Here is a 288,358-nt window from a genome sequence, read left to right as displayed (position 1 = left end):
ATACATGAATCAATATATTACAATTATTTCCCTGCCCACTGTAGCAAGTCAGCCTACCTGCCTGCCTGCAGGCGAGCTCACAGACAGACTGGAAGCTTTGATCAATCAATGTAAATACCGTAAATAGGTTCAAAACACATACAGACATTGCTTTTTCACTGCGTAATATACGCATTCTGTGTGAAAGTACTCATGACAAAAACAAACTGATGTGTGAATTAATCTCACAAAAAAATTCCCCGGTATGTGAAGGCCTTAAGATTGTGCTTGTTTATTATTCTTTGTCTTCAGCTGTGGCTCAAATTGCCCTAAGCTGGAATGAGCTAAAACCATGAAACTTGGCACAATAACTGAAAATGATGCGCATGTGCTTCTCAAGAAATATAAGCCCAATAGGCCAGATGGTAGTGCTGTAATTAATTCCATTTTTGAAAGGCCACGCCCCTCACACCATAAGTCCAATTTACTTGAAATTTGACAAACAAGTCCAGTTTAATGTGCTCTACAAAAAAGCCTCTAGGACCATAAAAGTCTGCCATGGTGGATTTTTTGCTCATTTGCATAAACCGTAAAATGAAGAGCTTTTTGAATTTTGACTCTATCAACACCAAATTTGGTATACAGCCTTGCAGGACTGAGATACAAATTTCTATGATAAATGAGCAAGTCTGGTTGAAAAACATGGCTGCCATCAACCAAAATATCTTCGCAAAGGGTGGGGTTTAGAAATTATTTGCTATAACTCACTAAGTGTTTGTCCAATCATCATAAATTTTGGTGCATATGTTCAGTCCATAATTGAGAATAGGTCTACCACAGCATTTTGAGGCCAACCTATAGGGGGTGCCACAAATGCCGCAAACGCGCATATTCTGTTCTCTGCTTTGATTCATGTGCAATGATGCCATCTGTTGGACTTCTCTTCTCTATGTCCTGTTGCACACAGGAAACAGGAAACAGGAAATAGGTAGTAGTCTCCCATCTTTTCGTTCCTTTGTTTGCCAACCATGCACCAACACCAGAAGCAATCGTTTTCAATCCTGGCTTGTTCTGCTGAAGAAAGCAATGGCTTTTAAAAGTTTACTTTCTTTACTTTATGTATAGAATCCTATATTGAAGAGTATTCCTGATGGTTGATTGACACCGTAGCAATTGTGAACATTCAGTTTGCCAGCATGTCACTATGTTGCAGCATAGATAACATACAGTATATATGATCTGTAGTAACATTAGCTGAGCCCAAATATATTGTTTATATGTTTTACCCTATATGTTTCACGGTATCAAGATTAGTTTATTCTTATCTACATTTATTTGTTTTTAGCACCTATTGTAAGGCTATTAGGTTAGCTCTGTGCATGGTGATTCTGTAAAAGATTTGTGCATTTTCCTTTTCTTCATAGTTTCACTTTTTTTTTTACAACTACTGCAGTGCCCATTCAAAATGTGCCTGTTCGGGATGGGCCGATTTCTGATAGTTGTGCCCATGCCCTAAACACCTCTCACGCAGACTATCGGCAGACATTACAATTTACCGTTGTTCCCTAGATGCCTCACACACAGGCTATCATTAGACGCTATAATTTACCCATGTTCCATAAACACCCACATGCAGGCTATCAGTAGATGCTACAATTTACTGATACTCCATAAATGCCTCACATGCAGAATATTTGGAGACTACAATTTTGAGTTGAGCTGAAGTTGATTGGATGAACTGTAGTGGCTGTTCAAAATGTGCCTAAGACATCCTGCACTATGTCTTGAACATACATACAAAGTTCCCGTATGTGAGGAACGGGAATAGAGTTTAGCTCTCTAAACCTTTTCAATTCATTCTCTATGGTAGTTCATCACTACAGGTGTAATCCCACCTTTCACATCAATGGAATTGCAATGGCAGACTGGCGCTGTTCCGTATTTCCACTCATTAACTTCCCAGGCAGAGGAAGAAGCAAATCAATGTTGTAGAAGCAAACATTGTTTATGAGGTATTTTTATATATTTCTGAACGTGCCTGAGAACTAAGTCTTGCACGTACATGCAGAGTTTTATTCACAGTAACGTTACACAGTTCAATAATGGCACTTAAGTCTCTTAAATGTTTTCAAGTCATTAACACTATGCGGGTTGCAATGACAGAGTGGCGCTGTACACATTTCTGCTCATTGACTCCACGGGCAGAAGAAGAAGCAAATCAACATTGTCAATGTAATTTATGAGGTATTTTTATATATTTCTTGAGAACCACTCACCCAAACAATTTCACACATCGACATTCAATCCTTAAGCCAGGTATGAAGTAGATCTGATGAACGGTTCTCAAGATGCGCTAAGGACAAACTTACATACATGCATACTGACCACGGATGTATTACAAGAGCTGGATAGGGCGCCACTGCTCAGCCTTGCAGCAGTTGGGTTGGTTTTTCCCAGTCGCCAATTGCGGTATTGGAGCGAAAAATCCCCCTGCGGCCCAAAAAGCATTTTGCACATAGACTACCATTATAAAAGAGTCCGTGAAACTGTTGACAGGACGCTTCGAACTGCAAACAATGTCAATTATGACTCTTTCTATAATGAGCTTTTGATCCATGGAGGTTTTATATTTGTAAAACTTTCCTCGAGCCGAGAAAAACAATTTAAAAATCTGTGACATCATCACGATATAAAGTCTATGGGCTGAGCGGGAACTTGCGGGCGGGGCCAGCGGGGGAAACATTACTGTGCACATTCAGAGGGCCGCACAACACAGAAGCAAACCCGCACCAGGCAAGCAATTGCTATAGGACTGAATGGGCGCCATTTTTAGTCCGGTATCCAGCTCTTATAATACATCCATGATACCGACAGACAGACAGATTCCTTGCTTTATACATGAGAAGAATGTGATGGCACTGTGAAAGTCATTACAGTCAAGAGCTAAGACGCTAACTTCCTGACTCGTTAATGAATGGAGGTTGGCTGGCTGTCAGTCTACCTTCCACTACTCAACAAACACGTGAGGAGGACAGTTACAGTGTATCTAAAACTCTGTGGACAGAATTTCACCAAAATTGGAGTGCATGTTCTGGGGGTGAGTATTCATTAAAATCTGAAGCGCCATATTGATTGGTGCAATTGGGCATGGCCTATCACAACAGTCCCTCCAGGAGCACCAGAGAGACCCCACTCTCCCCTGGAGCACCAGACAGACCCCACTCCCCAGGCGCACCACAGAGACCACCAGCCTCTCCAGGAGCTAAACAGAGACCACCAACCTCTCCAGGAGCACCAGCGAAATCCCAGTCCTCCCCAGCAGCACCAGAGAGACCTCCAGCAGAAGCAGTAGCATCCCTACTATCAGTGTCTATACCCTCACCACCACCCACAGTGACACTGGGCTACTCACTAGCAGCAGCGACACTGGGCTACTCACTAGCAGCAGCTCCTTCAATCACAGCTGTCTCATAACCAGTGGCAGAAACAGCAACAGTATTACGAACAAGAAGATCATCCTCATAAACAATCAGTACTACAGTCATATACCCTCCCAAAAAGAACTCCCCACACAGAGAGATACCTACACTGCAGTTGCTTCCACAACAAAGGTTCCTCTAGAGCAAAACCAGTTAAAAGACATTATTAATTTGTCACAAAGTTAATAAGTTAAACTGGCCATCTGGTACAATTTAGTTTAGTACAGTACAGATTTTTCATTCAAATGTGTTTGGTTGTATCTTTAATGCTTTATTGTGAAACACTACTTATTTAAATGAGAGAATAGCATCCTTTTCAGTTAGTAGTTGGAATATTCAGGGATTGAACTCTTCAACTTTTGGATTGAAGACTACAAGCCCTGAATTAATAGACCGTATGAACAACATCAATCTAATTATCTTACATGAAACATGGAGACACAATAACACCCCCTAAACTGCCCAAGTAACTACATTGAACTGAGTTTAACCTCCTTAAAATATTCCTACATAAAAAAAATGGAAGACAAGACAATCTGGGGAAATAATTATTTGGTATAAATGGGATCATCATAATTATATATCACTAGTCAAAAAAGGGAAAACTCATATTTGACTAAAAATCAGCAGGGTACTTCTTGAAAACACTAAAGATATTTATTTGGGTGCAATCTATTTACCACCTTCAGGCTCCCCATATTATTCAGAGGAATATCTTCATGAACTCCAGAAAGAAATACTTCACTTCCAGTCACTTGGCTTTGTATTGTTATGTGGGGATTTTAATGCCAGAACTGGCAAGGAGAATTACGTTATTGATAAAGATGGCAGTAATCATTTAGATGTATCTCCTCTATACCAACCCCCTGTTACAAAGCAAAGGCATTGCTAATAGTGAATAAGAGTGGAAAAGAAATTTTTGCAAATGTGTAAATCCCTGAGAATATACATTGTTAAAGGTAGGACCTGAGGAGATACCTTGGGAAGGTTTACCTACTGGTCTGTGTTGGGAAATAGTGTCATTGATTTTGCAATCACAGTCCAGAAAACATAAATGCATTCACAGTGTTATGACAGCATCCCATATCAGACCACAATCAGATAACACTGTACTTGGAAAAAAATGAAGACCCACACCCAGACACCTACCCCTAATGACAACCTATTACTCCTCCCAAAACACTAGAAATGGACAGAGAAAAGCCGCACTGATTCCACCAATTCATTTAACAACACTAACATCCAAAACATGCTAGATAACTTTCTATGTAAACAATACCTAGTAAAGATAGCAAAAATCTGGCCACAAAAGATTTGGATCACATATTTATGAAATTGGCTAGAGTCAAAAATGAAGAGACAAAAAAAAGGCTAAATACACAGATGATGAATTACTCAAAATTGAAAAGGCAATAGACCAAAACTCTTTTTGGAACCTGTGGAAAAAAATGAATTCAACCAAATATAAAGATAGCATTGCAATAAAGAATGGCAATGTCTCAAAAAAACTATTTCTAAAATTTATATCAAAATAGCACTTCATGCTCGGGCCCTAATAATAATAATAATCCACTCAAAAACAATAGGTTCCTGGCACTTTTAGTGCCACGGACCGTTGGACCCCTGACACTTTTGTACTCGGGCCCTATATAGACTAGAATGCTATAATTTACTGGACAGATAATTTAAATTAGCCCAATGTTTAACTCAAAGAAAACATCCTATAAAAAGACAAACTCTAACTAGATATAGACTAAGTGACCATGAACTCACTATTGAAACTTGTCACCATAAGAGAGAATGGCTAGAAAGAACACACAAGTTGTCCAAAATACAAAGAAATTAGAGAAGATTTCTTCCTCGAATTCAACCAGAAAATTCCAGACTTTCTTACCCTCCCAAAGGACAGACTTCTGGGAGAAGACATCACTTCAGTAGAACTGACAGGAGTATATGTTCCCGCATGTCACAAAGAAGAAGACATATTTCAAGATAGAAGATACTTTTATAGATACTTTTAAGACTTTGTAAGATACTTCCTTTTCTCTTATTTCATTTCAGAGAGAGAGAGAGACCAAATTACCCTCTTCCTCAAACACAACAATATCACACACACAAAACCCAGCAAGCTGTACACCATACCCAGGACATAAAGATGAGTCCCAGACAGCACTGAGCAATACTAAGAGGCTAGCAATAGTGAGGAGATTCAATTATTACTACAAGACTTTATAGAATACCCCTACCCTCCCACTACTGAAGGTGTATGTGAGGCTGTCCGCAATATAAATTACATCTTCAATACAACAGCAAATAAAGCTAAATTGAAACTACATACAAATGAAAGAAAAACAACAAAAAAGAACCATTGGTTTGACAAAGAATGAAAATTATCTAACCAGAAACACAGAGCTCCTACAAATAATCATATACGTCTTCAGTACTGTGAAGCACTTACGACATATAAAAATACAATCAGAAGCAAAAAGATAAAGCATACTGTGAAACAGCTGTGCCCACTTGAAGGGAGTATAGAGTCTAACTCCTTCTGGGACCAGTGGAACTCTGTCTGTCAGTCTGAGCCTGAGGAGCTGGCCATACAAGACGGACACATATGGACTCGATATTTTCACACCTTATTTGGGCCAAAACCACCAGGAACTGACTTACAAACCAAACAAATACTGGAAAAACTACTAAATATGGAATTGATATTCAAAGACCACCAGAACCCCCTAGATTTCCCCGTTACAATCAACCATCTGAAAACAAAATTGAAGACCCTCAAAAACAAAAAAGCATGTGGGCCTGATGGGATACTAAACGAAATGCTGAAATACAGCACAGAAAAATTCCAATTGGCTATTCTAAAATTATTCAACTTAATGCTGAGTGTGGGATATTTTCCTGAGAGTTGGAATAATGGTATAATTACACATATATTTAAAAGTGGAGACAGATTTGACCCTCAAAACTACGGAGGGATATGTGTCAGCAGCTGTATGGGCAAGCTGCTCAGCAGCATCATCAACTCCCGTATGGTTGAGTTCCTCAATGAGCACAATGTCCTGCATAAAAGTCAGATTGGATTCATGCCTAACCATCGCACATCTGACCATATCTTCACCCTCACCACTCTCATTAACACATATGTGCACCAAAATAAAAATAAAATTTATTCATGTTTTGTAGATTTCAAAAAGGCCTTTGATTGTATTTGGCATGAAGGGCTCTTTTATGGATTATCAGAGAGTGGTATAGGCGGTAAAACCTATGATCTAATTAAATCAATGTATATGAATAATAGATGTGCAATTAAAATTGGAAACAAAAGAAGCAGTTACTTCAAAGAGTACCGTAGGGTGAAACAGGGCTGCAGTTTGAGCCCAACCCTCTTTAACATATATATAAACATATTTGCAGAACAACTGCAAACATCCACAGTTCCTGGTGTGACTCTGCAGGACACAGAGGTCAAATGTCTGATGTTTGCTGATGACCTAGTTCTCCCGTCTCCCTCCAGAGAGGCTTACAGCAGAGCCTGGACGTCCATGTCTGACTGGACACATTCAGTCAGACATGGGCTCTAACTGTAAATATGAACAGGACCAAAATATTGACATTCCAAAAAAGATCCAACTCCCAGAAAAATAAATTCACATTAGGAAATATAGAAATTGAGCATACAAAACATTATACATATCAAGGCCTGAATATCAGTTCCACTGGACATTTTGGCCTGGCTGTGAATGAGCTGAAGGAGAAGGCAAGAAGAGCTTTCTACACCATCAAAAGAAAAATACCAATTGACCTTCCAAAATTCATAATTCAGTAATAGACCCAATAATGTTATATGATATTGAAGTGTGGGGTCCACTTACCAGCCAAGACCTCCCAAAATGGGAAAAACACCCGTTAGAAGTCCTACATGCAGAACTGTGCAAAAACATACTGAGAATCCACAGACACACAGCCAATAATGCATGCAGGGCAGAACTTGGTCAATATCCTTTAACAATTAAAATTCAGAAGCGAGCCATCAAATTTTATAAACACTTCCAATCTAGCGACCCCCAGTCCTACCAGTACAAAGCCCTTCTGTGCCATGAGTTGAACAAATATCACAGTCTCCTCTGCCGGCTGCTGCTGAAGCTCTGCCCACACACACCAAAAACAATCTGGCCCAACCAAATCATCTCAAAACAAAAAGAAAATTATATCAAATATTGGAACTAAACCACAAAATTACAAAGTAAATTAGAATTGTATTTGGCCCTAAATAGAGTACACGGTGGCTGAGTGCCTGACCACTGTGACTGATAGAAAACTGAGAAAAACGGTGACAATGTACAGACTGTGTGGACACAACCTGGCCATAGAAACAGGCCGTCACAGGCAGAACAGGCTCCTCAGGGAGGCCAGGCTGTGTTCACTTTGTCATAAAGGAGAAGTTGAGACAGAATCTCACTTCCTATTATACTGTGACAAATATAAAGATTTGAGAGAAGTTTTCTTTGAAAAAATAAATCATATATATCCTGAATTTATCCACCTCCCTGATCTTCAGAAACTGTCCTATCTATGTGGGGAGAAAAGTCAATGTGCAGTAAAAGCTGCAAAATATATTAAGTCTTGTCATAATCTGAGAGAAATAAGCTCTGTAGTAAATGTTTCTGTGTGATTACATCTGTAAAAATACCTTTTATTATTTTGTATTTAATATTATTGTTTATAATATTATAATGAGAGAGAGAGAGAGAGAGAGAGAGAGAGAGAGAGAGAGAGAGAGAGAGAGAGAGAGAGAGAGAGAGAGAGACAACCTTGTGACAGCAACCTTAATAGATAAGCATGGACACACTGACACTGGTTACCATCTATATCAATCAATCCAGCAATCCACACCACAAAGGTAGGATGATAAAATATGCTTTCACTCACCAAAGCTGATGGCTCACTTGAAAAGAAAGGCGGCATAGTGACTCTTCCTATGGGCTTCTTCTCGATGACTTAGGGGATGAAGTCGTGTAGCTGCTGAATTAGCTGGCTTTTGATGGACAGCATGGCCAATAAGTTGAGTTGCAGCTGTCCCATGGTATTGCAAGTGAAAGTTTTTATCCTCTTCAAGTTGGAAAAGTTCCTCTCTGACTCAGATGTCATCATAGGAGTTGTTAATAGGAGTTGTTATGATCATTTTCAGCAGAGTGATGGTCTCAGCAAAAGCCTCCTCTAAGTTGTACTCATGGATGGATGTCAGAGAGCGAGCTGTTAACCACCTTTGCAGTGATCAGGTGGTCACTGTGAAAACCTCTGTTCCACCAGAGATGACTGTGTTGCATGCACACATGGTCTCGAAAACACATCTGAATATTCCCAGTGCTGTTTCACATTTTCCACACAGTTTAACACATGTGATGATCTGACTGAGCTCGTCCCTGTTTTCCTCCACCTGTTTGTTATGCTGCTCAATTGAGCGCCTGTTTGCACTGTCAATTTGGGAAGCTACTTTTACCTTTACAAGTAAGCCCAATTTCACATCATTGTCCAGATGACTCCTGCCGCTCTCATAAATTGCAATCCTCTCGGAAAGATGTTTCAAAGTCATGTAATCCATAAACCAGAATCCCATTCCTTTATTTAAAAACCTTTGTAAAGATTAAAAAACAGAAACTTGTGCGTTTCATTATTTAAGCATACAAGCTGCACTAGAATAACAGTTACAAATTAAATATTGGCCTGTAGCCTTAAAGTAGACAGCAAAGCAGTCCAAAAAAATTCAAATTCAAATTAGAGGAACTGTATGAAATGTCATGCTGTAACAACCATAGATGATAAAAATAATGGATGTAGACACCATGACCATATTTGGATGAGAGCGTGGAGCTAGGGAGGAGGTCCCCAGGGTCCAACTGCAGCACCTCACACACTACAGTGGTAGCAACTTGTCAATCATAAGGTAGCCCCACCCTAATAAAGCATACCCTGCTTTATTGTCTAAATGCCATGATTTACAAAATGAACATTATACTGTATTGAAGAAGACTTGAAACTAGTGATTGAGACCATGAACACATTAGGAAAGTGTTTACTGAGGTAATAAATCAAGTGAGAACTAGGGCCATTTTCTCTGACTTCTATACAAATGGACTTCTTTTTTTGGAGCCAGTGGAGTCACCCCTGCAGGCCATTAGGGAGAATGCCATTTTAAGGCACTTCCGCATTGGCTTCACTTTTCAGACCTGAAACTATAGGCTTGGCAACAACAAATACAACTGTGTGATTATGTGCACACTTAGAATTGGTAAATCTAAACCCATGATTTGAAAGGTTTTGTTGTTTAATAAATGAAATTCTAAATTAATGTTTTACAAATTTTTGCTAGGATTCTTTTTTTTTTATTACTAAGTAGTTATAATAGTAGGGGAGAATGGGGTAAATAGAGCCAGTGGGTAAAATGAGCCACCCCCTTTATCTAAGTAACCATAAGCAAAAGTAATCATGTGACCACAAATTAAGAAAGAATAGTTCACATTACTCAATCCATCTTAAAAAAGATTTTTGTCATGCCAAGTGAATTCATCATGTTACTAAAGTTATCAGTCTTGTATCTTAATTTAAAAAGATAAGTTTTGGACATTGTTACATGTTAATTTAAGTCAGTGTAAGCTACAAAACAAGGTCAAAAACTAATTGTGGATCTAAGCCACTGTGTGAAATAGTTTTGTCAAAATGGAGGTTGTGGGGTAAAATGTGCCAGTGATGTTGGGGCAAGTTGAGTCAATGGCTCAATTTACCTCCAAAATTATTTTCTGATATTCTAGAGACTAGAGACACTTTTCATGTTTGATCCATGTTACATGTTACAATACAAGTGCTACAATGTTGATAAATAAATACCTAATTGTTGACTAATGTTAAATTTAAGCCACAAACAAACATGCTGTACATACGGACAGGGGACAAATTAAAGGAAAAGCCAACATAAAGTGTCTTAGTAAGGTGTTGGGCCACCACATGCTGCCAGAACAGCTTCAATACACTTTGATGTGTCCGAAATCACGCCCCATTTACTATATAGTGCACTATGTTACATATACCCTCCGCCATTGTATTTCAGTGTCTGAATACTGAGTGTGTAAATATATCCACTAGGCTATATAGTGCCCTCAAAAATTCCATTTAGAGTCTGTTATATAGGGAGGCATGACTGAGTGAATAAGAGTGATTTCAGAGACAGCAGCAGTCTGAAGCAGCAAGGCAGGGACCAATGAACATGAATTAAAATCCTAACACAAATGATGTAATTTAGGAAGATACAATATTCATAGATTATCAATTATAACAGATAATTTGAGAGTTAATAATGACATAATTTGTTTGTACAGTTCTTTCTGGTGATGGCCACTAACTTGTCGTGGAAAGTCAGTTGCAGCTGCCACCGGAAGTACCACTGCTAGCTGCCACTATTTGAGCCAGCCGTTACTAGATCCGATAGCTACGGCATAGGAATCGGCAACGGCATAGGAAACGGCTTAGGAAACGGCTTATGCCACTGGAGAAGGAGTGGCCTACCATCAGCCACTTTTCGATTTCAGTGTTACTCTTCTAATTTGCGGTTTTAGTTTGTCAGCTCTTTAATTTTATTCCATCTTTACTTGGCTTCGATGTGCCGTATGTATATGGGAAAAGTAGATTTTACGTCTGAATGCTTTCAGTCCCACCATTTTCACTCTTCGCGCACATCTATATCCAGTCCGAGAAAAGGCTGTAGGCCTAGGCTATATAAGGAGGTAAAAGATTAGAAGTAGTAACATTAGTAGTATTAAAATATTCGTTCATGGCTTAGGCTAAATAATTTTATAGGCTAATTTGAAGTGATTACAGAAGTATAAACAAAGGCAAAGCTAAGTAAACAATGTAAGAATCGAAGGCTTTCTACTGTTCATTTCGAAAGGTGATCTATCGTTATCACAGCTCCAAAAAGCAAACTCAATTTCACGTTAGGGCCAAATATGTTGTCAGTATGAAAGAACAACTAAGTGTTTGACCACAAAACTTGCACTATAACCACAGCAGATCATTGCTTTGCTCATCCATTTGGTCTCGGAGAATGCGTTCATTCTACAGACACCTATTACAGCATATTAGTATACTAAACGAGCTTCATGAAAGCGTGAATTTGCTTTACCTGAACCAGTAAAAATTATTCAACTCACCGCAGCTGTTTCGAGCGTTTCCTTATTCGCAGGTCACAAGACTAATCGAAATTGGCCGGAACGATTCTGTGCTTTACTTTGTTCCAGTAGGACATTAATTCGGCGGACTCCAGTATTTGACCTTCTAGTGAAGTGCTTCCTGTCAGGGCATGCGGATTCGTGTCCACTCGGCCGTTGTTGGATGACTTAGATACACGCTTTGGTTTACAGTTGTACTAATCGCGAACATGTCTTTAATGAAGCTTCGTGTTCCACATCGTTTGTTATCGCGGTAAGACTCACAGAGTAAGGTTTGAAAATGCATGCGAAATACAGATTCCAAAAGTAGGGATCATGTTAGTTTGCTGTCAAACATTCTATAAATTAATGGAGAGAAGGGGTCACATCAAACTGTCAGTCTGATACTGAATTGCTTAACGTGAAATGGCACACATTAGTTAACTTGCTACATGACAGCATTTACTCTATAACGTTACTTGCATGATAGAAACAGACTTCGCCTTAAGTGTCACTTAAGGTCGTTTTTGATGTGGTACATATCTGACATTTACTGTATATTTTGTTTGTGTGGAAATGGTGGGCGTGTGTGTGTGTACGGGCAGATGTGTTTGCTCTGTGTTCACCCGGACAGGTTACTTGTCAGTGCTCAGTCAGGCTTCCCTTCTCCACACACAAACTCCTCAACTGAACTCCAACAGGACGTCAGTGGTCCGCTGTGGCCGACAGAGATATGAGAGACTGTACCCTGTGATGCTGGTCCGGCCTGATGGATCCACAGTCAGCATCAGATACAAAGAACCCCGACGTATCCTTATGGTTAGCACACTACCTCCTTCACTCTCTGCTCTGTTTCTATTCAGTGCTTTCTAATTGCCACTTATTTGTGGGGGTACACTTTACTGGGGGACTCACGTGATTTAAGCATTGCATTTCCATAGATTTGGGGACTTGCAGAGATAAAAGTAAAAAACTGGTAAAAATTGAAGCAGCAGAGGCTGTGACATCCTGAGTTTTAGTCCCTTGTATGCGTTGAGTTCTGTCTCCAATCCAAAGCTGAGATAACCCTGATGAAAGGACATTATCAGGGTTATTTTCTCTGACTTGACAAAGCACCATCAAAATCATCATACAGCTGATTTCACTGGTTGAGTAGTACTCTCATAATGATTTAACTGATATATTCATTATATTTATTTAAATCTTTTCATTTAAAACATTTTGCAACACCTGTTCTGTCATAACCCTAACCCAATCCTGTTAATACTGACTTGCTTAAGATAAAAAGGTGTACTGATCCTATAGCAGATGAGTTCATGAATGTATTTATTGGCATTTATTCATGTGTTTTCAAAGATGCCAGTCGATCTGTCTACTCTGTCTGAAGAGGATCGTCGAGCGCGACAGAAAAAGAGAGAAGTGAAGAAGACAACAAAACAGACAGCAGTTCACTATGAAGGCGACTTCAAAGCTGACAAGTACAGCCACTTCTGGAAGAAGAAATAACTTCTTTATATGTTTTATTTGTAGCTTCCATTTGTCCATATGCATACAGTGTGTCTTACTGGATTGTTTGCATGCCAAGAAAGATATTCTTCCAAAAGATCAAATTGTGGGACACTGAAACCCAGACTAATGTTATTTTTAATGGCAGGATGTCTGACTGAATACCACACATAGCAGGGGGAACTCTGCTCTGTGTTTTACTTATACTTTGGGGTTACTTCTCCAGAGACTTAAATAACAATAAAGTTGGAAACTGTAACAGTATTTAGTTAATTGTTTTAAAGCTGTGTATTTGTGGTGACTTTTCATAAAAGACAAACTTGCTGTTGGATGCTATACAAATTCTGCTGTTGAAAATTGACGATGTCCTTGTTGGGCTGCATATATGCCCTGCAAAGAAGACAGAGGCAATATACTGCACTTGCTGCAGCAAGCAGGAGCTTTTCATCTCTACTCTTGGATGACATGATAAATAAACTCTCCACTCAAAAATAAGCTTTTTGATTAACCCCTCCTAAGAGCATTGACTTAACAGACTGAATTAATAAAGACTCTCTGTGCATTGCTGGATTTGGAATCATTCATGTACATATAGTACAGTTTAGAACACACAGTGCTCAATTACATACATAAATGCCCAGCAACAGGAATATGTGTAATCAATCAGAACCAGTGAAAATGTATTCTTTTTTAATGTATGTAATTAGGAGTTAGGAGAACTTGTTGACTGAAGGAAGCAAAATAAGTTAATGTGGCATTAGACAGTCTCCTTGGAAATATTATGGTCAGTCATTTAATAAAAAAGAATGAAAAGTACTCACACTCTGCAACCTTGTTCCCAGTTCTTATGATTCTACATGGACATGACAACATTTCAACCACTAATGGTCATCCTCTGGATTGTGAACACACATAAATAAGCTGTGATGACATGGCATTAGTGAGTTGGATAACAAGATACAAGTGAGGACAAAAAAAACCTAATTTAATTCATTACTGGAGTGGTACTATGAAAATAACATCAACATCAAATTATCAGAGAAGATGCATATATAAACACAATTGTATGTATGCATGTTATCTTAAAACAAAAGTTTGAGTCATACAATATATATGAGATGCCCTTTACCTTTTGATAGGAGTGAGACGTGAGCCACGATTTGCGTAAAAACTCGTAGGCTACTCATCGTTTGAGTCATAACTCAGAGAAATCTGAACACAGACGATAATACATCCATGAAGAGCACCGGGCTTTGAATCAAATTTGACATGGCGGCCAAACCCTGTAATTACAAAATCACGTGAATCACACTGACCAGAATTTAGAATTCACCAAAGCCAGAATTCGGAGTTTACTGTCAGAATTCTGAGATTAAATTCAGACGCTGCATCCATAGCCTACTATGCACTACATACTCAATATGTGTACTATTGTTCAGCATACTTTTGTGTGAATAAACAGTAGTATGTATCTTTTCGGACACAATGATCTGTAACTATCACTGTAACCATAAAGTCTGAAAAAATTAAAAATTAAAAATATATTACGCCTGGCAAAGTGAAATCTTACTTGAATTGAAGCATTATTGATGTTACGCTAGAGCTGCCTCGGTCACTGTCCGCCATTGTCTGTAATGTTATTGTTGTCATCCTCACTACTGCATTGCATTGTTGGATATTTATGCCGGTGTAGTGTGTAGCCAGAATTCTGACTCTAAAGTAAACTAGGAATTCCGACGGAGGTCAGAATTCTGAGATTAAAATCAGTCAATTCTGACTTTAATTATGAGATACAGAAGTCATGATTATAAGAATTCTGAGTTTATTCTCAGAATACTGACTTTTTTTTCTCAGGACTTTGACTTTAAATTCGGAATTCTGACTGTAATCACAGAATTCTGACTTAAAATTCGGAACTCAAATACATTTTTCACGTGGCCCTAATCTTCCATATAAAAGAGACGTCTGTAAATCATGGATGTATAATAAGAGCTGGATAGGGCGCCACTGCTCAACCTTGCAGCCAATTTTTCCCAGTGGCCATTCGCGGTATTGCAGCGAAAAATCCTCCTGCGGCCCAGAAAACATTTTCCCCATAAACCACCATTGTAAAACAGACATCTGTAAATTTGACAGGACACCTCGAACTGCAAACAACGTCAATTATGACTCTTTCTATTGAGAACTTTTGATTCATGGAGGTTTTATATTTGTAAAACTTTCCTCAAGCCGAGAAAAGCGATTTAAAAACCCGTGACCTCATCACAATTTAAGGTCTATGGGCCGAGCGGGAGCTCGGGGGCGGGGCCAGCCGGGTAAACACTACTGCCCACATTCAGTGGGCCGCACAACGCGGAAGCAAACCTGGAAGCTAGAAACTTTTTTTGGCGTATGCACCAGGCGAGCAATTCCTGTAGGACTGAATGGGTGCCATGTTTAGTCCGGTATACAGCTTTTATAATACATCCATGCTGTAAATTAGCGGATAAAAGTTCTCTTTATACACCCATGATCTCAACGCTGTACTTCCTGTTAACGTCCCCAAAGCATTATGTGAACTGTAGTTCCAGAAGTGACAGAATGATTAAATGATAATGATAAAATGATTAAAACCGAAGTAAGACAAGGAACAAAGAATCATAATAATTGAGCAGGCAAAATCCATTAATAGCTTATTAACGTTGCACTATCAATAATCTGACACTCCTCTTTCATAGGTAGCCTAACCTAGATGTTGTCCTGTGTTGAAAACCAGTGGACCAACAGCAAATAAACCAGTAATAGTGCAAAAAAAAATTAAGGTATAGTAGTGAAATGGTAATGATATGTAATGTTTATTAGAAAATCAAAAGTAACAGAATACTTCAATGTAAATTTCACAGATGCTGTGCAATAGCCTATATCGCTGAGCTGCAAAGGATGCGGTGGAGTCACTCATGGAGCATCAGGACATGCAATGGGCCCAGTGCAACAATGCAGTAAACTTAATTAAGGGTATTATGTGTTATCGTTAAAGTTTTTGTAAGTATACCTCGGCATAGCAATGGGTGCATATACCTGATTGAATTAACCACCCCTGGAGCATGCTAAATGACCCAAATCAAACACACCTGCCCACCAGCTTCCCACAAGTGCATTCATGAAAACTGAATAGGAAAACACAAAATTGAATATGATTCTTTGTTTTGTATCGCCGTCAACTTACAGTGAGGTCTGCGCTCTGTACTTTTTATGACCAAAAAAACAAAACAAACTTGCGCGCATATAGCCAGATTCTTTCCCAACAAATATTTTCAACACATGTGGACCAATATGATAAGGCAGTGTATTTATAATGTCTTGTTGAAAAAGTTGAGGATTGCCTTATTTTTATTCTTAGTTTGCCATGAAAAACAAGTTTTCCCAACAGTTGTTTAGTTGCATCTAACAGTATAGGGTGATTGTGACTTCCATTTTATACTGATTTCTGATCATCCTAATTACTGTAGCCTAATTTTGTAGCTATTTCTAGTCTTTTCTTGGTGTACTTCCTGCATATGATGACATCTTGCACAGTTTCTGCTTCCTGACACTGTTCACAATGGCCTGTGGGATGTATTGTACGTATTTCACATCCATCAACCTATCAACCTCAGGACGTTCGATTAAATTAATAATGATACCATGCCATTATAATACCATTCCACAAAATTCCATCCACAATATTCAGTGACATTAATATATATCTCCCAGTGTCTCAAATCAAGGAAGAAATAAAGCGAATTAAATCAATTAGCGTCATCATGTCTGTCCTCTAAAATGATGATTGATTATCACCTTAAACTTTTCTCATAATAATAAGATCAGGATCTCGTAATTACGACATTATCTCAAAATTACAAGAAAATATCTCGTAAGCCATAATTTTGTTCTAGTAATATATTTACTAGATCTTTTCTCTTAATTATAAGATAGTAAGCCATAATTATGAGATACGGAAGTCATGATTATGAGATAAGACCTGGCTTTCTATTCAGTGCCAGTCATTATATGGTGCCAATCCACACTCCATTCCAGTAGGTGACGGTAATGAAATATAAACTGGCTTGCAAGCCGCTAAAACATACAGTGAATTTATTTCTCGCGAGAATTCCGTTCATTTGAGCGTGTCCTTGCAAGTCAGAAATGGGGTACTGGGACCTACCAGAGGGCACAGACTGCGTCGAAAAAACATGGATCACTACCAAACTCGCCACCGCTTTGGGTAAATATCACCATTCATTACACAATGTCGAGTCATGCTGGCTAAAGATGCATGGTGTTGTGCTGGGTAGTGACATTTAACTGTGCGATAACCTAAGGTTTTCGCTAATGCTAAGGCTTTTTAGCTAGCTGGTTAGCCCAGGACTATCATGAAGTTATGGTATGCATTCTGGTTACAACTCAATGCTAAGCTAAACCAATTTGATTTAGGTTTAATTTTTCGAATTTTGATGTTTGGTGTTGTTGCAGTACATGTGCTCTAAAGCCCCAAATAGCCAATGTGTGAGGTCTCCAACTAATAGTATGTTTCTTGCTGCTAACAGTGAGCTAATACACAGAAATCTCTTGCCATGCACAAACTTTATACGGTCTATCCATTTCAACACGAGATCAATTTTTTTCTGCCACAGTACTGAAAGTCTTCTTAGCTTTTTTGTTCCTCTCATCTTTAGTTAACGTGACATACTGCTTAAGTTCAATAAAACACAAGGAAGAGGTTGCAGCCAGACTGTTTAGATTTGTTAATGTGAAATTTACCGAGAATGTTAAGCAGCCGAGTTTTACAGGAATGCAATGGAATTAATTTTTTATACTGGGTAGTTTTATTAACTTTTATCAGAGACAAAGAGATTCGCTTTGGATAATCCGCTGTTACTGGTGAATGGGGCCGTTTTCAGTTAATGTTAGTGCTCAGGGAGTTATTTTAAACCCAGCTGAAGCGTCTGTCGGTGGGTGGAACCGCCATCGGCTTCAGCTTCAGCACCAGCTGTTCGATTGGGAGGACGGATAGAGTCAATAGACACGGCACCGGCAGCAGCCGACACCAGCCGCTAGATTTGTCACAATACCAGAAATTTAGTACCAGTACCAGTGAAATTCCACGATTCTCGATTCCCAACCGATACTACGGCAAAAACAGAAACAATACAAGAAATCCCATGTACTTGAACATACACTCCTGTATTAAAAAGATTTGAACGTTATAAAACAACAACAGTGGCATGTAGCCTTCAAGTATTTGAAACAAACAATACTGTGCTTAATTACAAACAATCAACTTTTTATGATGGCACAGTATTGCAATTGCAATTGAGACATGAAAAAAATATGGAAATAATGAATAGATATAATAAATAAAGTGAAACTATTATTAACATTGCAAAAACAGTGGCATGTAGCCTTCAGGTATTTAAAACAAACAAAACTGTGCTTAAAATACAATCAACTTTTTATGATAGCACAGCATTACAATTGCAGTACCTGGCCAAGACATGAAAAAAATAAAATAAAAAGGTAAACATTTTTATTAGAATAAGAAAAACACTGATCAGGCTCCAAGTGTCAAGTCCAGCACTGGCATATAGCCTTAAAATAAGAAAAGCAACTGACACAAGTTGAAGAACTGCAAAGCAACTGAAAACTAGCTGTTTCAAATCAGTCTCTGACTTTTTTATGGCCCGTCTTGGCTTGAGGCCTCTATTTGTCTTGGTACATGGGTTCCACTTCCATCATCAGCAGCATCCTTACTTGGTCCAAAAGCCTTTGTTTGACATCATCCATTCAAGATTCAGTTTATTGTCATTTTCTTGTGTATTTGCATACACAAAAAAACTAAATGCTGTTTCTCCCAGCCCACAGCAGTGCAACAACAACAGAAAGGATAACGATATACTGTATATCTAAAAATTCCCTCTAAAAAATGATAAAAACATATAAAACCCAAGAGAAAAAAAAAAAAGAACAAGCAGTTAACAGCACAGTGCATTAAAGTGCATTTAGAGAGAAAAGTACATGTCTCGGTTTGATGTAGACAGCTCTCGCAATGAGTGACCAGCACTGATGGGGGAAGTTATATAATCCATTTTGCTGTCCAGAGAACATTAGGCAACATGATTGTTGGAACTACTGGTTTGTATGGGTTATAGTAAGCCTAGCTAACCAGTGTTAAATAGAATCTGTAATTCCCTGTCATCATCACGTTGCTTGAGATATTCTTTGATTGTACCCTTCATCTCCCCAGTAAGTAGAGTCATCCTCTTAATCACTTAGACAAGTGAATATCTTCCACTTCAATGGTAATAAGACAGAGAAGAGGTTGTGTGCTTCTTACCACTGAGTGCATCAGTAAAAGGACTCAGTGGTCCAAGGACTTCTTTCAGACTTTCAGATGTCAGTGTCTTTGGGCATCAGATGCCATTTTTTTCTGTCCTCTGCCAACACCACCTGCCTGTTGTTGGAGGCATTGTCTGTTGTGATGTCTGCCATTCTTGAAAAGTCTAACTTCTGTTCCTCTTCAATCCTCTTTTCAAAGGCATCCTTCAAACTTTAGCTGTGTGTTCTGTGTTCAGGCCGCTACAGCCTAAACACCAAAAGTGTGTCTCCCATGACTTGGTTATGTACTGCATAGTAATAGCCATGAAGATGTCTGCAGCTCTGCTCATCCACAGATCAGTTGTACAGGCAGATTTCAGTCATCAGGTATAGCTCAATGACTGTAAGAAAACAGGAGAGGCCGCACACACAATGTACTAACGCACGCACGCACACACACACACACACACACACACACACACATACACACACACCTCTATATACTCAGAGCGCAAGCAGTGGTTTAAATTTACTAACATGGTGACAGACGATTAGTCTGGAAATATTTATTTAAAATGCTAACGTTATATTTTGATAATAGATGACTCAGACTGAACAATAAGGACGTTAGCTACCACTCTGAGCTGTGGTTACATTACATTAGCCTGAACACAGTAGTCTTTAGTGTTAGCCATTGCAAACGTTGTATGGAAACATAGGCTACACAGCAATGGCAGCTGTCTCAAACAAAAATAACGGTGACGTGTATTTCAGGATAAGGATAACAAGGATAATGCTGTGGATATGTTGTTAATGTAACATTAGCATGAATTGAAACTCATCCACTATGAATTCTTTGAATAAATCTGGATGTCTGTCTTTGAGGTTCTTCGCTAAGTTGGACGTGTTTCCACACTTTGGTCTGAAAAGTTTAATGGTTTGCGTACTGTTTTTTGTGGATTTATTATTCATCCCTGATGATCTGCCTCGAATGTAAGGTACTTCCATACACAAGTTTTACTGTTCTTCTTTCAACAAGTTGAGGCAGAGTTGTCGCTGCAGCTGCACTTGCTGACATTTTCCACGTGTTCTTCGTGCAGGTGGGCATTCCTCTTCCTTTGGCATTTAATGGCAGACTAGAACACTTGTAGGTGTATATGCTCTCCCAGTCAGTTCCAGAAGAATTGCATTCCCAGTACATATGGTACTGTAGAAAAATGAGTCACATTTTCAGAATTTAGGTATCGACTTTTCACCCATCGGTTCTCGTGACATCCCTACTGGCCACCGCTCACTGCTTTGTGTTCAGCACCGGCTGGGAGGACGGGTAGAGTCAACTGACGTGGTGCTGCCAGCAACCAACACTGGCTGCTGCCCTCAGCTTTAGCTCTGGCTGTACAGCTGGGAGGTCCCTGGCCAGAGGGAAAGCATTTACCGAGCAGCACTTCAACAAAAAGCACGACGTGAGAGGCACTTGCTCCAAAGGTGACGACCACAATGAATGTTTTGAAACGGATGTTTCAGAAGTGAGTAACGTTAAGTGCAGTGAACTCCATTAGGGGGGAAAAAAAGACAATTTAACATAATGATGCTTGGTGATGGTTTGCTTGTTAACTAGTCACAAGTCCAAGTACAAAATATGTGCCAAATTAAACAGTGGCTCCTATCGTTACTTTATTTTTAAAATATCCATGTTGCTTGCCTTTTACCTACAAATGAGGCCTATATTAAATTATGTATTTTTATATGGGAGTTTGGTATGAGCATTGTTAACACAGGCTGTTCAGTTGGGCCCTGCTTTCAGTGCCTTCAGTGGACACACCCCCAGTGTTTCAGAGCAGAGAATCCTGCTTATTTTTTCACTATTATGTAGCCTAATTTTATATATACTTGGTGACTTTTTTTAATCATGCAAACTTGGCTCAGTGTTGATTACCCATTTTTCTGTGGTGTGACAAATTTAGAACACACATATATATTATTGCTTTACATGTAATTTATGCTGAATTAGGGCTGTCACAATAACCGCAATATTGCAATACTGCACTATAGACAAGCCACCGTGGTGAATGGCAAGCAACTGCCACAACCGTGTTATGTTGATGTTTTTCCTTTTTTTTTTTCTTTTTTTTTTTTGTTTGAGGCTAGGCCCTTCTTGTTTTATGCTTCGATGCATGTGTATTGAATGTTTGGCGCATCTGGTGGCTCTGGAGGATCCTGCCTGCTAGGGCTGTGCAATATGACGATATAGCCTATATCGTGTGATGAGAGAAAAATGTCTATCGTTTCATATTTTGCTCTATCATTTATATTGTTGTGACGCAAATCACCCTCTTCATGGCAATATTTTTCGTCATTTGGAGTCTGTCCATCTTTTGCGTGGATTACATTGATAAATTACTCTTCTTGACGTTTTACTCGCAAAGCTTTTATTGCACTTATGGTATTGAGTTTAGTTGTTGTCAACTCTTCACTGCTGTCTCTCTGCTGCGCTGCACACATGCAGAGGGCTCAGTCCCGCAGCGCTGAGAAAGAGCAGCGGAACGGTGACTATAAATGATAGCAAAATGCAGTAGAGACTGTCTTTATTTATGTTATTTACCAAATTTATGTGCACTCTTTTAATTTCAGCTCAGTGTGAGTCTCTGCTGCGTTTTGCTGTCCTTTATGGTCGCTCTACTCTCCTCTGCTCTCTATAGCCCCATAGCCCGTACTCAGACCAAACCAGGTGGGGCAGCGTACATCCACAGTGTTGAGCGGAGGTGTGTGTGGGTATGGGCGTGTTTGTGCTTTAGAATGAAACTGCTATGAAACAATCAGAAAATAATGTTTTATTGATCTGATTCACCGGCTTCCTCACTACCAGTGTTCCCTCTCTTCATTTACTCTCTAGCTCACTTGACCACAGCTGCTCTCTCTGGTGCTCTCAGCTCTCTCTCTCGTTGTCTCTCGTCTTTTTTTAAAGTCAGGAATCCAACAGAAAAGTCTAACTTAACTTTTAATGTTATCAAACGAAGAGAAATGTCCTCCCCTCATTCTAGTAATGTCTTTGTCCGCCCTCATGGCAGAATTTATAGCTCTGATCAGTCTGATCTCCATCATGCCTCTGAATCCGGAACAGCTGCATGCTATGTAAAAGCACACACGGAGGTGGCTTTATGCCGGTGGGGGGAGACGGAGGTGACGGACCAACTATTTATTCATTGAATTAAAATGTGCTGTATCGGGATAGGTATTATCGGGATATGAAATGACCTATATTGGGATATGAGATTTTGATCATATCGCCCAGCCCTACTGCTCGCCACACGCTGAGCGCCAGGGAACCTGGTGCCCAACCCCCATAACAGAGCTAGGCTTGAGGTAAGCTGACTGGGTTGATGCTGATGCTTGGTAGTTAAAAACATGTCTGTATGACTATTATGTCTTGATTATATGTTAGGGTTGGTGCTGAGCAAAACCTGTTGCTGTGTGCAAAGGTGTTACCAGTGTTACACTGTGTTTGGACATACACCGATAACATTACTTGCCCACCGCCCCCACTGTCGTTGGCTTTTTTTTTGTAGAAATAAAACCTATTCAGTTCATTTTCGTATATCAGCACCCATGTTCATCAAATAAAAAACTCTATTTTGTAAAATACTAAGTGTGTTATCATTACTTAGTAAGAGAAGACACTACAATTATAAACTGAAGTGTCTGCTCCGTGACCGTGCAGAGTCGCAGCAAAGAGTAGCGGAGTGAGATGTCTGTCTTCCCCTCTTTTCTTTCTCTCTCTCTCTCTCTCTCTCTCTCTCTCTCTCTCTCTCTCTCTCTCTCTCTCTCTCTCTCTCTCTCTCTCTCTCTCTCTCTCTCTCTCTCTGTCTCTCTCTCTGTCTCTCTCTCTGTCTCTCTAACTAACTAACTAACTAACTAACTAACATGGGGATCTATGGGGACTTTTGGAACCAGCCACAAGTGGCCATTCGGGGAACTGCAGTTTTTGGCACTTCCAGGTTGGCTTCATTTTTCTGCCTCGAAGGTTGCCATTTACAAAAGATATGTTTGACAAAATGGTGGAATGCAATACTTTGTAAGCAATTTTACGCACAGCTTTGACAGAGAGTTGGCTTTTACAGTAGGTACAACTGTACAGTTGCTGAATGAGCAGAATAGACTCAGGCACCTCACAATTTTTTTGTTTCCCCACAACGGATTCAAAACAATAGATAAATATAAATTCCATGAAATATATGAACATCTTAAACCAATTACATGATGCCTGAATTTCATAACCAGGCATGTTGGAGACAAAATTGGAAAAATTAAATAGGGTGTTATATTAAGAGGCAATATTGTTTAGATTTTTTCCCCTTTGTCATAACACATGCTATAGGGTGTATTTTCATGAACCCAGCAGTGCAGAGGTATGTCCAGTGTACTTTTTTGTATTTTTGTGGCCAGGCCTGCAAGGCACACCTATGGCGTACTTGGATATAGAGACGGATCAGAAAGAATACATTATCATAGATTAGTACAAATGTACCAGTAAGAATACAGGAGCCCAAATATACTGCCAGTTGTTTGGCATTGATTTTCGTGATTAATCGATTAGTCATTTGGTCTTTAATGTTAGAAAATGAACATATTTAAGCATGTTTCTGTGAGACAAAAGCTAGTTTTTAGCTCTTAAAAGCTTTTCAAACTCAATGCTACAGACATAGTTACATTTGTTTGTTTTTGTAGATTTCCAATTTGTTAATTTGTGTGTGTGTGTGTGTGTTTTCAGGCCTGGTTGGTTCAGCCTATCACATAGTGGCTTTCCAGCCTGATTCTGCAGTGGCAGCGCTACAGAGGGCCACCAACACCACTGTTACCATGGGTAAATATTCATATTATCATTCACAAATCCACAAGTACACAGTTCTCTGGTCTATAGAGCAAAGGTGCAGATTTGGTTTTGTAGGGACATTCATTTGTTGGATGAAATATGCACACATACAGTACATGAAGAGCCTGACTCTGAGACTAAAATTGATATTTAAAATGGACATGTAATAGATTTTCACAATACTTTCTACAATAAAAATAAAAATCTGTTGGTAATGTGAGTGTGTTTGAGTCAGTCAGCCGTAAAAGTGTTTCGTTAGTCCAGTTTAACCAGCAGGAGTTTCCAAAGGCTTGTGTAATGTGTTTTTCTGCCATGGAGAAAATGGTTAATGGACTGTACTTGTATAGCACCTTTCTAGTCTTCCGACCACTCAAAGCGCTTTTTACACTACAAATCACATTCACCCATTCACACACATTCATATGCTGATGGCGTAGCCCAAGGACACATCGACATGCGGACTGGAGGACCCAGGAATCAAACCACCGATCTTCCAATTAGTGGACGACCCGCTCTACCTCACAGCCGCCCCATAAATTCATGACAAGTCCACAGCGTTTTCCTATGTCTCTACTGCAGAAATGGAACATGTCAAGCTGCCAAATACCACTGTCACAGATAGTAAGGAACTCAAAAAGACAAACAGGCAGTCTTATAAATGCTAACTGCTGCAGAAAATAATTTTTGACCACCTCCAGGAGCCTGGAAGGAGAGCATGTGGGGATGTAACACTATGATGCAGGGCTGGGCGATTAATCAAATTTTTTTTTCAATTACAATTTTGGCTTCCAAAGATTATGAAAATAAGATAATCTTGATAAAACAATTATTGTGCTGCTTTCCTTTCGCAGTGATGGTCTTGTTTTGTCTTGTGTTATAAGAAATTCAGTGCACACCCATTCCATTACAGCAGTGCGCTTTCATCCCTCCTTAAAAGCCCAAACTCACTGTCACTGGGAATCGACATAGTAAGTGAGACATGTGTAAGCATGCTCTGTCCGTTCAATCCACACTGACTCCGACCTGTGTTCAGTGTCTCTTTCCACAGACAGGGTTAGGGTCTGTGATCAGCAGCTCTTGGGGAGCTGAGAGGACAGCAGCCAGCCAAACTGCCTTCACCAGGCTGACTGACAGCAGATATTTACTGAATCAAAATCGTTTTTATGTTGGCTCCATGGGAAGAAATCGACAGTGTTTATATTTACTGATTCCACCCACTGTAGCGCGTGAGGGGAATCTGCCTGTGGTGAAACAGGCACAGTCACAGACATACTGGGAGCCTTGATCATTCAACATGGATACCATTAATAAGTTCAAAACACACGTACAGTGGAATATTTGTGTGATTTAAACAGCTGTCTGTGCAGATTACGCTTCACTAAATGCTACAGAAATAGACTGGGAGCTTAAAAAATGGGGGGGGGGGGGGATTCTCAGTGAGATGCCGATGTCTTGCATGTGTCTTGGAGTTTGTGTGGATTGATACATTTAATAAAATGGAAGCATTTCTGTTCCATGACTCAGTGAGTAATTGTGTTAAATAATGATGATCTCGGTATTGACCAAAATAATCACGATTATGATTTTTGCCATAATAGAGCAGCCCTACCATGATGTAAGTTACATTCAGTATTTTTCTAAACACAGGTGTTTTTAAAAGTGGGGGGTCGTCCACATTAGCCCAGAGAAATGTCTTGAAGTTAGCCCAAGCCTAGCAAAAACAATAGTGTTCCTGCACCTTCGGTGCTTGGACAACTAAAGATCAAAACATTGAGGTGAAGTGGATTGAGGTGAGGTGAGTGACTTAGAACTTTCCACTTAAGCCCTTATACTTCTTGTTTGATTTGGCTGTATGTTAAGCATTATTGACCTGCATTATCCTAGAATTGAGCTCAAAGTAGGCACTTCAACATCATGGTTTCATTTCAATCTAATGTGCTGAAGTACAGATCCACAACAATGATGAATGTATCGCTGTCCAAATCTCAGTCAAACTGCTCTGGATGATGGCATCAAATTGTGCAATGCTAATATGTGTATCTGTGTGTATTGTGCCAGCCACCATGGGAGCCATCTTTGGCATGGCAACGTGTCTCAGTGCTCAGGCTCGTGAAGCCCCAGATGACCCACTGAACTACTTCATTGGGGGCTGTGCCTCTGGGATCTTCCTGGGAGCCAGAAGTGAGTAACCATACTGGCAGAGAGAGACCCTGGGTGCTTTCCATTCAGCTAAGGAGGCCTCCTGTATTTGTAATGGTGAACGCACTGTTCACCTCTTGTACACCCCTTCAATCACAATCGTTTTATTGACTGGTCAGCTGATCTGATGGTACAGTAAAAAGAATGGCTTTATTATTCTGTAGTATTTATAATATTGCATAATTGTAATATTGTAGATAAGAAACACTGTATGGCAATATATTTATTCATATAGAGTCTATTCACTCTTTGCAACTTTTACTTCATTAGCCTTTTCTTTGTATTTTATTTTCTCTTCCAAGTCAATCTTCTAAAGAAATACAGCTTCACTGTCAGTTATTATTATTATTATTATTATTATTATTATTATTATTATTAGCCTCATAATTTCAGCCTGAGTCTGAAATTGATATCTGACTTTCTGTACGTGCAGCCTCTCACAAACTTTAGGCTATAGATTTTATTTATGGGTGATTTCATTTCTCCCTCATGTCCGTTCTGTTAAGACATATTTTAATTATCTGTTGGTACTGTCTCTATCAGTCACAATCTGTGACAACTTTACACCATATCAGGCTTCGGATGTTTTTCTCTTAAACTGAGTAGCAGTGCGTCATGAATAATCTCAAAATGAACCTGGAGTGAGCGATGAATACAGTCGTCCCCCCCCCCCCCGCACATTTCCCTGTTGCATCTCTTTCTTGCATTGCTAAGACTTGTGAATGAGGGAAGCAAGGAGCCATGTTAGCCAAATGGAAAGCACCCATTGTACCATCACTAGATAGCTGTGAAGCTGTGTCCGCACAGGAATTGTTACATTTCTGAACATGTCGCCACAGATCTGGTGCTTTGATCGCATTAAGGCTACAAGGCTTAATTGCCCCAAAGTACTTGAAATAAAATAAAGGTACACACAGCATCAAACACCATTTTGGTGAAGGCAGGTTTTCCCTAGGGTTCTGGAGGGCTTAGGTGCTGTGTTTGCGGTTGGTTAGTTACTGGGGGGGGAATGTGTGGGAACCCTGATAAAACTAAATATTGTTTTTAGAGCAGCAAGGTGTTTACTACAACAAAATTACTATTTGAAAGAAATCTAAAATGTCAATAATCAATAAATAATAATCCTGACATCAAAATACTAAGTGAGGTTTACAAAGAATGAAGAACACAGACATCATTCACAAATATAAAACAACAAATAATTGATTGCATAAGTATTGACTTCCTGTGGTCAGTCAGTATTTAGTAGAGGTACTACTGGCAGCTGTGATTCTTATGTTGATTTATCTCTGTCAGCTTTCCATATGTGGAAATTGTAGTTTACCACATTCTTCTTTATAAAGCTGTTCTAACTCTGGTACATTTCATGGTGACTGTGAATTAACTGCGAGTCCAAACATTGACTAGGCCAGTTAAGGCCATGACTGTGTATTAGGCTACATGTCTGTGTTTTTTCTGCCTTCCTGTTACCCTCTACCTTTACAAGCCTTCCAGATCCAGCTTTGAAAAACAGGGTGCCAATACTGCTGCGCAACCAATTGCCCAATGGGGACAAATACAATGATTGATTGACTAATTGAATTCTTTTTATAGGTACTATTTTTATGGCAGAAAAAGTGTAAAATTATGCTAACAGCTTGCCTAAGTGAAGCCATAATTTTGTGTGTGTGTGTCTCTGTGTGTGTGTCTGTGTGTGTGTATCTGTGTGTGTGTGTCCGTCCAGCCCACAGTGCTATGACCGGTACATCAGCATGTTTGGGTCTGGGAACACTGGCCTTCTTCACTAAAGTCGGCAAGATGGAGGGATGGAAATTAGCTGGACCCCCCAAACTATGAGAAGGAAGATGGCTGTAAGATGAATAGTCTGTTGTAAATTAAGAGTTCATGTAATAAAATTCTTCTGAAAATAACATAATACACCCTGAGTCAGTTCAGTTAATTTCTTCTTAAATGTTGAGAACAGTACTCCTGAAGTAAGGTTTTGACAGATCTTCTAACAGATTTTTTTCTCTTTTATGGATTTTTATTAACAATGAGTTTATTCCTGTTTGAAGCATTTGTTTTATTATGTAGAAATGCTCAGATTTAAATTATGGTCATGAAATTAATACATTTTCCCAGATGGTTCATGTTGATATATTTGTCTCTCATTCACATAAAATAATATTCATGGTAATATTGATGTCATCAAGCTTCATAACACAAGTTACCACATAGAAGACACACATCAAAAAAAGGTCAGTTTTAGGTTTGTTAGTTTTGGGGGTTATCAAATCTGGAGCAGCGCTTTCATGATCATCTAAATCTGAAATATTTCCTGTAAGAAATCTGTGGAGTGCAAAAGTGCTTAAATGGAAAACTGTCAGGTCATTAGGAATATCTCCAAAGGTCTTTATAAATAGATCTGGACTGAGGAGGCAAGATGTTTAGTAATCCATGTAATGCTGGACAAAATGCATAAAACTAGATCAGTAATCATTAAAATGATTGACAATGGGTAAATCTGCTGAAAAAAAAAGCTTGAATTAAGGCCACAATGTTTCACTTAGTAGCTAAAGGCCTCACCTGTTAAGCCAAAATGTTTTTGATTATGGAAAAATATGGAATCAAATAATGGTCAGAAATATTTTCAGCTTGTAAAATGGTTTGTGATTGTGTAGAAAAGTTTTGCTGTTGTAGAAATATTTTGAGCATGTGTGAAAAAGTTTTGAAGCTGTGGAATTATTTTGTGCATGTGTGAAAACGTTTTGTGCACACAGATATAATTTGCAAGTGTAAAAAGGTTTTGTAGCTGTAAAAATATTTTGTGTATGTGTAATTAAAATTTGTGCAGAATTTTTTTCAATAGTGAGGTTTCTCAAAGTCTGAGAGACGGACACACAAATTTCCTACCTGTGTGTGCGCGATTCCGAAGTTACAACTACAAACTGCAAGTTACCAGTGCGAATTTTGATCCTGTTTTTACGTATGAATCCAATTGGTCAAACGCAGAGTCAATCTGTCCAATCAGAGGGCAGATGGTTCCGTTGCGTTTATCCCCCTGCAGGTCTTGAAAGATGGACGACGGTACGAGCTCTCCTGCGATCCATGTGGGTTTTATTGTACGTGAGGATGCTGTAGATATTAATGGTAAACATTTAATGTGTTGTGTATTTAGCTTATAGTTAGTTCTCTGTTATTGTAGGCAACGCCATTGTCCAAATGCACATTTTCAAGTTCGGGAAGGCTGCTTTATGTACCCAGAACAACAGTAATGTAGCTTTCTGTTAGCAAATGTCCACTAGCATTACCGAAGTGGTAGCATCAACACTGGGAGGCACTTTTCAAGCTGAAGGCTAACTAACTAACTAACTAACTACTACCCTAATTACACATAAGCCCCTTTTACACAGCTTGTTCAAGGCGGGAATAGTGATACTGATAAGCTGGCTACGGAGATAGTCACAGAGCTGGATCGACTGTATGTGTAGGGGTTAGAAACGGGCAGCCAGCACGGCGAGACATGGAGCTGACGCTGTTGTGTTAGCCCATATTCAGACCAAATCAGGCAGTATGGCGTACAGCTGCAGAATTGAGCGGAGGTGTGTGAGCCATGGACGTATAGTTAGAGCTAGATGGGGCTCTGCCACTCACCTTGCAGCCAATTTTTCCCAGTGGCCACTCGCGGTATTGCAACGAAAAATCCCCCTGCGGCCCACAGACCAACATTCTAAAAGAGACAACTGTTGACAGGACACCTTGAACTTCAAACAAGGTCAATTATGACTCTTTCTATTATGAATTTTGGATCCATGGAGGTTTTATATTTGTAAAACTTTCCTTGAGCAAAGAAAAGCGATTTAAAAATCTGTCACGTCATTACAATGTAAAGTCTATGGGCTGAGCGGGAACTCACAGGCAGGGCCAGCCGGGGAAACACTACTGTGCATATTCAGTGGGCTGCACAACACAAAAGCAAACCTGGAATTTAGAAACTTTTTTGGCATATGCGCCAATTGAGCAATTCCTATAGTACTGAATGGGTGCCATTTTTAGTCCAGTATCCAGCTCTTATAATACATCCATGGTGTGTGAGTGTGTCTGTGCTTTAGAACGTAACTGCTGTGAAACAATCAGAAATTAAAGCTGCAAGCAGCGATGATCGGGCCCCGGCACATTCGCGCACGTCAGGGCAGGTTGCAGTTGAATGGCTTTTATTGCAGTCATGCAGATATGTTCAGGACGGGACTGTTATCAAACATTGCAACAAGAAGTTATATATCACGTCCTGTGTCCACTATGTGGTGCTAGAGAACACCCACTGATTATATATCATGATGCTGCACATCAACTGTTGACCACACCTTGAAAATTTCATATGAATCAGATCATGTTTGTCATATAAGGCTGACTTCCTCTTGTCACTATGTGGCGCTAGTGACTTAATATTGACATGTAGATGTGTTCAGGCTGGGACTCTTATCAAGCATGAGAAATTTGGTGGATGTTGGAGAATGCACATTCAAGTTACAACAACTTCCTGCTTCATGGCAAAACATCAAAGTTTCCCGTGTCGCCATGGCAAGGGCGTTCAAAAAAAATTTAAGATTTTGATAACTTTTCATTGCAAAAGTCTTTAGATGACACTGACCAAATTTGAAGTTGGTTGGGTTACTCTAGGAGGAGTTTGTGAAAATACAACACCTGGAAATGGCAAAAAGATGTGCAAAAATTGCAAATTAAATTCAAAATGGCCAGCTTCCTGTTGGATTTAGGGCATGGCTCCAAGAGGAATGTTTGTGCATCTGGCAATGATACATGTGCCTACCAAATTTTGTTCATGTACGTCAATTTTGGAGAAATTTTCTAGGGCACCCTCAAGCCATTTTGCCACACCTATGGCGAAGACCCATACAATATTATATTTTTCATGACTTCTGACATAAGTGCAAAGAGTCATAGGTTTTCAAGCACATTTAGCCCCTCAAAAGTGAGTTTCTTCCGGAAGAAGAAGAAGAATACAGAATAATAATAATTCCGTCAATTACAAGAGGGCCTTTGCACTGTTCAGTGCTCGGGCCCTAATAATAATAGAGAATACCAATAATTCCTTCAGTTGCTTGGGCCCTAAATAACGTTTTATTGATCTGATTCACCGGTTTCCTCACTACCAGCGCTCACTCTCTTCATTCACCCTCTAGCTAACTCAACCACAGCTGCTCTCTGTCTTTTTCTCGTCTTTTTTCTTAAATTTCTTTGTCCAAAAATCACATTCACTCTAACTCTGTAATGATGCATGTTATTTATCCAGTCACTTCATGCTAGTCTCCTCAGATTAAAACAAGCCTGTAAACTGGTATTATTTTGGTGTACCATGGCAGGGATTGCCTAACATCTTGTAGTTTGTTCTGCAGAACAAAGTCCATGACTTTAACAGCCTTATATATGACCAGAACCTGTTTTTCATTCTTTATCTAAAAACATCCAGGCTTATTGTTTTATGACATTAGTATATGCTATAATGTATGGTATACTATATAACTTAGATTAGTCATTTTGAGTCAATTTAGAGGAAGACAGAACCCAGGGTTTGCATAATGCTTAACTTTTGTACATGAGCTCAGAAAAAAGTCCTATTTATTTGTCATTGTTAATGTTAGACTATTTGACTATAAAGGTTCTGCAAAATAGGAGACTGACCATCAACAGTTATGTGTATGCATGTAGCATATTAATATTAGAATATTAATGCAGATAAAAAGTTATGCACGCTGTGACATGGCCCTCTAGACGCACCTCTAGACATCCCTTTGCCATCCCTGGGCCTTTTCAACTGCCAAACACCGCTGGTGACGCTACACCAAAGCAACGCTGGACCTTCCGAGATGACGCTTCGACCACGACAAAACACGTTAACAGTAAGGCATAACATGATTTTGTGATCAAGGATTGATGTTGAATAATGTTAAAATTAAAAAGATAATTTATTTAGAGAAGTACAGTTAGCTTCCCTTAGCATTCCCTGTTGCAATATGTCACAGACCTCGAGCCACTCTTGCTGAATATTTCTTTATTTTATTTTTATAATCATGTATAGGCCTTATTATTCTTTATCTATTTTCGAATGCTTTGTCGTGTATTGTCAAGATGTCTGGCTATTAATAAATGTCTTCATTTATCTTAAAAGTGATTGGTTGTTTTAATTGAGCAACCATAAACAAGGTCACTGTTTGGGACAAAAACTTACAGCTGATTAATTGACCAAATGGAGAATTAAATTCAAACTTTAATGATTCCTCCAAACATTAAAGGTTACTTCTAGGAGGTGATGCCCACAATAATGAGGTAATTAATCATTTGTACTAGTACTAATACTTATACATATGACTGTTTGCAGATGGGTGAATGTGGCATGTAGTGTAAAAGTGCTTTGAGAAAGGTGCTATAGAAATGCAGTCCATTTACATCAGTCACTATCAGTCATTCATCCTGTCCTCTGCTCCCCAGGAAGGGCTGATTTGGAAGGCGGGCTGCCGCCTCTGCCAGTAGGTAAGTTTACAGGAGTTTGCCACAAATTAATGTGCGGTACATTACAAACCAAGCTAAACTACAGAGGCCGAGAACGGCCATGTTTGCAATTAGTTTTTGAAATGTCGTTATCTCAAGATCACAAGTTAAATATTTCATTATCTCAAGAAAACAAGCTATGTTATCTCAAGATAATCACCCCGTTTTCATGAGAAAACAAAAATTTTGTCCCTCTTACTACTTACAATATTTATCAGAGATCAGGAGTGAAATGCCAGGATGTAAAGATGGCGTCGTGACAACTGTAGCAACTGATTTAAGTTGAAAATGTCAGATCCAGGAGTACCCATTATTGATCAACGCATCAGACAGTACTTCAAACAACCATGTCAACTAGAGCTCCAGCAGTAGGCTGCATAGATTATGTTGTTGTTGTTCCTTGATGGCGTGATGATGTGTAAAGCTCACTGTGCAATATAATATTATGGATTCTATTTTTGTGGAATAAGGCTATTCTTGATCAGCATAACCCATCCAACTCCATAAACATGATGTTTTGATTATGATTAATATCAATGTACCTGTCTTTTTACTTTCATTTATTATTATTATTTTTAATATTTAACCTAGCACCAACATTATTCTGGGTTAACATACATGGGTTATCTCTTCATGTTTGACACTGTATATATAGTATTTAACCCACAGAAATGATTTAACCCTGGTTAGCCTGAAACAGAGCTGTCCCTTGTGGTGCTGATTAGGCTACTGTTCACACGCAGCAGCTTGTTTTCCTTTCCCTCCACATCCAACTACATTGACTGCTTGGAGTCAAATGTAGCTACAGCTTCCCTGACTCCAAGCCAATTTGGCCATGAATATGTATAGTTACCTAAAGCGCAATGTCAACGTCTATTTTCTTGGTTGCCATTGGCTGACAAGACACCTTGTTTAAAGTGTTACTAGTTAGGCTTAAAAGGAAGAAAATAGTGCAGTGCTGCATTGAAAGCATGATAAACATGTAGGCTAAACATTATGTTTACTGTGGCTGGACCTAACTTCATATAAAAAAAAATGGCAGCAAAATATCGAGAAAATGGCACTTTGTTTTCTCGAGATGACAAGATAAATTAACCCATTATCATGAGAAAACGAGCTCTGTTATCTCAAGATAACAAAATAATTAACTCGTGATCTCGAAATAACGGCATTAAAAAAATTATTGCAAGCACGGACGTTCTTGGCCTCCATACTAAACAGTTAGGCTACTTACAGATAGCTTTCATTTTAGCTTTTTCATAACAATTTATTATCTTAACCAGCGCGGTGTGGTTGTGTGAAACATACCCAATTAGATTTTGGATTTTTTGGAGGGGGCTTATTTTTATTTGACAGTCAGTGCAGAAATAGGAAATATGGAGAGAGAGATGACATGCAACAAGAGTTCCTTGTGAATTGAACTGTGGATGTGGTGGTTATGTGGTATGTGTCTTAACCATTAGGCCACTGGAGTGAACCAGGGCAGGAAATCTTAATCCAATCCCCTCTCCCTTGGTGGTGGAACAAGTTGCCAAACTCAATTAGTCAGCGGAATCTCTCTTTGTCCTCAAAAATTATTTGAAGACCTACCTGTTCAGAGAGTACTCACTCACTTAATACGCTCATTTTACATGTCTTCATCCTTCTCAGGTTGTCTAAGAAAGGTTTCTGCTAGATGCTTGCGTATATTTTACCTCAAGGATCTGCAAGCCTTGTGGCAATTGTGTCAGTGGAATGTGGAACTGAATATCAAGGCACTTATTCACAAAGGCTAATCCTTGATCTACTGTACCTTGGATCGTACCTCATTTGTACATTGACTTGGACAAAAGCGTCTGCCAAATGAATAAACGTGAATGTATTTATTATCAGCTGACAATGAAAAAACTGGGTAGATAACATTGTATTAAAGCCATAGATTTTTTGTTCTCCCCCTTGAGTTGATTAAATTATTCACAACTTGTTGAACACAAATAAGAAATGCCACCTCTCCCCTTTTGTCCATACTTTCTCATATGCCCTGCCAAAAAGGGATCAAACTGTGACAAGATGTTTAAGTAGTTTCCATTGTGTTGGGAACCTAACAATTCATCATCTCCCCTAAAAGCAAGTCCCATCTCTGCCAAAAAGCTCTAATTCCCTCGAACGCCTCTCTCCAAGATTGCTTCTCTTCTTCACTCTGTTTCATTAGGCCGGAGTCGACAGTCCCGGCTGTCACTCTGCAACACAGTGCAAGGATACAGTCTTTATGCTCTCCTCTCCTCTTCATTTTGGGCAGTATATATTTCTTGTAGATGGGGAATACATTATCCACTCCCTATCAACCACTTGGCAATTGAGATTTAAGCTGCACATTACTTAAGGCTCAAGTTTTGCTGCCAAATCTGTTGTCCCTCGCAGAGGCAGGATAGTGAGGATGTCAATTGTGGAGCACCCCATGGTCAAAAAGAACAGCTTTGGCATGCTCACTTTGAGTGTTGCTCAAGATTGAACCGGTTTTAAAATTTTAAGAACCTGGGGTATTCTTAAGGAAGGATCTTTTATACGTTTTGGTGTAACTTATGGTCGCACTGCACCCCTCCTCTTTGTCCTCTCCTCTACTCTCTGTGTCAGTGTTTGACCGAGAGTGGGGCTCAGCTCCTCCACACACACACACACACACACAGAGTGAACAGCAGAGAGGTGGAGTGAACCAGGTGAAGTAAAAGACTTGAGTTGACAACAACACAACACTCATTATTGTAAGCAATAAAATCTTTGTAAAAAGAGTAAGAGCAACTTATCAAACCACCTGTTCAACAAGCATGAACATAAAGAAAATATTTTTAAACACGAAAATGCTTGAAAATCACAAAAAAATATTTTCCTAGGTTACTGACTGTAGGTTTACTACCCAGTTCCAGCCAGTTCTTGATTCCAAATAATAGATATCTATACATAATACATTTTCACTTCACAAAGGATCAACACCATCTGCAACAAAAAACAGCAAAAAGGGAGACAATTATACTATTATTTTGTTTTGCTGCTGCTGTCTTGTTGAAGCCACAAATAGCTGTGTGACGCAACAGACAACACAACCTGTGTTAACGCATAACCATTAAATTCTCTTAGACCCACAAGCTCTCTCTGAATACATCTATCACATTTGTCTAATAGCTTCTTTGGAAGTGTGTACCAATTCCATGCAATACATTAACAGTCTGAAGAAACCTGAGTGCACAGTTTTTGCAGGTGATATACAAGAAATTAATGTATTGCAGCATTTACAGGAAACAGGAAATCACAGGCAGCACACATCACAGGACCAATGAGCCCTGTTAACACATTCAGTTTTGCCTTGGACAGATCTTCCAAAGCAAAATGGGGAATTGGATGGGAGTTTTTTTTTGTTTTTTTTTTAGAAATTTCAAGCCTCAGAAGAGCTGAAGAAACGAAGAAGACACCACTGAATAGCCAGTCAGCACCACAGGACTGCACCTATATTGATGTGCGTACAACTTAAGTCTTATGTTTTGCCAGCTAATGAAAACTTTTAGATTATCACATGCAGTGGATGTTTTCCAAAAAATATACACATTGACCTTCAAACAAACGTATTCATACAGACTGGCTCTTAAAGCTACAGTATGTACATTTTTTCTAATATTTTTTGTTGAAATATGCTCCAAAGCATATCTTAATGTGGAGAGGTTTTGTCAAAGGATTCTGTGACTCCGGACTCACTCTGGCAGCAGCACGGAAATATTCAGTTTTTTAAGTGAGCCTTGCCCTTCTAACCAAACAGAAAAGGCCAAAGATGGAGACGGGAGCTCACAGCTGTAATGTTTTTTTATACACTGGTGTTCCACACAAAATCATCAGACAGCCGCCAGACACAACTCTACTGCCACAGTGAGCACATCAAGGCACACTGTGACTTTTTTGTTCCTTGGATGGCAGGGAGGTGTGTTTGATTTACAATTTGTGTGGCCTTTATGGGTGGTCAGCAAACACCTTTAGTTTAACCTGAGAGAAAGAATGTAGATATAAGGCCGGGATAATGACAGCACAGTCTGATACCCACCAGTACAGGGCCTCTTGATGGGTCAAAACATCATTTAACATGAATGCTGGGCTCATCCAACATTTGGCTGATTTTACTGTGTTGTCCTCATACATGTAAGTCTTTGCCAAGTGATTATAGCTAACCAGTGAAGATTGACTGTCTTGACAACAAACTGATTAATAATTAAGCTAAAGGTTGACTCCACAGACTCACATGCCTCTGTCAGGCTTACCAGCAGGAATAACTAACTCTTTTACACAGAGTTAGGAGAGCTCATACAGAGGAGAAGCACTGTTGGACTCAGTGTCTATAAGTCGTCAAACCAGTCTGGAAAATAATAATCAACATGTCTGCCGGTCTCACTACAGGTCAGAACTTTATTTCACTCAGTTTTATGCTTGTAGGCTCTGTGTACTACTGCTTTACAACAACTAGCTTTATTTTCATCAAAAGCAAATTGTATGAATGTATTGCTTTCCAGAGCATGTAAGACAGGAACAGGGGAAAGCCGAGAGACAAATGGTAAATGAGACAGATCTGTGTTATGACACAAAAAAATAATTCAGCAACTCTTCACAGAGAGGGGCAACTCATTTTACAGTCTGCTTGGACTTTTCACTACAACACCTCTTTGTATTATTTTACCTTCAGCCTAAGTTTAACAAAAGTCTTTGCTTTAAAGGCCTATGGGCTAAGGGGTATAATAAGGAAGTAGCAGTTGGGCATTGTATCTTTGGTATTTGTTGATGCAAGGCCCTGTTGCTGAATGACAAACATATCTGCATTCACCTCCATTTCATGGCTACTACCATGGATACACTCTCTAACAAACTATGCTTTATTCCTTTTCCATTTGTTTTCGGTTAACTTGCCTGTAATGCATCATTTGACATACAAATCACTACAGACACCAGATAATGTTTTCACAATAGTCTTTACAGCATTCATTATTTCCCCCATTAGATAGATAGCTCAATTTTTTCAGGTTAACAGGTTGACTCTCCATTGCTCAATACAAAAAAGAAAATTTTACTCTCTCAAAAAAAAATTTACATCTTAACACTTAATGTATAGATAACTTGAACTAGTTTCTACAGTTGACATCAACATATCCGTCCATTTTTACTGAAGTTCATCTTTTTTGGGAACAACTGTCATTCACAGTGCTCTATCAAAATAGCCTCAAATTTAGTCTTCTCTTGATCGTTCTCTACATCCTGGAAAGCGTTCGTGACCTGCTGTGCCATCGTCAAGGGCTTTTTCTTCACCATGCAAATGATTTTCTGCTCATCTACAAGACTTGTGCTCTTTGGTCTACCAGCTCGTTTGCCGTTTTCTAGTGCACACCTTTTTAAGAGTGTACCCAACTGTTGATTTTGGCAAACCGACTACCTTTGATCTCTCTGATAGATATTTTTTTCCAGCCTCATTATTCATTTCTTCACTTGCATGATCACCTCTTTACTCTTCATATTGACAGACAGCTCCACCTCAATCTAAATGGCAACTCCTAACTCTTAATCAACTCTGATTTTTTTTTTTTCATATCAATTGATAATGTACTTTAGAGTTGCATATTCCTAAACAAATCTGCAATTAGTCAAATGGAGTAGATGTCTCTCTGTACCATGCTCTCACTACTTTACGCTTATCCTCGTCTTTTCCTCCATGCAAATCTGTTTTTATTTCTTAAATAGAAAGCATTTCAATAGCGTTTGTTCTGACATAAAAATGACCTTGACAGCTGGAAAGAGGGCCGCATCTTCTGAATGCCTGAACAGATTGAGGGCCCACTTTTCTGCTCTGTTGGTTAAGGTCTTCGGTGAACAGCTGCTAACGTCACCAGACCTAGTGTGAAGCCTAGGCTCATCATAATCTGTTTCCACAAGTTTCAGACCAAGGACCCGCTTATCTGAGAAGCATGCAAGTTGAGGGGTTTCTATGGAGATGAAGACGGTCCGGGATGCAAATCCAGAGAACCTTAGAGCAATTTGCGTTACAAAATCCTGCACTGTAATCACATATCACATCTATTCCAAAATACCTCAGTTCTTTCTGAAAGTGAACTGATTTAAAGTACTGAATGCTTTGTCAGATTTCTTAGTTTTTTCTGGATGTATTATTAATACATTAATACATCCATGCCCCACTCGCATCAATATTGGATACTATGAGCGTCATGCCCCTCAGTGTCTGATACCGACCATCCAATCTACTATGAATCCTCCATTCAATGCAAAGAAATTGCATAAAAATTGTACATTCTTATGGATTGAGTTGTACAATCCTCTAACCCAGGTTGTAGAGGTTGCAAAACAAGGCCATTCAATGGAGCGCATCTGCAGGCACTGTTATTCCGCCCGATTTACTATGCATCTGAAATTGAAATCCAGAATTTGAAACTTTGCGATTTGCTGACCAGAGAACCTGCCCGGAAGGTTAAGGTTTTCTTGTAATGATATCTTTAACATTTCTCCACACAAAAAAACAAAAGTGCCCTTGATAAATCAACAGTACGATAGATTAATGTTAAGGCCATCAGTTGTAATTATTTCTCATTCAATTCTGATAAATAATGTTAGGGGTTTTTTTTGTCAAGTTTGAATAGCAGAAGGCTATGGAAGAGCATTGTGTTGTGGGTAACCTAGCACTTTTTTGGTTACTGTTACTGTGGGTTGTCTGCCATCAGTGGGCTCCATTCCATTTCAAATTGCCACTGTTCTGCAGCAACCCGAGTCCAAACACCACTATCTCTGTTAAGAGAAGCCATTTTATACTCTGTGACTGTAAAATGTGAAGTTTATCATTTAATTTGTATTTCCAAGAATAAGTGGCTGAGGATATTTAATATGAAATCATCTTTCTTAAAACATAGAGTCTTCCTCAATTAATATTGAGCCACGTCATCCAATAAAGCTTGTGTGTGTGTGTGTGTGTGTGTGTGTGTGCATCGAATCTTGTACCATGGCCATATAAACGGGATAAAGATGGTGTTATCAAACTGGACTTTGAATTTCACATTCCTTAATCCCTGCACTTGTCACTTTCATATATTTCATCTGGACTTTAGATTGTGCATGCATTCAACCTCTACTGTTACATAATTTAGTTGTTTATGCACATTTTAATCTTTGCTCTTGTCACCTTCATTTATTTCATACACCCTATTTCTTTGTCCATAGTGCAGTCCATATTTCCTTTGTACAGTCAGTATTTAAAGTTTTATATCCCATTTCAAAATTGTTACTGTTCCCTTCTGTAAATAGATTTTAAAATTTCAATGTATTTTTTATATTACTTTGTTTATTAGGGCCCGAGCACCGACCGGTGCGAAGCCCTATTGAAACTGAAGGAGTTATTATTATTATTATTATTATTATTATTATTCCTCCGAAACAAACGCATTTTTGAGGGCCTAAACATGCACGAAAACTCATGAAAATTTGCACAGATGTCAGGACTGGCGAAAATTGCGATATTTTATGGGTCTCGAAATAAAGCGGGACAAAATGGCTCGACAGCGCCACCTAGAATTGACCCCCTCGATACAGATTGTCGTAGGAGAACGAAATTCGGTATGCATATGTATCATGACCAGACGCACCAAAAAGTCCCAAGGACACATAGCCTAACTCCAACAGGAAGTCGGCCATTTTGTATCAAAGTTGAAATTTTGTCATTTCCAGCCCGCATACTTTAACGAACTCCTCCTAGAGATTTGACCCCAGGACTTTCAAATTCGGTCCGTATCATCTACAGGCATAGGAGACTAAAAGTTATTAAAACAATTCTCATTAGTCTTTCCTAGGGGGCGTGGCTGGGCGGCGAATTTCGATCCTTCGCCATGAAAAATGAAACGGCTATAACTCCGGCATACATGATCCTAAGAGAGCCAAACCTTTTGTGCTTCATAAGAGTCCCGCCCTGAACGGGTCCATGTGACAATACAGGATATGAGTCATAGCGCCACCTCCTGGCAACAGGAAGTTACATGTTTTACGCTCTGACGCCCTGTGGGCAGCACGGTGATGGAATCCAGCTGAAATTTACAGAGAATAGCCTCAAGACCTTGGAGATCTTATATTATGAAGTTGGTGACCCTTCGTCGAAAGGTGTTGCCATGGCGACGCGGCGAATTTCGATGTGACGCCATGAAATTTCAATGCCTTATAACTTGACTCCACGTGGTCTGATCTTTTCCAAATTTCATATGCTTGTTAAGAGTCCCGATCTGAACACATGTTCAGTCTCATATTTAGCGAAAGTCATAGCGCCACCTACTGGCAACAGGAAGTATCATGCGTCGTACTTTGTCTAATTACTCCTAGGAAATTTGGCTGATGCACCTGAAATTAAGTCAGCTAATAAACGAGACCTTGGTGATGCTACATTTGGCAGCTCATGACCCAAAACTGAATGCTGTTATCATGGCGACACATCCTTCGCCATGAAATACGATACTGTTTTTCAGGGAGAAGGGATTGCTCTACAGTCATGAAACTTGACACACATGTCTAGAGTGATGTCAGCTAAAATCCTGTGTGGTCGCTTTGAATGGGCGTGGCAAAATGGCTCAACAGCGCCCCCTTTAAAAAATGAAACGGCTATAACTCCGGCATACATGATCCTAAGAGAGCCAAACCTTTTGTGCTTCATAAGAGTCCCGCCCTGAACGGGTCCATGTGACAATACAGGATATGAGTCATAGCGCCACCTCCTGGCAACAGGAAGTTACATGTTTTACGCTCTGACGCCCTGTGGGCAGCACGGTGATGGAATCCAGCTGAAATTTACTGAGAATAGCCTCAAGACCTTGGAGATCTTATATTATGAAGTTGGTGACCCTTCTTTGAAAGGTGTTGCCATGGCGACGCGGCGAATTTCGATGTGACGCCATGAAATTTCAATGCCTTATAACTTGACTCCACGTGGTCTGATCTTTTCCAAATTTCATATGCTTGTTAAGAGTCCCGATCTGAACACATGTTCAGTCTCATATTTAGCGAAAGTCATAGCGCCACCTACTGGCAACAGGAAGTATCATGCGTCGTACTTTGTCTAATTACTCCTAGGAAATTTGGCTGATGCACCTGAAATTAAGTCAGCTAATAAACAAGACCTTGGTGATGCTACATTTGGCAGCTCATGACCCAAAACTGAATGCTGTTACCATGGCGACACATCCTTCGCCATGAAATATGATACTGTTTTTCAGGGAGAAGGGATTGCTCTACAGTCATGAAACTTGACACACATGTCTAGAGTGATGTCAGCTAAAATCCTATGTGGTCACTTTGAATGGGCGTGGCAAAATGGCTCAACAGCGCCCCCTTTAAAAAATGAAACGGCTATAACTCCGGCATACATGATCCTAAGAGAGCCAAACCTTTTGTGCTTCATAAGAGTCCCGCCCTGAACGGGTCCATGTGACAATACAGGATATGACTCATAGCGCCACCTCCTGGCAACAGGAAGTTACATGTTTTACGCTCTGACGCCCTGTGGGCAGCACGGTGATGGAATCCAGCTGAAATTTACTGAGAATAGCCTCAAGACCTTGGAGATCTTATATTATGAAGTTGGTGACCCTTCGTTGAAAGGTTTTGCCATGGCGACGCGGCGAATTTCGATGTGACGCCATGAAATTTCAATGCCTTATAACTTGACTCCACGTGGTCTGATCTTTTCCAAATTTCATATGCTTGTTAAGAGTCCCGATCTGAACACATGTTCAGTCTCATATTTAGCGAAAGTCATAGCGCCACCTACTGGCAACAGGAAGTATCATGCGTCGTACTTTGTCTAATTACTCCTAGGAAATTTGGCTGATGCACCTGAAATTAAGTCAGCTAATAAACAAGACCTTGGTGATGCTACATTTGGCAGCTCATGACCCAAAACTGAATGCTGTTACCATGGCGACACATCCTTTGCCATGAAATACGATACTGTTTTTCAGGGAGAAGGGATTGCTCTACAGTCATGAAACTTGACACACATGTCTAGAGTGATGTCAGCTAAAATCCTATGTGGTCACTTTGAATGGGCGTGGCAAAATGGCTCAACAGCGCCCCCTTTAAAAAATGAAACGGCTATAACTCCGGCATACATGATCCTAAGAGAGCCAAACCTTTTGTGCTTCATAAGAGTCCCGCCCTGAACGGGTCCATGTGACAATACAGGATATGACTCATAGCGCCACCTCCTGGCAACAGGAAGTTACATGTTTTACGCTCTGACGCCCTGTGGGCAGCACGGTGATGGAATCCAGCTGAAATTTACTGAGAATAGCCTCAAGACCTTGGAGATCTTATATTATGAAGTTGGTGACCCTTCGTTGAAAGGTGTTGCCATGGCGACGCGGCGAATTTCGATGTGACGCCATGAAATTTCAATGCCTTATAACTTGACTCCACGTGGTCTGATCTTTTCCAAATTTCATATGCTTGTTAAGAGTCCTGATCTGAACACATGTTTAGTCTCATATTTAGCGAAAGTCATAGCGCCACCTACTGGCAACAGGAAGTATCATGCGTAGTACTTTGTCTAATTACTCCTAGGAAATTTGGCTGATGCACCTGAAATTAAGTCAGCTAATAAACAAGACCTTGGTGATGCTACATTTGGCAGCTCATGACCCAAAACTGAATGCTGTTACCATGGCGACACATCCTTCGCCATGAAATATCATACTGTTTTTCAGGGAGAAGGGATTGCTCTACAGTCATGAAACTTGACACACATGTCTAGAGTGATGTCAGCTCAAATCGTATGTGGTCGCTTTGAATGGGCGTGGCAAAATGGCTCAACAGCGCCCCCTTTAAACTTTCAAAATTGCAGCCCCGCCTTCCAGATTAACGTAGAAAGATGAAATTCACAGGGCACATGTATAATGTCAACACGCACAAAAAAGCCTCTTGAAGCCTTATTGTAAGTCGAACAGGAAGTCGGCCATCTTGAAAAACTGGTCAATTTTCGCCTTTTCTTGGCCATTTCGCATACCTTGTATTTTAAAGAACTCCTCCTACAGAATTCATCGTAAGGACTTCAAAATCAGTGTGTGTCATCTAGACTAGTGTATGATCATGATGGTTTGGCCGTGGCGTGGCATTGACTTTTGATGTTTCGCCATGACAGAGGAAATTGATATAACTTGAGTGTACACGGTTGGATCTGCCTCAAACTTTACACAACAAGTCACTGACAAAAGCCCTTCAACTGAGCGTCACTTCGACATGCGCTGGGGTGCGAGGGCCCGATCATCGCTGCTTGCAGCTTTAATTTCATTATTGTTATTATTACCTTACTTTCGTCATTTTTTATTCTTCTGTGTTGCGTTTTTTTGGAGCAAACACCAAGACACATTCTTTGTATGCTTGCATTGGCAAATAAAAGGTTCTGATTTAATGGGCTATGTCATGCTGACATAACATCCCAAAACCAAGAAACATAAAGATACAAAAAATATCCAGGGCTGAGTAAATAGTAGCTTATGTATGAATGAGAACGGGTTGGAATGGGTTAACCCAAGCACTTCATGCCTTCCTCCAAGCCCGTAGTATTGCCCTAGATTGTGTTACCACCCCCTTAAACTCCTCAATGTACTCTCAATTCAGTAATTACAACGTCCAATTCTAGGAAAAATACTAAAATTTTTTACTACAATTCCCTAGAGCCACGCCATGCAGCTTGATGCAAATCAGCACCACAGTTGTAGTTCTTCTGGTGTTGTTATAAATAGGGTCACAAAAAAATATATCTACTGAATATATCAAATATCTAGTACAGTTGAACTAGTATTTACACTGCAACTGGATGATCTATGTTAAGAAAAAGTTGATTTATTTCAGATATTTTAGCCAAAACAGCAGTCAAACATGCCAAGTCCACCCATAACACAATGCGCGTCCCTAGCCCTCCACTATCCAAAACTGACAAAAAAAACTTTATTTCTCAGAATCAAAGACAATCAAAATGATGGCCTTAATATTAATATATTCTATTGTTGAATTATCAAGGACACTTTCGTGTTTTTGTGTTGAGAAATGTTAAAGAAAAAGAAAACCTGGCAGTGAGGAAATACTTCTGGGCAGCAGGTCCTTTGGTCTGCCGACTGACTGATGCTCACAGCGTCTTATAGCCCGGGGGTCGGGTTAATATTGAAATGAATGGACGGCCAGAGCAGTTGCTCTGAGTGTCTAATAACATGAGTGGGTTTACATTGGAGTTAGTTGAAAGCCTGGTGCGTCTCATACAGATGCTAAATGGTGTCTTGTGCGTCAGTGTCAGATGCCAAGGGCCGTGACAAAAGCGTTGGTATTTGACACCCTGGGAATGAGAATGGGTTGGCATACCATTGGCCAGTTTTCGATCTTTAGTGAGATGACAAAATGTAAATGTAGATGTAAGTCCTGCAGTCCAAATCGGCAAACAAATGTAGCAGTCATGCAGTAAGACCCTGAGGCAGCTGTTTCCAACAACTACTGAAATGTAGAAACTGCTGTGGTGAAATATGTCTTTCCTCAGGCTGTGAGACTCCTCAATTCCTCCTCCGCACTCCAATATCAAAAATAGTTTTATTTTTACGACTTATTATTTATTAACCCTTTATATAATTTTTGTTTTTGTGAGTAGCATAAAGGGACTACAATCCACATTTCATTACACAAATTTGTGTTGTAAAATGATAATAATAAATGAATCTTGAGAATCTTGAGGTCTGGACAACTTGTGAATTTCGTCCGTACCAAAGAGAAAATTCTAAGTACAAAAAAATTGGTGAATGATATCAATTCTCTTAAAATACTGGTACATGCAACTTAAGAACTACTTTTTTTCATATGAGTGGTTCTTGCATGAGGCGCAATATTCAAAAGACATCATTTGCTAGAGGCATGATGAAGTAAATGTCAGAAATGTAACTGTATAGTTAAAGGATGGCAAGCCATGTTAAGCCAATACTGAACAGTATTTCAACAAGTCAACAAACATCCCAAATCCAGTATATAACTAATCAAAAACTGTTAGAGAGTGCCTCTTAAGAGGAGGGGTTTACAAAAAAGGCCCAGTTGGGCAACACTACTTGGGCTACTTTGGACTTTTTTGGGCTACTTTAATTTTTATTAAATTGGGTGGGTAAAATTAGTCTTGGATGGGTTGTAAGATATTGCTCAACTTTTTACCATTTAGGCACTTTCCACCAATGAAAAGTGAGGCTAAATTCCAATAGATTTGTCCCTCTACTCATCTGAGTAGATCGAGACTGACAGTGGGCTGAGTTCAGTAGGTTGATGCCACTATGATTTAGAAGAACATTAATCTTTTTTGCAGCCTAACTTAATTCAGGCTGCAAAAAGTTCATCCATAATGGGCAATTCTGATTAAACAATTACTCCCACTCAGACCATGATTTTCACAATGTTAGTGGGTTCAGCCAGACCTGTCTGCTGCACTGGCAAGGGCAGGTCCTTATGTTTTGTAAAACTGATTTTTCACTCACATTAATTGGACATTCAGCCCTACTGCCATCACTGCTGACATTCTGGCATCCTCTACTGTCTTGTTTAGTAATAGCCTGTACTTGTACTTTGTATGTATTGTACTTATATTTCTTCTGTGTGATTAGATTTTTTTACACAGTTGGGTATGGTGTGTTTGTTAAAGAGAAGAAAAATGAATCAGTGAAATTATTCTATTCTGTACTTGGCATGCAGGCAGCAGCTCCTCTGGGTTCACCACTGCAGCACCTCCCAGCACAGGTCTTGGTGTGGAAGCTGCTGACATTGCTGTGGTTGTCGTCTACTTAATCTTTGTGATGGTGGTTGGAATCTGGGTAAGAACTGAAAGTGGCTCAAATCATTTTACATGAACACCTTAAAAATATCTTAAGACCTATGTCAGTATCTCAGGTGAACAGGTGTGTGCGATATTGTGTAAATACCCATGTGAGAATACACTTAATTCAAATTTAACCAATAAATGTTTTTTGATTCCACAAATGTTAATTAAAAAGAAAACAGTTACTAAAAATTATGGGATTGCACATGGGTAATACATATGGTTTCCTCTTATAAAAAGTATGTGTTATGTTGGTCTCATACATTTTTCCCTGATTTAAGTCAGGCCAAATGCTATGAAAGTATTCTAAAACATGCTGAGAGGAAATATGCTAAACCATGGATACTAAAATATCTGACAAAGAGCCAATTTGGGCTCAAAAAGTTCACTTTATTTCATGTGAAAAATAAGTGATACTGATATTGTTTCAAGTCCTCTTTGTAATTGCAAATTTCTTTACATGCTAAACATGTTGATTGCCATTATTTCTGCATTGTTAGGTGCTAAGTATAGGTACTTGCCTGCTTTTGGCTCTTATTCTTTAATGAATCAGTATGTTTTTAGGTACAGCCATTATGATTGTCTTTTTCCATTTACCTGAAAGGTGTCCAAGTACAGTACGTATGAAGAACATTATCTGCGGTTAAGTTTAGCCTGTTAAGAACATAGCAATTCTGGGAGCTCATCCCAAGTCACCAGGAAATTACTTATATTTGTGTCACAGGTGGTCAGTGACAAATCTTGACCAAGGGCCCCCCATACATTCATAAAACAAATTATTTAATATATATTTTTATATTTGCGTTACCTGTTACAAAATCGTAATTTATTTCAAATGTATTTATTTATTTGCTTTAGTGGATGAAGCAAGTGGCTCAATATTAATTGAGGAAGATTAAGTGAGCAGCTTCCCATTTTACTATCACAGGCTATAAAATGCCTTTTGTTAAACAGAGATAGTGGCGTTTATATTCAGATAGTTGTGATTTTGGCTGACCGGCAGCAATTTAAAATGGAATGAAGCCCACCCACGGCAAACAACCCAAAGTAGGGATAACCCAAAACATAGGACAACCCAAAAACTATCTATGTCTGTTTGTAATACATCTAGGGTTCCTCATTTTGACATTTTTTTGTGATACAATGACATTTCTTTTTAAATCGTGACTTAAGCAAAATCCTTAGTCAAATAATTGTGTATTAATTGCTTTCACATGGAACTAATAATAGCCAATTAAAATAACAACAACAATAACAACAGTAATAATGTTTAGAATGCAATATGCACACAGTAACCAACCTTTTCTGGTTATGTCAGGATACTGCATGCTTGGAAGCCCTTTTGACCCTCTGGCTCAGTTGACCTCACAGAGCACACAGGCTATAAACAACAAATTACAAACAATTTAACAGGCTGCCATCACGTTACTGGCAGTTGTGGGGCTGCACTTTTACTTCTTACATTTTGTTTCATAAGCAACATACTACATTTATCTGTATACCTGCAACATGAGAATCCACAGTCATTATACTTATATGATTTGTCTCTTTGTGTAACCGATAATTGTGTGTAAATAAACAAAAACAAGCAGTGTGATTGAATGATTTGTACATTTGACTTTACTTTTATTATTTATTACTATGAACTTTAATATTCCACTTTGCCTATATCATGGCTAGTTGTCAACAAAATACCATAGGCTATGTTACCAAATTAGAAACATAAGTATCAGCATATAAGGCGTTATGATCACTTTAATTATCGTTAAGGAAAGAAACCAGGCTGCAAAGATGCCCAGACACATAAGCATATCCAGTAGGCTTCTGACAGGGATGCATAGGCTACTATCTATACAACCCTGGAGATTCTTTATATCTTTATGATTCTTGATTTTGAGATTTATGTCAGCATGACATAGCCCATTCAATCAGATTTAGAATCTATTTTATTAGCCAATGCAAGCATACAAAGTCTGTGTCTTGATGTTTGCTCCCATAAACGCAACACAGAAAAATAAAAATAGACAAAAGTAAGGTAATAATAATAATGAAATAAACAAAGTAATATTAAAATTGAATTTAAATTTTGAAATCTATTTACAGAATGGAATAGCAATAGTTTTGAAATGAAATATAAAACTTTATATTAAATACTGACTGTACAAAGGAAATATGGACTGTGCTATGGACAAAGAAATGAAGTGTGTGAAATATATGAAGAGCAAAAATTAAATGTGACATTTGCATAAATAATTTAATTATGTACCAGTGGAGGTTGACTGTAATGTACAATATGAAGTCCAGTTTGATGAAATATGTGAAGGTGCAGGGATTAAATGAGAGATGTGAAATGTAAAGTCCAGTTTGATAACTGTCTTCATCCTGTTTACAAGACCATGGTACAAGATTTGATGCAATTTATTTCAAAGACAGGTTAGGCTTTGGGAAGGGCATTGTGTTGGACTTTGTGCATTCAACTACTGCTTTGGGTTGTCTTCCGTAGTTGGGCTTTATTCCATTTCAAATTGCCACAGATCGGGCACAATCACCAATCCAAACGCCACTATCTCTGTTAACAAAAGGTGACTGTAATTGTAAAATGGGAAGTTGCCATATGCCTACATGAAATCATCATTCTTAAAACATAGAGTCTTCTCCAATTAATACTAAGCCACGTCATCCACTAAAGCACTCCGTTTTGCGTGAGTGTGTGTGTGTGTGAAAGAGAGAGAGAGAAGCAGTGGAGTAACGCAAAGCAGACTAGCTTAAAATTGGAAATGAGGATCAGGAAAACACTTCCGGACGTCAGGTCCTAGGTTTTCCAATGGCTCTGAAGCTCACAGCGTCGTATAGCACCGTGGCCGGGTTAACATCAGAATCAATGGAAGGCTAGAGCAGTTTGTCTGAGCATCTTGCCACGGATGGCTCTACATTGGTCTACATTTTAGTTAAAAGCCTGGTGTGTTGCTATACAGACAAGATTGGTAATTGTGTCCTTTCTCCTTAAAATTCAGACTCTGCATGTATGCCTCTATGTGAATGTCAAGGTAATCGCCAGTAAGCGCAGCTGTCTTCAAACTAGCAGTTTTTTTCCACAGCCTATGAATCCATGAAATTTTGGTTACAGGCTACATGAAAAGCACACTCCCGACCACAGCTGCACGATTCACACACCCTTTAATGCTGAACTGAACCACCCACTGCACCACTACACCCCTGGGAATGGCTTGAGTCTCCTGGGTCCTTTCTTAGGTTAGATGTATTTAGTTATTGTAGATGCTCACTTTAAATGGCTAGTCATTTATCCTACAAAGACTGCTACTGTCACTACAGAGAAGCTATGTCAAAGTTTCAGTGTTTTTGGATTACCAAAAATGCTAGTGTCAGATAATGGAAGAGGGAAAATGGAAACAAGGAGACCAACCAAGAAGCTACTCAGTAATGTCCAGCACATTGTCATGTCAAGTACCACTTAAATGCAAGTAAAGTTCCACAAACTGAAGACAGAGTCTTCAGTCTTTATAGGTAGTCAGCACCGTGTCCACCTCTACTGGCGCCACTGAGGTGCTGGTTCTCTGCAGTCTCTCTCTTAGTGCGAAGCCGCTAGTGCAAATCAATCAACATCACACACACAGACAAACCTCTGCCCACTGATAAAATAAACCCACACAATTAATCAGCATTTTTTAAATTTATTTTTATATAACTATAGAAACTACCATTAAAACACAGCCATGATCTGTGGGCTGAAAGAATCTTTAAATCTCTCCCTCTTCTTCTGTTGAAACAGCTGCTGAAGTTGTCACTATTTTATGCATAAATTAACCCTTTTTCTTAGAGGCGCCATCTGATTGGTTAGCTTTACTGTCACTCCAGATTGTAGCTTCATTTAGTTGTATTGGCAAGTGATTAGCAGCCACACATTTCTTCGTTCTCTATTTCTCTGTTTAGCGTCGCAAGGTTAGGCTAACCCATTGTTGCTAACCCATTGTTGCTAACTTCGGAGCTAACCCCCAAGCTGCAGCATTTATTAACTGACACACTGTAATCTGTCCTGTAAAAAAGACGAGAGAGAGAGTACCAGCAAGAGAAAGAGAGAGCAGCAGTGGTCAAGCAACCTAGAGAGGGAGCGCTGGTAGCGAGAATGCTGGTAAATCAGATCAAAACACATTCTTTTCTTATTGTTTCATTCGGCAGACAAATAAACACGCCCACACCCCCACACACCTCCACTCAACCCTGTGGCTGAACGCCACACCGCCTGATTGGTCTGAATATGACCTTTTATTGCTAACCTTTTCCTCTGTTCTGCTCACATTCACCGTCATTTTTCTGACACTCACTCTCTCACTTAACCACTCGCTCGCTTACGTACTGCCCTATTCCTAAAAAGGAGCTACACTACTTGCAGGAGACAAACAGGAGGAAACAACACAGAGGTTGACTCACATTATCCAATTAATGGATATTTGGCGTTATTTTTGGCATTGCCTGGCAGCCCGCCAGGCCTGTACTATTATGGGAGAAACACTGAGAAATATAAAATGTTTCTTTTAATTAGATTTTGATTTATCCTAGGCCCTATGTGAGGGCCTAAGGGCCCTGACAAACAGTCACTGCAGTTGGTTGATCCAATGTAGAAATGTGAACTTTACTTTCACTGTAAATGTGTGATATTGCAAATGATATTTTATCTGTTCTTTTTGTTTCTATATTGTTGTTTTTATCTTAATCTCTGTCTCTTCAGTCATCTGTGCAAACCAATCGCAGCACTGTGGGAGGTTACTTCTTAGCTGGACGCTCAATGACATGGTGGCCTGTGAGTAGCAAACTTCTGACTGGTGTACATGACAATATTTTGTTCTCAGTTCCATGTTAATGTGTATTGCTTTGTCAACATACTGTGCTGTCTGAATTCCTGTCCTGTGTTGCACATACTGTATAGTTAACCCAGCAAACATTGGTCAGCCAGTGATGTGTCAATTTCTCCTTCTAATGAATAGTAGATTTGATCAAATTTTGGTTGAAAAACTGTTTTGACACAGGGTATTGTCCTTTCCACATTCAATAAAGGTCCAGCATGTTTTGTTCCCCAGCAATAAAAATAATGTATGCTATATTGATTTTTTTAAAAATCATACATTTCAGTATTCTATTTTTTGTGAATGTCATAATAAAAAATGTCATAACTAATTTCCTTGCAATATTAACCCTGTTAACCCCCCTCACAATCTCCCATCTTCTTGCATTGCTACCCAGCAATAATGTAACTGTGCTTCGTAATTATTAAATAGCTCTTCTGTAATTAAAAAAAAAAATTTCAGTAAAGACAAAGTTGTTACCCCCTTGTTCCTAAACCTGTCATCCTCATCCCCTGTACTTACATATTTGTCTCAGTGTAGGTACATAAACGTATTTTATTGATACGCATACATACTACATATTTACACTGTAATTTGCAGGCTGTAATCTAAAGCATCATCAAACATTCTAACATTCTATAAATTCAACTTTCTGAAAATTTCAAACAAAGGCAAGCACTCAATATTTTTAGTAAATTTAACCTTTTTGTCTTATTGTGTATCATCTGTATGTGTTTACAGATTGGAGCTTCTCTGATGTCCAGTAATGTTGGCAGTGGTCTGTTTATTGGTCTAGCGGGAACAGGAGCAGCAGGAGGCCTTGCTGTTGGGGGATTTGAATGGAATGTAAGAAATGCTGTCAAGGGCTATATGTGAGAGAAAAGGGGCAGCCTCCTCTTTCTCCTTCTTTACCATCTGCTCTTACCCACCTACAGCTCCCTCCTCTGGTTTCCACTAGGGATGTAAAGAGAGGCCGGTATTCAGGACACCCACTGAATGATGTGAAGGCCCTATTGTATTTGAAGGAGTGATTATTAGGGCCTCAAGCACGTAGCAGTGCAAAGGCCCTATTGTATTTGAAGGAATTATTATTTTTTGTCAGAAAGAATTACATTTTTGAGGGCCTAAATGTGCTTGAAATCTTTGTACATGCATCAGAAGTGGTGGAAAATTTCATATTTTATAGGTCTTCGGCATGGGTGTGGCAAAATGACTTGAGGGGTCCCCTAGAAAATTTAAAATTTGAAACCCCCACCTTTAAATTTGATGTAGATGAATAAAATTTGGTAGGCACACATACCATGTCCAGACACACAAAAAAGCCTCTTGGAGCCATACCCTAAGTGCCACATGAAGTCGGCGATTTTGAGTTTACTGTGCAATTTTTGTGCAGTTTTCACAGCGTGTTTCAGAAGCAACAGAGAAGCGGCTCTCCACTCCGCTGCACTAAAGATATGCACCCCATCTACTTTTGATGGAAGCCACGTCAAGCTGCACAGAGCAGATAGAGCTGGGCATGAAGTCAGACACAGAAACAGAATTTTCAAAATAAAACTCGCTGTGCAGACTCCGTCAACAATAAACACAATTAAAACAGACAAATAAAGAAACCATTTAACTACGCAGGCTACTTAACCATAGTAGAAGCACAAACATCAAGGACAATGACAAAATCAACGAACGCTGAGAAAGTTAACAAAATGGGTCAGTTTAGTTGCCCTGCTACTGCAGTAAGGTGCTTTACCAGCTTTGACTAGGCTGCCGTAGTTGCTGTAGTAGGAGTGCAACTGAATTTAAAAGGCAAATGGCTTCCCCGCAGTCAATATGCTCCGCTTCTGAAACACTCCCAGTAGGACAGGATGCCGTGCAGAGGACGGAGCAAAACTGCGTCGGAAGCGGAACACGGCACACATGTGCCCGGTGGGATCCCAGCGCAACATACTCCTCTTCGAAAATTAGCCCAAGCAACTTCAAATTTTGTCTGTGTCATCTAAAGACCTTTGCGATGAAAGTTATCAAAATCTTGAGTTTTTATTGAACGCCCTTGATGTGCATTTGATGTTTTGCCATGAAACAGGACGTTGTTGTAACTCGAATGTTCATTGTCCAATCTGAGTACCAACAGATTATTTGCATTCTCACGAACGCAAATAATCTTGCTTTTAATTTGACAAGCATACATTAGTCATTTCTTTTTGGCATTGTAGGTGTATGTGATGTGCTATTGTGTGTAGCTTTGTATTTTGTATTATGTGTCCTATGTGTTTTTTGCTTCGTACTGTTTATGGTGCTGTTATATGTTTTAATTGTGACCTACCAAAGGGACTGCAGATGAAAATTAGCTATAAGCTAACTCTGGTACAATACATGAAATGGAACATTTATGTTTAACACTGTACATGGTCCCAATAAATAATAAGTAAATAAACAGCAAGTACCGACAGCTACAGTAAGCCCAGAGGGGAAAACATATCAGCCAGACATCACCTGCACTGCTTAAAGCAAGCTAAACCGCTTTTGATCTCGGCACTGCTGCCTTCAGAGATTTCATAGGTGTCTTTGTGACCTCCCTCACTAATCACCTTGCACAGTCACTCAGTTTTTTTAAGGATGGCCTGCTCTAGGCAGATGTACAGTTGTGCCATACACTCAGAGTTTGAGCTGCTCCAGTCAGCTGGCCGTTGATGCAGGGCCCCAAGCGCCAGCTGGAACATATACAAGAAGTCTTTTATCAACAAAGAATGACTGCATCAGGGAACACTTGTTATTATATAAGATTTGCTCTCTGGTATTATATGTACCTATCTGCTGCTACCTGCCCATTTGGGAGAAGCCAAAGAAAACTTTCCACTGAGGTGGACAGTGAAGTCAGTCTATTTATCTATCGTACTCAAGTTGAACTTTCAAATCTTCGGTACAGTACCATCAATTGAAACACCTTGGCTACACACAGGTATCTGCATTTAACTTATAATGTGATATCAGACAATACTGAAAATGTGTTGTAACTTGAGTGTTTGTGTGTTTGTCTAGGCAGCTTGGGTGCTGGTGGCTCTGGGCTGGATCTTTATCCCTGTCTACATCTCTGCTGGTGTGGTGACTATGCCTGAATACCTGGCCAAACGCTTTGGTGGCCAGAGGATACGCATATACATGTCTGTTCTGTCACTCATCCTCTACATCTTCACCAAAATATCTGTATGACACACACGCAAACACACACACTACCTATATTCATTTGGCACACTGTTTGGTCCAAAGCAACATACAAATGAGGTATTAACCAAGACAAAGTAAAAACACTTTTTGTGTGTGTTTGTGTATGCGTGTGTGTGTTACTCAGACAGATATCTTTTCAGGAGCATTGTTTATCCAGGTGTCGTTAGGCTGGGATCTCTATCTGTCCACAGGCATACTGCTGCTGGTCACTTCTGCTTACACTGTGGCAGGTGCGCACACACACACACACACACATCACCATATAATATTTCTAACATTTCTTGGCAGGGAAGATATCCTTAGATGGGGTCATCCAAATTGGGGGGAATCCTTGATGCTCTGGCCAACCGTGGCTGGGTGTATAAATAGATGGATGAGTGAGACTCAGGACTCAGAGACTGACAGTCATTACGTAACAATATAATGACAAAAATACAATAAACCCACTGTTGAGTAGCTACAATAAACGTACTGTATATCATAAGTAACTTTAGATATATTTTAAAAATGTTATTAACGTTAAGTGACTGAACCGTGCAGGTTCAGAAAAGGAGAGGGTTATACTTTTTTTTTCTTCTTGCTGAATGGAGGGCAGGGTTAATTTTTTGGAGAGCAAGAGAGGGTCTTAATTTTTTTCTCATTCTGAGAAATTGGATGAGAGGGTATTTTGCCCGTCATGCAAAGCCAGTAGTAGCACTGGTCAATGTCACAGCATCACCACATCAATCACACTTGTCACATTGAAAGTTCATTCTTGACCTTGGAATTGGTGATTTGACAACATAATCTAATCTCAAGGTCCATTTACCAGTGGAAGGTAACGTTTCAACCTCATGTTACTGTCCTCATCAGCAAATGGGAGATTGCTCAGTTATCATGGTAATGGTTCAGTTGTCATCATGTGACCTACTGTTGGATCAGTAGGATGTTGTAGAACAAATGGTCCTATATTGGGGAGATGGAAGACGTTTTTGGAAAAATGTAGTATGCAGATTTTGAGTCAAGATTATTTTGTCAAATTCAAGTCAGTGTTTTAAAACAAATTCAAGTCAGTGTTTGTGTCCTCTCGAAATACCCAATGGTCAGTTATTTGTATAATGCTGCTTCATATAGCCTAGTTATCAAATAATTGACATAATGTGCACAATAATATATAATGTATAATGTGTGTTTTTGTGTCTCTGTATGTAGGTGGTTTAGCAGCAGTGATCTACACTGATGCACTCCAGACTTTGATCATGGTTGGGGGAGCCTTTGCCCTAATGTTCATAGGTATAACACACACACACACACACACACACACACACACACACACACACAATGGGTGTGAGAAGAGTCATCAAAATACCATGTTTGCACACGCATATATGTTCGTCTGCCTCTTTATCTCTTTTCATCAACACAAATGTTGCCAACTTCTGTAATTACTGTGATGAGTTCTTTAATGAACGCAAGTTTTCCTCAGTCCACAGGTGATCTCAACACACACACTTCATTATCTGTTCTCCCACACTGTTAACAAGTCACTTTAGAACTGCAAATATAGGGCTAACCTTGTACCTGAAACCAAACCAAAACCAAACCTTTCTCCTGCGAATTGGTGAGCAGAGTTAACCCGACAATGATGAACTTATTCAACAGTGCACTGTTTCGCACATCTGCCTGAAACAAACAGTCCTCTTTGTATCCCCAACACGCTGGGCCATGCGACATAGGTGTCATGTAAGTGGTCAGACTGAGGGACAGTCAGACTGATCTCATGAAGAGGCCATCAGGCTAATGATTCATCTTTGCTCCTATTATTTAGAATCTGTGGGGGTAACAAAAACTTCTGGGCTTGAGGCCCATCAGCAGCCTCAGAGCTGGTGCCTATGCATATTTCAGTCCTTCACAGTGGTTATAACTGTTCATGTCACCATGTGTAAAAGCTACCTCAGGTGTGCTTAAAAGAGCTTCCAGGTCCCGGTCTGTTCCTGATTCGATTTGATTCGATTCCATTTTATTTATATAGCACCAAATCATAACAAAAGTTATCTCAGGGCACTTTTCACATAGGGCAGGTCTAGACCGTACTCTTTAATTCAGAGAGACCCAACAGTTCCCCCAGGAGCAAGCACTTGGCAACAGCAACAATGAAAAACTCCCCTTTAATGGGAAGAAACCTCAAGCAGAACCGGGCTCTAGGTGGGGGGCCATCTGCCTTAACCAGCAGAGAAAGAGAGAGGGAGGGGGAGAGGGGGGAGAGAGACACAGAGAAGCATAATAACAACAATAACTATAAAAATGATAATAAAAATAGAGATACGACTACTAATAACAATAGCAATAATAGCCGGAGAAGGTGTCAAGGCAGGATACCCATAGGACCATGCCATCATCCCTTGATGACCAGTTTTCCTGTGAGACGAGAAAGCACAAAACTCTAGGGAAGAAGCCAAGTTTGTAACATACATTAATGGTACATGAAAGCATACAGATGGAGAGGAGGAGGAGAAGAGAGGAGCTCAGTGCATCACAGGAAGCACTCCCGGCAGTCTAGGCCTATAGTAGCATAACTAAGGGCTGGTGCAAGGCAAGCCTGGATCAGCCCTTAGTTATGCTGCTATAGGCCAATTATTGGGGAATCATTACATTATGATATGTATGAGAATCATATGTAGATAATAATACATAATTCAATTAGCCTAAATGATGCACTAGTAAAATAGCAAAGTGTTTTGGAGCTACAATAGTCAGGCTGCTGTTAAATTAGACCAGTATCAGCACCTTGGAAAGCGAGACTTTTGATTCTTTTTTTTAGCAGCCAATCAGTTAATAGAAATACACAATATAGATTGAAGGGCAGAATATACCCTGGAATTACTGCAGGAAAGGTGTCCTTATAGATTTTGTCAGATTTTAGGAGAATCCTTTATGCTAACAGATACAAAGGCCTGTAGGCTAATATTATACTGAGAAAAATATCATAAACTCACTGTTGAGTAGCTACAAAAAAATGTGACATAAAAATATCATCATAACTTTAGAAATATTTTATAAATATGATATTGGCGTTAATTGACTGAACCCTGTATGATCCAAGTGTATATGATATGATATTATACAGGGCTTAAAAAGATAGATCATGTACGTATGTTCCAGACAGGAAGTATTTGGACATTATACAGTTATACATTTTGCAATGCCAACCAAATGCTTCAAAACTCATTGGATGACGTTTTATCATTCAGCAACATACACCTAAGCAACCAAAGAGCTTCTCAGAGTGAAGTAGTGGGATATCCTGGCTGAGTCAGTCATCTGATCACAATTCAATTGAGCTGCATTCCACTTGCTGAAGACGCAAGAGTCAAAGGTGGTGGCAGTGAAAGCCTGGGAGACCATCATCAGGGAAGATACAAAGTGTCTGCTTATGTCTGTCATAGACTGCAAAGGATTTTCCACAAAATGTTGAATATGATGTTGTTTGAAGTCAAATAAAATCATTATCTGTCCAAGTATGTTGAACCCCTAAACTTTGAGCACTGTGTATTAATGGGCTGTTTCTCCCAAACTACATATAGGTCTTTCTATATTGATGTAAACCTACTTAAAGCTGAGAATTGGTACTTTGATGCAGTATCTATTATATTATTTCAAATTTAATGTGCTGAAGCACAGAGCCTAAAGAACAAAATATGTGTAACTGTCCAAATACTTATGTGGTATTTTGATGACTCCTCTCCCGTACACACACAAACACACACACGCAAAGTCAATAAAGGCTCCAATATGCTGGAGACAGACCTTGTGGAAAGTACTAGTATTCCACTGATTTTCTGTCCTCTGTGTGGACTGAAAATGATGATGACCAGGGCTGTAGTGGAGGGTAAACAGCATTTACTCACCTCTTAAATTCTGAAATGGTGTTTATGCTGTACTCCTGAATTGACTTCCCTATGGCAGTTACTCTTGTAGATTCTAGGAACACTCCTTTTGTTCTACTGTAAACATTATATCCTTGTATGATACACTGAGGAGTGATCATCCAACCAATATTCGCTGGTGCTACGTGGGTGTTAAAACAAACAAACTCTGTATACACTGAAACTAGCAGGCAGACTGGAGCCACTTTCATGGGACAGACAAATGAAGTTCAGAGGATGATATATGACATTAACTGAAATGTGCTTCATCAAATAACAATCTGCCATCTAATGCACTGCTGCTCTAGTTTCAACTGAGGTACTGCAGTCGGCTAACTTCAGGATGTCAAACAGTCACTGACAGTCTTCATCAGAAATCTATAAAGGAAACAGAGGCTCTAAATCACTGAACTTTCCATCATCTGAAGCATTGTAGAACATACGCACTAAGATAAAAACAAACTCTAAAAGCGTTATTTCGGCATCGTTTCTGTCATCATGTTCCTGTTGCATTTCAAACTCTCAGCAAGTGCAACTCCGCACATGTGTTGCACATCTTTCGTGGCGAGTTTGGCGTATTCTCGCAGAGTGAGATGAGGATCTGCTCATATCAAACATGAAGGAGACAAAATTATGAAGATATATGACCCAATAACAAACCCTTTGTAACTTTTGTCAATCCAGATATAGTTCAATTATTGTAAAACTGTTGAAAACATACCATGCCCAATGATGTTTATTCTAAGTGGAAAGTTTTTGTATGAATGACTGACCAATGTTTGCTGGGGAGCTAAGGTTTTTAAAAATTGACATTAGTGTTTTAACTAACTGGTTTGTCTAGTTTGTTGCTGCTTTACATTACAGTATTAATGTTGACAGTTAGAATGACTAATTAAAAAATGATAAAAACATATAAATCCCAAGAGAAAAAAACAAAAAAAGAACAAGCAGTTAGCAGCACAGTGCATTAAATTGCATTGAGATAGAAAAGTACATGTCTCAGTTCAATGTAGACAGCTCTTGCAAGTCAATGAGTGACCAGCACTGAACGGGGAGTTATAGAATCCATTTTGCTGTCCAGAGAACATTGGGCAACATGATTGGAACTGCCAATTTGTATTGGTTAACAATTAGCCTAGCTGGCACTCCTTTGCACTACTATGTCCTGTCTCACCGCTTTCGATGTTTCCTCTCAGACACAGCTCCAGGCAAGGCTATGGTCTCCTTTGGGTCCACTGGGCGTAGCAGACCAAGTATACTCAACTGATTTAGCTCTCCCAGCCAGTATTTCTCGTAGCAAAAGTCCTTGTTACAAATGTCCAAAGGAAACTGACAATAATAGACCTATTTCCCTTGCACTCCACACGATGACACACATGTAAACATAGACATGGACAAAGACACTGCATTGTCGGAACTAAGAGAGGCTAACGGAAACATTGGTTGCACCACCATCACACCAGTTCATGGAGAGATAAAGAGAATACCACCAACAAGAACCCCTTAATTTCTCTTCTTGTCTTCACAAAATAACTCTTCTGTTAGCTTGCTCAGTGCAGTGCCTTTGGAATGTTGGGAACAGTGGCAGGTAGCAGTTAGCAGTTGACAGCTGTTTTTGTTGATTAATGCTGTTACCTCTTCTTTAGAGTCTTTTCTGAAGATTATTTGAAGGTTATTTTGCAAAATGTCTCACTTTTTAGGTCCAAGTTTGAGATGTATTCAGGAGCCCATCTCTGGTGCAGCCACTCTCTCTCATAGAACATAAAGGATGTAACTAAAGAATGCAGTTTCTGAGGAAATTGCGGTGGGATTGCTGACTGCTGAGCTGCATTGCTTTTTCAATAGCTTGAGCTAAATTGCATTGCTGACTGCAAAGCTGTGTTGCATTGTGAATAGCTTGAACATAAATGCATTGCTGGCTTAACTCTTTATGAAGGTTAGATTAAGTTAAATGAGCTTAAGTGTTGAGAGTCAGTCATTTGGTTTTTATATAATTAAGTCACTTGGATCAGCCAATCAGCTGTGTGTAGCAGCCTGCAATCTCTCGTTCCCATTAGGGCTGTAGTCTCCTGGTCAACTGGTCAATTAGTTTGTCGATATGCTCTCGTCCGACTAAATTCTCATTGGTCGAATAATTGCCATGTTACTTTCATAAGGAGAGAAGTGCTACATCAGTAGCTTTCCAGGATTAATCCATTATTTCCTGCAGCAGGAGGGACAGACAAACACATTACCTGTGAAAACGGGGTATTCAAAACACCCCCGTTGTTTTCACAACTTTGAACTCGCCCAACCTAATGGAGACTGCTGGGTCTAAGGCCATATTCAGAACAAATCAGGCGGTGCAGCGTACAGCCACAGGGTTGAGCTGAGGTATGGGTGTGTTTTGTGCTTTAAAACATAACCACTGTGAAAAAATCAGAAAATAATGTTTTATTGATCTGATTCACCAGCTTTCTCACTACGTTTACTGAACGTACTGAACGTTTACTGACTCAGTGTTTATCCTATAATTATAACAACAAGAACCCCTCCCAGGCCAAAAATTATAATTATTTTCAAATTTATAGTATTGTTCTATTGTGACAACAGATATATGTTTTCATCAAAAACAGACACGATATAACATGATTTACACATGTTTCCTATGTATTTTCTTAGTATACAGAAATATATAAAGTACCACATAGCTTATAATGTGATACAGGAACAGATCAGTGCTGAATACTAGAAAGACTGAACACTAAAAACATTCACAGATCTAAAAGTGCAGGTTCACATCAGAAAGTATTGTATATAAGAAAAATACTCATATATTTGAATGGAGAGTGTGAACGAACTGCTAGGTGCTTGGGCCTTAATAAAGGAAAAACTGCAGTACAGAGCTACAAAATTTAGTTTTGATTTTATTTTTCTGCAGTACTTTATCACTAAACTGTCACTCTTACTCAGTGAGCTCCATTCAACCCTCTTCCCCTCATAGGTCATCCCCATTACTAATTATACATATAAGACCTACAATTATTGTAAAGTAAATGATAATAACCCCAAACTTCATACAGAGTTTGTATAAATGTATTGTATGTATATAGACCTTTCTGCCATATCCTATAAAACTGAGCTACATTCAACCATCACACCCATCCCCCGCCTTTCTTCCCTCCTTGTCAGATTGAGAGCAGGATTTCAGAGCAGTCTTCTAGTGGAAATATCTTAATAAATCCCATGACTTTGGCCAAATCTTACATCAAAAAACACATTTTAGTAGGATTTTTTGTCGTGAATCCACTGATACAGGTTTGAAAGTGGTCTGACTTATAGTTTAGATGTCAGATGCCTCAGTTTGGCACAAAGTCCATGCCCAGAGATTGCCTCCCCATTGGTTTACATTGTAAGGTGCGATGTAGCACTCCAACTTTCGGGGCTAAAAATCTAAGCCGTTCGAGTTATTTCAAAGTTTTTGATAACATTTTTCAGCACAGTGTGATAAGTCATGTATTAAAGTTTGACACCGATACCATTAACGCCCTAGGAGGAGATAGCGTTTATTCGGGGTCCAAAAGTGGCACAAAATCATACTTTGATGGGTGTATTGTGGACTTCCTGTTGGATTTAGGTCAGGGGTGTCTGCATATGATTCGTAGGTCTTGTTGAGACGAATAATTGAGTTTTGGTTCGATCTTTCTACGACATTCCTACTGGCCGTGGTCGCCATTTTAGATACATAGGTGGCGCTATCTAGCACATTTTGACACTCTGGGGTTTAATTTTTACATTTTATCAAAATTTTTACGAGACCTGATGTGTGTGCCAAATTTGGGGAGTTTTTGAGCATGTTTAGGGGGTCAAATTAAGGGTTGAAGTGGCGGAATAATTAAAGCTGCAAGCAGCGATGAACAGGCCCTCGCACCTCCGCGCACATCAGGCCGCGGCACAATTGAAGGGCTTCTGTCACGTGCATGTAGATGTCTTCAGACCCGGTCTGTTGTCAGACAGTGCAAGAAGGAGATAAACATCACTTCCTTTGTCCACTGTTTTGCCCGCTGCTGAGGAGCTGTAGTAGTACTGCAGTACAGAGCTATAAATTTTAGTTAATAATGCGGGGCACCACCCAGAGACTGGGACTAACCAAACTGTAAAGGTAGTCTCATAAACAAATTATTCACTTAAGGGGAGCTACTACCTGGTGTACCAGCAAGTGAATGGTGAAGATGAAAGTCCGAGCACTGACTCCCTCAATCAGCCCCTTATCACAATAAAAGATGCACAATAATGACAGGAAACTTCTCTTTAAAGCTACAAATAGTATTTATTAACTTCCACAAGAATTAACAAGGTCAACAATTGCTTCAATCAATAAATACTAAGCTACCACTAATACTAGCAAAAACACATATAAAACAGTAGCTGTGTAAAGGTAAATAGGTAACCCGAAGCGTGTGTGGGTGGGTGTGTGAGAAGATGTAAGAGTATGTGTAAGTGTGTAAGCGTGTGTGTGTGTGTGTGTGTGTGTGTGTGTGTATCACAAGATGGCCGACGTGGATCACGTCACGATACACGTGCCTCAAGATGGCGCGGCTTCCGGGGGAAGTCGCGTCACGTGAGAACAACAGGCGGAAGACGCCGCAGAGTTCCGGTTAACAATAACAGATAGCGCCAACCGGTGGTCGGTGGCGTTTCTGCACTCATGTGTCTCATGGCGGATAACAAAGAGGCAAGGCGGCGCTATGGCCCTTTGTCATCTGACAAAAAAGCCCAGCATCCGCACAAATGATATTGTAAGAAAAGCCAGAAGAAATTAAAGAAGGTTCAACTGATTAAAAATTTAAAGAAAAGTTTAAAGAGGAAAGAAAAACACACCTCGGAGTCAGGTGATGGAGAGACATGAACAAATTCAAAGCAGGAGGCAGAAAAACTGGTAACACACCAATAAAATTAACAGTTTGTTACAGTATTATGAGACACAAAATGCAGTTTTTTCATGTACAAGTCAAACTGTTGACTAGATTTGTCATTATTCTGTTAGGCCTATATTCCCAACATTGATCTATCTATATAGATGGTGTTTGAATTGAGATGTGTTTTTAAGATAGCACCTGATTGTTTCATCTATCCATCTTTAAGACCCTTGTGGTAGTGTAGCTGACTGAGGTAATGTAGGGTTTACTCAAGCTTTTATATACCACAACAGCCCTGATGATGAATCTGATTGAATAATCATGTTTTGGAATGACTGATTAAACCAAATTTTTTTTTTGTACATTTCCAAGCATTCTCTAAAGTCGGCTGGTATGAAGGCCTTGTGGACCGCTACATGTCAGCTGTACCCTCGGTGATGGTCACCAACAGCACCTGCCACCTACCTCGTAGTGATGCCTTCCACTTGTTCAGAGACCCGGTGTCAGGGGACTTACCATGGCCAGGTCTGGTGTTTGGGCTCACTGTACTGGCTACATGGGTCTGGTGTACTGATCAGGTAACTTACCTACTATAATACACTAATACATGTAGTGCACAAGATTTTTGGATAGTGACACATTTTTTTGTCTTTTTGGCTCTGCACCTTCGCCATTTACCCAAATAAAATGACATGTGAGGCAACAACAGATTTTCAAAATAAATTACAAACAAGGATTTCTAACATTAAAATAACTCATATGTTAATAACACTCTTTTTAAAATTTTATATTAATACCAACAAAAATACAAATAAGACACACATGATATTGTGTGATTGACAAAAAACAACCAAAGTCTACAATGACAATGACCTAGACCAGAGGTTCCCAAACTTTTCAGACCATGTACCACTATGTACCAAACCAAATTTCCCAAGCACCATTTCCTACTGCATACTAACAATATAATAATGAAAGAGCCACCTCCCCTATGTAAGTCCATCTCGACCACTACTGGTACTACTACTATTCAAACCCAGCGCAAGGATGAAGGGGGGCTGTTAAAAATTGTGAGGGGCCATTTTTTTTGTACTATAAAATTCACTATTTAGCCTCTGAAAGGCTAAATAACAACATAAGGCTACTGTTTCAAAATCTAAGAATACATTTATTAATCAGCGCACTCATAAAAATCACTCAAAATCAGCAGGGGGAGGTGCGTAGGAACATCTGTTTGCGGCTCTCTCTCTCTCTAAACTGCCAACTTTAAGCTTCAGCATTGAAAGTTTCATCTGACCTTTCAGGGCTGGCCTGCCTCTTGACTGTTTTTTGGACCTTGTAGCCATTTCAAAATTAAATCATTACACTTGCTAAAATCAACAATGACAAGTCCAAATCTGATTCTGTCAAGCTAATATTAACGTTACTAGTTCATGCTATGTCTGACATCACGTCACGTCACGTCACACTATATGGCTAAGCAAAGGTAAATTTTATTTCTAAAATATTTAAATGATTAGCAAATTTTTACATCATTGTAATGTGTAATAACTGCTATCTGTAATAATATGAAATTAAATATCAATTTTTTGGATTTGGGCCAGATTGAGTGCAATTGCTAGGCCTTTCACCAAGGCTTTAACATACAACTAGGTAGAACCTCCATACCACAGTTTTGGAATCACTGACCTAGAAAGAGAGAGGTGCAGTAGAAACAAAAAATATAGTCTTAGTTTCCCCTTTACTTCTAAAAGCAGTTAGTGATCAGTCTGGTTGTTCCAAGACCTAAAGACAATAATCTATCAAATCATGTATCACAATGTGGGTAGTAAACAGTTATATATGTATTCTATGAGAAACAATATCCAGGGCTGAGTTTGATAGTTCATTCTTGACCTCAGACACAGCAGGTGACAAAATTATCTCATCTCAAGTTCCACTTACTTTTTCTGAAACCTTTGGCCACACAGTTTGCCACAGCAGATTAAGTTTGCTCAGTTGTTGTGGTTACATCCCACCCTTGGTCGGCCCTATGGGGCAAACAACACTCCACCATTGACCCAAAGTAAAGCAAGACCAGCAGTCCATGAACCAGAAGCCTCTTCCTGTAACAGCAACCTGGAGCATTTAACCACTTCCTATCCTGGGCCAGGTGCAATTCATTGAGGACTGATCAGGGTAGAAGACCTGGGGAGAACAAGAGACAGGAGAGGAAAAGGGACAAACAGTACAGGGACCTGGCCTCCAGCACCACCGTAAGGAATCTTTGATCAGGATATGTCCTTTAACTCCCACATAAATCAAATCTCAAGGACTGCCTTTTTTCACTTACGTAATATCCCAAAAATCAGGCACATCCTGTCCCAAATCAGGCTGCTCACACAAGTCTCTAAAGACTCTCCAGCTGGTCCAGAATGCAGCTGCACGTGTACTGACTAAAACTAGAAAAAGAGATCACATTTCCCCCATTTTAGTTTCGCTACATTGGCTTCCTGTAAAATCTAGAATAGAATTTAAAAACCGTCTCCTAACTTACAAAGCCCTTAATGGTCAGGCACCATCATATCTAGAAGAGCTCATAGTACCGTATTATCCCACTAGAACACTGCAGAATGCAGGCTTACTGGTGGTTCCTACAGTCTTTAGAAGTAGAATGGGAGGCAGAGCCTTTAGCTATCAGGCTCCTCTCCTGTGGAACCATCTTCCAGATTCGGTCCTGGGTGCAGACACCCTCTCTATGTTTAAGAGTAGGCTTAAAACTTTCCTTTTTGATAAAGCTTATAGTTAGGGCCAACCAGGCTCACCTTGGATCAGCCCTTAGTTATGCTGCTATATGCCTAGATTGCTGGGGGACTTCCCATGATGCACTGAGCTCCTCTCTCCTCCTCCTCCTCTCCATCTGTATGCATTCATGTAACATCAATGCATGTCACTAACTTTGCTTCTTCCTCGGAGTTTTTTTGTGCTTCTCATCTCGCAGGAAACCCTGGGTTCCCGGGCCAAGCCTTTGCGGTCCTTCACAGTCCTGTTGGCATCCTTCCCTGGCTGTTGCTGTTGCTGCCGCTGTTGTCGTTGTTGTTATGATTGTTGTTATTCTGCCCCCCCCCCCCCCCTTTACCTCTTTCTTTCTCTCTCTCAACCCAACTGGTCAAAGCAGATGGCTGCCCACCAAGAGCCGGGTTCTGCTTGAGGTTTCTACCCGTTAAAGGGGAGTTTTTCCTTACTGCTGTCACCAAGTGCTTGCTCGTGGGGGAATTGTTGGGTCTCTGTAAATTAAAGAGTACGGTCTTGACCTGCTCTATGTAAAAAGTGCCCTGAGATGACTTTTGTTGTGATTTGGCGCTATATAAATAAAAATTGATTGATTGATTGATTGATTGATTGAACACATACAGCCATAACAACCCCACCCTAAAACAATGAATAAATAATTTGTCACACAATCACACACAAGTACAAAAACATTTAAATTTCAACACTAATATAGCACATCAGAGTTCACTGTGACAAATTACCACCATACTATTTATTAATTGCAATACATTTTACTTAGCACTTGAAATTAGATGAGTTACTTATCAAGGCTGCATGTTAAAGGTAAAACACAGCTAAATACACAGACCAAAAGCATTTAGTCCACACCTGTTACATACCTCACTACCTGTGAACATTTACCAATCCATATAGTACTTAAACTCTTGTGCCAAATAATTCTGCCACTTATTACTCAGAGCTAAGACAAGACATTGGTTTAATATTGAGCAAACAAGATGTGCAATTAAGTCACAAGATAATAATTATTAAATCAAGATAATCATCCACCTTTAACCCAGGTGTCAACCTGGATCAAACAAACCTGTTGAGACAGCAGCAACAAGATGTTAACACATGAAAGGGCCAACAGACCAAAGTTATTGCCACTGAGATTATGAATATAAAGCACTCAAACAAATAGCCATACAAGTGGGTGTCACTCCCATTAGACACAACATGGCTACCACCATGAGGTGAACAACACCACAAAACCAAACAAAGTTACTACATTTACCTACAAAAACAACAACACAGGTCACTAACACAAAAATGGAATGCAACAGCCACAAACCAAAACAACAACAAGTACACCATGTGGTCTTCAACCACATACACAAGTTACTGATGTATGTTGGGATCCAGCAACACACAAAGTGACCTGACGAACTGGGAGGCCACACCCACTACACTAAGATCCACCGATCTGTAGAGTGACTATGTCAAACAAACGAAAAGGTCACAGCTACTTAGCAGCTACAATTAAATACACAAAAGCAGTACCACCCAAATTGACCAAACTAAAGTGGACTGCAACAACCACAACACAAAGTGGTCACGCCGTAGGCAACCACTACACACAAATGTCACCAACTCACCCCTAAGCAGCAACCCACAAGTGACCCAACAAATGTGGAGTTTAGTTACCACATCACCAAGGACCCAAACCACAAGTTACTGCACACAAAAGTATTTATCACAACTCCACAAGACAAAGTGATCAAACAGAAAGTAGAGTTATCTCACACAGAAAGATCACAACCAAGTTTCTGTGCAAAGTGCAAAAACTAGGGGAACAAGGCACTCCAAACTGTACCTGACTACCGAGATGACTAACTAACCTAGCTAGTCTTCTGCGGCTTACTGAGCTTGAGGTGACTTTAAACAGTAAAAGTGCATCACCGAAGACCAGAGATGGAGCCAACTGTAATACACTGAAGCATGCCCCCACTCAGGATTACCGCCAAAAATAAAGAAAGGCAAAACAACAAAGTGGCAAGCTCATCAAACCTGCCCGGTGGCTACCTAGTCAGGGTACTCAAAACTGAAACTCCAAGCTACTGAAGCAGTTACCTAGTCAAAAGCATGACTAAACAAGCAGCAACAACCACAAGTTATCTAACAAAAGAGATGATCACTACACTCAAACACATTTACTTCACCTCATGGATGTTCATATCCTGGACAAGCCCCCATTTGTTATGCCCCACCCTTGGTTGGCCCTATCAGGCGAACAACACTCCACCATTGACCCAAAGTAAAACTCTAAGAACACCTTCTAAAATACCCAAACCATTGGATTTATTAACATTAAGACATACAAAACAACAAAGACTTTAAATAATGACTGCAAATGACAATCAAAAGACAACAGCAAATTAAAATCCAAGGCTGAGAGGCAGCAAGACCAGCAGTCCATGAACCAGAAGCCTCTCTTTGCAACAGGAACCATTTAACCCCTTTCTTTCCTGGGCCAGGGGCACCTCACTGAGGACTGATCAGGTGTAGAAGAGGGACAAATAACACAGGGAACATATACAGCTGAAACAGTTGTGGAGCTGCAGACGTTCAAACTTTCCACTCCTCTGAGCACCTCTTAGACTGCTCATCAATGTTCACTTAAAAGTTTGACCTGACAGTTTATTCTTTAAATTCAAAACAGGGTAAAATTCAGGGAGAATGATGAGCAGTCCCAAGCACTAAGAGAAGCATTGATCCCACTATTACTGTATATACATACAATTGAACAAAAAAAGCACAATATAAAAAATAAAAATATAGGATTATAGACTTAAATGTGTGTCTGCGTTTGTGTGTGCAGGTTATAGTCCAGAGGTCTCTGTCAGCCAAGTCTTTGTCTCATGCCAAAGCAGGCAGTGTGCTGGGAGGCTACCTGAAACTACTGCCCATGTTCTTCATTGTCATGCCAGGCATGATCAGCAGAGCACTGTTCCCAGGTCAGTTTGTTTACCTCTCTCTGTGGGACTGTCATGTCAGATGTTTATTAATATTAAAATACATTAATTTTAAATCTTCAATTATTACCTCATCAAATCACCTAAACGACTTAAATGTACCCAAATATATGTCCATCCATGGGTTTTTTCAAATTTATTAATGGAAATGAGCATGAAATTCTCCAAACATTGAGGTTTTCTTTAAAAGTACTGATCCACTCCATTACCACAATTGACAGACAAATGTATTATATTAAAGAGCAGGCATAATGACATCAAGATGACATCTCTGGAGGTTGTCATACCGTAATTAACAGAACATAGTGGCTCTTTGGAATGTGGAAAGACCACACTTACAAAATCTAAAACACTCCAGCATGCTTTTAAAAATGGATACTGATAATGTAGGGTACTTGTGTAATGTGAAGTACCTGTGTAATGAACACATGCAAACATACCTGTTACATGTTGTGGAATGTATGACTAATCAGCCTATGGGGAAGACAGGCTTTTGTGCCTTTTTTTCAGATTTGACTCATTCTTCCCTGAACATGTGCTGAATATATCAAACAGATGCTGTAGGTTTAAGCTGCATTTTGTGTGGCAAAATGCAGCTTAAACATACATTATTATTGGGAGGAATATAGAATCAGCAGGTTGAGTCAGGCCAAGCTTCACAAATGACCAATCATGAGCTCCTCTTATTCCCTTTAAATGCAGCAACAGGTGAAACAGGGAAGTGAGGCTGAGTGAGAGAGAAAAAAGAGTTCACCTCTGTGAAGCAAATAAATTTCCATAATACAAATTCAGGACACCCCCAATATTCATATACATCACTCCAAATATGCTGACATGACAGAAAAAATAATTTGATTCTAAACTCAGTTTGAAATTTATTTAATAAAAATGTCAAATGATAGATTTGATCCACATCTTACGGAAGCATAATGCATTCACTTGTAAAAAAAAAAAAAAAAAAAAAAACAAAACCCTGTCTTTCTGAATGAACAAGATAATTATCTCAGAATTCTGAGAAAATTTTTCAAAAAATTCTGCTCTGTTTTCCTGAATTAATGACATACCTCAAAATCCCAAGAGAGGCTTTCATTCCTACTTGAGAACTTGATTTCATGGAGGCAAACTTGTCCCACCTGTTTAGTTTAATCCAGTTTTATTTTGGTTTTGTTTTGAAACATTGGGAGATACTTGTGTCTTTAAGTAACATAGACGGTATTGTTATTAGTTTGTCAACTTTGTTGTTAATACTGTTAGAGAGGACCAGCAATCTTTAGGATTTATCTGATAACGTATTGGCAAAATAAAACTTACAACAGGTCAAACATGAGAAAAAAGGACAATGCATTATGTTCATAATAGAACACAGAAAGAAGTAAGTAAGAAGTAATAACACTACATTAGGTGCAACAAAATTCAGACAGCAGCGTTACCGCAATCAGGATTTTGAAGTATCTTGTGAATTCTGAAAAACAGCAGAATTTTTTTTTTTTCATGAAAAATATTCTCAGAATTCTGAGGTAATTATCTCATTAATTCAGAAAAACAGGGTAATTTTTTTTTCTCAAGTAAAAGCAATACACTTCCATAGCATCCTGAGGACAACTGCTTTACTTCAAATTATTTGTCTTCAAATTATTATCTGTTAAATTTGGAATCTTTGAGAAACAGCTTTCCAACCTGATGTTCAGAAAAAACAGAACAATAATTACCATAGATTCTTGATCCTGTCGCAGTGTCAGAAAATTAAAAAAATTAATGAAGTTTCCTATGCTGTGCCATCTGTGTGTAACATGATGCACAGCCTCTCTCTAAAATCTCCAATGCCAGGCATAGACTCAAAAATATAGACTTGTGCTGGAGGTAAACTGCATAGACACTACGTTTTGCCCAGTGCTGGGCCTGCAGGAAAATAGGGCCTATCATCTGATTACTTGGGATTCAGGATTAATAAAGCACCTATGTATCTGTCTATCGGTCTGTCTGTAATTGAACAACTGAAAACACTGGCAAATGAACATATATTCAGGATAATGTGATTTTTAGTAGAGAAAAATCTTGGCAATAGCCTTTTTATGTATTTTTGTCTAACAAACTAAATAATTAAGGTTTTACATCTCCAATTCTCTCCCTGTGTGTGTATGTGTGTGTGTCTGTCTGTCTGCATGTGTATTTGTAGATGAGGTTGGTTGTGTGGATCCAGCAGTGTGTCAGAGAGTGTGTGGAGCTTCAGTTGGTTGCTCCAACATCGCCTACCCTAAACTAGTGATGGAGCTAATGCCTGTGGGTGAGTCTCTCTTGCTCTCTGTCTCTCACACACGCACAGCGTTGTTTTCAGTCCAGGTCAAAGTTGAACCACAAGAAGGCGCCTTACTTATGTTCAATGCAAGTGTTAAAATTTGGAGAAACATACAGTACTTTAAATTCAAACATTTATAGATATAGCTTCTGGGTATTGCATTTAATATTTGTAGAAAAGGATCTGGCATGTTAAGAGATAGCTGAGTTGAATTAGTCCCTCATTGCCTGTTTTGTTTCTTGGTGGTTACTTATGCTAATATCAGCTAAGGCTACAGAGCCTTTTTAAGTTTAATTAAGTTTCATGGAAATATTGCACACCCATTATTATGGATGAGAGATTTATCCAGTTTGTGTGACATGTCACCCACTGCTAACTACTGAGAGTTAGTTGCTTTATCTTTTATGTTTATTTCCTTAATACTATTTGGGCTTGTATTTCTGGTGTATTTCTTGTTTAACTACATTAGTAATGAGGATTACTCTCCTGTTTTAGACCACATACTCACCCCCACACCCTGCATGGTGACAGATAGATGGATAACATTGAAAGACTGTAAACAATTGTACTTATGTACATGATGTCTGAAACCTGTCAAAGTTTCATAAATGCCAGTGCAGTCTCCGCTGCTCGCAGACAGAGTACTGGGGAGTTCTGGAGGAGAGAGCCGGGGGCAGAGCCAGAGCCTCTGGAGGAATAACACCCAGGGTCACACTGCATTCTGCTCTGATCTGGAGCCATTTACCAGCAGGAGGAGAGTTTGGAGTTTGTTTTTTAAACTTTTGGGATTAAAAAGTGGATTTATCTTTACTCTTACTTTCTCTTCGTCCATGTTGACTACTGTCAAGGATGTCAGTGTTGATTTTGACCGATGAAAATAGGGTTAGGTGCACAAAATTTCGCAAAAATAGAGCCAGGGCAAGTTGTTTTTAAAACAAGTGACACATCGCTCAGCTTGTTCACTGACACCCGGAGCAGGTTAAGACATCTTCATTGGAAAACACTGAAATAATCTGGTATTCGCTCGCTCGCTCATTTGCATCATGTCCAGTTAGGAATCAATGTCAGTTTGTAAGTGTGCAAATAATGTGATGTACTGTCCAGACATTAATGAGGGTGCACAGTTACCATTGTTCGCACTGTTTTTTATTGATGTCCTTCAACATGACAAAATGTGAAATTTGGGCCTCTGCATGGTGTCCCTAAAATTCTGTGTTTTACAAACATCACACATGGACAGCAAACCTTGATTGAGACTCTGTATATATCAGTCAAACCACTATTAAATTAATGTGTATTTAATATTTTCAGACATTGAATGAGCCTGTGTTTGCTGTGCTATTATTTGCTTCTGCATCATTATTTAATGATGAAATAAATTTAGAATCTTGAATAGTAGCATGCAAACATCAAAATTATTCACTTGCTATTTCACCATGAATGGGCCATCTTTTAAATCCTCTCTCTCTCTCTGTGCAGGTCTACGTGGTCTGATGCTAGCAGTGATTTTCGCTGCGCTGATGTCATCTCTGACCTCCATCTTTAACAGCAGCTCCACTCTGTTTACATTGGACCTCTACCATAGAGCCAGGCCTAAGGCTTCAGAGATGGAACTCATGATTGTTGGAAGGTAGAGGTGTAAAGAATAACAATATGTTTCAGAAAACTGATGCAAAAGTGAGAGATTTGGCTGCATCAGCACACAACCACAGATCTGACCCAAATTCAGCAGTGAAGTCTTGTCTCTTTACCTGCACAAAACGCACCCAGACACGAAAATTAACATGCTCCATGGCAAGCAAAATTAAGATTCTCAATCAAAGGATACCTTAAAGCCTTTTATAAGACTTGAAGTCCCCTTATAGACTTTATTAACAGCCATTCAACAATCCACTTACAATCACTCCTGAGACTGACAGTGTTGTTTGAGTAGCGCCAGGTGGAAAGAGAAAGAAATCCTTAACTTTTTTATTTATTTGTTCATTCATTGTCAATTTATTACTTATATACTTATTAGGGCACGAGCATGAAAGTGTAAAGGGCCTAATGGTCCCTGGCACTGAAAGTATGAGAAACCTATTGTTTTTGTGAAGATTATTATTAGGGCCCAAGCATCAAACGATGCAAAGGCCCTCTTGTAAGTGAAGGAATTATTATTATTAAGGCCTGAGCACCAAACAGTGTGAAGGCCTATTGTATCTGAAGGAATTGTTATTGGTAGGGTCCAAGCACCAAAGGCCCCATTTTATTTGAAGGAATTATAAGGGCCTGAGCACCAAGTGGTTGCTTTGATATTCACGAAATTCAGTGGGATCATTGCTCTCATCATTCTACTCTGAAAGTTTTTCCTTTGAAGTTTTTTGCCCGACAGGAAGTCAGCCATTTTGGATTTTGTATCTCAATTTTCATTTTACGATAACATGTTTACGGCTTTTAGGATGTGCAAAAACTCACAAAACTTGGCACCATTGTTCTAACTGGTAATTATTTCGATTTGATATCACAACTGGGCTTAGCCATAGGATGACGTCTCTATAGCGCCCCCAATTACCTTTGGTGTTTATGAGGTGCTAGGGGTGGTTTAAAACTCACGAAACTTTGCACATACATCAGAGGTGGCATAACTTGATATTGCATATGGGTCTTAGGCATGGGTGTGGTGAAATGGCCCCTAGAAAATCTCAAAGTCCAAGCCCCCACCTTTAATTTTGACGGAGATTTACAAAATTTTGTAGGCAGATATATCATGTCCAGACTTTTAAAAAAGCCTCTCAGAGTCATACGTCCAACAGGAAGTCGGCCATTTTGAATCTATTTTTCCTTTTTTTTTGCAAAGTGAAGCCATTGACAGGCATTGTATTTTAACAAACTCCTCCTAGGGATTTAACCTGAGTGACATCAAATTTTGTGGGTTACATCTAAAGACTTTCGCAATGCTAAATTGCTTTTGCTAAAGCTTTTTATATTTCATGGAACGCCCTTGGTGTGAATTTTGCCCAAAACATGTCTGGGGCATTTAACAGGAGGTTGTTGTAACTTTATTTTATATCGTCCAATTTTCCCCAAATTTCTCATGTTTGATAAGAGTCTAGGCCTGAACACCTCTACATGTCAATATTCAGTCATAGTCATAGCGTCACCTACTGACAACAGGAAGTCAGCCTTATATGACAAAAATCATCCAATTTACATGAAATTTACACTGGCACTGAAAGTGCAAGGAACCTATTGTTTTTGTAAAGATTATCATCATTATCATTATTATTATTATTATTCACTCATGCCATTGCATTTTTGAGGGGCTTAGGATGCTCGAAAATTTATGAAAATTGACACACACGTCAGAACTGGTGAAAATTGCAAAGTTCTGAAGTGACAGGGCTCGAGCGTTGCCAGTGGGCTCCATAGTGCCCACATGTGCATGAAATTTGGTGTGTTCATTGCTCTCATCATTAATCGACATAATACATATTTTTTGGCAGGAAGTCAGCCATTTTGGATTTCGTGCATCAGTTTTCATTTTACGAACATGTTTGAGGCCTTTAGGATTTGCACAAACTCATGGAATTTTGTACCTATGTTCGAATTAGTAAGTATTGTGATTTGTATCACAATTTGGCTTGGGCGTGGTACATTGGCTCTATAGTGCCCCCTAATTACTTCTAGCATTTTTGATGTGCTAGGGGTGCTCAAAAACTCTGCACATGCATCAAAAGTGGTGTAACTTGACATCTGATATGGGTCTTGGGCTCGGGTGTGGCAAAATGGCTCAGGGGCACCCCCTAAAAAAAACTGCAAAGTCAAAGCCCCCACCTTTAAATTTGATGTATATGTACAAAATTTGGTAGGCAGATGTAACATCTCCAGACTTAAAAAAAACCCTCTCGGAACCATACCCTAAGTCCAACAGGAAGTCAGCCATTTTGAATCCACTTTGCTTTTTTTGGACACAGGAAGTGATAGTTATCGCCAACAGGCAATGTCCAATATTCATGAAAATGTATATCCATGTCAGGTGCCCTCTGGTAAATATATTCCTGTATCGTGTTGCTCTGCAATAATAGCAGTTTGACTGCGGCGTAGTTTGACTGCGGTGCACCCTAATGTGTGCGAAGGAGCGAGGGCCCAATCATCACTGCTTGCAGCTTCAGTTACTATTATTATTATTATTATTATTATTATTATTATTATTACCCCAAGCCTTTGCATTTTTGAGGAGCTTAGGATGCTTGAAAACTCCCAAAAATTGGCACACAGGTCAGAACTGGCGAAAATTGCAAAGTTCTGTAGTGATTGGGCTTGGGCATGGCCAGCAGACTCGATAGTTCCCCCAAACACAGGGCCATGTTGGAATCAATTTGCTTAGATGTTCATGAAATTTGTTGGGTTCATCATTCTGGTTATTTTAGTCATTTTTCGCTGGACATGAAGTCAGGCATTTTGGATTTTGTGGGTCAATTTTCAGTTTACAAACATGTTTGGGGCTTGCAAAACTTTGAACCGTGTTCGAAGTAGTCAAAGAGTCCTGGCCGGAACACATCTACATGTCAATATTGAGTCATAGTCATAGCACCACCTACTGACAACAGAAAGTCGGCCTTACGTGATGAACGTCATCCAGTTTACATGACGATTACATGGTGTGGTCTACACATGACATACAGCAACATGATGTATAATTAGTGGGTGTTCTCTAGCGCCACATAGTGGACACAGGAAGTGATAGTTGTCTCCTACATGTAATTTCCAATATCCATGAAAATGTATATCCATGTCAGGTGTATGTATTGCCATGTATTCTTCTGTTCTATAATAACAGCAGTTAAAATGCGGTGTAGTTCGACTGCAGAACATCCCAACATGTGCAAAGAAGCTTGCATTGTTGCTTGCAGCTTTAATTATTATTGTTATTATTTTCCTACGCCATTGCATTTTTGAGGGGCTTGGGATACTCGAAAACTCTGAAAATTGGCACACACACATCAGAACTGGTGAAAATTGCAATGTTCTGCAGTGATTGGGCTCGGGTGTGACCAGCAGGCTCTATAGTGCCCCCAAATGCATGGCCAGGTTGGGATAAAGTTTCTTGGACGTTCATGAAATTTGAAGCGTTCATTGCTCTCATCATTCTGGTCATAAAACATATTTTTAATTTTTTTTTTTCCACCAGACAGGAAGTCAGCCATTTTGAATTTCGTGCATCAATTTTCATTTTATGAACACACATTTGATGCCTTTAGGATGCACTAAAACTCATGAAAGTTTGCGCCCATGTTCAAACTAGTAAGTTTCAATTTGATTGGGCTTGCGCATTGTACGTCGGCTCTATAGCGCCACCTAATTACTTTTAGCATCTTTGAGGTGCTACGGGTGCTTGAAAACTCACAAAATTTTGTACATGCATCAGAAGTGGCGTGACTTGATATCTGTAACAAAATGTGGCAAAATGGCTCAAAGGTGCCCCCTAGAAAATTTCAAATTCAAAGCCCCCACCTTAAAATTTGACGTATATGTACAAAATTTGGTAAGCAGATGTGCCATCCCCAGACTTTAAAAAAAGCCTCTTGGACCCCTCTATACCCTAAGTCCAACAGGAAATCAGCCATTTTGAATTTACTTTGCAACTTCAAATTGGGTCGGTGATATCTAAAGGCCTTTGCAATGCTAAATTGTGAAGCTTTTAAGTTTTCATGGAACGACCTTGGCGTGGCATGCCAGTCACAGAGACACATAGTTCATCAAATGTATACACAATATATATTTCCTATATGTCATATCCAGTGCCATGGGCAAAATCGGCATAACCAAGCAACTGAGGTCACATGAACCTTTAAGGTTAGTTGATCATCAATCATGACACTCAAGTTTTGGGAAGACTTTGTGGGTATGAGTTGGATTGATTCAAGCTGGATACTGATCTGCTGTTGTATAGAAGGACTGGCTGGGATGACAAGGAGCTCGGACACTTTGTATCTTCTATTTTTTTTTTTAATCGAACTATTTTGTGTGCTGAAAACTCAAAAAAAAAAAAATTTTTTTAAAGAGTTATTGAGGAGAACAGAGTGATATTCATTAATTTTCCTTTCTGATCCAGGCATCCTACTGGAGATGTTCCTAAAATCCAAACATTTGGTTTCAAAAAAACAAATATAAAAATGATTGTTCTGTCTTTTAGTAGTCAGTTGCCATTTGTATGCAGCTTTCTGTAACTTTCCTCTCTTTTAGTCCACTTCCACAGCTGACAGAATAATAATATTTTCTGTGTTTTCAGGGTGTTCATTCTGGTCTTGGTGTGTGTTAGTCTCTTGTGGATACCAGTCATTCAAACAGCAAATAGTGGACAGCTGTTTGATTATATCCAGTCAGTGACCAGCTTTCTAGCTCCACCCATTACCGCTGTATTCCTAATGGCTATCTTCTGGCCACGTGCCAACGAGCAGGTAGGCACACACACACACGCAAACGAAAGCTTATACCATCAAAATAATATGAGAGATACTTTAATCACATTTTTCATCATATATAATCACAAATTTCTACATATAATGGCTATACCTTGGATATTGGCTGAAAACCTCTTTTTTCATAGTTTTACACAGCCCGAATGCAGTGTTGAATCATGGTCAGGGATTATTATGATGATGATGCTATGCCCTTGCCAAGCAGAATATATCTTGCAGAAAAACACCAGCAAACTGAACACAAGATGCATCCTGTTAATAATTTATACTTAACACAAGGAGTTAATGGGAGTCCCACTGTAGATAACCTACAGTGTAGGATCTGATATATAGCTCGGTGTTAGATTTCACCCCTTTTTTAGCACCCCTGCTACACTAAATGTATTTTTTATTATCGGGCTGTATTGTGCTTTTACTCCCCCAAATGAACTTTTTTCAATTTACTTTGTGATATAGTCATGGTGGGCTTTGCACAGAGCAGCATTCAGAGTTTTTCAGAAGTGCCAGCTGTCAGCCTACACATTTCCAGCCAACTACTTTCTTACTGTTTTTTTCCATAGCAAGTTGATTCTCACCCTATTGATGTAAGGTGCCTTGCATCCAATTTAGGGGATCCTACATCATGAAAGCAAAAGCTGAACTGTCACTCACTGCTTTTTTGTGTGTACATGCTTGTCAGTCACATGAGGAGTAGGCAGGGTCACACAACTTAAGTGTGTGTGTGTGGTCCAGGTATTCCTCTCGTTGTGGGGACGTAAATCTCTTTAAACAGTCATGTTGTGGGGACTCGCCTCCCTTAAGGGGACAAAAAGCAGGTCCCCTTAACGTAAATAATAAATTTTAAGGTAAAGACTTGGTTTAAAGTTAAGCTTAGTTCAGGGTTATGTTAAGGAAAGGGTAAAGGTTAGGGTTAGGCATGTGGTGGTCATGGTTAAGGTTAAGATAAGTCTCCAGGAAATTAATGTAAGCCAATGTAATGTGCGTGTGTGTGTGTGTGTGTGTATGTGTACATGCATGTGTCAGGGTGCATTCTGGGGTCTGACAACTGGACTAGTGGTGGGACTAATCCGGATGGTTCTGGAGTTCTCCTATACAACTCCTTCCTGTGGTCAGCCTGATCATCGGCCTGCTATCCTGGCTGACGTCCACTACCTGTACTTTGCTCTCATCTTGTTGGCACTAACATGTCTGACCATTGTTGCTGTCAGTTTGGCCACTGCCCCAATACCTAAACAACACGTGAGTAACATTTCATACTTTTATTTATGTTCTCATTTTCAAATTGAGTAACAGGACATGAGTGCTGGGCAATAAAAATGTGTGTTTAACACACAGTTCAGTCATGTTTCCAACACTGTACCACACATGAGCTTTAATGAAGGCCGCAGGAAGCTACGCTCTCTCCAAAAAGGAGCAGCAGAAGTGGGACCCTGCAAGTACTTCAGCCTTTGTTTACAAACCCATCAACAAGCTATAAATGATACCCAGACTGCCAAATATACAGTAGGGCTTGGGAATATTTTTTGGCGCTGTTTTCTTCCCTAACTCACAAATCACAAAAACTGACTGTGTTTTGGGATCTGTAGGGAATCTGGCATGCAGAGAGAAAGAGAAGAAAAAAAAAAAATCACTCACACCTACAGTACTTAATCCAAAAGGCAGCATACAGCAAAACAAAAATTAAAATGAATTACTACAAGCCTGTACCCAAACTCATAAGCTTCTCTACACAGAATGGGGATGAAATATATAGCCTACGTTATGAATAAAAGATTATACTTTGTGTTGCAGATGAGCATGGAAAAAGATATGGTTACTGCATCTGATAATTTAGACATAAATTTGTTTTTTTCAAAAAAAATATCCAGTGTAGTGTCACAGGGCTCAGTGGGATATGGTATCAGAAAAAGCCACATACTATAGTCTAAAAGATTAATATTGTATGTCCAAAACATAATGACCCAGGCAATTTATTACAAATGATACTACAGAGTACTGGGTTGACCCTCTTCAAGATTCCCCACCATGAAACAGCCAGAACAATCAATTCAGTGTTTCTGAGTGTTATTTAACTGTTTTGTCTCATTTTACTGTTGTAGGACATTGTTACGGACTAGTCAAGTCTAGGGGATTCCGTATTAAGCACCAATACTAGTCCTAACCTGGAGGGTGTAGAAAAGGAGAAAACGTGGGAGAATACAGAGGAAGACGGACTGGTTTCCAAGGTTAGAGATAGACAGTCTGGAGGTGGGTTACCTTATCGGGTTTCCACGCCGACTAGCATTTCAAGTCCCTCCGACTCGGCCTCGCCAGCGCTGGCGTTGCTCTCGTGAGCCGCGAGCTCCTTCTGGCGGTTCAGTTCAGTTTTTGGTGGTTGGGGGATGGGTCCCCGAAGAACAAAACTGGTTTTACTCAAGGGTCCGGGTGCAGGAAAGGTGTGAAGCTGTAATGTCTCGAACGCTTCTAAAAGGAACGTCTCTCTGGGCTTTAACTCAACTCGTATCACTTTCAATGTTCGCGCTTTCCCAGCTGAGCCTCAACACGTTACTCCAGTGGCTGCGCGCGCACCTCACCGTGACGTCGTTTTATCAACCCGCAGCTTAACCACACCCCCTTGTTATCTTCTCAATGAAAACCAGTCCAGTTTAGGAAAGGGAAAGGAAGAAAGAGGAACTATAAACCCCGCCCCCTTTACTCCTAACACAATGTTAAACGTATATGTCATGGGCACATAGTAGTGGGCATGCCTGTGATTATTTATGTTTATTCAAACTAAGAATAACTGTCTAATGGTCATAGCACCATGATCCACAGAGCTATCAAGGAAAGACTAACCACCTGGTGGTGACTCTGACCAGTATTGCTTCAAAGCTGCAATACTGCACAGCTTGAGGCAAACTGACATGCCACCTAGGGAAATATAGGTCATATGTCAAAATTCAGGCCCCACTATCCAATCTAACTGGGACACAGGTCAGTATTTTCACCCATCTTTCAGACAAAACTGCCATGCAGGTCAGTATTTTTGCCCTTCTTCCAGACAAAACTGCCTCACGGGTCAGTATTTTTGCCCTTCTTCCAGCCAAACATCTTTGCAGGTCAGTATTTTCAACCTTCCTCCCAATCAAATTGCCTCACAGGTCAGTATTACTGACCTTCCTCCCGCTGAAACTGACCCATGGGTCAGTAATATTGACCTTCCTCCCACTGAAACCAACTGGGTGGGTCGAAATAGAAAACCAAAACTGAATATTTTGAAAACCATTGGACAAGTCAACAATAATCCCAAAATCCAAAATCCAAGGGTGGATTTGATCGCGGGGAAGGTCAACAGTACTGACCCGTGGGTCAATTTCAGGAGGAAAGTCAGTAATAATAACCTGAAAAGAGGGCTTTGTCTGGAAGAAAGGCAAATTTACAGACACATGAAGTGGTTTGATCGGAAGGGAGGTCATAAATACTGACCTATGAATCAGTTTGTTTGGACAATGGGGCATTAATTTTGACATATGACCCATATTTGCCCAGGTGACCCATCAGTTTGCCTCAATCTGAGTCACACCAGGTTGTCTTTCCTTGATAGCCCTTTGGATCAGGGTGCTAAGACCATTAGACAGTTATTCTTAGTTTAAATAAACATAAATAATCACAGACATACCCACCACTATGTGCCCATGACAAATACGTTTAACAATAACAACAGTAAAATGAGACAAAACAGTTAAATACTGAACATACTGAATTGATTGTTCTTACTGTCACATGCTGGGAAATGTTGAGGAGGGTCAATCCAGTACTCTATAATATCATTTGTAATAAAAGGGCTGAGTCATTATGTTTTGGACATACAATATCAAACATTTTAGACTGTCACAATGTGACTTTTTCTGATATCCATATCCCACTGAATTCTATGACACTACACTGGATATTTTCTTTGAAAAAATAAAAAAAAACTTTGGGCAGACCTGCCAACCCTGGATGAATTTTTTGAGTACTACTTCAGCGAACTAGATGCATTGGATGCAAATCACTGCTGTTCACACAATGAATTACTGTACATAATTTGCATACATACGTATAACAGTACATCATTTGCATACATGCAGCAAACAGACAAAAAAAGTGAGGGATGTACTGATATGAAAATTCTTGATACCAATAACAGACTGTTTACAAAAATATCTGCAGATGACAACATTGTTACTTGGTCATTTATGCCTATGTTTGTCCATTTGTCTTTCACCTGCCTAATTATAGCTTAAGAAGGAACACAATTTCACTTAAGCTACACACTAACCTACCACTACTGCTGCATTTATATAGTTTCTATTGTTTACACCTTCACAATAATCAAACTTTAAGCCAATTTGATTTTTGAAAATATGATTTTCAGCTCATTTGAAAAGGTGATGAGAATGTAGCTGTAAAACCCTAACCAGCCGAAACAGACTATTTTGTCGTTATGGTGAAAAAAATGTTAGAGCTGGTTAATACAACTGTTATCATTATAGGTAGGCATATATATTGGACTTAATTTGCAATGGGGGGTGTTTCCTTTTCTTGAAATTTTCCTAGAGTAAGCAAAGTTATAAACTACAGTGCCAACACACACACAGACTTTGCAGGTCACAGGCCCATTCTGCCTTTTACACACACACACACAGACACCTAGCAGCCCACATTATGGTCACGGGTTTGGCTGCAATAATAATTATGAATACAGTTTATTATTTACAGCTAATTATGAACGCATGGACAATATAACTTAACGTTACTTTGCCAACTTAAATGTCTGGTGAACAAGCAAGCTAGCTTCCAAATTACGTAATGTTAGGCCAATGTTAATAACGTGAAATATTTTCCCAAGGTCAGAAGGTCTGTTAACTTAAGTTAACTCAATTGACAATTTCAACTTTCCACATCCACTCCAGTCCTGTTTACCTTTGCAAAGGAGTTAAAAGAACCGTCCTCATTTGAGGAACCAGCCAGCCAGAGTGAGGAGGGGGACGAGAGGGATAAAATCAATATCGTGTTGCTGTCGATTTGCAGTCTCTTGAAATGACATTACGAAGTTGTCAATCATGATCCCCACTTTTTTCTTGGATATAGGGTTCTCAAATATAAAAGATTGCGGTGGCCTTTGAATCTTAACTCATCCTTCTTCTCCTCAAAGTGTTTTTCAATGCATTTAGTCACAGGAGCTCTTGATGGCATAACATACCCGGGCTTGAGGTACCAAACAAGCTCTTTCAATACCTTGCCCTCTACCACACTGACTGGCAGCATATCAGCATATCAATCATTTGGCACCCCAACTTGTTGATGGCCTTGGACCGGCACACCTCACACTTTCTCAACCTGGCTGGCAGCAACATGATCTTTGGCTGTGAACCAACCTTGGACATGGCAGATGGGCGCTTGTTCTTAATGTGGTACAAATATGACCGCCCTTTTACAACAGTGGTTTTTGGAAAAATAACATTACTTTTTTTATATAACTTACATCATAGTATAGTTACACATTCACACACTCTCCTGCCAGGCTTTTGAAAGCGGGCAAAAATTATATTCTCCAGCAGGTAGCAATTATAAGACTGCCTCTTTGTCTTTTTGAGCTCCTTATAATCTGTGACAGTGGTATTTGTCTGCTTGACATATTCCATTTCTGCATTAGAGATTTCGGAAGATGCTTTGGACTCATTTTCACTCATCATGAATTTATTTCCTCCATGGCAGAAAAACATGTTACATGAACCTTCAGAAACTCCTGCAGGTTAAACTGGACTAACGAAACACTTGTAGGGCTGACTCTAACACACTCACTGCTGCAGCAGACTAGATGCATGAACCTAGGCAGTGCGTATGCGTCGCTGAACTGCTGCGTCTCTCACACTTGCAGCACAGAAGCGTGTCTGCTGCGGCGCTTCTGCCACTGGCAGCCCTATTTTTTTATTGTGTTCCCTGTCTATTTCTGCTGAGAACCATGCGCCTCACACGGAGAAAATAGGCGAGACCTCGAATCTCTAGATGAAGCAACGCAGCAGCCTTGCATGAGACGCGCGGGACACGCATGCTGCTACAATGCTGTCTGTGTGGACACTGCAAGCGTGCAAGATGCAGCAGTTCAGTGATGCTTGCTGCCTGTTTAGTTGTGTTCACCACACTAGACTGTTTTGTGTTTGTCTTGCTCAGAACTACTGCTGTGTTTGTGCCACCGTGAGTGAGAAAGTAAGTTGCTTTGTTGATCAGAAACCAGACAACGTGCGTTACAGACTGCCGTCTGTACACATGCTGTCTGTGGACAAAGGAACCGCTTCTCTCCCTCTCATGATCACTTTCTCTCCTTTTTCCCTCTCTTGTGACTAACATGCGCGCGCACACACATACACACACCGACACCCCTTTTACACATCTGATGAGATAACGGCGGATAAAGCGCTACTCTATTCGCCGTTATCCGCGATCATTACACGGAATTTGGTGAGTGCAAGACGCCGACCACCAGGTGACACCATCTTGCTATTGTCTAACCCAGACAGCGCCATACTTCCGCCATTCGGTTCTCGTGTGACGTGACTTCCTCCCATAGTCACGTCCACGTTGCAGACTGACAACGTCATCATGTCAGGCCCCGTCGCCATCTTGTCACACACACACACACACACACACACACACACACACGCACACACACACCCCCACTCACACACACACACATGCATTCCCCTGCACTTGCTCAACCCTGTACATAGCTGTTTGTGTTTTTCTTTGGTAGAATTAGATTTTAGAATAGTAGTTTATTGAATGTAGCATTTGTTAACTTTGTTAATTTTGCTAAGTTTAATAAATGTTATGTCTTAAAGAGACGTTTTTTGTTATTATTGTGCTTAACATATTGTGAAAAGTGGCTGATTGAAGGAGCTCGAATTCAACCCTTCTTTGTTCACCTTTGAATGTTGATATCTCTCAGATATTAACATTCTAGGTGAACTCTTTTATGAGACTACCTTGTTTTGGTTATTGGTCCCGGTTTCCGGGTGGTGCCCCGTATTTGTTAATTCATATTAATAATTCTATTAATTGTTATAATTAGTTAATTATCATTGATAATTGATAATTATTTCAAATATTTAACTGTGCTCCTCACAGATCCAACAGTTGGTGCCCAAATTATTGATTGATATTAATAATATCTTAATTTCATAATTCATAATTGTCTATGAAATTATGAATTATTACTAATAACTAAACACACTCCTGCCCGTCCCAACACTGGAAAATATTTATTTGGCTAAATTTTTAGGGAAAATGGAAATGATGTAACTCATATCAAACCCGACGCTCAGGAATTTTCAACCTCACATGTGACTGAATGGAAATGATGATAAATCATGCAAAATATAAATGTGTTTAACTGTTATTATGGATCAAATTAAAGTTAGGGAGAGTATGTCTGTCAGCAAGAAACAGTTTAATGGGGGAAATAACAGATCATGAAAGAAATCTTTCTAATAAATGAAGAAAGCTGTTTATGGTTCTTTTGTTGTTCAGACCAACAATTAACAGATTTTTTTAACTAGATGATGAATCAGAAAACAAATAAAACAAAAAAATTTAGGAGTGATACACTTAAATTTAATCTGTAATCTGTCTCCACTTTGACATGAAACTGTAGTGATGTTGTGATGTATCAGATCAGTCCAATCAGTTGCAGCGTCCAATCAATAATTGATATCCAATAAAGGGGCATGTTGGCCGCTAAAAGATTTCTGCGAAGGCTGCTCTTGTGTATCCTCATGTATCCTTGCTCCTCAGAGCAGAAATAAGAGATATGGGATGCCCATCAAAATGGTGTACAGGAACAACTTTTGATTCAGGCAAGGAGTGAGGAGCAAGGAAAGATAAAATAAGAGACTTGGGTTATACCCATAGGCTGCAGTCGAAAAGTCCCTCCTATCGTCTTTATCTAACCACTTTTCCTTGACCTCAGTGGAAAAAGTCACAAGGTCAAGGAAAGATGTGAAGGAGAAGTCATGAGGATAAACCAAAGACAACTGCGGTGCTGAGAGAATCCGACTGCACTTACACTGAGCCACGTAATTCTGCCGTGGTGAAACTACAATGTTCTGAAGATTGACTACAAAAAGCGCATCTTAGATACTTCACCCTGGGTGTTCTTATCATGTTGTTTCATGCAGGTTATATAAACATGGACAACATGCTGAAAAATATTACCTCATTACCAAGGTCAGAATTGAATTTAAAAAGGGAATATAGTCTACCAGCCACAATACTGAAACGACATTATCACATTGAGAATTCTTACTCACGCTCACCCTCCTGAATCCCAATTATTCAGGAGGGTGAGCGAACATTATCCTGTGTAATGTGGTTTTAATTGTATGAGTCTGTGAATGGTGTGTCGCTTGCTGCCGCAAGGAATTGTGGGACGGAATTATCTCCTTTCCTTTCGTAAAGGATGGTCAGGTGTACCCGATGCTAAAGGAAATCTCCTTTAGCATGTTTGAGAAGTTATGTTTGAAAGGAAGCATTGAAGCACCTTTCCTTAGCATTGAGAGAATTTGACCAGTTCTTATCATGGCTGCCACTTAGATACTTCCGGGTCACTTAACTCAGTTAGGAACCTTCCTAAGCAAAAAAGACTATTCGACTGCAGCCTTAGTGTTCCCTTCATTCTGTGCTGTTCTCTTTATACATCTATGCCGCAGCCCCAGTCTTTTCCTAGTTGACTTCTAACCTATGAGTCACATGATCTGAACTGACCACTGAGAAAACACTTTACAGTTATACAAACTTCCACAAGGTGGTGCCAAATAACATGAACTTGAAGGCCACAGAAAGTGTGCCATGACAAGGACCATCATCATTTTCATGTGCTGTTTGGTAGTGATGTGAAGGAATCAGTTGTGGAATACTAAAGACAATACAGGATCTTGCTGGGGCCAGAACAAGCCCAATGTTACAAAACCTATTTGCAATGTTTCAGTTTGCACCACTGCACCAACAGTCCTTTGTAGTGCTTTAGTTTTGTTTCATCTTTTTTGTTTTCCCTGCACTGTTAGGCTGAGTGATGTATCCCCATTTCTGCCAGACACCAGACATTAACATAACATCTGCTTGATCATTCATGATCTACAGCACTGCTGAAAGTAAATAATATTTAATCCTTCATAAAGATGTGTTTGATATTCCATATGACAGAACCTGGACCTTGTATTTAGTGTCACCCCCTGAGCAGTGCTGATATTTGGCCCCAGAAAGTCGTCCCTAAAGCAGGTTGAGAGCAGTGGAAACAAAAGCAGAACCTGTGACATTGGCTACACAACATTCCTACTGTGGAAAAAGGGCCAGTTCACATTTGAGATCCTCAATTGGAGGGTAGACCATTGTAAGTACTTACAGTTTTTCAGTCAACCACCTTATTTGGAATAAATGAGGAATATGTGCAGCATTAATTTTTGGCGTCAAGGCTCTAGGATGCTGTGGTGGAGGTAGGGCTTTTGAAATGCTCTATCAACAGTGGCAGCGGCAGCCACAGCAGCAAGCGACAGCATAATGTATGTTAGCGGTGTGGCAGCAGGCATGCAGCAAAAGGTCTAGCAGATTACGGACGGCTTAAGTAGACCGCCATGATTAAAAAGTTGGCTATGTGGTGCAGAGAGAGGTGTATGCCATGCAAGTTAAGGGGCAAGTCGTGTTTTGCTGCCTGAACTGGCTTGCAGACATTGCTTAATTTCTGCTTTAAAGCTAGGAGAGTGTAAAGATTGACATATTTATTTTGTTTTTCTCCTCCTCTCCTGTCCAGCTGTACAGGCTGACCTGGTGGTCCAGATATAGCCAGGAGCCTCGGGTCGACCTCACAAGTCCCTGGATGACCTCTGACCCAGTGAACCTTAACACTAGCTGTGACTCCGACCGCTTGCCAGATTCCTGGTGGCGGAGAGCTGCTCTGTGGCTCTGTGGTCTGACTGGTCCCAGCTCTGGTCCTGCATCTCCAGTGACTGAAAACAGCAAACTGAACTCCCTGCAGGAGGAGCCACTTTGGGGAATAGTCTGCAATGTTAATGCTCTGCTACTACTGACTGTTAATGTGTTTCTCTGGGGATACTTTTCCTAATCTGAAGGTTTAATGAAATCCTGAACAAGTTGTTATCAGTAAAGTTATACTAGGCATTTCATTCTTTGTTTAATTTTTTTGATGAAATGGCTTGGTTGAGTGGTTCAACCAATCAGCTCCTCTGTTGGATTTGTCTTCTATGCAACAAAAGACTTTTAGTGTCTATTAATGATCATGCTATACTCCAATTTAACTACTGACAAGCTCTTTAACTCACTTACATGGTCTGTAAATAATCACTTCTTAAACACTGTAAATAATCAGTCTGTAAATAATCACCTCTTAAACACTTCTTAAACATTCTCAAAAAGCCATGATTCCACACATGTAAATGTCAGTGAATTCTTCATCTCTCTCTGCACCATCAGCACTGCTGGTGGCCACTACCTGAATGACATTTGTGCACTTAAGCTTCATTTATACTCCTGAGCGGACGCGTACACGGACAGCTGCAAACACCACAGACAGGAAGTTGTTCTGTTTCTACTACCTTCTGGGGTCCGCTTGGAGGACGCATTCCTCACATGCACAGTAGATTGCCATCTACAGGAACAAAGAGTTGTGACTGCGTGGACCAGTGCAGTCCACGAGAAAAGATTGGAAAAAACTGATTGATTTGCAGCCTTCAGTAGTGCAAACTCTGCAAATCGGTCAGTATGCTCCCATCTTCTCTCTCTGAAGGTTGCTGTCCCTCATGGTCACAGCACCACCTCCTGGCAACAGGAAGTTACAAGCCCCATTCTTTTACTAACTACTCCAATCAGTTTAACCAGATCCACCTAACATGGGTTAGTTGTAACACTCCAATTTCTCCAATCGGGAACAAATTACAAATCACCTGAGTCACTCTGCACATGCTCAATTTAGTACTTGTTCCAAATGTGAGGAAGTTGCACCCTGTGGCAGACACAGCCCATTTTAGAGAGAAAAAACTAATTTTGAGGTAAGAAAGTAATTTTTTTTTACTTCAGTTATTTTTGTGATAGCATTGCCTGCTTTGTAGATAAACACATCAAACTTAAAGCATGTTGATTATGTGTCTGTGTAGATATCTTGTCATGCAAGTTGCTAGTGCTAATGTTTTAGTTGTTAGCTGTAAGGTAAGCTAGTTCATGGCTACAAGAGTCAGGGTTAGTTGTAACAACATGTGAAAAAATGTTGCAACCTACTCCAAGCAAAACATTTCATTATATTTATATGTTTACCTTGAATTGTCTTGGTCCTGAAAGAGAAAGACTGAAAAGGGGGTGCCTCTCAACATTTAGAAGAGAGCATCAAATGATGTAAAAGAGCTGGGAAAAGCTAAGATTGGGTTTGACTAACATACTTGACACACACAGACACACCAATGTTCAATTGATGAAGCTGGTGCACATTTGCACATTTGTTTTCAGTTTTATTATTATGTTCAAATGTTAGTGTGACACACACATGCAAACACATCCCAATTATGTTAAAAAGTCATTCAAGTGTTGAATAAAAAGTTTTCAATATCTTAAGTTTTTGTCCTAATCCTTAATTCATAATGTTGCATTTCACCCCAGGGTATGTTACAACTAACCTAGACTATGGGGTCAGTTGTAACATTTCACTCCTTGTGTTTGAGACTTAACCATGCATTGTCTGTTTGTGTTGCAGAGATAAAAGCTACACCATTTAATAGCAGACACATGTCACTAGTTTGAATCACATTTAGAATGCAGTGGTTTAAAAGAGCTCCATGCTACGGACAGAAATGTCAAAAATGTTACAACCATCCCCAGTCTCCCCCACTGCACCAGATTTAGCTTCAAGCTAATTTTCATCCACAGTCCCTTACAATTAAAACATATAACAGCACAATAGAGTTTGTTAGTATAAGGACTCAAGAGGTTTTATGGCTGTTTCTCCAGCCTGCCCCCAACATGTGATGCAATAAGACATATGGGAAAGAATCATAGCATGCATAAATATCTTGGCTGCATCCAAAGAGAGACAGTTTCTAATATGTCTAACATTTGCTAAGTTGTACTTTATGGTTTTAACTGTTTTTAACATGTTTCTTAAAGTTCAAATTTGGATCCAATATCACATCAAGATATTTAAAATCAGTAACTATGTCAATCTTTGATGAGAATATCAGCATTAGGAGGTTGTACCATGGTTTTAGAGAAAAACATACCCTTTGTCTTGTTTACATTTAGATTCAGACATGATCAAGCCAATGTGTGATCCTTTCCAATGCAATTGTTAGCTTAGCAGCAGCTAACTCAGCTGTTTTTGCATGTGTGTACACAACAGTGTCATCTGCATACATTTGTAGTTCTACATCATGACACTGTTGGGGGAGATCATTAATATATACAGTGCTGCTTGAAAGTTTGTGAACCCTTTAGAATTTTCTGTAGTATGTATGACGTAAAACATGATCAGATATTTACACAAGTCCTAAAACTAGATAAAGTGAACCCAATTAAACAAATGAGACAAATAATTTTTTTCACCTTTTTCATTTATTTATTGAGGAAAATGATCCAATCTTACATATTTGTGGGAGGCAAAAGTATGTGAACCCTTGCTTTCAGTTACTGGTGTGACCCCCTTTTGACATCGGCTTGGAGGAATTTTAGCCCATTCCTCCTTACAGAACAGTCTCAAGTCAGGGATGTTAGTGGGCTTCTTCACATGAACTGCCTGCTTCATGTCCTTCCATAGCATAGGATTAAGGTCAGGACTTTGCCTCGGCCACTCCAAAAGATTATCTTTCTTCTGCTTTAACCATTCTTTGGTAGAACGACTTGTGCGTTTAGTGTCGTTGTCTTACTGCATGACAGACAGATACCTTGACATTTTCCCTTAGAATTGGCTGGCACAATTCAGAACTCCTAGCTCCATCAATGATTGCAAGCAGCCGAAACCATGATACTACCACCACCATGTTTCACAGATGGGATAAGGTTCTTATGCTGGAATGCAGTGTTTTGCTCATCGTCAAACATAACGCTTCTCATTCAAGGCAAAACATTCAATTTCGGTCTCATCCATTCACAGAACATTGTTCCAATCATCTTCTGGCTTATCCACTTGGTCTTGAGCGACTGTGGTTTTCCTTGCAACTCTGCCATGCACACCATTGATGTTCTCCTGATGGTGGACTCATTAATATCGACTGTAGCCACTGCAAGAGAGACCTTTAGTTTTCTAGACGTTACCCTGGGGTCCGTTGTGGCCTCCTGGACTATTACATGCTTGCTCTTGGTGTGATTTTTGTTGTTTGATCACTCCTGGGGAGGGTAATAATGGTGTCGGATGTCTTCAATTTGTACATGATCTGCCTGACAGTTGACTGTTGGAGTCCAAACTCTTTAGAAATGGTTTTGTAACCCTTTCCAGCTTGGTGAGTATCAACAACTCTTCTTCTAGGATCCTCAGAAATATCCTTTGTTTGAGCCATGACACACTTCCACAAACCTGTGTTGTGAGGCTCAGAGTTTGACAGTGAAGGTCCAGATTTCTCTTCTTTAAATAAAGCAGGGCCTCCCAGACTCACACTTGATTGTCATCCCATTGATTGAAACACTCGAAATTTCCCCTTCAAATGAATTGATAATCCTAGGAGTTCACATACTTTTGCCACACACAAATATGTAACATTGGATCATTTTCCTCAATAAATAAATAAACAAGTGTAAGATTTTTGTCTCACTTGTTTAACTGATGTCTCTTTATCTAGTTTTAGGACTTGAATGGAATTCTGATCACGTTTTAGGTCATATTAATGCAGAAATAGAGCAAATTCTAAGGGGTTCACAAACTTTCAAGCAGCACTGTAGGCTAAATAATAAGGGACCTAACACTGACCCTTGTGGAACACCCATTGTACACTTCATGGTCCTGGACAGTGCGTCACAAACTTTAACACACTTTAACACGAGATTTACCTTAGATTTAGCTCCTGGATAACGTTGTTCCTTAAACCATAAATCAGCATGTCAGTGTTTCTTCTAATTTTAATTGTCTTCCTTAGTGCAGCATCTCTAGATTTCATTAGTTTCCACAAATTTTCCATTAAACCACGGTAAATTGTTTTTATTTTTAGATTTTTATCTGTATCCTCACATTAAATCTTTCCCTCACAGAGTTGAATCTGTGAGGAAAAGTATCACAGCTACAGTCCAGATCATCAGAGGACAGTACATCATCCCAGTTCAAGCTGTTAATTTGATTGATAAATTCTTCTCGCTTAGCTCTGGGTATGCATTGAAGGATCATTGTCTCAGTTGCCGTCCTAAATCTATTTTTAGTCAGTTTTCTCACAAATGGGGTTAGGTTATGATCTGATAAGCCTGCGATTAAATGGTGTCTAACTTTCAGTTATTCTTTCTGGTTTGTTAGTAAATATCAGATCAGTTGGTGTACTGGAGCATTCTGCAATCCTAGTTGGGCCTTTTACTAGTTGTTCTAGTTGGAATTTCACTGTGATCACTTTTAATTTTTTCCTCTTAGATTTATCCTCCCAGTTCACATTAAAATCACCCATAAGTAATAATTCTTTGTTGAGATTGCACCCTTTCAAGACTTCTGTGAGTGTATCATAGAAAGTGTCATCTGCAGAAGGGGGCCTATAGACACCTATGATGTTAAAAGACATTTGTTGGGATAGCATTATTTTTATCCCAACATATTGTAACGTGTTACCCACATTGTAAACCACACGTTCACATTTGATGTTGTCTCACATAAAAAGCACCCCTCTTCCATTAGCCCTCTTCCCCTTCTTTTCTGAAACATTGGTATCCAAGCACAATGAACACACTCACAGGAGTTGTTTGTTTCAACCATATTTCAGTCAGACAGAGAAAGACCAGTTTTGAGTCAGAAACAAGATGAATTAGCTGATTGCTCTTTGCAGTAATGCTTCTGATGTTAAAATGTCCACCAAATAGCCCCCTCGGTTTCAGGTTTGGGTCCCATAAGACTTTTGCATGATTGACAGTTTGGAAGGTTTTGAATAACCTCTGCCTCCTCACTGCAGGGTTTCGACACACAGTGGTGTCAGTGGCACATTTTGTGAGAGAAACACTGGACCTTATCAAGTTCTCCACAGTCCAGAAGTGAAACATTATTCATTGAGACATTATACTTGGTGTTAACAAAGTTTAGTCTGTTAAGGAAGAAGCCCGGCTCATCACTGGCACCAGAGGAGTCCCAGACACACTCGGTCACAAATCAGCATTGAAGTTCTGTTGCGCTTCAGGGGTCACTGGTCCAGGATTTAACTGAACATCTCTGGAGAGCAGGAGCACCATGAAGAGGAGACCTGCTATTCTCCAAAACGGGGTGGCAGATGACTGGTTTACTGGATCGGTGATTGCTCTAGTACCTGGGCTCGTCCATGCCACAGGACAGAGGAAGAGATTGCAAAATATCCCAGTAAGTTATGATGAAAACTCACTGTTGGAGCATCAACTGGACATGAGCCAGCGTTTGTCCCAAGCTCAATCACTCTGTGTCCCAGCTGTTTTCCATCAACGTTGATTGCTCTGGCCAGACAGACACGTACAGGCAATACAGCAGTGAGTACCAACAGTAGTCCAAAAAGCATTCCATGAAACACAGCCCAGGTCTTTTTGCTGATGAAACACTGCATTGAACTTGATGTAGTTTTTGACAGGCATGCTCTGTGGTATGATAAATGGCCTAAGAGGACAGTCCTTTGTAGCAATCACATCCAAGATCCCAGTGGCCTGAGGGCAGAAGCTCCTCTTAAACCCCTCAGCACCAGCCCGGTAAACCCGAAACCTCCTCTCGGCCTCAGCAGGGAGAAAAGGCCGCCATCCGGGCAGTTAGGAACCCCAGAAGATCCATGTGGCCAGGACCATTTCCTTTGATGTTGAGATGGATGTACAGATGGTCTTGCTTGACTTAATCTGATATTTACATTTGAAAACCTGGAACGGCCTGGTAGCAGAGTTGGCAGGGGGGTGAGTTTACCATCTCGCCATCCCAATGAGTGACCCCCAGTCATATGCCATCACTTCTTGAGTCCAGGGTGCATAGAGAAGCTCCAGCATGCATGGAATACATGACCAGCAAGGATACTTTAAGTTTCCTTCTTATTTTCAAAAAATAACTCTTCTGTTAGCTTCTTCAGTGCTGTATCTAACAGCAGTTGACAGCTAGCTAGTTGTTTTGATTTGAAAAATATATCCAAAGATGATGTTTTCTCTTATGTTCTTTTTGATCAATGCTATTACTTCTTCTATAGAGTCCTTTCTGAAGATTATTGAGGGTTATTTTGCAAAATGTTCCACTTTTTTGGGTCCAAGTTTGAAATGTGATCAGGAGCTCACTCCCAGTGCAGCCACTCCTCCGGAATCCAGAATCCATGAAATCAGGAGGCTGTTTTTGAGGGGTTAGAGATGCTTGAAAACTCACAAAACTTGGCACACACGTCAGAAGTAGCAAAACATGATATCTGATATGGGTCGTGGGCTTGGCTGTGGCAAAATGGCCTTGAGGGAGCCCCCTAGAAAATTTCAAAGTCAAAGCCCCCACCTTTAATTTTTGACATAGGTGAATGAAATTTGGCAGGCACATGTATCATGTCCAAATGAACAAAAAAGCCTCTTGAAGCCATACCCTAAATCCAAGAGGAAGTCAGCCATTTTGAATTAAATTTGCAGTTTTGCTTTGTTTTTGCCATTTGCAGACATTGTATTTTAACAAACTCCTCCTAGAGATTTGATCCGATGGACTTCACTTCACATCTTAAGAGCTTTACGATAAAAGGTTATCAAAATCATAAGTCTTTGTGGAACTTCTTGATGTGGCGTGCTGGTCAATTTGCATGTCTCGCCATGAAACAGGAAGTTGTTGTACCTCCACTAGACTTTGTCCAATTTGGCCCAAATGTCATATCTTTGATAAAAGTCCAGGCCTGAACACAAACTGTCAACAGGAAGTCGGCAGCCATTTTGGAACAAAGTTGCTTTGATTTTCAAGAAATTCTGTGGGATTATTTCTCTCATCATTCTACCCAGAAATAATTTCTTTTGGGAATTAAAAAATTTTGGATTTCGTGTGTAAATTTTCATATTATGAACAGATGTTTGAGGCCTTTAGGATATGCAAAAATTCATGAAAATTTGCTAGTATGTTTGTACTAGTGCATATTTTGATTTGATATCACAAATAGGCTTGGGTGTGACATGTTAGCCCTATAGGGCCCCCTAATTACTTTTAGCATTTTTGAGGTGCTGGGGTGCTCGAAACTCAAAAAACTTTGCACATCCATCAGAACTGGCATCACTTGACAAATGATATGGGTCTTGGGCTGATACATGGTAACATGGCTCGATAGTGGCCCCTACAATATTTTAAAATCAAGGCCACCACCTTTAAATTTGATGTAGATTAACAAAATTGGGTAGGCACATGTATCATGTCCAGATGCACAAAAAAACCTGTTGGAGCAATACCCTAAGTCGAACAGGACGTCAGCCACTTTGAATTAAATTTGCAACTTTTGCCTTTTGCAGGCATTGTATTTTAAGGAACTCCTCCTAGAGATTTGACCCGACCAATTTCTTATTTGGTCGGTGTTATCTTAAAACATACGATGAAAACTTATCAAAATCTTGACTTTTCACAGAACGCCTGTGACGTGGTGTGATAGTAAATTTGTATGTTTTGCAATGAAACAGGACGTTGTTGTAACTCCGGTGGACTTTCTCCATTCTGCCCCAATTCCACAAATTGGAGTCTAAGATATACATGTCAATATTGAGTCATAGTCATAGCACCACCTACAGAAAGCAGGAAGTCAGCCTTATGTGACAAACATCATCTGATTTACATGGAATTTACATGTTGTGGTCTACACACGATATATGGCAAAATTGATATATAATTAGTGGGTGCTCTCTAACATCACATAGTGGACACAGGAAGTGGTATTTAACTCCTTATCGGGACTCATTCCAGTCATGTGAAATTAAGGAAACTTGAATTACAACAGTTTGCTTTGCAATGGTGAAACATCGAAATTTGATGTGTCGCCATGGCTATTCAAAATATAGCATCAGCAAGGTGTTAAAGCTTTTCTGATCAAATTTGAAGTGGATCTCAACCTGCTAGGCTCAGGTCATAAAGGTATAGCACCTGTAACTTCCTGTTGCCAGTAGGTGGCGCTACGACAACGAGTCAGTGTTGACACATGGATGCATTCAGGGCCAGACCCTTAACAAGCATGAGAAATTTGGGGCAGATTGAGCGATGTACATCACAGTTATAACAACTTCTTGTTTCATGGCAAAACATCAAAGTTTGCTGCGTCACCACGGCAAGGGCAATCAGCGAAACTCAAGATATTGATAACTTTACATCACAAAGGTATTTAGATGACACTGAACAAAACTGAAGTCGGTTGGGTTAAAGCTCTATGAGGAGTTTGTTAAAATACGTCTGGAAATGGCAAAAACTGCACCAAAATTGCATAGTAAATTCAAAATGGCCGACTTCCTGTTGGACTTGGGGCATCACTCTAAGAGGCTTTTTTGTGTGGACATGATACATGTGCCTACCAAATTTCATTCATCTTCGTCAACTTTAAGGGTGGGTACTTTTGATTAGAAATTTTGTAGGGGGCGCCCTCGAGCCATTTTGCCATGCCCATGCCCCATAAAATATTACATTTTTCCACTGCTTCTGAGACATGTGCAAAGTTTCATGACTTTTCAAGCACTATTATTATTATAATCATTATTAGTTCCTGAATTATTATCTAAATATCTAAATAATAATTCAGGCACTAAAAATAATTCCTTCAGATAATAATATGGCCTTTGCACCACTAGGTTCTCGGGCCCTAATTACCAGAAGGCCTTTGCATTGTTCAGTGCTTGGGCCCTAATAATATTAATAATGATCTCTTCAAAAACAATAGGTTCCTTGCACTTCTCAGTGCAGGTATTATTATGGTAAATGGACTGTACTTGTATAGTGCCTTTCTAGTCTTCCGACCACTCAAAGCGACAAATCACATTCACCCAGTCACACACATTCATACGCTGAATGGGTGCAGGGGCTACCATGCAAGGTCCCAACCTGCCCATCAGAGGAATCTTACCATTCACACACATTCATACACTGATGGCACAGCCATCAGGAGCAATTTGGGGTTAAGTATCTTGCCCAAGGACACATCGGTATGTGGACTGGAGGAGCCGGGAATCGGACCGCCCATCATCCGATTAGTGGATGACCCCTCTACCTCCTGAGCCACAGCCGCCCCAGGTTTTGGAATATTTAAGTCCCAAACACAACACCACCTCAGAAAATTTGCACTAGACACTGAGAAGTTCTCTCATTTTTATTACTTACATTTTCATTAATTGTTAATTTTGTTCATATTTTCTCCACCTTAATTTTATCTTTAACTGTAATATGACAAAATTATATTTTCTATAAATCTTATTTCCCACCATGAAAGTCTGTTTCATGTTTCTGTTTCAAATTCCTCTCCATACAGCCTGGAACAAATTCTGCTTGGGTAATACTGTATCTTTCATTTATTTGTTTTTGGCCTAAAATATTTACAGTACATTTAAACGCTGCTAACTCTAAAAATATTTCAATTTGCCAGTATGTGTAATTATTTAATTCTATAATGTAGGTTGCTAAAACCCCCAAATTCACAGAAACAATACAAGGGATATGACCTTAGTGGGACAATGGCCTTAGTTGTGAATTGTCTGTGTGTTTAATTCAACTTTAGCACTCTGTAGTATCAACACCTGTAATGTAGCGAACTCTTTTTTTGTCTAGGACAATAATTCCAACACACATTTGTTACAGCGCTACGAGTGATTCTTTTAACAGTATCTCTTAAATTTTCCACAGCAGTATGTTTTTTATTTCTATATACTTTATAAGACCTGGAACTGTCACAGCACTATAACATCTATAAATGTAAAATTTTCCCTGCCCATACATCAGACAGTCTCTCACACTACATACAGTATCATTAGTTACATTTTTATTTTCTATTTACATCAAATTTGTTATATAAATATAATACATAATTTTCAGAAAAGCTGTCAAGTCAAAGCATATAAGAGCTTGATCACAATATGGTGAGGTCAAACACACAGGTTAGACGCTGATTGGATTGGCTGGAGTCTAGAAAATCAACTGCATGCACATGAGGACATGGTAGTCTGTTGTACTGAGTGAAAATCACACAGAGGATGGGCAGTAAGACAGTCAGGGTTCAGTCTTTGGCCTCCATCTTGTCGAGCACTTAAAGGAGATGCTGGAGGCTCCAGAGCTGTAAACTCAATAAGTCAATGCAAAGACAACTGCGTGGTAAGGTGTACAATATTAAGGATATAAACAGCTCTTGTTACAGTGTCACAGTAACTGATATTTCAAAACTACTGCTCAGTCCATTCAGGAATTTAACACATCTGAATCCTCCAGAGTTCAGTATATTTTCAGATTTGAGTCATTAAAACAGACGGACAGCATCAGTCCACAATGTTACACAGTCTGGAACTAAAGACCAGAGCAGAAACGTACAGAGAACGAAACCCCAGTGATGTGATCACTCTTATGGTGTCGCTCAACGTTGAAACACACCCTGTTCAAAACAAGTGCAGCAGTTTGTCTTTGACTTTCCTTTAAGGTTTTTGCCACAGAATCCAGGTACTGTACCAAGTTTAGATCAGAGTCAACATTCTGGTCTAACACCAGCACATGTCTCTCAGATGACCTGGCTTTTGTCAGGTTCCAAACACATGGGTGCTTGAGATGCAGGTGACAGGTGGGTGTAACAGGGTGGGTGGGGACAGAGGTGTGGAGGGCTGGATGGTATGAAACTGAACCTGCATGTTGATTAGAGAAGTGAAACTCTATTATGATTGACAGATGAAACAAAATAGTTCTGAGGTCTATAAACTGTCTAACCACTTCATCTGTAACATTGGTTCAATCTCTATAAACTGTAGCTGTTTGTTTTATTTACTAATTGGTACAAAACATCTGTGTTTCTGTCCAGTATTAATCAAGAAGAACAAGTTTGGTCATGTGTGTAGACGAGCAGCTGGTGGGCTCTCTCAGTGGTTTCAGTGTCCTCAGAATACAGGTCCTACTGTCAGCAGGCTGGGATGCTCTGTTCAGGCATTGTTGATGATGATGAGAGCAGGACTAGCAGTCTGCTGACTCGTCTCACACATGGCATCCTGCTCAGTCGGCTTGGCGAAGACTCGTGGTGTGTTAAGGTTGTAGACTCCTGCTTGGAGGAAACAGGCTCGCAGAGTCAGGCACAGCACTTCCTGAGGCTTCAGCTGCAGCTTGTACTGAGTCTGACCCACCCAAGTGAACGAGCTGTGGACCTCCAGGGACTCAGGACTGAAAAAGGCATGGATTGATGGAGAGAAAACATGTTAGACATTAGTAACTTGGTTTCTGGTTTCTATATTGTGTCAAAGCATTAAAGTAATCTCTGGGATTTTTAATCAGAAATGTTTTCCAAGACTATTGAAAATTTAAGTTATATTTGGCCATCAAATACAACATCTTTCCACTGGCAGACTGCTATAGTAATATGCCTTCATTGTGTACTGTTTATTAGATACACAAGTCTATGAAATATGACTTCCTTAATGGAATGTTATAGGAATGTTAAAGAATGACAAAAAAGGTCACTGTGATCCAGGTTTCCTTAGCTTGTGCTTAGACACAAGACAAGGAGGGTTTAATGAAGATGCTATTGTGTCGCATTATGTGATATGCATTATGTGAGTTTGACCCATACTAGGGACTATAAGTCACAATGTCTTTTTTTCCCCTATATGTTTCTGGTAAGTCCTCTCACTTGATGGCAGCATAAACAAAATCACTGTTAGCCTCTTTTTTCCAAATCTGTCTTAATACAACACTCACAAGCCCATATGTATTGGTTATTGGTGGCTGTAAGAATTCCCTCTCCATACTGGTTGCGAACAGGTGCTTTCCTTGATTTGCCTGTCTCAGATTTCACATCTCATATTAGCTTCAGCTGAACTTTAAGCATTTTTAGACTGAACCAGGACTGTGGATTTAATCCCCCATTTTTTAAATTGGAATAGTGTTAGAAAGAAACTTACCTGGTGCTTTTGTGTCGCAGGTCAATGATGACATCAACTTGAGCCAAGGAGCAGTTGGACAGAGTCAGAGTAACTGGTACAACACAGAGACTAGAGACAGAGAGAAAAAAAACCCATCACAAACCAGTTCCTCTAAGAGGTTTATCTTTTCTCATTGCACCCTAAGATGTTGAAAGACCTTTCCTAAGTTAGAGCCATTTAAAGTCCAACTGAAATCAAATTGTCTTTTTGTCTTCTACAACAATATAACTACTCTGTGAATCACTTGTTCTTTGTTCTCCTTTGAGAAAAAAACAGAAACCATGGGGAGAAATTTATATCTTAAATTCCTTGATTTCAAGATGGTGCCCCCTAGTTATGCACTATTTGATCAAATACCATTCCATCATCTGCTTCCGTAAGCTGGACTCTATTTCAAGACAGCCAGTAAAATCTTGTAAATAAAGTGATAACTTTGTGTTCTATCATAGGCAAAGCAGACAGTCACTGAGCCTGATAGCATCCTGCTATGCAACAAAAGAGCCACAGACTCTAAACAACAACCCACATTAGCTTTCCTGCTAAAGTCTCCTTATCTGCACTCCTGATCAAAAGTTTTAGAGCACTTCCATTTTTCCAGTTTTTGTTTAGTGTCTAATGTCTCAATGCAGCCACCTTTTTCAGATACAACAGCCAAACACACATTCTTTCTACAATGGAAATCAAATATTGTTTGGAAAGTTCTTCCCAACACTGTTGCAGACAGTCCAGTTCTTCCAAACCAGCTTGATGACTGTGCTGGTTCCATGATTTGAAACCTTCTGTCTTGCTGTAGGATGAGCCCCTGACCAGATACCAGAGGGTATGGCTCTAGAGAAGTGGTTTCCAAAGTGGGTACCACGGCACTCTGGAGTGCTGTGAGGATGGAACAGGGGTGCCACGAGATTAATCATATATTTGTTCATCTACTGTGCATTTTTAATGATGTAAATGTGTAACTCACTTTAATTGAATAAAATAAAAGAAATTCATCTAACATATTAAATAGCTGGGACATCTTTAGGAACTGTTTGCATCAACTTTCAAGGCTTCCTTTACTTTCACTGCTGCAGAAAATCTGTAAGTTGTTAGCCCCTTACTTGATCCCTGAACCTTTGAAATTTTAAATTATTGAATTATTATTATTTTTCAGTTTTTGCTGGCCTTAAGTTTTTACCTCTGGCAATTTACTTACTTACTTATATACCACTTCATGTTGTTCACTGGACTTAAACTGCTTTAATTTCAATAAAAACAGGAAAAAAAGAGGTATTCTAAAACTTTTGAACAGTAGTGTAACATAAGCTCTGTTCACATTACATGACTTAATGCTCAGTTCAGATTTTTTTAGATCAGATGTGATCTTTTTGTTTTGATGGTTCATATTCATGTTTATAAGGGTATCTGGCTCTGGGGTGAACACCCCTGAGGTCCTAAACTGCCATACATATACAGATTAAACTTAAACGTCATTAATGCGCATATAAGAATAACAACAATAATGTCTTTGTGTGACAGTCAAATCATAAACATGGATGACATGGCTGTGGTAGGACATGTCCAGAATTATTTGTTGTGGAGGTTGGCAGACAATACAGATGATGAGGATGAGAATATGATCGAGAAGGCAACCTGTTTATTTTTACTAGGCTGTGAAGTGCCAACACCGAATGATGACAACAGGCAATTATGACGTTAAAAAAAAAAGACATGAATTCCAATATGTCCCTTGTGGCATCAGTCACATAGCCAGAGATCAGATATGAATCATATCTAGGACCACATATGCAAGTGGCCCAGATCTGATATGAAAAATCTGATTTGGTTTGTTCACACAAAAATCAAGTCACTTGGAGGCAAAAAAAAAAAAAAAAAAAAAAAAATTAGATTTGGGCCACTTCAGCAAGTAATGTGAAAGTAGCCTTAGAGACATGAACACACACCTTTTCCTGCATTGCATGCACATGTAGCTACAGTAGTTTGTTTACTTTGTCTCCATTCCATACAGTATAACATTTCCAATTCAGCTTTGCTGATGTAGACAGAGATGTGTGTCTTTGCCTCCTTTTTTCTAAAATCAACAATCAGTTGCATAGTTTTGTTGACACTGAGCAGTAGGTTGTTCTCTGCGCACTATTCTGCAAGATTGTTGATTTCCTCACTCTCATCGTTGTTTGAAATCTGGCCAATGATGGTGGTGTCGTCCGCAAACTTCACAACGGAGTTCTTTCCATGTTACAGTCACTCCTGTTCACTCTGTTCACCCGTACAGAGTGAACAGGAGGAGGCTGAGCACACAACCCTGGGTCGTGCCTGATCGAAACGGACCAATTTCTCAATACCTAGAGAGAACAGTGCCCGTCCCCTAAATGCCTCTTATACGGACTATCGGTAGACGCTACAATTTACCGATGCTCCCTAAACGCCTGAGATGCAGGCTACTGGTAGACACTACAATTTACCAATGTTCCCTAAACACCTCACACGCAGGCTTTCGGTAGATGCTATAATTTATCCATGTTTCCTAAACGCCTGATACACAGAATATCTGGAGACTAATATTTTGAGTTGAGCTGAAGTTGATCGGATAAACTGTAGTGGACATTCAAAATGTGCCTGAGACATCTTGTATTATGTCTTGAACATACATACAAATGTCCCATGCGTGAGAGAGTCTCAAAAAACCAATGCCATCACCATCTGAACATGGTACAAAACTAGTGCAACTCATACAAACCAATTAAAAACAGTTTGTATAATAGTCCCTGTAATGTGATTCATATGCAGCATTATGAAGTGTGGTTATGTACAGTATTTGCCTCCCAACACAACTCATTTCCAGTTGCAGATGTAGAGCCTTAGTTTGAACTACTGTCCCATGACAAGAATGTGGTCTTTATCTGCTTAAACTACTGGAATTAAGCCAATAAGTTAATCATGAACTACAGCTAAAGAGTGTTTTAAAAAAAGAATTTAAAATCCAATTAAAAACAGCTAAAACATGGTTGTGTGATGGAAGTCCTTGTGTCCCTGAAAGGAGCTTAACTCTCTAAACTTTTGTTATGACACTTCTGATGCATGTGCAAATTTTCATGAGTTTTCGAGCACCCCTACCACCTCAAAAAAACTAAAAGTACTTTGGAGGCACTATAGAGCCAGCGTGCCATGTTACATTAAATACATCATTTGAGCTTTAAACGGTCCCTATGTCTATTAGCAAAATCTTCTAATATAGAATATAATTTTGTCAGTAATTTTACCTTAATTTAATAATTGTAAGGTGTACATATTTGTGTTATTTTCATATTTTTATGCTGTTATCTTATATTTCATATTTAATACTTGGCTACACAGTATCCAAGGTAATGATGTAGCTATAAAGCCCATCACCGGGGGAACAAGTCAGACCGGGCTTGTATCCCCCAGGTGAGTATGTGACTATTAAATGGAAACCTGTAAATATTAATGTATAGCTGATCTGAGAGAGAATTAATTACTAATTATAACTATATTGACATTAAGAGTGATTATCTATGTGAACTGATTCATCTGTATCAATAGTGTCTTTGTGTAATCTGTAATATATTGAGTTTTTGATCCATTTAACGGTCATTAAGCTTCGTCACAGAAATCATTTATTAGTATTGTAAATTTCCTTTGATTATGATTTTATGTATATTAAATAGTTGTACTGAGACTGGCCTGTATCCCCCAGATCCCGAAGTGCTTGTAAGCAATAAACATCACTGAATCGACATCGGAGCTGACTGTGTGTCTTAGTTGGAGTCAACTACGTTACTAACTGTCAGCTGTTAGTCCACCATCATCATCACAACACAACACAGAGATTGTAGGCTGTCACTATTATCAGCAATATAACTTAACAGGGGCATTATAAATTGTGAGGTTAATATAGTCCCCCGTTGCACCATGCCCAAACCCAATTGCGACATCAAATCAAAATATTTACTAGTTGGAACATGGGTGCAAAGTTTCACAAGTTTTTGTGCATCTTAAAGGCCTCAAGTGTTTTCGTAAAATGAAAATTGGTGCACGAAATCCATAATGGCTGACTTCATGTTGGGCAAAAAAATTTGAGAAAAATGTATATCATGTCGATAATGATGAGAGCAATGAACCCACTGAATTTCACACACATCAAAGAAACGTTCCAAAATGGCCCTGAGGCACTATGGCGCCCACTGGCAATGGCCAAGCCCAATCACTACAGAACTTTGCAATTTTCGCCAGTTCTCACTTGTGTCAATTTTTGTGAGTTTTCGAGCATCCTAAGCCCCTCAAAAATGCAATGGCGTACTATAATAATAATAATAATAATAATAATGATAATAATAATCCTTTTGAAAACAATAGTTTCCTTGCACTTCCATGCTCAGGCCCTAAGTACCCTCAGCACTTAATTTATCACCACAGACAGACCACTGCAGCAGAGGAAACTGCATCTGAAAGTTAACATCTGAGAAAAGCAGGTGTAAAATCTGCAGCACTGTTTTTGCAGACACACACAGAGGGAGGGAGACTGTAGAGAGAAGAACAGTGAGAGAGACTGACATACAGAGAAATGCAAATTAAAAGATGCATTATCAAGTTACTTTACCGAATCTCATTGCTCAGCAGCACAAAACAAGACTTTGATATTGTGGTATATTCTTGAGACAGATATTTTGTGTTTAGTGTTTCCCCTATAATTGTATAGGCCTAGTGGGCTGCCAGGCCAACAAGAAACCCTGCCAGGCCAAAACAATATTTTTTTCAATGCCAATAATAACGCCAAATATCCATTCATTTGGAAATCAACAGCGTTTGGGAGCCTCTGCGCAGCACTGTTCTGAAACTGAGTTAACCTCTGTGTTGTTGCCGGGGAAACTCTTGGTAACACTACCAAGAATTTCTTTTAAGGAATAGTGCGGTGTGTATTGTGTGTGTGTTTGTGTGTGTAGCATGTGAGAGCTTACGTGAGAGAGCCAGCAGCAGAAAAATGACGGTGAATGCGAGTGGAGCAGAGGAAAAGGTTAGCAGTAAGTTGTCGATCTGGCAGTAAACGTACAGTGCTGGCTACAGTGTGTCAGTTAATAAATGCTGCAGCCTGTCAAGACCACCAAAAGTCACATCAACTGCTGGAAAATGAAGGGGTTTAGCTCCAAAGTTAGCAACAATGGATTAACCTAACCTGAAGACACTAAACAGAGAAATAGCGAATGGAGAACTGTGTGGCTGCTGAGTCTCCCAAGTTTTATTTCTGCTCCCCCTTCAGTCCAGTATGTCTGAAGCAGCCAGTAATTAAGTAGGCTGTTTTATTATTTTTATTCATGTGCAGAAATAATCTATTCAAGGGAGTTTAATTTTTTTTACCAAAACTAATTCAATCACTGATCTTTTTGTGGAGTTACCTGTAGCTGACAACATCAGGCTATTTAACTCATATTTCCTCATATATTGTGTTCCTCTTGCAGGATGATTAAACACTTGCACCTGCTCAGTGGATATCCCCCAGTATATGTAATGCATGTCTGACCACTATAAATCTATGGAAATTCTTTGCCAAATCAAGTGTTCCAGACATAGACTGTATATAAAGATGAACGTAGCGAGGTGCGACATCACCTGTTGGTTTGCACTGGAGCCAGTTTGAAGCCCAGAGCTGCGGCTTATGGTTGGCGCCAACTTTTCCGTTTGGAGCCAGGACCTTCCAAATAAGGAGTGCAGGGTGTTGCTTTTCATGCTCTGGAAACACTCCCTGCTACCTTGGACCCAAGCTGATGCCAGCTTTTTGGGAATACCGAGCACTCATCTATTGGATTTGCTACTTTAGCTAAATTGTGCTTACAGGGCAGCTATTGTTACCAAGTAACATGAAACTTATCAAAATATTGTGACAGTAGTCTGACTCAGTGCGAGTCCCGGAGCCAGGGAAGCAGCGGGTGAGCCAACTGTAAATCACAACTGTCAATCGACACTCACACTGTAGACATCAAAGCTATTTTAAGTCTTCAAATCTTATTAACAGAGCATTAATTTTCTTAATGATCACCAGCACACTTATTAGAGGGCCTGAATTCTAAGATTGAGACCATAGTGACTCATTGAAAATTATGATTGACTTAGTGTTCTAGAGAGAAGTTGAGGCTTTTAGAATAGGAGTCTATTGGAGGATCGAGCACTTGCATTTTGAGGAACTTCCACATTGGCTTCAGCCTCGAGTTGTGGTAGTTGCTGCTTGGTTCAAGACAGACATATCAGGGAGAGGGTTCATCTTTCCTTTATTGTCACACTGTAGAATGACAGATGTTATTGATGAGCAAGACTGTGTGTGTCTCACCTATCCCGGAGAAACGGATGTGTGTAGGTCTCTGGGTAGTGCAGGTTGGTTTTGATGAGTTGGGACAGCTCTGCAGAGGGCAGGACAACTGGAGGAGGCAGCTCTGATTTAAACTTGAACAGCACCATCTCCTGAGCTTCCTGCCACAAAAACACACACACTTTCAAAGTTACAGTGCACAACACTCACCTTTTATTTATGGACTTATACAATCAGCCAATCAGTTTTCGAAATAAAACCCTACTGAGAAATGAAGCCTCACATGAGATTATCAGCCTAGAGCTGCTAATTCTGTATTATTTTAAAGAATGCCCTGCAGGTACAGTGTCTGGTCATGTAATTACAACAGCAACAGCAAACTATCTGGGGCAGTCCTTAATGCTACATCTGGTCAATTTCTGCTTCATTGAAGTTTTCAGAAAGTTACAAGTAGAGCAATGCATATTGTCTGCCTCACAGAGGAGCTGGTTGTGGTTTTTGGGAGGGAGCAGCAGAGCAAATAAATACCAGACAGGTCACTTGTGGAGAGAAGGTGAGCACCTTGAGTCCACATCACTGAGAATCTTATGTAGTCCACACACACACAGTTCAGACATCTCAGCAAGAACTGCATGTTAAGACCTTTATCACCTCAGACAACTTAGCGTCTCTCTGGAGGTCCAATGGACCTTCTACTCTGGTGCTGTGGAAAGCCTCCTGACCTGGGGCATCACCAACTGGTCTGGGAACTAGAGATGCATTGATACTGATATCGGATATTGGTCTGACACTGACTCAAATAACTGGATCAGGTATCGGTGACAATGGGCCAATCTGGTACCGGATACCATTATTTTAATAAATAACAATTCAGTAAATTTATATCAATGTATTTATGTTACATTTTGTTTTACAAAGTTAGGAAAGCAATGTTTAAGTCAAGCCTGATGTTGCCTTACACATAAAAGAATGATCCCAGTCTCTTTCACACAATGAGGCATACAGCTTATGAATTAAACACTGGTATTAGATCGGTACTCAGTATCAGCTGATACCCAAAGCTCAGGTATCCGTATCGGGACCGAAAAAGTTGGATTAGTACTTCCTTACTGGGAACTGCTCTACTCGGGACTGTAGAGTGCTGTACCATGTGATATAGTCTCTCCACTTTGCAGGACTCTTACACAACAGAAGACGCAGAACAAGAGCTAGTAGGATCATGAAGGATGCACTCCACCCCAACAATAAACTAGTCCAGTTTCTGTGCTCAGGCAAACTGCTCTGTAGCCACAAGTCCAACACAGAGAGATTCAGAGTTCATCATCCTGATGGCCTGAGGAATGAAGATTTTTCTGACCTCTGTATATCCTTGGCCTTGTCTAGCACACTGGGTGCTTTCCATTCAGCTAATGATGCTCCTCCATCTTCCAGATGGAGGTCCACCATCATTGAGGATGTTGTAATCCCTTAAATGTATCACAGAGGAGACACGGAGAGAGGAGGTTCCTGGAGAAGCTTAGAGTGAGGAACCACAGGTTCAATTTCAATTTAATTCAATTCAGTTTTATTTATATAGCGCCAAATCACAACAAAAGTAATCTCAGGGCACTTTTCACATAGAGCAGATCTAGACCATACTCTTTAATTTACAGAGACCCAACAATGCCCCCATGAGCAAGGACTTGGCGACAGCGGTGAGGAAAAACTCCCCCTTAGCGGGAAGAAACCTCAAGCAGAACCTGGCTCTAGGTGGGCAGCCATCTGCTTTGACTGGTTGGGTTGAGAGAGAAAGGGGAGAGGGGAGGGCATATGCAGAATTTTATTTTATTTTATTTTATTTTATTTTTTAAATCGGAAGGCTCTTTCTATCAAAATCTGTTTAGGTTGAGCCTGAAAAGGACATCAGATTTACTGTCTGCAGCCTCTGCCAATAATTAAATTTTATTTAGAACAGTTATAGCTGTTTTCATTGCTACTTCATGTCTGCTCTGTCATTTCAGTATTAAACATACAGTATTTTCATTTTCTATTTGTGTTATCTCCATCAGTCGCATTCTGTAATGCTGATGCCACAATACATTTATAATTGTTATGGAGCAGCAGTCATCAGACCCCATCAGATTCCATCTGGTAAATATATAATTCCTCAGTGAATAAGGGAATCAAGGAGCCACATTAGCCACATGGAAAGCACCCATAACACCCATTGTCCTGTAAGGTCCAACACCTTCAACAGCTTATTTACAAAATCGTGTTATGGTCTGCAATCCACTGTTGATCCAACATCAGCTTTCACTTGGGCTATGTCAATGTTTTCAACTTGTTTTTAGGGAAAACAGATATTATGGAGCATGATAACCAAATTGTGGCATCTCACCATTGAAGCATGTTCACTGACTCACAGAGTCAGGAAAGAAGAGGAAACACACTGTGTTACAGACACACTGTTTTCTGTACGTGTGTGTGTGTGTGTGTGTGTGTTTATTGTACCTCTTTGGGAGTCAGAGAACTGGCCTCTTTGCCGATGGTTTGCAGCGCCACATGGAGCTGGCCTTCTAGGATCAGCTGTTTGTTGTCCTCAATCACAAAAGCCTGTACAGACACCCACATCACAAACTGGAAACTCAAGCACTATTGTCCATTTAAGCCCCTTTTCCACTACATGGTACTAGCTCAACTCGACTCAACTCTACTCGACTTTTTTGGTTTTCCATCAGGAAAAAGTTGTGAATGGTACCTGGTACCTACTTATTTGGTATCACCTCTGTTGAGGTTCTAAGCAAGTTGAGCCGATACTAAAAGGTGATATGATAACACTGCAGACCACTGATTGGTCAGTCATTTCTAATTCACTGATTTCTCTCTACTGCAGCTACCTCTCCTTGCTGGACCACCGCCACACTGTCTCTCCCTCTCTCTCTCTTGCTCACTCAGCTAAAAAAATTACAGCTGTGCTTGAAAGAAAGTATTCATACAAGAGGAAAAAACAATATAGATTTGTCCTGTTGTTCTTTATATTTACTGCTGCATGAGTTGGATATAATGAATGAATGAAAAGGAGAAATGCAGAGGAGAAAAATGAAACAAACTAAGAACGTCTGTCTCCACAGTAAATCATCTGTTGAGTGTTTGATGGTTATTTATTTGTGCTTTAAAACATAACCACCGTGAAACAATCAGTAAACTACGTTTTAGTTCTCTTGTTCACTGGCTTTGTTCTCTCCAGGCTGCTCTCTCTCTCCTTGCTTGAACACTGCAGCGCTGTCTCTCTCGCTCATGCTCTCAGCTCTCTCTCTCTCTTTTTCTCTAGTCTTTTTTAAAATAAGTAAGGAAGCCAAAAATAAAGCCTAACTTTTAACTGAGGGGAAATGTCCTCCCTTTGTCCTAAACTGGTCCTAAATCAATATGAGAGTACTTACTTGTTCTATAAAAAAGGGAGTACACAAGTTGAAGCAGCTGTGCTGTGTGTGTGTTTGACCAATCAGTGACAGTCATCCCTGCAAACACCGCCCTACATTGAGGGAGTATTATCTGTAATGTAAAACAAAATCCAGAAATGTACCTAGCACCAAAAGCGAGTAGAGTTGAGTCGAGCTGGTACCATGTAATGGAAAAACAGCATTAGAGTTTCATTAAAAAGTTGTTACATTTTAAGCTGTGAACAAAATATTTAAATCTAGCTGATGTCTGAAATAGTTCTTATTTCTGTACTGTAACACCTTAGTTGGTAGGACCTTCATGGTGTCTTTCCTGCAGTTATGCTCTGGTTCAGTTACAATTCATACATTTCTCCATTGGTCAGAATAAAAATTCATGCAAGATGTGACTTAATGGATATATTCATCAAAGATCATAAGCATTGGCTTAATACATTGGTAAATCACCTCTGTTTGGTTTATTTAAATATGAACAGATTGTTAAATATGCCAATGTTTCTAGGTGTTGGCCAAAATCAGGGGTGAATATCAAGAGGGGACTGATGCCGCTCCACAACAAAACTTTTACCTCTTATATACTGTAGCTTGTTAAGACATTGTACATCATTTATTGTAGAATAATAATTTAGGTTTTGCAATTTCAACAAAAACATGATTAATGATTCAGCCCTACTGTGCTTTCAGTTTTTCTGAATTATGTATTCATTGTTTTTTGTGTATCAGGAAGGGAGTCAACATAATAAAGCTCTGTCTTACTTATGAGGCTTTACAAAGCCTGACACTGTGTCATGGAGTTGGCTATTATCTGGCTCTATTATATGTACCTTCCAGATGACAATTATGTTGAGGTCAAGCTCATTACACTTTTTGACCATGTTGGTGATATCAGAAGTTCTATCCACAGCAGGGACAGAACCCTGACTCTTGCTGCTGGATGATGTCCTGGCTGATGCCACATCCACTCGCTGAGACTCTGAGGACAGACAGCAACGGAAGAAGAAATCTCCACAGGGTGTGGCTGAACTGATGATCTGCATGGAAAGAGCAGCAAGACATGAGGGGAAGGCAGAGGTGGGTAGACATCCAGAGCAGAAAATAGAAAGAGCATGTAGAGCAATGAATGTCAATGACAATTCTTTATGACATAAAGCTGCTCTAAGTAGCCCATTAATAAGTGCACCAGTATGCTATTGCTCACTTGTTACCTTTACCATGTCGATTTGTTGTTATGTCAGACCTTGATTTCATTTGCATTATTTATGTAGTCTTCTTAATTGCATTTTCATCTAATAGAAACACTCCTATCATCCTGGAGTAAAATGATGTTATTCTGTGTTTTGTGCAACCCTAAATGTTTTGCACAGTAGATCACATGTATATCTACAGAGAAATGGAAAAAATGCTACTGTAGATCAAGTTACCTGTAGCTTTAATTTAGTTTGACAAAGTATCAAACACCAGAGGTATCCACGGAGACAAAGTCAAATCAGGTCTATGTCTGATCACTAAGTTCCATAGGATCTGATGACAAATTGCAACTACCTACTACAAAGTATCAAAATGAGAACATATGTCTGACAAACTAAACTGACAACAGCATATTGGATATTGTGTTAGCATTTCCGCATTCTCTAATTTTAATGTGTGCTTTCAATTTACCCGTTCATTGCCCAGATTAAGGTCTGCAAAGGTGTATTTCTTTACGGCACCCGAGGTGGCTGGAAACAACAGACAAAAAAAAGCCAAATCAGTGTTTATTCCAAACCCTAAATTGAAACGAAGCATATTGTATTTTCTGTTGAAGTACCTTGGTGGGGCTTGCACCGTGTGGCCCTGAAACACAGCTTGGCTCTCTCTCTGCTAGTGAGTTTACAGTCTGGAGGGGAAGAGGGCAGAGAGAAGCTGTGATTAAGGCAGATAAATAGGTGAAAACATTGTGTGTAAAGTCTGTTAAGATAGAATGATTTGTCATGTTTGTTTAATGTAGCATTTACACATGGCAATACAACTTGTTATCACACCACATCACAAATGTTCTATTCATTGATGAAGACCATGAGATGTGGTTGAAAGTTCTGAAAAACCAGTAAGTGACCTTTTGAGTGAGATTAATCTATCATATATGCATTATGATATGTACTTTGGTCATTTGGCAGGATTTTGTGGGTCTATGTCACTAAAGGGCAACAATGAATGCAGTTCTAAATATTCTGGTTTTTATTTATGCATATTTGTTTACTACAGAGCCCCAGAAATCTTGAAAGATTTTTTTTAATGTGTACACAAGATTAAAAGACACTAAGAGAGACTAAGAGAGAGATAAAGAGAGATCAAGATTAAAAAAAAAAGTTTTATTCCTTAATATTTTGATCATGTTAACTTGTACCGTCTTACTCCCATGCTTTTAGGTTGTCAGATCATAATATTTAACTGGGGACATTTTGCTCTTGTAAATAAGATCAGATGCCTTTGCTTTGCTTTTTTTACGGGACTATTAAATATTGGAACTCAGTACAATAATGTGTTTACAGTATGACTAATAACTAATGTACTGTGGACTTTAAGTTCTTATTGTTGGTTGTATTTATTTATTGGGACCATGTACAGTGTTAAACATGAATGTTACCATTTGATGTACTGCACCAGAGTAAGCTTATAGCTCATTTTCATCTGCTGTCCCTTCGGCAGGTCACAGTTAAAACATATAACAACACAATAACAAACAGTACAAATCAAAAACACACAGGACACGTAATACAAAATACAAAACTACACACAATAGCACATCACATACACTCACAATGTCAACTAGAAAATTAATAATGTAAGCTTGTCAAATTAAAAGCAACGTTATTTGTGTTCATGAGAAGACCATGAGATGAAATTTAGAGTCATCGTTTTTTTAATTTGGTTTTGAACGTACTGATGGAATTGCAGCTCTTCATATCACCAGGTAGGGAATTCCACTGAGTTGTGGCTTTCACAGCCCAAATGCAGTGCGCCGAAATGGCATGGTACAATCTTGTATAGAGGATATTCTGGAGGATATAATAGAAGTTACGGAGCGTGTATACAAAAAGTCACGTAATGGAGGAGGGGCCAAACCATTTAAAATTTTATAAACTTGGCACAAATTTGAGAATAATCTAAAATTCTCAAAGCTTAGTAAATTGTATTTCTCCAGTACCCTACAGTGATGGAAATGCATTGAATTTTTGTCCAGAGTTTTTAGAGTTTGTTTGTATATGTACTCAAGGTTTTATGGCTGTTTCTCCAGTCTGCCCCCAACATGTGATGCAGTAAGACATATGGGAAAGAATCATAGCATTCATAAATATCTTGGCTGCGTCCAAAGAGAGACAGTTTCTAAAATGTCTAAAATTTGCTAAGTTGTACTTTATGGTTTTAACCATTTATTTAACATGTTTCTTAAAGTTCAAATTTGGATCCAGTGTCACACCAAGATATTTAAAATCAGTGATTATGTCAATGTTTTCACCTTTGATGAGAATATCAGTGTTAGGAGGTTATACCATGGTTTTAGAGAAAAACATACCCTTTGTCTTGTTTACATTTAGACTCAGACAGGATTGATCAAGCCAATGTGTGATCCTTTCGAATGCAATTGTTAGCTTAGCAGCAGCTAACTCGGCTGTTTTTGCATGTGTATACACAACAGTGTCATTTGCATACATTCGCAGTTCTAAACCATGACACTGCTGAGGGAGATCATTAATATATAGGCTAAATAATAGGGGACCTAACACTGACCCTTGTGGAACACCTGTTGTGCACTTCATGTTACTGGACAGTGTGTCACAAACTTTAACACATTGTATCCTATTAGATAAATATAAAAAAATCCATGCCAGTGCTCTAGATGAGAAGTTAAATTCAGAGAGTTTCGATATTAAAACATCATAATGGCCTGTGTCGAATGCTTTACACAGATCTAAAAATACAGCACCAACTACTCCTCCTTTATCAAGTATTGATTTAATTTGCTCTATTAAGTGCAAGGTAGCAGTTTCAGTGGACTGATTTGCTCTAAAGCCAAATTGCATAGAATGTAGACCAAAATTGCTTGAATTAAGAAATGTTGTCAGTTGTTCAATGACAACTTTCTCAGCAAGTTTTGAGAGTACTGGCAGTATACTTATTGGTCTGTAGTTACTGGTTTCAAGGCAGTCTCTCTCAGATTTAAAAATAGGCATGACAATGGCACATTTCCAGTCATCAGGAAAGGAGCTGTATTTAAAAGACAAGTTAATTAAATGAGCAATGGGTGGAGTTAAAATATCTGTGTGATTAAACAAACATGGTGTTAAATTGGAAAGCATCTCTACTTTTGGAGCTTTTTAAGGAGCTGATGATTTTGTTTACTTGTAACTCAGTCTCCACCAACTCGAAAACCTGGCCTGTAGCATCTATAGGAGCAATATCAAGTTTCCTTTTCGTAATTTTTTTTCCTAACTCATATACAGACTCAAGAAAAAAATTATTAAAGACAGAAGCAACAGTAAGATGATCATCAATTAACTTTCCCTGTACTTTGAGTTTAAAATCTCCTAGAAATTTTGGGTCCCTCCTTGTTAGATTATTGATGTTTTTCCAGATGAATTTACTGTTGCCTTTTGCCTCATTCAAAATATTGAGATAAAAACGAGATTTTGCTTCTCTTAGCTCTTGGATAACTTTGTTCCTTAAACCTTTATAAATCAGCATGTCAGTGTCTCTTCTAGTTTTAATTGCCTTCCTTAGTGCAGCATCTATAGATTTCATTGGTTTCCACAAATTTTCATTAAACCACAGTACATTGTTTTTATTTTTAGATTTTATCTGTATCCTCACATTAAATCTTTCCCTCACAGAGATGATTCTGTGGGTAAAAGTATCACAGCCATTGTCCAGATCATCAATGGACATCCCAGTTCAAGCTGTTAACTTCACTAACAAATTCTTCTTGCTTAGCTCTGGGTATACATTGAAGGATCATTGTCTTAGTTCCCGTGGTCCTAAATCTATTTTTAGTCAGTTTTCTCCCACATCGGGTTAGGGTGTAACAAAAAACCTTACATTATTTTTCCAACAGAATTCTCGCAATGTAGTTGAACTAGTTGAATTCCATTGCGTTTGACATATTCTTCTCCAGCCCTTTGAAATATAGAATTCAAAGCTCTGGATTGCCCCCTTGTGGACAAATGTTTAATACTTAGTAAGGCCTTTCGTGATCCATTTTTAAAATCTATCATTAGATCTATATGGAACGTCTGGAAAGTCTGTATCAAAAGCACACTACCGTAACAGTTTAGATGAATCACCTAATCCACATAATTTTACTGTCTCCTGTCAGGTTTCAATAATTAATCCTTGTTTACCATGTGATTTTGTAATTCAGTATCTGCCATCATCGCTGCTATTGGTACCCCTTCTATCATTGCACTTTCAATTTCTTTACATCTTGCAGAGTATGCTGGTGTACACAAGCAAATTAATGGCGTTAACTGTGCTGCATAGTAGTAGTCCTGTAAGCATGGGAAGCCCAGGCCACTACCTTCCTTTCTTAATTGTTAAGTTTTATACCTGATTCTGGGTTTTTTCTCTTGTCATAAGTATCTGGATATCAACCTGTCCCTTTCCATAAACTGTTTCGTTGGTATCTTCACTGGAAGAGTCTGAAAGAGGTACAGCATCTGTGGCAGCATGTTCATTTTAATTGACTCAACTCTGGAACTCAAACTTAAAAAAGGAATAACATTCCATCTTGGTATGCCTAACTTAATCTTATATTTAACAGACCATATTTATGGTCAAATAATTTTTAGATATCTTAAGACAAGTTGATACCCAGGTACGCAATTGATTCTACATTTCAATTTATATTTTCCTCTCATATGGTCAGGTAGGTCGTAATTAAATGTGATAACCTGAGTTTTCTGTACATTAAGCTTATAATCTAAGAGTGTCTCATATTTTTCTAGTAGACTCATCAATTTTGGGAGTGACTGTGTAGGTTTATCAATATGTCATCAGCAAATACAGCTAATTAACATTTACATTTTGTCCATTAGTAATAGAAGGTAGATTCAAAGAGGCAAAAATGACTCAATCTGGAGGTTGTCATGTAATTATAAGACATATTTTATAGCTCTTGTTTTTACTAATTCATTTTCATTTTTAATCATTAATTTACAGAACAAGCTTATAGATTGTGCATTTGTTTATTTATGGAGAGAAAAGATGAACAGAGACACCAATGTCAACACCACATTTTTTTCCCTGCAGTGACAGCAGGGGGCGCTAAAAGCACTGCAACCATTGCACCTTAACAGGCAAAGGTGAACAATGCAATTTTACAACGTTAGACAATTACAATTAAAATATGAACAAACCACTGACAAGAATTTACCTGACTTAAACTCAATTGACCTGCTGTAGCCTAGCCTGAGCTCAAACCTTCCTCCTGGTTTGCATGGACTTAAACTGGGTGTTCTCTTGTGCATAATCAAATGCATCAAGGGAGACTGCTGCAGAAGCGATTGTCATTAGATTTTGCGTCTTTGCCTCGGATAGATGACTTCTAATGGCTGTTTTAATTTTGTTCTGAAGGCTGAACACGTGCTCTGCTGCGACACTGGAGACTGGAATTACCAGCGCCACTTTACCTAAAGCTTTGAAGTTGGGGAACATTTCTCCCAGGGAAGTGATCAGAAGTTGGCAAGACTCTCTAAATGTAGGGTTTCCCAATCCTGCAAGCACTCACTTCACAGGGAGGAAACCCCCCACACTTTCTGCACCAGTGGCGCAGCTGCACCCCTCTGTGACCTGTAGTGGTCACAGATGCGCTCCAAAGCATCCAGTCCGTAGTTCTTCAATGTGCTGTGAGCACCCGGATAGCAAGATGCATTGAGTACCATGTTGCGGTCAGCGATGATGCCCACATGCTCTGAAGGGAATCTTTTTTTGATAGATTTAGTTACCTCCACAATGTACTCTGTGCGCAAAACTGAAAAGGTCTGCGAGTGTGATGCCATAGAACCCACTATCTTGTAAAGCCTCATTAAATTTTAACTCCACCTCACCCGGCCCATTCATGAAGTCCTCTAGGCTAGCTAGGGTCATGCTCATGACAGGTTGGATGGAGATGTTAACATCTTCTTTTGGAACGTGAGATCATGCGGTTCACCACTGCCAAGACATCCGTCAGCAAGTGAGTCTAGGCTTTCTAATAACCTTAGCTACCAGACAGTCTCTCGCAGCCTCCCCCTCCTCCAACTCCAACACAAGAGCAACCTAGTTGGCACGTATGTCCTTAAATGCCCTCTCCAGAGACAGCCAGCATGTAGCTGATGGTTGTTTTAGGCTCAGCAGGTTGTTTTCCTCCATTTTATTTAGGAGTTCATTTAGTCTGTTTGTTTGAATAGCGGACTTCTGGTAGTTATGTGTGTATGTTATTAATAGTGATGATATATGCACTTATTTCACGCACAGCCTTGGACAACTGCAGGCAGCCAGTGTCATTCTGTGCGCACCACAGTGAATGTTTACGAGGTAGGGACAGTCATTCTGGCCCAACTGTTGTGCAATTCCGGCCTTTCGACCCAACATCACACTCACTCCATCAGTTCCCAGCCCAACAACCCGAACCATAGTTACACGAAGGCCCAATAGCATATCTTTTATTTTTGCTGTGATGCATTCTGCAGTGCCAAAGGGCATTGCATAGTTGCCAAAGGACATGGTTTCAGGCTCCCCTTTCTGCTGAAGTGTCAGGTATGTTATCAACATTTTCTCAATCGTGATATTAGTAGTTTCATCTACTATTATGCCAACGTATCTACTGTTGGCGATGTGGTCATCGATAATGCTGGTTATGGTCACTGCTATCCTCTCCTCCATCTGACTGACTATGTCATGGTGGGCGTACATGTGTGCACTGTTCAGGTTTGGACACACAGTAGACTGTAAGAGGTTTATTAGGTTAGGATATAGGTGGCTTAGGGTGTTTATATTTGCCATATACAACACAACCTTAAGTTGTTTTTTTAATGCCTCGTTACAAGCAACCTGCGATTTCTCCATATGCTTCACCACTGCCACACACTGATTGACCACCCGCGAAGCTTTGATGCGACTATGGCTGCTTTTGTGATCATTCAATGCTGATTTCTGCAACTTCATGCAGCCTCGGACAAATACATTACTAATGTTAGCTTTTCCATAGATGTCACAGAACATTTTGCCTCATCTTCCCTCCTCAGCCACGTGAAGTCCTGCTCCCACTGAACCCAGTACTCCCTCTTGACCTCCTTGTTGCCACTTGCTTGCCCTGTAACATTAGCAGCCGCTGGCTGATAAACATTATCAGTTGTTGTTACTTGTCCTTCATCCTCCACCACATCAGTCCCTCTTTCTTCACCTCTTTCTACCTTTTCTTGTAGAGCTTTTTAAAGAAACTTCAAACACTCAGCTGCCATGACATTTTGCAATAGTATGTAGCAATGGCTAAAGCCAGCTGGAAAACAAGGTTGTGCATGTGAGACCACAGACAAGACATGACTAGATAATAGCTAATTAATATGCACACTCGCCACCAACTGGACAGGAGGCTGAATTACTTAAAGTTACGGTTGATCACCCTCTGTGTAATCTGTCAAATTGACAGACGGCCTTCAGATTTTTCCATCATTGTTAAAAAAATTCAATGACGGAAAATTTTTGGTTAATGCTATCTCTGATATTATCTGCTTGTTGTTTTTGTAATCTGTAAGATACAAGTTTCAAAGATTTGCCATCAACTTAATAATAACGTTTTGTAAATAACTTTTTTTGTATTTATTTAATCTAATTCATTCCTTATTTTTGTAATGTTTGATTTAGCCTCTTAATTCAAAGTGTCTACATGGTCTCTCTGTAACTACTTAATCCTCCAAATTCTGATGCCTTTGCTTTCTAAGTTTCTTGTCATGAGATGTGATAGCTATTATTTCCCCTAATAACCGCTTTAAGTACATCCCAAAGCACAGATGGTGTCACCCGCCATTGTCATTCAGATCTAAGTACGTTTTAATTTTTCTCCTTAACTTTTCTTTGGTCTGTGGATTATTTAAAATATTTGAATTGACTCTCCAAAGCACAGATCTTGATTTACTATGAAGATACAGTGACATATGTATATATATGCATACATATATATGTATATAAAATGATGTGAATCATATGCTATTGCCCTCACAGTCACCAGATCTCAACCCAGTAAAACACTTGGACTGACATGTTAGACAGCGCTCTCCACCACCATCATCAAAACACCAAATGAGGGAATATCTTTTTGAAGAATGGTGTTCCTCAGCCTCAGCATTGATTCTACAAGTCTCTGGAACTCCTCTGGAGGGATGAACACCATACCATAACTCTAAATAAGGTTTCTACACTTCTCCACTGGTAGTTCAGCCCACCCCTCTTGAGCAAACTGCTCCAGCTCTCTCAGGTTTGATGGGTGCCATCTCCCAACTGCAAGTTTCAGCTCTTTCTACAGATGTTCAATGGGATTCAGATCAGGAATCATAGCAGGCCACTTCGGAACAGTTCAACTTTTTCGTCTCATCCACTCTTGGGTGCTTTTTGATGTATGTGGACATTGGGTTTTATGTTTTGCTCAAAAATGCCTTGATAGTCTTCTGATTTAATTTGTGCACTGCACAGATTCAAGGCACCCAGTGCCTGAGGCAGCAAAACAACCCCAAAACATCACTGAGCCTCCTCCATGTTTCACGGTAGGCATGGTGTTCTTTTCTCTGAAGACTTCATTTTTTCTTCCATAAACATAGGGTTGGTGTGATTTATTAAAAATCTTTAATTTTGTTTAATCTGTCCAAAGCACATTCTCCCAGAAGGACTTTGGCTTGTCAACATACATTTTGGCCAGTCCAGTCTGGCTTTTTTGTGTCTCCCTCTTAGAAGTGGGGTCTTCCTGGTTCTTCTGCCATGGAACCCATTTTCATTCAGACAGTGACAGATTTCTTTCTTTCTTTCTTTCCTTGTCAGTTATTTTGCCATCTAGTTTGACTTATAGCATTTAGCATTTCTGTTAAAATATCTTCTGTATTTTGGATTCTCTCCTCAGCTTTCACTATTTGCTCTTCAGCCTCACCCAGTCTGTTGTTCATTTTCACAATTTCTCTCTTAATGTCCTCAAGCTGCTCCTTATTATTCTGACGAAAGCCCCTAAGCTCTCAAGGAATCAGTTCCAAAATGGTGGTCTCTTCACGAGGCATTTGTATTACTTCATCTGCATGTTTGCTAGCTGCTGAATGGCTTTGAAGTTGCTCGGCTTCTTCATTGTGTATTTCTTCTTGCTGTGTGTTTTTCTAACTTTTTAGCCTAGTATCCATTGCTACTCCCTTTCAATTCAAGTTTAGTTTGATTAGAAAATTCACACTTTTTGGGGGGTTCAAAATCATCTAGTCAGGAATGGTCTGAATGGAATGATAAAGCTTTCACTATGCTGCCATCTTGGAAGTCAGACTTTGACTAGTTTTAATATACATTACAATCTAAGCTAAACAGGCTAAATACAGACAGTTTTGGTTTTAGCTTGTTCATAACTCATTATTAGATTAACCAGTGTGCTGTGGTTGTGTAAAACATATAACAAAAATATTGCTTTAAGCTTGTTGAACAGGCGGTTTGATAAATTACTCTTATTGGCTTTTTACTTTACAGAGGAGAGGACAGAGAGGAGGAGCTGCTGCGCAGCAATACATGATATCAGTTCCCAGTCTTCCCTAGCTCCAGTCAGCTGCTCTTAGTGCGTGTGGTTTGCGTTCATGCAGTTTGTAAAATGGACATATGTCACACTACATTGTGCAAATCGAGAATAGCGCCCCCCTATTTACTTTTAGCGTTTTTGAGGTACTAGGGGTGCAGCAGAAGTGGCGTGACTTGATATCTGATATGGGTCTTGGGCTTGGGTGTGGCAACATGGCTCAAGAGCATCCCCTACAAAATTCAAAGTCAACACCCCGACCTTTAAATTTGATGTGGATGAGCGAAATTTGGTGGGCACAAGTATCATGTCTAAACATTAAAAAAGCCTCTTGGAGCCATACCCTAAGCCCAAAAGGAAGTCAGCCATTTTGAATTTACTTTGCAATTTTTCTGCAGTTTTTGTCATTTACATGCGTTGTACTTCAACAAACTCCTGCTAAAGAATTAAGCCGAGCGCCTACAAATTTGTTCAGTCACATCTAAAGACCTTTGCAATGAAAAGTTATCAAAATCTTGAATTTTTGTGGAAAGGCCTTAATGTGATGATGCAGCGAATCTCAAAGTTGTAGTAACTCGAAGGTACATCATCGAAACTGCTCCAAATTTCTCATGTTTGGTAAGATTCCCAACCTGAACTCATATATATGTCAATATTGAGTCATAGTCATAGTGCTACCTACTGGCAATAGGAAGTTACAGGTGCTGTACTTTTCCGACCTCTGCCTTGCAGGTTGACCAGATGCACCTCAAATTTGGTCAGAAAAGCCTAAAGACCTTGATGATGCTATATTGTGAAGCTTGTGAGTTTTTACTGAACTCTGTTGCCATGGCTATGTCGATGTTTCGGCATGAAAAAAAACCCTGTTGTAACTCAACTCCACATCCTTAGATCATTCCCAAATTTAACATTTGATAAGAGTCCTGGTCTGAAGACATGTACAGGCTAATACTGAATCACAGTCATACCTTGATGATGCTAAACAGTGAAGCTTTTGAGCTTTCATCAAAAGCTGTTGCTGTGACGATGCATTATTTGCCATGAAACAAGAAGCTGTTTTTGAGGGGCTTAGAGATGCTTGAAAACTCATCAAATGAGGCAAACGAATCAGAAGGGGTGTATTTCGTTGTCTGATATGGGTCTTGGCTTATAATTATATGATAAAAAGTTCTCTTCCAAATCAAACATCCCAAGATTTGAGTGGAAAGTACTGATCTTACAACTGCATTTATAACCTTTTTTTTTGACTAAAATGTAGCTTAACCATGTCATGTGATATGCTACTTCAGAACACTTTACCAGCAAATATTATTGGGACCACTACAGAAAAATGATGATAAACATTTCATATCCAGGAATTCACATTATAGACACTATCACTAACTATCCCTGTAAGAAATTGGCCACAATTTCGCACATACATGGTCCAGCCACATACTAGGTTTTGGCCTAGTCTTGTTAAATGTAGGGTTCTGTGTTCTTGAAGGAAAGGGAACCTCCCTTGCTCCTGACTTCAAAGATGGTACAGTTGAGTTTACAAGTACTGAATTCAGTGCACACTGCAACTCATTTGTTCAGCTGGCTTTTTTTTATGTGTTTTGTCAGATATTGTGAAAGTTTCTGTCAAAAGGGACACCACAGGTGTACTCATCACTCACACTGCTATATACTATGTACACATAAAGAATAAAAAGACAAAGGGAAATGGACTGAAATGAAGCATATTTGAGTCAGGTTGAGTGTGCCAGACACACCTTTATCCTTGGCTGGGTTGATACACTTCTGGAGGCGCCAATGTTGACTGCTGCTGGACACCTGGACAATGTGGAACTCACGCACACCAGCTTCACTCTGAGAGCCAAGAGGAGGCAGATTAAAATAAAGACCTACACTTAGAGATGAAGAAACAACCCATCATTTTTGAGCAGTGATAAGTTGATAAGTTGTTCAACTTGACAGCAAAAGAAAAAAAGTTGCATATTGTAAGTGTGTACTGGAGGTGTATGGCATGCTGTGTATCTCACCGTATTGATGTTCTCCACATCAATAAAGACCAGTGTTCCACCGCTGCTTTTGTCATCCAGACTGTGATGTGGAGGGACGCTGCTGCGGCAGGCTGATGCCTGCACACTCAGAGAGCGACTGGCACAGATAAACACTGTGTGACGCAACACCCGATGACTTCATATGAAGATAGAGGAGAGGAAAAATGGAGATGGGTTATGACAAACAGTCTGAGCTGCACTCACAGTACTACAACTGTTATTAATACAACTGCTATTTTCAATCCATGCCAATCAGCCAACAGCCATCTGTTTGTATATGATTTATAAAGTCAACTGAAAACAGATTTAAATTTTGTATGGGCCCTTTTCAATCAAATAGTTGAGAAAGACTTGGACGTGTTTGAGCAGAGCTTCTGCAGTAATAACTGTAACTGCACTTTCAGCATAAAATCCTGATCAATTGTACTGAGCAGGTCATTAATAAATAAAAAGACAGACACCATTCAGTATTACCGTTGTACATCTCAGAAAATCAAGTACTGTCTTTTGAGATCCTGGAACAACCAGGGTCAAGTTCTACTGCAGAAATATCCAAACAGCTGAGAGAGAAACTTAAATGGGACATATTATGCTCATTTCCAGCTCTATATTTTTATTTTTAGACTCCACTAGAGTAGGTTTGCATTATTCATATTCATATCTTATACTGGTCCTTTAGACAGCCCCTCAGTTCAACCTTTCTCTGAAACAGGCTGTTTTGCCCCTCCCCTTTGCTCACCTCCCTAAAAGCTCTGTTCTGATTGGCCAGCTTCAGGAAGCTTCCCCAGGCTATAGCAGAAGGCTCCAGAGGCAGCGTAAACAAACTAGTAGTGGTCAGATTTTGGTTCTTGTTCTTGTTTTTTACTCAAAATGTTAACTTCTCAAATACATCTGTACATGTTGGAGCCAAAATCCGATCCGAAACATGCAACTGGACAACACAGACATCTGCAGCAACAAAGATTACAGCAGGACGTAGCTGTTTGGTAAGGCTCAGTACCTACTTATTGTATGATATCTTTATCCTATCTGTGTTCAGCTCTTAGTACTTATGTAGCTTCTAGCTGAACCACTGTGGTTTGAAGTTTAGTTTGTCTCTGCATTCCTGTAAGAACTTTCAGATATGTGCCTTATTTTACTGTTTGCTGATCGCTTTAAGCACATATCACTTGGGTTAAGTTACCGCTAATGAAGACCCAACATTCGTGCTTTTGCTGCTTCAACTTAAAAGCTTTTAGTGACCAAATAGCAGGAGAAAATACAGGAAATGAAATGTGTTTATCCACCGTTTTAGTGGAGCTTCATTACATACGCTATTCTTCTGATAAAGCCTGTAAACACAACACGACATGGATATGTTTGGAGCTCTTTGTTCAGCAGATGATTGGGCATACATACCCTACATTATTTGCCCATTGTTGCTTTTCATTTAATGGAAATAAAATAAAATATTAAGCATGTTATCAACAAATAGTGGGATGACGGACAATACAGTTATAAACTGAAAGTGTCTGCTCTATGACTGTCCACAGCAGCACGGGCCGCCAGGCTTGCAATACACTGGCGGAAACCCTGCTCATAATTTGAAACTTTGGCCACATTTAATATGAACATCTGACATCTAACATCTTTGTATATATGACAGAGAATAAGGAAAAGCAGAATAGGTCCACTTTAAAATGGACATAGATATAAAAATTGACCTCTCACATCATAGCTTTGTATTTAGGAAGCTGAGATACGAATCTTGTGCTTTTATTGCAAAGATGCCCTAAATGGAACAAAAACCTTTGCTGTCTTCCCAGTTTACACAACCAGCAGCACCTGAGCGAGAGCCGCTTTTGACGGATGTCAATGTAAAACATTGCAGGGACAGCAAGGAGTCAGTACAGCCTGTACTTCCACGCCAAATTCCAAATCTCATACAACAGAGAAGAGATGACATTTCAGGATGAAGCTACCAGAGTGGTAAATGATCTTCTACTTGCTTTGGATTCAGATTCAACCTCTGTGCTCCTATTACTGAATCCCAGTGCAGCCTTTGACACCATTCACCACTGTATACTCTAAGACAGACTGAAATATTACTTTGGTGTCTCTGCTCTGGCCCTCTCTTGGCTTAGGTCTTACTTATCTCAAAGAACACAGTGTGTCTGCGAGAATAATACTACATCTAAATTTTCTGATGTGAAATATGGAGTACCTCAAGGCTCGGTTCTTGGCCCTGTGCTTTTCTCTCTTTATATTTCACCTCTTGGGCCAATTATACTTAGTAATGAAATAAATTTACATTGCTACGCAGGTGGTACTCAGCTATATGTGCCTGTCAGGGCTGATGATATTACTCAAATTATTAAATTAGAGGCCTGCTTGGCTGCTGTGAAAAATACTAAATGCTAAACAAGAAAATTTGACCATATTAGACCAATTCTTGCATCCCTTCATTGGCTCCCTATCAATGTTAGATCAGACTTTAAGTTGCTTCCGCATTTCCACAGGTTTTTGTCTTTTTTGTCGGAGATTCAGCCACACCCCTGGTGTGAATGATGTCCTGTTGTCATGTGATGTCTCTCTCTCTCCCCTTTGTGTATGGTTTCTTGTCTCTTGTTCCTCTGTGTGCTTGTGTGTGTGTGTGAGAATGGTGTGATGTCAATTTCCCCTCTTGTTTTTGCAGTCTGTCCTCTCAGGGAGCTCTGATTCAGTGTGTAGATACTCCTCGTATCTATTTCAATTGTTTTTGGTATCCAGCAACTACCCCACTGGGGTTTTGTGGAAGTGCACATGACTACTTTGTTTCAGTCTGTCCTCCTCCCAGGTCTCCATGGTGATGGAGGTTGCATGACTCAGGTCCTAACTGTTTTTGGCAGCACCTGGAAGTTGCTTGACATCCTCCTGATCAGATTCTTCATTCTTCCTTCTTTTATCCCATTTTTTTAGGTAGTTTTTCCTTAATCAAATAGCCTAAAGGCCTTTACACACCGGGGGCATTTTTTTCATGTGATTACTTTGCACATCAATATATTTTTTGAAACTGTTGTTTTTGTCATGAGTACTTTCACACAGAATGTATGAAAGTGATGTATTTTATTTTTGGAACAAGGTCATTTTTCTGAGCTTTCGCACAGTGAATAAAAGCATCAACCAATACTGAAGCGTAATCTGCACAGCACAGTTTGTTGCGAAGGCCCACGTGGGGTGTGAAATATCCCGCTGTATGTGTTTTGAACTTATTTACCGGATCTACATTGATTGATCAGCTCCAAGTCTGTCTGTGAGCTCGCCTGTTTCACTGCAGGCAGACAGGTAGCCTCACTCACTGTGGTGGGTGGGGAAATTAAGCCAATGAATCAATATATTGATTCCTGTATCATGTAACATCGTCATGTATTTATAAATACAAACACTGTTGATTTCCTCCCATAGAGCTGACAAGCAAACTATTTTGGTTCATTAAATTTCTGCTTTGCCACACTATGACCCAGGGCCAGGAATCCTGCTGATGCTTGGCAGTTAAAAACATGTCTGTATGAATCTTTTGTCTTTGTTATATGTTTAAACAAACATATGACAGTTTATTTGGGATGACAGTAATATTAAGGCCATCACTGTCAATAGAAAAGAACACAAGTTATCACTCTATGCTGATGATTTGTTTCTGTTCATTTTCAATTTCAGGATATAAAGTTAACATGCATAAAACTGAAGACATGGATAGTAGCAGCCAAATTCCAAAACTGATTAAACTTAAGAGTGAGTTTAAATGCTCTAAGGGGGCCTTAGATACTTAAGTATTTATATTCCCTGATCTTTGGAAATAAATATGGTTATAATAATCAGGTACATTAGTAAAGATCTGGTTCACCTGTCAACACTCCCTCTTTCTCTAATAAGCTGTGTGTGAGAGTGTACATATGAATGTTCTGCCTAGGTTACTCTACCTATGTTAGATCTTACCTATAGATATTCCAAAATATTCATAAGAAAGTCAAATAAAATAATTTTAAAATCCATATAGCAAGGAAAACCAAGAATATCTGAATTGAATGTTGGTATTGGACTTCCGAATTTAAGGTATTATTTCTGGGATGCACAATTAAGACCCTTGGTGTAATAGATTAAGGATTATACTTGGTGGGTTGATATTGACAGGCAGTTTATCTGAGGGGAAACAAAGACATGCAGAAGGGAGACTGAAAACTCCATTCACAGTAGGCAATGTGATGAGTATTTATTTATTTCATTTTGTTACCAAACCACCACGAAACAGTCAAGTGTGACAGGTCACATAAGGTGGTGGAGTTGTGATCTACAAAAAAAGTTGTCTCAGTGTCTCTGAACTTGCATCCTCTTCTATTCCAAAATGTTATGAATAATGTTGGATTTATGTTTCTCAACTTATCATAATAGGAATTCAATTGCTTTGTTTTGTCAAAAACTACAGAAGGGTGACAAATTAAAGGAAAAACTGGTACAGGTCTGAATGCTTGACCCTTAGAGTGAGCGGATCCGGTGGCTCTGTTATGCTTTGGGGGCATTTTGCTGGCATGGTTTGGGTCCACTTGTTCTCTTAGAGGGAAGGGCCACTGCAAATCAATACAAAGTTGTTCTGAGTCATCACCTTTATCCTATGATGAAATATTTCTATCCTGATGGGAATGGTCTCTGCCAGGATGACAATGCCCCAATTCACAGGGCACAGGGGCTCATTGAATGATTTAATGAGTGTGAAAATGATGTGAATCATAAGCCATGGCCTTCGCAGTCACCAGATCTCAACCCAACTGAACACCTAAGGGAGATTTTGGACTGATGTGGTAGACAGCGTTCTCCACCACCATCATCAAAATACCAAATGAGGGAATATCTTTTTGAAAAATGGTGTTCCTCAGCCTTGCCATTGATTCTACAAGTCTCTGGAACTCTTCCAGAGATGGAAAACTCTGAGTTTTCAGTAGCAATACCATTGCAACAGATAAATAAAAGGCAGAGTCTCCATTTTGTGTTTTGGTGGACCGTGCATATTTATCTTCAATTATATTTAGCTGGTAAAAAACTAAATTTGGAGTGGGGAAGAGTTGCACAATAAAGTTTTATTCAGCATAGTCCATTAATATATCATTTACCAGACTTTAATTTCTTTAATGGATGATGAAGTGGTGGAATCTTACTGTGCATTAGGCTATACGGTACCTTTAATGTATATAGCCTATAAATATATTTATTCAGCTTTAATCCGACAAAACATGGGAGGCAGCAACTGGGGATGAAAAATATAGTTGAAAATTAAAAAGATATATGACATCAAACAGATAAGACATATTTTACAGTCTGATCCAGTAATCATGCATTTGGTGATTGCAGTTGAAGGCATAAAGGTTTGAACTGAGAGTAAATGTTTAGATGTCTATTTGAATCTTGTCTTAACTGCATTTAGTGACTTTATTACAACAAGACTAGGTCAAAACCTAGATGGCTAGACTGTGTATGGTCAATGTGTGAAATTGTGGCCAATTTGTTACAGGGATAGTCAGTGGTAGTATCTTTAATGTGGATTCCTGGATACTAAATGTTCATCTGCAATTTTCTGTAGTGGTCCCAGTAGTAGTATTTGTTGTCAAAGTGTCACATGACATGGTTAAGCTATCAAATGACATGTTTAAGCTACATAAAAAAAAGATTATTATTGCAGTTGGAAGAACAGTATTTTCCACTCGTATCTTGGGATGTTTGATTTGAAAGAGAACTTATTTTAATTCTTATTATAACTACTCTAATTATCTGTTAACTCCCCCTGCTCTTTCATCTGTTCCACTCTGCGGAAGTCTCTTGTTTTTCACTCTGCATTGAGTGTTTTGTCAGAGTGATTATTATTTGAGGTGCTTTAACTGTGTGTTCTTCCTCATACCTATGTGCATACCTTTTTTCTGCCTCTTTCTCAGTGATCATGGAGGCTGTAGTGAAAAATGAAACCACCCAGTTGCCACAGTTACAGTTAAATCAAGCACACCAGCAGAGCAGCTGTCCCAGACTAAACTGATATAACAGCCCACATAAGTCGCATGTTTTACCTGTAAGACTCGTGTTTTAACACTGATGTCCATTGTTTGTGATGCGAAAACGTCAGAAATAAAAAGCTTGGGTCCTGGTATTAGTTCAGTTATAAAATCAAATGCACTGCAGAGTGTCTCTCCAGCTGGCTGCCGACAGCGCTGCTAGCCTAAGAGTCGATCACACTAGACAATAGAGGTAGAGACATGAGAAACACTGCTGTGCATCTGTTTTAACAGGAGTTAAACTGACTTCACTGCATTTCACACCAAAGCTGATGGTGTCAGACCTCGGATCAGGAAACACAGTTGCTCTGCATCGCGCTGCGGTCCTCCGCTTCTTTAATCTTGTGCCGATTCATTTTGAAAGAGCAAAAGCCAATGTGGAAACTCCAACACTCAGCCGGCCAACCAATGGTGACACTTCATCACTCAGTCACTCACGGACAATCACAGTTATAGGGCTGGTCCGTGGCCGGTACAGCAAACAAATGCAAGTAAATACAGTAAATTTAAACATAGTCACTGAAATGCTGTTGTTCAAACACATGAAGACTACACACATGTGTCTAAAGCGTCATACAATTTTGCGATTCTTTAAATTTAAACTGAGATTACACATTATATGCAACAAACTTTTCAATGCAGGAGGTGCTCTAATAACATTGCAGGTGTCTGATCAATATGCACAGTGTCAGTGTTATAAAACCCCCCCCCCAAAAAACCCCTCCACTCACAAAAAGGACATGCAGAGGTTTTATTCTTAGCTGAGGGTGAATTCACGCTGTGTAATATTTGAATGTGAAGGCAAAAACCAGTGTTCAAGGAAATAACTGATGGCGCATAGAAGTGATAATGTTGGAAGGAAGGATGTAGGAAGAATGTGTTTGCTTAGGTAAAACTAGATTTTAGAATAGTTGTTTATTGATCAAAGCATTTCTTAACTTTGTTAATTCTGCTAAGTTTAATAAACACTGTTATATCTTTAAAGAGAAGTCTTTTGTCATTATTATGCTTATGTATTGTGAAGAGTGGCTGATTGAGGGAGTAAGAGCTCGAATTCATACCTTCTTTGTTCACTTGTGAATATTGATATCTCTCAGATATTAACATTCTGGGTGAACTCTTTTTGAGACTACCTCATTGTTTGGTTATTGGTCCCAGTCTCCAGGTGGTGCCCCGTAATTATTAATTCATATTAATAATTTTATTAATTTTTCTAACAACCAACCGTGCTCCTCACAGATCTGACAGTTGTGTCCCTCTTTTGGTTGGTGCCCCATATTATTAGTTAATATTAATAATTTCTTGATCTTATATTCATAACTATCTCTAATAATTTTGAGTTATTACTAATATCCAAACAAACTCTTACCAGACCCAACACTGTGATTCTTTCCCATATGTCTTATTGCATCACATGGTGGGGCAGGCTGGAGAAACAGCCATAAGACCTCTTGAGTCCTTATACAAACAAACTCTAAAAACTCCAGAATATCCTCTATACAAGATTGTACCATACCATTTCGTCGCACTGCATTTGGGCAATCAGCTTTCTCTGTGAAAGCCACAACTCAGTGGAATGCCCTTGCTGATGATATGAAGAGCTGCAGTTCCATCAGTACGTTCAAAACCAAATTAAAAAATCTGCTAAAACCTACTCAGCTCTGTAACCACTGACTCTAAATTTCATCTCATGGTCTTCTCATGAACACAAATAATGTTGCTTTTAATTTGACAAACTTACATTGTTAATTTTCTAGTTGACATTGTGAGTGTATGTGATGTGCTAATGTGTGTAGCTTTGTATTTTGTATTATGTGTCCTGTGTGTTTTTGCTTTGTACTGTTTGTTATTGTGTTGTTATATGTTTTGACTGTGACCTGCCAAAGGGACTGCAGGTGAATATTAGCTATAAGCTAACTCTGGTGCAGTACATCAAATGGTAACATTTATGTTTAACATGGTACATGGTCCCAATAAATACATAAATAATAATAATAATTTTTACCTGATTTTGATTCCTTTCTCTGTGCTCTCATAGTAGAACAGGAAGTTGATTTCGTGGACTCCCTCCTGGTCTGGTCCTCTGAGCCAGAGAGGCAGCTGGGTTGACTCTCCTGGTTGCAGTGTGCTGCCATCTATTGGGATTTCCATCACACCAGACAGCTGGCTAAAATCCTCAGCTGAAACCAACATCTCAGACACCACTGAGCCTGGCTGGGCCCCGGGGGGAGTGGCTAAAGTTTTATAGGCAGAACAGTTTTCAGCTGAAGTTGGGCTGACTGGCGTGAGGGGTGTTGTGGCCTGACTGCCAAAGGTGAAGAAATTGGGGTGTGTGGACACCACTCGCAGGCCACACAACGCAACACTGCTGACGTTGCAGAACTCAACGAAGGCCTTCCTTATCTCACCACACAGCAGAGCAGTCGGAAACTGTAGGAAGAAGACCTGACACAAACACACACACACAATGAACTATTTGAACTACTAAGTTGACAGAGACGCAGCATTTGCATAACTGCATACCCTTGTATTTAGTTTTTTGCATTTTATTTGGGTGGTGTCACAGAGGAATTTGTGAGCAGTCCAGAAGATTGCAGATAATGAATAGAATGTGATCTTGGCTCTTGAAATGATCTACATGTGTCTGGAAAATGTTAATTGCTGGCAATGATGATGACTCAGCAACTGTCTTAAAAGGTATATTGTGCAGGATTTTCCTAAAAAACAATGTATAGACTCTTTCAAAAGTAAAGCTACACACATGCAGAGCAGAGAGGTAACAGCGAACAGGATGAAGCTCTGCATTCACACAAAATCCAGCAATGTGGCACCTTTCTGCAGGGTTGTGCGGAGGTGTGGCTATGTTTATTTGTGCTTTAGAGCACAACTGCCATGAAACAATCGGAAAATAACATTTTATTTATGTGATTCACGGATTTGTTCTTGCCAGCGCCCGTTTCCCTCTTCATTCATTCACTCATTAGCTTGCTTGACCACTGCTTCTCTCTCTCTCTTTCTCAATTTCAATTGATTTTTCTCAATTCAGTATGCGTTATAATAATACAATTCATAAAATAAATAAAATAAAAGAATAAATAAAATGAACAAGAAAATGGCAGAAAACATTATATATGTGTTTTGTGTATGTGCGTGTATGTCTGTTTGTTTGGTTTTTTTGGGGGAGGGGGGTGGTTGCATGTGTATGTATGCATGCTTGTGTGTGTGTGTGTTCCAATTAGTCCTTAGACCACTCTGTGTGTGTGTGTGTGTGTGTGTGTGTGTGTGTGTGTGTGTGTGTGTGTGTGTAACTCTACTATATGGTCACATTTACTTTGAATAATCACATTTACAGATAATATTGCTAAAGTGTCAAGGATAATACAATTCAATAATGAGATGAAAAAAATATAATTCATTAAATAAATAAAATGAGCAAGAAAATGGCAGAAAACATTTAACACATGTTTTGTGTGTGTGTAACTCTGCTAGTCACATTTACTATACAGTGCTTGCATTGGCAGGACTATGTAAAGTCTCAATGTTACCAAAGCATAGAAACAGTGTTAAATTAAGATTAAAGCTACAAGCAGCGATGAACGGGCACTCGCAGCTTTCGCACGTTGGAGGGAGCAGCAGCTGTGGTATTGCTACTGTAGGTCTATTTACATGGCTCTTAATTTTCAGGATTAAAAGAAACTGAATGTGTAAAATATTATTTCTGGTGTGCAGTACGTTGTGCTGGATATGATTTATTACAAAATGTGTATACATTTGATGAACTATGTGTCATTTAGGCCTCACTCTGTTTCATGTAGGCAATACTACATAAGTGAAATATGAATGCAGCGATGCATTTACCAGAGGGCAACTGACATGAATATACATTTTCATGAATACTGGACATTGCATGTAACTACCACTTTCTATGTAACTACCACTTCTTATGTCCACTATGTGGTGCTAGAAAACATCCACTAATTTTACAAATCTTTATTGTACATCATGTATAGACCACACTGTATAAATTTCATGTAAATCGGATGTTTGTCACATAAGACTGATTTCCTGTTGTCAGTAGGTGGCGCTATGACTAAATATTGACATGTAGATGCATTCAGTCGTGGACTTTTATCAAACATAAGAAATTTGGGGTAGACTGGACAATGTAAAGTGGATTTACAACAACCTCCTGTTTAATTCCCCAAACGTGTTTTGGGCAAAATTCACCGGCATGCCACGCCAAGGGCGTTCCATGAAATATAAAAAGCTTCACAATTTAAATTTAAAGTTGATCAGGTTAAATCTCTAGGAAGAGTTTGTTGAAATCAATGACAAGATAATAATAATTTTGCTGCACAACATGTCAGGCCCCAGTGACAAACATACACTCGACATTTACCAGAACAATCCACACCAAACATGTGGACACACACAAACTGTATGTAGATTTGTCTAAGGACAATTAATATTGTATGTTGATATGTGTGTGTGTGTGTATATCACAGAGTATGGTGTTATGTGCTTTAGTTAGACTTTAGACTTTCAAAGTTGTGAAAACAATGGGGGTGTTTTGAATACACCGCCGTTTTCACAGGTAATTTGTTAGTCTGTCCCTCCTGCCACAGGAAATTATGGATTAGTCCTGGAAAGCTATTGATGTAGCACTTCTCTCCTTATGAAAGTAAACGGCAATTATTTGACCAATGACAATTTGGTCGACAAGAGCATATCGACCAACTAATCGACCAGATGACCAGGAGACTACAGTCTTTGTAAACAACAAAGCTGCCTGTTTCATTACTTTATATTCATGTAAAAAATATACAAATGTCAATTAGATGGTAATCTGCATGAGGAATTAAAGAGAAAAAAATCAGTTATAATAATCATCCGCTTATAGTGATCAATTTGACACCGATGGACGTGATCACTATAAGCGGTTTCCACTGTATTTGTTTTCTGAGATCGGGGATCTCACAAAAATTCCACTGCTGAGCTGCGCCTATGAGCTTCCCTTCTCTTACACTATGCACTCAGTCAGCTGCAACTGCATAATGACCTGCTGGCATATACAGTGCTGCTTAAAAGTTTGTGAACCCTTTAGAATTTGCTCTATTTCTGCATAAATATGACCTAAAATGTGATCAAATTTCCATTCAAGTCCTAAAACCAGATAAAGAGACAAGTTAAACAAATAGGACAAAAACTTTACACTTGTTCATTTATTTATTGAGGAAAATGATAACGTGATATATTTGTGCATGGCAAAAGTATGTGAACCTCTATTTTGTCGATTATTAATTCATTTGAAGGGGAAATTAGAGTTGGGTGTTTCAGTCAATGGGATGACAATCAAGTGTGAGTCTGGGAGGCCCTGCCTTATTTAATGAAGAGAAATCTGGGTCTCCACTGTCAAACTCTGAACTTCACAACACAAGTTTGTGGAAGGGTGTCATGGCTTGAACAAAGGAGATTTCTGAGGACCTTAGGAGAAGAGTTGTTGATGCTCACCAAGCTGGAAAGGGTTACAAGACCATTTCTGAAGAGTTTGGACTCCACCAGTCAACTGTCAGGCAGATCATATACAACCTGAAGACATCCAACACCATTGTTACCCTCCCCAGGAGTGGTCGAACAACAAAAATCACACCAAGAGCAGGCGTGTAATAGTTCAGGAGGCCACAACGGACCCCAGGGTAACGTCTAGGAAACTAAATGTCTCTCTTGCAGTGGCTACAGTCGATGTTAATGAGTCCACCATCAGGAGAACATTGAATATCAATGGTGTGCATTGGGACACAAAGAAAATAAGACACAAAAACCATGAAAGACACATTCAAGAACACATACAGACTTCTCAAACATACGAACACAGCAAGCATACAGTCATCACCCAGAGCACACACTTGAATTTATGAAATGTTATGACAAAGCCATTCTAAAAAATTACATTTTTAGGTGTTTTTTGAAACAATCAACAGATTCAGCTGATCTGACAGAAGTGGGGAGATTGTTCCAAAGTCTGGGTGCCAGGGAAACAAAAGCACAGTTGCCTTTGGTTTTTTAGTTTGGCATGTGGTACAGCCAAAAGGTTTTGGTTGACAGACCTAAGTGACCGCATGGTAGTATACGGGCTTAGTAGCTTGGATATATATGCAGGCGCTAAACCGCGTAAGGCCTTATAAGTGATTAAGAGAATCTTGAAATCAATCCTGAACTTCACTGGCAGCCAATGTAATGAGGCTAAAACAGGAGTGATGTGGGATCTGTGGCCAGTCCTAGTTAATAGCCTAGCTGCTGCATTTTGTACAAGCTGAAGATGTGACAGGTCAGCTTGGCTAAGGCAAGTGAAAAGGCAGTTACAGTAATCGAGGTGGGAAAAAATGAAGGCATGAATGATATGCTCTAGGTCAGAGGCTGACAGTAATGGTCTGATTTTTGAAATGTTCCTAAGTTGAAAAAAGCAGGATTGAACCATTTTATTGACATGATGTTCAAATTTAAATTTAGGGTCAAATATAATGCCAAGATTCCTGGCGTTAGTTTTGACATAGGGGGTAAATGGGCCAATATGCTGAATGATGCCTTTAGCAGTATTTTCAGGGCCAAAAATGAGAAGCTCAGTTTTGTTAGAATTTAACTGAAGAAAGTTGACAAACATCCAGTCCTTTATCATAGCTTAACAGCTGTGGAGAGTGTTTAGGTTGCTAAATCATCTGGTTTTACAGAAAAATGTAGCTGAGGGTCATCTGCATAGCAATGATAGGATATACAACCAAAGCGACTGATTATCTGGCCCAAGGGCAGCATATACAAAGAGAAAAGAACTGGACCAAGTATTGACCCCTGGGGCACCCCATATAGCAGCGGAGTGGATGAGGACACATAGTTACCCATAGAGACAGAAAAACTTCTATTTGACAAATATGACATAAACCATTCTAGAGCTTTCCCTGAGATACCAACACATGTATTTAGTCGATTAATGAGGATGGAGTGATCAATGGTGTCAAAGGCAGTGCTCAAGTCAAGTAAGACCAAGATGGAGAGTTCCCCCTTATCAGCCTGCATGAGGATGTCATTCATGACTCGTAACAGAGCAGTTTCAGTACTATGGTTTTGATGAAAACCAGATTGAAATTTATCAAAGATAATATTTCTTTCCACAACTTGGAGAAGCTGCTCAGCAACAACTTTTTCCAGTATTTTGGAAATGAAAGGTAATTTTGAGATGGGTCTGAAATTGTTTAAAACAGCTGGATCAAGGCCAGGTTTTTTTAGAAGTGGCTGGACACTGGTTGTCTTAAACTGGGATCAGGGGCATAACCAGAGGTGAGGGACATGTTTATAATAGTGAGTACAGCAGGGCCAGTGACAGGAAGGACCTCCAAAAAGAATTTGGGGGGTAAGATATCAAGATTGTAGGAGGACAGGCGCAGATGAGAAATTGTCTCTATAAGGTTTTGCATGGTAATTGGGGAAAATTGGGTTTGTAAATTTGAAATACTACTAGGTGGATCAAAAGTGGTGGATGGCAGCACGATGTTGGATCTAATGCTATTGATCTTGTTGATGAAAAATGATAAATGCAATTCACAGTCTTCAGTTGAGGTGGCAGAGATAGTAGCAGGAGCAGGTTGTACAAGCTGATTAATTGTGCTAAACAGAGCTCGGGGATTGTGTTTATTAGCGGTAATTAAGTCTGAGAAATAAGATGATCTTGCATCCTTGGTTTTTTGATTGAGTAAGTTTAAAAGTTCTTTCATGTATTGGAAGTGAACCTTGAGTTTTGTCTTCTTCCATCTGTGCTCAGCCCTCCTGCATTCCTGCTTACAGCTACAGATAGCATCATTTATATTTTGGTGATGATTTGGTACCTGCTACTGACCTGGTTGTGAAAGGTGCGATGGCAAGGCAAAGGAACACAGATTATTGAAATTACTGACCAAATCATTAATGTTAGATGGTTGAATATGGCCATTACATAAATCAGAGAAAATAGATGAGAAATTTGAAGCAGACTGGTTATTAAAAATGCGGGAACATACTGTTCGCTTCTGACTTGGAGCAGTTGCCTGGATGTAGGAGTCAAATAGAATACATTTATGATCAGAGACAAGATCAATCAATGAGGGGGAGTTAATAGTCAGGCCAAGAGTAAAAACGAGGTCAAGGGTGTGGCCTTGGTTATGTGTTGAACCAGAAACATGCTGCACCAGATTGAAAGAATCAGTAATGTTTAGGAATTCAGTGGCAAAATGGCTGGATGCATCATCAACATGGATGTTGAAATCCCCTACAAGAATAATTCTATCATGGTTGAGAACAATGGAGGATAGGAATTCAGAGAACTCTACTAAAAAGTTGTTGTTTGGTTTAGGGGGACGGTAGATTGAGATACAGCAGATAGGGTTTTGACTATTGATTTTGAACATAAGCATCTAAAAACTCTGAAAATTATCAATAGTGATATGTTTACACTTAAAAAGGTTGTTGTAGGCGACTGCAAGGCCACCATCACGGCCAGTGGACCTTGGGGATTATGTGATGTGATCAGATCAGTCAGGATAAAGGTTTTGTTTGACAGAGACCTAGCATTGAATAGAGCAAACTTAGTTGGAGTGATGGATTGCATAGACTGTTTATAATTGTAGGTAATATGGATCAAGTTACTACTGTTAGCTCTAGTTGTGTGAGCAGGGAGGCATTTCTTGGACCTAAAGTTTGTAATGATGGGAATCAGTGAGACCGGGTCCATAGACTGGCTACTGTCAGGTGCCCCAACCGTTCCATTCCTGTTCAGAAAAGTTTCAGGATTTACACAGTATGTGGCGTTTACAATCTCAGGAGTATCACACTTAAGAGTAGAGTTATTACTATAATGGAATGGTCTAACCCCATGTCAGTTACACAAGGATTTGCATGATTTAAGCATCAGTGCCATGTTGGTAGATAGCGGACGAGAGCCAGACCAGTTTAGGTGAAGACCATCATACCTGAAAAGCGTAGGTCTGTCCAGAAATGTAGTGAAATTGTCAATGAAAGGAATTCCCAGTGATCTGCAGTAGCCTTTTAGCCAGATGTGCAGATTGAGTAAACGGCTGTACTTTATGTCTCCCCAGCAAGGAGAAGGCATAGGGCCAGAGATAACACATTGAGCCCTTGAGTCCAGAAGTCCAGAAGTGTGACGATGAGGCTCATAAAGTCCTTTTTCTGTTTTTCTGACTGTTGTGCTTTGATGTCATTGGAGCCAATGTGGAGAGTGACAGTTGAGGCTGAAGGGTACTGATCTAAAAGTGAAGGAAGCTTCACTTTAATGTCCAGAACGCGAGCACCAGGGAGACATAGGTTTTGGGCTTGAGGGAGGACCACATGTCGCACCATAGATGAGCCCACAACGAGCACAGCAGGAGGGACAGGGGGAGAAGAGGATGGACGGGGGGCTCTTAGTTGGAAGCCTTCTCCTCAGTGGATGGTGAACTGCGGGGCGTCCCCTGGTTCTCTGTGGCAGAGGTCTATGGGAGCGATGAGGTGCACGCACAGTAATGGGGATTGACACGAGGGGCAGCTGAGGCATCAGGAGAACCACCAGGAGGTACATCTTGCCTGAGGAGGGGCTGGACCCTGGCAGCAGCAGGTGAGGTGCAGTCCGTGGCAACGGAGGGGCCACCAACTGGCTCGGGAGCAGAGGCCCAGGCAGAGGATTGATGGTCAACCAGCTGTAGCCTCACTGGAGAGCACGGTCCATCCCTACTGTCCAGGGCTTGGAATTTATTACAGAGTTGGAGAGTATCAGATGCACATGGTTGGAGGGAGCACCTAGCCGACCCTTGCTGCTCCTAACCAGGACCCATGGCTCCGCGTTACAGGGGGTGGAGCAGGCTTGGGACTTAGGTTTAGCCTCAAGGATGGGCCAGATGTCATTCAGGGCCAGGGCATTAGTTGAAATAATCGGCTCATCTCCAGTGGTGACAGAGCCAGACCAGGGAAGAGTGGCTTCGCCGGGTGCAACAGCAGCTGAGCACTCTCTAAACGAGCCGGCGCAGCAGGAGGAGCCCACCATGGATGTTTGGCCTGAGCAGCGGCCATGGAGGAAAAGCCCAGGATTAACTCATCCTTGCTTCTGAGTTCCTGTTTCAGCTGTCCAATGTCATCCTGTAACAGTGAGTAAGCCAGCAGGCAATGTCCACACACCGCCATGATGTATCCGGGACCTGCTAGCAATAGCAACCAGCTAAAAACAAAGTTCGCAATGCTAACGTAGCCTGTGTAGACTCTCACACACAAAAAAGAAAAAACAAAGTCTGTGCTGTTACAGGAGCGGCTTCAGATTAAAACCTTCAACCCGGTTTAAGGAGTCAGCCATACTTTCCGATTAGTTAAGAATAATTCCTCACACAAACAGAAGAGTGGTCCAGAGAAGATGTCTCTGTTGTCCTCAGTGAATCTGCACTCGATTGCTCTTCCTACGTCGTATCCGCTGGCTAACAGGCCAATCACCTTCTGGATAAGCCAGAAGGCAATTGGAACAATGTTCTGTGGATGGATGAGACCAAAATCGAACTTTTTTGCTTGAATGAGAAGCGTTCTGTTTGGCAATGAGCAAACACTGCATTCCAGCATAATAACCTTAATCCATCTGTAAAACATGGCTGCTTTGCTGCCTCTGAACCAGGACAGCTTGCAATCATTGATGGAGCTATGAGTTCTGAGTTGTACCAGCAAATTCTACAGGAAAATGAAAAGGCATCTATCTGTGAACTGAAGCTCAACAGAAAGTGGGTCATGCAGTAAGACAACGACACTAAACGCACAAGTCATTCTATCAAAGAATGGTTGAGCAGAAGAAAGATAATGTTTTGGAATGGCTGAGTCAAAGTCCTGACTTTAATCCTAAAGAAATGCTGTGGAAGGACCTGAAGCAGGCAGTTGATGCAAAGAAACCCACCAACATGCCCGAGTTGAGACTGTTCTGTAAGGACGAATAAGCTAAAATTCCTCCAAGCCGATGTGCAGATGCTGATAGACAGTTAGTGGAAACGTTTGGTTGAAGTTATTGCTGCAAAAGGGGGTCACACCAGTTACAAGGGTTCACATACTTTTGCCTCCCACAAATGTGTAAGACTGAATACTTTTCCTCAATAAATAAATGAAAAAGATGAAAAAATGAATTTATTTGTCTCGTTTATTTAATTGGGTTCACTTTATCTAGTTTTAGGGCTTGTGTAAATACCTGATCACGTTTTAGGTCATATTTATGCAGAAATACAGAAAATTCAGGGTTCACAAACTTTCAAGCAGCACTGTATATCTGGAGCTAAATATACACAGATTGCAGCCACCAATGCAATGAAACCTGCAGCGCAGTTTTCTCAGTAAATCTGGTCCTGACACTTTCTATAAAGATATAATGCACTACACTGTAGGACACCAGTAAATGACTGCTGGGATGTATGCTGTATGCAAAGCTAATTCAGAGTCAGACATATCAAAACTGAAATTGCATTCCTTATTGTAAAGTAGGCCACCTGTGAATTGGGCAGTTGTATTATATAGGGCATTATATAACTAAAATTGGGTTCAGGAGCAATAAAACCTGATCAGGGCCTCCTTAGTTTTTAGAATTGCCAGACTCCGTTAGCATTGCAGGATGGGATGAATATCTCTACAGCCAGTGTGTCAGCGGTACCTCCATCAGGGGCATGGGTGGTGTTATGACTGGATCCAGACGTCGATCAGGTCCATGTCGTACCAACATCTTGTCCTCTTTGGTCTGGTTGAGTCGTGGGCCTTGGATTTTCAGGTCCTGTCTGCCACGAACCACCATTAAATCCAGCATCTGCTGGCCTGTAGACGGGACGCGATGTGTGTTAGTATGACAGTAAAATATAAAACATCCTGAAGTCAGTTGAATGATCTGTCTTTGTGTGTTTTTCAAAAATGTCTGTGAAGCTTCTCAGTCATCCAGGTCATGGTTATCCGAGGAGGGTTGAATTAAGGGCAGCTGTATGTGGTTGTAGACACTTGAAGAGGTTTTGCCTCTCATCCAAGGGGCTTCTTCAGTTCTAACTGACTGGTGGGGAGTCCCAGCCAGCCCTCGATTCAGCCCTCCTTGGATCTTTTATAAATGTCATACAGTATATTCTCCAAACAAAGGAAATATAGTTGAAAAAAGAACATAAAATGCAAATGCAATACAATTTAGTCACATGTGAGGAGACAACAGCGTGTTTGTTCAGGATCCTAAGATAGCCAAGCTAGGAAGCAAAACTACCGATAAATGACATATCCAGTAGGGGTGTCATGATTTCGATTCTAAATCGTTCGAAAAGAGCGTTTTATTTCAACCCCTCAAAATCAAAATTAGGATAAGCGATTCTCCCTGTATTTTTTTTCTCCCCACTCCCGCCAACTTGTGTGCGTCCAGTGCTTACCCAAAGGAAAAAAAAAACATATCAAAGACAACACAGCATAGCTTACTGGTAGCCTGCAGATGCATTACTTTTTGAGACACCATGGCCACTGCTGGAGTCAGAGGAAACTCTGTTCTTGTAAAATATTGTTCTGTCATCTAGTGACTCTTCTTTTCGTTTTTGTGTTTAACAATTTGTTCCCTTTTGACTGACGAAATAAGTTATTATTATACTTTAAATGTACAGTACATTCCAAAAAAATTTGGCAGTTATATCGCACTTGTTAACATGTAACCTATCTTTTTAAAGAAGAATTTGAAAATGTAAATGAAAGTTGTCAGGACATAAAACCAATGATCTATTGATCTTTACAAATAGAGACTCGATAGTCTAACAATGTCATAGCCGTCAGTGCTAAAATATATTTAAATCAAAAATCACATCAAATCGTGACCTAAAATTGAAAGGCAAATCGAATCATGGATTTGGAGAATCGTGACACCCCTACATATCGGACACATCTGCTTGACACCCATGTGAGGATGAATTGATGATGCTGCCAGTAATAATTAAAAGCAAATATCAGCTGACAAATCTGTGTGTATTATTACCTTCAGTGCCGGGAGCCATCTCTCCAGAGGAGGCTGAAGCTAGGTTGTACACCACACCCACAATGTTCAGCTGGCCAGTTCTGTGTGGCAGCAGCCTGAGTCGAGCCTGAGGTCAAAGGTCACAGCGACAGTTAAATGCACACCATAATGTTGGGGTTGCACTACAACCCTGGTTTTTCAAATGAGAACAAGAGTTCTTACTAATGCCTTTTGCTGTCTCCAACAACAACAGTAACTAGCAACAGTGAATAAAGCGTTGGCCCTTTCCACTCTACCATGTCTTTACTTGGCCATGACGGCTGTGATTGGCCCCCAGCAGTATCCATACCATCACAGACTGTAAAACTTCCTCCAATACCAAGAATTCAGCCCCTGAATGAGCGTTAGTGAGGCCTAAATTTACAGACTCTCATTCTCATTTGTAAAACCTGGGTTGAAGTACAACATAAACTTCATTTTGGACTAGAGTTCGTACTAATGTCATGTGTATACTTACAACCCTTGCTGAGCATGAGGGTAAGCCAATCCCAAGTAAGTGTATCTCTGCTCATAAGCACCCATGAGTGACTGGATAGGGCTAGCATGGCTAGCCCTAAAATAAATAAATACATTTAGCACACCAATACTTTGCTACGTGTGATTGAAATCTGGCAAAATCATAGCATCTACTGTCTAGCAGCGTTCGGAACTGAATGAGAAATTGAAGTCTTTGTCATATCATGACTATAAAATCTCACAAAAATGCGTGGGCTGACCCAAGAGGCAGCAGCACACACATCCTCCACTTTAAACAGCACCCTGAGAAGTAGCCACACTCCCAGTAGAGTGTGCTCTCAGGCCCTCCAGGGCTACCTGCCCCAAGACAAAGTAAGCAAAGGTGATAACTTCCACTATCCAATTTGAGGAACGCTCTGTTGACAGCAGTTGAATACTTAAAAAAATGAATTACTAAATAATAACATTTGAAAAGAACGTGAAGTATATTGTGAATAGCTTCTACACCATCACCCAGAGATTAACATTAGTGGAGCAGAGCAGCGTCAAAAACAGTAACAAAAGAGAATGGCTGACCAACACACGCTGCAGCATTAAACAACTTTTTGCCGTTGCGGACATTGATGGCTTTCCCCGGGGCTAACAGTGCAGCAGAGAGGCTGCTCTCTGCTGCTGGAAGCACAACATTAATAACAACACAGTGGAGCACACCGCCTTCCCCTCCCTTACTCCACAGTGAACACACTAGCTTCACTTTTTACTGAAGACATTTAACCAGTGATGTTGGTCAGTAAATTACATGTTAATTTCATTATTCTCATACAGGCAGAAGACTTAACTTTGCCTTTAAAGTTTTTAAAATCAAGAAAGCTGCATACTCATAGCGCTGAGAGATATGACTCATATCCCGATATAGGTAATTTCATATCTCGATAACGATAGATGTCCCAATATAGCACATTTTCTGTAAATTCAATGAATAAATCATGTCTGCTCTGTTTTATGGTCGCCATATAGCTGCTTCTCTCTTCTCTGCTCTTTTTCAGCAAGGGCGAGGCAGAGTGCAGCAGAGGAGAGACAGTGAACCAGGTGAGAGTAAAAAGCCAAGAAGAGTAAGTTATTAATCTAATCCGTACAAAAGATGGACAGACTCCAAATGAAAAAAATACTGCCGTAAAGACTGTGATTTGCAACACAATGAAATAAACGATAGCACATAATATGAAATGATAGACATTCTTCTATCATCACATGATACGTATGTCGTCATATCGCACAGCCCTACACACTCACTCTGCTGACAGTGACCTTCGTCAACACCATTTATCTTAACTGCCAGTTTCATATTGCACTTCAGTGGACTAAGGACACCGATGAATGGTTTGGCACACAGTGTACTGGAGTAAAAGACTAAAAACCTTTGCCCCTTACTTGGCAATGGTAATCTCTTGAGGACTTTATCGTTGGCGTCGCTACCTTGCTGAACAAAGCAATCTAGCACCTCCAGTGGTAAAGCAGACACTACCCCTTCCTCCTCCCTAGACCATTGCCTAACAAGTATTCCTGCTCTGGAACTAAGCAAATAGCTTCCACTTGAGGGCATGGATGAAACATTTCCCCTCTGCCTGCCTCTATCTGTGTCAGCAGCGAGCTGTGTCTTGTGAAGAGAATATGTCCACATTGGCCTGTCTCAGAGAAGCCCAAATCGTCTCCATAACCTGTGGATGAATCCATCAGTCTGCCATCCAAGGCTGGCCCCACAGTAGCAGGTCCACTGCCTGGTTCAATCTGCCCTGAATGTGATATGGAGACAGAGGCCACAATCGGCTGTGAGCCCACAGCAAAACACAGAGCTGAGTATGTCCAATTTTCCATATCAGTAGCGGTCCACGTGAGGGTCCACTAATATGACGTTCCGCCCATGGAGCAATCAGGTCTTCCATGGTTTCCTTGCCTTTCATGGTAGAAAAGGATGTCTGGCATGGACCATACTCTCACCCGACTATTAGACGGCGTCTGAGTTGCTTCTGGAGCCAAGGGCACTTTGCTCTGTGAGGCCTTCTGTAGATGACTGGCTACAGTGAAAGGGCTGAGATCTTAAAGGGGCTCCCATTGGGGAAAGCGAGCCCTATGGGGTATGATATTACCCCGGGCCACAGACTCCCTCTGCCGTTGTTCAAACCTGTGGGTTATGGAGTCACATGTTCCACATTGCGGGGTTTTTCCACTGCCATAAAAATCTGTTGCCTTACGGAGCTCCACATATGTTTCCAGGGTGGCATTTTCATCCAGCTCATGGAGGAGGTTAGGTTGCAGCAGCCTGGCCCATGGCTTGGTATGATTTTTCAGTTCAGCTAGCTGTTAGCCTCCAGGGCTTTTGATGGAAGCTCTGGCTTCGCCTTGGTAAAGAGGGGGCACAGGTGAGTGGCCACAGACTCCTCCAGCTGGAGGCCAACTCCTGCTCAGTGTTGAGGGTGGACCACATGTTAAATGCCTGGATGGGGGAGTGGGTCTTCTGAGAAGAGCCCAAAGCCTCACTTCCTTCATTTGGTCATTCAGCACCAAAGGGGCGAGCCTGTCATGGCGTAGTTAAGTCTTGGTTGGGTGGAAAGGGCTATTGCTTTATTCAGTGGTGCTGTCTGGCTACCACAAAAGGCATTAGTACAAACTTGTGTTTGACATGAGCTTTGTTTGGCCTGAATGATAGAGTGCCTATTATTATTGCTTGAGATTTCATTTTATTATTTTAGTGATCTATATGCATTTATGCTTTATGTGAGAAGTTTTTTGAGCATTTTGGGCCTCATTTATTGAAGTATACACTCACCCACCCATCCACACACACTGTCTTCATCACCTCTCTCCTCCTCTCTCTTCTTCCTCATCTTTCCTCCTCCCCCCTCTTCCTTTTCCTCATCCTCCCCCTACTCCTACTCTTCTCATTTCATTTTAGTCCGACACAGCCCGTTTTGGCCACGTCAAGCCAACCCACAATGAAACGTGTCTCCACTACAGCCTCTCAGCAGGAGATAACGGCACCGCTGTGGTCCTGCTCGCTAGCAGGGCCGACCCAAGATGACCCCCCTTCTCCCTCTCAAACAAGCTGTATTTTGCAGACACAACGTGTGTGCTGGCGAACAGAGAGGAATTTTTAATTTTATATTATTTTTAAAAGTATATGTGTTAAGCTCTCAGTACTTTTGTAGCTTCTAACTGAATCTCTGTGGTTTGAAGTTAAGTTTATCGCCTGTGTTCATTTTTGTACTTTCAGATATCAGCCTTATTTTACAGTTTCCTGACCGCTTTCAGCCGTATCGGAACTGCGTTAAGTGCTGATGAAAACCTAACATTTCCTTCTTTTGCAGCTTCATACTAAAAGCTTTTAAATGTACAAAATATTTTATTACGATGAATTTATAAGAAATTAAATGTGCTTACAATCGAATTAGCTGAGCTATGTTTGCGGTGCTATTCTACAATTAAAATCAGATCGACACAACAAAATATGAAGATATTTGAAGATAGTTTTTCCAGTGAATTAGTTAGAAATAATGCTAAGAGGAAGAGTACAAGCAGAAACACCCACAGTGAGATGTCTGATGAAGCGCTGGAGACAACAGGCTCTTACTGCATTTTCTGCAAACCAGCACACCTCCAGCAGGTAAACAATTTCTTTTACCTTGCCGTGCTGTGTAATGGAAAAACAGCATGCCAGCTCGACTTGAGTGCTCCTGGCATGGTTCGGCATGACTACCCCCAAAACAAAAAAAAAATGCCCCAAGATGGTCTTGAACTCAAAGTCATCCCACACACACACCAAGGTGAAAATATATATATAGTCAAAAAATCTCTTTAAAGGGTCTGGTAGCCTTAACCTATTAGGTAAAACTTACCATTTTGGTCTCCTCTGGACCCATATGAAACTCCAGGATAATCTCAGTGGTGACAATGTCATCTTTCTGTGTCATCTACAAGAGGAATCAGATATTGAAAATCTTTGTTTTGTTTTTTATTGCATCTATCAATCAAACAGCAGTAAAAAAAAATATCACAATTTCTAAAAGGACATTTGCCCAGATTGCCCACCCCTAGAGCCAGGGTATCCTTTTCATTGGTGATGGCCTCTCCTGACAACTCTTCTGTCGTCTTCTCCTGAGATGGAGACACACCATCGGCAGTGAACCTCCAGAGTAATGAGAGGTTGGACAGTGCCAGAGAAACCTTAAGAGGGTTCCTGAATGTCACCTCCACTATGATTGGTTCTGCAATGACAGAGGCAGAAAGACGGCTGTATACTGGGCAGGTACAATTCTGTCCAATTTGATCAGATAGTGATGGGATGGATTATATTATTCTTTATACTATGGGAACAGAAAACTGTCTGATATACTGATATGTCAGAACACCTAAATACCTGGTATCTAGATGTAGACTAGTACTACTTAATAGTCTAGATATCAATTTAAATATAGTTCCACTGTGTCTGTTAAGGACTTCTTACCCTCCACCACAGCCAGTGGGTGGTGCAGATTGTCTGTCTGGTTGTTCAGGCAGCACTGAGTAGGCTGGAAGTTTCCTGGGATGACCCCCCGGTTGACAGCAGCCACAAGCTGCTCCTCTAGATTGCACCACATGGCTGCCAAATCCAGGTCATACTCTTGGTCCAGGGACACATGGGTGGCTGCCTGCTTTATACCTGCACACATCAGAAAATTAGAATCAAAAATTGATGATTAGTTGTTCAATATAATGACGGTGTTTCCTCTGTCACCTTTATACATTCACACCTCGCAACCCTGAGTTAAAAGTAAAACCTTTGCTCAAAGGCACCTCTGTAGTTAATATAATGCTCTATAGTGCATATTTTTGAAATTTTGATTTGTGGCTAGCATACAACTGCTTAAGGGGCCATTATACTCCATCAGAACTTTCTGAAATGAGCCGACATTCACACCCACTTCATGTTGAACTTCTCTCTCTAGCTCTTATTAAATTCCTGTCACTTGATGTGAACAACTGAGTGAAACACTATGAATGCCTTCTGTGAGAGAAAATGTGTGTTGTCATGCCCATATTTAAACAATATGACATTGCCTTCTCTATCATGCTCAACTTCTTATTCTGCCTTAGCCATTAGCCATTCAGAGCAACTATAAGCACTTTTGATTTCCAATGTGGTCGAACAACACACCAGCATAAACAAGCCCTTAACTGTGTGTCTGTGATGTGTGATGCATGAAAAACTTTGAGCATGTACCCAAAGCAAATGGTCAAGTGTGATAAGGACTAAACACATCTTTTTTTAGATTTTGTCAAGCTTGAGGAGATAACAGATTACTAGTCAGTGTGCTACCCTCTGCTAGACGGCGTTCATGTCCGAAGTAGACTCTTGTGGCTGAGCTGTGGATGCAGGGCAGAGGCAGCTGGGGGAGGCTGACTTCATTTCCCCCTGTCACACTCTGGAAAACACACAAACAACACGGTAAGTGCACAACTCACTAACACTGTAAGGGATAATCTATGAGGTGTATTCAGTAATTTTACAACACAGCTGTCAAGCAGTGCTTTACATGTCATTGAGCACTGCTGTATTTAAAACAACTATTTAACCAGAGTAGAGGTTAAGATGTCCCAATCAAGTCTTTCAAGATTTGATGAAAAATTATAATGTAATTTTTATGAAATGATGACTTGTGCCAACAATGACCCCTTGTATCGTCTCTGCTGCAAAATGTATAGTCTCTATCCAGACATGATTACAAACTGTAGTCACCTTGTAAACATAGAGATACTCTCTGAGAAAGGCCCCCTGCTGTGTGGCTGTTTGCCTGCTGTCATTGGTCAGGATCTGTCTGAAAGCTGTTACAGCGTTCTCTGGCTGGTGAAGTGTGAAGGACTGACGGCCGATTGTGAAATTGATATGGTCTTCTGCCAAAGACCAGCCCCTCCCCTTGTACACCTGCATGGCTTGGCAGTAACAGCGCAGTGCATGCCTCTTCTACATGGAGAGGTGAGGGACAGGAGAAAAAAGAGAATACATAAGTTGTGACATACATAAGGCAGCCAACAAGAAGCATAAAATGAGAAGTGGAGTACAAGACGAGTGTGAGGACAAGAAAAGTTTTATTATAACCTATATACCCATAGATCGGCGAAGTTAAAAGGCTCACCTGTCCTGCTTTGCTGAAACGATGACCAGCCAGGATCATATGGAAGGCAAACTTGCGCAGCATGGGATTACGCATATTAATGAAGCAGTGGGCGGCCTGTTCCAACAGTAGAGCACTGCGCAGGTCAGAGTCCTGGGCAAAAAAGTAAATTAAAGGTCCAAGCAAAATTAATCCACTGCATTTTTACTTCAGTGAATTAATCCATCCATATAAAAATGGAAAACAGTTTACGGAGACACTCAGGCCTGGTTCCACCGTACTCAGTTCATTATTCTCATCTGGAAGTTACATTTACCTTATCTGTCTTGCAATGCATGATGGTATTTATCTTTTGGGTGGTGACCATTGATTGTGCACAACTTTTTACATGGCTTGTTGGATAATTCTCACTAAACATTTGGACAACCCTAGAATACTACATAATGGACTACATAGTGAAAAAAAAACAATTTATTGGTAAAATTCCATCAGTAAACACAATTTATCCCAGTTTTATCTGTGTATATGAGATCTACTGTAGTATAGTGTTTCCACGTCCCCATTTTCATGAAGTGCAGTCAAGTGTGCAGTGCACACAGAGGTAGAACAGGACTGAAAATGATGTGGGTTTTCTCACCTCACTGGTCATCTTAATAAGGAGAGTTGCAGCCTCTGAGTATTTGCCTTGACTCTTGAGTATCTCAGCACTGAGTAAAGCGCAGCGCTCAGCTAGCACCATGTTCCTGTAGAGGGCAGAGAGAGGAGGTGCTGTCAGGAGAAAAAATGTGACATAATGGATCAAAGGGGAACATTCTTATCCGCTAATTACTCTGGCAGCCTATTTGACACAGTTGTCATAAAATATGTGTTTCAAGCCAATTCAACATTACGTACTTCCAATCATTCAAACTTTGTCATGCATGTTACAATTTTGTGTGTCCTCAAAATGCAACCTCATGGTGAGGAGGGGTTTGTGAGCTTCATGAGTATTGGGAGCAATGTTGTTTTAAGCTGGGCCCTGATGGGGACCCCGAGGTAAAATGGTGTCAGGTGAAGGGCCATACAGTAATACTGTACAAAATGCAGTTCATAAATGACTGATGTGATTGAGTCAGAAATATCAGACAGAGCCTTGTATGGAATAAGGACACCAGTGGCCATCTCTGAACCAGGTCTTTCAATAGTTTAAAAATTCTTCATTAAGTTATGAACCCAACCCCCAGAGAATAACTGTAACTGTATTTGACAATAAAATTGTCTGAATAGTGAGAGGGCCTTGGCTCACAGTGGGAGCAGCACTGAATACTCTGGTTACCACCAGACTACCTTTGTGAACGAGGAATAACACTGCTGTCAACAGAAACACAAAAAGCTTCAAAAATGTCCCTGGATAATAAACATATTAAGCAGTTAAAACCTTCATTAGGGTGCACAAAAACAATTCTCTTTTGTGTAAGTGTTACTTTTAATAAAAGCATCTGATGGTTCCAAGTGTTGCAATAGCACAATAGCCTGTTGCCTAAGAACAGACTTTAAAGGGGACATATTCTGCATATTTCAAGGTCTATATTTATATTCTGGGGCTTACTGGAATATATGTGCATTAGTTACAGTTCAAAAAACTCCTTATTTATCTTAAACTGACTCTTTACACAGACCTTCAGTATAGGTCATTTTAGCTCCTGTCTCCTATTTAAGGCCCCCCTCCCAATGAGCCTACTCTATTCTGGTTAGTTAGACTCTGGAAGCTGCATCTCAGCTATCTTTAGTTGGTTCCAGAGGCTATGTAAACAAGCTAGAGTAGTAGAATGTCACTTCTTTTTCTCATTTTTTTACTCAAAATAGAAACTTCTCAGATACATCCATACATCCGGGAGCCCGAATCCAATCCCAAACACATGGGTGGACAATGTGAACAACCAGTGGAACAATTTTAGCAACAACCTTAGCAACAAAGGCTATAGAACAGACAGCCATTCATGGGCATGCTTGAACAATCTGACGTCATCATGAAGAGGAAGTAGAGGTAACATTACAAACGAAACGTTCAGATCATGTTGAAACCCTGTCTTTTGACATGCAGGGAGCATTTCTACATACATTCACCTCAAGTTATGGAACTTTGACCATGTTTACCACCTGACATCCAACATCATAACAGTATAAAACAACAGAAAATCACGAAAAGGATTTGTCCCCTTCAAATCGACACAGAAGACAGAACAAGATTATGTAATTAGGTCATACTTGCAGACATCTCTGTATGTCTGTATTGCAGTATCCATGTAGTGTGCTGGATACGGTCTCGGAGCTCCAGCCTGCAGAAAGGCTGACACGGCAGCCATTTCCTACAGAAGATAGCAGGATGAAGAGATGGAACATGAGGATATATGGAATAATCAAGAAAAGAGGCACTGCTCAGTTCATTTGACTCGAGAGTTTTGCTATTACAGCCTTACTAGGTCTGGTATGACAAGTAGTTTATTGATTACTAATGATAGCAAATATATTACCAGGGGTGGAGGCAATTAAATACTCTTGTTACTATAAAAAAGTCATGCTTCATGTAATTGTGTTTTTTTTTGTTGTTTTTTTTAATCAGTAATTTTACCTTTACTGGAGGATTTTTTTGTTAAGTATTGTACTTTGCTACATTTCAAGTTCAGTAAGAACAAAAGTCACATCAAAAAGTGATGATAAACCATGTGGCAAAAAAAAAATAAAAAATCAGTGGCTGCACCAGATAAGAAGCTGCTGGTGAGGAGAGCAGGGCTTCATGTCTAGCAGGGTTCCACTCTGCACTTAGCTGACATTCTGTAAAAGATACATGTTCTAAATGTATAAGGTCAATGGTAAAGTATTAGGGGGTGCAGTCACATTATGGCCTTTTATCATCATATCATTATATAACATTTGTTTATTTTCAAATTGGATGTTCAGCACCGTCAAGAAAAATTACTATTGGTAAAAAGTAAAACTGGCTTTATTGTATAACTGTGAGTTAACACATGATCCTCATAAGGACAGATAAACAGATGTGTGAGTATGTGTGTTCTCACCAGTGCCCCTGCAGCATACAGCATTGCCTGGTCTGACAGAAAGTCTTTCTTGGCGGTGTGGTAACAGCTGTAGGCCAGCTCGTAGTGCTGGACCAGGAAGCACAGGTCGGCCATCTTCCTGATTTGCAGTTCAGGTGCTTCTGGGGGATAGCTGACATCATAGAAAAGAAAGTCAAATCAGCAATGTATATAGCATGCATGGGAGCCCTGCTGGAGTCCCTGTTGAAGTTCAAGGATAATAAACACAACTAAATGTAGAATCTGATCCACATGAGAGTGAGTATATGAAGTTCGATGAGGCTGTGGTGCCAGGGGCTTACAGAAGACCACATGTGCTCTTTGGCTCACTGATGCTCTTCTCTGGAACTTTCCCTCCACCAAACCACTTCTTGGTCGCAGTGAAAAGAGACCGACTCAGACCTTTTCTGGAGACCAGCTGTGGACAGAGGCAGATCATGTGTTGGGTGCTGGGAGAATGTTGGAGTGTCAGACTAAATAGCACCAGTCCAGTTTAGCTGACTGGGAAGAAGCTGGTGTTGCTGTCATAAGTCACTGATTACAGTCAGCTCCTCATGGTTACTGAACCTCAGACCAACATGGTGGCACTACTGTTTCCAATCCAACCCAACAATTAACTTATTCCTTTCCACTAAATTTCATTGAAATCTCTCAAGTCATTTTTTAAAGATATCCTACTAACATACAGACAAAGAAACAAACAAAAGTTACAGAAAATGTAAAAAGTGTTAAGTGTATGTAATGTGTAATTTACGGAAGTTTGATCTAATATTCAGTCAGTTGTGGTACATAATACAAGTAAGTTGTAGCTGGATCCAATATTCAAGAGGTCCTTATGCCATTTATGTACGCAAGATTTATTTTGTTGTTGTTCTATGTCTGTGGATCAATTTTGGTAATAACTGAAATGTTTCTGGAAAAACTGGAATTGAATTAATTGTTTAAGTTTGGAGAGAAGATAACTCCTCAGTTTTGATGACTCAGTCACAATGCCCATTCATCACATTCAAAGTCAGTTTAACCGTATTGAGAACCTTAATACCAAGCTTGACTGCTTTAGAAGTCTCTATATAATCAAGATAATTTGAAGCAGAAGATGATTTCCAGCACCTTCTGTGCTTGGACAATGAGTTCTTAACATGCTTTGTTATTTTTTCGTCCAGTAAAGAAACTTTTCTTCAGATTATGGAGCCGTTCATCATGTCATTCATACATCAGAAATGTATATTCTCTTAAAATACCATCGGTAACCTGCACTTCTGCAATAAATATTACACGTGATGTAATAATATGTCTGTATCTGCGTGCATATGCATTGTTGTACCTGGTCATTGAGTTGTCTGATGTTCTTCTCTATGTGTGGCAGCAGGCCTCTGAAGGTGAATTCTTGGATGAATTGTCTGATGTGGTCATGATCATTCAGTGTCAGACATGCCCCGTGGCTCCCTGCTACCCCCACCAAGCTCTCTGGATCCCTTGCACCTTTCTTCGGGTCAGTGTTGACAGCACTGAGGGAGTGCAGGCTCCCTGAGCTGCTCACTGAGTCCAGCTGGAGAGGATGGCTTTCCAGGCTGTTGAACACTCCATCTGATACGAAGCAGTGTCAAAACGAATGTTACACAAAGGTTACAAAGGTTAACCATAGTTCTATAGGCACAGATGGCACCCTCTACTAAACTCTATGGGTAACAGCTCTCTTTCAATCATAAACCCATGTTCGCCCACTGAAATTTGCATGTGCGTAGCCGGCCAATCAGGACGTGTCTACCAAATATGTGTGTCCCACACAGTATATGTGGTATATACAGTATATATCCAACAACCACTTCAGTGGATGGTGAAGGAGCTGCAGGGTGCATAGGTAGTAAGTGCCACCTGTGCTAATAGAACTAAGGTTACAACATTGTTATCTTCATTCTATCTCACACAAGCTATGCCCTCTACTGGACTCTATTGGTGCAGTAGGTGTCATGTCATCAGACCTAGCCTCACTGATCTCGACCCGCTATAGGTTAGTCACCGCAGCCCTCCTAATTCTATATAATCTATACCGCTTCAGCAGAGAAGTAGGAGGCCCAACCCCACCCCACCCAGTCAACATGTACATGCTACTGATGCTGGGTGGGCCAACCATGGGCCTAACCTCACAGGGATCAGAAAGACATCCAGCAGACACCCTGCACACCTCATTCCCCATGCAAGTGTATATGGTATGTATTGCTCTCGACCTGAGAGAGCTCCTTATGATCTTGGGAACAAAGGAGGGTTTCAGTCTGACAGTAGCACCACTGCAGTCACCACAAAGCAGCATGCAGTCGCCACAAAGCATCATGGAGCATGAGAAATCATGGAGCATGAGAAAAAGCAAGTGTATATGGTATGTATTGCTCTCCACCTGAGAGAGCTCCTGATGTTCTTGGGAACAAAGGAGGGTTTCAGTCTGACAGTAGCACCACTGCAGTCACCAAAAGGCAGCATGAAGTTGGGGTGACCTGACAGGGCACTTAGCTCACTTAATCTCTTCGCTGAGGTCAGTGCAAGGAGCAAAGCTGTCTTGAATGACAACACCTTCAGAGAGGAGCACTCCAGAGGCTCATAGGGATCCTTTGCCAAAGCCTCAAGCACCAACTGCAGTTCCCATTGAGAGGCAGAGGCACACATCACTGGGCATTGCCTCTTGACCCCCTGCAAGAAACGTTTCACAAAAGGGGTGGACGTCTGTCGCCAAACCCTTTGTGGCAGGAAGAGACAGTTGCTGCATATACTTATGGCATGAGACAGTCCCTTCTCCAGCAGATACTGCAAAAAGGAGAGAATAGATCCAACTGTACAAGTCAAGGGATCTAACCTCCTTTTCTCGCACCAGCATTTGACGACTTTGCTTTGTAACAGGCAATGATGGATCCCTCTCTCACTTCCTGTATGGTCTATACGACCTATACAGACACACACACCAACACATACACACCAACTATCACTCTCCCCTGTCCCCCCCAACCCACCCCCTCAGGGACGCATCTGTGAACCATGACGTCACTTGACCCAGTGGTGTTCCTGACAACAGATGTTGTGGGGACCCCCAGTATTGCAGGTCATCCTACACTGATGGGGGGATGGTCGACATGTGGCACTTGTGCCTTTTGGCATCCAAGCAAAGACTGGTGAACCACCTTTGCAGGCGCATGTGCAGTAGCTCGAGTCGAACCACTGGGTGAACCGTTGCCATGAGCCCCAGCACCTGCATGACAGTAAGTCCTGTCACTGTTGCTCCCTGCCGCAGTTTGTGAACTGCCTGCTGTAGGGCTATCCGTCTGTGTTCCAAAAGAAAAGCCCATAGCTTCGTTGAATCGAGTAAACTCCCAGATATTCCGCCTGCTGGCATGGCTGGGGGGTGCTCTTCTTCAAGTTGATCGCACACCCTAACTTGGTTAGGTGGAGGATCAACAGAGCTGTGTGGAACATGGCCCATTCTTTGGACTTGGCCATGACAATGAAGTCATTCAGATGAAAGAAGACCCTCATGCCTTGTCTGTGCAGCGGCTGGAGCGCCATATCCACACATCTGCTGAAGTCGATGATGTTGAAATCTGGCTCACTCTCGTCACATTGGGTTAGGGTTGGGGTCAAGTTGAAGCACCTAAAGTGGTCCAACCAGTGGGCAGGATCAGTGGGCAAACTTCGCCATTGCTGAAGGGAAAAGGATGGGAGAGGCAGCTGGATGCTCCCTTATATACTGTTTGGGATGCAAGTATTTGGTAGGCACATCCTCATTGGCCAGCTGCAAACATGCAAATTTCAGTGGGCAAATATGTGCGTATGATTGGAGGAGAGCTGTTACCCATGGAGTCCAGTAGAGGGCTGAGCCTGTGTCAGATAGAACTAAGCTCACACAAAACATAGTGACCTTTGTTCTTAACTTACATAATTAGAGCTTTGATTTGTCACAACAACTAAACAACCCTGTGCAGATGAATCAGATGATTTAACATAAAACATTCACTCAGTGTTGTCAAGGGTTTCCTGGTGAGATTACCCTATTATCATATGTTGACAAGGAGCACGCAGTTTTGGAGCCATCGGGTCAGACACGAGATGGACCTATCTTTACCTGACCAATCAGGTTAAATCAAAAAGTATTTAGTATTTCATTGCTGAAACCAACATGATTCAGCTAAAAGCCTTGTCGAGGTGTTGGTGTTGTTAGCACTGATTTCAGCCAAGAAATATTTAAGGCTTTTTAACTATACTCAAGTCACAGAGTGCCCCTGATTCTTCTTTATTGCTTGTATTTGTTGTGTGTGAATAGAGCATAAAAGCCTGCCTAAAAAACTTCCTAAAAATTCAGTTAGTTCAGATATGGAAGCAAATCATTGCCATAATAATTTAAATTATATTAGCAACTGAAAACCAAATTTCTGAATCACTACTGAGTGTTGAAATTTAAATACCATTGAATTTATTGCACTGAAATATTAGCAACTGAAAACCAAATTTCTGAATTGATGTGTTCTGAATTTCACTTCTTCTTCTCACTTTTTTTAAATCATTAAATAGTTAAAGTTGTGCAATTTGAAAAACTTTATGTCTATAATATATTTATTTTAGGGTTCTCAAATTCAGATAGAAAACTCACATGCCTAATATTCAGTGGCTATACTCAAATTTTTCTATTGCAGGAAGTTCAATTCAGATCTAAAAATCCAGGTCAAGTCAAAAAGTCAAATATGTTGCTCAAATATGCTTTGTCAAATTCAGATACTAAATGTCATAAAATTCAGATCTGAAAAGAGGGGACACCACGGAAAAGCAATCAAGTCTGAATTTTATCCATCCCACCTCTGGCCTATATGGTTACCAAAATTCATTCATGTGATCAGGTCAGGTCAGGAAAGCAGATGACTCAGTAGTGCCACTGCAATTCATGTAAACAACCGTCAGTCAGATTACTTGACACTGGTAGAACAAACACTTGTAACAATGCAAGTGTTCAGATGAAGGCGCTACGGAAGAGACATCACAAGCGCTGTCAGAGGGGTTGGAAGCGAGGCAAATGCGAGGAGTTTAAGCTAGGCAAAGAGGTAGCCCCGACAGACCTGCTATCCCAACCGTCCTGCTTGTCAACTCCGTCTTCACAGGGCTCACGTGTGGTCTCACCCTGCGAGCAAGTCCTTGCATCTCCGAAAACATTGGAGCAAATTTCCAAATAGGCATTATTTGGATGAGCCAGCCATGTATTAGAAATCTCAAGACCACACAAGTCAGTCCCCAAAGTATCCTCAATAAAATGAGCACTGCAAGAACACTTCTCGTCTAAGAATAAAGTCTATTATCAGTGCACAGGAACAGTAAATGTTACTGTAAATTTAATAATTATAAACTACTATAAATAAAAAAACAAAAAAAGATGTATGTACATATTGAACTTGTATTAATGCTGCCTAAATAAAAACAAATATTGGCACATACCAGACAACATATACGCCAATACCGATATATCTGTGATAGGCCAATATCAGCTGATCAATATATCAGTTGTCTCGTAGTCTCATCTGAAAGAGACAGTTGATAATGACCTGAGAACAAGAAGAAGCTGAGAACAAAAACTTGAAGACAAGGGCCTATATTCAAAGATATATCCGGAGGTGGTTACTCAAGTTAACCGGCCTGAAGGAAGAGAACGGTGAGGACATCCAACAGATGGTTACCAACATCTTGGGAAAGGAGGCTCCAAAAATCTGTGACAAGCTGAAACCTGTTAACAATGTCACTCACTGCCTGGGACAGACGAGGAGTGACGGCTCACAATGCTCCATCATTGTGCTTTTTTCTATGCACCACTACCGTGGTGGTCCTATTTATCAGATCTATTTCAGTTTGTACATGTTAATGATGAATCCTCTATGAAAGCAAAAGTTAGACACGGAGTTCCACAAGGTATAATAGTATTCTTGGACCAATACTATTCACTTCGTATATGCTACCGTTAGGTAATATTATTCAGAAACACTCCATAAATTTTCATTGCTATGCAGATGACACCCAAATATATTTATCATTGAAGCCTGATGAAACCAATCAGCTAACTAGACTCTAAGCATGCCTTAAGGACATAAAGACCTGGACGACCTGCAATTTTCTGCTACTAAACTCAGACAAAACTGAAGTTATAGTGCTTGTCCCTACACACCTTAGAAACACATTATCTAATGATTTAGCTAATCTAGATGGCATTACCCTGGCCTCCAGCACCACTGTAAGGAATCTGGGAGTTATTTTTGACCAGGATATGTCCTTTAACTCCCACATAAATCAAATTTCAAGGACTGCCTTTTTTCACTTACGTATTATTGCAAAAGTAAGGCACATCCTGTCTCAACAAGATGCGGAAAAAATAGTCCATGCATTTGTTACTTCTAGGCTGGATTGTTGCAACTCATTGTTATCAGGCTGCCCTAACAAGTCTCTAAAGACTCTCCAGCTGGTCCTGAATGCAGCTGCACGTGTACTGACTAAAACTAGAAAAAGAGATCACATTTCCCCCATCTTAGCTTTGCTGCATTGGCTCCCAGTAAAATCAAGAATTGAATTTAAAATCCTTCTCCTCACATACAAAGCCCTTAACGGTTAGGCACCATTATATCTTAAAGAGCTCATAGTACCCTATTTCCACACTAGAGCACTACGCACCCAAAATGCAGGCTTACTGGTGGTTATCTATCTGCTATCTGGCTCCTCTCTTGTGGAACCGTCTTCCAGATTCAGTCCGGGGAGCAGACACCCTCTCTTCGTTTAAGAGTAGGCTTAAAACTTTCCTTTTTGATAATGATTATAGTTAGGGCTGACCAAGCTCGCCTTGGACCAGCCCTTAGTTATGCTGCTATAGGGCTAGACTGCCAGGGGACTTTCATTGATGCACTGAGCTCCTCTCTCCTCTTCCTCCTCCTCTCCATCTGTATGCATTCTTTTATCATTAATGCATATTACTAACTTGACTGACTTCTTCCCCGAAGTTCTTTGTGCTTTCTCATCCGCAGGAAACCCCTTGGGCCATACTGACATGTTGACATCCTTCTCCTGTCCTTCTGTAAATTAAAGAGTATGGTCTAGACCTGCTCCATGTGAGAAGTGCCCTGAGATGACTTTTGTTGTGATTTGGCGCTATATAAATAAAATTGAATTGAATTGAATTAAAAGAGACAAACAACTATTCCCGCTGTTTAATTTTCATGTATCAGTTTATCCAGTTTATCTATTTGCCTGTACTATTTTATTTCTATCTATATAACGCAAGCTACAGAAAAGCATTTTCCTACCACTATTTATGTCAATAGATTGAAATGCTGTTTACTGCATCTTTAATGATGACAACTACACCAGCTTTCACTGTCATATACCTGTCTCAGTGTGCATGTTTATTCCTAGTGTTTTTCCATCTAGTGGTCTCTCTAATATTACCAGTTCTAGCCAGTTGTTCTATTATGTGATGATCAGACACTACCAAAGGAGAGTAAGGCCGTATTCAGACTAAATCAGGTGTTGCTGCGAAAAATCCAGTCCTCCATTCATTAGAATGGGGGTAGTGCGTTTTAGCTGCGGGCATTTCAGCCGCAGCGGCACCACACCGGACTGCAGCCAGAAAGTTGAGCCAGAGTCAACTTTTGGAGAAATGCAACTGAATGTTACTGTGGCTGAAGCGGTAGTAGCAAGAAAGCCAGTGAATAAGATCAATAAAACGTTATTTTCTGATTGTTTCACAGTGGTTACATTCTAGAGCACAAACGCCCACACCCCCATACCCCCACACACCTCCGCGTAACCCTGCAGCAGTGCACTGCAATGCCTGATCTGGTCTGAATACAGCCTAACACTGAAAAGGTAATGTGTCACAGCCTTAAACTTTGCTGTGAGAACATTGAGAGCTACTACAAACTGGAGTCAAATTCCTTGTATGCCTAGACATACTAGGTGAATAAAGCCAATTCTGATTCTTTGTACTTTTTGTAATCAGTAATCACCAGAAAGAATGTATTCCTCAGAATAGATTAGCTAGGGAGAGAGGAGCATGCTGCAAGATTGCACCAGACCACAAAAGTGAGATTCTGATAACAGAGCAGTGCCCAGCTGCAATAACTGACTACAACTCAGATGAAAATAAGTCCAGACTTAGAATTTCCAAAGATATTACAAACATTAACGCGGGACCAATACCAGACAGAACACCACAGAGCCACTTGAATACAGCTTTTTAATATTCTTTTTAATTTTTCTGAATCTAAATCTGAACTTAAATATAAATATATACTAGAAATTAAGTTTTTGAAATTGCTCCACTTGAAAGTGACTTGAGACCTTAACCACATAAATTCAGAGAGCTGTTAAATAATAATAAATAATAATAAATTAAGTGGTACTTAAATTTCAACATGAAGTATTCAGTAGTGATTACATTTCAAAATTTGGCATTCAGTTTCTGATTATTATGGCAATAATTCCATATTCAGGAAGATAGCTATTGGCTGTCTAGGAAGAAGAGGAAACAAAAGTTAGTATATAAGGGAGCTTTTGAATTGACTGACCTTTTTTTGTTAAGTGGTGGCAGTCCAGTTCAGCTGCACTGACATCGTTCTCAACAACAGAACTTTTAAGAGTTGGAGCCAGATCATCAAGCATATCCTGCAATAGGGGTAACCATGTTAACACAAGGCACATTCATGAGTAATAACATTATAGACTATATTATACATTATAGACTAATGATACTTGCGCCTTGGCCTCCTTTGTAACTATTGTGTACGCATGGTACAGGGCTTGAAAGAGATGTACGCCACTTTACAGGAAAAAGTTGGAATTTATATATATATATATGTGTGTGTGTGTGTGTGTGTGTGTGTGTGTGTGTGTGTGTGTGTGTGTGTGTGTGTTCTGATGCGGCGCTAGAGCAAATCAATAGGACAGACATTTGATTTTCGTGAGGGGGCACACAATGCATTGTATATTTGTTTATCCTGTTATCAAACAAGTTGAACACAGCTTTGGACAGAGGGTACACAGACCCCCGGTCCTCCCGCTGGTTAAAAGTGAACAAATTTAGTCTTTGGAAATGGAGATGATGAACGTGTTTATTTGCATATAGAGCAGGGAAGTTAGATCCGATCACAAGTGGTCAGTCAAGACGCATGTGGAGATACATGTTAATAACAGGTGTGAAAAGACGTATTTAAAGCTGTCCACTTGTGATTGGATCACCCAAGGCGCATGTTAATACCAGGTGTAAACGGTGTGTTTTGTTTTGCTTTGCATTTTTTTTCCAAAGTTGAAGTTTATTGTTGGAACAGCTGATGGCGCTGGACCGTGGTCAGTTACTGCATGTGGAGGAAGCTACAATGCTTACCTGGTTATGCAGGTTATTTCTGTGCAGGTACTGACTCCAGGGGTCTGGAATCTGCTCATCTTCTTCAGCTGAGAAGGTACGAGAGTTCATTTTCAACAGATAGCAGCCCTGAGGACCATACCTTTGTTTCATATCCTCATACACAGTATCTGCCCTGGAGAAGAAGGAGGAAAACTGATCAAACACGAAGCAGTTCATTCAAAGACTCTGCTAAACCTCTTACTTAAACACAACAGCATGACCAATTGTTTTCCAAATTCATTCACAGTTTTTTAAAAAAACATGTTCACTCTGCAGTGGTTATATATTATTGGAACATCTTCAACACTGATGATTTTCTCTAATCATTGATGTAAATAAAGATGCAGCCAACAAGGATACAAATCCAAAAAACTAGTCATCTAGTCATTCAAAGCTCTTCATCAGGCTAAACTATACAATATGGGATATTTCAGTATTGTCACCCCTTTGTACCCACAATGATGCTAAGAAAATAATTCTCATGTTACTAAACTTTAGATGGTGTAATGGTATCTTGAACAGTTGCCTACTACAGAACAAACTGGCAGAAATGCAGAAATCTACATACAGTGCTTCCCATACATTCATTTGTGGCGGCTTGCCACAAACTGATTTTCAATTCTTAGAACTGCACACCTCGCTCTCGCGCTCGCTCCCTCTCTCTCTCTCTGAAAGACTCCCAAACAGCAGGGGCAGTCCAGGGAGTGGCCTGAGGTGGCACAGGCCAACCCTGGAATCTGATTGTTCACCCCAGGTGCCACCCCATTATCCTAAACTACAATTCATTTATAGGTGCAATTCAGTCTTAAACCTGAGAGGCAGTAATGTGCCAGAGTAATGTCTAGCCTGTCAAAAACCTAAAGAATAACACAAACAAGATCTTGTTTTGATTTGAAGTGGAGCAGTCAACCACACTTTCAGAAGTCTCCAGGGTTTCCAGGCTACATGTGTTACACTGGTCTTGTCTCGCTACTTGTCGCTCTGAAAGATATGAGTAGAATTTTTGATACACATTCTGTGCCAATGGTTAAAAAAGTTTTAGCTGTAGTAAGCTAAAAAGGTTCCCCCATCTTTTTTGATTTTCATGATAATGTGGTGCAGGTTCCTCATCATCTCAGCTTGCTAGTAAACCTGTTGTCATAGTTTGGTTATTGTCAATGATGCTAACACTAGCTATGTCCATCCCTCTTGTGTACTTTGTAGGCTTGAGTAAGTCTTGCATGTTGCATTCATTCATGCATACAAAATTGAATGTATTGTGCAAGATATATGCGTCATGCTACTATTACAGCATGAAAATAAATCAGAACATTCAGGATTTCTTCAACAAAAGAAAGAAATCCAAAACAGTAAAGTCGGACAGAGCAGCCAGCAGTCAGTGCTAGTCAATCAGAGGTTGAAAGCCAGCTTGAGACTGGAGGGATGTACAGCACGTGAAATGTGAGGACGGGTGTATCTTTTTTTGTCAAGTAAGCTAGTGTGAGTTCAGGTCTCTCTGTTGGTAAGATTACTAGAGTGTCTGTTCTTCTAACCAACTACAATGTGGCACATTTTAAGTTTTGCAAAATTTTGTCAAATAAATAATTTGCCCACACAGGCATATTTATTTTAATTTTCTTTGCACTTTATACTTTTTTTGTATGTATCCTACCTTTGGAGGTACAATTTCTTTAAGGAATGAAGTATAGAAGCTTTATATTACATTTGTATGGTGCCCCTTTGTTGAGTTGTGATTGGTAGGTCTATTTAACCTTTAAACTTTAAACACAGGAATGTAAGACACTGCAATGTTAATAATTAAAATAGGTATGAGTAGTGGAGACAAAAATGGTAAATTAATGCTATTCAGATGTGGGTGAGTGTGTGTTCGTGCTCGTACTTCCCCCCACCCCTGTATAAGTCAGTGCCCCCACTTTGGCCACCCCCCCCAGTCAGCTAGCAACACAAATAGAATCTGATTCTGTGGGAAACACCGTAAACATCTACATATTAAAGCTTCAGCCAATACCTCTGTTCATCCCCGTCACTCATGTCATGCAGTAAGACGTAGTACTTGAGTGTGTTAGGGATAAACCACTTCGGGTTAGTGTATTCTCCACTGTGCTGAATCCGGTGCTGCTCCTGGGAAAGCTTGAGGAACTGCTCCACAGGGACTGCCTCAGTGGAGGACACCACCAGCAGGCCTGTCAGGACCAGGATGTCAAGGAAACAACTATAAACCATGTAGACTCATGAGAGGAGAGCAGATGCTCTAAATCAGGAGGGTCTATGTAACTGGAAGACTAATAATAATAACTAATAATGGTATGTCCTAAATTAACAGGAAATACATAACATTATGTAAGTATAGTTGTTATTTGCCTTTAAATCTACATGTAGACATTAAGCCATCATGTTGTAAAATGACAGTATTTGTAGCAGAAACAGCTTTTCATGTACAGTAAAACTTCATGGTAGGGCTGAACAAATTAAAAGATAATTTCTGTCTTATAATCTAATTTTTCTGACAAATCAAATAATCAAAAAATTTTGATTATTTTTGATAACATAAACTCTAGATCTGTATTTGTGGCCATCATAAGGCCCCTTTACACAGACAAAAGTTGGGAATTGTGAGATAAACATGGTAAAATCTTTGGTGATCAATCCAAATTGGTAGTCCTTGATTGCACTGTCACACACGTGCACCAACGACCTAGGTGGAGCTTTGACAACCAAAGACAGCCTGAGGCAAAATCCTGATAGTGTCAGAAATTTTATTCCAAACTCTCAGAATGTGACTGCTGCTGCAACTGACATCTACAAACCAACCAATCAGAATACCACATGAAATGACATTGAATACACTGACCAGCGTGGCATTTTGTAAGTGAAGTTTTTTGAATAAACTTTTGGGGAAAACCCACTCTCCTTAAAAGACAGGTTCACAATTTTTAAGTGTGTATTAAAACAACAGTCAGGTGCCCATATGAACACTGAAAGAGGTTTTCCTCGCTGTAATCATTCCTCGTCTTCACACTGGCTATTAAAGGACCCCCCTCAAATGCACCTACTGAGCTAGGACACTGCTTCACCTAACTGGATTTTGTTTTTTTGTTTTTTTACAAAAATGACCATGTTGACTTGTCATCAACAGTGTCAGCCAGATTTACGTCAGAAGGATACAGGCGAGGTAGTGATTGAGGAACTCATGGTCGGAAGCAGGCATTGACTGCAGGAAGTTCTCCCTGTAGGCTTCAAACCAGGGTGTGGTTGCTAGAAACACAAAGACAAAATGAGAGAGGATTTCATTCAACAGTCAGCATCTCTCACATTTTTTTTAAATTTGGTTTATGATTTTATGTTAAAACACAGGAGAATGACACATGCCAGTTACTGTGAAGTGACTTTGACACTGTGATAAAATGCTTGGCTAAGTAGGTTGTAGCATTTTTGTCTTAAAGCCACTGTATGTAACTGCTCCTTAAAAGTTATTTTAAGGTACAAGTTTTTGCTTGTTGAGTGATAAAACAATCCCACTGAATATTGGTGCAGTCTATGTGTTGCATTCAACCCATTTATCTTATTGTCCAAGAGTGAGATCTGAGGGAGATTTACCAGCCTGCATTGCTATCTGGCACGGTGTCATTCTCAATACAAGCACAAGATTGGGCAAAAGTACAAACTTACCTAATCCTACACATATTGGCTATAATTTAAAAAGGACACAATTCATCATCTCAAATGTTAATATCATATGTGAAAAGCAACATTAGAAAAGTGGCTGTTTATAAGCATTTTCCAAAAATACTGAGGTTTCTACTTGCATGGTCCAACCAGGCTCCTACCACAAGAAGTACTGTTTACATACTCAAGCTGTAATAAACATGGGTTGGACAAAATCTCAAAGCCTCAGTTGAGGCGCATACTATGGACTAAAATTTCTCTGGTTTGAGACCTGCCAGAGACCTTTGGTGCATGTCGTTCCCCATCTGTCTCTCTTTGCCTTCATTTCCTGTTATCTCTCTACAATCATCTGATGGAAGCATAAAATGCTTTTTTATTTCCATACTTATTCTACTATATAACCACAACTGCAATAATAGCATTATTATACGCATTTTGAAAAACGTCCCTGAGTTTACTTTCATTTTTAGTTTACAACAGGAGTGTGCCAACTGGCATCGGTGTGTTTGCCTCCCATTCCCATTCAGTGAGAGAAATCCTTTGATCCTTGACCACAGTATAGCTGTCATCTTTGATAAGGGCCAACCTCTTCAACAAGCTGTTTCATCATCATTTGTTGTTTCTTTCACTTTCTGCTCCACACTGGGACTGTTACAGCTCAGCTGCCACTCAGACAATATTGCACAATAGTGCAAGTAGTAGTGCAGTAGAACTGCTGCAATCAGGGATCAAGCACTCATTGCATTTTGGGTGAACTCTAAAACTCTGTGTCACAAAAAGCACAGTGTCTGTCGTGTCAAGTTGAAACTAGACCCAGAATTCAGATCTCTCCTGCATCAGAGACGTTTGGATGTGATCTCAAAGGCAGCATTTCCTGGGAACTAAAAAGTACAGAAGGCTCATTGGTAAGTGATGGATAGGGGACACATAGGAAGACAAGGTCCAGGTCCAAAATAGACAGTTATTATTCATGCTTCTGGCAATCTCAATTTACACACAGAGGGATCCACCACCTTTAAGGAAAAAGCAGACACACCTACTAGACAGTGCAGAAACTGGAAACTAGAGGGAAAGCAACAGAGATGAGAGGACTACAGCTATCCACAAATCAACCAGAGGACAGTGATACCTGTGTAGGGCTTGGAGGTGCTGACTTCCAACAGTGTTTTTCTCCAGGCACTGTACCAGGGGGTGCTAGCTTTAAGAGAGTGATCTGATAGGTGGAAACAGAGAGCCGGGGCTGATGTTAGCAATATCCCACTTCCTTCAAGGGCATTTACAGATGAATAAGGGGAAATCAGGGAGGAGAAGGATTAGAGGTCTGTTACAGACAGCCTACAATCAATTCATCGAATGTCACTGGGGCTTTCATTATATCTATTATATATCTATAATATATTACTATTACAGAGTAAATGCTAAAAAGTTTGATTGACTGCAAAATACCAATTAGTAATTCTATGAAAAAAATGAATTCTTCAGAAGTATTTAGATTGCACTTCTATCCAACTCTATTTCCCACATTATTATTATATTATTTATCTGGCATTATTATTATGATATTTACATATTTTGTAAGATTTCTATGTGTTTATACTTAAAATGAACAAATGATTTAGTGCATAGGCAGAGATGCACCGACAGGTTGATTTGGAACTGATTGATTTGGAGGTCAAACAGAAAGTGAACACTCTTGACATCACTATTAATCCCTCATAGCGCACAAAAACTGTGTGCACATACAGTTATGTTCATAATAATAGCAGTGTGTTTAAAAAGGTGAGTAAACCTCCTAATGCTTCAAATAAATTGTACTTTAATGAACACAAATGCATTGGGGACACTGCACATTCTATTTCAAAGCAAGAAAATTGGAAAAAGTAATTGAATTTGATAATATTTTACAGAAAGTCAATGTTCAAAAAAATAGCAGTGTTGACATCTTTTTTTACAAACTCACAAATATGCTGTATAAACTAAGAAATGCTTGAAGATTCAACTTTCCTGAGAATCATAAACTAATATTTAGTTGCATAACCATGGTTTCTGATGGTTTCTGCTTCACATCTGTGGTACATGGAGTCGACCAACTTCTGGCACTGGTCAACAGGTATTGCACCCCAGGACAATTGTACTACGTTCCACAATTCCTCTGCATTTCTTGGTTTTGCCTCATGAACAGCATTTTTTATGTCAGCCCACAAGTTTTCTATGGGATTAAGGTCCGGGGATTGTGCTGGCCACTCCATTACTTGAATTCTGTTTGTCTGGAACCATGATTTTGCTCGCTGGTGTGTTTGGGCTCATTGTCTTGTTGAAACACCCATTTCCTCTTCAGCATGCGGCAACATGACTTCTTCCAGTATTCTGATGTACTCAAACTGATCCATGATCCCTGGTATGGGATAAATAGGACCAACACCATAGTACGAGAAACATCCTCATATCATGATGCTTGCACCACCATGCTTCACTGTCCTCACTGTGTACTGTGGCTTGAATTCAGTGTTTGCAGGACGTCTGCAAAACTGTCTGTGGCCCTTAGACCCAGAAAGAACAATCTTACTCTCATCAGTCCACAAAATATTTCGCCATTTCTTTTTAGGCCAGTCAATGTGTTCTTTGGCAAATTGTAACCACTTCAGCACATGTATTTTTTTTTTTAACAATGGGACTTTGCGGGGGCTTCTTGCTGGTAGCTTGGCTTCACATAGACGTCGTCTGATTGTTATAGTACTCACAGGCAATCTTAGATCTTCTTTGATCCCCCTGGAGCTGATCATTGGCTGAGCCTTTGCCATTTTGGTTATTCTCCGATCCATTCGAATAGTCGTTTTTCTTTTTCTTCCTCGCCTTTCTGGTTTTGGCTGCCATTTTAAAGAGTTTGATATCATTTTACCTATCTTTATAGGTTTTCCCCTCTTTTATTAATTTCTTAATCAAATAACGCTCTTCTTCTGAACAGTGTCTTGAACAACCCATTTTACTCTGTTTTTCAAGGACAAATGCACAGCCAGCATATGCAGTGTCAGTTGCCTTGATCCTTAAATAAGGGCCACCTGTTTAACACAATTTTTTTTCAAATAATAAATGACCTCACTAATTGAACTCAGCACTGCTATTTTTTTGAACACGTCCCTTTCAGTAATTAGTAATTCAGTTTCACAGAATCAGCAGCATGCATGTCATGCCTGTTGGGTCTGTTGGTTTTCTATACCTTTACTAAACCTTCTAGAAACTTACTTGCAGTGTAGAAGTTGAAATTCTAACAATGACAGTGATTTATCTTGCTAGTGATGTGGGACTGCTATTATTTTGAACACAACTATAAATACAACAAGTACAGTAGGTTAAAGTTAAAGCAGGAAGTGGGTCTGTAAACTGTTTGGGGAATAATTTTACTGTTCATCTTTGTTTTCTCTTCCAAATAAGCTTGACTAACCTGGGGCTTTGTTTCCAACCTTGCCTGACTCTTCATGTTTCTTTTTTCATTTTTTTTTTTCTTCAGTAAACTTTGATGAAAATTAAAGCTGCAAGCAGCGATGATCAGGCCCTCGCACCCTTGCGTACGTCGCCGCGTGGCGCAATCAAAGGGCTTCTGTCACTCGCATGTAGATGTGTTCAGACCCGGGCTGTTTTCAGACAGTGCAAGAAGGAGATAAACATCACTTCCTTTGTCCACTATTTTACCTGCTGCTTGGGCTGCTTCCTTGAAATTTCATAGGGGGTGCTATGGAGCCGGTTTGCATTACTGATTGAATATAGTCATGTAGACGTGTTCAGGCTGGAACTCTTATCAAACATGGAAAGTTTGGGGCAGACTGGAGCATTTACACTTAAGTTATAGCAATTTCCTCTGGAATGGCGAAACATCAAAACTCAACGCCATGCCACAGCCACACGCTTCAACGATAACTAAATCTTTTAATAAGTTTTGATCACAAACTAGTCCAGATAACACACTGATTTTGAAGTTGTTATGATGGAGGAGTTCGTTAAAAAAAGACATGCGAAATCGCCAAAATTGACAACTAAATTCAAAATGGCCAACTTCCTGTTGGGTTTCAGCTATGGGTCCAAGAGACTTTTTTGTGCGTCCTGGCATGATACATGTGTATACCTATTTTCATACATGTAGGTTTAACGTGGCGCGGGGGCTGCTTCGTTGAAATATTGTAGGGGGTGCTGTAGAGCCATTCTGCCACACTCATTCCAGCCACCGATACGATACTACAGACGTTAAGACCTGTAATGTCTGTGCAATGTGTTGTGACTTTTCAAGCATGTCTAGCCCCTTAAAAACAGCTTCGTACTTTGTGGCGAACAATGTGTTGCCATGGCAACGGCTTTTGATGAAAACTCAGAAGCTTCAGGAGTTATCTGTGTTATTATGTGTTTCTGACCAACCTGATAGGAGTAGTTAGCAAAAGAGTAGCGCTTAAAACTGTATGTATGAGCACATTTTTCAGTGTGCTCCTAAATTATATGTGGGCTCCTAATTTTAAGTAACTGGAGTGTGGCGTAGTCCAAGGGCTTCTGTCACAGGCATGTAGATGATTTCAGACCTGGGCTGACAGGTCTGACTTTACCCATACCCCCCTCCCATTCTCTCTCTCTCCCTCTCAACTGGAGAGAAGGATTTCAGAGTACTCTTCTTGTGAAATATCCTCATAAATCCCATGACTTTGGCCAAATCTAACCTGAGGGTGCCAGAGTGTGTCCCCTGCTGTTCTTGCACCATTCGTTGACCTGTTGTCACTAGCCGTGTTTCCATTAGATTCGCAAGATAATTTTAAGTGAACTTTTGAGATGGCGCAAAAAGGAAAATGCCAATTAGGTGCATTTCCATCAACTGGTTTAAAGCGAATAAACTAGGCTACGCAACACATAGTTTCATCAATAGATGGCATCAGTAGTATAGGCTTAAATAAACTGCCAGTAAACAGAGTAGAAGAAAGTTGCCAACTGGAAACAAAACAAATAGCTATATTGCCTTGGCAACAGAAAAATGAAGAGAGATCTTCAGGAATTTGTTTCAATTGGGAAAGTTGTCATTGTTCTTTCATGTCAGCTAGTATTGGCCATGCTTCACGCTATCTGGAGAGGCTGGAAGACACCGAGAGCAGAAACAGCTGATCAGTCATGCGAGTTAAACGTTCCCTACGTCATTATTTATTCGACAAATGCATTTCCATTACCCCTTTTGCGCATAAACTCGTCTTTGACATTTCAAAAATCCACCTCAAGCGTGCTTTTGCAAAATTGACAAAGTTTTTTTGAATTTTGGCGTTTCCATTAAGCTTTTTTACTGCAATACTTCAAAATGCACATAAAAATAGTTGATGTGAATGTTTGAATGCTGCTGCTAGACCATGTTGTATTTATTTTATTTTATTTATGTGAACTGGGTAGGCTGTGAAACTGAATTGCCCTCTGGGATAAATAAAGTTGTCTGAATCTGAAATATAGAAATACACACTTAAGTACAGATGTGGATTCATCCACTGCTGAAAATAGTCCCCAACAAATGCACTTCCTCCTGTTTGAGTAACCAGGGGCCTCATTTAAAAACAATGCATAGGATCCATACCAAAAGTGCACATACGCACAAAAGCCGAAAATGGTGTGCGCCAAAAAATATGATTTATAAAACTGTGCGCATGAATTTTTCCCTTTGGAAATAACAATCCAGGGACAAACTTCATATCCCACCCCTTCCACCTCTACAGTTACCCATAAATGGTCAATGCAAAAGCCTTCATGAATATTGAGGTACACATTGTTTCTGTGGAGAACGGCAGCAGTATTAAAAACAGAAGAAAGTGTGAGAGGCTGACAGCTGCAGCAGCTCTCAATGCAGTCGATGCAACAAATGAAACAATTCCTGATATTAAACAAAGTGGTCAGACATGAAGATAGATGCCAAGAAGCATATTGCTGCACACTGTAGGGTATGGACTAGTGGAGGCATGGGGACACTAAAGCTTACTTGGTGTTTGTTAAGCATCTGCTGTATACAGACACATAGCCTGCATGACTGATGAGACCACAGACTCAATATCTAAAATACAATAAACACTGCATTCATTTATATTTCCTCCATATTCAGCATACAGGTGTTTCTCTAATTTACACAGTCCCTACATGAGAGCAGGTGGTGAAGATGCTGGGTGAGGTGACCAAAGAAGGCTGAGTGTGTGTGGCAGCCACCACGGTGTCTCCAATACACTCTGTGCACCTGACAGCACAGTCGTGTTCACTGCAGCGATTTTACAAACAAAAATGTATGTGAATATATGAAAATTAAAATCGTACTTGGTGATATGTGCACAGTGCTAAAAGATATGATCAAAAATCTATTAGCGCTCTGTTCTGCAATTCTTTAAAGTTATTTGATATAATCTTGGATTTCTACAACAGATGATGAAAATTTCATCAGTTGGTTAATGTGGTTGAGGGGAAAAGGAATCAGTATATTCATGCTTAATATCAAGGAAAGGCAAGTCAGACTTTCCAGAATCCTGCTGCCTGCCACATCCTGACATCATCCTGGCATTTCAGCAGCACTGAAATTGAAAAATGCTTATGGAATAGTTATGGTTCACTACCACAAACACATGTACCACTGCTGAATGTTTACAATAAAGTGGATCTATAATTAATGTTTGATATTAAGTGAAAATAAATGTGCGAGAGGAATCATTATACAATCTGGCTTCAATTCACCACCTCACTATCTGCGTCGCCAATTTCTCCTGTCTCTAAAATGTTTGTATGCCTAGGTAAGAGTTTCCGTATGGGTGCGCACAATCTCCCATCAAGTTTATTTTTATAAATCCTAAGTTTTTCATGGAAAGTGACGTACAGATCATTCATGCCCTGTTTTGTGCATACATAACGGTTATAAATGAGGCCCCTGCTGTTTCATAGTCAAAACTCAACTCAAAGTGTTTAGAATAACTTGGTGAAATGACATGGAAAATATTTCATCCCTGTGGGAAACACATTGCAGACTTTTTAATATCATTTCAGGTCTTAATTTTAAAACCATTTCTTATCTAAGGACCATTCAAAATTGTTCATTTTAATCTGTTCTGTACTGCAAATCCACTTACATGAAATTGTAGTGCTGTGCTGTTTTTGTTTATAATGAACAGTAACAATGAAAACAATTGAAGCAGAATGTAGCAGTCAGTGGAGGGCTGATCCCAGCGCTCATATGCTGAGTGAGACTAGAGCAGACCCATTACATAAAGTACTTAACTTGTAAAAATAAATACTGTCAAAAAGCAGATGCTGACATGTCCTCTTAACCATTTGTTAATGCACACCACTGTCCTTACCACTGTAGTGAAGGTCATAGTCTCCTGCTGTGATCACGTTGGCCACACCATTCTCTTGTGGCTGGCAGGATAACACCACTTCATTGAGCAGTCGGCGCTGGGCAGGGTTGAGCGCAGCCGACGTTGAGCTTGGGCTCGTCACCACATTATTGACACAGATGCGCAGGTTCTTCACGACCTGCACCTGGTTGTTGGGGTCCCGGATGTGACCTAGAGAAGAAAAAGACAAGACCCTTAACCAGGACAATAAATCACTGTATTGCAGTCACATTGTCTGTAAGAGTCACAAAATGTGCTGTAGTTTGGAGCCTCATAACAAATACATATTAATATTTTGCTGTTAGCCTCTTTGTTGCTGCAGCTAATCTACACTCTCATTGAATAGATTTTATTTTTATTAAAACAGAAACTACATTTTACCACAATTTTTTGTTGTATTATTTCTGCTAGAATTAAAAATATCTGTTAACTGCTTTCATCCTTTTATTTACAAAGCTATAGTGTATCAAAAAGAGTACTGATAAGCAGGCTCAGTGTGTAGTGATGATATTAATAGTTGATCAACACAAAATGTACTGACAACAATTTGATAATCATTTAAGTGATTATCAAATCACTTAAATCACCTTGAGTTAGACTATTGTCTGGCTCCAGCTTCTCTAATGTGAGACTTTCCTCCTATTATGCTGTAATCTGAAAACGTCACAGTGGGTCCTGGGAAATTGTGATGCTTTTTGCTGTTTTCTGACATTTTATATACTAAACAATGAATTGATTAACAGAAATATTAAAAGGTATAATATGTAACTATTCCGCATTAAAATGTCTAAAAAAAAAAAAAAAACAGACCTATGTTATATATTTTGTTGAGTTGTGTACTTACATTATCCCAAATGTTTCCTACAATTTTCAAACCCAGAATAATCTGTAATTTTAATCAAGGTAATGGTCTGTTTCATTTGGTCACCTGTCAATGACCTCATACCCCTCCAGTGTTTCCCCTATAATAGTACAGGCCTGGCAGGCAGGCAGGCCAACGAGAACCCCCGCCAGGCCAAAAAATATTTTTTTTAAATGTCAAAAAAAACACCAAATATCCATTAATTCGCAAATCAATAGCTTTTGGGAGCCGTTGAGCAACGCTGTCTCGAAATGTGGGTTAATGTCCGTGTCGTTGCCTGGGTAACTACAGGTAGCGTGACTCCTTTTAAGGAATAGGGCAGAACGTAAGCGAGTGAGTGGTGCAAGTGGAGCAGAGGAAAAGGTTAGGTCGACACCCCACCTCCCCCTGCCATTGTGGCTATTTGCCACAATGGCATCTACCAAAGAGTATATGCATACAAGATAATACGTTGGCGTTGTGGTTGTTTCACAGAAACTTATAAATGGATTTTTATTCAGTTTTAAGCCACATTTTCATGATAAACTTTTTTGATCTTGGTCGTTTTTAACTATATCTTTTAACCACATGAAGGATTTAAGTCATCGGACGTCTGGATCTTCAGTTATCAGACAAGCTGGGCAAACGTTAGCAGCAGCTCGGCTAGCAGCCCCTCCCAGAAGTCTGGTGCTCACCAAACATCATCGCGGAGAAATATTGATTTTTTTTTACGTGAAACAGCTTTATTCAGTATTTTTACTGTTTTAATCTCTGAGTTTGAATCTCTGAGACCTCTGCGGATCATTCAGCTCCTGGTAAAAACCTGCTAAACATCTGGATCTTAAGTTCTCAGAGAAACAAGCTGAACAACCGTTAGCAGTAGTTCGGCTAGCAGCCCCTGCCGGATGTCCTGTGCCTGCTGAACAGTGTCAGAAAAACACTGATTTTTAAGGTGAAACTGTTTTATTCAGTGTTTTAATCACTGGTTAAGCACCAGGTCATGTGTCCTTGTGCAAGATACTGAACCCCAAATTGCTCCTAAAGGCAGTGCCAATGGTGTGTGTGTGTGTGAATGACTAGAAACTCCGCCTGATGAGCAGGTTGGCAACTTGCATAGCAGCCTCTGCTATCAGCGTATGAATGTGTGTGTGAATAGGTGAATGTGGCATGTAATGTAAAGCGCTTTGAGTGGTCGGAGGACTAGCTGGCTGATAAGTACCAATAAGTGGCAGTACAGAAATGTCAAACATATAAATACATAGTTTGTCCACCAGAGAGCACTGGTAAGTGTATTTTTACACTGTAAAATGTTCTGCTTACTACATATTTTGGCCACAATTCTTTTAAAACAAAATTCTATCCTTATTATGCATTTTGTTTAAAACAAGAGTATCAGCTGTTATCATTTTTGGATTTTTTTAAACTCAAATATCAATCTTGAAATTCCAGTATCAGTCAGCTCTTGCAGTAACATCAGTGTCTTCAATAACATCAATTTTCCCAACAGACTGACAATTCCAGGACATTTATTTTGTTGACTGGACCTTTTTCTGCAGTGTTTTCCCCATGTAGATCAAAAGCAGGCTGACAACATTTTTTTTTTTCAAACATTCAAGCCAGATAGGGGAAAACAAACATTGTGACTTATGCAATGTACATCCCCACTACACTGGCTAAATTTGTAAACGCATCTTTTTCTCTCAGTTTCAGTCCTATTTCCACAATGGTGTTTTCTTCTGCCCCCAGAACTGAGCTTTTCCAAAATTGAGACACACACTCCCAGATAAACACACTCCAAAGTGTGTAAGTCTTAAAACACTGGCTTGGTGTTTCAGTGTGTACGGAGTAAATGGAGCTTTTGCAAAACAGTGACATCAGCTGCTCAGTGAAGGTCTGCAGTATGAAGACAACTGCCTTAAGGGTGGGAGTCACGTGAGGTGACATGGTGAAAAAGGCATGCTAGACGCCAGAAAGGCTCCTTGTGTTTCACAGTTTTACTCAGTACAATCCTGTTTGACTGGATTTGATTGCTGGACACTGGTGCCACTGTCTCTTCAGCAAGAAGTTGACTGGAGCTGGAAAACAGAAGTATTATTATAAGACTAGTGGGACTGAAAGAAGGCACTGAAACGGAGGACACACACATATTCTTGGATAAGATTCTTGTTTACATACTGGATCTACTGAGTGATTGCTCAGTACCGGAGATAGAGTGAGTAAACCACATTCCAAGGCGGCTTCCAAACCTGACTTAGAAAATGTAGGATGCAGTGTTTTTATTCGTGAGACTAAAAGTCATGATAACTCTGCATAATCGGTTTCAATTATTTAAAAAAAACTATGTTTTGTAATTCCCCCAACTTTATGGAAGTGCAATACAATATTGTTGGGAGTGCCTCTTTAATTGTGGGTCAGGTGAACAGTAATTCAGCCACTACTTTGAGATGTCGATGAAATCTCTGTTTCACAATCTTTAAAAGGTTCCCACATATGATCAGTGGTAAAACCACTTTGCGCTGCTTGTGCCATTGTTTTCCTATTGGGATAGCGGTGTCACCTAACTAGGCAGAACCACTACCCTTGGCATCACGCACCACTTGATATGCCACAGACCACCATGCTCAAAGTTCAAATTATTTCAACTTTGACCTTGGTCGCCACTGAACTTTCAAAGTGTAACCAATGAGATAACAGTTCCCCAAACTCTACAACACAACTTCAAAAGCATACCACGATCTTGGAGGGAAAAGTAATGTGTGGCGAAATGTCATCAGTCAGATGGGGCTACCAGGTTTGTGAATAGGCATATAACTTTAACTATAAATATAACTAAATCTAATGCTAACATTAGTTTAGCTGTTTATATACATTGCTATGTATGCAGACACAGTGATGTGCCATGCTTTGTATCACAAGCATAGCTATATAAACTGTTGGTGACCAGAAAACATTAGCTTAGCAAGAGTGAATCCCATCATGTTGTTACGTAGAAATTCTGATTTGTTTTTGCAGAAGAAGAATGTAGGAAAAGATGGAAAAACTAAAGGTACAAGTAGAGGAAGGAAAGAAGGTTACAGAATGAAAAGAAGAGTGGTGCTGAAGGAAGAGAGAGAAAGAAATGGAAGTACAGCTCCATTTTGAGTTTCCTTGATCCCTATTTAAAAGATAGGCCAACCAGTGGGAAACAGGGAAGGAAGACTATGTGTACTACAACTGATGGCAGTGACCCAGACAACATCTTACTCCAGTGAACCAGAGACACAAGTCTCCCAACTGTGCCAGTTTCCCTCAGTCTCTGACCAGATACTGCAGAATGTTCAGTCTCCTCAAAACACCCCAGCTCAGCCCTCATATTTAGCATCCTCACTCCAGGCATTTCAAACCCCTCCTTTACATAAACAGGTTTTCCCCCACCTCTCCATGACACCCTACTAGAGCCCAAGGCTCTACAACCACCCATTCCTCCCAAGTAGCAACCCAGCAGGCAGGTCAGCCTCAAGCAGTGTATAATATCAAGCCATCCAAGAAACCTTCCTAGCCCCATGGCCCTAAAGGCAAAAAAAGCAAAAAGGGCATGTCCAAGTGCAGACAACTGTTTTGAAGAGAGCCTCATGGCTGTGCTAAATAAAGAACATGACCCAAAGGAATTATTCCTCTTGAGCCTCACCCCAATGTTGAGGGGGTGAAACCAAAATCGAACTGTTGACTGTATCACACAGAGCCCAGTTCACATCAGTCTGATATGTGAGCTATCCATTCGATCTAGGTACTGTGCACTTAAGTTCACCGAGTTCAGCAGCTCTTCAAGTTTGAGTTAAACTAGTTGTTATTGAATTGTTGGACACCTGAGTGGTGTTCCATCAACGCAGTTAAAGAAAGCTGCGCTTACTTGAAAAAGTCTGGCTAGAATTAACGTCAACTTTCACTTGAGGCTCAAACTGTTCCACTAATGCAGTTTAACTGTGTCTAGTCAACGCCAAGTCTAGCCAGACTGGAATAATGTTGAAGTGTGCGTGTGCACGGAGTACATAAGCAGCCCAGAACAGTCAATTGTCAAAAAGACAATACTATGTCGCAAAATGAAAAGAAAACTAGAGCGTTTTTTTTCTGCTACAATTAACAAGGTGAAGGAAATGACTTGGCACAAATTTGATGACAGATTAAATGTATCTATGTAGGTGGGCAGTGATAGCCTAAAGGTTAGAGGAACAAACTTATTACTAGAAGGATGATGGTTCAATCCCCGCATTCGGCTTGATAAGTCTGCATGGTGAAAGTGAAGAGCGATGCTTGTTCCCACTCATGGTTTTATCTTTATTTGTTAATAAATGAGCATTCAGATTAGAGACTGTGGTTATGTTATCACTAGGCTAGATAATATCAGATGTATATTTAAAATTATGGTGTAGGCAACTTAAGAGAACTTTCCAACATTATCATACTCTTTGACACATTTTCTCTTTCACAGGATGTCCATTTACAAGCATCACTGAAAGTTAAAAATTAACTGGAAACTGGAGGATATAAGTACAGTGGAAGCCACTTATAATGATCACGTTTGTCTGGGTCAAATATGCTTATAACCTTTTCTTTTTCTTTATTTGTCATACAGAATACCATCTAATTGACATATATTTATTAGCCTACATGAATATAAAGTTACAGAATTTTAATGACTGTTTCAAAATAAAGCTGTTTCAAATGCAGCGTGCACATGAAATTTACTTAACCCCCCCCCTTATTGTCATAAGTTTTGGGGAGACTACGTTTGTCATTGAGAGGAAATGATTTTCTGTCTCTGTCATGATTTCAGTGTTCACAGAGCAGCAGCCGCTTATCATGGGAGTAAGTACAAAAATAGATTTACGTGGTTTAAAATGTTTTTCCATATCTTGTCATGTATGAAGAGACCCAGAATGAATACTGTAGGTGGACTGCTTGATTTCTATAGGCAACTTATTTAAACAGCATAAATTTTGTTTATGTATGATTCTGTCTGTCTAAACAGCTGATCATTGTAACTGTGATCACTATAAGCAGTTACCACTGTATACACTTAAACACAGCAGAAGGACATGGTTTGGACTTTATTTAATTTCTTATTGTCTTCACTGCTTGAACAAAATGAGTGAATGAATAAATAAGTAACTTCAAAATAACGCTAGCATACTTTTATTTCTAAAATTATAAATGTAAGCTTTTAAATAAAAGGGTTGCAAGTGCGAAAAGACATTTGATGGAACCGTCTTTTGAGAGTCTGTTTCCGTCTGTCGGACATTCTTTGACATGCAGCTGAGTTAAGCTGGACAGTAAGCCTGCAACGGAGCAGGCTAGTTCTGCTGACTAAGTTACCATGGTTACTGAGCCTGGACTCATATAAGCCACAGTGATGAATGAAACTTAATCACTTAAATTAGCAAGGCTTATCGAAATGAACCAGGCTATCCAGTTAGCCAGCTTGATGGAACACCCCTCTGTTGAGTATTTGTCCTATAAACAAATGATGACAATGATGTTTTTATTTTGTTTTATTTTGTTCAATTTATGACAAAAAAAGTACTTTTGAATTAATGTTTGCTGAAAAGATTTTTTTCAATATCTTAGAGACTGTGTTTCAATTGAAAAAAAAAAAAAAACCTGTTCTAATGTTATATTTTGAAATTTTCTTGCTGCACACAAGTAAAATGTGGACATGTTTTGTTACAATAAAAAGTTATGAGTCCACTGAGGTCCTTGTGTACAGACTTTAGATATACTGTCATGATTTCTATAATACATATGCTACTGTGCATTTCATCTGCTTCTCTTTTTTTAGGCTCAGGCCCCAAATACAGTTACATCATATTAAATTGATAATTTTACCACAATCAAAAAGTAATGCAATCAAATGATAACTACAATACTGTAATTTGAAAAATTATTTAATCAGATGTAATCAGGACAAAACATGACATGAGAGAATAGCAAATCACAATAGCTTTTCAATAGAAATTAGTTGGATTGGCGTCCATAAAAATAACTGGGTTTTTTTTTAATTAATGAGAATTCTCAAAAAAGAGCAGATTTTTTTCATGAAAACTTTTCTCAGAATTCTGGGCAGATTTTTTTCTCATGTGAATGTATTACACTTAAATAAATATCAAATAGTTTTTCTCAACATCAGTAACATCAGCATTGTAGGTAAGTCAAATAAGTGTAGTGGAGTAAAGAGTATAAAGTGGCATCAAATGGAAAGTACAGTACTTGAGTAAATGCTTGAGTAAGTGCTTAGTTACTTTCAACCCACTGCATCCAAGAATATCAATTTGACATTTGAATTTCAGCATTAATGTATTTCAGCATTGCAATTGAAACTTAACAAAAGCTAAACTAATCCCAGATCCATGCTGGATCTCTCCTCTGGGAGAACAGTGCCTGGATGACAACGTGTTAGCCATCTATTGCACCGACACAGTTGGGGAAGTTCCATCTCTGCTGGAAGTCACTGGCAGTCTCCCTACCAATCTTCTTTTCTGGAAATGGGCATGTATTCCCCTACCAAGCTTTCCCAAATTTCTGTGGCAACAGCGGGGACAATTGTCGCCACTGTGGAAACTGACACGGTGGCTGGAGGCAATGCTGGAGTAGGGGTCCTGAGTAGCAAGGTACCTGCTTGGAGCACAAAGAAAGATCATAGCCTACATTAAAAGGGCAATACAAACCATCTTGGACAATGTTCAAGTTCAAGTTCAAGACTTGTTGAGATTTGTTCAGGTACAGGTACAATTTTTGAGTGGATCTCTCAGTCAAGTAATAAAAATACAATAAAAGATATGCATAATAATAAAAGCAAAAAAAGTAATAATAGAAGATGCACATAATAAAAAGTATAAAGTGAGTGCGGGGTAGGGGTGGGGGGGATGCTGTCAGGCTGTTATCCTAGTGTCAGAGGAGTTTAGACTGGGGGCAGGGTACTTCAAACAAATGTAAAAATTCAAACATGTTCATTAGAATAGAATAATTGTGTAATAAGCTATGCAAGGAGCTAGATATGTGAAATGTGTCAATATAGCATACAAGTTAATTAAAAGCAAACAATATTAGGATATACAACTTTATCATTGATGCAGTGGTAAAATAAATGTGGGGCCAACTATTAACTCCCCAGTCAATGATCGCAGTGACACTAATAATTACAAATTATCAACTTGCAACAATGATACTTAATATAATCGATACAATTAATTTCAAAGACAAAAACAAAGACTGCTGTGTGGTTATAAGCTAACGTTATGTATTTTAATTGTCAAATAAATAAATTATAATTCATTCATTCATCATCTTAAAGAGGTAGATACTCAATTCCACAAATAAAAAGGTGGGTAAACAGAGTTTTAGCAGGACACTAACAGCTGTCAATAACAGCTGATCAGCTACCCAAACAATAGCCTACCTTAGACAGATGGCCAAGCGTTCGTCTGGAGAGATGGGACGGTGGAATCCAATGTCCATTTTGCTGATGAGAGGTTTAATCTTCTCCAGGAGGACATCAAATTGGTTCTTGTCCAAAGTGTGATTGGAACCTCTTGTTGTGGATCTTAAGCTCTCTGACCAAGTTGAATTCTCCTTTTGCATAGCGAGACAACTACATTTCATGCACTCAAACTCTTCTTGATCTGTTTTTTTCGTCACCGTCTGACCTGAATGGCACTTGCCAGAGCCTTCTTTTGAAAAAAAAAAAAAAAAAAACCTCAAATACATTGTACACAAAACAGTCCGCAGTGTTCTTCAGATACCCCGGTAGCATCCTTGTTGCCTAGAAAGAGCTACTTTGCAGACTTTTTGATGACGTAAGCCTATGCTGTGTACCAAGTGTCTGACATTCGGCGCCATATCTCGTGGCAAGCAAAGAGCAAATTTCATCTGACAGAATACAATAAATACATATTAATCACTCTATCTGTGCTGTGTGATCAGCTATACCAACATCTAAAGTGAGTGATCTCGAGAGGATTAGTGGAGGCAAAAGGTTATCTTCACTGGTGTAAATATAGGCAGTGCAGCCAGGGCAACTGCGCTGGAGCCCGTGGCCTGATGGGGCCCGACCCCTCCACTCAAATACAGGTGGTGTGGGCCCCTACCATTAACATGTAAGATGAAGTCAGTTTCAATGCATGCACCATTACTTTGTAGCAGTGTAACGGAACGTGACTGATCTGTGATTCATACAGATCACCCCCCACAGTTCAGCACACATGTGAACCACGGATTAATTGCAAAATTTAATGTCTCATTTAAGACAAAGTAAAAAAACTGCTGTAAGTACAAGTCATGGACAGACAGCAAGAACTACAGCAGCATACCTCCAATAAAGGTTAGCTTGTGTCTGTCATGGTTGTTATCACATTTCCAAGTTTGTAACTATAAAACTGCAATCACAAGTTCTGATGTCTGTATGTTAGCATTTTATGTATATTTGGCAATTAATTTACTATGAACAAATGAACTGTGCAAGTTAATTAAATACTTTGTGGACATTGCTTTTTTACTTTATCATATGCAGTGATTGCTAGGAAATACTATGTATTCTAGCATCAATTTCATCATGTGACACTTTTTTTTGCATTTGACCGGGAAACATCATTTCTAGCTAACTAAAAGTTTAGCAAGCAGCACAGAGCCAAAAATGACTTTACAACACAAAAGCATATTTCAGAGGAGAAAGGAGAAAAATGCACTGGAGGATAACATTGTTACACTAACAAAATTGGAAGGCTTTTTAATAAATAGTTGTCCACTGGTGAACATTCCTGTTATACCTGGTCCCAGTAGCATTAGCATGGCAGCGTGCACTAGCAGAAGTTCATTGCCATCAGAGCTCCTGGTGACAGTCTCTCCCAACTTACAAAGATGCTTACAGTGGATCACTATTCAGTCATATGTACATTCAGTGCTCTGGTCTGCTATTGTTCATGACATTACCTGTCACTTTCTTTTTCAAAGTTAAAACAATTGTAAGAGAAAAGAGACTGAGTGGACCAGCTAGCCTGTCAGTTTTGGAACACCAGAGCCAGCAAGTTGGATTTAAAGGTCATTGTTAAGGATTCTGGACAGCACAGGTTGTCATTTGAGCCACTTGGTGATTAAATCAAAGTTTTGATCACTATGCCACTGTGAACCAGCAACCATAGAAAAAACATTAAGTCTTATTCACAGTATTTACTTTTTATAATGGTTATTTTTCATGTCTGTTGTGTGTAAAAGCCTGACCTGATTACAAAATCAAAGAGCTGTCTCTAATATTTTACATGTGTTTTTGCATGATTGTGCGTACATCTCGCAGTGAATAGGGCCCATAAAAAAATCTTGTACTGGAACCCGTCATTACTACCTCACACCACTGGTTATCTTCTTAATCAGCCAAAACATGCTGTAAAATAAGAACTTTTCACATCTGTACACAATGAGAAACCCAGCCTTAATGCATGATATTCTTGTATAGATGGATGGCACACATTCACCCTTTTAAAAAAACAGACAAATGAACACTGTTTTGCCTTTTAGCAAACACGCAACCCAGCAAGACCAATATATGAATCACTGTTGTTCACACAGTACTACACAGCATTTTTTTTCATCTGTATTATCTGTCAAAGGTTTTTCTACAAAAATATTAAAAATGGACACTGATGTCAGCTGTTCTTTTTGTGAATTGTGCCTTGAAGATTTGTGTCAATTGTTTTGGTCATGTCCCCAATCTCACAGGGGTCCACAAGATGTCAGTATGTTTATAACTCAATAATTCCTGTGCTAAAGATAATTAGTTTTTGCATTATTAATTGTATTCTATAGTTGGCAAAAACACATTATTTATAATTAAGTTAATAACCTTTACAATCACAAGCCATCCTTTCAGTCTTTGAAATGATTACAAGCAGTACATTTTGTTCTTGCAAAACGTACTGCTTGTATTAACAAGAAAGCTTGTAAAATGTTAAAGTTAAGTACTTTATAATCTTGTCCTAATGTCATTGTAATATATGATTTCTGTCTGAAAATCCCTGGCTATGATTGTTATTACATGTTTAATAAAGTTTTAAAAAAGGGCTGTTAACAGCTCAAACCCAGAGCCAACAATGTGCAACAGTACAATGTATTCTGCTTCCATCAGACCTGCTGAGTTTGGATTTCTGATTGTCTGTACTGAGCTCATCAGAATACAATTGTTTGATCATTCAACATAAATAAAAATTAGATTTTTGCTTTAAAAATCAGTCATTTGTAACCCACAATTAATAATTGCTGAACAAAATTCGTGCCACCTATGCTGCAATTTTATGCTATGCAGGCAGCTGCTTTGGAATACTAGTGGCACCTTTTATGCTCCAGTTCAAGCAGAAGATAACGTGCCCTGAGTGATTCTGGAGGTTCTGGGATAACTCTCAAATGTCAGAATTAAACGGATAGTTAATGGACACCGGTTAAACCTGAGCTCGCACTGAACAATGGAAAGTCATTCTCCAGTCCTTGTGGACTTAATCATGACTCGGACAGGACTTGGTGTGTCTTGGCTGTAGCTCTGCTGGAGTTAGTCCGGGCAGAATATGCATGATTCACAGTGACTCTCTCCATTATCGTTATGTTGACAACAGTTTATGACACTGCTTGCACCTTAGTCTCACTTGGCTATCAGGTTAGCCTTCATGTGTGGACTGCTCTAAAGCCCATTAGCCAATTAGCTTGCTTAACTTACCGCTTCATCTATTTGTTGCTAGGTCTGATAATCCAACACTAACAGAATTGTTTACTGGCTGACTGAACGTAGTCGAAAAGAGCAGCTCTGAATGGTAAGGTGTCACTCGGCCCTCTCAGATGTCCAGCTTGGACCTCGTATGCCCGTCCTGTCAATACACAGCTGCTTAGTCACAATCCGGTCTGCTAGCCGTCTGTTAGCGCGAAGCTGGTGTCCAGTGTACCCCGCTCAGGCTAACGAGCTAGCTACCTCACTAAAGCTCAGTTGGCGACAGATTTCAGACTGACAGTCGATGGACATGGTGGCTTCTAAATAGTTGCTCTTACCATCGGACGTTAGTCTGCAGAAAGGCCGCAGCAGTTCAGCAAAATTCAGGTTGTTCTTGCGAGTCACTCTCTCCGCTTCTTCGCTGCATAAGACGGCCACCAGCGGGACGAACGAATCCTGGACGAACTCCAGCACAGACTGAACACATTGGGCCATGTCGGACCAGCGTCAAAAGCAAGTAACAAAGTGAAACGGGTCAACTGTCTTATAGTTTAAGAAAGCCTGATTGTTTCATTGCTTAAGACAACTCATCCTCTACTAGCAGACAACTGCCATGTTGAATTCGCCAACCGACTTCCTGTGTAAGTGAAATGGTCAGGTGATGCATGACGCCGTGCTGGACGATTACAACATTTATAAAATATTTTATTTTTTTCTACGGTCTGAAAAATGTATGATGCACAACCGAGATGCATTGTCAATTAACAAAATTCTCTCTTCTCTCTCAGAGCGGACGACAGATGGAATACAAAAGTGTTGTGTCGAAGTCTATTCCAACCTTAAATAATGTTCCCCTCCTGTTACAATTGTGTATTCCGTGGCACCACCTCCGCGGTTGGGGTTAGGATTTATGGTTAGACGTAGCAGAGGTAACTGGTCGGGGTTAAAGTAAATTTGCGGCCAGGTTAAACGCCTCAGAAGACAACTGGTTGGGATTAGTGAGAAGGTTGGGTGTATAGTGCCACGGATGCAAGTTAGGGTAAGGGGGAACAAACATCAACAGAACAAGAAGCAAACAGTTGGGTTTGGAATCTCCCACTGGCCGCGCAGAGGGAAGAAGAGAAGTTGACGAGAAAGTAGACGGCTTGGAGATTGGTCCTTGGTGTTCTAGGTATTAATGGAGGGGCCTAATGGCATGTCAGATGTACCTTTGTAAATATACTTTTCCATCCTCCTGACTCTGTTTTATGGACATGAACTGTTCAAAAGTCTGCAGTACCCTGGAGGTCAAACTATATATGGAGTCTTGGTGCAGCTTTATCTGTTTCTCTCCTCTTTTCTAATTTACATGAAATACTTAATTAGCTTTATTTGTGTACACAGTTCAGGCCTTAGGCAGAAGATAGTGACATGTAAGCTTTATAACTGGTGAGAAAACCATGTTGGGACAAATGTATAGCATATGTGTGTTTGTGTAATGTGTATTTGTACATTTTAATCTGCTAGATTGTTAAAGATTTGTAAAAAAGCAATGTGTTGTAAGTATGGTTAAGAGAAAGTGGGGTTTAAGGCATTTTAGATCATGAAAACCTGGCTGCAGACAAGATGGCAGAAGCCACATGACATCAACAACCAGGACCGGACTGCTCATCTCTTTCTCTTACTTAAACCAAATATGGTAAATTTGACATTTGGAGTCTTGGGTTACATTTGGAAAATTTGTATAATTTGTGCAACAGCCTTGTTTAATTTTTAGTGTGTAAGAATTGTGTTTAGAAGTATTCAAAATTAATATGCAGCTAATCATTGTGTTTCAATGATAAGATCATTATACACCGTGTAACTCAAACAATGATACTGCTTTACTGTTATTACTTGAAGTATATTGGTGGCAAAAATTGAGAATCCAAGTAGCCTTTGTACACAGTATTATGAGTTATTAGGTTATTTCTGATTTGTGCCTATTGTGCCTATCCATGATTTTTGTATCTTACTGTCAAGACGTAAACCAAAAACAAATATTAGTATTGTATGTATATCAAAGTCTAATCTGAAAATAATCTGAAAGTCTGCTATTTTATTCATCTGTGCCATAGAGAACACATCAATGAGCTATACTGTTGCACTGGGTGTGTTCCTTCACTACTATGAAGACACCCTGTAGTGTATTTTGACTCAATCCAACACACACCATCCTGCTGCCAGAAATACTCACTAGAGCATCAAATGAGATGTGCTTGGCCCAAGACAGGAAGGCTCTGCAGTGGGTGATTAAAACTACCCAGAACATCATCAGTGCGAATCTACCCAGTGTCAGTGATATCAGTGAGGTGAGGTGCCTGCACAGAGCCCAAAGGAGCCCCCCCCCCCCCCCAGCCACAGCCTGTCCACCCTGCTGCTCTCTAGCAAAAGATACAGTCGTACCACCAGACTACAGAGTAGTTTCTGTCCTCAGCTAAGGCTCCTCCATTCATCCTCTGCACTTCAATATAAAAAATAGTATTATTTTTATGACTTGTTATTCCATTTATATAATTGTTTTTTGTGAGTAGCATAAAGGGATTACAAACTACATATCGTTATACACCCTTGTGTTGTCAAATGATAATAAATTAATCTTGAATCTTGAAATGTGGATTCATCCACCGCTGAAAATAGTCCCTATATGCATTATTTTCTCGTTTGAGCAACATTTGCTTAAATCTACAGTGACCAGCTGTTTAAGGACATTTCTGAGCCTTTTTTTTTTTTTAAAAAAAAAAGCAGAAACAATGTATATGTGAGGAGTTTATAAAGATTTGTCTTCAGTAGGAACCAAGGGACTATGACCTGAGAACCTCACACACGGTAGAGGTCAGAAAGTATTTTTGAGATGCACTAACACATGTCGGTTTGGGTCGTTTCATAGGATCTGTTGATAATAAGAAAAACAGAGTAAACACAGGCCTAAACTGGGTTAAGACCACCAGATTTGAACAGCCCTCATTACTGAGGGACATATTGCTTATAGCTAATTATCTAAGTTATGCATTCAATTATTTTGTGTTTCATTATATTGTGTTAGCTAGTACAATTGCTTGTCATTGTTGTTACTGATTTAAAATTGCAGCAAAACATAGAATGCAATAGTTGGCCAATGAATAGGATAAATAGGCAAAAGTCTGTGTGTACCTGAATACACCCTCGACTATGCAAAGTTTTCACCAAGCTTGATGTGCCTTTATAAAACATGGCTCAGAATCAGACATCATACAGAACAAAAAAGCATTGTTATGCAGCACATTAGCATGAATTGAATACATAACATGCTGCTTTCACTGGAAACAGGAATGACTGTCCATCCCCTGCTCAGTTTAAACACTCAGCATCATTAACAACATGTAAGTAATGTTCTGTTCCAGTCACATGTTGACACAGATGTATTGTACTCCTTGAAGTCAGAGCCTTTCTATCTTTACATTGTTTTCATCTCTGCTTTACACTTTAATTTAATATCAGCAGCACTGTAGAAACGTTGCACACAATGCAGCCAGTACTGTCTGGCACATATCGTGACTCAAGAGTAATAAAGTACTGATCATTTCATTAGTCAGATGGATTAAAAATCTAGTTTAACATTCAAAACAAAAGAAACATTCAACACTGCAGAGAGACTGCTTAATGTTTTCCAGGTATAAAAGGCATGTTATGTGTATATCCTGCCACATGTTACACAGAAAGAGACCAGGGATGGGGGTTGTGGTGGGTGGATGGTGGTGGTGTGTGTGGGGGGTATGGATGTTATTTGATGTTGCGTAATATGCGGCGAGTGTGACTGGTTTTCATGGCAGTGAGAGCAGCCTCCAGTGTGGCGATGAGGTGCAGGAGTGTGCTGGGGTCTGTCTGAAGCACCCTGCTGTTGTGGTCAGTGCAGCTGCCACAACCTCTCATCAGAAGCAGCCGCAGTGTCAGCATGGGAATGGCCTGCTGACGGACTGAACGACTCGCCAACTGGCAGGACAGAGTGAAGGAAATCACAGTGAGAGTGATAGAGAAACAAAGGGAAGAAAATAAGTTAAAATCTGAATATTGCTAAACTGAACCTTTATAGCTGTAAGTGGTGAAAACACAAAACCAGTCTACGTAGTTTTCTCCGTGTATTCTGACTTAGTTAATTAGTTAATTATTCATTATTATTAATTAGTTAATTAGTGTACTCTGACTTCCTCCTTTCCAAATTTCATACTCGCAGGTTCACAAAGTCTGCTGGTGGAAAGTGACTCACTGGTCTGATCTTAGTAATTGACTGACTTAAAAACTACTAAATTAACAAACACAATGACACAAAAAGACGACACCTAACAGAATATAACAGTAAACATGTTCACTTATCTATTACATTATCCATTTGAATATACAGCAGTTGAATAATAATCAATAATGATTATTAATAATAATACAAGACAGGCTCTGTTTTTTTTTCAAGTCTGTCTTAAAACAATGTTGACTTGTCAATATGTATGCATATTTAAAAATACATTCCAAAGTTGATATGAAGCTAATATGAGGCTTCAGCAGTCTGAGTGAGCTAAAACTAGTACTAACCAAGTTGTGGTGGAGGACACATTCTAGTAGTTGGTTGTAGATTTACTCATGTTACAGAATAAAGCACATAACATGTATTTATTTATACTTGTCCCCTCACCAAATGTTGTCAGTTTAGCCGGTGATGTTGCGACCGTGTTGTTCATTCGTTTTCCTCACAGCTTCTCTTCTACTGATCCTCACAAGCAGTTTGTTTATGTCCTTTTTGACAATAAGTTAGTCACAACTCGGTCCAGATCAAAGGAAGTCTCTTGAGTGCATTTGCTTCTTGTTTCTTTCAGAACCCAGCAGACACAGACAATCTAAACTATATATTGTACCATATCATGTTTTTTTTTGCTTTGTACTGTTTGTTGTTGTGCTGTTGTATGTTTTGATTGTGGGGGACTACAGATGTAAATTAGCTTCCAGCTAACTCCAGTGCAGTGCATCTTTAATGTTTAAAACTGCACACTGTCCCAATCAATAAATCAAATCAATCAATATTCAGTGTTTCCTCTATAATAGTACAGGCCTGGCAGGCCGCCAGGCCAACGAGTACCCCTGCCAAGCCAAAAAATATTTTTTTTAAATGCCAAAAATAACGCCTAATATTTATTCGGAAATCAATTTCATTTGGGAGCCTCTGAGCAGCGCTGTTTCAAAACGTGAGTCAACGTCTATGTCGTTGCCTGGGAAACTGCAGGTAGCATAACTCCTTTTTATGAATAGGGCAGTACTTGAGCGAGTGAGTGGTTAAGCCATGGATGTATAATAACAGCCGCCACTCAGCCTTGCAGCCAATTTTTCCCAGTGGCCACTTGCGCTATTGCAGTGAATATTCTATGGGGAAAGGATTTTCCCCATAGACCACCATTGTAAAAGAGACGCCTGTAAAACTGTTGACAGGACCCCCCGAATTATGACTCTATTATGAACTTTTGATCCATGGAGGTTTTATGTTTGTAAAACTTTCCTCAAGCCGAGAAAAGCGATTTAAAAATCCGTGACGTCGTCACAATGTAAAATCTATGGGCCAAGTGGGAGCTCGTGGACAGGACCAGCGGGGGAAACACTACTGCGCATATTCAGTGGGCCGCACAACGCAGAAGCAAACCTGGAAGCTAAAAACATTTTTTGGTGTATGCGCCAGGTGAGCAATTCCTAAAGGACTGAATGGGCTCAATTTTTAGTCCAGTATCCAGCTCTTATAATACATTCATGGGTTAAGCGAGAGAGCGAGCACCAGAAAAGTGACGGTGAATGTGAGCAGAGCAGTGGAAAAGTTTATCAGTAAGGCCGTATTCAGACCAAATCAGGCGGTGTGGTGTTCAGCTGCAGGGTCGAGCAGAGGTGTGGGCGTGTTTATTTGTCCTCCAGAACATAACTGCTGTGAAACAATCAGAAAATAACATTTTTTGATCTGATTGACCGGCATTCTCGCTACCAGTGCTCCCTCTCTTCATTCACTCTCTAGCTCGCTCTACCACTGCTTCTCTCTCTCTCTCTCTCTCTCTCTCTCTCTATCTGGTGCTCTCTCTCTCGCCTTTTTTACAGTACAGACTACAGTTTGTCAGTTAATAAATGCTGCAGCTTGAGGGTTAGCTCCGAGGTTAGCAACAATGGGTTAGCCTAACCTGACAATGCTAAACAGAGAAATAGAGAGCGGAGAAATGTGTGGCTGCTAATCACCCCCCTTCTGATTGTTTCACCTACTTGGGAATTAAGGTTGTCCCTTATATAGATAATACAGCACAAACTAATTATGACCCAGTGTTAGAGCAGGCTACCAAACTCTTTTTCAAGTTAATTCAGTATAAATGGCTGATGTGAACATATGTTACACCTGTCAAAATTCACAAATTTGACAGTAGTGCTTGTACTTGTACTGAATGTAATGATGTCAAAGGAACACTTCTTCATTGCTTATGGAAATGTAAGTTGATAAGGACTGGTTTTCTGTTGGTTTCAGTTCAGCTCCCCTTTGAACCCAGAGTATTTACCATGAATTTATACCCAAAGGTTCTAAATATAAAAAGGGCCTGTATGTGCTCATCAACATGTGTCTTTTTCAAGCAAAGAGGCTGAGCTTAGCCCTTAACTGGAAAAGTAGAAGTAATGATAAGTGGATTAAGGAGATGGTGTCTTGTATGGCATTAGAAAAAATGACATATACAGTGCTGCTTGAAAGTTTATGAACCCTTTAGAATTTTTTCTACTTCTACATAAATATGACATAAAACATGATCAGATTTTTACACAAGTCCTAAAACTAGATAAAGGGAACCAAATTAAACAAATGAAACAAAAACATTAAACTTATTCCTTTATTTATTGAGGAAATTTATCCAATCTTACACATTTGTGTGAGGCGAAAGTATGTGAACCCTTCCTTTCGGTAAGTGGTGTGACCCCCTTTCGCAGCAACAGCTTCAACTAAATGTTTCTGGTAAATGTTTATCAGGCCTGCAGATTGGCTTGGAGGAATTTTAGCCCATTCATCCTGGTCCAGAGGCAGCAAAGCAGGCCCAAACTATGATACTGCCACCATAGATGGTATAAGGTTCTTATGCTGGAATGCAATGTTTGCATTTCCTTTTGCGTTTCTCATTAAAGCCAGAAAGTTTGATTTTGGTCTCATCCGTCCACAGAAAATTTTCCCAACAGCCCTCTGGCTTATCCACATGGTCTTGAGTAAACCGTAGACAAGCAGCAATGTTCTTCTTGGAGAACAGTGGTTTTCTCCTTTGCAACTGTGCAATGCACACCATTCAGTGTTTCCCCTATATTCCTTCTGCAGCGGTGCACCGCTGCTGCTAAAAATTCACACAATCACAAATATCAAGCGGCTACTCATGATTTTCACTCGCACACTGTGTGAGCACAATAACACCCTACGTTATTGTGGAATTGTTTTGCATAACCCCTGACTAACTTTATCTAGTTTTTAGATTTGCATGAAAATCTGATCATGTTTAGGTCATATTTATGCAGAAATAGAGCAAATTCTAAAGGGTTCACAAACTTTCAAGCACCACTGTATACTGTGAAACAAACAGGAGTCATTTAAAGGAAATATGGGATCCCTTAGTACTGTTTCATAAAACGGAAGAAATGCTAAGATCGCTAAGACAGAAAATTCATGTATAGAGATGTAAGTAGATATAGTATTTTCAGTTTAAGAAGCATGTGTGTATGCATATATGTACATGGTTATGTATGTGTGTATTTGTTTTGTTATTTGTCTTCTTGTCCTTCGTCTTTCTTTTTTTTAATCTTGCGTTTCTATATTAGTTGATTACTTCCTGATATGAAGTCTCAGTATGAAATGCTGATGTGCTATGAATTTTTACTATTTCTTACCAGTAGTTTGTATTGTTCTGCCCAGAGGAGTCTGAGGGGAGGGTTGGTGTGAGTGAGGTGGTTCAAGCTGTATTATATTTGTTTTACTTTTATAATTTCTTTGCCCCTTGTCTATTTATGTTTAAAAAGTAATTTAAAAACATTCTAAAAAAAACCCAACAAATACTGCAAAAATATTCCAGCTATCAAATCTGCAAAGACAGGGTATCTTGTACTAAACAGACTTTGGAAGATCCCAACATGATTTAGCTCACTCAGACAACTTTGAATGTATTTTTGAACACAACAAGAGCTGTGGATTCTGTCCTCATCTCTTACAATGTAGTCATGTACCAGTGGAATAGCTTGAATGTCAGTGTGGAGAGAAGAAATTGTTACAGCGACTAAGACCCATTTCTACAAACATATTGGCACTTAAGTATTGTGTTAAGACAGACTTGAACAGTATCTAGCATACGCACGTACATACACACACCTGTACATCCAGTCTCCATTCCACATTGTGGTAGGCAGGCAGGTTGGAGGGCAGCAGACTTAGGACATTGCGGATCTGATTGTGGTGCTGCAGGTAGAGCTGCAAAAACAAAACCCCTCACACACTCAGTCTGTCACAACGGCCAATTCAGGTCAAACTATCATCATCCTTTGTTGCCATTTTCGCTGTCACTGACCTATCCTGTCATTTGAGACCTGCCCTGCAGTTACCCGTTTTCCCGCCAATTGCATCACCTGACTTCCCCATCCACCTGCACACAGTCCCGGCATTATGGGTGGGCCCTGGGGGGCCACACCCAGGAATTTGGAATTTGGCCCTCCCAAGAGAAATCAGCATCAACGCTGTTTTAATGCATGGGCTGTGCAGAGGGCCCACGAGGCTTAGGGAAAAAAACTAAATAAAATTCACAGGGAGGAAAAAAAACTCCAGCCTCCTTTGTACATTTCTTTGCCCGTTTGTGGTGTCTGGATTTAGAGCGAAGTGAGACATTACTGGTATTTAGTATCTCCTCTGCTCCTAAGTGGGAAACAGAGGTGCAGTGTTTGTTTTGTTGTCAGCTACAGTTTTCACATTTACACTTTTAGTTTCACTCTTTTTTAATCTTTCTGTTATCTCTTTCTGTTTCTAAGAAGCTTGTTTAAACTTCTGAACTTCAGTTTGTTGCAGTTACTGTTATTCAGAGTTTTTGTGTGTGACGCCAGAGCGGGAAATTAAAGCGGGTCGCTGAAGTTAGCATGCCGGCCGGTATTTCAGTTTAACCAGTGTTATCTGGTGACTTTCAGGGGACTGTGCTGTGGTTGTTGTTGGCAGCTGTTGAAAACATGAACAGAACATGTTGGCGTCCTCCTGGGTCTTAAATTATCATATGTTCAACACAGTATATATTCCTCTGGTCCTTTTTGTATTACATTAGGTAAATTAAATGGTGTCACCACCAAGAAGCATTCACATTTCCTCACTTATTTTTCTGAAATTAATCTTTTTAAAGGGCTTGCTTGAGATGAAACGCTCTCATTGCAGTATCCAGACTGATGGTCACAAGTTAAACAGACAGTAGGCTGGTCAAACCTTGTGAATACTGGCTGTGTGACTACACAGTTTACACAATATTTAGCCACAAACTCTACTTGTAGTGCGTGCACAATGACAAAGCAGGTTAATCGGTTGAATATGGGCCACTTTCTGATTGAAGATAACAGTATAAAATCACAAGATAGACTACAGCTGCACTGCCAGTTTATAGGCTATGTTTTGTTTCCCACATTATAAGAAACGTTATGAGGTGAATGCTTCTTTCTGAGTGCATTTTAACTTACGTAAATGGTTGGCGTAGATAATAAACACATTGACTGATTGATTAAAGTAAAATTGATAAGGCTTTTAGGAGCCAGCTGCCATCACTATGAGCAACCACTGGTGTGACTGTGTTATCTGGTGACTTCCAGGGGAATGTGTCATGGTTGTCGTGGTGACTGCATTTATTGAAAACACAAAAAGAACATGCAGGTGTCCTCCTAAAGTCTTATATTATCGTATGTTCAACACAGTATATATTCCTCTGGCCTCACTTTTCAGACCAGGAGCTACCTGCTTGGCTAATTCATGAACTGAAGTTCAATGTCTCTGATAACCTTTTCTTTTTTGTCTTTTTCTTTGCTGCTTCACTGCTTCAACATTTGTTACCAATGATGTTCAAAGCATCTGTCACACCCGGCTGGCCAGCCTTGCTGCTTAATTCCCACGGTCACCACCTGACCTGACTCATTGTCATCGTCATGAGACAGACAGCAAACCAATCGTAATATTTTTCTTATTTGCAAATAAAGTAACTCTTCATTCATTGGTTTGTGGTTCAACACACACACTAAATTAAATTATTTGATTTGATAAAAAAAAAAAGCAAAGCCAGGATGAGGCGGTGGGGGTTTGGAGGCTCCCCAGAGGTTGGAGGCCCCCAGGCACCAGCCCAATTGGCCCAGTGGATAGTCCATACTTGCATGTTAACCTAACCTGACCAGGCTCACTTAAGGTGGGCTGACCTTTAAGGTGGACCAGCAATTCTCATTTTAGTGTCAATCTCAGCCGCTCTTTAACAGAGAATGGAGAAATGTGCGGCTGATGAGTGTCTTGAGTTTTTGATTAGCAACCCCCCACCACCCCAAAGAAGTCAACCTAGGGAAAACACTGAATCATCTCCTTAGATAAAGAAAACAGATTATAAATTACCTGTAGAAGAATCTGGTTAAGCTCTTCAACAAACCCCAAAACCATCACTGAGTCCAGGAAATCCACTTCAGAGATCTACACAAACAAACAAACACATTCACAAGGGAAAGTGACACAAGGAGCAGTTGACTCCTTCAATACTTAAATGTTCAACACAGCTGGTGACATATCTGGCTCATTAGATGTTTTTAGTGTTATAGATGACATCAAACAGTCTTTATGAACCTCTGCCATTTTATCACAGAGAGAAGGGTCAGTGTGTGTGTGTGTGTGTGAGTCACCATGTGTTTGGAGCTCTCTGTCATCAGGAACATCAGGCCTTCCACTCCATGCTGCACCATTTCCACAGGAACACACAGCTTCCCTGTAAGCAGTGGTGCAATTATGGATTTACTTTGAAGTCCTGGCAGTTGCTAGGTAGCATGGATGTCAAAGTTGCATGACATTGAGAAGTGTCCTAATGATTTATTCAGTTCTGTTAAGCACTAATAATAATGACCTCAAAGCACCCTTATTATCATGTGATATATTGGTTAGAGGTACACAGTGCCAAATTCTTTACATGCTATTCCTTTTAGTTATTTATGATTTGAGCTGTACCAAATTATTTAAAATTCATTTCCAGACATGTTTTAGACATATAAAAATACTCTGCTTTGATTAATACTTGTGTCTGATGTTTTTTCCACAAAAAAGTTCAATAACCTTGTTAAAAAAATCTTAAAATTACATATTACTCATTCTCCCACAAAGAAAAATACCAACAATCAATATGCAAATATTCTTCATTTCAAATGTTTAACTGCTGGTTACAAGCTGTCTACTTCTTCACTGTAAAGTCCATTCTAAATATATGTGCACTGAGATTTAAGGTGAGCACAGAGGAACTTTCCTCCTTCAGCAGATGATTGTGAAAACCAACTCTGAACATACATCATTCTGCACAGAGAACAACATCACAGTGAAGCAACACAGACTTTTTTCAACAACTATAATATCTGCCATTTAAAACAGCAGTTTAACGAAGATTGTGAGACTAATATAAATAATGGGAGACATGTAGAATTAACCATCTACCACTGGGGCAAGTTGTCTCATTCCCATAAAGTGTGCATATCTGTCACACAGTCCATTTAGTACTGTGCATGTATTAGGGGTTTCAATTAAACAGATTTTTATTCAGCAGGTTTCACAAAAAGTCACCTTGTTGTTCTTGACATAAATATGTAAAATAAAACCTGATATAAAAGCAGTTCAATGAAGCTCTTTTTTAAAACGATGTTCAGTTTTTAGTGAAACTGTTTTAGAGAGCTGTTGATTCAACGTCATTGTCATTTTATGGTCATTTCATCCACAGTAGTGGCCAGGAGTGTTGGAGTGGCCCAGTCAGCTACTTGGTAGGGAGTGTGTAATGAATGGAGTATGTCTTACTGGCTGCTCCCTCATAGATCTTGGGGCTGGTTCCTCTCCTTAGGAACTCCAGTGCTATGCGACCAAACTCACCAACCACTGAGGACAAACAAAAAACATGGCCACATATGCTCAATATATTAAACCAAAAAACGATGAATGTGTTCAATTCTTATTTGGGGTTATGATTATATAGACAAAATGTCTGATGTCATCATTCTCCTAGGGAACTATGCTGATATCATTCAGTTGTTATACACAGAGATAATAGTTTGCAGAAAGAGATTCAGTATACCACACAGAGAACAAATGTCTTTTCCCCCTCAAAAACAAATATTTTAAAAACAGAGGCTATGGTGTCAGCCAGATGCAGAGGGCTGCTTTATTGTCATAAATGGTTTGATTGGTACAGAATATCACACAGTTCACACTCATTTCATTACAGTGCTGAATCACAGAGCTGTGCTAACTGACATCTAGAAACATACACAGTAACATCACACTGTATGTATATATACACAAGTAAGAAAATATATGTCAAAGTGCATGAAATCTAAGTCTTTAAATAAATTAAACTTATTTTGCTGCCCAATGACCCTTGTCCACCAGCCTCACAAATGGTTTGAAGAAATGTATGCAGCAAAGAGCATTCAGATCTGGTAGGGTCCCCCTGACTTTTCCCACACACCAAGAGAAAGACAAGAGAAGCACAGCATTTAAAAAAAAACACATTAGAGATATGAATGTATGTCTTGTTCCACTATCTTAAAACAGCAATGGAATAAATATGTATACTTATAATGTTTCAGGTGCACAAAAACAAAATCAAAATCTGTTCAAGAAGACATGAAATCATGAGGGCATTTTAAGTTGTGAAGGGGATGCTCCTCTCACATCAGGTCAAGAGATTTTGCGAGGGTTTTCAAAGACAGATTCCATATCTAAAAGGCCCTCCTGACTGAATGGTGCATTTTAATGCACAAATATCATCATGTATCATCAGAGGTGGAATGCAACTTAGTACATTTACTCAATTACTGTGCATAAATACAATTTTGTAGTATTTGTACTACTAGTCTGTGATTAAGGGAGATTAAGATTTTACCATCAAAACTACAATAAGATGCAGTTTTAGATTTAACTACCCAACTGCATGTAAAGTGGTTCAAATTATCTCCAAATAAACATATACTGTGTATCTCTATTTATACACAATATAACACTCTGAAAGGGGACATTCTGCATAACAACTACTTTTAAATTTAATACCTTGTGCATTTTGCTGATTATCGTTTTTCAGTACTGTATAGTATCTGAATTGTTACTGCACTTCTGTGTATTATAAATGAGAGAAAGATAATGCATTATGAGTTACCCTGACATGTCCCAGTCATGTGTGAGGACAGAACCTGACAGAGTGTTTGACTGGAGACTTTCCCTCAATGTTCACACACTACGGGAACAGTGTGTCTGATGCTTTTAAGTTTTTATTATGAACGTGATGATATAAACCCGATGGTTATGATGGTGGTTATGATTATGATTATGATTACAGACAATTAAATATATTTCCCCAGTAGCACACTGTTGCCAGTGTAGTTGGTCCAAGCTGCGGAAGCACACATACTGTGTTCACAACCAGCACATTCAGCTGACAGTCAGCAGGTCACATTAGAAGCTTGTTGTTGTTATGGCCCTGATCCTCTATCACAGCAGCGGGAGAGCAGTTATTTACCTGCAGCGTCAACCTTCGGCAGGAAGGCGAGGTGTTCTTTATGGTCTTCAGACAAAACCAGCAGCATCCTGGACGACAGCGTCCTGTTCAGCACTCTAACAACAGTTTAACAGTCAGGAATACGTTCATCCATGAACCCGGAAAAAGATCTCAGTTTTGTTCCATGGATGTTTTGTTTCCTCTTCTTCTTCTTCTCTGGTATTCTTATAATGCAGCGATTATCTTTATTGTTGCTTTACTGCCATCTTCTGGACCTAATCACCTGCTCCAACGTGCCAGTCCCCCCTCGTTCAAATAAACTGTGCCTCGCCCAAAAAGTGGACAGGATCAGGCGGCGGCAGCAGGGCGGTGACAAAAAGCTGTAGTGAAGTCGGACTAGCAGCCTTCAAATAATACACAGGAACTCCAACCTTGGTCACCAAGGTATTAGTTTCCTTCTGTGGTGAATTATATTCCTGATGCAGACTCCTTCTTCAACCACTTCAGCAATCTTATTCCTTGCATAGACGATGAGTTTATTCAGTTATGTGATACTCATATGACTTCAGATGAGCTGGATAAAGCAGTAGGAGGTTTATCTTTAGACAAATCTCCAGGTACTGATTCTCCCTACTTTCTATAGGTACTTCTGGGACTTATTAAAAGATCAATTATTTCTTTTATTAAAAGAAGCAACTGATGATGTGACATTTCCTTCCACTATGAAACAAGTAATAATAACATTAATTCTCGAGTCAGGTAAAGACCTCAAAATATTAGATAATCTCAGACCAATCAGATTACTGAACAACTACTACAAAATTGTAGTAACCCTTATTTATGATGATAGATCAAAAAAGAATATACATAAAATTATAAGTGATTCCCAATCTGTATTCATGAAGGGTAGATCTATTCATAACAACATTCACTTATTACTTGATCTCTTAAATTATAGATATTTAATATAAGGTAATGGATTTATTTTATTTCTAGACTTTTATAAAGCATTTGATTCAATGATGAGCACCCATTTATTTTCCATTTTTTAAGGTAACCTGGTTTTGGGGACAAATTTCGAATTTCAAATTATAGAATCTTTACCAGGAGGTACATCACCTCAATTTACAGTCAAACGTCGGGTTAAACAGAGCTGTTCTATTTCTCCATTTCTTTGGAGAAATAGAACAGACATTCCTACTATATACTACATTCCTATTAAATCCAGTGTTAAATACTTGGGTATACATATATTTAAAGAATCAACTGACAGTGAAAATATGAACGCATGGAAAGTAATTCAACCTAACCGGTCGAAGCAGATGGCCACCCACCTAGAGCCTTGTTCTGTTTGAGGTTTCTTCCTGTTAAAGGGGAGTTCTTCCTTGCCCCTGTTGCCAAGTGCTTGTTCATGGGGGAATGTTGGGTCAATGTAGAATAAAGAGTAGGGGAGACCAGGGATAGTTGTAACACTTTTTGCAATTTTCCCAATAAATCAAAAACCATTTACACTGGAATAGTCAATTTGATATATTATAAACATCAAATGTGTCAGCTGCTGAAACAATGTATTTAAGTTGTTTTATAAAATATGTACAGCTTGCAAAATTGATTTCAATACAGTCAGTCCACTGTTACTGTCCCAGTGTACAGGGACAGTTGATACACATGCCAGGGATGATTGTAACATGTCTAAAATATACATAATTAATCATTCAAATACTCAAAATGAAAAACTCTGGGAAGTGATTTGGATCCCTGGCACTCCAGGCTCTGCCTCTTCTTGTGAAAACAGTATAGGGTCACATAACAAATGCCATATGATTTGGCCACTGCCCTGACTGGTTTGCTCTGTTTTATTTCATCTGAAGCCCTCTCCAGCAAAGGAAGTGGAGCTACCCTGTCTGTCTTCCTCTTTCTGATGTTTGGCATGCTGTAAGCAAACACATTTCCACTGACTATTATGCAACTGATTATCATTAACTTAGCATGTCATTTTATGACATTTTACATTTAATTTGCTATCTATCTATGCATCTATCTATCTATCTAGTTAGCTTTCTAGTTAGTTTATGTAGGCCTTGAGGTTTTTAAAATATTTGAAACTTGGACAGTTGTAACAAGGCGTTACAACTGTCCCAGTATCACCAGTTATGTTTTCACCTCATCTGAATTATCTTGACTGCTAATTTGAGACATGTTAGCCATTTCTACTTTTAGCTTATAAAACAGTGTTTCTAATAATACATGTTTGGATTCCCAGACATTTGATCTCAGGACAGTATCCAAAAAATAAATCTGATAGAAAAGTTAATTTTTACCTCAAAAGCATACTTTTGCTGGTAACTTTTTCTGTGAGCTCCATGTGTGGCTCCTTTTTTGTAAGCAAGAAGACAATCTAACTGAGCATATGCAGAGTGAGTATAATCACTGTAGCTTGTTTCAGATTGGAGTTATTCAAGGTGTTACAACCGTCTCATGTTACAACTGTCCCTGGTCTCCCCTACAGTCTAGACGTGCTACATGTGAAAAGTGTCCTGAGATAACTTTTGTTATGATTTGGCGCTATATAAATAAAATTGAATTGAATTGAATTTAAATGCCAAACTAGACTTAACTCATGGTCATTGAGAGACATTAGCTTACTGGGTTGAATCTTTTTGACTAAAACATAAAGCAAGTAAAGGTGTATCTACTTAATATTAATAATAATTCATACTTAATGGCTATTACAAATGGTGCTATTAAAATGTTTTTTTTTTTTAATAGAATTTTTACTTAAATGTGATTTCACTATTCAAAGACTCCTGGTTAAATTATCCCCTTTTCACCAACAGATCCTTTTATTTTGGAAACTCAACCACAATCACAATTTCACCCCACACAATACAACAATACACCAATATGGAATAATAGATATGTCACAATTAAAGACAAATCATTCTATAACAAGGACTGAACGGAGAAAGGCATTGGGTCGGTGATTCACTTAATTGATAGTAGTGGCTGTATCATGTCATATCAAAGTTTCTGCCTTAGATATGATTTAACTGGCAACCGTAACAAATTTAAAGCTATAACTAAAGCCATACCCAACTCCATTATATGTTTAATTAAATGAATTTTAACAAATTCTTCTCCCATCACTCCTTAGGTGCATCCCAAGTCTCTTAAATTGCATCCACGTTTCCCTCACTTGCGTCTTTTCCTTGCGTATTAGTCCCTCCCACCGTGGATGCGAGGAGAGACGCAAGGAAACCAAGCGAGGAGAGAGGAAACGAGGAAATTAGTTTTAAGAGACATGAAACGTCCTCTCCTACTTTATACAGTCTATGGTCTCTTATTCTGCCCCGAGGAGCGAGGAGCGCGGAGGGATCTCTGAGGAGCAAGGAGCGAGGTAACCAGCCGACACTCCCCCTTATTGGATATCAGTCATTGATTGGACGCTGCAGCTGATCAGACTGATCTGATACATCACTGCAGTTTCATACCGAAGTGGAGACAGATTACAGATTCAATTTAAGAGTATCATTCCCAGGTTTTATGTTTTATTTGTTTTGTGATTCATCATATAGTAAAAAATCTGTTAAAGGCTAATCAACAAAAGAACCATAAACAACTTTCATTTATTAGAAATAATTTTCTCCATTAGACTGTTTCTTGCTGACAGACAGACTCTTCCTGACTTTTATCCACAATAATAGTTAAACACATCTATATTTTACATCATTTGTCGTCATTTCCATTCAGTCACATGTGAAGCTAAAATTCTTGAGCGTCGGGTTTAATGAGTTACATCATTTCCATTCGCCCTGAAACATTTAGCCAAATACATATTTTCCAGTATTCAGAGGACACTCTGATCATATTTTGGGTTATTTAATGACGAATTCACAATCAGATTATCAAAAAATACAGATGCAAATAATCAATAAATAGTATAAACGCATTCTGCGAGTAGAAATGGTTCCTGTGCCTCTGAGCAGGACACAGTATGAATGCAGAATGCAAGTTTTTATTTAGGTGTTTGTTAAACAGGTAACAGGCTGCAGAGAGGAAACAGCTGCTCTAGCGGTGATAACTGTGCACCTTTAATAGTATTAGCACAGTGCACATGTGTGCAGACACAAACTCCATCAGAAGTTTCTACAGCTGTTAGAGCCGACTGACAGCTGATCCAGCTGTGATCATCAGAAACGTACGTCGCTTCACATGACGCTTCAGAGGAGAGGACGTCTCATATCTCTTAAAACAAATTTCCTCGTTTCCTCTCTCCTCGCATCCACGGTGGGAGGGACTAAGACACAAAGAAAAGACGCAAGCGAGGGAAACGTGGATGTAATTTAAGACACATGGGATGCACCCAGTGTGTCTGCACCATGGATGTATAAGAGCTCTTATAATACATCCATGGCCTGCACCATCAGGTCAACTTCAGCTTCGGGTGTATGAACAACCGACACCAAATGAGTATATGTAAAACGTTTATTGTGGGTACAAAAAGTAGTTCAACAACAGTTTATTATGAATGAATAATTAAGCCCCACCCCCACTTACACGAACAATACTAGGTCTCTGCTCCAGCAATTAAAACTTGGGTGCTTATGTTCAATATTCCTTCAGAGATGTGTCACTACAACTATCCTCCAGGGTCTGAGGTTTCTTTATTTCACCTGCCCTAAATATTGCATTCTGGTGTTTTTGGTATTTTATGATTTCTGTTAAGCTAAAAACTGGAAATCTATAACAAAATATATTGTTTAAAGAGCAAACTAATGTTCATGCATACTAATATGCAACAATTGCTCCAAAAAACAAAAAGCTTTTCATGTAGGAATACTTCAGAAGTAGTTTTTGATTTAACTGAAGCTTGATTAAGAGGGTCCATACAAAATTAAATTCTAAAAAAAACATGGAGTGACTGGTAAAATTAGCATTGGCATTAGCAAACTGGTGGCTATCACATATCAAAGACTTACAGTATAGACAAGAGCAATCAAATCACAGTATGTCTAACACTGCCTCACTTCATCTAATTCAGATGTTCAGTCAGTCACTTATGAAACTCAGAATGGTTTCCATATCCTTCACTCACCGAGTGAAGACTTTAAACTCTTAGAAGAACACTGCAGGAGTAGTATTCAGTGTTGTTTTATCACAATCCTGAAATATTTAAGCCCAGGAATCTATTCTTAACCTTCTCTTCAGGTCACAAACACCCAACCCTAATCACCCCAGAGTTCCTTAACACAAAATAATAAGTGTTTCATGTAAAACAAAGAGATTACATTGCCAAAAACTCTACAGGAAAATAACTAATAATGTAAAGCACAGCATACAAACACACAAGAAAAACGGAGTTTCCCAAAATGGCACACAAGGTTTGCAACAAGAGCAACTCTCGTACAATGTACTGCAATCCAAAAATAACATGAGAATAAAGAGATGGTGATAATGCAACCATCTGAATATCACCTCATGAACTGCATCATACAAGTGTTGCTTTCACTGTTTACCTTGTGTATACTTAAATGTTATGTCAGTTTATTATTTCAGACTGACAAAGCCAGTAAGATGGCTTTTCTTTTCATTATTTCAACGGCCAAACTGGGATCAACATACCAAACCCACATCCTCCAGGTAGAACTCCAGCCACATTTTGGCCATTCAGTGTTTTAAGATGCAGCAATGTTACTGAATTCTGGTTCCAGGAGAAACTTGGAGAAAACCTGGTGACTGTTATTACAACAATGCTAACATGTCTGAGAAACATTCCAACCCATAACCATGAGTTAACCATGTTTATGGCTGTAAACCTAATTATCTAACATCTCTTTGATGCAGGAGATGCATGTGGATCCATTCTTGTGTGACAGCTGTCATGGGTTCATCTCTCCACTCTGCCGTGTGGTTCCATTTCATGACATGATTACCAGATAAAGTTAAGTATCACTTTTCTTTTCTCTCCTGACCGTATACACACACTTCCTGTTTCTGGTCTGGTCTGCAGATTTGTATGCAGCTGCAGCTCATTGTCTTGATTCAGAGACTAAAGCAACCAAGCCTGAACACTACTTACTTTTTAAAAGGTGTTGCTGGACTGAATCTGAGCTGCAACAGCAGTGAATACTGAACTCACTGTCAACAGGAGGTGAGACACAAGACTGAAATACACTGCTCATGCTAGGTAACTGTTACAAATCAACTTATTCTATTTGGTGCAGGACTCCAGATTTTAGTGTGCACTAAACGTTTTCATTCCAATATAGTGTACTGTTCAAAATAATCTGATATTAACTGGCCACTACTGCTGACTCACCCCAAGTAAAACTGAGATCACATGAACTCACATTCCATTGTCGCTGTCTTTGAAGAAAGAAAGAACATGGAGGAAATGGAGGACAGAGATGAAGCAGAGAGAGGAAATGAACACAAAGACAGGGACAGCTTCAGGATTCTGACAGCCAGTCATGAGATGACCCAGTGTGTCCCAAAGGTCTGGAGTTCATTTGTGGTGGTCTAAGCTTTGAAGTCCAACACTTGACAACTGGCTGCAACCAGCAGTGGATTCACAGGCTAACTTGGGAAAACCACTTTTCTAGCACAATCGCACATTAGTGCATCATTTCATCAGGCTTTCCAATCAACTCAGTTTCATCTGCATTTCCATTCAGCTCTTTCAAAGAAAGACATCAATAGAAAACACAGAGGAAAATGTTAAGAGGGGCAAAATCTAACTGGGTAACCACACAAATAAATATAAATGGGGAACACATCAAGACCTCTTGGTCAAAAGGGTCTTGGTTACGGAGCTACATGGGGAGGTCCTTTACGTTGAAAACTATAGCAGGTTCTTTCAGTTTCTGTGCAATTGTTATATACTGTGTTCTACTGTGCATGAAAGATGAAACCAAAATGCTTACTGAAGAAGAATGAAAGACAGCCAGTGGAATCAATCATTGACAAGTAGAGTAATGTTAGTAGGGGTGGGAGTATTCAGTTACCTCACCACAGTTTCACTGAATGTTTGCATTCATCATCTTTGCATGATCCACAAACATTGGCATTGCAAGTCATGTTTAGAGAAATGACTCATATTAAAGCATGTCCAGAAATGTGGAGAGCAGTAAAAATAGTCCATTAGTCCAAAAATTCTAATATCTTCTTGAACAATAAAAAAAACATCAAATGATGAGGCAATGACCAGGATCATATCTGAGTGGCTCTGGAGAAAAAAGTAAAATAAAATGTGGAAGTCAAAGCCAACAACAGAATATGAAGACTTCACATGATGGCACACTCTCTGGATGACACCTTGCCCTGAAGAGGAAACAAAAATTCAGATCAGATTAAAAAAAAAATGAAAATCAGATTATCATTTAAAAAATGTATATGGAAACTTTTTATTTAAACTATGGTTAACTGTAAAGACAAGAGGTTTAAAAAAAATGAAATAATTTATTGAGGTCATTAATGATATAATGATAATGATAAAACTTCTGACAATATATCAAACATTTTTTGTTGTTCAACATGAAACATATTTGGCAACATATGTTTTAGTATTTCCTATCAAACTATCCTGGACATTAATAGCAAACATATATATTGAGGTAGAATAAATAAAAAAATAAATGATTTAAGAGTTCACTTCAAACAGTGAACTTTGTTGGAAATGACATCTTTAAAAATAATAACTGAAACAATTAATAAAACTAAAAGAATGAAAATGATGATAAAAAATAAAGGGATAAACATTAAACATACTGTGATATGAAATATGTGTGAACAGTGCTTCACATCTGTTTTAAGGCTTCAGATAATGTTTTCATGTGGATGACATGATAATTGTGGATAGGGCTGCGCGATTCAGGAAATCTCACGATTCAATTCATTCAAAATGATTCTTGATTCAAAATCAATTCTCAATTCAATATGTTCATAGATTTGATTCTAGATGTTTTGAGTTACTCTTTCCATTTGACTGCAGTAGACACTTTTATAGGTCTCAAAGAAAAAAAAAATCACACTCAGACACACACAGAGAGAGAGAGAGAGAGAGAGAGAGAGAGAGAGAGAGAGAGAGAGAGAGAGAGAGAGAGAGAGAGAGAGAGAGAAGAGAGAGAGAGAGAGAGAGAGAGAAGAGAGAGAAGAGAGAGAGAGAGAGAGAGAGAGAGAGAGAGAGAGAGAGAGAGAGAGAGAGAGAGAGAGAAGCAGGGGTCAAGTGAGCTAGTGAGTGGATGAGGAGAGACAGCGCTGATAACATTAGTGAGGAAGCTGGTGAATCAGATCAATAAAATGTTATTATCTGACTGTTTCACAGTGGTTACGTTCTAAAGCACAAGCGTCCCCACACACCACCGCTCAACCCTGCAGCAGTGGTAGTGAGAAAGCCGATGAATGAGAGGAATAAAACGTTATTTTCTGATTGTTTCATGGCGGTTACAAATAAACATGCCCACAACCGCACAAACCTGCGGAGGTGCGCTGCAACGCTTGATAATGGCTTTAGTCTTGTCAAGCTCCTTCTTCCCTTTGAGATAATAAAATCTTAATATGTCCAAATGATTGCCTTCATTGCAGATGGGGCAGGTTGTATTTGTTTTTCTGTCAAGTACTCTATTGCTTGTGGTCTCTCCATGACACACACTTCACTTCCTTCTTGCCCCTGGAGTTGGGTCTGGGCGAAAACCGGCACAACGTCATTGCGCCATCTATGGGATTTAACAAGCTAACTAATGTCAGGAAAAAATGGAAAACAGTGTTGTGGCAAGACTGAAAAATGTGAATCGATTCTTGGAATTTCTGAATCAATTCTGAATCAGCAGAAATGGAATCGCGATTCTAATGTGAATCGTTTTTTTGCGCTGCCCTAGTTGTGGGAATGTGTGAAGAACTTTTTTTTGTTGATAGCTAAAGTCTGAAAAGAAGAAAGTCAGACTAACAGTACCATGCTGGTCATTACACCACCTCATTCATCTCAATGAGACTACTGTGGTGGCAAAGCCGAGGTCATGAGGTTGAGATTGCAGGACCCCTCAGATTATTAGACATTCAATGTGACAATGTGTGGGCATAAACCCCCTTTTCATGACATTTTATTCTCCTACGCACCAGTTTTACAGGTGTGCATGACACTACAAACTGCTATGGCAAAAATGTTCTTAAAATATTGAGTCGTTTATTCAATTTTAGAATAAAAGGTATGTAAAAGCTGAATAAACATGTAAATGAAGTATCCAGCTGAAAATATATGCAAGTATTTGAGTGCCTAAAACTGTACAGAATAATAGTGTGAACACATGATGGTAAGTACAAAAACATTACACTAATCACAAAGACATGAGTGTGTTTCCCTAAAGCCAGTTCACTGATAGAAATGAACAAATATGTAATAAAAATTTAAAAAAAACAATGGTCTGAAGTAAAAGGGAAACAAAGCAAGAAAAAGTGAAATGTTGAAATGAGTATGCTTACTGTTTGTGCCTCTTCCTCTTCCTCTTCTCCATTTTCTACCTCCACCTGAGTCTTGGTTACACTCCTGCTGGCCACCTCCTGCAGGACAATCAGTCAGCCCACATGATTCAAAACAGACACACCACACTGCCACACTCAAGTGCAACCAAAGGAGAACTCATGGGATCAACATAAGACGTGGTTGTCCTAGCTTGCCACGGTAGTCGGTGTTACAGTGTTACACAGTGTTCAGGCATACACTGATTACATTACTTGCCCACTGCCCATACTGTCATTTTGCTTTTTTATAGAAATAAAACCCATTTAGTTCATTTTCACATATCAGCGCCCATGTTCATCAAAGACGGACACCACAATTATAAACTGAAAGTGTCTGCTCCGTGAGCTTTCACAGCAGCAGCAGAGTTGCAGCACAGAGTAGCGGAAGACATCTATCCTCCCTCCAGCTGTAAACACGTAGCTGCTAGCAAGCAGCTGCTCTGATGTCTCCCCAGGTCTCACTTGTTTTCCGCAGAAACTCTCCCACTCTGCCTGCTCAGCCTGCTCTCAGTTTTTTTCTCTCTGGATGGCAGATGGGTTGCTCCAGTTCTGTTTCTAAGCAGCTGTTGTCTTCTGGCTCATCCCAGCGTCTGTGTGTGCCGTAGACCAGCTCTACATGGAGGACACCCCGCCGGCAGCAGCCTGAAGCCCACCATCACTAACTCTTAGGTATGGAGAAGATCTAAAAGTCCAATGTTTGTTTTGGACTAGTCAGGTCTGGGGGTTAAGTGCTAAGTATCCAATACTAGTCCTAAAATGGAGTGTGTAGAAAAAGGGAAAACGAGGAAAGAAACAGAAGCAGATGGACTGATTCTAAAGACTAGAGAAATAGCTGGGAGGTGGGTTAGCTTACTGAGTTCACAGGCCTATTAGCAGACTAGCAGTTAGTAGGTCTCTCAGACAAGGCCTCGCCAGCACTGGTTTCTGCTCTCGAGCGGCAAGCTCTGTCTGGGCATTTCTGTTCAGTTTAGGTTGTCGGTGGATGGATCTCCAAAATAAAACCAAGCTTGTTTTCCACAAAAGTCCATGAGCTGGAAAGGTGTGAATATGTAGTTTGTCCTGAGTAGCACTTCCAAAAACTGGCATCTCTCGTGCTGACTCAACTTGCACCACTCATTCAACTGCTGTGCTCACACAGCTGAGCCTCATCACGTCATTAGATAACTCCAGTGAATGTGTGTGCACCTCACAGTGATATCCTTTTTATCAACACAAAGCTTAACCCCACCTCATTATTATCTCTCAGTGAAAACCTGACCTAAGTGTTTAGGAAAAGGGAAAAAGGAAAGGGAGGAACTATAACCCCCCTATCACTCCTAACATGTTATACATCAAAGTACACGCTCCACAGATATTGAGCTTCATCGACAAATATATCATCTTGTAAAATGTCCGGTGTAATCGATCACATCAAAGACACATAAAGGCAGAGGAAACGTGCATAATTAGTCATGCATGAATGTCATTACCTCGCCATCAGCATTGATCAAAGTGGTAATGATGTCATTTCCTGTGCCCCAAGAAGCCTGGCTCTTCCACAACAAGTCAGATGGTGGACTGTGGGCCACGCCAGCATCTGCAGACCACACCTGTATACATGCAGTGCAAGTTAATACTTCAAGTAGTCTTTCATACTACACATTTTACATTAAAATGGCCCAAATACAAAGACTCAATTTGTTTCTATGTGTCTGTATGTTTCTTGCATAAACTATTAAAGATTCTTGTGTGGTGAAAAATAAATATAACATGTAAAGGCCTAAAGAAGTGTTTGGACCGCTTTTATTCATTATATTATATTATCACTATATTTTTTTCACTAGACATGTGGTTGGATGTGTTTTGGCAGACGCATTAGTTACTAGCCTGTCTAGATAGCCACACAGCAGCTACAGCATTATTTCAAATCGGTCATATCTTTAGCTTCAACACTGTCAGAGGTGGCTTATCTCCCAGTACTATTTCTTTGGTAAAAAAAAAAAGTAGTTCCAACTAAAACTGTTCACACTGAGCTCTGTGATGTGGTTGGAAATACATATTGCTGTTGAATTCCTTAAATGTTTTTCAATTGGTTTGATTCTCCTCAGCTGTGGTGGCAGCAGAAAAGTTTGAAACACTACTACACATCACTTGGATTAAGTGTGAGAAAATAGTTTTTTGTGTGTGTTCTGGATTAAGTGACCCTTTTAGCTTGTATACAAAATTACACCAGCAAAGCAAAATGAATAATATAATTTTCAGAAAACATTTCAGCCCTTTCACACATTGTCCTCTACTTCATATTTCAAGATTCTATTATTATTATAATTTTACAACACAAGATTGTATAACAAAATGTAGTTTGTAGTCCCTTTATGCTACTCACAAAAAACAGAAATTATATAAATTGATTAATAAATAATAAGTCATAAAAATAAAACTATTTTTTATATTGGAGTGCAGAGGATAACTTGAGGAGTCATACAGCCTGAAGAAAGAAGCTGCTCTGTAGTCTGGTGGTAAGACAGTGGATACTTCTGTACTTCTGTTCTTACCGTGACTGACTGTCCAGCCTTGAGAACAAACTTTGGGGAGAATTTGTAGATGACCTCATCCCCGTCATCAACCTGTCTCTTCAACCTCCAGTTGCCCAAAGGCTGGTCCTGCAAAAGACAAGAAAGCTTAACATACAAGTATAGAATCTTTTAACACCCGCTCCAACACAAAATATTTCAATCCACATACACACACTTTTTTTTACTGAACTCATTGCAGACCTCAGTAAGCTGCTCTGTGTGGACTGTGTGACACTACTCATCATTTGCACAAAAGAAATATCTTGCTGCACACAGCATCAGATCATTTCGGCTTACTTTCCAATCAATTAAATGAACGATTATCACTAATATGTGCAGAAGTTCAGGCCGTTGAGGGTCCAAAAATGTGTTGTTCTCACCTGAAAACAAAGAAAATAAGCAGTGCATGGTGCCCAGGCTCCTTAGTACGTCACATGTATTTATCTATCTTGCCACCAACTGTTCAGCATATGTTATTCAAATTGAACAATAAGCAACCAAAACATAGCAACCAAAGCACATTACTGGTGCTTCTTTACTGGCTTTGCTTGTAGGAGTAGTTCAAGTGCTTTTTCCACTTTTTAGTAAATCCACCCATATCCTTATCCGTTTCTGCCACATCATGTTAGATCATGGAGTGCTGAAGCCTGTCCAAACTCTCATGAGTGAAGGCATGGAGACACCCTGGACAGGTTGCCAGTCCTTCACAGGGTCCACACACGCACAGACTACACTCACACCTACAGCCAATTCAGACTCCCCAATTCACCAGGCATGCGGGTCTTCGGACTGTAAGAGGAAACCGGAGTACCCTGACGATATATATTTCTAATTTCCTAAATGGCCGCTGTGAGGCTTCACAAGCTAATAGCCTTCTAAAAAAACCATAGCTAAGTTAGTAATTTACATGAAACCAAAGTTGAAAACTCATAGTTATTAAGGCTAGGGCCTTAATAATGTTTCTGAACATTTGAGTAACGTATCGTACATATGCAATTCATGTTTAAATGTGGATGATCATGGTGAAATAGTTGAATAGCTGAAATTTAATCAACTCAAGGAAGATCACGTGTTTTCTCTTAGACAAAGGATTTTTAATTTGTGCAGGAGAATATCTATCTCCACCCACACATGTCCATCCAGCCTTAATAATAACAGCGTACTGGCTACGCGCATCCTGCTTTTTCCTTTACATCTCCAAGGAGACGCACGTCGCGTCCTAAAGACTTCTGCCATTTTTAATTTTCTCCATGCTTTCTTTTGTATCACGTGATCTTCTAAGTTAGCTTTCCTTTTTCTTTAAGCTACGTGCAGTGTTGTTACTTCTCTGAAAAAAAAAATTATGTTGAAATTCTTTCACGCTTAGTATCTTGAAGTATAGTTTCGTTCAGCCGGGGAGATTATTTTTTTCGAGTTATTTAATAAGAAAGTCAGTCAGTCAAAGACTTCAATTAAAACGACCAGCTCTCTATGGATCAAGACCTCTTCAAAGCTATGTATCAGAAACAACCACAGAGATCAGCCTTTATCCTTCTTTGTAACGGTGAACCCTGTGGTGATTCTCTGAATCACCTGAAGAAACCGTAACAACACTGTTCCTTAAAAGGGAAACCCCGCTGCAGAACAGCTGCGGACAACAGCTGGAACTCCCACCGAGTCATATGAGGACAACGCCACACAAAGTAAGCTAAACAACGCTACTCCTGCTCTCCTACCTCATGATTAAGAGTTGGTGTTGTTTGAATTGAACTCTCTAGTTAATTTCTTAGAGAAGTTGGGCAGTTAAATTACCTCAAGGAGGAGGAGTGCAAGCTAGGCTAACTGTTAACTCATACAAACTGGCAGTTCCAACAATCATGTTGCTTAATGTTCTCTCGACAGCAAAACGGATTATATAACTCCCCCATCAGTGCTAGTCACTTGTTGACATGCAAGAGCTGTCTACATCAAACTGAGACATGTACTTTTCTCTCTAAATGCACTTTAATGCACTGTGCTGCTATCTTGAAACCACAGAGATACAGTTAGAAGCTACAAAGTACTGAGAGCTGAACACACAGAGGCTTTTAAAAACAGCTTTCTCTCTGGTCTCCACAGACAAAAGTCTCACAGCACAACACAGCTCGTTTGAGGGAAAGAAACAGGGAGAAGGGGGGTCGTCACAGGTTGGCAAGATGTCACTGCAAACTGCTGTGCAATGCATGCAAGGACACATTGCTGGTGGATTACTTTGTAACAAAACAGTTGCCACCATGATAACTTTGCAGAGTTGTATTATAAACCACTGTGCAGTGTTTTGGTGTCTGATATGTAGCTCCAGCTCAACATCCTGGATCATTTCTAATTGTCTCACTGGTACCTTAAACACACCCTCACCAACACAGCATCTTGCACTGTTTTAACACTGGAGTGTTTTGCAGCCTTAGGCCATTTTCAAACCTGTGTAGTTTATTCTGTTGACAGGGACTTTAGTTTGTTTTCTTCCTCGATTGATTCACACTGAGACCCTTTAGAGAAGTGGTCTCGGTCCATTCACAAACTATTTCTGGAGCAGTTAGTTTGTGGGAACATGATGTGATCTCCATCTAACCCAAATACAGGGCAAACTCTGCAAGTTTGAGTTAATTGGATGTGGATGAGCGAAATCAACAGTTGCTAGCAAAGCCACAAAATGAATCTGATTGGACTAGAAATAAAGTACCACTGGCTTCTTGATATTTGGGCAGATAGGATCTTCTTCCTGTGTTTACATTCTCGCTCCTGACCCAGACATGTCTGAACAATGAGAGGAGAGAATGTTCTCATCTGGCTTTCAGTGATGCATTTTGGTTCACCTGAATTTTTTTCTGTGTAAAAAGAAACTGAACCAAGGGGAGAAACAAGTTTGCCAGCTCATCTACTGATTCAGACCAGATCAAACCAACTACAGTTTTGAAAACTTACACACCTGCTCGGTATCATTGGTCAGTGTGACAGCGTTTCCATCCATGTCAGTGGGTGATATGGTGACTGCTCCACTTGCTGTGGCCTCTTCTGACACCAGCAGCTGTTCCTCTCCTCTTCCCTCCTCTGGCACATCTTTAGCCTCCACCTCCACTCTCTTCCTCTTGGAGGTGCGGGAGGAGGAAGATCCAGTTATCCTGGAGACAGTGACTCGAGCTGATGGGCTAGGGGACAACTTGAGTCTGGAAGGAAGCACACCAATCACCAGCAGGTTAATGGCATTTCACCACACCAAGCATGACACAGCAGGGTATAAGCTGCCAGAGGTTATCAGAAAGGACAGTCACTTAATGCCATTTATATGAGAAATTGGACAGCACTAGAGAGGGATGGAGTTTAATAGCATTGAAAATACTATTAAAATTGGAAATCCAAATTGGAATCCAGTATTGAAGTGTCGCACCTGTGCTCTTCTCCCTCCAGCAGTTTCCTGTATGCATTGATCTCCATATCTAGGGCGAGTTTCACATCCAGCAGCTCCTGATATTCACTGAGCTGAGCGTTCATTCTGTCTCTCAGTTCACTCATCTCTTGCTCTTTTCCCTCGATAGCACGGCGGTGCTTATCTCTCTCTGCTGAGAGAATTTCCTCAAGCTCTCTGATTCGATCCTCCGAGGCAGCTGCCTACAAATACAAACACACAAACATCTGACCAGTGTAACCAACAATTAGTACAGCTAATTAGCTTTACAATTCATGAAGTTGAAGGGCAAAATTACCTGAAACTGTGAGAGTTTCAGGTATTAGATTTGAGTGAACAGGTTGTCATAAAGCAATACCTGTTTCTGCAGGGCACTCAGCTGATATCCGAGGCTCTCTATTCTCATACGGGACTCCTGCATCTCCTCTCTGGCTGTGCTCATTGCCTTGTCATTAATCTCTGAAGACACCTTAGCATTATCCAACTAGAGAAAGACCAAGACACAATGTGTGTGAGTGTCAGTGCATCAAAAGACAAAAGGAAAAAATGATTTGCCTCTCACCTTGGCCTTGAAGGTTTGCTCCAGTTCTTCCTTGTAAAGAGAGACTTGCTCATCATGTTGCTTCCTTAGGTCCTGGTGGGATCACATAAACCTGATTTATGCTAGTTCTCAAATAAAATAGGTACATTACTAGTAAATTCAGGAAATTGCAACATAACCAAGCCATTTTCACAACACTGTTACTCTGCACCTCATGCTCATATCAAAAACTTAATTTTCATACTTTTTAAAGCTCTCTAAGAGCAAGTTTAAAAAAGGACCAGTTTCTGAATGAGTCACATAAGAAGTTTTAAGGTAAGTATAAGTTCACTTCTCTCCAACATGCAAGCAAAGACAAACACTAGAGAAAAGTATCACAAGACAGATTTGAAATTCAGGTTCATTCAAATTCATGGCAGTCACTGCTTCAAATCTGTGATGTGATTGGCTGTTTTCAAGCAATCAATAGTATACTGAAATTGAATATATTCTTGTACTCTAATATACTTTAATATATACCTTCTCCGCTGATATTACTATATGTTTATATCATTTTCTACAGACCTGTCCTACCACAGACATGATAACAACAGAAAACCCCAACACACCTGTAAAGCTTGTGCCAGTTTGAACTCATAGTCCTGTCTGACTCCAGAGTCCACCTCCACTATTCTCTGCTCTTGGCGACGCCGGGACTCACGCACCTCCTGAACACAAAGAGGAGGATGGGAGTGTAACTGGGAGGAAATTCTTTATGCCACAGAAATTTCACAGGTTGATCCATCTCTTACAACAATCTTTTTGCTTTGGATACAGATGACTCTATTCTATTCTAAATACTCTGCATACACAGAGGTTTTATGGTAGATATGCTTATGGCACACAAACAAACACAATTGTAACCTGAAGGATAAATGTTGGTTCTCAGCAGAAAAGATTAAAATATACTGAATCAATAGTTAATAAATAGCAGGATGTCTTTAACCTTGACCGGTGTTCATTTTGGCATTTATTTTAGTTTTAGCTTAAGTTGAAATTTTAAGCTACTTCCAATCTTACTGAATTCACATTTTATTCATTACATTAGGGATGGGCAGTATGCAACATTTATCATGATATGTGTAATTTTGTTCCTAAATTTGGGGTGGGGAATGCTCACACTACTAAACACATTTATTAAACAAATGTAATAACTTCATTGTATATGACAATGTTGAAGTCAGACTAAATAAGCAGTTTCCTTTGGACTCTGGTAATTTGTCATTATTTTCTATATGATTAATTTGAGAATGTTGACTATTAGATCACATCATGGAAAATTATTTGAAATTGTCAGCCATATGCATGTGTCATTGCCCTCTCACACACACACACACACACACACACACACACACACACACACACACACACACAACTTACCTCGTCAAACATGCTCTTCCTGAACTCCAGCTCTTCACTTAATGATTGACAGCGGTTCTCCAAGTCTACACGCATTAGTGTCTCTGCCTCTAGTTGGCGCTTTGCAACAGCATGGCTGTCCTCTGCCTTTAGATCAGGTAACACCATAAGCACATGGACAGTCAACAGACACTCCAACATACATTTAAAGTCCCACTCTACTAAAAAAAGATGTTATTCTTCTTGTTCCATCAGTTGGATGTTTGAGTTCACTGTGCAGAATGATGCATGTGCAGAGTTTGTTTTCACATTCATCTGCAAAAAGTGGGAAGTGTTCATCTTAAATCTGAGTTTGTACATATGAGCATGACTTGTGACATCACAACTAGTTTGGAATCAAACTCCAGTGCACAAACACTGAAAATAGACGTTACAGTGAAGTAGGAGACATCCTGTGTCCAGCAGCTTAACATTTTAAATGGAAAATATTTTCACATGCATAAAATTGGATATTTTCAATGAGGGAGAAGGAGGAGATGGGCTTTTAAGATTAGAAGAACTTTTTTGAGAAATTATGTGTCTTTATGCATGGTGACCTCTTCCTGACACAGAAATACTGTGTCAGGAAGAGGTACATACATGTCACCCAGTACAGCAGTGTGGCTCACTGATGTGTTTTTAATAGCTTTTGGACAACAACGGAGGTCTACAGCACCAAGGACTACGGTATATCAGACTTTGGACACACACACATAATACTTATATGTAGAATGAGCTTATTGTTGGTTTGGCTCTGCACAAGAAAAACGTAAAAAATGGCCAGGCTTATCCTTTTACACTGGTTTATGAAGGTTCCTGATGAACCGCACTACGGCCAACATACATGTTGCTTGATAAAGATGCCCCAAGAAGACTTTTAGGTTCTCTGAGGGGCGCTGAAGCTCAACCTTTCAGTAAAAGCGCACTCAAATTTTCATATTGGAAAATATTTTTTAAAATCCTAAAGTACACACCTTAGCCAGCAGGCTCTTGACATCAGCCAGCTCGGAGGTCAGAGCAGCATTCTGGCTTAGAGCTGTAGAAAGGGCAGCTTCACTCTGGTTCAGCTGGCCTTCCAAACCACTGGCCCTGGAAATTGCTGCTGCAAGATCACCATCCTTTTTCTTGGCACTGGAGCACATGGACAGAGGAAGAAGAAGACGATTATTGTCCCTAACTGGCCGCTGACCCTGCCCTTCCAAATGATTCAGATTCCAAATGCTTACCTGGTCCCCAAGCTAATCTAATCTCAAACAATGTTACCTGTGTGATAATTAGGTGTACTGTATCATATTACCTGCGTGTGGCTTCTTCTAGCTCAGCCTGAGCCTTGCCCAGATCTATCTGGAGCCTGGCTCTCTCTTTAGCAGTTTCATCCAAAACCCGTCGAGCATCAGCTAACTCTGCCTCATACAGAGACTTCAGGCCTGTCACCTAAAGAGAGGGACACACAAATTCATTACTAGATGGCTTAGCTAGGTGAACAAACTGTTGTGGGTGGGGGGGGGGAGGGGGGTTTGCAAGTTGTCTTCTATGACTTAACATCCTGGAACTAGATCGAAATTTATTTAGAAATGAGTGGTGAGAAAGATGCATGTTAAAATCGAGACTTATCTTAGACAATTCTGAATTGTTCACAGTTGGCAAAATTGCATATTCTAAACAATATTCTTTACCAGGGACTCAATCTCAAATTGCCCAGTGTCATTTGACCGAATTTCCAGTATGGTAAATGGTAAATGGACTGTACTTGTATAGCGCCTTTCTAGTCTTCCGACCACTCAAAGCGCTTTTTACACTACAAATCACATTCACCCATTCATACGCTGAATGGGTACAGGGGCTACCATGCAAGGTCCCAACCTGCCCATCAGAGGAAGCTAACCATTCACACACATTCACACACTGATGGCACAGCCATCAGGAGCAATTTGGGGTTAAGTGTCTTGCCCAAGGACACATCGGCATGTGGAGGAGCCGAGAATCGAACTGCCGATCTTCCAATTAGTAGACTAAGATAAAACCGGTAACGCCGCGATAACTTTGCAGTTGTAAAATCCTGTCTTTGAATATTACAAACTGCTATGCAGTGTTTTGGTGTCTGTGTCCCTTAAACACATTAATCTGTAGCTCCAACTCGATTTCCTGCACTACTTCCCTTGTAATTGTACAGGCCCAGCAGGCTGCCATGCCAATAAGAGCCCCCCGTTAGACCAAAAAAATATTTTAATAAATAACGCCAAATATCCATTCATTAGGAAATCAATAATCATTTGCGTTTGGCTCTGTGCAGCGCTGATCCAAAACGTGAGTCAACCTCTGTGTCGTTGCCTGGGAAACTCATTGTAGCGTAGCTACTTTAAGGAACAAGGCAGTGCGTAATGTGTGTACGTAGCAAGTATGAGAGAGCAACTGGCTGGAATGATGTGAACATGCATAGTAATGCAAAAGTAAGGGATACTACATTAAAGTGCCATGTCTCAGCTTCAGGCTTACGTCAATATAGAAAGAACTGTGTGGGAGATACAGCCCTTTTAAAACATACTGCTCAAGTTTATAGGTTCAAAGGTAATTGGACATTTGGCTACTAAATGCTTCTTGGGCAGACTGAGGTGGAGTTGTCTGTCAATATGAGGAGTAGAAGAGGTGTGAAGATTAACCCATACATATCAGAAAAAGAATACAAGAGTCAGAGTTTAAGCTACATCGATTAAAAAAAACAAACAAACAAACAAACCAAGACAAAATACTGAAAAAAAATCAATATGGCTGTCGTGTGTGTATGTGTGAGTGAGAGAGAGAGAACTTCAATAGTCAGCCACATAATCATTAATAATTTATGAAATATGGTGGGCATTTTCATAGTAAAACTGTTTCAACCACTGATATGACCCAAGTTCGACGCAGAATCAAGGTACATTAGGAATTTAAAGAACCAATTAAGTTAATACCAAGTTACTTTAATTGTAAATTAAATAATACAAAATAATGACATACTTATAATAATGGTTCCCACTCCCGTCTGATGCTATTCAATGACTGGCCAATAAAAAAAAACAGCAAACAGAGACACAACTTCCAACTTCATTATAGGACAATTAGCTCACACTAGATGTATTGGACATATCTAACAATTAAAACAAATGTTAATACAGTTTGACTGGTTTTATAAAAAAAACTTTCACTCCAACTTTCCAACTGTCAATATTTACTCACACAACTAAAATGCATTTGTACTCAGAGCAGGGAGTGTGGCTTATACAGTTCACAACTTTGATTTTGTTGGAAGCAGAGTAATTAGAGTCCTGCTTGTCCTGAATGTTAGCAACATTAGCCGCTACAGCAGTGCCCTCTGCTGTCTGACACACAGCTCTCAGCCTGCATTAACCAAGCAGCTGTTTCTTCCGTTGAAGATGCTAATTTAGCACTAGCATGAGCCTCAGAGTTATCCAGTGTATCTCTGTCCATGTTTACTGCTATTGGTGTTTCAACGGACATACTTTTCCGCAGTATTTATGATTTCATGTTCGAAATCCCCCGCCTCCCTCCCTCTTTCTTTCTCTCTCAACCCAACTGGTCAAGGCAGATGTTCTGCTTGAGGTTTCCTCTCATTAAAGGGGAGTTTTTCCTTACCACTGTTGCCAAGTGCTCATGGGGGAGTTGGTGGGTCTCTTTAAATTAAAGCGTACTGTCTAGACCTACTCTATGTGAAAAGTGCCCTGAGATGACTTTTGTTGTGATTTGGCGCTATATAAATAAAATTGAATTGAAATAAGACATAATTTATTGTTGATATGGGAACAGGTTCACACTATTCAAAAAGTAGAAATATCAAATCCTAATCACAGCTGAATCGAAATGTATCAGCTTTGAATTGCAGTGTAACATATACAAATGTATCTATTGTTTTTGTAATTGGATTGTGAACTATGTACATACATATCATATCATCTGAGAGGGACAGATACACCTCTTGTTCCTCTTGTTCTCAGCATAATACATATTTATTCAGATTTTTTTTGCCTGACAGGAAGTCAGCCATTTTGGATTTCTTGCTTCAATTTTGATTTTACAAACACATGTTTGAGACCTTTCGGATGTGTGAAAACTAACCAAACTTTGCATATATGCTTCAATTAGTATCAAAATTGGGCTTGGGTGTGGCATTTTGACTCCATGGTGTTCCTCAGCCTTGGCATTGATTCTACAAGTGCTTTCTAATGTGTCAGACCAAAATCTCCCATAGGTGTTCAATTCGGTTGAGATCTGGTGACTGCGAAGACCATAGCATATGATTCACATAATTTTCATACTCATCAAACCATACAGTGACCCCTTGTGCCCTATGAAGTGAGGCATTTTCATCCTGGAAGAGGATGACAAACAAACAATAGCTGCAAACAAGAAAATGTATCAAATTGGTCAAATTGATCACTATAAGCAGTTGATTCTTATAAAAGATTGTTTCTTTTTCTTAATTTCTCATGCAGATTACCATGTAATTGACATTTGTATATTTATTACATGAACATAAAGTAATGAAACGTGCAGCTTCGCTATGCTGAATTTTATTGACTGTTTCAAAATACAGTATAGCTATTTCAAACACTTTTTGTTTTGTTGCTGCATCTTGTTGGCTCGTTTTTGGCAATTTGTCATAAGCTTCAAGGAGATGATTTTTTTTATTGAGAGAAAGTGACTTTCTTTCTCCTGTCATGATTCCATTGTGCATGCCTCTGGCAGGCTGACGGAGAGTTGAACCAGAATCAACTTTTGGAGAAACGCAACCTGTAACACTGATGGCTTCCTGACTCATTTTAAAAAAGACTAGGACAAGAGAGAGAGAGAAAGAGAGAGAGAAGCAGTGGTCGAGCGAGCTAGAGAGTAGATGCGGAAAGTGAGCAGTGGTAGTGAGAAAGCCAGTGAGTGGAAGGAATAAAACGCTATTTTCTAATTGTTTCACGGCGGTTACAAATAAATAAGCCCACAACTGCACAAACCTGCGGAGGTGCGCTGCAACGCTTGATAATGGCATTGGTCTTGTCAAGCTCCTTCTTCCCTTCGAGATAATAAATCCAAAATATGTCCAAATGATTGCCTTCATTGCAGATGGGGCAGGTTGTATTTGTTTTACTGTCAAGTACTCCATTGCTTGCGGTCTCTCCGTGACAAACACTTCACTTCCTCCTTGCTCCCAGAGTTGGGTCCAGGCAAAAACTGGCACAGCGTCATTGCACCATCTATGGGATTTAGCAAGCTAAGGCATGTCAGGAAAAAATGGAAAACAGCATTGTGTCAAGACTGAAAAATGTGAATCGATTCTTGGAATTTCTGAATCAGTTCTGAATCAGCAGAGACAGAATCGCGAATCAATTTTTTTGCACACCCCTAATGGGATAAAGGTGATGACTCAGAACAAGTCCGCTACGGAGGTAGTCATAGCCGGCTGGACGTCTGTGTGAAGCTTCAGGATGGCTGGAATGGCTGGACAGGGTGCTGACGCTATTGTGTTACACATCATGCTGGGATGCTATGTAAAAGCACACACGGTGGCATTATGCCGGTTTTGTTCAGTGAAAAAAAAAAGCGAAGGTGGCTTAGTGATGGATCTCCTTTACAGCTATAATGCGGTATATCTGTATAAAAAAGTGAGAATATATGAGATGAGAGTATAAAACAGCCTCCGTAAAACTGCAATGATCACCCCACCGGTCGGCAAGACCAAGGTATATGTATTAACAGTAACGTTAGTTGGCCAAATTGCTAACACTATATTGGCTAACGTGCCAGACAAAAGACACTAGCATTAGCGTTAATATTACTTATCATAAACAAATCGATTATGTTTACTGGCTTGGTGCCGATGAGCCGAACACTTTTTTGACCTGTTAGCTTCCTTTGATAAAGTCGTGATTACTTTCTCGAGGTTCCAGGCTGTTTTTGGGTGGGTGAGCCCTGCATGCCTTGCAGTAGAGGAGAGTCGGCTTCTTCATTTATTCGACACCAAGCCAGTATATTTTCCATTTTTCAATAGTTGAAGCCGCAACTTTCTTTGCCGTCTTATTCGTCTTTATTTTGCTTGGTGGTGGTGTTGGTGACGGCCCGGGACTTAGGTAGGAAGCGCTTAGGAAGCGAACTTCACTGCAGGTGCAGCAGGAGTGCAACACCTCTGTCAGGTATCGTAGTGCGTAGTGTGAACAACAGCGCTGTTTGTGTTTGTGTGTCGAAATTGAAATTAAATGAATTGGATGAAAATAAAATGATGGCATAATGTAGAATTAGGATATTGACCTAAACTGGTAAAGATAAAATTATTTTTTTTTCGAATTTTTGGGGTTTATGAGCATTCTGAGATTTCTTGGGGCATTTTTGCCCTTGCCCCCCGCTAATTTCCGACACTGCCCTCCTCTATTCTTGATGATTAATGTTGTTACTTCTTCTTTAGAGTCTTTCCTGAAGATTATTTGAAGGTTATTCTGCATAATGTCCCACTTTTAGATCCAAGTTTGAGATGTATTCAGGAGCCCGTCTCTGGTGCTGCCACTTTCTCTCATAGAACACTTTATTTACATTGAGCTTTTTACAACAGAGCCATTTCTAAAATGCATTGCAAACACACACTAAAACAGGAAATGTAACAGGCCTATGTCATATGAGGAAAATGTAGGCTATGCAGGGCACTTTTTGAGCTGGGCATGGACTTGCATGATAGTGAAGATGAAAACAAAGACAAAGATGACTAGAAGTTGAGTTGATTCAGTGGATTCACATGATCTGAGTCAAGTGATTCACATGTTTTGTTATTGTAGAGGTGTTTTTGGCATAGGTTTATTTTATAAATAATTTAATTCAAAACCAATACATAGGCTAGATAAGACATGGGGTTAAAAACATGTCCCCCTTGTTTATTTTCCTTGAATAAGAGTGCATTGATGTTTCTAATAAAGCAATACATTAAACATCATTGTGGCATGTCTTGATACACCTTACAGTGAAGGTGTCAATAAATAAATTAAAAAATAATGAATAAGGTCTTGTGATTCTGAATTTAAAAGTTCTGATCAGTCAGGAATAGGCATGGTTTTACATATTAATAGCTATAGAGACGATGTGGACTAAAACACACAAGAAGCCTAATTCTGATTTACAATAATTCACTACATGTTTACAATGGGGTAGGCAAACTCATTAAAATATGCAATAATTAAGATCAGTGTCTATGATGGAATTGTGGCATTAGAATGTGCCAGAGATCACCAAATTTTGGCTTTTACATCCAAATTTTTTCTCCGGGGGTGCATGCACCCAGACCCCCTAGCTGGCTACTCTTTCCCACTGGCTGGCTGCTACATATCCTTGTATGGATATGCCCCACCCTAGTGAGCCTCAAAAACAGAAGGGCGGGCCGCAGTTCACAAAAACAGAGGAAAAAAAGTTGTAAAGTTTTGGAACAAAGTACTTATCAGTCCACAAGTACTATGGACTGATGAAACAAAAATCAACCTCTATCAAAATGATGGAAAGAGAGAAGTCTAGAGAGAAAAAAGGGAACAGCTCATGACCCAAAGCATAGCACCTTATCTGTCAAACATAGTGGTGCTTTCATAATGGCTTGAGCGTGTATGGCTGCCAATAGAACTGGCAAACTGGCGTTTATCGATGATTTCACTGCTGACAGAAGCAACAAGATGAATGCAGAGGTATACAGGAGTATTCTGTGTGCTCACATTCAGCCAAATACATCAATACTAATTGGAACACATTTCATCATTCAGCAGGACAACTATCCTACACATATGGCCAAGGCAACCAAAGAGCTTTTCAGGGTGAAGAGGTGGAATATCCTTGACTGGCAGATTCAATCACCTGATCTCAATCCCATTGAACTGCATTCCACTTGCTGAAGACCAGACTAAAGGCAGAGAGAGCCCACAACAAGCAAGAGCTGAAGGTGTCTACAGTGAAGGCCTGGGAGAGCATCACAAGCATGAGTGGGAATGTCTAGGCACCCCAGTGTTTCCCCTACCATAGTCTTGGAGGGGCAGCCCACCCTCCCCCAAAGGGACCCCTTGCCAAAATATCACCAGTAAATAATGATCCAAATCATGATATTACAGAAGATATAAAATGCTGCTAGGAAATTGTTGATGGCTCCAAGTGTTTGTCTTTCTGCACACACATAAAGGAGAGCATTTCTATTTTAAACAATTTACTTTGCAAAATGACAACCACCAGTTTCAGAAATAAAGTCTTTAGGCAGGTTTTGCTGCTGAGTCTTGGAACCAAGACAGACTTATGTGCGGTAGCAAATACAACGACATTAAGCTTTGACCTAGCGTTTGCCGTAAACTAAAGTAAGCTATGCAAGATGAGAAATCTTAGGTCATTTATAAATTGGCGCGCATAACCACCCGCTCAATCCTCCCGGTCTAGTTAAACGATTTAACACAGTAGGGAATGCACTAGCATCTGTATATCAACGCTATCAAAGTGGTTAAACGAATGTAGCAATCATCTTTGCGTGAGCAACGTTACCTGGTGAGTTAACTGGCTGTGAACACAATATTCGAAATGGCTGGTCAGTTTACACGTTTTTATGGCCAGTTGCCACCCACGTTGTGTATCGTAAATGATTGCTTTGTAATCATTTATGTCGATAAATTCGATGACATTTATTGTTTAAATAGATCCACTTTAAGACTTATTGTTCCATCAAGTGATCTGATGCTGTGAGGCTAAGTTACATGTGGATAAGTGCAAACCTTTCAACCTGCTGCTCGACTATGTTTTTGTAACTCACCTCTCTAGTAGTCACCTCCTCCTTCTCAGACACTTTGACCATCAGCCGATCGTTCTCTAGCTCCAATGACCGGACACGGTCGATATATACTGCCAGCCTATCGTTAAGGTGCTGCAAATCTTGTTTCTCTTGTAAGCGAGAGATCCGGGTCGGGGAGAGAGGTGTAGAGGCCGCCGGCCGGCCAGCTTCACGGCTTGGGGTAGCAGTCGCCATAACGATTCTGTTAAAAATCCTGAGTTTGCTTCACCGCTCAGTGAGCAATAAAAAACAGTGTCTGCTTTCTTCGTTAAATGAGGACGCACAACAGTTTATATTCTTAATTAACGCTTAGGTGCCAATCAATGAGTCGTGTGGTCATGTAATGTCTCCGAGAGTTGCCTTACAAAGTGTGGTTCCAAGATGGCCGACACCGCTATCAAGACCGCGCCAAAAGCAGAGAACACTTCCTGTCTCTTCTTCTTCCTCTTGTTGTTTTATGATGGTTGGCATCCAGCTTATTGGTGCATTACCACCACCTTCTGCTCTGGAGTATGGATCAGACAAGAAATTTACAATCTAAATTCCTTCAAAAAAACAAAACTTCACACACACACACACACACACACACACACACACACACACACACACACACACACACACACACACACACACACACACACAGACACACACACACTTGAATCGCTTGAATAACTCGATGTATTCTTCTTTCCAATTTTAATTCCTGCTCTGACGCCATTCTAGCCATCCTGGTGTTTCCCTACCATTTTCAGTGTTTTTTTTAGTGCACAGTGCCCCAACCTTAACCTTGTCAACACAGTTTCTCTCTCCTGTGTCCACTTGGAGGGTCCTTCGTAACTTTGACATTCTTTTGAATTTGATATAGATTCCTCATTTTCCCCTCTCTGTCCCAAGTTCTTGTCACATTTGGTTGTTTTTTTCCCAGATTACACATTGCTTTACTGATATGAATTTGCATTTCTATATTTCCTTTCTATAAAGCCCTCTTTGTCATCTCATCAACCCTCTCATTCCCCCTCTCCCCTACATGAGCTGGAACCCACGTAAATTTTACCTGACCCCTCTGATTTGCTATTCTTGTGACTGACTGACGGACTTCATATAATACATCTTGACGGCTGTTTGAATGGAAAGACCTTACATTTGCTAAGGCTAAGGATGAATCTGAGCATATCAATACCTTATTTTATGTAGTTTTTTTTCACCCATTGTAGTGCAACCAACACTTCCAACATCTCCACTGTGTAAACCCCTAAGTTATTGGATGTTCTTCTGTTGATTCCAATTCCTTTTGCTGGTATTGCCACCCCAAATCCTCTCAATCTTGTCTCAGGTTTTTTAGCACCATCCGTATAAATCTGTGTAAACTCACTATACTCTTTCATTTCATGATAGTTGAATGCACTTACAAAATCAATTTCATCATTTTCTTTCCTTTTTACAATACCAGCCTACATCAGGCCACACAAGCATCCATGGAGCCACCACCAGTTAAACTACTGAAGGGCTTATCCTCAGATCAAACACTCCAAATTCTTTTGCAATATCATTCCCTACCTGACCAAAGTTATCACCTTCCATACCTTCCATTCTCACAGCACTCCTGCAACACTCCTTTTGTGGGGTGAGAATCATTGTGTCCCTGCAAATTATCCCAGTACTTTGCCATTTTGCCCATTTCTACCTATAGGGCAGGTACTGGAAATGCTTTAAAAGCTCTTAATGCCTGTCCCTGAATCACATCTGATTTCCTTATAAGAGACCTGTCTGCTGATCCATACACTACACTGCCGTAATCCAACACAGATCTTATCAAGGCCACATACATTCTTTTCAACGATGAGCAACCTGCTCCCCATTCCCTACCAGTGAAGCATCTTATCACATTTATCGCTTTTCTGCATTTTCATTCTATTGTCCTGAAATGTTTTGCCCATGTTAACCATGAATCAAAAAGAACTCCCAAAAAATGTAAACGTTCCAACCCTTTCTAATTCTTTTCCATACATCCCAAGTTTCATCCCTTCCTCGATTCTTTTCTTGGTGATAAGACCATTTGAGTTTTTTCTACTGAGAACCTACACCCCCAATCATAACCCCACTCCACTACCTTTCAGACTGAAAAATTATGAGACAGAATACGCTGAAACATGGGTACCAAAGAAAATGATTGTGATTGATGATTGTTGTCTTCTTTTTCTGTCAGTGCTGTTGTACAGTATTAACACTTCATGTTATTTGTGCTGTGAGATGAAAGTACTGTGGAAATTGAAGGACAGTAACAATGTTTATGACTGATATTGTTTGAGGGGTGCATTGGTAAAGGGTTGGTTTAGATCTTCAAATTGGTTTTGATGGGTTTAGAAATGGTAGGGCTCACTTGTATGTTGATTTATTGTTGGAAATGTATATATTTTGTCTTTATGTTTGTATTTTATGAATGAATAATAAAAATAAAATAGAATTTACGACATACAGCCTAATGTTCTGTTCATTGTTGTTAATGAGTACAGGAGGAAGAAGCTTTTTTTAATGATGAAGTTTCTACAGTAAATACAGCTGTACTGAAAAACAGTGTTAGAGTTCATCTAACTGCCAATGAGGCAGATGATTTTATGTTACTCAGTCATGGTCATACTGTACATACTGGTACCCAATAGATAAAAAATACTTGCAGTAGACGTTCACTTGGCATATTCCTCCCAAATGCCAGATTTTTGCTCAGTAGGTCATACTCAACCCTATAATATTCAAATGCTTCTTGTTAATTTAATATATATATGGATTTATCCATTTCTGTATTAAGATGTTATTTTGGACTGATCCTTTTCAGAACTCTCACTATATTATAAGTTAACATCTGATATGTACTAAGAAAGGCTTACTTACCTATGTTTTTAGTAAATATGTGTATACAGATATATGGGCTTGTCTTTTCCCCCTATTGATTAAATGATCTTTTAATATATTGTATTATTGTTAATTAATCTTACATCTGTATAACTGTTTAGCTTGGGCCCCTAACTAGGCCTATACATTTTTTTTGTAATGGCTAAATGAACACAGGCCCATATGTCCATTTCTTTGTAGCTTTTACTTATAGATTGTCCTCTTTAACCTGGGATATTGACATACTCCAAAAGGTATAGTCTTTCTTTCTTTCTCTTGGTGTCCAAAACTATATATAGAATGAAAAGTTGATGTATCCTATTCATTTTTTTTATTTTCAGTGATTGTGACAAATTCAGGTGTGCCTTACTCAAAATATTAATAATTTGAAGAATAATCAAAATAATAAAGGGCTAAATGTTTCACACTTTCTGCTAAGTCAGTCCTGCAGTTATTAATGAATGGATTAATAAATGGATTTTGGTCTGGATGCCCTACAGCCCTTTCCAGAGGGTAAGTGGTTCAACAGAATATTGGAGGTGTCTTTCCAAAGAATTAGATAAAGCAAATGTTATGGTGGTAGGCTATAGAAAGGAGGGATTTGTCACAACCTGGCAACCCAAAAGTGATGCTTATTAAAGTCAAGATGAAATGAAAAATGCCTTCTTAACCCTTTTAGATCACATCCCCGGTCATATTGTGCACCAATTTAAATACATATTCCAAAAAATACATTTCTTTGTGTTCTCATATCAAAATCCAATCATGTTTTCTTCCTGTAAACCAAATATGACGTGTGCTTACATAGGCTTGAACCAACCAATTTCAACCAATAATATTATGACACCCACCCATCAATCAATCTTCAACTTTTAGAGGCACAGAGCTAAGATTTATTATGGCGTGCCCACTTTTCAACATTCATCTCAAATCCCTCCCAATGTTACATTGCACCTATCTGTCCTGTTTCACAAAGACATATGTCATGATACGGAAGTTAGATACTCTCGAACTGCTGTTTCATCTAGACTTTAATGGCTTACAAATGATTTATAAAGCAATAGTAAAAGATTTGTTAACCATTAATTAAACTGTTATTTACTGTTTATAAACCCTTTATAATGGATGCCTTGTTAAAGTGGTACCATTGCTGGTGACTATTTTGTCACGATAGCCTACACTATTTATGGTTGGTGTATAGACCTTTAGGCTATTAGTTTTCTTATGTCTTTGCCTAGATATTGCCAGATTCTCATAATGTATAATATTCTAGTTTTTATTTACTCATCAATATCATGCATCTCTTCTTTTTCTTTCAACACTTAAAAGTTCCTGTGGGGTAGAGACCTTAGAGGTTAAGTTCTCTTGCATGTCTCACTATCCCAATTTCTATTGGATTGGGTCGTGTAAAACAAGCATATGGCATAATTTGAGTTTATATCTTGATTTATGAAACACATAGCCCAATCTGAGTGTCAAAATACCGAACAGCGCATACTAGGCCTACATGAAAACGCACTGTATTATGGGGTAACTGTTAGACGATGTCAACGATTACAATGCAAAAAGAAGAGCTAATACCAGCCCAGAGAAAATACGTTTAGAAATGTCTCTAAAAGTTGGAAAGTAAGGTCGGGACATTTAAAGAATAACTATCCATCCCTTCTGTGTGTTGAATTGTGTGTTCATTACAAAGCTTAAGGAAATTTAACAACAGTACCTCTTCCAGTCCGACAGAGGCACTGGCCTTCAGACGTGGCAGAAGTGTGTTCCGGGCCAACCCCATCATTACCCCGCCTCGCTCAGCGAACAGTCCTTCCGGCTTGACCGCCATTACAGACAGCAGGTAGGATTTTAATGTTGACTTCTTTCAGCTAAAATCCATGTATAATCTTCGCCATCCATTGTTTTTTTTACTGAATAAACCGAAACTACCAAATCTATTGACTTATTTTAGCATGTATGTTGAGTATTATAACATCATAACACAAGAAACTGAAAAAAATGTGTACCCGTGTGAATGACTAGCCAATGGCTATGGTTCGGCTCGTTCAACACACTGGTGCAGCTAATTGGCTACAAATCCGTACAAGTTATTGCTAACAACCACATACTACACTTAAAGCAGCAGAGACGGAGAAAAAGAAGCCGAGTGACAGACTTGATATGTTATGTAGAGACAAATAGTTGCACCTAACTTGTTAGAAAGTCATTGTATGTCTGTGTATGATAAAGAGCATATCCTCAGTGTACAGAATAGTCATGCTCCTGCTCAATACTGACACAATACTAACGAGACTCCCTCGCAACTGAAACAAATGTCAGAGGGATATTTTCGTAAAGATATTCACTTTCTACCTGTCTGGTTTGAATGTTTTCCACCCGTGTCAGTATCACTAATTTATCTCACTGTATGTGTTCTTTAGTGGCACCAGACGAGCTTATTGTACCTCGCAATTAAAATCCCCTTCACTCAAGTGTGTTTTCCTGTCCTTTCACTGTAATGTTCTATCTTCACTGTACAGAATGATGTATATGCTGAGTTTGGCACTATAAGGTTTTTATCAATACATATCCTGAAGGGGGAAAGTTTGTGTTTACCCCAAATCTGGGTGAAAAGTGTACCTGTGAGTATGATTTGGCCAATTGTGGTATAGTATGCAACTGACACAGGTGGAAGCTTGAAACCTTCAGTGCATAAAATGAGAGTGGTCTGTACAGTGAAATAGGAGACATAACCAGCAGTGAAACATTTAAAATGAACAATATTGTCAAATTGATAGTTTTTGCATTTTTCAATGGAGAAGGAATACATGCAATTTAAAGAATTTTTAACCATAGAATTTGACTGATTTGTGGAGAAACCAAATTGGGTGCACAGTATTATTCTAGAAAGAGTATTTTTATGTCAAAGCATGTCTGGGGGTGATATTTGTAGTTGTCAGAGGTATGTCATGTAATGCCTTAGAATTGGTAGGCATGTATGATATAATGCTGTTTTGCTCACAGTTCTTGTTGAAAGACTGGCTGCATTATTATGAGTCCTCACATATTGCCACATAGCTAGGACTGGGTACTGAACTTCAATACTTTTGTGGCACCGACTGGATTGCTTCAATACTATTCGAGTATCAAAAAAATTCTTCTGGTACCAAATTTCGATACCTAGCAGGAGCAGAGCTGTCTGTGGTTTGATCAGTAACAAGACGTTGGACTAAAACATGTTAGTCACAGCCACAACAGTTGATTGCGTCAACTCTATGAAAGTGATTGTAGTAAATAAGCTTATATTTTTTATGTTTACAAAACTCCTTTGAGGTGTGTAAAAATGCCAAGGAGCTGAAAAATAAAATTGAAGACTTGTACTGTAATGTAACTTTCTTTTTGTTAAAATGAATTATATAAAATTGGTATCAAAAAAATATCGTTCAGGAACCAGTATGGAAGTCAAGCTACTGGTATCGAAACTTTTTGAATGATACCCAGCCCTACACATTCTGTTGATGCAGTAATTAAAATGAATCTCTGTTGAAGCACTGATAGTTAACAGTCTCTGCCACAAAACAGGCAAAGCTGATCAGTGCCTTGCTCCAGGATTAATGGTACTAGCTAATTAAAACTTGTTTGCACTTGAACTAATGTTTATGTGTGGTCTTCTACAGACATGGCTATTCGCTACCCCATGGCCGTTGGCCTTAACAAAGGCCACCAAGTTACCAAAAATGTCACTGCTCCCAAACACAGCCGCCGGCGCGGGGTGAGTATCTGCTGTTCAGTGACCATTGTAACAAGTGGTTTAGAGCGACCAGGGGTTGTCAGTCCCAGTCCTCTGCTTATGACTAGAAACAGAATTTTTAGTATTCTTTTGCAATTGTCTTTAATGTTACACAGCTCAACTTAAAATCAGATCAGTAAAGTCTGCACCATAGAAATGTTTACAATGATATATTTTTGCTTGGAGTGTCACTTCAAGCTTTTAAGTATTAATCTGGTGATTTTGTGTATTTTTCTCACTGCCAACAAATCCTGTGAAAAGACTGAAACCAGCTATTAGTGTATATTCAAAATCTGGTGCATCTTATTCCTCTGTGCCATAGAGCTACCACAGAAGGTGTAATCTATATTTGCAATGATGCCCATCGGTATCATACACAATTTCTACTATAAAATGTTTGAACTGATCAAACATTTCAGATGAAGTGGATGTGTAATGGGACTTGTCTTTCTTCTGCAGCGTCTGACCAAACACAGCAAGTTTGTTCGGGACATGATCCGTGAAGTATGTGGCTTTGCTCCGTATGAGAGGCGAGCCATGGAGCTGCTGAAAGTGTCCAAGGACAAGAGAGCACTCAAGTTTATCAAAAAGAGGGTGAGTTTATATTACTCTCGTTTGTCAGAGCACTTAAAGGTGCATGCCAGTATAAACTTTAACAACTGCTAAATAGGCACAGTAGCATGTTTCCATTTCTCTCATTTATGATGACTATGGGAATGTTCACATGCACACAATTTCAGTGATTGAGCTTTATACAGAGCCACGTCCACAGCTCTCTAAATCTAATGTGTGTAAGTGGACGTCTGACTTTTGTTTGCGCGGAGTTGCAGTCTTGAACCTGTAAAGTTTTGGTTATATTGCCTCTGCAGATGCAGTGTTTGACACAGCTGTATTGAGACTGTAGCAGGTCTTTGGAGAATGCTGAAGGCTGTAGCCTCATTTTGAATCTGACCCCCTCATGATGAACACGATGTATTACACCAGCCCCACTACTAAACATAGTGAGCTCAGAGTCTAACCACTGTTGAAGTAGTTTGAACTTTGTGAGTCTTATGTTGCTGTGTTTCTTTCCCAGATTGGCACTCACATTCGCGCCAAGAGAAAGAGAGAGGAGCTGAGCAACGTGCTGGCTGCCATGAGGAAGGCTGCCGCTAAGAAAGACTAATCTGTCACTCAATAAAGTTTGTTAAACTACAAAATTCAAACTGCCTTGTGTTTTGCTTTTGGTCCAGCTGTAGCATGATTTCTTTGTAGACATCAGGTCTGGTTCCAATCGGCTTTGTCCAGCAGGTATCTAAAAATTGTGTGTTTATGTGTGTGTTATTCAAGGGCTTTTCTTTATTTTCATTATATTTGACATTGTAGAACAATACTGAAGACATCAAAACTATAAAATAATATGTAAACAAAAAAGTGTTAAACCCAAATATCTATAATTTTTAGATTCTCGAAGTTGCCTTCATTTACTTTGACAACTTTGCATTCTCAACCAGAAAGAGAGGAGGCTTGCAGGAGGAGCTATGAGCGAGGATGCACAGGTGTATCCTTTGCTCACTTGAGTTTTTTTGGCACCCGTGACGTATGAAAGGCGTGACACACAGCTGGAATATACAAACCATTTGTAGTGCTTCATACAATAATATATATGTATGTGTGTGTGTGTATGCATGCATGCGTGTGTTTAATAAAGTATAACAATGTATGACATCCGTACATTCTTGACATATTATGCCACGTTGTGATTTGAATTCAAAGTAAATAAATTGTCATGAACACTTATGTTCATCTGACAGAGATTATACAATACAGCGGTAGGCTGTGACAAAACAATGGACAGATGATGCAGCTCTGCCGCATGTTATATGTAATTGATATGACGGCTCCCGAAGCAAGGATGTCTTATTTGTTAAATGCCTGTCGCCTCGACTCATTTCTCCTACGGTCGAGAAGTCCCTCCTATCGTCTTTTCCTAACCACTTTTCCTTGACATCGATGGAAAACGTCACAAGGGGTACATCTCAAGTCTCTTTTTTTGATCTTTTCTCGCTCCTCGCCTGAACCGGAAGTTGTTTCTAGTGCGCCATTTTGACAGCCGTCCCAAGCATGGCCGCAAGTCTCTTAGGTTGCGGTCGAAAGTCCTTCCTATGGTCTTTTCCAAACCACTTTTCCTTGACCTCAATGTAAAACGAGGTCAAGGAAAAATGTGAAGGAGAAGTCACAAGGATTTAGGAAAAGACAACTGCGGTGCTGAGAGAATCCGACTGCACTTACACTGGGCTACGTAATTATGCGACGGCGGATGATATTGACGTAGGTCTGTTGTCGTGAAACTACAATGTCCTGAAGCTGGACTACAAGAAACGCATCTTACATACTTCGCCCCGGTCGTTCTTACCGTGTTGTTTCATGCAGGTTATATAAACGCGCACAACACGCTGAAAAATAACTTCATTATAAAGGTCAGAATTGGAAAAAAGGGGAAAAGGAATAAAGCCTGCCATTCACGAAACTGAAACGAAAATGTCACATTGAGAATGCTTGCTCACACTCACCCTCCTGAATCCCAATTATAGTATGAAAATAAATGTTAAATGTATGACATGACATGTTAGGCCTACAAATCTACTACTGCACATAGTCGTCGTTCTTAAGGTTTCAAACATGATGAATTGAAAACATCATCTGACTAAAAACGTCTTACGTCTCACATCCCTTTTTCTTGAAAGACAGACGTCTGTGTTATGGTTAATATGCCGATTATAATCTGTTATTAGCCTGTAATGTATATAATAGTTTAAGAACCACCACATAGAAACCAAAACACCTTGAAATGTTGACTTGTTTGTGCTTTAAAGTTGTTCTGGTTGATAGAGGCTGTGGACCTGTGTGCCCTCCACCCAAGGCTCTGTTCAACTTGTTTGATAACAGGATAAACAAATATACAATGCATTGTTTTGTTGCAGATTTTCGTGTGAAGAAACGGCGTGTCTCGAGATTTAAATAATAAAGTTAGGCTGTTGTGCCTGGTGCGTAAATGCACACAGCGTCTCTCTTAAGGTGGGGTGATCCCTGCAAGTATTTAATAAAGCGATGAAACGATGAGTGCATTTCCCCCAGAAGACAAAAGCTGTGCGCATTTAGGCGCGAGGCACCGCAGTGTGACTTAATTGGTTATCTATCTATCTATCTATCTATCTATCTATCTATCTATCTATCTATCTATCTATCTATCTATAGCAAGCATAGTCAGTGACAGTGTTTTTGTAGAGATGCAGTTGGAGCAGATGATACAGATATAACAATAAAAGTGGAAAAAAAAAACCCAGTTGATGGTTCTGGTTTTGATTTAATTTCTATTCCAATTGCTGATTTGAAGACGAAAATGGGGAAAGCACACGAATTCCTGTTTTTTTTTTTTAATTCATACGAAAAACGTATAACGCTTTGGACATCTGTTTATTCTGTCAGCAAACAAGCTGAACACAGCTTTGAACGGAGGGGACACGGACCGCTGTGGATGTGTAATACGGGTTTAATCGTTTGAATTTGTGAACGGGGTGTCGCTTGCTGCCTTTCGTAAAAGATGGTCAAGTGTACCCTGTGCTAAAGAAGATTAGAAAGGAAGCATTGGAGCACCTTTTCCTTAGCAGTTAGAGAATTCGACCAGTTCTTCTCATAGCTGCCACTTAGGGGTCATTTCACACAGTTAGGAACCTTCCTAAACAAAAAAGACTATTCGACCGCAGCCTTTCCTCTGCTCCGAGGAGCGAGGATCGAGGAGCGAGGAGCGATGAAACACGTGAGCGGCCTTCACGGAAGTCTTTTACCTGCCAACACGCCCCCTTATTGGGTATCAGTTATTGATTGGAGGCCGCAGCTGATCTGACTGATCTGATACATCACTGCAGTTTCATACCTAAATTGGAGACAGATTACAGATTAAATTTAAGTGTATCACTCCAAAGTTTTATGTTTAATTTGTTTTCTGATTCATCATCTAGTTAAAAATCTGTTAATTGTCGGTCTGATCAACAAAAGAACCATAAACAACTTTCTTCATTTATTAGAAAGATTTTTCCTTTCATGATCTGTTATTTCTCCCATTAAACTGTTTCTTGCTGACAGACAAACTCTTCATGACTTTAATTTGATCCATAATAACAGTTAAACACATTTATATTTTATGTCATTTATCGTCATTTTCATTCAGTCACATGTGAGGCTGAAAATTCCTGAGCGTCGGGTTTGATATGAGTTACATCATTTCCATTTTTCCTGAAACATTTAGCCAAATAAATATTTTCCAGTGTTCAAAAGACACTCTGATCATATTCTGGGTTATTAAATAATGAATTCACAATCAGAATATCAAAAAATACAGATGCAAATAATCAATAAATGGTATAAATGCATTCTGTGAGTAGAAATGGTTCCTGTGCATCTGAGCAGGACACAGGACATAGTGTAAATGCAGAATGCAGGTTTTTATTTATGTTTGTTTTTATTTAGGTGTTTGTTAAACAGGTAACAGGCTGCAGAGAGAGGCTGCCGCGGTGAAACTACAATGTTTGAAGATCGACTACAAGAAGCGCATCTTTCATGCAGGCTATATAAACTTGAACACCACGGTGAAAAATACTACCTCATTACCAAGGTTAGAATTGAATGTCAAAAAAGGAATACCAGTCACAAAACTGAAACAAAATGATCACATTGAGAATGCTTGCTCACGCTCACCCCCCTGAATCCCAATTATTGTATGAAAATAAATGTTAAATGTATGCAAGATAGACATAACATGTTAGATCTACAAATCTACTAATGTACATGTCATCATTCTTAAGTTTCAAACATCATCTGACTAAAAACGTCTCATATCCCTTTTTCTTGAAAGAGAGATTTCCTAGTTATGTTTAATACGCTGATTATAATCTGTTATTAACCTGTGCATAGAATAGTTTAAGAACCGCCACACAACTTGTCATATACGGATGACGTAATGAGCAGGGAACTTGAAGTTCAGACTGGAGGATTTAATTCATGTTACATACAGACCATGTCGAGACTACATTTGATGCGGACATTGATAATCAAATAAGAGACGCTGTGCTAAACAGATGTACATCGGACTATGTATGGAGAATGTTATTGGAGGAACTAAAGCTGGTGTTGGCTCGCGCTCTGGAAATGGCAGCGCAGTGTGAGAGGGTGGAGACGCAGATGGTGGCAATGAAGGTGAGCCACCGCTGAGAGAGTGAGAGCTATAGATGAGGCGCGAGAACCTGAGAATGCATCAGAAGTACGCAGCTTTCTGGTAGCTGGCTAAAGATTCATACCCCAGTTTGCCAGTATATCAGAGCCTCTGCGGAGACTGACTAAAAAAGACACACCACGTTCCACTTCGGGCCAGAGCAGAAAAAAGCATTTTGAGTGCTTAAAGAAAAACTAGCTGAGGCTGGCACTCTAGCATATTTTGACAAAGATGCCCCCACCAAAGTCATAGCTGATGCAGGGCCGTTGGTATAGGAGCAGTTCTGATACAAGAGCAGCAAAGAGAAATGCTATGTGAGCAGGAGCCTAACAGACTGTGGACGGAGATATTCATAAACCAAGCGAGAGGCCCTTGCATCAGTGTGGGCCTGCGAGAGACTTCACCCTTACATATATGGTAAAAGGTTTGACTTAGTGACAGACCACAAGGCTCTGGAGGCCATCTAAAGTCCATCATCAAAACCATGTGCCCGTGTGGAACAGTGGGTGCTAAGGCTCCAACCGTTTGATTTTAGGGTGGTTCACTTGCCAGGGAGAGATACTATTGCAGACCCACTATCAAGACTGCTGGGAAAGAGCACAACAGAGGAGGCTCATGAACACGAGGCAGAGGAATATGTGAGGTTTGTAGCAACAAATGCAACTCCAAGAGCACTAACTACAAGAGATGCGGAGGAGGCTTCAGCAGCAGACAAAGAACTGAGAGAAGTGAGAACACGTGGGGACACGTATTATTTTACCACACAGTCTAAGAGCCAGGGCCCTAGCATTGGCCCGTGAGGGACATTTGGGCATAGTGGGTACAAAGCAGCTCCAAGGACTAAAGTATGGTGGCCAGGAATGGATAAGGCTGCAGAGAGACGCATTGAAGCGCCTTTCCTTAGCAATTAGACAATTCGACCAGCTCTTATCGTGGCTGCCGCTTAGATACTTCCGGGTCACTTCACTTCATCCAGTAATAATATGTATGGTGATTTGCACTTGGAAAGGCGTCAAGGTTAAAATACAGTAGATTTTAAAATTATTTGACATATTTATATCTTGGCTCAACAGTATTCAGTGATGCTGTTCGATCCTGCTGACTCCAAAATATTAACATATAATCTACAATATTGGAATGATGTATAGGAATTTAAAAAATATATAATAGGAATGTTGTTCCATCTGTGCAACCAATTACATCATCAGTGATAGAATTAAGCAATATTACACGAGAGAGTGTGCTTTACCGTCATTGTTAGCACAACAGTGATGCGGTCAGGAACGAGGGCTTGCGCAGAGTTCCGTAAGCAAATTAAATTAGGAAAATTAAATTAAGTGAATGAAAATAAAATGATTTAATGTAGGATTAGGATATTGGCCAAACTGGTAAATAAAAAATATATCTTTTCAAATCTATCACGGTTTTTAGGGGCATTCTGAGATTTCTTTGTGCATTTTTGCCCTTGCCTCCAATTAATTTCTGACGCTGGCTACTGGATAGATTGCCTACCTGTGAGCAATTTTCTATTCAGTTAGACAGTGCCAGTGTGGCTCAGTTGATTGTTTTGGTCCACTCTTCATGGGAGGGGAACATTTTGGAGGACTTTCTGTTCTACAAGGAATTGCCTGGGAGGATCCCATTAAGATCAATCACTTTAGAAGTATAATGCTGTCAAGTTGAGTCCAAATGCAAACCCTCTGTTTAAAAGTATATAAGTGGTATTAAAATGATATAAATTTAAATATGTTTTTGTTTATCACTATGAAACAGGTCTGGAGTATTTAGTTTGAAATGTTTTAGAATACAAATAGATCTAATGACATCTAAAAGAGTACAAAGGGTAGTAAGCATATGCTTAATTGGTGTTATGGTCCTTGGAAAATTTTCTCCCCTGTAAGGGGTCTTTGGCCCCAAAAGGTTTGAGAACCCCTGAATTAGACTGACCATAGTAATAGTAGAAATCTGGATGTAAAGCTCCAAGAATTTAGTTGGGAGATAACTGTGGTCCAGTGTGCAAACTTGAAGTCTCCAGTGCTCATACACTGAGAACATACTTTTCAGTGCATAATCTTGTGTCTAGCAAGAAATGATTGTGGGTTTTTCAATGAATAGGAAGTATATGTCATTTCATTAATTTTAACAAGGTAATTGAACTTCAGATAAACTTTGGAATGTGTTTTTACATAGAACAAGGACTGTGTATTTTGTTCCCATCACTTCCATTGGAAGCATGCTAGGAAGGGATCTCTTATTGCCTAGTATGAACAAGAGATGATTACAAAAGCAAAAACTGTTTCAATGTACATATGGGTACCTTTTGTTTTGAGACAGGCTTGAAAAATTGTGAACCTGTCCTTTAAGAAAGAAGTAAAGTTGGTGAAATCAAGGAAGGAGGACTGACTGAGGGCCCAACTGCTCCCCATGATATTACTGGTGGTAAATATGCTTTATTAAATGTACTTAGCTGATGATAAATAAGAAATATATGTATTACATCATATGCTTACAAGTTAGCTTAGCATTTAGCATAACTATAGTAGGCTATATGACCTGGATGTGAATATTTATGAAATGTGCTCAGAATATGATGATTAAACAAAGACTTGTTGAGCATCCTGCTATTTCTGCTATGAAGAAATGTGAATTCCCCAGTAAAAACATAGAAGATTGGTAGGACTATGATGACTTACTTTGGGGGGAAAGTAGAGAGATGGCCAAGTAATGGTAGGATAATCATGAAGTAATGAGGGAATATTTAATAACTTAGTACCATGGATCACTTTATCAAAGGGGGCACAAAAAGGGAAACTAATGCCTAAGTAGTAATAGTAATTATTGAAATGTTAGTAGCTTTGTGGCTGCTGGTTCAGAGTAACTTGTGAAGAATGTGGTCAGTATGTTGATTCACAGATATTTATTAACTAATCATTAGCTATGATTCCATCTTCCAATCTGTTCTCTTGCAACTTATCATTATCTAGCTTACTGTATGGTCCTTGATTATCAGTTTGTTGATTTGTTCCATAATAACTACTCTCAATTTCATGTATAAATGTATCTATTTATTTGACACACACAAACAATAGCCTACTATGTATGTGCCATCCATCTGTGTATGACTGCTTCAGCCAGAGTGCTCTAGACCAGACCTGCTGTGAGCAAATTAAGTAAAGTAATTTAAACAGTAATGTAAAAATTGTGTCAAATAATAAAAGGCTGACATTCATTCCATGTTCTCATTTTACTCATTAGTCTCAATAATTCATTAATATTCATTTCTTTACTTGTGTTTTTGAAATTCTTGTATTTTGTTTGCTATGTGTGTTTAGAAGTGATAGGCTACATGCAGGGACAGTGCTGCTATAGGGGCCATTGAGATGTTGTATCTTTTGCACGCGCACATGTTATACTTTACTGCATTGCCTTTTTTTGGGCATGTCCGAGATGGAAAAATCTCAACATTTTCGAATGCAGCAAGTGTACTCCAGGTCACGTGACAAGAATTAATCAGCTCCAGGACTCGCTTCACCCTTTCCTTCCAAGGACATCAAAACATCCAGTTGAAAGGTCAGCCAACGCAGGTTGTCAACTGCCACTAAGGCCCAGATGAAATGGCATTGTGACAGTATCTAACTTCCATATTATGACATACTTCTGAGTGAAACAGGACATAACGGGACATAACGTTGGGAGGGATTTGATTTTAACGTTGAAAAGTGGGAGTGTCATAATGAATCTTAGCTCTGTGCCACTAAAAGTTGAAGATCGATTGATGGGTGGGTGTCATGATATTATTGGTTGAATTGGTTGGTTCAAGCCTACGTAAGCATATGTCATATTTTGTTTTACAGGAAGAAAACATGATTGGATTTTGATGTTAGAATACAAAGAAACTGATTTTTTTTGGCATATATTGTTAAATAGGTGTACAATATGATCGTGGATGTGATCTAAATGGTTAAAAAGACGTTTTTCATTTAATCTGGACTTCAAAAGCCAAAAACATACAAGCTGTTTTGCTTGTTTAGTAACGGCAGGCGTGACAGCAGCGCAATCTTCCAAGCACATTGGATAAAAGGATGAAAGCTGCACGGCTGGCCTTTTCCACGCGTTTTTGGACATTTTAGACGCAACATCTGAACGGCCCCACAGTCCGCATCACCCTTCACGATGTGTTTGTGTGTGTGTGTGTGTGTGTGTGTTTGTGTGTGTGTGCATGCGTGTGCGTGTACGTGCGTGTGTGGCGTTGCCCCTGGTGACGCGTCTCTATCCAGTTTAGTTTCACCCGTGCTTCTCATTCTCGGCCTGTGATTGGCTGTAAGGCGTTACCCTCTGCCTGTGACTGGCTAAGTCAACTGTCTGTTGGTTAGCTGTTTATATTTAGCTGATTGCATTATCGGATCAGATTTAACCTGCAGTCCAACAATACAGAGTTAAGTACATATACTTTATGCTATTTTCAGGCGAACATTAGCTGGCAGTGTAGTAAGGTAATCAGTGAAGCTAACATAAACAGCAGCTCTATTATTTCAGCAGATCCGGTTTTTCTTTAAGGAACGAAAACAGACGATTTCTGAAATGTCTTCAGACGAAGACAGGGCCAAGGAAATTTTGAAGGGCTTCAAACTGTATCCTTTTGCTGCTGAGGCGGTTTGGTGATGTTCTGCTAGTGTTAGACACAGTAATTATAAAGCGAAGTGTCTTTCCAGTTTATTGCGAGGTAACGTTAGCAAAATGGTAACATCTTGTGATTGCTGTCGAGTCTAATGGTACACGAAGGTTAGCTGCTGTGGCCAGCCTGTTTCACCTCTCATTTGCTAACGTTAGCTACATAGCTGGCGTTAGCAAGTGAGTTGTCGTTATTTGATGTGACAGAATGAAAATGTTACCGTAGTTACGAAGCTAGCTAGTTCGCATCTGAATGTCGACTGGCCAGCTAAATGCTTGGCCTTACCCTGTGGCTAACTTGCTTGGCTAACTGCTCAGTGTGCTGATGGAGATCATGTTAGATTGACGCAGGTGGCTGTTGGATACTGGCTGTCCTTTGTCAAACTTTTACTTCCCATTAGCAGACTATTAGCTGAAAGTTAAAAGCAGAAATGTTACCAGTGTTAAGTACTTTATTTGGTTACTTGTTATTTGGTTTTGCTGTATGATAACTATGTAGGCTACATATCGGGAGTTATGCTAATGTATGGCTGATCATACCAGTGTATTTTAAACGTCTCATCCAAACTGTCGACCATTTCCAATAGTTTTACGATTTTGAATGTCTTTGATTCCATCGCAGTTAGCATGTCTGCTATTATTACTGTTAGAGTCTGCTGTTATTACTGTCAGAGTGATTTAATAACAGTCACTTGTTTTGAACAAAGTGAATTTATGTTTTTCATATTTATCTATGTCAGCAGTTTCTATTATGTATATTATCCAACAAACACACGCGCGTACTTTTATTTTTAATTTAGTTTTGGCATCTGTCTTTATTAGGCTAAATAATATACAGATTAGATGTTGACAGAAAACACGGGGAGAGCAATTTGTGTTTGTATGGTACGCCTCCTAGACCACTAGGTCAATGTTATTAGGGTAAGACCATCTGATAAATACTTGAATCATATATGTAAGCCTTGTTAAACATTTTCCTTCTCTGCTCAAGAGAGATCAGGAGTTCCTCTGTTTCATTAGTCCAAAAGAAAAACTGTTCAGAGTTTTCTTGGGAGCTACTTTTACACATAGTTTTACTGTTTTAAACAGACTTCTAGCTTGCAGAACAAAACACTTGGGTAGGCTATTTCAGATTAGATTGGCAGGGGAGATTGTAAAACTAATGGTATTGTTAATCTAAAATGATTTGATTTTTGTTAAAATGAATTTGAATACTTACACTTATTTACTACTTTATGTTCACAACCTTCATGTGTTATGGAGTAAATGACAACAGACAAAATGTACTAGCCATCCACTTTTCCCATCAAGCTGGCTATTCACTTTTATTGGACAGTCTGCAGTGTCACCTTATCATTCATTCAATTTATCAGTTTTCTTGACATTTGAGCGTTTATTTTCTCAGTAATTGATCTAGCCCTTTTTTGCCAATAGAAATGTAAGGCTAAGATATCTTTGTCCCATTGTAAGTCTATAGTCTAAGACCCCAGGACCCCAGGAAGAATATCTGTTGCCTAGTGTAATGGCTAAACTAATAAACTAAACTAACTAACTAAGATCATCTTATTATAAGGTGCTTTTGTCTTCTTGATAGTGGCTTCTTCACCCTTCTTATCAGCAGACTATCATGCAGTCTAATGTTGACAGTGCACAACTACTTGATATTTGTTGTAGCGTAAACCAGAGTTGTTGTCATCAAGAAATGCACCACAAACAGTACAAGTGTTGTACCACTTCCAGCACATGTCATTAGTTGTCATTGTAGTGGGGAATATGGGTTACTGTTATATTTAAGAGTGAGCAACCAATAAATAATAGTATTTGGTCAAACAAAAAGTAAATCAATTGAATACAATAAAAAAACAAAATAGAAAAAACAAACTACAATTTCAAAGAAAAAGGTATAGGTTGAAGCCACGTATTGCGTAACCTATAAGGCCAGTCCTTCTTACTGGGCACTTACTCAGGCACCAGTATATATCTAGTAAAGAAGTGACTGGGCCATGCCTCTCTGCGAAATAATACAAAGGGCATCAGAACCAAAATTAATTATATTACAATTAAAGAGGGTGCACTTTTTTTTTTTCTACATCACACTGATGTGTTTAAATTTGTTCTTGAGTTTTGTTTTTTTTTTGCTTTTGGTCCAGTTGACACATCAGGTGGAAAATTCAAATTCATACAGGTAGGCAACAGCACTACGTGGTGATATCAGCTCAGAGTGGACAAGTAAGAAGACAATACCTGAGTGGTTCATAGAAATAGCACAGTAAACAAACAAAACAGCCAAATTTACTGCCAAGCTTCCTAAAATAACATCTAATGTACGTTTCAAATACAACAACAAATCCTGTCATTGTTGAACAATGTATCCCCTCAGAGTTTGCAGCAGCCTGTCAGTGGATCAGTGAAAGCCTGCATGTCCTAAGTTCAGCACCTTGGATAGCGGTTGTGACACACTTAAGCCCAAATGATACTTTCCACATCTTCGAGGGTCTGCATGACATATATTTCTGTCCATGTCAAAAATTTGAGAATGTGCAGACCATATGTGTCAACAAAAATATGTAAACACATCTGTAGACATATGCAGACACCTAATGTAGTATTAATGGAATCACTTGAGTAGCTGATTGTTTCTGTGTCCAGGAGTATATCTGGCCCTTTAAGATGATCCACCTGTGCTGAACAGAAAAACGGAAGGATGATACAGACTGTAGGCTGATCTATTGATCATCTTCAGCCTTCATCACAGCTGAACATAATATTATGTATCATGGATTTGTGTCGTCATAGCATCCAGCATCACTGGCTAATTTTCCATCCAAATGCTAAGCATGCTTAACGCAAACTGGAGCTTTGTATCTGAGATGTGATTGTGTGTGAGTGGAGCCAACATGGCAAGTTGATGCTTTCCATATCACTGCTTGGACTGAGTCTTCATGTGAACATATAGGACTAAATTAGCCCCAGTAATACCTTCTAGAATAAGCAGCAGAGCACTACTGCGGCCAAAGGCCCAGTGCTGTCTAACCAGTCAAAAAACATGACCATATAACCTAAGCTGATCTTAGACCAGCTGTAATTTAACTATATATGAAACTTTTCACCTTTACGTATCCCAGTCTATCAGTCCATACAAAAGATGAAGCTATGAGTGTTTTTGTATGTTTCTTGGTGAGGTCAGGCCTTTTGCTGTAGTGTGGTAATACCTAAAGCCATGATTTAGTGGAACAGGGATTTACTGCCTTCTGTCCATGCAGCCTTGTCAAAGTAACACTGAGGCTAAACAGCACCCAGTTATTTACACTGTAAAGTTAACATTGCTACCATCTGTTGTTGAACATGAAGAATAAGAATAAGAATAAGAACAAGAACATAACAATAAGAATATAAAAGTGGCTGCTTTAAAGTGACTTGGTCGGTTGGTCGATGTTTCTCAACAGCAGGGCATAGGGAACATGCACACACAAGCAGTAGTATCTGCTATAGTCAGTTATTTGTAGTCTCACATATTCAAACCCAAAGTCTGGCTGAATTTGTCATTCTGAGATAGTTTGGAAAAAATAAGAGGCACGCAGTCCAAAACTCAGCAACAGGTGCTGGAGCAAACAAGAAATTTCTAGGCAAAAAATAGTACAATCTGTACACTGTTTTGGTATGTCAAAAATGTTGCAGAAGTGAAACAACAGTAACAAGGACTGAAATGGAGTACTCTGTTTTACTCAACAGTTGCACAGATGACTCTAAACCTTCTTGTCGAAAACAAATCTGGCTCTGAACTTCACTTGTTTGATCCTCTGATATGATGTGATGTTAATGGAGAAACAAGTTGTTAATTAACTGGTTAATTAACTGATTGACAGAAAAATAATGAATGGCAATTATTTATTAATCATAAGTGAAAACACCAAACATTTTTGGATGCAGACGCAAGTATAAAAAAAATGCTGCTTTTCTTGGTTTCATGTCATTGTAAAATTAACATTCCCCTCGAGTAGACCACACTGTAGTAACTTGTCTCAACTTTTGCCACAACGCAATGCAACGTCTACTGAAAAATAGTCAATATACTAATTGAGTTACTGTTGAGTTAAGGTTTGGGTTAGGAAGCTGCCAATACTTGGAACTATTAACCTGTCTTTAAAAATGTAGACTAAATGGTAACAGCAGTTTTTCACTAGGGGCTCATTAACTTGTGTGTGTGTGTGTGTGTTTGTGTGTGTTATCACAGATTTATGCAGGCACCCTAGTGGTTTACACACACACAACCAGCAGCAGTCCCTGGAGGGGTTATGGTTCAACCTTGTGTATGATGTTGTTGGAGCTGAAATCAATCGCTGTATAAGATTTTCTTTAGTTTCTAAGGAAGTGATTCGGGGGAGAATGGAAAAAAGGGCACACACTAACAGTTGTGAACAGTCTGATTGTTCCTTCCTAAAGCTGAACAAGTACTCCACTGCTCTTGTTGGTGTCACTGTCATAATGGACATCCTGCTAAAATAATGTGTGTTCTTTATGGCTCTTCTTTTTTTGTTTACAGTGACACATGTTTAGAGATTGGAGTAACACGACCTGGTGAAAGTGCATCAATGAAAACATTGCATTGTGGCTTGGATTATTCTGGAAGGTGTGGAGGATGATGAGTTTGATGCAGGAGATTGGATTTAGTTAGACTTGAGAGGATTAGAGAAACCATTCAACTCAGCACACTTTACTAGAAAGCCAGAGGAAAAGGTGGGGGATGGTTGAGCTCTGCTGTCAGTGGGATCTGATCCATAAGAGTTTCTAACGGCCAGTACAGCATCAGTGTTTAATAACAAAATAATATGATGGTTTTCATTCCCCTCAAAACTCTAAATTTGACTAAATTTTTCCCTTTTTTTTGAAAGGCCCCTAAAGAGGCACTCCACTTAGAGCCTCACTAATTTAATTATTTTAGAGTTTGCTGCTCCATAAATCCACTAAAAGTAGATATTGTCTACATATAAATGTACTAGACAGTTGAGAAGGTGATTTCACTTGTCATTACATCAACTGAATCATGGAACTGCAAGAATTTTGAGTGAAGAGTTGAGTATTTTTAAGCTTTTGTTCTGTTTATTGAATCTGATTCTATTAGAATCATAGTTTAGATTTTTATTATTGAGAAATATATAAAAATATTTAAAAAGCATAAATAATTTTGTATTCTTCCTTCCTTTAATTTTCCCTTTTACAACAATTACAAACCTAATATGATAGCCTATTCTCTATTCCATTTTCTGATCCATTCACTCTGGCAGTTTCACATAGCTCAGGAATTGTTGGTGATTGTTGTTACTTTTATACCTGTCCCTTTTTAGTCAATTTAGTTTATTTAAATTTTGTTTAAGAAAGAAAATGAATTAAAGAAATAAAACAATTAAAGATCTTAATAGTTTGAGATAAAAATGAAAAATGTACATATACCATATAAGACATTTTTGGATGTGTTGACTAGATTTTTTGCTGTGGACATTGATGTGGATGGAAAAAAAAACTAAAGTCTAGCAGAAAGTTCAACAAATAAATCAAAATAAAATAAACCAATCTGTAGCCTAATTTTTGTATATTACATGATCTTTATAGCATGTTACTGGTGAAGATGCTGGACATTATTACAGTGGCCCTTACAACAGCTTTTCTTTAACTATAACCTATCATGTACAAACCTGAATCCTTTTTTAAAATGTCTTAGTAAGAGTCCCTGAACGCACCAGTTCCACCAGAAAAATGATGGGCAAAAAAAATGGTGTCCTTTCATGGAATAGGCGCTATGTGTTTTGAGACAGTTGGTGGTGGTGATGAGGGGGGGATGAAGGGCCTCACAGATGGTGTGGAGTCGAGTGTATGTGACACTAAGTAGTATCTGAGTGTGACAAGATGTTGAGTGGAGAATCTTCTAGAACAGAGGGCTGTGGGATGATTGTTCTTTACTGGTGTCCATCTGTCTGATATCCAAAGATAAAATTTGGCTTTCACAGCATTAGGTGGCATCAGTGTGTTACCAGTGTTACATGGTGTTGGAGCATACGCCGATTACATTACTTGCCCACTGCCCATACCTTTGTTTTTGCATATCAGTGCCCACATTCATCAAATAAAAAAAACTCTAATTTGTAAAATACTAAGCATGTTATCAAAACTTGGTTGGATGATGCAAAGTACAATTATAAAGTGAAAGTGTATACTGACCATCCACAGCAGCAGCAGAGTCACAGCACAGAGTAGCAGAGTGAGATGTCTGTCCTCCTTCCTGCTCTCTGTTGTAAACACACGTAGCTGTTAGCGAGCAGCTGCTCTCATGTCTCCTTGCGTCTCAGTGCTTGTTTTCGGCAAAAACTCTCCTGCTCTCTGCCTGCTTAGCCTGCTCTCATATTGTCTTTCTCTGGATGGCAGGCAGGTTGCTTCGGTTCTGGTTTTAGGCAGTGGTCGTCCTCTGGCTCGTCCCCACACCTGTGTGTACCGCAGTCCGACTGTACACAGAGGAAGACCTGCTGGCAGCAGCCTGAAGCCTGCCGTCACTAACTCGTAAGTAAGGGGAGGATCTAAATTAAAAATCTAATCTTAAAGATCAAAGTAAGCGCTCTACAGATATTGAGTATTGTTGATAAATATCTTGTAAAACGTCTGGTGTAACCCGTAACACCAGTGTTGTCACGAGTTTATTAATAGGTAGGAAAATTTTCTCACCGTGGCATCCCTACTGAGCAGCAGAAACATTGTAAAGTGCTTTGGATAAAAGTACTATATAAATGCAGCCATTTACCTTCTATTTACTATATGAATCTTTTCCACTCCTGCTGTAGCCATTTTTGGGTTGCTGATGTTAACTATGGATAATGGATAGCTTGCATGTCCTGGGTTCATTGGTTGTACATGTCCACAAGATGCAATTCAGGATATGACCAGTGGGGTCAGTATCAGAAAGTATGAACAGCAGCAGACTTGGATCATCACAACATTGATGTAAAGTTTTGAAGAAAACTCAATTTGTTCACTACTACCTGCATTTAGATGTCTCTGTGGCGCTCCACAGTGACAAATATGCATGCCAGAATAGCTGGTGTGAGATCAGAGTGATGCTATAGTTTGTAGTCTGGTAGTGTGATATACTAAAAACAGTGATGAAACACACTAGAATAATATCTTCTCTATGTCCAAACACAGCAAAGCAGTGTTTCTATTGGCTGAATGAACACATCTACCCGGTCAAAGTTGAACAAAGGTGAACTCTGACCTGCGAAACCACTTAGAGTTGGCTGGATATAGTACCGAAACAGGAAACGCACACTTGAACTTCTCAGTTGGACAAGCTTTAATAGAAGAGAAGTGAAACAGAACGAATATTAGTTTAGGACAGAAATGTAACATGACACACCTTTATGGTTCTTCAGGCGGCACTTAGGCGAATGTGCGCAGGGAATGCTCAGAGATGTTCGTGTGGCCATTTCTTTTATACTCATGTAACACGTTTTTGTTTTCATCTCTGTTTTTTTGACCCGCCTCTTGAACAGCAGTTGAATCCAGCGATCAACTTGCTTGACACCAGGTGGCAGGCAACCTCTGGGGCTGAAAAATGAAGCCAATGCAGAAATGCCAAAAACTGCAGTTCCTCGAATGGCCACTTGAGTCTGGCTCCAAAAGCAAGTCAATACCCATAAACCCCCATATTAAAATGCCCAACTTTACAGCAGAAATGAACAGCCTGGTACAAAAAAATGGTTTTGGTGTCTATAGCTAATTTCCCCTTTCATGACAGCTGTACAGGGGGTGATGTTTTATAACTCACCTGTTTAAATTTTATTAAACTGTAATTTTACGCATAATTAAGGATGTGGCTGTTTTGAGTGACAGGTTGCTAACTGCTAGGTGGCTTGTTTCAGCAACCAGGCTTCATGCGACCCACCTCAGCGCCACCTCTTTGCCCATTTTGGATTAGCGAGGAGTTAGGAAGAGTCAGGCACTGCCAAGATGGTGCAGGCTGGAGTCGCCCACTGTGAGCTTTAAAACTGCGCTTCAGAAACCAATGGTCGACGTCACAGTGGCTACGTCCATATTTTTTACGGTCTGTGCCTGACACGCAGGTCTGCACTACGCATTGTTGAGATCTGGAGGGTGTATATGTTGGCTCTTCTGCGAGCTTCAGCCACCTATGGTTACCTGTAATTCCCTTCTCTGGGTAGGTTTGCTGAGATCTTTATGTGTATCTTAAGCATTATTCCAGCTTTACATGCTGCTCATGCTATGCTTTCTAGTCACAGCACCCATCTCTCCTTGGTATAAAGTGTCTCATACACTTTCAGAGTAAAGCAATGGTCAGTTCAGTGTGTCGTCTTTATTTTGCCTCAACAGAGTAACACCTTAAATTACGTATACTTTGCACGAAAATTCCCTTCCCTGCTGGTATGTATAGGTTGATAGATCAGTAGCATTCATTTTATGCATGTTGGTGTATTGGTGTCCCCACAGAAATTTAGCAAATATGGCCCAAGGTGTGTTGTTTCGTACAGTGGAATCACTGACTAGGTCCTCATAACGTCTGTGATTGACGGTTGTATTGTGTTTATTGTGGAGGTCAGGAACAGCTGACCAACTGACAGACTGATGGGACAGCTAGCAGTCATCATCATCTACAAAAAGTCTTTTTCAGCTTCCTCTCTCTCTCTTACACATCGTTGTATCTAGGTAACCTATCTTTTTTGTAATCTTTTCATTCACCCTTCAATTAGTTTGAACAATGTGATCATCTAAAGCATATTATTGCTGGAATTTTGGCCAGTGTTGTGCTTCCAGGTATCCAAGTCAAATGCTTGTGCCTGATTAGCCTTTTTGCAAATATCAGGCCTATGGGTCAGAATCAGAATCAGGTTTATTGGCCATGTATGTTTATGCATACAAGGAATTTGACTCTGGTTTCTAGTAGTTCCTGGAACTACGTGTAAGTACACTGAGAGAGATACATGGCTCGGGCAGTATCTATGTTGTGTCTATATTTTTGATGGTATTGAAAATCACACTTTCTCATGCAAGTGAATGGGAGAGTGTGTTCAAAGTTTTGACTGGTACTCTATATACAGTTTGTTGACTCTGTTTTAGCCCAGGCCATGTAGTGCTCTATGAGTTAAATGCAGACTCAGTGCTTAGGGCTGAAGGTGACCTTTGATACTGGGAAATAAATGAAGACAAAAGTTGCACTTGCTTTAATTTGCCAATGAGTATCAGCTGATAAGAGTCATTGAACTGATCGACCTCCCCCATTTCAATATGGAAGTATGGCAATATCCTGATATGTTTAAATGTTGACCCATTTAATGGCCAAGTCACTGCTTGATATGTAAATGATGACAAATGTGTACAAAAAAGAATTTTGTTACTGTTTTATCTTGGTTAGCTATAAAATGTGTTGAAAGTGAAAGCTCTTCATAATACAATAAGAAATATAATATATGAAGAACTCCTGTTTTGGTAAAAAATTTAGGGATGTGTTTTCTTATTTAGCTACACAGATATCAATGTATTGTAGATGACTGTACTGCAATATGTCCAATATTACAGAATCACTTGTATAGTGATGACATTGTTACTGTATCATGAGCAGTATGGCGTGATAGATTTGCTTTGCGAGTTAATCTGTGATTGTCTGCCCTAATCTCCACCTTCTCCCTGTTAACTTGAACAGAGGTTCTTACCCTGCTTTCCTCTTCCATCTGAACAATGTGAGCTGATTAATATGCCTCCACAGCTTCATCTTACCTGTAACTGACATCTCTGCTACAAATCTTCTACAAATCCAGTCTATATTTAGCGTGATTCCTTCACAACCCTAGCCTATCTGGAAATGTACAGTATGCTGTTTGTAATGCTTGTTCACATAAATTGTTACATATCTTGACTGATATGTTATAGGAAATAAAAGCATTTGTTCAGATTGGATATGATGAAATTTGTTGCTATTATTGTTAAATTGTCCAGTGATTGTCACTGCAGGTGGTAATAGATATTGCTAAACCTGCATTAAAGGCAAATAGGTTTCTTATTCCCTGTAGTGTTTAGAATATTTCATGGCTATTACAGTTCAGTTCAGTTTGTATATGCTTTAGTTTCACTATTGTCACTTAACCTTTTCGTCCCAGAAACTGGATGAATCTTCGAGATGCAGAAACAGGCAAAGTGCTGTGGCAGGGAACTGAGGACCTCTCTGTGCCAGGAGTAGAGCATGAAGGTACATTTATACACTAACCTTAAAATTTGACACACATAGGTAACAGTATATGTAATGTAGCAGATCAGTTTAATTTTTAAATTTTACTATTTTCACTATTATGGCCATTTTTTTCTTGTTTTTTTTTCATCAGTTCAAATAACGTACACATCAGCTACAGTATGTTGCTGAGATCTGTGGATGCAGGGACTCTGCAAGACAGCTTTACAATGAATTGCAGGGGGCAACTGCACAAGCTATCAGACAGGAATTAAATGAGACAATTTTATCCGTTATTTAGAAGTGACAACAAGGATGAATGTTATCACATAGTCATTATAAAGGTATTTCATTTCATTAATTTATTTATAGGGACAGCACACATTAATTATCATTTCCGTATGTGTGCCAATGTTAGCCAGCTGGCTAATATTCAACTCCAGTCCTTTGGAGATGTGATAGCATTATTAGCCAAACTTTCTGTTTAAACTTCAACTGAATTTGCAGCATATACTTTCTGGGTTATATTTCATCCACTATTCTTTCTTTTTCAAGGGTTCAATTGTAAGATTGAATAGAAAAGGAGACAGGCAGGCAGTAACCCTGGCATGTGCCTCTGTGCAATGGGAAATACTTGAAGAAAGTTAGATTTGTATGTAGTGAGGTTTTGGGGTGCAAATTCTATTTAAAGCTTGTATAATATAATACAGACAATAGCAGTGGGTCATAATGCCAGGTTCTTGGGAGGTTCTTTGGAACTGCTGGGAAATTGCAGGTCTGGCAGAACAGGGCTGTGGTCTGAAATCGCTATAACACCATATTGGAACAAGGGGACAGAAGGGAGGAGTCTCTCATCAAATAAGGGGAAAAAAAGGACTGTGGAGAAGAAGGAACATTGTTCAGGGGAAGGGTTGGACCTTCTCTGCGGATCAAATATTTTCTATTTGTATGAACAATGAAACCATAGCTCCTGTTTTTTATATAGTATTCATAGTTTAGGGGTTGGATCTGTCGCAAGTTGCATCAAGAATGCAATTGAAATCTCCTCCTAAAAATAAGCAGTGAGTATTGAGGTCAGGAAGTATTTCTGTTCAGGTAAAGAATTGTGGATTGTTGAAGTTATGTCCCTACACATTGACTACATACTCAAAAGCTTCCCAAGCACATATCTGCCATGGTGTTATCTACTAGCACTGTACTTGGTACAGTTGGTAGAATAGCTGCACTTCACACATTATCCCCAAATTTTGAGGGATCCATCCACCCTTCAATTTCATGCGTTCAGTGGTTTCTTTTAAAAAGAATTACACTAACCTCTTCTTACTCAAAACAACTGCACATAGGTGCAGAACAGGGTTACCACTAAAGAGCTTACCCCCACAGAACATGAACTAACAATGTGTAAAGCACAAGGTCAGTTTTTCTTGGCAGGCTAGGAAGAAAAAATGGTAATAAGAACAGGACAAAAGGAGCAACAAGTGGGTAAATAATGGGGACACTAGCCACTCAAGCAATGTCAGCCCATCTACCTTGACTAGTTGTTTGGTTCTGGCCAGGTGCTGGATATGTGCACAGCTGTGGTAGTAGTGCAAGCGGGTGATAATAGATCACGGGGAATCTCCCTGGCCTCCTTCAGATAGAGCGTTCTCTGCACCAGACTAGAAATGGAAGTTGTAGTGCAGCTGTCCAGCCTCCCTGGTACACCAGTAATCCTGACATTTTTCCTTGACTTTGTCTTGAGGTCTTCACATTTGTTTTGTAGTAACACATTCTGAGCAGCTTATTACTTGACCTTGCGCTGCAGTGAGATAAAATCATCTGTGCAGGAGGACAGGCTGTGCTCCATCTCTCCACTGCTGCTAATGGTGTTGGTGTTAACTCTTTTAACTCCACAGCTTTAATACCATTCCCAAAAGTTGCTTGTTTTCTTGCGCTGACCTCTGTCTTCTATGTGCTGACCAAGTCTTCTTGTTAGGTAGACAGTATCTCAATTTAGCCTTTGGGGCTAAATGTGACAGTACTGATACCAGGCATGTTCTCTCCCCTGTGGCCACTCTCACCCGAGGTTGGAGGTTGCATTTCTGCCTTTCATGAATTCACCTTTTTGCAATGTGGGAATTTAATTGGTGCTGAAAATTTCTCACTGTGTTTAAATTTTTGACAAATGCACTTTTGAGTCAAGTTTTCTTTGGAGCTTTCAAGATGCATCTGCTCCATAGCTCAGCAGCATCCCCCTCATCCACTATTGTTGCTGTAGTTATACACTAGGATTCAAATATTTATTTATGATATACGCAAACAGTATATGTTGTGAAATGCTATGCAAAGTGTGAAAAATTACAATCAGAAAAAAGAAAAGTAAAGGCTAAAAGAAATCATAAGTTTATGTAAAAATGTTCGAGTCACAATTTGGAGACAAATTGAATATTTTGTTCGCACTAGAGATGTGGTGTTATCAAACTTTAATGGTACAATAATTGTGGCCAAAAACATCATGGTAAACAGTATTATCACAATCATCATTTTTCTGAAATACTACTATTTTTGCTAAAATATAGTAACACTTTGCATCATCCATCTGCACACCATCTCCACATGGATAGTAACAAACAGCACAGCAGAGCTGAAGCTGACCTGTGAGGAAAAATGTAATGTGTACAATCTTATTAGTCTGGTAAAATGCAGCTCTCTCTCTCTCACTGAACGTTAGGACTCAGCCCCCATAAACTAGCTGCACTTCAGTAGGTCAACTAGCTAATGTTAGTGTGGCAAGTAATTGCCACAGTGGCTAGAGCCAAACGTACAAGGAGCCTGGTTCTCTGGTCCTGCTAAGACGTCTGTGTCTGTTTGACCTATAAAAATGTGTTTTCTTGTGATTTATCAGAAAAATATGCTAATAAAGACAGGAAAGCTGTGCTGTGGTCTCAGTGCCCTCTAAAAAATAGCAATAATAACAGTAATGACTGTAATGGAAATGGTTGGCAGTATCATTACCATCAGAATGTTTCACCACAGTGTATAGTAAAAACCAGCACATCTCTAGTTCACACTAGTGCAAATATGTAAAAGTATAGGGCAATACAAAGGATTTACAGAGGACTATATGCTGGGCAAGGTTGATGATATACCGAGGTCGTCATGCACACAGTTTTACGATGCAATAGACATTCTGAGTGCATGCATATATATTTTACTTCCAAATCAGTGGTTAGATAGTCAGTTTAAACTGGATATTTGTTTGCCTCTTTTAGTACTGACCTGTACTTGCCATGCCATATCTTAGCAAGAACCTGTTGTTGTAGCTCGGCATAACTGCTTAGAATAATGCCAAACAATGAACATAAGACTATATGTATTGTATATAAAATGTTTATATGATAGATTTAAAGGTGAATACCAATTTTCTGTGTCATTATTGACAATTGTGCAACTTATTTAAATATTGTTAACAGAATGGATTATGAGAAATGATATGAGAAGTTATATGAACAATTTTTTGATATCTCAGCTATGATGACTGTGTACAGACATCTCCAAGGTTGCTTGATGAGGTTTTACTTGATAATATATATCTATATGTTATAATATATTATAAGGGAACAAAGCATCATGATGTGCAGTACAATGCACTGGTCCCCAGTTGGCTATAAGAAGTTAATTAACAGGCCCTCTGAGGGAAAAAAAACCAATGGTTATGGGTATTTTGTAATGTAAAAAAAAATACAATTACATGAATAGTTATGATGTAATGTTAAATGTCTTGTGCCGTCTTTATAATACAAATAATGCTGAATTTCTATAGTTAGCATTTGGTGATAGTGTTTCAAAAAAGTGTCTGATGTTAGATGTGGCTAGCATTAATGCTGTACAGCAAAAAAAGGTAACCTAAAAACAAACTGTTTCCTTTTGAAAACTCTGGTTGCTATTAGTCACATTTTGCGACTGAACCTGCCTCAAGTCTTGATTCAATAGTTCTGCCAGTGAATCTCTACTATACGCTTTCAAAACTAATTTTATTTAGCACACATACTTATAGTTTTTTCCCTGTCTCTCCAGCTCGCGTCCCAAAGAAGATCCTGAAGTGTAAAGCAGTGTCCAGAGAACTGAACTTTTCCTCCTCAGAGAAACTGGAAAAGTTCAGGCTGGAGCAGAAAGTTTTCTTCAAAGGACAGTGTCTAGAAGGTAATACTACTCACAGGGACAAATACCTGAAGGTCAGTTAAAGATACGCTTTGGAGTTTTTGACCAATAGTAGCACTATGAGCTATGTTTAAACATGTGGGCCCCCATTTTGTTCATTCTTGTGCAAGCTGGTTATGCTTGCCAGTGGTTTCACACTATGCCACTACAGGTGGCAGTAATACACCAAAAAAAAAAAAACATCAGATTTGCAAATCTTTTATGAGGAAGGAAATATATTTAATATGCTTGCTAGACCTCAAGGATTCACATTGAATTTTGATGAGTAACACAGAATGTAAACATAACTGTTGCTTGTTTATCAGAACGCTCCACAGGGCATCTTTCATGAAGCAGCCAGTCAGTTTCTTAGACTCTACCAGTTGCCTCTTCACAGACCCTAGACCTGCTTAAAGAACTTCTAAAAGACCAATGTCAAGGGCATGGTGGATTCAGAGGCCTCATCAGCATGTCTGACATGTATCCAAGAAGACATTTTAAAACCAATGGCAGACTCTTTTGATTCTTATGATCTGCAATTTATAGTGCTTTTTTGGGTAGTTAAATGGGTCTAGGATTTCTTGGACAAAGTGGCTGTGGCAAAAACGAATTGAAAAAAGTTGAACCTGACTCAACTTTTGCCACACCTGTCTCATAGTATTTTGGCCTCTGATATGTCTTAAAACTGGATTAATCAACTGGACTTACTTGGATTGTACTTCATCTTCTCACCAGTACCTGTGGCAACACAATGCAGACTGTTATATTTATACAATCTGCAATAACAATGTTCTTGAGAGAACTGCAGGAAAATGAAAACTCTTAACTGATTACTGGAAGAAACTGATAACCTGACTCAACTGTGCTGCATTGTTAATTAGAAGACAATTATTGCTAACTCTTAGTTTGAAGTATATGCTTTTCACTGAACATTTACTGCTGGCATTATGTTTTAATATCTGATCTGATCTTATACTGCATATAGTATTTCACAACAGGCAGTCTGTAAATTGAAAATACTCTAATATATTTGGTAGAAATGGGATGTAATGTGTCTATGTAAATTATTTCCACAGTTTTTAACCCATTCTCATCAAACTTGAGCAGCCACAATGAAAGCATTTGGCTGTGCTTTGATAGAAGTAGCATAAACGTATTTTGTAAAAATGTTTTTTTTCACCAAACACCAAATGAGTGTTGGTTTCATTGATTGCAATTTAACAGACTTTAACAGTGGGCTTGTCTTTAATTATGGAGATCTGTGGAAATATATTTGAGAATTCACATTTTAGCCCCAACCATCGCCCTGAGTACTAGATGTGCCAGAGGGAGTTGTGTTTCTATGGAGCAGTTCACGCTGAGATACTAAATTCAATAGCATGTCACGGTCAAGCAGTCTGAGGTGTGAAAACTCTTGTTATGATAAAAGCACTCAAAAGATGCTTGGTGCTTGGTTCCCTAAAATGTATCATATTATATGATAGAGTTCTCAGTTATCTTATAACACTCTCAGATCTTCAACCTTCTGCCCCACCTTACTGCAGTTATTATAAGAGGGTTAGAGAAGAACGTGAGCATCATATCCACTCACTTTAACAGACAGCTCAGTTTGTAAGTTGTTGTCAGCGTGATCAGTTCCTTGTTACTGTGTTTATAGTGCTGTCCTTGTGGTCCTTGCTGTACAGGGGTGAGGTTACAGAGAGCCCCAGGGGACAGCACAAAACACACAATCCACTAGGGGTGCAAACTCACGGCTCGGATCGTATCATGGATTTGAGTCACGGATTGGATCATTTTGTAGATCAGCAAAAAAGAAAAAAAAATGGGGGAGACAAATAAAACTTTGCTTTCCATACATTCTGATACATTCTGTAAAACACTCACAGCAAGGAACTTTTGCCCATGGTCTTAAATGAAAACAACGTTCAAGATGTCCAATGTTTAAATAAAATCTTAAAATATATAAATATTTAATGCTCAATTGTTAAATTAAATTGTAATATGAGGCCTGATACCTTCCTCCTTTAAACATGGTAGTGAATGAAACAACAGCCTACGTCCACATCATCAAAACTTGATAACTTACAAACATGAACACACGTCTTGTCTTGCAGTTTGTTGAACAAGCCACCAAACAAACATTCACCAGGGAAAAGTGCACCACTAATGTCAGTTAGCAGCTAGATGCTAATTAGCTGCTCAGCTGCAGCACATCAAACAGCGTGTAAACATACCTGCAGATGTCACTACAGACCCCTTAGATGCTGGTTTGGTCGTTGCTCTTCAAAATCCCTGTTAGCAACACGCTGTCTGTCCATGACTTGTACTTACAGCAGGTTGTTTACTTTGTCTTAAATGAGACATTAAATTTTGCAATTAATCCACAGCTCACATGCGTGCCAAACCGTGGGGGGCGATCTGTATGGATCACGGATCAACTACATTCCGTTACACCACAACAATCCACACCAATACAACATGTTTATGTTGCTGGTTTCCACCAGAGAGAGAAAAAGTCTCTGAAATAGTATTTAACCATTATGGTGCACTAACGCACACTGATCTCTTTGTCTCTCTGTGTCTCTCTGACCAGAATGGTTCTTTGAGTTTGGTTTTGTTATTCCCAACTCCACCAACACATGGCAGTCTCTGATAGAAGCAGCCCCAGAGTCCCAGATGATGCCAGCCAATGTTTTAACGTGAGTTTCTTTATCTTTCCTCTGTGTTATGTCTCTGTACTGCTGACACATGCAGTATATCTCCTTTCTCATTTCTACATGTCATCCTTTACAACTGTGTATACTGTCTATTTTAATCAAACTTAAAGTTACATCTGATATACCAACATACAGTGATAACAAAATCAGTGGATATGTGTACATGTTAGAAATAACAGGGTTAATGTCAACGTAATTCACCAATTTCCTGCATGTTATTATGATTTCATCATTGTTTATGGAAATATTGGGAGGATTTGTACAATCTTAAAAATAATCAATCAGGGAAAGATTAAAGGATAATACCTGTTTATTACAACTTATTTTCATAGTTTTGTCCATCATTTGTATCTGTAATAATTATATTGTATTCACCAAGTTAATAGCTGAGATGTGGGAACACAATGACATCACTTCAAGGTCAAGAAACTTAGTCAGACAAACAGATAGGTTGGAAAGGAATCTCCAGGTGAGCCACACTTATTTGTGAGAGAAAACAAAGGTGAACAGTGAAGTTATGACCCAAATCATCTGTTGTAAACATCCATCACAGTTTACAGACCCACTTCCTGCTTCACTTTTGACCTGTAATTACTGTAGTTGTGTGCAGTTTCCCGTACAATGAGGGATTTTTAGGGACCTTCCATAAAATGAAAGAGATTTGATCCCCAAATAAAGTGGTTTAGATAATCTGGATAAATTTGTGATTTGGTGAGCACACTGTCATTATAACAGGAATGGTGGCCAAAACTGCAGGAATAAGACCCAAATTGTAATTTTCCTTTAACTTTGTATTGATTCTTTTGTGCATTTCATGCATCAATGGTAGCATTATATATTGTACATGTGGTTTTCTGTGGCGTAGTGCAATTTAATTAAGTTAACATGTCTCTTTATATTCCAGTGGTAATGTGATCATAGAGACCAAGTTCTACGATGATGACCTCCATGTCAGCACCTCCAGGGTACGACTTTTCTACGTCTGACCTCTGGCCCCCGGCTTCACCTTCCAAAAATGCTGATGTCCTGCCAAGGTCTATAAATTACCAAGTTTAGCTACAATTTGCAGCAGTAAACAGCTCATTGCTGACTTGGGATCAGCACATTTGGGTGAAACCCAGCTGTGACCCCACAGTCAGTGAAGTGAACCTTGTATTTGGTTGTTTTCTTGTTTTGTGTTGACCTGAAAACTTCTAGACCTTGGGAGGAGAGGGAAGAGGATGAGAGAGAACTCTGCTGTTTCCTATGTATACAGACTGTTTCACTGTAAATACATTACCACTGATCTCAAGTCAGCCAGGAAGCCACTCTGTAAATGACACAATTTGTGCTTTTTCAAAAATTCTGCCCTTTCTCACTCCAAGGTTGCTTTTACTCAGGAACTGAACACCAGACTTGTAACCTTCTCCTTCCTCCTTTCTGCCTGAACATGGAAACATGAGCAACACGAGCTGCACATCAGTGTCGGGGGAAGATGCAGCTCAATGTCTCTTCTGAACTACACTCAAGACGTCATCATAAAACAATGTTTCCTCTAGCTGTGTCCCATTCCAGAATCACCTCTTGTGAAGTCCACGTTTTCTGACAGAATACATGATCAGGGGTAAATAAAGCTGTACTTTTCTAGAGGCACAAGAAATGCCGCCTCCTTTTGCGCAAATTTGAGGTACACAGCAGATGTATTTTCCCCATTGTATCCCCAAATCCTCAGAAAATTATTCTGTCTATTAAATGAGAAATGGAAGTCACATGGACATATCTGGACATATTAATTTTATCAGCCAACAACTCAACTCTGAAATTTGTACTTGTACAACTTGACGAGGACTGACTGAATGCACTGTAATTAGTGGTCTCTGTGAGGCCTAGTATGGGAACTGCTGATGTAGCTGTAATTCTCTAAAGGACACCTTAGCAGGCAGCTTCTGCAGTGGGACACAGCTTCTACCAACCAAACATGTTCTGTTTTCTGACTACATGAACTAGTGTAGAACAGTGGTTTTCAGTCTAGTAAGATGGAGGACCAAGCGCCTGTTTTATTCCAGTCCACCACCAGAGCCACTGGTTTAACTGGATTGCTTCTTGTCTGTAGTGTTTGGAATGAAAACCTGCACATTGTTGTCATGATGACACATGTTTGAAAAGCACTGTGTTTGAGGGACGTTCATCAGCAAACAGGAGGGGGTTTTATTACATTCATTTATGTGCTCGTACTTGACTTTCAGAGGTGTACTTACTTAAAATATTCAACTTTCAGCTAAAAAATAATCAGGTGCAGACCAGACATGCATCATGTATTCTCAGTAGTTCACCTGTTTACAATTTTATCCCAGCTAGACCCAGAGCTTAACAGCTGCTTAAGGTGTTAAATTCTGCACTGCTCTGTACATCCTTTTAACTTGGCTTCCCATCCAATTCACTGCAGTCATGTCATTGTTTGTTTTTTCTTAGCTGCTAACTGAGCTGTGTAAAATAGACTTGTGTTTTAATATTACAGGACTTGTGGATTAAAATCATCCAATGTTGTAATAAAGTGCTGTGTGTGCATGGTCTCAATTGGGTATGGTTAGGGTTACTCTGTGGGTTGAGATCATTTTTGCCCCTCAAACCCTTAAACATAGGGACAAAAATGCATTATCATCTAGCAAAACATGCTATTTTCTGAAACCCCGACATTTACATTATAAAGATGTTTGTTTTTACAGTTATGCCTGTTAATTGTTAAGGAAGTAAGTCAGAAAAGGAATTGGAACACTTACAGCATATGTTTTATCATTTATAGACTAGTATTACTTGATTATCAAAACATCAGTCTTTAGCACTCTATACTAAGCAGTGATGGAAAGTACAGGCATTTACATTTTCTACAGCTTTGTACCTCTATTGCAGTACAGAAAGAAATGGTACTTTTTACTCATCTACATATCTGACAGTTATAGTAGTTACATTACAGATCAAGGTTTTACAATCAAAACATGAGTTTGTAAGATTAGATACATCCCTATAGATATGACAACCCAACGCTATAGAAAGTAGTTAAAATCAGTTCCACCTCAACAAGCACCAAATTCCTGCTTATATATGAATGCATCAGTAATAGTAATCAAATAATATAACGCTCTTAAAGTAGCCATTCTGCATAGAATAGAATACAACTTTGTTCACAAAAGTGGAAAATTGTCTGGCCCATCCAGCAGTTCATTAAAATATCAAAAAACACATACAAACACCACATAACAACAACACTGACAGTATGAATACTCAAGTAATAACATTCAATACACTAAGTTTAAGAAACACTATTAACATTGAGTCTCTAAGAATTGAGGAAAGCCTGTTGCTTATGGGTTAATGATTTTTTATATACGTTTGAAGCCAGTGGCGCTGAATACTGAGAATAGAGGATGTATACCTTCCTCCTCACCCTCTGTTCCCTAACCGGCTCTGAGGCCTTCGGATTAGCCACACTGATGGCCAGCTTGCTCCTGTATGGTTACAATACCATGCGGTGATATTAGATGACACATTTTCAATAAGAGTCTTTAGATTCACTGTAAATATCTGAAATACGAAAGTGTTGTCTCATAAGATCAGACATGGTGAAAAATACTGACTGTCACAAATAAAAAGAAAAGAAGATCTGAGTTGTATAAATCTCACCGGAGTTATATCACACTTGATGGCTTTAAACATCATCACATATGCAGCAGACTTAGTTTCAGTCTAAGATGCAGTGGCCTCTAGTGGCATTTAGGTGATCTCTACAAGACAGGAGCTGAGTTCAGGACAGGTGAAGGTTTATCTGAGGACACAGCAATGATGTTTGAATTTTTTAAAAAAAAGCATATTTTGTCTCCTCTGTCCCATTGTATCTAACTTTGTAGGAGGTTTTGGATTTTTATCTGTCTCTGGAAAGTCTGCCTCCAACTCCAGAAGAAAGGTGAATAGTATTGTTTTATGCTTCTCACAGCATTGAAAATATTTTTTAAAATCAGCAGCAACATCTCTCTCCTCAAACGTTATCCCTGTTTCTTCTGGATAATTGTCAAAACAAGCTGACAATTGGAATGAATAGAAAGTAATGCCAATAAAAACTTTTTACAGTGAGGTCTGTGGATCACAAGCTGTAACCCATCATCATTCCTGAGACTTGTATGGTATTTACATAATAATGAGAACATCATTATTATTGGAATATTGATTTCCCTAGTGTCACTGATCTGCTTCATGACAGTGCAACACCCTCTCATATAGAAGGAATAGATGGCAGAGAACTGATATCCCCTGCCTCTGTGTCAGGCCATTACCAAAATGCTTCTATAGTGAATATTTGGCTCTGTGAAGACCTTGATATTAATTCATGTTTTGACAGCCCCCTTCAAGCTTTCAAGTCTGCCATCTAGTGAATTGTTCCCAAACTTACCTGAATTCTTATTTATCATTTAACCGAATGTTTAAAAGTCAAATTAATTTATGCGACTGCCAACAGATTCTGATGTCACTGGTTGGCAGAGAAGCAGCATGTTAGACCTTGTTTCTTTGAGTCATGTTTATCCTCTACTAATAGTGACTGATGTAGCCACATGCAACACGAATACAACGCAGCAAAGCAACCTTTACTTCCCTCTCCCAACTACTCATCCTCAACTTCTAAATCATTTTTAGCAGCATGTGTATATAATTCTGTCATCTCAGTGTGTGTCTTCAGTCTAACAGAGCAGTGGAAGAGGCATGAAACTTGATGCTAAAGCCTTTCCTTGAAATGTTTGTTTGAAACATTTAATACACTATCTTCATTATCCTCAACTTAAGACAGAACCATCACCCTTTAATTGGCATCATCATTGTTGGCCTCTTTTTTGTATTAATTTATTTATTGATGAGTACAGGTTTAACAGAAATTTTCAAGGTCTATTCACATTTCCCTGTTTTTGAAGAAAACTTCTTCTATTATAAAGAATTGGTTCGACATAATACAGAGGAAAATGAAATTCCAATATTCCCCCTCTTTTGTTTATACCAATTCCCCCACAGTCCCCCATCTCCACTTCACCCAACCTCACCACGGCTAGAAAATTGGACATCTTAACAAAGGAAGGAAAAAAAGGGAAGAAGATAGAAGTTTAGTCTGGAGGTAACACCTTTAGTGAGTTGAAGTATGTTATAAAGGGTTGCTGTTTCCAGAGTTACATTGAGTTACCCATCCTGAAGCCATTGAAAGATGGATGAGGCTCATCTAGATTTCTACTGGAGTAGAAGACGGCATTGTGCAAATAAAGATATGAAAGCTAAAGTGTCTAACTGTTTAGAGGTGAATGGACTACAGTCCTGAGGGCCACCAAATATCACAATAAAAGGGCAGTTTTCTCATACCTTTTATTTTGGAGCAATGGGACAGACCAGTCAACTGGATACAGATTTATCCTAACAAAGCTTCATAAAATATTGTAACATTGCATTTTTACTTCCTGTGAGATTTTGCATCTCTTTCATCAACTAAGTTTCTTAAGGGTGTTCTTTCTTTCTTTTTGAGTGATTTCAACTGTTAACTTACAGTACATACAGTGCTCACAACACTAAAAAATATGCCTGACCAGCAATGAGAGTCCTGCCCTGTTACTACACAATGCTGGACCTCCTTTTTTAGTTTTAGTTTTAGTGTTGGCTGGCTGTAATAATAAATTGTATAATTACAATACACAACACAATAACAATATAATGAGTATGGAGAACACTTAGTATGCATTGCATGGCAGGCACACAAAATTATATAATAATAATAATAATAATAATAATAATAATAATAATAATAATAACAATAATAATAATAACAATAATAATAATAATAATAATAATAATAATAATAATAATTATTATTATTATTATTATTATTATTATGTTGTTGTTGTTGTTGTTATTGTTGTTGTTGTGTATTGTAGTAATTCTATTCTATTCTATCTTTTTAATACACCCATGGCGAGAACCTACAATAATTCTTGTTCTAGTGGCATTACTGTTTTTTCAACTAAAAAAGATGGGCCCATGCTGTCTAACTACATGTCCCAGTAGTCTTTGCGGTTGACGAGGAAGGGGGGTTGTCTCGACCTTGGAGTTTGACGTGCAGCAGCATGGCAAACAAGGAGCCGAATGTAAGTGATTTAAATGATAAACGATTTTAAAGTAAGAGTTCTTCACATTGCTGAATGTGCTGTGTGACGTGTTTATATACAACATGTTTATACGCTCTGTTGTTGAGTTAACGTTTACTCTGTTAACCAGCTAAGTTAAATGTTTGCCAGGTTCTGTCAGTTAGCATGTCACAGACTGTTCTGCTAGTTCATGCTTTGCTGAAATTCGCATACAGTCGTCGTTATAGCAAGGTCATGTTGTACGACATGACGTGACTGTTTATCAGCAAACTAATGTTCTATCCTGGGTTTAAACAGGCGGAGTGGAGCTGCTCAGTAGGTCCATGCTTATTCATTCAGTTTGTTTAATCAAGAGTTCAGTTTTAAAATGAATCCAAATTGTGGCAAATATTCCAGATGAGACGGTTCTATGTCGTACGTGCTCCATATTTTAACGGGCTTTACTATTGGTTTACCCTTGCGAGGCTCCGCCTCGGCACCTGAGGCCGGGGGAGTGGTTCCGCTGTTTAGCCTTGCAGCCAATTTTTCTGTAAAACTGTTGACAGGACACCTCGAACTACAAGTAAGATCAATTATGACTCTTTGTTGTATGATTTTTTCATCTATGGATGTTTTATATTTGTAAAACTTTCCTCGAACTTGTGGGCGGGGCCAGTGAAAGAAACACCACTGCACACATTCAATGGGCCACACAATGCACAAGTAAACCCGGAAGGTAGAGGTTTTTTTTGGTATATGTGCTAGCCGAGCAATTCTTATTGGACTTAATGGATGTTGTTTTCGGTTCGGTATCCAGCTCTGATAATACATCCATGACAAAGCTCCAGTGCATGCATTGCTCACCTCTCTTTTTCACTCAGCCACCTCCACAACATCTGCAGCTACTGTTTGGCTACTGCTGCTCAGGCCGTGTCAGTAGCTTACACAGACTGGTTAGCTCTGGCTCATGTCCTACTAGCACCTGCTCTGGGTTAGCACCATAGACTGTATAAAAATATGGATGTATTTACGGTGACGTCACCCATTGGTTTCTGAAGAGCGGTTTTGAAGCTTAAAGTGAGCCGCTCGGCCATCGCCATCTTGGCAGTGCGTGCCACTGCCTAACTCCCAGCCAATCAAAAATGGGCAAAGAGGCGGGCCGAATGGCTGAAACAAGCCACCTAGCGGCTGGCGGACCTGTCACTCAAAGCAACATGTCCTTCATTATGCATAACATAATAAAATTTAAACGGGCGAGTTATAAAAAAAATCACCCCAGTACAGTTGTCATGAAAGGGGAAATTAGCTATAGAGACCTAAACCGTTTTTTGTACCAGGCTGTAAACATGTTTATTTCTGCTGTAAAGTTGGGCATTTTAACATGGGGGTCTATGGGGATTGACTCGCTTTTGGAGCCAGCCTCAAGTGGCCATTCAAGAAACTGCAGTTTTTGGCACTTCCGCATTGGCTTCATTTTACAGCCCCAGAGGTTGCCACTTGGTTAGCACGAGCTAGCAGCACCACTTCGACCCCTGCCCACCCAGTCATGCTGGTGGTGAAATATGTCTGGTTTTGAGGACCTATGGCATGTACACACTGCTTTTTAGGTTACTGCTGCTCAGGCTGTGTCAGCAGCCATACTAGCTGGTTAGTTCTAGCCACATCATGGTTTGCTAGCACTGTTATCTGGCTAAGTATTAGCAGACAAACCGCTTTGCTCGTTGACTCACTCAACCCTGCAGTCTCCAGTATGCATTATATTACACTGCGGACCCCGTCGCGTCTGAGACTAGGCCTTGTGTCGCTGTTGCCCCCAGGCGAAGCGCTTTTTGGCTAATGAATTCCAGAGGAGTGGCTGCACTAGGAGTGAGCTCCTGATTATATCTCAAACTTGGACCCAAAAAAGTGGAACATTTTGCAAAATAACACTCAAAAATCCTCAGAAAGGACTCTATAGAAGAAGTAGTAGCATTGATCAGCAAGAACAGAAGAGAAAACATCATGTTTAGATATATTTTTCAAATCAAAAACAACTAGCTAGCTGTCAACTGCTAACTGCTACCTGCTGTTACCAATATTTCAAAGGAGATACAGCACTAAAGAAGCTAACAGAAGAGTTTTTTTTTTTTAAACAAGAAGAAAACTTAAAGGATCCTTGTTGGTAATGTAATCCACACATGCTGGAGCCTCTCTATGCACCCTGGATTCAAGAAGTGATGGCATATGACTGGGGGTCACTTGTCATGATGGGGAGTGTGCTCTGTGGTGATGGGGAGCACATGGTTTTCAGGAAGTTCGACTGGCTGTTTGTTTGCCACGGCAGTCGGGCCCAGTGGGCCTCTCTGTCTGTGCAGTGGCTTGCTCACTGCATTTGTGATGCAATCTGCAGGGGTTATGAGGTGATGGATTGTGCTCCTCCAGTGGGCCTGAGGGCACACTCCACGAGGGGCTACGCATCCTTGAGGGTGCTTTTCTGGGGTGTCTCAGTGGAGGACATCTGTCCAGCTGCTTCCTGGTCTTCCACTTAAACTTTTGTGCATTCATATCTTAGGGACATGACTGCCAATTCTATGTTTAATTCAGTGCTTGCAGCACTGTGGGGGAACCTTGTCTGGAGCAGACTCAGGTGTTTTGTTTATAACATCCAGCGTTGCCAGCGTTAGTTTTTGGCTGGGTTTGGACTAGTGTTGGTTTGGACCCAGCTGGGAGTTCAAAATTTTTGGCTGGACTGGCCATGGACCAGCCCTATAACTGCGATTGTCTGTGAGTGAGTGAGTGCCTGAGTGAGTGATGAAGTTACACCATTGGCCGGCGTAAGATGATTGAAGCAGAGGACAGCAGTGTGACGCAGAGTGACTGTGTTTCTACTCCAAGCTCTGATGCTCTCTGCTCTGGCGTTAAATGCAGCGAAGTTGGCTGAACTCTTGTTAAAACAGCAGTGTCTATACCGTCTCCTCCTCCACTGTCCAGTGTGATCGACTCTTCAGCTGACAGCGCTGTCAGCAGCCGGTAGGAGAGACACTCTGTGTTGCGTTTGGATTTTATAACTGAACTAAATGCAACTTTTTATTTTTCTGACATTTTCACATCACAAATGGCAGCTGCTCTGCAGGTGTGCTTGATTTGACTGTAACTGCAGTAACAAGGCGGAGATAAGCCTCCTGAATTTACACTCAAAATGCTGTCAAAACTTTAATTTACAATTTCCACCACAGCCTCCATGATCATTCACCAGGAAAGAGGTAGAAAAAAGGTGCATAGAGGCATGAGAGAGCGCGCAGGGTTAAAGCACCCTAAATAACCATCACTCTGACAAAACACTCAATGCAGAGTGAAAGATGAGAGACATCCACAGAGTGAAACAGATGAAAGAGCAGGGAGAGTTAACAGATATGTAATTAGAATAGTTATAATTAGAATTAAAATAAGTTCTCTTTCAAATCAAACATGTTAAGACATGAGTGGAAAGTATTGTTCTTGCAACTGCATTTATAATCTTTTTTTTTTGTGTCTCAAACGTAGCTTAACCATGTCATGTGATATGCAAGCAGCAACCTCTGGGGCTGTAAAATGAAGCCAATGCGGAAGTACCAAAAACTGCAGTTCCTTGAATGACCACCTGAGGCTGGCTCCAAAAGCGAGTCAATCCCCATAGACCCCCATGTTAAAATGCCCAACTTTACAGCAGAAATAAACATGTTTACAGCCTGGTACAAAAAATGGTTTACATCTCTATAGCTTATTTCCCCTTTCATGACAACTGTACGGGGGGTGAATTTTTTTATAACTCACCCGTTTGAATTATATTAAGCTGTAAAGTTGCATAATGAAGGACATGGCTGCTTAGAGTGACAGGTCCGCCAGCCGCTAGGTGGCTTGTTTCAGCCATTCGGCCCGCCTCTTTGCCCATTTTTTGATTGGCTGGGAATTATGCAGCGTCACGCACTGCCAAGATGGCGATGGCCGGAGCAGCTCACTTTGAGCTTCAAAACCGCTCTTCAGAAACCAACAGGTGACGTCACAGTAACTACGTCCAAATTTTATACAGTCTATGGTGATATGCTACTTCAGTACACTTTACCAGCAAATATTACTGGGATCACTACAGAAAATTGATGAACATTTAAAATCCCGGAATTTACATTATAGACCTTGCCATACACTAGCTTTGGACTTAGTCTTGTTTTCTCAGGTGCCAAGGTGGAGCCTCACAAGGGTAATTTAATAGCGAAGCCTGTTAGAGGGCTACACACTTACTCATAGAACTTACTTCCAGGTAACTACTACTTACTGCAGTAATCTACTTTTTAAATGGACAGTGAAGTTAAATATTCTTCCTGGAATCTTGACTGTCCATTTCTTCCTACACGGAATGATGAGCATCATCTTTCTTATTCTGATCCTCTTGTGTTATCAAGTCAAACTCCTGTGACACCATCACCACCTATGCTCACATCAACTCAGTTTCCACTTTTTCTTCTGAACTGACTGTAGGATGAGGTGTGTGTGTGTGTGTGTGTGTGTGTGTGTGTGTGTGTGTGTGTGTGTGTGTATGTATATGTATGTGTATCCATCCTGTACTACTCTATGTTGAATTGACTTTACTGCATGCCATTTGTGTAGTTCTAAATGCCCATGGCTGCAATTAATGTTTATATTCATTAGTGAGCAATGTGTTGTTTTTTTATCAACCGATTAATCATTAAAGTTAGGAAATGGTGAAAAATATTGATAAAATGTGAAAAATGTCTGTTAGGAAGTCCCATTCCAAAGTGACATCTTCAAATGTATTGAAGAGATATTTAGTCAGCAATTACGTCAAACTAAGGGTGTATATCTCTCCCTGTAAGATGATTCCATACGTATCTAGATGCATCATCCACAATCCGGTACAAAACCAACACCAATACATTGTAACTATATGATGAGTGGCAGGACTCACACGCATACAGGCTACAGGCACAGAGAGGGGGACTTTGGGACAAATGGTTCTTAACAGATGTATCGATTTTTTTCAGAATTTTGTTCAGAACTTGGGTCGGATCTGTCGTTGTTCATCGATGTAGCTAAAACTTTGACTCTTATATCGATTTCCCGATACGTTTGGTCAATCTATACAGTTTGCTGCTGTTCTCTGTAAAACAATAACAGTGCACAGCAGCAAACTGGAACCAGATAATTATTTCAATAGATGACTTAAATGATTATCAAATTTGATAACTATTAATTTTCTCACAAATAACTAATCAATTAAGTGACTAATAATATCCGGCTACTCTAAAGTCACACATTGAGGACATGACTATGATCTATATATGTCATATATGTCATTGTGTTGCTATCTCTCTCGTCTTCACACACACAAACGCATCAACTGAAGCGTTTCGTCCAGCACCTGAGGGATCTGGCAGGTCGGTTATCTTCGTCCGGTGGCAGAGGGGCAGGATTGGGACTGAAGCTGCTGATTGGAGCCGGTGCTTTGGCATATGGCGTTAAAGAAGCCACCTACACAGGTAAACACACACTCGTACAGTAATCACACCAAGCTTAAATATGTGACAGATGCAGGTAGATGCAGGTTCAAGTCCCAAGATGGCACTGATAGTAATACACTAAAACTACCAGGAGACTGTTGTATGTGGTCCTTCTTACACAGAGTTCCACCCTGTTAGTGACCAAACAGCAAGGCACAGGATGCAGGTTTTTGTGGTTTCAAAAGTTTTTATGTACCCAAAAATGCAAAAAGAATAAAGCAATCATGATTAATAACTAAATTGGGCCATAAAAGAGGTCAACAGAACAGAGCTTACCTCAAAATACAGCAAACTGAGCTGCATAACTGAACTAACCTCAACAGAGACAAAACTGACCTCACTAATGACACGAGGGGAACATATTGTCCGTTTACACCTTGCATTAAAATGCGTCTCGTATCCAGATTGTATCTAGATATGATTTAACCTGATTATATTTACACCTGGTATTAATATGTGTCTCCAGTGTCCACATTGAGACCTGATTGAGATCTGAACGCTCTTTCCAGCTCAAATAACTGAACGCCTGATCCTGATCCTCCTCACGGGTCCAAAAAAAACAACAAACAGAAAAACATGATGGCCATTTGTGAAGCTGCACTATTGTATGGACTTTTGCTTGCTTTTCGAAGCGGGGGAAGAAGCCCTGTTCTGTGCAAAAATGATATTCAGCTGAAGCTAATATGACGCTTCAGTGGTCTGACTCCATGAGACGTATACACTAAGAAAATGACATTGTTTTTATTCATTGATTCATTGATTTTCTGCTTTTCACAAAGCTATAAGCACTGAATCTTTCCCAGTGCTTATATTTTACCAGTGGTAGTAATTCTCATATTCTGTGTGTGTGTGTGTGTGTGTGTGTGTGTGTGTGTGTGTGTGTGTGTGTGTGTGTGTGTGTGTGTGTGAGCAGTGGAGGGTGGTCACAGAGCTATCATCTTCAACAGGATTGGAGGGATGCAGATGGACACTGTTCTGGCCGAGGGGCTGCATTTCAGGTGGGATCAGCTGATTGATGAACTGATTGGTTTCAGTAATTATAATGATCAGTCTTTGATTAGCGTCTGTGTTGTAGGGTGCCATGGTTCCAATACCCTATCGTCTATGATATCAGAGCCAGACCCAGGAAGATCTCCTCTTTGACTGGCAGCAAAGGTAACACACACACTCACACACACATATATACTGACTATTGACTGGCTCTTAACTTTTATGATTGGCTGAATGTAAGTAATTGTAGTAGAAATGTGCTGCTGCAGCTTAACAGTCATCTTAATGTGTCATGGTGAAAACTTGACTCTTGTAACCTGTAGGGATACAGGGAAGAAAGGTTGTACTTCGATGACATATTGAGATTTTTTGAATGACATATTTAATCATCATTTTTAAGGTCAGGAATAATCTCGCTTTTTGCACCCTATACAGATCAGAGTCCAATATATACTTATTATGTTCATACACTATACAGCTGCAGAATGCAAAGTTCGGCTAGATTAGTAAATGTGTTTAACAGATGAATTGCTCTGCATTTAGAAAATGTAACCTGCAAAGTCACTCCACAATATGTAACACACTGAATTGTTAATATTTGGGGTTTTAACACCTTTAACAAGATCGGTACCTGAATCTGACTATTCAGTCTAAGCTGATTCACCCGTTTGGGCCAGTACTTTGAATGTTTGATGGTGAACATGAAACACTGATGTGAAACCGCCATGAAATATTGTGTGCGTGACAAAAACTATGGTTTTTATCGAGACCGTAGTCATCTCCCTGTCCCCTCTCATCCACTATGTTTTACAGCCACATGGAGCTCGTTGTATTAATAGCAAACTGACCATGACTCACACTGGTGGTCACTGATAATTCTCAGGGCTGCATAGTTTTCAACTATAGACTGATGCTGAATATAACATACTAGCTTTTTATTAAAAACAAAGTAAAATGATGAGTGAAAAATGAGTCCCATTTGGTGTAAAATGTTCTAACTCACTGGAATAGCCTACATCAGAGGTCACGTAAGCAAAGAAAATAAAAAGTCCATAAAGTGAAAACAGGAGTGACACAGACTCCAGGCCTGTATAGAATTTACCATGCATCTAGAATCAATCACCCCTACACTAGTTACAGCTTCAAATCATTATTTTAAAATCACCATGTCCTCTGACAAAATCAACATAAAGAAGAATCAAGTGCTTTGGAAGCGTCTTTCAGCACATCACGGCCTGTTGTGGACAGAGACGAAACACAATGCGCACCTGGCGCAGAAGTAGAGATTTATTTAGATCAGTTCCACAGATCTGCACATTTATCAACTTTTTATTTTTTTTACGGATGTAGTGGCGCAACAAGTATGCAAGATATATCACAATCAGGTTCCAAATGGTTGTGCCAATGACACGTTTACCAGCCAATCTGCCTTTTGTGGCTTCTACTTCTGAGCAGTTAAGTTTTTCTGTAGTTTTACCATCACAGCCCTCTTTGCAATGAGTGTCAGCTCTCTGCACTGCTGCACTGCTCCAACAGAGCTTTCCTTACACAGAGAAATGGGGGTGTGGTAGTATACTAATCACCAATAGTGGGCATGCACCCGTTAAGTTAGAATGATTCTGATTTACTAACATACGCATGGTGGTAAGAACAAAATTGGCCAGTGCGCATGTGTCATGAATCTGATGGTAATTTTGCGTGCACACTTATTTTGTGTGCCAAGTAAGAATATTTCTACGCACATATTAGTGAATGAGGCCCAATGTGTATATACAGGTGAAACTGTTTCTGTAATCTGTAAACAGGATACAAATTGTGAGGGGAGTGCTGAAATAAATATTGAATGGAATGCTGAAATAATATTGTATGGATAAAAAAGTGATATTAATTTATAAACATACAATAGGTTTATATGTGTGTGATTGACTATATCAACGTTTAGAATGAGTGATCACAGAGAAAGTTGGAGATGACAGAACGTTGTCCTCTTAACTCCATCAATGTTTTCAATGGATTATGTTCACCTGTGTTTCCTCCTGATCAAAAGCATCCCAGAAGTGGCTCCCTGCTCCTCTGTGCTAAAGATACGCGCCCCATCTATTTTTGACAGAGGCCACATCAAGCAGCATTGAGCACCCGGTCAATTTTCTAAATAAAACATCCTGTGCAGACTCCCGATTGTATATATCAACAATTAACGCAATTAATACAGACAAATAAAGATACCATTTAACTATGTAGCCTACTTAACCATAGTAGAAGCACAAAAATCAAGGAAAATGACCAAATGAATGAAAGGGGCAGTCGCCCTGCTAATGCAGTAATAACAGTAGCCTAAAGTGCTTTATCAGCTTTGACAAGGCTGCCGTAATTACTGTAGTAGGAGTGCAACTGAATTTAAAAGGCGAATGGCTTCCTCGCAGTCAAGATGCCCGGCGGGACAGGATGCCATGCAGAGGACGGAGAAAAACCATGTCAGAGTTGAAAAGCGGCGCATAGTACACAGGGATTCAAATCAGTAAAAACACTGAATAAAGCAGTTTCACATAATCATGTGAATAAAGCAGTTTCACGTTAAAAATCAGTGTTTCTCCGAGGCTGTTCAGTGGACACAGGACGTTTGGGAAGGGCTCTGTGTAAGCTGAGCTGCCGCTAACGTTTGCTCAGCTTGTTTCTCTGACAACTTAAGATCCAGACGTCCGATGACTAAAATCCTCTATCTGGTTAAAAGATATACTTAAAAACGACCAAGATCTAAAAAGTTTATCGTAAAATGTGGCTTAAAACTGAATAAAAGTTCATTCATGACAGTGGCTGGCAACGCTGACATATTACCTTCTATGCGTATACTCTTTGGTAGATGTCATTGTAGTGGACAATCAGAACGCTGATGCATGTGCAGAAGATGATTATCATCTTGTGTGCATATACTCACTGGTAGAAGGGGTATAACGCCATTGACAGGCGACCAAATGAAACGGATTGTTAACTTGATTACGGCTTTCTCTTTGAAAATTGTTGGAAACATTTGGGATAATGTTAGTACACAACTTAGCAAAATATATAACATAGATCTAGTTGTTTTTAGATATTTTAATGCGGAATAGTTACATATTACAGCTTTAAATTCACACATTAGAAGAAAACAGGGCCTGACCAATACTGGATTTTACTAATACAAATGTTATGGAGTAAAAAAATTCCAATACCAATATATCAGTTGATAATCTTATATATACAGAATATATACATAAATGCACATTTTTTGCAATGTTCCTTCAAATATGGTTATCAAACACTTCTGACAAATATATGTAATGGAGGCATGATGTTTTACAGTTTAAAAATAAACTTTATTGTGTAAAATGATGTCAGTGCACTGAAACAGTAAACTTCACTGGGAATTTAATAATTATAAATAACTATAAATAAAACAGAACAAAAAACCACATGTACGTATATATTTAACTTGAATTAAGAAAAAAGATCAAATATACATGCTGCCTATGTAACTTTAAAACAATATCTCTTGAAAACTCTCTCTCTTGTAGAAAACATTGGCAACGTGTGCTGCTATTTATACTACTAGTGATGTCAGAGTGTGGTCTGGTTCAGGAGTGGTTTAGTTGACCTCACTCGCATTTAGCATTGTATCTGAGAGCATCAGAGGGTTGTGAAAAAATAAGGGTGCAGAAATGGGGTATCGCACCGCATCATCCCCATCACCCCTCCCTATTTCATGTACAGTTCTGTTTGTAGTTGATCAATTTTGAGACACAACCTTGTTTGTAAAACTTTGTAGCCTGCCGTCCTATCATCTTGCGTTGCTCTTTGATGTGTGGGCTACTCTACAGATGAATGGAATCATCAGTGTTTAGGGGGTAGTTTTATATTTAACATAAAGGAATGAAGACATTCAGGATATACTTTTGGTGTAAAAGAATTGATTACCCGTGCCACCAATGGGGGCATTTATGAAATAGAACGCATCACATCTGCATTCCAGAAAATAATGCAGTAAAATGCAGGGAGTGGTGGTTTAAAAGTTTCAGGCCAATTCATGGTTTCTGTGTATGTCAGCTGGGGACCTGCACATGGACCATGCGGAAAAACACGTTATTCTATACATTCTACACTCGGGGATCTGCAGACACAGACGCGTTCCACATGTGCACACTAGAACACAAGGTTGCAGCCTTGATAACTTTCCAGAGTTGTAAAATCCAGACCGTGAATATTACAAACTGCTGTGTAGTGTTTTTCTGATCAGCCTTTAAATGCAATAATCTGTTACTCCAACAGGACTTGCTGGATCGTATTTCATTGTCTCACCAGCATTTTAAACCAGGGGCTGCTGTGGCTCAGGAGGTAGAGCAGGTTGTCCACTAATCGGAAGATCGGCAGGTCGATTCCCAACTCCTCCAGTCCACATGTTGAAATGTCCTTGGTCCTTGTTTACAGTCTGAATGCAGCTGAGGAGTTCCTGTATGTTGCTGAATAACAAGAAAAAGTAAAAAAAAGAGAATTTTGTGTGCAACAGCTTACTAAGAACATGATTACAATACACAGATACAGTAGATGAGACAGGCATTCCTGTTTGCCCTTAAACGCATGCACAGTTGGCGTACAGTCCGTGCAGTCTCAAATTTTGGTCTGCGTGTGGTCTCTCATGGACATGGTCAGTTGACGAAAATTTACACCATGTGGAAAGCATGAATTGGCCCATACAGAAGTGAGTTTGTGATGGGAAGGTTGTTGTTCAATCCTCAGACTCTGGGTGGGGAAAGTGAAAGAGTGAGCAAGGCCCTTAACCCTAACTGCTCCAGTGGAGCTTCTCAGCAGCCAGTAGATCAGACTGTGGTTATACTGGGCAGCTTCCAGGTTTGAGTGTGTGTAACTGAGAGTATGGTCAGTGTTTCTGCAAAAGAGAAGCTTCCTCTCAGTCAAATGTCCCTTAACAAATAAAGGTTAAAAAGATATGCCAGCAAAACACAAGTTTTAATCTCTCCTGTGTTAGAAAACATTTTTGAGACATTGGCCCATTATGCACAGTATTTAACCTATGGGAGTAACAACTACTCAGAAAGAGCAGGAGGATTTGGAGTCACAGTCAGAGGCTGGTCAGTTTGTGTTTAAACAGGTTAAACTGGATCCTGTTTTAATCAGCATACTATAACATACATAACTTGATTTTCTGTAAAATATTTAATCTCTCAGTAACAAGTGTCTAATGTGTGTGTGTATGTGTGTAGATCTGCAGATGGTCAACATAGCGGTGCGGGTATTGTCCAGACCCATGGCGTCCAACCTGCCAACCATGTACCAACAGCTAGGGAAGGACTACGATGAGAGAGTCCTGCCCTCCATTGTCAACGAGGTCCTCAAGTCAGTGGTAGCAAAGTTCAACGCCTCGCAGCTCATCACACAGAGAGCACAGGTACTGTTCTCACCACATCCTAACAGCTGATAAAGGTCTGTGATTTTTGTTTTTAACACAGTCTGTATTTATAGTCTCCCAATCAAGGATGTAATAATTAACTGTTTCAGCATTACCTGAAACTATTAATATTATTGTGAAGTATATAATGATACTCTGACGGTGTCAGAGAGACGACCTCAGCGATTAATGCAATCCAATATACTAAAACTACAAACCACTGCCTCAAGGCTTGCCACAGAGTTCAGTACATACCTGGTGTAATGTTGAATATTGTTGGTCTTTATTGTTGTCTAGGTGTCCCTGCTGGTCCGCAGGGAGTTGTTTGAGAGAGCCAAAGACTTCAACATCATCCTTGACGATGTAGCCATTACTGAGCTGAGCTTCAGCAGCCAGTACACTGCTGCTGTAGAGGCCAAGCAAGTTGGTAAGGCTCCTCCGTATACCACATAGAGGCAACAGAATCGCTCATGCTGACTGATGTTTGTTGTGTTGTTCAACAGTCCCGTTAATCTCAGACTATTTTGTTTTGAGCTTCAATTTAAACAATTAAAAAATGTTGTTTTTGAATTTAAAAATTGTTTAAATTCAAACAGCCATAAAGGAAAACTGTTTGATTATCACAGCAGGCTGAGTAGGATTTTTAAAGAATTTGTTTTCATGAATTCTTAAGTTGCACATCAGCTGGGGTCTCTTTATTGAGACCCAATGTGTTGCTTTGGTCTGATTGAGCCAACAGACAGTCACATGACTGTCTCTGCACCATTTGTCATTATTTAAGACAAAGACTTTATGATGAAAAGTACTATGAAATAATGAAACAAAATGATCAATGGTCCACACTTTGGGTCTCCATAATCAGCAGGTGGCCATTGTCTTTTCAGTTGTCAACATCTGATATGATTGTCAGTTGGCGCAACCCCAATGTATGTATTAATATTGTGTGCACTAAGACCACACATGTCCAGTGATTCTCATGAGGTGCACTTTAAATGGAAGCTTATTCAGGAAACATTGAGTGCATTATATCATAGGCCAGCAGAAGAACAACATAAAGAACACCACCCCATTCGAAGGCACTAATTGTCAGAAGATATTCCAACTGAGAAAATGTAAAGAAAAGTTCTTCATTCTCATGTAAAGTTTGAAAAGTGCAAAGTAAGCAAACAGTAGTCCTGCCACTGAGTCATACACTGTGTTGCCTACAGCTAGTTTGGCTATTTTCACTACAGCTGTTTCACTGGCAGTAACTGTGTTCATGGAAAGGTGTAGACTATTCAATAAACAAGTTTATACAACAGAGCGAATCTGATGAAGCAACGTGCAAAACGCGTAGTTCGCTCCATTTGTTTTTTTAATGTAATCTAAAATCTAAAATAGTATTCTGGTGTGCACTGAAATACTTTTTTGATTTTCTGTAATTTGCCCTGCATAAGCTGGCATCCAGGAAAGAGGCACTGCTGTGCACGGGGGAAGTTTATACTTTTGTTTGTAGAAATGTTTCTTGCTTTAGTAACGGTATATATTATGTTTCACTTTGGAGGTTTTTGACAAAGTCTTAAAATTCATTTAATTTGTACTTAGAACTCATTAATTGTGTGTGTGCATGTGTGTGTGTGTTTAGCCCAGCAAGAGGCCCAGAGAGCCCAGTTCTATGTGGAGAAAGCCAAACAAGATCAGAGGCAGAAGATCATCCAGGCTGAGGGAGAGGCTGAAGCTGCCAAAATGGTAACTGACTGTCTGACTGGATGACTAACCTGGTTCTCACTAGCCAGGTTTTCAACCAAATGTAGCTCAAATTTTAACCAAATTTCCAGGAAATGGCAAAGAAGATTTGAATTGATGTGCACTTCCATCCACTACTGTTGTGTAAATATTAGAAGTTGGGTCGTTGACATAAACAATTGGTGGCACAAAATTCCTAGTTGCAAAAGCAATGTAGAATGGATGGAAATATGACATTTTAGTTTGTTTCATATATTCATTTGAGGAATGTTACAGTTTCCTCATTGCTCCACACAGATCTGATGTTTTTGTCTTCTGCTTTTTGTTGTCTCTTCTGTGGACGTTTAAGTCACCTGCTTCATGCACATAACTTTTTTCCTAAGTCTATTTCCACTGCACTCTGTCACATTTTGCATTTTCAAGATACTTATATTTAATTTTACAATTTTTCAATGTTTTCATTCAGGTTTTTTTATGTGCAAATCGAAATGTGAATAAAAACAGGTGGATGGAAACACACCTACTATTGAAACAGAAACAGCAGCGCTCCACCTCAGGTGATTTATCCTACTGAGAAATGAACTGATCTGTAATATCAGTGCTGCCAGTTTCTGTTAATATGTAAACTTCAATCACACAATGAAACCGTTTTATTGACCATAAGGACTTTGAATATCTAAAGAAGAGAAAAAGAAACAGTGTCATTTGCTGCCCTGCATCACATTTCTGGTCATGCTGTATGAATGGCAATATGCTGACTAAACAAAAACTGTGTTTGTCAGCTGGGCCGAGCAGTGACTAAGAACCCAGGCTACCTGAAGCTGAGAAGAATCAGAGCAGCACAGAACATCGCTAAGACGGTCAGTACTGCTGTTTGTCTACTACTGTCTGTTACAGTGTGCTGCTGTCTACTACTGTCTACTGCAGTCTGCTACTGTCTGCTACTGTCTATTACAGTCTACTACTGTCTACTGCAGTCTACTACTGTCTATTACAGTCTGCTACTGTCTACTGCAGTCTGCTACTGTCTATTACAGTCTGCTACTGTCTACTGCAGTCTGCTACTGTCCGCTACTGTCTATTACAGTCTGCTACTGTCTACCGCAGTCGTTTTAAGACATCTTTGGATTAAGACTATTTAAGGATTATGAGAATTTGTTTATTGAGAGTTTGCATTATATGTTTACATTACATAACATGGTGATGATCATGGTGGTATGGCAGTGATGATGAAGATGATGATAATGATGGCTGTTGTGTCTGCTTCCAGGTGGCATCATCTCAGAACAAGGTGTACCTTAATGCTGACAGTTTGGTCCTGAACCTACAAGACCAGACAATGTTTGACAAGTAGGTTTACAAACACACACACACACACACACATTATAAATATGTTCCCATATTAAAAGTACCATCCTTTTCTGTCACGTTAACTAAGGCTAACACAACACACGCACACACAAACATTTTACTTATACACACACACAAACATTTTACATATATATGTAAAATGTTAATGTGTGTGTGTGTATATGTTTTCTTTTTTTTCTGTCATTCCTACTTTCCAGGCAGTCAAACTCATGAAAACACAACCTTCTTTCCTTGAAAAACTTAGATTGACAGAACAAATGTTAATTCATGGTTCACTTACTAGCTTTTTCTAGGGCTTTCAACTGCCCCATGGTCTTCTTCAGTGGATAAAGTTTGCTTAATTGCCACTGAAATGACAACATCTCCATGACAATGTACATAATTTATTTCTAAGGCCCTGCCAGGCCTTTACTATAGTTGAGTTTAGTTAGTTAGAACTAAAGGACTGTAAACTGGATCAAAGAGTGTGTTTTTAGAAGTGGCTATTCTGTTAGCTAACATTACCGTCACTTGAATGTACAGATTTCTTGCAATTAGTTAAGTAACTTTGTGACTCATGGTAAACTGTGACATACCTGTAATAGATAAGATTTCAAATGCAGCAAAGCTCTGTTAGCTACTATGTTCTGTTAGCTACTAAAGATAACCTTTGGCGTCTTGTGCACCCACATGGGCGCACATGGGGGACTCAACTGCACAGTATTCCACTGATCTACAGATGGTGGTTGGATATCGCCCCTGATGGCCCGATTTGATTTGATTTTGATTCACTGTCCAGAATCAATGAATTTCAATTTGATTCAATTCTTGATTCAGTTACATCAGATAAATATGAGTACTGTATAAAGCTTTTCTCAGTTTATCCTGGGAAATTAAATTACTTCTGCATTCAACAAGTGAGTAACACTGTTGAACATTACAGGCTGGATTGTCAACACCTTTCCTTGTTATTGTTGTAAGGATTTTTTTCTTGAGCAAATGCAAAAAGAACATGACACATCTATATTATTTAGGCTGACGTGCAAAACAGCTAGAATAATAAAAGACCTGCAATACTAGCAAGAGCTTCATCATTATGCATATTTAAAAAATTAATGCTATCCCATACATCAACGCATGGACTGTCAAAATTGGACTGTTAAAATAATCTTTTTGCGCATGTAATAACTCAGTTTACAAAGTAGATATTTTACCAACGAGTAAACACTGCACACAACACACAACATTTAGTGCCCATGGACAAATGGTTGCTGAGTAAAGGCTCAAATGCAAAGATCAATCTCTCTCTCTCTCAATATATAAAATATGTTAACATGTTCAAATAAAAACATCATTGCCAAACAATATTCCATATAAAATAAATTTACACAAAAGCTTCCCAGTAACAGTAAAAAGAACAGAACTGATGACACCTACCCTGTGCAGCAGTGTGATAGTGCTGGTTAATGAAGTTTGCTGTTGTTTTTCAGCTTGTCACTGGGCCGTAAGAAGTGATGAAGACACAAAGAGAGGCAATTGATCTGCCCGTTATCAACTTCTGAACAGTCTGTATCAGTTTTTCACAGAGAATCAACATACATGACTTTGGACAAGTATGAATGTGGACGACAAGAAAGAGGAGACTTTTTTTTACCCGTCTCAGATATTTGGGAGTGGCCTGTGTTATCTCTGAAGTTTGTCAATTAATTATTGTATTGGAACAAAACAGTGATCTCATTTTCACAATGAACAAATCAGTAAGTAATACATTTGTTTTTGGACAGATAGAAAGTACAAAGTCAAACAAACCGGATGAGCACATATCAGCCATATCTCCACCAAGGTGGAGGTGGTGTCACAGATGTTTGGTTATGTGTGTGGATTCATGAAGTAAACATGTAAATGCAGCCACCTGTGTTGGCAGACCAAGTTAATACAACCTAATTTATCATTTAATAAACTTTTATTGTAAGTGAACTTTGTCATGTCATCCCTATATAGCAATATGATTTAATTGGATCACAGTTATAGTTAGTTGTATTCGTATGATGAAGACAATAAATCAAAGTAAAACAGTTTATCAGAGGGTACATCAGAGAGTTCTCCTGCACAAGGACGTTTTCCCTACTTTTTCCCAGGATTCACCTGGCCGTCTCTCTCATCTCTATGATCATACATGATTATGAATCATTAATAAAAAGGTTAGTGTTCACATTTTCTCAGCCATTCAGTCATCACCTCATCAGTTGATCAGTTGTACTTGTGTCAGGCCTCCAGAGTATTGTCAGTATTCACGGGAGGATCATGGGGTTTGACCATGTATAGTTTTTGCTGAGGCACCTGCAGCATTTGTGGTGAATTTCCCAACATCCCTCTTCTGACCTTTGACACATAACCATATGACCACAGCACATACATAGGTCAATTCTTACTGTACATTCAAAGGAGGTGGACATGGTGATGCTGACCAATGGCAAAGAAGTATGAATACAGCCCCTTATGACAAACGTCAGTAAACAAGGCAGTCTGCTCACACTAATGTGTTCAGTGATTTAAAGTATCCAAAATGTTCAATCAAAGTAAATGTGAAAGACAGTGTTCCCTTGAGGTGTGAGTGTGCTCTCTGGCTCTAGTCTGTAACAGAGGTCAGTCAGTTCAGCAGGCACACTGATGGGGGGCTTACATCTCACTAATTCAGGCTAAATAACTATGTTGCACAAATCTAGTTGTGGACTGTGTTCATTAATGCTTTACTGTATATTCTGGGTCTTATAGCCTTAAGACCAAGGAAGGACTTCAGATTTCTTCTGCCCTCTGGAAGAAAACAAAGACATCGTATAGGGAACACTAAGTGATGACAGTAGCAATAACACTGTAGTTTCTAAAACCTTGTTTCTTACTGTTCACTTTACAAGTTTGTTAATTACTGCTAATTGAGCTGTGTCTTGCTCCTGTTAACAGCAGATGACATTGATTGTTACCATGGAAAAACAGCTCTTGGGTATGAAAAAGCCTTCAATTTGGGGTTTTTTGTGTGTGTGTGACTTTCATCGATGAACTAAGCTTGGCCTAATAGCAGTAATCTTTGTGGAAGCAGATCCAGGTGCCTCCACTAGAGGGAAGTAAAACTCAACTATAAGCTGTGTGTGTGTGTGTGTGTGTGTGTGTGTGTGTGTGTGTGTTAATGTGTTTGGAGGGGTGAATGTAGATTGATTACAGTGCTGAACTTGTGTTGATTCCTACTGTGAATCTATTTAAATGTCTCGCTCTCTCAGTGGGTATTTTCAGCTGCCATGTTTCTATGGCAACAGTAACATCATGCATTAGGGTTCAGCAATGCCACAGTGACAAGGTGTGACATCAGAGCAGGTGGTTGTCTTTCTGTTAAAAAGCAACCACATGATGGAACACTGCTTGGTCCAAATGTCTAGATGTTGATGGCATTATGTACAAAGGTATCTTAAAGGTATCTAAGTATCTTAAATTAATAAACATCTTGACACATTATAATTGTCTTAACATCCCCATTTATCACTTCTTTCCTCTGTTCACACCAGAAAGTAACACAGCAGACATGCACACCCATCTTTGCAAAATAGGTGGTGCTGGAAGTTTGGTGTCTAGACTACTGCGCTCAGTTAACCAGTGTTGAGCCTTGGTTACAGGTTTGGCTATCAGCACTAATGAATGATTATCAAAGATAATAATTATTAAAATCAATAGAAATTATTAATAAGAATTAATCATGATGGGGCACCACCCTCGAGTCAGGGAAAAAGACAACCAATTCAGTCCCATAAAATTTACTAAGCTATCATTACGGAACTGATAATTAACTTGATAACTATAACTGAAATTTCCATATCAATAGCTAGTGAGGCTTGAAGGATTTTGGAGGTCTTTGCAGAGCAGAGGTTGGGAACGTTCACCCTTGTGCAACATTAAACAGACTGCATGTATATCCAAAAATATTTATTTAAAAAGAATTTATTTAAAAGGGTAAAACACACACAATATGTAATCTAGCTAGAGAGGCTATATAGGTGTGTGTGTGTGTAGGAAAGCAGGCAAAAACTAAATGGTGGAACTCAGACCACGTACTGGCTGAAACAAAGGAAAATTACAAAGATGGCTGACAAGGAAGATAGCACCAGAACTACATGGCGTGAGAGGGGACAAAGGAAGAGGGTGTCTTCTTTGTTCTGTCTCCATGTGTTGAACATATGTTATGTCAGAACAGTGTGTAAATGTGTGTTTATGTTAAAGCCAATTTGTGTAGGATATGATGCCAGGTTAGCAAAGAAGATAGTGCATGCAAGATCTAGTAGTCACTGTGTGTGAAACATGCTAACATCAACTTAATATTTGCACTCAGCCAGTGCAAATGTACTCTGCTAGTGATTCCACTGATCGCAGATATTGCATTGAGTTGGAGTCTGAAACTTTACTGTGATAAATACTGGTGTGACCAAGCCCTTGCTCAAACTCTTTTTATTAGGAACTGTATTGTTATAATTACTGAAAGAATGTAACATCAGCATCACTGTGTGACATTTGTTTCTTAGAGCAACTACACGCTAAATCTGTACAGAGGAAACTTTGTTTCCAAATTCCATTGGCTAAAAGGCTGAAGTTTGTTCATCATTGCTGGGTGTGGTCAGGTGTAATTTGTTGTACTTGTGTCCCAAGCATGATGAAGCATTGCATTATAACCCTGTAAGCATTATAATGCATAGTTTAAGCCATGTAAGTGTCCTTCAGGTCACTAGCAGTTCAGAATTAATTCAGATCAGAATCTGAAAGATTACCACTCACATGTAAACACGAGGTTTCATCAAGACATGAAAGTTACCCCCAACACTACAATGGTCGTTAATTAATCTACACAGAGACAAGCAGTCAATAAACTGTTAAAATGTTCAAATTGACCACTAATACAGCCTGTAACAGACCATTTGACATGTGCCAATACATATCAAATGTACTGCAGCTTTGGACAGAACTGCTGAGTTCACATTTTTCACACAGATTTATGTGTGTATCTAATAAAAAAGACCTCCACTTGTACATAAGAAATATCCAAATCAAGAGTCCATTGATTACATTTACTGAGCACATTCAGGAGGATGATTTTGATTTGGATCCCATGACCTTTCCTTTAGTTCACCCTTCAGGACAAAGTGTACACTTTCAGCCTCATCAACAGTGAGTAAAGAGTAAAGAACAAGAGTAGAGAACATTACAGCCTCTAAGGGATGCTAGAAATGTTTGAGACTTTAGTCTTGTTTTTTGCTGTATCCTAATACATTTTGCTAATATCTCATTGAAGATTTACAATTATACATAAGTTACAATTAATGTCCACGTTTCACTTCTGTTATATCAACAGTAATGCACACTTACTTATCTGTGGCACTAGTTTAAAATGCAGACAATGGATTTTTGAGTTCACAACCAGAAAAGTGCAGCATGAATCCTGTTCTTCAAGCACAACCATGGGAGTCTGACACTGACATGGACAAGAAGTGGATGAAGATTATGTAATGCCACAGACACAATAAATATGAAGCCATGTACATCAACACTGGCACAAAGTGATGTGCAGGCTGCAGCAGATCTCTCAGGTGGGCTTCACAGGAACCCAGTTGACCTGTTGAAACAAGCAAACAACATCGCAAACACCTCCTCACTATCTCTGAGTCACTCACTGAGCTTCAAACACTCCCAGCTACAAAGCTAAAGTGACAGTCTCCATTGTCATGTTCTGGTTGGTAAAAGAAGAGGCAGCAGGGAGGCCTCATGTTCAGACAAAACTAAATGGCTGCAGCCACAGTGTCCTTGAGAAAGTTACCACCTAGATATCCCTCTGCTTCTTTACCGTAAATCAATCAATCAATCAATCAATCAATCTTTATTTATATAGCGCCATATCACAACAGAAGTCATCTCAAGGCACTTTTCACATAGAGCAGGTCAAGACCGTACTCTTTAATTTACAGAGACCCAACAGTTCCCCCATGAGCAAGCACTTGGCGACAGCGGTAAGGAAAAACTCCCCTTTAACGGGTAGAAACCTCAAGCAGACCCCGGCTCTTGGTGGGCGGCCATCTGCTTTGACCGGTTGGGTTGAGAGAGAGAAAGAGAGAGGGGAAGGGGGAGGGGGGACAGCAGAAAAACAATGACAACAACAAACAACAACAAGCACAAGCATCAACAGACAGGGAAGGATGCCATCAGGACTGTGAAGAACCGCGAAGGTTCGGCCCGGGAGTCAGGTTTTCCTGTGAGATGAGAAAGCACAAAAAACTCCGGGGAAGAAGCAAAGTTAGTGACATGCATTGCTGTTACATGAATGCATACAGATGGAGAGGAGGAGGAGGAGAGAGGAGCTCAGTGCATCATGGGAAGTCCCCCAGTAGTCTAGGCCTATAGCAGCATAACTAAGGGCTGATCCAAGGCGAGCCTGGTCGGCCCTAACTATAAGCTTTATCAAAAAGGAAAGTTTTAAGCCTACTCTTAAACATAGAGAGGGTGTCTGCACCCCGGACTGAATCCGGTAGATGGTTCCAAAGAAGAGGAGCCTGATAGCTGAAGGCTCTGCCTCCCATTCTACTTTTAAAGACTGTAGGGACCACCAGTAAGCCTGCATACTGGGAGCGCAGTGTTCTAGTGGGGTAATACGGTATTATGAGCTCTTCAAGATATGATGGTGCCTGACCATTAAGGGCTTTGTAAGTTAGGAGAAGGATTTTAAATTCTATTCTAGATTTTACAGGAAGCCAATGTAGTGAAGCTAAAATGGGAGAAATATGATCTCTTTTTCTAGTTTTAGTCAATACACGTGCAGCTGCGTTCTGGACCAGCTGGAGAGTCTTTAGAGACTTGTTAGGGCAGCCTGATAATAAGGAATTGCAATAATCCAGCCTAGAAGTAACAAATGCGTGAACTAGTTTTTCTGCATCTTTTAGGGACAGGATGTGCCTGATTTTTGAGATATTACGTAAGTGAAAAAAGGCAGTCCTTGAAATTTGATTTATGTGGGAGTTAAAGGACATATCCTGATCAAAGATAACTCCCAGATTCCTTACGGTGGTGCTGGAGGCCAGGGTAATGCCATCCAGAGCAGCTTTGTCATTAGATAATGTGTTCCTAAGGTGTTTAGGGCCAAGCACAATAACTTCAGTTTTATCTGAATTTAGTAGTAGAAAATTGCAGGTCATCCAGGTCTTTATGTCGTTAAGGCATGTTTGGAGTTTAGTTAACTGATTGGGTTCATCTGGCTTCATTGATAAATATAATTGGGTATCGTCTGCGTAACAATGAAAATTTATGGAGTGTTTCCTAATAATGTTACCTAAAGGAAGCATATATAAGGTGAATAGAATTGGTCCAAGTACAGAACCTTGTGGAACTCCGTGTCTAACTTTTGCCTTCACGGAGGATTCATCATTAACATGTACAAACTGAAATCGGTCTGATAAATAAGACTTAAACCAGCTTAATGCAGTTCCTTTAATGCCAATTAAATGTTCCAGTCTCTGCAAAAGGATTTGATGGTCAATTGTGTCAAATGCAGCACTAAGATCTAACAGGACAAGTATAGAGACAAATCCTTTGTCTGATGCAGTTAGGAGGTCATTTGTGACTTTCACCAGTGCTGTTTCTGTGCTATGATGCGCTCTAAATCCTGACTGAAAATCCTCAAATAAACTATTGTTATGTAGAAAGTCACATAACTGATTGGAGACTGCTTTCTCAAGGATCTTGGATAGAAATGGAAGGTTAGATATAGGTCTATAATTGGCTAAAACACCTGAATCCAGAGTAGGCTTTTTAAGAAGAGGTTTAATTACAGCTACTTTAAAGGACTGTGGTACATAGCCTGTTACTAAAGACAGATTGATCATATCTAGTAGAGAAGTGCTCACTAAGGGTAAGGCTTCCTTAAGCAGCCTAGTTGGGATGGGATCTAAGAGACAGGTTGATGGTTTAGCTGAACAAATCATTGAAGTTAGTTCAGACAAGTCTACTGGAGAAAAACAGTCCAAATATATGTCTGGATTTACTGCCGTTACCAAGGTTCCTGTGTTTGGGGAGAGAACGGTGCCTGTTGAGGGCAGGAGATGGTTAATTTTGTCTCTAATAGTTATAATTTTATCATTAAAGAAGCTCATAAAGTCGTTACTACTGAGAGCTATAGGAATACATGGATCAGTAGAGTTATGACTCTTTGTCAGCCTGGCCAAAGTGCTGAAAAGGAACCTAGGGCAGTTTTTATTCTCTTCTATTAATGCTGAGTAATAGGCGGCTCTGGCATTACAGAGGGCCTTCCTATATGTTTTAAGACTATCTTGCCAGACTAAGCGAGAATCTTCTACTTTGGTGGAACGCCAAATCCTTTCCAATTTTCGCGATGTTTGCTTTAATTTGCGGGTTTGGGAGTTATACCATGGAGCTAACCTCTTACGTTTTATTATCTTCTTTTTTAAGGGGGCGATGGAGTCGAGTGTTTGTCTTAGTGAGCCTGCAGCACTATCAATAAGATTATCAATTTGGGAGGGACTAAAGTTAACATAAGAGTCCTCTGTAGTATTCAGACATGGCAGTGAATTCAGTATTGACGGAATTGCTTCCTTAAATTTATCTACAACACTATCAGATAGACATCTAGTGAGGACATTTTTATCTAATGGTGTGTAATCCAGTAATAGGAATTCAAAAGTTATTAAAAAATGATCTGATAAAATAGGATTTTGTGGAAAAATTATTAAATGTTCAATTTCAATCCCATAAGTTAGAACAAGGTCTAGGGTGTGGTTAAAACGGTGAGTGGGATTATTTACACACTGAGAGAAGCCAATTGAGTCTAATAATGAGAGAAATGCAGTGCTGAGACTGTCACTATCAACGTCCACATGAATATTAAAATCACCTACTATAATTACTTTATCTGTACTAAGGACTAAATACGACAAAAACTCTGAGAATTCAGATAGGAATTCAGAGTACGGGCCAGGAGGACGGTACACTATAACAAATAGAACTGGCTGTAAAGTTTTCCAGGTTGGCTGAGAGAGACTAAGAACAAGGCTTTCGAATGAGTTATAATTAAATTTAGGTCTAGGGTTGATGATTAGGCTTGAGTTGAAAATGGCTGCAACTCCTCCTCCTCGGCCAGTGTCTCGAGGAATATGAGTATTAATATGACTGGGGGGAGTGGATTCATTAAGGCTGACATATTCTTCATGACACAGCCAGGTTTCAGTGAGACAAAATAAATCGTTTACTAAAACTGCTTTAGATGAAAGAGATCTAATG

General features: G+C 39.6%; 10 protein-coding genes and 1 long non-coding RNA gene across 21 annotated transcripts in view; 6 read left to right on the top strand and 5 right to left on the bottom strand.

Moving 5' to 3' along the window:
• Nucleotides 1-11,758, bottom strand: part of ctns (cystinosin, lysosomal cystine transporter) — a 32,610-nt gene extending 20,852 nt beyond the window's left edge. Inside the window, exon 1 of the mRNA XM_044361761.1 lies at nucleotides 11,672-11,758. The gene's annotated coding sequence lies outside the window, so the exon portion shown is untranslated. The remainder of the gene's footprint in view (nucleotides 1-11,671) is intronic.
• A 66-nt stretch (nucleotides 11,759-11,824) lies between these two features.
• On the top strand, nucleotides 11,825-13,739 carry mrpl55 (mitochondrial ribosomal protein L55). Its single transcript, XM_044361764.1, has 3 exons — nucleotides 11,825-11,942; nucleotides 12,274-12,487; nucleotides 13,025-13,739. Exons 1-3 carry the CDS (start codon nucleotides 11,899-11,901, stop codon nucleotides 13,172-13,174), a joined length of 408 nt encoding a protein of 135 aa, XP_044217699.1. The 5' UTR covers nucleotides 11,825-11,898; the 3' UTR covers nucleotides 13,175-13,739.
• Nucleotide 13,740: 1 nt separating this feature from the next.
• LOC122989082 lies at nucleotides 13,741-14,986 on the bottom strand. The gene is made up of 2 exons (XR_006404935.1): nucleotides 14,745-14,986; nucleotides 13,741-14,457 (listed from the first exon to the last, which is right to left on the bottom strand). It is a non-coding gene; the product is annotated as an uncharacterized LOC122989082 (long non-coding RNA).
• A 2,301-nt stretch (nucleotides 14,987-17,287) lies between these two features.
• ndufa11 (NADH:ubiquinone oxidoreductase subunit A11) lies at nucleotides 17,288-28,493 on the top strand. The gene is made up of 4 exons (XM_044361763.1): nucleotides 17,288-17,417; nucleotides 24,276-24,368; nucleotides 26,436-26,558; nucleotides 28,300-28,493. The coding sequence occupies exons 1-4, from the start codon at nucleotides 17,339-17,341 to the stop codon at nucleotides 28,410-28,412; spliced, it is 408 nt and encodes a 135-aa protein (XP_044217698.1). The 5' UTR covers nucleotides 17,288-17,338; the 3' UTR covers nucleotides 28,413-28,493.
• A 3,242-nt stretch (nucleotides 28,494-31,735) lies between these two features.
• Nucleotides 31,736-90,071, top strand: slc5a9 (solute carrier family 5 member 9). 4 transcript variants are annotated; one of them, XM_044361757.1, is made up of 15 exons: nucleotides 31,736-32,473; nucleotides 33,063-33,104; nucleotides 46,884-47,002; nucleotides 51,755-51,826; nucleotides 52,611-52,715; nucleotides 54,903-55,067; nucleotides 55,213-55,318; nucleotides 56,280-56,360; nucleotides 64,264-64,469; nucleotides 69,524-69,659; nucleotides 71,854-71,961; nucleotides 73,453-73,603; nucleotides 78,245-78,413; nucleotides 79,458-79,673; nucleotides 88,261-90,071. In XM_044361757.1, the coding sequence occupies exons 1-15, from the start codon at nucleotides 32,320-32,322 to the stop codon at nucleotides 88,570-88,572; spliced, it is 2,142 nt and encodes a 713-aa protein (XP_044217692.1). In that variant the 5' UTR covers nucleotides 31,736-32,319; the 3' UTR covers nucleotides 88,573-90,071. The 4 variants fall into 4 exon arrangements, with proteins under 4 accessions (XP_044217692.1, XP_044217693.1, XP_044217694.1 ...); XM_044361758.1 differs by lacking the exons at nucleotides 31,736-32,473; nucleotides 33,063-33,104 and adding an exon at nucleotides 37,423-37,538; XM_044361759.1 differs by lacking the exons at nucleotides 31,736-32,473; nucleotides 33,063-33,104; nucleotides 46,884-47,002 and adding an exon at nucleotides 37,450-37,538.
• Nucleotides 90,072-98,403: 8,332 nt separating this feature from the next.
• On the bottom strand, nucleotides 98,404-184,779 carry trappc8 (trafficking protein particle complex subunit 8). 2 transcript variants are annotated; one of them, XM_044362006.1, is made up of 30 exons: nucleotides 184,445-184,779; nucleotides 172,507-172,716; nucleotides 166,293-166,376; nucleotides 164,663-164,752; nucleotides 163,506-163,680; nucleotides 161,477-161,630; nucleotides 160,662-160,758; nucleotides 153,410-153,672; nucleotides 152,388-152,503; nucleotides 152,068-152,218; nucleotides 151,256-151,356; nucleotides 149,646-149,751; nucleotides 149,030-149,161; nucleotides 148,633-148,857; nucleotides 148,213-148,318; nucleotides 147,361-147,555; nucleotides 146,946-147,121; nucleotides 146,753-146,827; nucleotides 142,365-142,470; nucleotides 141,030-141,187; nucleotides 131,346-131,785; nucleotides 123,267-123,423; nucleotides 122,997-123,093; nucleotides 112,282-112,350; nucleotides 112,134-112,192; nucleotides 111,299-111,505; nucleotides 109,528-109,629; nucleotides 107,059-107,198; nucleotides 100,701-100,790; nucleotides 98,404-99,963 (listed from the first exon to the last, which is right to left on the bottom strand). In XM_044362006.1, the coding sequence occupies exons 1-30, from the start codon at nucleotides 184,599-184,601 to the stop codon at nucleotides 99,729-99,731; spliced, it is 4,473 nt and encodes a 1,490-aa protein (XP_044217941.1). In that variant the 5' UTR covers nucleotides 184,602-184,779; the 3' UTR covers nucleotides 98,404-99,728. The 2 variants fall into 2 exon arrangements, with proteins under 2 accessions (XP_044217941.1, XP_044217942.1); XM_044362007.1 differs by lacking the exon at nucleotides 166,293-166,376.
• A 2,101-nt stretch (nucleotides 184,780-186,880) lies between these two features.
• commd2 (COMM domain containing 2) lies at nucleotides 186,881-198,097 on the bottom strand. 2 transcript variants are annotated; one of them, XM_044362009.1, is made up of 6 exons: nucleotides 197,900-198,097; nucleotides 196,186-196,263; nucleotides 195,036-195,118; nucleotides 194,755-194,829; nucleotides 192,498-192,606; nucleotides 186,881-188,096 (listed from the first exon to the last, which is right to left on the bottom strand). In XM_044362009.1, the coding sequence occupies exons 1-6, from the start codon at nucleotides 197,964-197,966 to the stop codon at nucleotides 188,011-188,013; spliced, it is 498 nt and encodes a 165-aa protein (XP_044217944.1). In that variant the 5' UTR covers nucleotides 197,967-198,097; the 3' UTR covers nucleotides 186,881-188,010. The 2 variants fall into 2 exon arrangements, with proteins under 2 accessions (XP_044217944.1, XP_044217943.1); XM_044362008.1 differs by having other exon boundaries at nucleotides 192,508-192,606; nucleotides 197,900-198,094.
• Nucleotides 198,098-202,345: 4,248 nt separating this feature from the next.
• Nucleotides 202,346-224,580, bottom strand: lmnb2 (lamin B2). The gene is made up of 13 exons (XM_044360844.1): nucleotides 224,152-224,580; nucleotides 216,649-216,785; nucleotides 216,326-216,482; nucleotides 215,334-215,459; nucleotides 214,523-214,621; nucleotides 213,936-214,007; nucleotides 213,732-213,857; nucleotides 213,356-213,576; nucleotides 212,897-213,134; nucleotides 209,929-210,036; nucleotides 208,864-208,983; nucleotides 207,356-207,433; nucleotides 202,346-205,198 (listed from the first exon to the last, which is right to left on the bottom strand). The coding sequence occupies exons 1-13, from the start codon at nucleotides 224,362-224,364 to the stop codon at nucleotides 205,163-205,165; spliced, it is 1,731 nt and encodes a 576-aa protein (XP_044216779.1). The 5' UTR covers nucleotides 224,365-224,580; the 3' UTR covers nucleotides 202,346-205,162.
• A 4,218-nt stretch (nucleotides 224,581-228,798) lies between these two features.
• On the top strand, nucleotides 228,799-232,032 carry rpl36 (ribosomal protein L36). The gene is made up of 4 exons (XM_044360845.1): nucleotides 228,799-228,904; nucleotides 230,721-230,815; nucleotides 231,293-231,427; nucleotides 231,909-232,032. The coding sequence occupies exons 2-4, from the start codon at nucleotides 230,723-230,725 to the stop codon at nucleotides 231,996-231,998; spliced, it is 318 nt and encodes a 105-aa protein (XP_044216780.1). The 5' UTR covers nucleotides 228,799-228,904; nucleotides 230,721-230,722; the 3' UTR covers nucleotides 231,999-232,032.
• An 8,387-nt stretch (nucleotides 232,033-240,419) lies between these two features.
• On the top strand, nucleotides 240,420-260,409 carry pde6d (phosphodiesterase 6D, cGMP-specific, rod, delta). Of its 5 annotated transcripts, none has more exons than XM_044361152.1 (6): nucleotides 241,423-247,307; nucleotides 250,913-251,001; nucleotides 255,037-255,162; nucleotides 257,753-257,858; nucleotides 258,781-258,910; nucleotides 259,256-260,409. In XM_044361152.1, the coding sequence occupies exons 1-5, from the start codon at nucleotides 247,081-247,083 to the stop codon at nucleotides 258,860-258,862; spliced, it is 630 nt and encodes a 209-aa protein (XP_044217087.1). In that variant the 5' UTR covers nucleotides 241,423-247,080; the 3' UTR covers nucleotides 258,863-258,910; nucleotides 259,256-260,409. The 5 variants fall into 5 exon arrangements, with proteins under 5 accessions (XP_044217088.1, XP_044217087.1, XP_044217086.1 ...); XM_044361151.1 differs by having other exon boundaries at nucleotides 259,241-260,409; XM_044361153.1 differs by lacking the exon at nucleotides 241,423-247,307 and adding an exon at nucleotides 240,420-240,715 and having other exon boundaries at nucleotides 258,781-260,409.
• Nucleotides 260,410-263,950: 3,541 nt separating this feature from the next.
• On the top strand, nucleotides 263,951-281,017 carry phb2b (prohibitin 2b). Of its 2 annotated transcripts, none has more exons than XM_044361529.1 (10): nucleotides 263,951-264,025; nucleotides 269,385-269,517; nucleotides 270,452-270,536; nucleotides 270,614-270,693; nucleotides 275,781-275,965; nucleotides 276,263-276,392; nucleotides 277,590-277,693; nucleotides 278,473-278,550; nucleotides 278,961-279,040; nucleotides 280,531-281,017. In XM_044361529.1, the coding sequence occupies exons 1-10, from the start codon at nucleotides 264,005-264,007 to the stop codon at nucleotides 280,553-280,555; spliced, it is 921 nt and encodes a 306-aa protein (XP_044217464.1). In that variant the 5' UTR covers nucleotides 263,951-264,004; the 3' UTR covers nucleotides 280,556-281,017. The 2 variants fall into 2 exon arrangements, with proteins under 2 accessions (XP_044217464.1, XP_044217463.1); XM_044361528.1 differs by lacking the exon at nucleotides 263,951-264,025 and adding an exon at nucleotides 264,057-264,587.
• Nucleotides 281,018-288,358: the final 7,341 nt, after the last annotated feature.

This window comes from Thunnus albacares, chromosome 9 (genome assembly GCF_914725855.1).
Source record: "Thunnus albacares chromosome 9, fThuAlb1.1, whole genome shotgun sequence".
NCBI classification, from domain to species: domain Eukaryota; kingdom Metazoa; phylum Chordata; class Actinopteri; order Scombriformes; family Scombridae; genus Thunnus; species Thunnus albacares.
This window is presented reverse-complemented; position numbering and strand designations above follow the sequence as displayed.

Excerpts from the sequence above, each read along its gene's own strand:
- phb2b (XM_044361528.1), top strand. The coding sequence starts at position 264,435 with ATGTCGTACGTGCTCCATATTTTAACGGGCTTTACTATTGGTTTACCC. Across the intron at positions 270,537-270,613 it reads GCCGAGGGGCTGCATTTCAG|GGTGCCATGGTTCCAATACC; the intron begins GTGGGATCAGCT and ends TCTGTGTTGTAG. Across the intron at positions 276,393-277,589 it reads TGTAGAGGCCAAGCAAGTTG|CCCAGCAAGAGGCCCAGAGA; the intron begins GTAAGGCTCCTC and ends GTGTGTGTTTAG.
- trappc8 (XM_044362006.1), bottom strand. The coding sequence starts at position 184,601 with ATGGCCCAATGTGTTCAGTCTGTGCTGGAGTTCGTCCAGGATTCGTTC. Across the intron at positions 166,377-172,506 it reads CTATGACCTTCACTACAGTG|ATCACTCTCTTAAAGCTAGC; the intron begins GTAAGGACAGTG and ends TCCACCTATCAG. Across the intron at positions 161,631-163,505 it reads AGTGACGGGGATGAACAGAG|GGCAGATACTGTGTATGAGG; the intron begins GTATTGGCTGAA and ends CTTCTTCTCCAG.
- commd2 (XM_044362008.1), bottom strand. The coding sequence starts at position 197,966 with ATGCTGCTGGTTTTGTCTGAAGACCATAAAGAACACCTCGCCTTCCTG. Across the intron at positions 194,830-195,035 it reads CAGAGAGCTCCAAACACATG|ATCTCTGAAGTGGATTTCCT; the intron begins GTGACTCACACA and ends TTGTTTGTGTAG. Across the intron at positions 188,097-192,507 it reads AATGGAGACTGGATGTACAG|TTGGCGAGTCGTTCAGTCCG; the intron begins GTGTGTGTATGT and ends CTGTCCTGCCAG.
- slc5a9 (XM_044361757.1), top strand. The coding sequence starts at position 32,320 with ATGCACGCTGTGACATGGCCCTCTAGACGCACCTCTAGACATCCCTTT. Across the intron at positions 52,716-54,902 it reads TTGGGGGATTTGAATGGAAT|GCAGCTTGGGTGCTGGTGGC; the intron begins GTAAGAAATGCT and ends GTGTTTGTCTAG. Across the intron at positions 78,414-79,457 it reads GGCCACGTGCCAACGAGCAG|GGTGCATTCTGGGGTCTGAC; the intron begins GTAGGCACACAC and ends TGCATGTGTCAG.
- lmnb2 (XM_044360844.1), bottom strand. The coding sequence starts at position 224,364 with ATGGCGACTGCTACCCCAAGCCGTGAAGCTGGCCGGCCGGCGGCCTCT. Across the intron at positions 213,135-213,355 it reads CTGGAGGGAGAAGAGCACAG|ACTCAAGTTGTCCCCTAGCC; the intron begins GTGCGACACTTC and ends GCTTCCTTCCAG. Across the intron at positions 205,199-207,355 it reads AAGAGGAAGAGGCACAAACA|GGCAAGGTGTCATCCAGAGA; the intron begins GTAAGCATACTC and ends TTTCCTCTTCAG.
- ndufa11 (XM_044361763.1), top strand. The coding sequence starts at position 17,339 with ATGGGGTACTGGGACCTACCAGAGGGCACAGACTGCGTCGAAAAAACA. Across the intron at positions 17,418-24,275 it reads CAAACTCGCCACCGCTTTGG|GCCTGGTTGGTTCAGCCTAT; the intron begins GTAAATATCACC and ends GTGTGTTTTCAG. Across the intron at positions 24,369-26,435 it reads CAACACCACTGTTACCATGG|CCACCATGGGAGCCATCTTT; the intron begins GTAAATATTCAT and ends GTATTGTGCCAG.
- pde6d (XM_044361152.1), top strand. The coding sequence starts at position 247,081 with ATGTCTCCTTGCGTCTCAGTGCTTGTTTTCGGCAAAAACTCTCCTGCT. Across the intron at positions 247,308-250,912 it reads AAGCCTGCCGTCACTAACTC|AAACTGGATGAATCTTCGAG; the intron begins GTAAGTAAGGGG and ends TTTTCGTCCCAG. Across the intron at positions 257,859-258,780 it reads ATGCCAGCCAATGTTTTAAC|TGGTAATGTGATCATAGAGA; the intron begins GTGAGTTTCTTT and ends TTTATATTCCAG.
- rpl36 (XM_044360845.1), top strand. The coding sequence starts at position 230,723 with ATGGCTATTCGCTACCCCATGGCCGTTGGCCTTAACAAAGGCCACCAA. Across the intron at positions 230,816-231,292 it reads AACACAGCCGCCGGCGCGGG|CGTCTGACCAAACACAGCAA; the intron begins GTGAGTATCTGC and ends TTTCTTCTGCAG. Across the intron at positions 231,428-231,908 it reads TCAAGTTTATCAAAAAGAGG|ATTGGCACTCACATTCGCGC; the intron begins GTGAGTTTATAT and ends TTTCTTTCCCAG.
- mrpl55 (XM_044361764.1), top strand. The coding sequence starts at position 11,899 with ATGTCTTTAATGAAGCTTCGTGTTCCACATCGTTTGTTATCGCG. Across the intron at positions 11,943-12,273 it reads CCACATCGTTTGTTATCGCG|ATGTGTTTGCTCTGTGTTCA; the intron begins GTAAGACTCACA and ends GTGTACGGGCAG. Across the intron at positions 12,488-13,024 it reads AACCCCGACGTATCCTTATG|ATGCCAGTCGATCTGTCTAC; the intron begins GTTAGCACACTA and ends GTGTTTTCAAAG.